Source organism: Ochlerotatus camptorhynchus, unplaced genomic scaffold (genome assembly GCF_037179485.1).
Source record: "Ochlerotatus camptorhynchus isolate MF236.1 unplaced genomic scaffold, CSIRO-AGI_Acam_v1.1 ptg000062l, whole genome shotgun sequence".
Taxonomy (NCBI): domain Eukaryota; kingdom Metazoa; phylum Arthropoda; class Insecta; order Diptera; family Culicidae; genus Ochlerotatus; species Ochlerotatus camptorhynchus.
Window position 1 is genome coordinate 6074608 of NW_027040552.1, and position 288358 is coordinate 6362965.

The window sequence follows — 288358 nt, forward strand, 5'->3', positions numbered from 1 at the left end:
ACTGGAGGGTGGCCTATCAAAAATTCATCACTTTTTTCAAAATGAAACACCCTATTGCACAATGTAGCGCTATAATCCGCACTACTTCCGATACCATGTATGACGATTTCTCTAGTGGGTTTTTCCAGTTTCCAGCTGTAACGACAATACTCTTCATCGAATAACATATTTTTCCATCGCGACGAACTTAATTTTCCATCGTGAATATTGTTTACGTTCCATTCCTTTTGTCAAAGATGATTTGCTGCTGACATTGGACAAACCTCGTGTAACCAGCCAAGGGCTGAAAGCCTCTTTAAAAAAAGAAAACTAACTAACTAGCTACACGCCTCGTACAGTCGCGAATGGGCTATAGTACCATGCCCCTCCGATGTCGATGCCTATGGATCAAATTGAGGTCGGATGCCTCTGTTATAAAACGCCATAAGCAAATTTCACATTTCTTTCGACGAATGGTTCATCGGTGCTCTTTGCAAAGATTTTTATTGCCGCTAAAGCTACGAGGTGATGAGGGTCAGCGCTGTTGAGCAATGTTCAAGACTACTACCGGATTCGTTCGTAGATCGCCTGATAATGGATCAGTTTGTTCTTAGGAAGTGACAGTTAAAATATTTGCAATTTATCAATTAGAAACCTGTTGGCCGTAACCACTAGCCAACGAACGAGCTAGCTGAAGTTCCATTCCACACTTCCCTTTGTTTAGATTGTTAAAATTTTCATCTTCCATCAAGGTCGCTCAGTTTTGATCACGCCGTCACTTTTTGTTTTGTTTTCGACAAAAAGGTGACCAACGGCCGGAGAGTGACTAACCTCATTCCACAGCTAGAGAGTGCAGTGTGGTGGCCGTCGACTAGACTAGAGTTGGAGTTGAGTTGGGCTGAGATGGAATCACATTTTCTGTTACGTAACATTTTTTGTGTGCACGACGGAGATCATTCATTACGTCGCAGCACCGATCCATCCATTGTTGGCTGATTTTTTAGTTTGTTGTTTTGCTATCTTTGCTGCTTCGATGAATTTCGCGTTGAAATGAATTGGGTTTCTCCATTTTCTGTGTGTACCTCACCCCAATCAACAAACACGTTGTGTAGGTTTCGTTTTTATTTAATTTTAATTTTGATTAGTTTTGAAGTTTTCAGTGTGTGTGTGCTTGCGTGATCTTCATGGTTCCTTGTTAGAAATGTCTGAAAATGATAAGTAGAGCATTTCGGATGAGTAATTCTGTTGACGCAATGTATTTGGCTTTAATATGATTTTTGAATTTCTGTGTATCTATTAGGTTAGATTAGATTTCTTTATCGAAGAGACTTTCAGCCGCAGGCTGTGTACCTATAGTACTTTATTTAATCTTAGATTCGATCAAAGAGCATTATTTAGGTAGGGATGGGTTGTGAAATGAAATTCTGCTTTTTATTGAGTCTTTGGCGTTTCGGGTTCCGAGGCTTCCTTCAGCTGAGCGATTGGAGTTGTGATGTACGTTCCGTCACCTGCGAAATGAAGAATATGTTGAGTTGTGATTGCATTTTGCATAATAAAATTCGATGTCGGGTGTTATAATTCAACTTTTTAATCTGATTGTCATTGCTAGTGTAGAACTTAAAAAGTCGTAAAGATAATTTACAACATCTTCAACTGGAGGTTGTACAGATTGATCAGTTTACACTAGACGGGTACTGAAATAGACAATAAGAGAAATTTCCATTTACGAAAAGTTCTACATCAATTAAACTCAATTTTCACATAAAAGTTTTTAAAATCTATAAATTGAATTTTACATCCATTTGTGTTTCATCATGGCGTTTTAAATTCATCAGTGTATTTTTGTCACGGATCAGTCAGTGTTACATGTAAGCTTAGATATTAAATAAATTTAACAATTAAAAGCTACAACTACATTTTTTGTACAAATGGCAAATACTTGATATTCCGTGTTTAGCCAAATTTAAATTAATTATTTGACAAGCGCCAGTATGCGTTTTTAAGTATGCTTGGAGCAGAATTGATTACAAATTAATATGATTTCAGTTTCTTGATTTTGTTGAACTGGATTTCAGATTGTATAACAGTTTCCCGAAAACACTTATCTTATCTTATCTTTCTTTATTAAAGAGACTTTCAGCCATCGGCTTGTTCATCTCAGTCCCGAAAACACCTAATAATTGTGGTTAGGCGAATTTATTATTGAACCCTATAATAGGAAGCCGATATTTTGCGGTCTTTGATTCATAGTAAAGGGTGTCCCACATCAAATTGTATCACGGAAAAAACACTGTAGAAAATTACCCATTGGGTATTTTCTCTTGAAAATTTGGGTAGAAGTAGTTTAGCGTGTATTGTTTTCACTGTATTTTTATCGCTGTCAATTTTTCGAAAGTTGGAAAAAAAATGGTGTCACCCGAAAAGCAACTCACTCATCGGGACATCGGAAAACAACTCGGAGTCGTGCAGTCAACGGTGAATTGTGTGATTAAACGTTACTACGAAACTCTGAGCATCGAACGGAAGGAGAAATGCGGTCAGAATGGATGTTCTATTAGTGATCAGGATCACAAGCGTGTCGTGAAAGCCTTTAAGTAGAATCCCAATGCTTCGGTCAGGGATGTGGCCAAAAAGTTGAATATGTCCAAGTCTTTCGTTCAGAGAGCCAAGGACCGGGAGGGACTGCATACGTACAAGTGCGTATAAGTGCAGAAGGCTCCAAGTCGTGACGAACGGCAAATTACGGTGGGAAAGTCACGGGCCCGGAAACTGTACACCCAGATGCTGACGAAGCCTCATTGTCTCATCATGGATGATGAGACTTACGTCAAGGCGGACTTCTGGCAGCTTCTGGGGCTACTGTTCGTCACCGCCCAGCACAAGTTAAGGAAACTGAAACTTTCAAAGTTTGCCAAGAAATACATGATTTGGCAAGCGATCTGCTCATGTGGCAAAAGGAGTGCGCCGTTCGTTACTACCGGGACTGTAAACGGGGTGATCTACCTCAAGGAGTGTCTACAGAAGCGTCTGCTTCCTCTGTTGAAGCAACACGAGTGGCTTCGTGCCACTATTCAAATGTTGTCCTGGAGTGGTACGAAGCCAACGGGATCACTTTCGTTTCTAAGGACATGAACCCCCCCCCCCCCCCCCCCCCAACGCACCGGAACTAAGGCTTATCGAAAAATACTGGGCTATTATGAAGCAGGCACTACGAAAGCATCACAAGGAGGTCTAATCTGAGGAAGACATGAAGAAAACCTGGGTTTCCGTACAGAAGAAGCTGCAGCCAGATGTTGTACAGAACCTAATGAGTGGAGTTAAGCGTAAGGTGCGAGAGTACGATTATGGTATTGAAGGTGAATGAAATCAATATGCCAAAAGCTTACTAATAGAGTTGGTTGGAAATACTATCTAACATGAAGCTTTAGTGTGATTATTTATTAGCTAGAGAATGATTTTAAAAGAGGGTAGGTGGATAGTTCCGTTAGAGTACGGCAGTATGAAAATTGAATAGAAGTGGAAAATGAACGAAGGGCCATTAATGCGACAGTACAAAGTCAAACGCATACCTTTTCCCTAACCTGTACGATGTACGCGGAGACTTGAAGTATGTCTTCAAGTCTACAGGCAAAAGATGTGTGTCCGCCTTTTGCTCATTACTGACTGCGTCTGTGGAATAGTTCTAGCGACGTTTCATCACTACCTAAAGCCTAACCTAACCTCACATGGCAAGGATAGATCGTGGACTGTTGTTAGCAATCCACTTTGCAGGTGGGTAGTCTTTGGTTATTATGCGCGGTTGAAATGAAGAAATCGGCTTTGCGGAAAAAATCTCTCCATCACATAACGCTTTTGCAACGGAGGAATAAGTCAAGCGGATAAAACAGTTCGATGAGCAGTACGAGTACGATGAGCAGTACGAGTACGATGAGCAGAAGAATTCGCGGAATCGCACCAAGAATTCAAAGATTGGTATTTCGCGTTGAAAAGCGATGCGTCTCGCCTCATTTCGTCCATTGCGATCACCGCAGAAGACTATTTGTGGCCGATATGAAAATACAAATTATCTAGTAAAGCAGCACATGTCAGCACTATTTCGCGTCTTGTCGGAATTGGCTGGCGAGTTTAATAACCATGTTGGCATCCTCGACAAGCTCGAGGATGAGGATGCTCACTGGAATTAATTTCTAATGGAGCGTCTAAGCAGCCTACTCACCGAGAGATCTCTCCTTGAGTGGGAAACCCAATGTAAAGATGAAGAAATCCCTCAATATACCGATCTGCTTGAGTTCATTCGAAAGAGATCGCGTACTCAACGCTACGCCATGTGGCTCATCTTCGACCTTACAAGCAAAACCCGTGAAATCCAAAACTATCTCCTTTCAAGTTGCCTCAGAAAATGTGGAGTAGCTCATCCTTTGGTCCAGTGTAAGACGTTTAACAAATTGAGCCCAAACAATCGGTTTGACTTCACTAAAAAAACACCAACCACAACATCTCAAACAGAGATTTAGTATTCGGACGCGAACGCACCACAGTCCCTTTATTTGGTATTCATTGACTACGAAAAAGCTTTTGACCGTCTCAATCACGAGAATCTGTGGGGCGCCCTGAGACGCAAGGGAGTCCCGGATAAAATCGTCAACCTCATTGAAGCGCAGTATGTGCAGAGTTCTGCATAACGGAGCCTTGTCCGGTAGGTGCAATAGACCGTGTACCGAACCGTGGGCTGCTTTAGCAGCCTATCACCATGGAACATCTCAACGACTTCGATTTGGCTGATGATGTTACTCTACTAGCACAACGGCGCTCTGATATGCAGAGTAAGCTCAATGACCTAGCCGAACGCTCCTCTGCGGTGGGTCTCACCATCAACGTCAACAAGACCAAATCGTTGGGTATCAACACGGGCAACCCTTCCAACTTTACGGTAGCGGGGCAAGCAGTGGAGAAGGCTGAAAGTTTCCAATATCTTGGCAGCCAAATAGCGTCGGACGACGGGACCAAGAGCGACATGGGTGCACGAATCAAGAAGGCTAGGGCTGCCTTTGCGAGTTTACGAAACGTATGGAGATCCAACCAGATAAGTCAACGCACCAAAATCCGAATTTTCAATTCGAACGTGAAATCTGTGTTGTTATACGCCAACGAGACGTGGTGTGTAACAGCGGAGAACACTCAAAAGCCTGTAGGTCTTCATCAACCGATGGTCTGTGGTCTGTGGAAAGGCCACATCTCAAGCGCTGGAAACGGTGGCATGCCACGTAGCTGCTGATCAAGATCTCAATGCCTAGCTGGAGCGTATGTGGGAGGTCGACGATTTCGATGTAGAACGAGCGCTAACACAGGAAGAGCAATATATAGAAGACCATTTTAGCCGAACTGTATCCCGTGACGATAGTGGACGTTACGAGGTACGGCTGCCGCTTAGAGAATCTCGACTCCCATTCTTTGACGATTTTTGCAAGCCTGCTGTGAACAGATTTTCGATGATGGAGAGACGTTTCGCCAAGGACAACGACCTGCGTGAGGAGTACACGCAGTTTATGGAGGAATATTTATAGCTGGGGCATATGGAAGAGTGTTATCGCGTCACGGGCCCGCAGTTTTATCTCCCGCACCATGCTGTACGATGGCCCGAAAGCACGACCACAACAACCAGGGTCGTATTCGATGCAAACAGCAAATCCCATGGTCAGATCGAAGATCGGATGATCGAAAATTCCTGTCGGTCATTTGGCGTTTGGATCCGTCACTACCGTTGAAGCATTATCACTTGAAGATCGTGACATATGGCCTAGCCGGTTCCATTTATCAATCTGTACGTGTATTGAACAAGCTCACCGAGGATGATGGAGATCGATATCCACTTGCCACCAGCGTTTCTATGTGGATGATGCCCTTGCTGGAGGCGACGATCTAGAGGAAGTCGCGCAGACATGTCGTCAACTACAAGAACTTCTCGCCCAAGGAAGATTTACCTTCGTACGTGGTGTGCCAACAACTCGAACGTGTTGCGTCACATATCCAACGAACTCTGCGGAAGGCTTGGTCTAACGGAAATTGAACGTGGCTCAGTAACCATGGCACTTGGACTAATTTGGAATCCATCTACGGATCAACTCAGTTTTCAAGCCCCCATCTGGGGAACTTACATGTTGTAACCAAACGGGCTGTGGTGTCTGAAATGTCAAGGCTAGTTGACCCACTAGGGCTCTTGAGGCCAGTATTCATCAGTTCACGAATATTCGTCCAAGGATTCTGGGCAAGGCTCACTTGGGATGAAGAATTTCCAGATCAAGAAAGTCAGTGGTGGCAAGTATTCCGTGACGAATTGTCTCAAAGCATTGTTTCTACATTGTTTTTGCGACGCATCGTCAAAGGGCTACGAATGCTGTGTCTATGTGGTTGGGCTGACTGTCGAAGGAAACATCGCAAGCAAGCTGCAGATTGCACAACTACCGACTTCCTTGGCACCGCAGTGTTTTGGTCTGCTGTCAACACTGCATCCAGTCGCCGCCGAACGAATGGAAGGAGTTCGTCTCCAATCGTGTGGCGGAGGAACAACGTCTCGTTTGAGGGCTACCGTGGAACTATGTCCCTTCCGAGCTTAACCCTGCGGAGCGTATATCCCACGGAATAAATCCTAGCCAAATTATCGCATGAATCACTGTTCTTAACCCACGCGCTTGATACTTGGCCGAAATTTCCAACTAATTTACGGATAATCGATGACGATTCTATTTTCGGGAGATATTCGGACCTAGGGAAGGAGGTGGCCATTGGCTTACAAACGAGTGTTCGGGAACCCTCCTCAAGCAGAAATCGAAGTGGCGTTGAAATCCATGGTACGCCTAACTGAGGTAAATAGTTTTCCGAACAAATTCATCATCTCAAACACCTTAAGCTTGATTCCACAAAACCAATCGAATTTGATAACAAATCTCCTCTAAACACCTGAACATTGGCCATGGAAGGTCGATTGAGAAACGCTGTCAAGGATGATGGCACTCAGCATCGTTGTATCGGTCGGTTTAAACGGGGCCCGGCATGTTTTGAGCAGAATGAATTACAAATTAATATGATTACACTTTCTTGATTTTGTTGAACTAGAATTAAAATTGCATAACAGTTTTCCGATAATACCTAATAATTGTGGGTAGGCGAATCTTATAATAGGAAGCCGACCTTTTGCGTTCTTTGATACATAGTAACCTTGTCACACATTCTAACACAATGAAAGATATAACCAAACCAACGAACAGAATTGTATTTTTTAGAGTTAGTTGAAATATAGTACTTGTATGAAGTAGACTGTATCGCTCGTTCGCAAAAGAATACGAATTTTGCGTAATCCGAAAGTACCTCGAGTTGTCGTCGGCCGAAAAAAGTAGCCGTGAAGGTGTCCGCTTTTAGTCTCATCGGTCGCAAACTTCATAGTCGTGAGTTCACCAAAGAAGAATTCTCATCTCTGAACAAATTTATGGTGCCGAAAACCGGGAAGAAATTCCAACAAAGTGCTCCGGTGTACCACAACGTGAAGTGTCTCCTACACGAAACTCAACAATTGTTGTCTGTCGCCGCTGAATAGGATGTTTTGGGCTTGTTTTGACTATGTATGTACTGTAGATGAACTTCAGGGTAGTTCCATTAACTTTGAAAAAAATTAATGACCTTTTCAGAATTTCCAAGACTAAGTCTATCAGGTAAGTTTTAAAATGTTTAGGGAAGAGTATATTAGAAATATTGCGGGGCACATCCGAAAAATTGTAGGAACTTTAGGGAAGTTATGAAATTTTTAAACTTCAGGGTCGTTTCATTAACTTCTGAAAAAATGCAGATGTTCCAAGAACAAAGAAGAAAGCATCTGAAAACGTAAACAAAGTTTAAAGATTTTCAAGGGAGCAAAGTGAATTTCGGAGCAGTTTTGAAAACTGCAGCATAGTTCCAAAAACATCCGGAAAATTGCGGGAAGTTTGATACAGTTCCGAAAACTATAGGAAAACTTCGTGAACTTTATGGGATTACTTTAGGAACATATTAAGAACATTCAAGAACAAACAAAGTAGTCGCAGAATTTCAAGAACGTCTAAAACTTTAAGGAAGTTTAAAGATCCTTAAAGGTTAGTTCTCATCCCATAGCTTCCTGGGCGGTTCCATAGATTTCAGAAAATGTTCGGTAACTATCAGAGAAGTTCCATTAAATTCAGGAAAATTGCAGCTTTACAGATGATGCCAACAATTCAGGTATGTTTAAAGATCTTTAGGGAAGTTACGTATAATAAGGAGCAGTTCCATGAAAATCAGGAAAACTAAAAAAAAAAACATACTTAAGAATCCTTCAAAATGTTAAGAAAATTTCAGTGATGTCCAGAGAAGTTTGGAGAACGTCAGAATAGTTTTGGAAACAACACTAAAAGTTCCATTAAATTCAGGGAGTTAAGGGGCTGTTCATAAACTACGTAGACCGATTTTTAGATAATTAGACCCCCTCCCGCCGCGTAGACAATCACTCATACAAAGTTTTTGGAAATTTGTATGGGCCGAGACATTTGTCATCCCCCCTCCCCCTAAAGAGTCTACGTACTTTATGAACAGGCCCTAAGATATTTTAAGTTCCATTAATTTCAGGGCAGTAGCAAGAACATCATCAAGAGAATTGTGAGAACTTAGTTATCGTTCAGCTTCTGAGACATGTAGACGTTTTTATCGATTGGGCTTAACAGTAGTGAAGCATTTACGTTTTGGGTACCCTTCTATCCGCTGCGCCACGTCGCGTGCAATAGTGTTCCGCGATGAGACGAGAAAACACTTTTAAGATTGACTATTCGCAGTTCTGCGTCAAGCAGTCGGTCGAAAAACCTAACGGTTTTTGTCGTTCGGTTCTCCGACTATATAGGGAAGACATTAACAGACTTCAGTGCCACAGAAGTGGAGCATGTGCCTTCTTAAAAGTCAGTGACTTGACGCACACTGGCATATCATGCGTTCAGAACAAAAATCTACTGTACCAAAAAAAAAACTAAGCGAACGTCATGAAGCAAACTGGACAGGTCAATGGCTCAACAACCGGTCAGCAACCCAAAAGAGCTGGTGTAAAACCACCAAGCACGAAACTACTCGGACAAAAATCCACTACTCCGGCACCGTTAAGGTGGGTTGGACGTGACATGGACGTGAATTGAACGTGTAAACCATGCCATTCAACTGACTTGATCAACTCACTTGAATTGAAAAAAGTTGAACCTGGCTCAACTTTTCTAGCCAGCTGAATTCAACTGAGTTGATCATTTGACTTGCCTAGTGTAAACCCAGCTTTAGAGTCAGGCGCTTTTCCCGGACTGCCGAAGAGCCCAGGCCTGAAAACACACTCACGCAGCCAGCCTGCAGAAGGTGCTGTGCAAATACAACGAGCACACAATGAGTCAAGTTCGTTCCTAACACCACCGCAAGCTATCGTGGTATTGGATCTAGGCGCGTAATACAAAGGTGACACACAATGAAGAAGTGTTATGTCGTTTTCGTTTTTGCGGTGTAGCTACACCGGTGCTACACTGCCGTACACCGAAATATTTTAGGGTGTAGATATTGAATGCACCTTTGTTTACAAACAAATGATGTTGAGCTGTCAAAGACTCGCGCTTATTCCTGCTTACACTACACCAGTGCTACACCGCAAAAACGAAAACGACATTAGTTTGTTTACTAAAATGAACTATGCCCATTTTGTTTAGGCAAGTTTTGCTATCAGAAATGCTCCTCGTGTTTATTAGCGAAATTCACATCAAAGATTGATTAATTGCGAAGGAAATCAATTTGGCACGGCATTTGTGACCAGCATAAAGGGTGATCGGTCAAAATTTGGTCAAGGGAAAACGCGTGTAAATCGGTGAAATCGTTTATTTAAAAAATCAAATTAAATTTCTTTTTCAAGTTCAATTAGTATAAAATTCAGGAAAAATATTCAGTTAGGCTTCCGCTTTTCCAAATCCGAATTGCCGGGCCTTACGCTTGACCCCTGCCATCAGATTTTGTACAGCCACCTTGTCCACCTCCTTCGCCGCAGAAAGCCAGTTTGCCTTGAACTGCTGCTCGCCCTTAGCAGTTTTTTTGGTCTTCTTTAGGTTCCGCTTGACAATAGCCCAGTATTTCTCAATTGGGCGGAGCTCTGGCGTGTTGGGAGGGTTCTTGTCCTTGGGAACCACCTGCACGTTGTTGGCGGCGTACCACTCCATGGCCTTTTTACCGTAATGGAAAGATGCCAAATCCGGCCAAAACAGTACGGAACAACCGTGTTTCTTCAGGAAAGGCAGCAGACGTTTATTCAAACACTCTTTCACGTAAATTTCTTGGTTGACAGTCCCGGAAGCTATGAAAATGCTGCTTTTCAAGCCACAGGTACAGATGACTTGCCAAACCAGATATTTCTTTGCGAACTTTGACAGTTTCATGTGCTTGAAAACATCTGCTACCTTTCCCCTTCCTTTTGCCGTATAAAACTCCTGTCCCGGAAGCTGCTTGTAGTCGGCTTTGACGTAGGTTTCGTCGTCCATTACCACGCAGTCAAACTTCGTCAGCATCGTCGTGTACAGCCTCCGGGATCGCGCTTTGGCCGTCGTATTTTGTTTATCATCGCGATTTGGAGTCACTACCTTCTTGTAAGTCGATAGTCCGGCTCGTTTTTTGGCTCGATGCACGGTTGTAGACGATACACCCAGCTTATTTGCGGCATCTCGGAGAGAGAGGTTAGGGTTTCGCTTGAAACTACCGGCAACTCTCTTTGTCGTCTCAGCGGCTTCCGGTTTTCGATTTCCCCCCGATCCAGACTTCCTGGCTGTCGACAAACGTTCCCCAAACACTTTAATTACATTTGTAACGATTGATTTGGCAACTTTTAGCGATTTTGCCAACTTTGCGTGCGAGTAGCTCGGATTTTCGCGATGCGCGAGCAAAATTTTGATACGCTGCTCTTCTTGCTTGGACGGCATTTTGACAACTCAAGAGTGAATTCCAAAATCAAAATAGGAGCAACATTCTACACACACACACCTTCAAAATGAGGGGTGTTCAGGTTTTTTAAATGCAAAATTGAAAGAAATACGTCAAGTTGATATTGACCAAATTTTGACCGTATAACCCTTTACACGTTCCGGTCCTATGAAAGAGGTAAAAAACTGTCCATATCCGCCCATATTTTTTGTTTGTTTTGAATTCATGTATGGCAAAATAGTGAACTATTCGTGAACATTAACGGCAAAGAACTCACCAACACTGGGAGACCGTGAGCTCCTGCCCACCTGTCATAAAACCATCTCGGGTCGCGGGTATGGATATAGTGTAGTCAACCTCGAGTTCTACAACCATCTTACCGTTATCTTCAACAAATCTTTGGAGCTTGGCTACTTCCCTGCATGCTGGAAGTAAGCCAAAGTGATTCCAATACGCAAGCTTGGCAAAGATCCTACCAGTGCCAAAAGCTATCGCCCCATCAACCTCTTGTCCTCCATCTCGAAGCTATTCGAAAAGTGGCTACTCAGCCGTCTACTGGTGTTTTCGAATGATAATCACATCTTTCTCAAAGAGCAATTCGAGTTTAGGAAAGGCCACTCTACCATTCACCAACTCACACGGGCTACTAACATCATCAAGCGGAACAAGTCCATTTCCAATACATCAGCCATGGCCTTCTCGGCGTCCAACAATGTCTGGCTTGCCGAAACTCCTCAAACTCACCGGAGGTTTTAACACACTCTTGTCCTGCGAGTTTAGCCAGCACTCACCTCGAGTGAGTGGCGGCAGGAATATGGAAGAATTGATTGATTGATTTATCTTTATTAAGGAGGCTTTCAGCCTGAGGCTGGTTCGCCTTAATAATATGGAAGAAGTAAACAAAAACTCCTCGAGAGAGAGGGAGAGTGAACTTCAGCGAGAGGATGATGTGACGTGAGGGGCGCTTTTTGAGACTCCGGATGACTTTTTTGCTCGACGCAAGAAGCTCAGAGTTTACCTAGAGTGATAGTTAGAGCGTGTGATAGAAAACATGAACATGAATGGCAGCAAACCTCACTCTCATTGTGAGCGAAGGGGAGGATTCCGCCCCGTCGAAGTGTGTGGCCGACCCACCTCCACTTTCGCTCTCGAATTTCTGTTGCTATCGGCTTCTGATGACATCGACTTATGATGACATCGACGATGGAGCTCGGCATTCGAGATCCAGTTGTGAGGCCACCAGGCACGAATTAATACCGCAGGCATCGGTTGATGAAGACCTGCAGCTTTTGAGTGTTCTCCGCTGATACACACCACGTCTCGCTGGCGTATAACAACACAGATTTCACGTTCGAGTTGAAAATTCGGATTTTGGTGCGTTGACTTATCTGGTTGGATCTCCATACGTTTCGTAAACTCGCAAAGGCAGCCCTAGCCTTCTTGATTCGTGCACCTATGTCGCTCTTGGTCCCGCCGTCCGACGCTATTTGGCTGCCAAGATATTGGAAACTTTCGGCCATCTCCACTGCTTGTCCCGCTACCGTAAAGTTGGAAGGGTTGCCCGTGTTGATATCCAACGATTTGGTCTTGTTGACGTTGATGGTGAGACCCACCGCAGAGGAGCGTTCGGCTAGGTCATTGAGCTTACTCTGCATATCAGAGCACCGTTGTGCTAGTAGAGCAACATCATCAGCCATACACGGTCAATTGCACCTACCATGATCTCGTCGATTACGATGAGAAACAGTAGCGGTGATAGTATACATCCTTGTCTCACACCAGCGACTACCCGGATAGGGTCGGACAAGGCTCCGTTATGCAGAACTCTGCACGTGAAAGCCTTATACTGCGCTTCGATGAGGTTGACGATTTTATCCGGGACTCTCTTGCGTTTCAGGGCGCCCCACAGATTCTCGTGATTGAGACGGTCGAAAGCTTTTTCGTAGTCAATGAATACCAAATAAAGGGACTCTTGGAATTCATTGACCTGCTCCAGGATAATGCGGAGCGTGACAATATGGTCCACACAAGATCTTCCGGCACGGAATCCTGCCTGCTGCCGTCGGAGAGTCACGTCGATCTTCTCCTCTATCCGATTCAGGATAACTTTGCACAGAACTTTGAGAACAATGCACAGTAACATGATGCCTCGGCAATTGTCGCACACAGTCAGATCCCTCTTCTTTGGGACCTTCACTAAGATGCCCTGCATCCAGTCGACCGGAAAAGTCGCGGTGTCCCAGATATTACAGAATAGTTGATGCAACATTTGTGCGGACAGCATGGGGTCAGCTTTGAGCATCTCTGCTGATATGCGATCGACCCCTGGAGCCTTGTTGGATTTCATGCTTCGGATAGCTGCTTCAATCTCCTGCAGTGATGGGGCCTCGGAATTGACGCGAGTGATGCGCCGCACCCTAGGCAGATAATGCCGAGATGTTGATGGCTGGTTGGCCGTCTAAACTTGAAGAAGTTGTTCGAAGTGCTCAAACCAGCGTTTCAGCTGGTCAGTGGGGTCGGTAAGCAATTGTCCAGTCGTGTCCTTCACTGGCATCCTCGGGTTCATCCTTGCTCCACTCAGGCGTCGTGAGATATCGTAGAGAAGGCGTATATCACCAGTGTTTGCGGCTTCCTCCCCTTCGTCGGCCAGGAAGTTCACCCACGCTCGCTTGTCCCGTCTGCAAGAGCGCTTGACTTCCTTCTCTAGAGCCGAGTACCGTTGACGGGCTTCGTTCTTGGCTCCTCTGGTTCTCGCCCGCTCTATCGCGGCTTTTGCTTCTCTACGCTCCTCAATCTTCCGCCAGGTTTCATCTGTGATCGACTCTTTCCTCTGGGTGCGCAGCTCACCCAAGTTGTTCTCGCTTGTTTCTATAAAGGCATTCTTGATGGCCGTCCATTGTTCTTCTACGCTGCCACCTTCTGGAACGTCCGCAGATCGAGTCTCAAGTTTTTCAACAAAAGACCTTTTTACCGCTGGATCTTCAAGTCGGCGTGTGTTGAACCGCCGCCCGAGTCTCTCCTCCCGTCGCTGGATCCGCGCCATGCGTAGGCGGATTTCACCGATTAGAAGGTGATGGTCAACCGCGATGTCGGCGCTGCGTATATTCCGGACATCAAGAAGGCTCCGTCTCCATTTTCGGCTGATGCAGATGTGGTCGATCTGATTTTCGGTATGTCCATCACGAGAAACCCACGTGACTTTGTGCACTGGCCGATGGGGGAAAAGTGAACCCCCGATCACCATGTCGAAATTGCCACAAAATTCTGCAAACAGCTCACCGTTCTCGCTCATTTCGCCGAGACCATGGCGTTCCATGACACGCTCATAGTCCGTGTTGTCGGAGCCGATCTTCGCATTGAAGTCGCCAGTGTAGATCTTGATGTCACCCTTTGGAACCTTATCCACGATGGCATTCAGTTGACTGTAAAAAATCTTCTTGTCCTGTAGCTCGGCAGCATCGGTTGGTGTATAACATTGGATTATGGTTAGGTTACGAACCCGCGTTTTAAATCTGGCTACGATTATCCTCTCATTAACAGGCTCCCACTTGATGAGCGCAGCACTTGCCTGGACGCTAAGTAGGAGACCAACTCCACGATGACGGGGAGCGTTTTCACCTCGAATACCAGAGTATAGTAGTGCCTGTCCCGACGGCAGTGTTCTCCAAAGTTTTGCCAACGAACTTCACTCAGTCCCAGGATTTCTAGCTTCATGCGTCGCGCCTCGTTGGCGAGTTGTGCCAGTTTACCCTGCTAGGCTAACGTCAATAATTCCATGATCCAATTTGTGTCCGTTGTTTTGCGCTAAAAGCCGTTGCCGTTAAAACACTTCGATGTCTTTCTCTGTTGGTTTCTGTAACAATTGTAAAGGTTTCAGAGACAGTAGGTGGTTGGCCTAATGTCTCCTATCCGCCGTGATGGGGCTGCCATCTTAGGTGTAGCTTCCGGGGAAGAGCATTTTTTATTCAGCCGCTGGATGCCAGTCAGACGCTGTTTGAGCCGCACCTCCATGGTGAACAGACGCTCGGGTTGGCGAAGCATTTCCTCTATCACCGTGCTATGGTTACCGCGCCAGTGTTCGCGTCGCACCTCCACACGCTGCTATTGTCGGATTGACAACATTGCCCAGGCTACGGCTCATTTTAAACTCGCGAGCCTGGTGGCATGATGGCCTAGTGTACAAGATGCATCGATACAATGTCCGATCTACCTCGTGAAGATTATCAAAAACTACTTGTCGGGCAGCCGGAGCCGGTGGTGTAGTGGTAATCGTGACTGCTTTCTCACCCCAATGGGTCTGGGTTCAAAGCCGAGGTCGGTGGGATTTTTCTGAAGCACGTCGTTTTCTTCAATGTGGATCATACGAGAAGGGAAACAGTTATTGCCCTCAAGGAACACATCCAGGCCACTCACATCGAGAGAAGCTTGTGGACGGCCGACTGCTTGCGCTGTAAGCTCCCTCCGGCTGTTCTTTACGTGCAGATAGGGTGAATTTCTTCTCAATGGGACGCTTGCCTACTCAATTGCGTGCTTCGAACAAGTGATTCTAGCATCCCAAACACTAGTCCCGCCCTTAAAACAACCGTCCAGCATCTGCAACTCCACGACGTATGGGATAAACTGCGTCCGCGTGATCCAGGTTTCCGCAGAAACTATGGCTCCTGGAATGGTGGATTTTGTTCGCTAAGACCAAGATCAAAAGCTTTTTTAAGTGGAAATCTCGAGCCGTCTTCGATGAATTACACAGTGAACATCAGCATCTCTACAGTGACTAACGGCTAGTCTATGACGGATACTACCAGCACCCTGAAATGATAACCACCATCAACCAGTTGAAAGGTGAAATCAAAGAACAGAAGTGGAACTTCGAATCAGAAAGTGGCTTCACTCTTCATTGGCGAATACTAGTGCAAAGAGGTTTGACATTGATTTGCAGTCGTCTAGATTGGTTCCAAAATGGCAGGTGATTAAAAATCGACGTCTAGATTCCAGGAAAAACCCTTAGATAGTTCCATATATTAAAAATTACTGGTACATCATTTGGTATGAACCAATCCTGACTGCAATAATTTCTGGAATCGAGAGTCAGTTCGATAATTTGGAAATTGCTGAAGCTATTGACTGCTTCCAACGGCTGCATGTAGAAAAAGTGAAAGCTTTCGTGGATATCTACGCTCCGAAACTGAACATAAACTTGATCGGCCTGGAGTCAGAGATGCGGGTTTACAGAATAAGGTATAGAATAAGGAGTCCTTAAGAAAGAAGAAGAGTGGAATTTGCCATTCATCAGAGAAAATATAGACAGAGGTACCATGCCGAATTTTTACAAGATGGCCCAAAATGAGTTGACTATTCTTGTAAGCTCGGCAGCTGCGGAACTAAGCTTCTCAGTGATGCGTCGCATCAAGACGTGGCTTCGTACTACGATGGGTCAGAATCGATTCTCTTCGCTTGCTTTGCTTCACATGGAATCTTCATTACTGAAGGATATTGGCGTCGATGCAGTGCACAGTGGTCCAGAATGAAGATTTAGGTGGAATGATATGTTTTGAGCCTGAAATTGAAACTTTAGACTAAAAGTCTCTTCTACAAAGTTGGCCCTCATTTTTATGACATTGAATTCTAGGGTGGTTCCTATGATCATTAAATTCAAAAATCTACCTTTTTTGTTTGAATAAATACATTCTTGGGCAAAGTTATAGCTGAGCTAATTTCAAGTAACTTTGTTGAAACAACTTTTTTATGTCTCTTAAATTGGCCGATTTAGAGCTATTTTCTTGAATTGAGTTAGGATAACTCTAAAAAAACAGTTGATTTGCTCTAGTTTTCTTATTTTGAATTTCTCAGCAAAGGTGTCTTGAAATAATTTTTAGATCTTAAGAAGGTGCAAATTTTTGCTGCACAAAGCAAAACTTTTTTATTTGAAATTTCTCATGAATGTCATCTTGCAGAGACTTCTAAAACTCTTTAAGACGAATGTTTTAAAGTGAAATTTGTTGTCTGTATCCCTTTCTAATAAATAAGATATACCCAAATTTAGTAAAAAATATGAATAAATTCAAATTGATTTTATACGAGTTTAAAAAATACATACGTCCTATCAAATGCCGTAAAAAGACTATTTTTTTGTTTGCCCCAACCAGAGATATTAACATTTGAAAAGTGCGTATTTTTAGTATAAAAACGTTAATAATTCTTGATCGGCGAAAGATATTGACAAGCTTTGTGGGGCAAAAATTTGCGCCTTCTTAAGATCTAAAAGTTATTTCCAGACACCTTTGCTGACAAATTCGAAATAAGAAAACTAGAGCAAATCAACTGTTTTTTTAGAGCCACCCTAACTCAATTCAAGAAAATAGCTCTAAATCGGCCAATTCAAGAGATATAAAAAAGTTGTTTCAACAAAGTTACTTGAAATTAGCTCAGCTATAATTTTGCCCCAGAATTTAAACCTTAATTCATTAAAACAAAAAAGGTAGGAACCACCCTAGAATTCACTATCATAAAAATGAGGACCTAACTATAAGGAACAACTTTGTAACTAAGAGACTTTTAGTCTAAAGTTTCAATTTCAGGCTCAAAACATATCATTCCACCTAAATCTGCATTCTGAACCACTGTGCAGTGGTGGAGAAATTTAACTCATCAGTTCGTACATTCAATGCTGAATAAAATTAATTATTAGGAACAGATTATAAAGAACAAATACAATGCTAGAAATTTTATTTCCTGTCCTTATAATCAATAATAAATGCTTCACTACTGTTATCATTTTGTAATTTTATAAATATTCAAAATTACAACTCCGAAAAATAAATTTAGCCCCTAGGATTTACGCGTAGTTACGCCAATGACCATGCTTACCTACTTTTGGGTACAACTTACTTAATTTTGGGTAAAAAGCGAGTAGAAAATTCCATTCGAAATGCAAACAAGTACATGAAAACAACTTTGACCCGCTTTACTACTTTTTGGTTCCTGCACTGTGCCGAGATGAGTGAAAAGAATTTACTTTTGTGTACTTTTTTCTTACCGTGTGGGTAGCAACGTGTTCCACTCTGTTGTTTTTTCGAGGACACATATTTCTTTTGTGTCATGTATTCTAAATTAATTAGAAGGTATACTTGAAAGCTTCAGCAGAGGTTTGAAACGAGACCTGTTAAAAAAACACATGTTCGTGTTTCCATTTGCCAGTCTCTGTTTTCGCTACATTTGAGATTGGGGCTCCAGTAAGCTTCCAAAAGACGTAGGTAGTCAAATCGGAAAATTGAGTTAGAAGAATTATTATTCTATTGACTGTTTTCCACCGAAACTTACCATATTTGTCAATCATCCTTCGCACCAGATCCTTGGACGGTTCTTTCATATCGTACGCCCAGCCAATCTTTGCAAACAAATCCAACCAGAACGTGGTCAAATTGGTCGAATAGTTGCCCAGCTCAGCCGCCTTGTAGTCCCACGGAAATACGTGATGATAGTTGTGCCAACCTTCGCCAAGAGCGACAATGGACACTACTTTGTTCTCCACCGGTTGGATGCGTCTGTGGGAAAATATCAATATCATTTTGTCAATTTATTTCTGCTTTGCATCGTTTTCCGCCGCGCATTTACTCACTTGTCGAACGGCCGATTGCCATATATGTGTGCGGCACTGTTCACCAGCCAGGTAAAGTTCAATGTCAAGGTATTTCTTAGAAGACAGTTCGCCAAGAACGACAGAACAAAGTCTTCGTTGAAGAAGTACCACGGGATCATCGATGGAATGACGAATGTAAACAGAATCTTCAACGGCACGAAGTACTTCTCGTGAAATTGGATGACCGGATCGGCCAGCACGTCGCTCATGTCGATCAAACGGCCCTTTTTGATACACTCCGGGTGCTTCCTGAGCATCAGCCAACCTACGTGGGCGAAGAAGAAGCCCCGGTTCGAGTTGTGCGGGTCGGCATCGGTTTCGGAGTACTTGTGATGGATTCGGTGATCCCGGACCCAATCGTACAGACTGTTCTGACCAGCCATGCAGTAGCAACACATCAGGATGATGCGCAGAGGGAGCTTCGCTTTGTACGCCCGGTGTGTCCACAGACGGTGAGCTCCTCCGGTTACGCCAAAACCGGCGCAACCTCCAACGATGAATCCTAAATGTGGATAAGTAACGGAATTAGCATTATAAATTTGGTAAATTCCTGCAAATACTACTTATGAACTGGTTCAATTCTTGGCAGCGGTGTTATGGATCTGGTGCAAACAAAAGCGAAATTGCAAAGGCAAAGGCTTTCAAACTGGTCCCACCAAAATTTCAATGCCATGCACCAGCGCGTGTTCATAGCTGTCGCGGTTTCATAATACCCCTTATTATTTGTGGGTCACCCCTGCCTAAACCGAGTGGCTATGCCCCGTTTGTTTTACGTTTTGTTTTTCTTTGTCTCGATTATATCTTCCACCTTCAAAAGAAAACTAAGGCCAACGCAGCGCTTCAACCACCGTATGGATGGTAAACCAGTTTTGGCGTTTCTGATCTAAACTTGTTTTGGATTTTGAAAACTCGTTACTAATTTTCGACACATGTTTCAGATGGTAGAGTTTTGCCTTGAGTTGATTTCCTTATTTTTTTTTATCGATCCGTCGTAATCTGTATGCTTGTGGAGTTTGTCAATTCTTTGTGAATACCTCTTTGGGAAGATTTCCTTAAAATGCTGGTTGCCGTCAAAGAGTTGTTTCTGGCACATCTTTTCTCTTACACAACTATAGGAAGCTAACGCTTCTTACGTACCGCAACTGCAGGAGCGTTTACCCCATTGGCTGATTGATGCAGATATTTTGAAAATGCATTCTCACATTCTTGAAATGTATGTCCCACAGTGCTTAGACGATTCCACATCGGGGTCTACCCTCCCAAAATGTTATCTAATTTAGTTAAAAACTGACTTTGTTAGTACAATATATTGAATGGTAACTTTTGGTAAGTGTTTGTTTCTATGGGAAATGCAAGCTTTTGGTTCCATTTCTTCAAGTCATTCACGATATAGCTGTACAAATATATTTTCTGTAGAGGCGAGCATTAATTTTTCATTGCTTTATCACATTTTTTACAATGCCATTTTGGCGTTTCAAGGCACACAATTTCGTGTAAATAAGGGTATTTTTCTTTATTTTTTTTATAGTCTCTTCACGGAAATGAAAAAGTGCCCAAAATTAGGTACTTTTCCCTCAATTCCCGGGTCAGCCCAATAACCCAAATTTGAGTAAATCGTATATAGTAGTTTCAATTTAACACCAGAAAAGAATTTACTTCCTCTTAAGTATATTCTACCCAAAATTAAGTTACGTAAATTTGAGAATATGTAATTTACTCAAAAGTAACTTATTGGGCTGAACTGTATGATTGGGACGAATCTCTCGTTCCTTTTTTGACAACAATAACGGGTGAAAGTGAGAGACTCAATTCAAAAGAAAGTCAAAAGAACTCAAATTTTGGGTAATATTTTTTCTCCGTGTTGGAGCATTCGTGACTTGTCCGAGAGGTATGGATGCTTTTTTTTTTTTTTTTTCCTTTGGTTTGTTTTTTCCGTCGATCTTGTTTTCCGTGCTGAGCACCAATGCTACCGACGTGCCAGGAAGGCATCTCCCACACCTGGACCCTACCTATCGACCCATCAACTCGTGAACCGGGGACCAACGGCTTTACTTCCCATCCGAAGGAAAGCGTGATCAGAGATGTTATGCCTCAGAACATCCCGGCGGCGCCGACTGGGATTGAACCCAGGCCTACTGGGGTGAGAGGTAATCACGCTTACCAAGGTATGGATGCTAATTGATCAGTTCACGAAGATTTGCCGCACTCTTCTCTCACCCGTAAGTTTTGACAGTTTTGGGTGGTTTGTTTTGGCTCCCATTCGTTGCTATCTCTTTTACTCAGAAGCAAAATGATAGGGAGCAAAAAGTGAGGTTAGGGACCGTGCACTGATCTATTGCTACGCTGCACAGTGGGACGAAATCAAAAATAGTGGGAAATGGCTATTTGCGACGAAACTATTGAGTGTAGCATTTTGATGTATTTTAGAATGTTCTGACTACTTGACTTGAGAAGTAAACATTTTTGATTAAGGGGGCTATACACTAAGACAAAAAATAACTTTTTTATGTCTTGTTGAAATTGATGAAAATCTATGGAAATATTATAGATGAAGTAATTTCAAGAAACTTTGTCGAAGACGTCAATTTTCTATCCCTCAAATAGACGATGTTATTGGGTGAAAATGAAGTTCTAACGCTAGAACCCCCTTAAAAACCGTTTTTTTTTACCATAACTTTTTAGTTTGAATTTTCCGATTTTCTCAATGCTGTACTTATTTGTAAGTACTCTAAAAATGCACATTTTTGCTCAACAAAGCAAATCACTATCTCTTCATGTGAAGGATTTACAAACGTATTTATAATTTTTCAACACTAACTTCGAAGGGAGTGTATCTTGCAGGTTAGCAGGTATTAGCAGCTAAACTCGACGTAATTTTGTTCAGCAATTTATACCCTACTGTTACATATGCAATTCATAGGGGGATCCAAGGGGATGCCTAATGAATTTTGTAATAAAGTACCTCAATGTTTTGTTACGTTTTACTGTTTTCATGACCATTTTTCCAGGTATGTACTTTAGAGTGGGTTGTACCTTCGACAAAGTTGTTCGGTATAGTATTCTCAATCTAAGCCCGAGTTTTGGTGAAATTTGAGCAATATTTAGATTTCTGTTGGGGACCAAAATAAGCATTGAAAGAGCAGGGAGAAACCCACTCTAATGTAAACACTCGAAAAAGTGGCCATGAAAACAGCAAAACGTAACAAAACATTGAGGCCCTTTTTAGAAAATTCATTATGCATCCCCTTAACCTGCAAGACTGCAAGATCCCCTTATAGAAAGCGTTAAAAATATAAAAATAGACTTAAATCCTTAAAACAAAGGGAAAGCGATTTCTTTTTGCAGCAAAAATAAGCATTTTTATTGCACTTACAGCTTTGTAGAGCATTGAAAAAAAAAATAGTTATGGTAAAAAAACGGTTTTTAAGGAGTTACTACTTATTGTACTCCATTTTCACCCGGTTACTTCGTCCACTTGAGAGATGGAAATTTAACGTTTTCGACAACATTTCTTAAAATGACTTAATCTACAATGTTTCAATAGATGATCATAAATTTCAACAAGACATAATAAAGTATTTTTTAAATTTTAGTGTATACCCCCCTTAAGTAAAACATTTTAACACTGCAATAAAGTATTAAAAAATTTAAGAAACTTTCTAGAAGACATCAAATGCTTAACTCAATAGTTTCGTCGCAAATAGCCATGTCTTTCTTTTTTTTTTTATTTCGTCCCAATGTGCGCCGAGGCCATCGGTATTTTTTTTTAAATTTCTAGTGTTTTTCAGGCCGTTTTGGAGACTCAAGACCATTTTCAACCCTTTTGAGGTAATTTTGGCATTTTTGTCGCCACTAAGCCACCGAGCCCCGTACATCAAAACTCAGAATCTTGAAAACTTTTCTTAGCCTATGCATGTGTATGTAGGGTAAAATATGGCTTCGGCATCCATTGACTGTTTTCGGCAACCAAAATTTAAACGGTAATTTCACAGTATTTTCTCATTAAAAAACACTTCGCTGAATGCATTTAACCGATTCCTTAGTTTGTTTTAGCTACAATCTGATTACATTTTTACGACTGAGCAAACCAGTTATTTGGGTTTCTTCAAATGAAACATACGCACTTCAAAATACGGCTGATTTCGAGCTGCCGCTGAATTTTCCTAAGTCTCTGCGTGACAGTCTGTGTGGGTTCAATCATTTAACGTTTACCAATCTTATCATATGGCATACCCTCCCTCAACATTATCTAGCCCCTTCCAGAATTTTTGGTGCTTATTTTGTCTCACCGGTATTTTGGCAAGCTTGTCAAGATCGATGCTGCTTTTTGTAATTGACCACTAGACTAGAAGATGCAATTTTGAGAAATGATATAAAATATATAATAAGATTTTTTTTTCCTTAATTTGTTTTCCGTCGATCTTGTTTTCCGTGCTGAGCACCAATGCTACCGACGCCAGGAAGGCAGCTCCCACATCTGGACCCTACCTATCGACCCATCAACTCATGAACCGGGGACCAACGGCTTTACTTCCCTTCCGAAGGAAGGCGTGATCAGAGATGTTATGGATAAATAATAAGATGTAAAATGTAGATAAGGCTCTACAAACTGGCCATGAGCCCAGGGATTTTTCTTTAGTCTCGGGGAACTTTGTAAAACTTCAATATCTACTCAAAAACAGGATACATCGTAGAAATTGAGGAAACTTAGTAGAAGTTCTGGGAATTTCATAGATCTTCAGAAAAATTCGTAGAAACAAGGAAATTGGAAAAGTTTTGAAAACTGTGTAGAAGTGGAAGATTTATTTAAGTTTGAGGAGCTTCGTGGAAGTTAAGGGAACATTTCATATCAGGGAAGCTCAATATTCATCGAGAACCTCTATACAATTTCAGGGCAATTATTTTAAGTCTCATAGACTGGAACTTCGCGCAAATCAACGAGAAACGTAGAAGTTTTGCGAATTTCGTAGCATTTTGAGGAGCTGCGTAAAACTTCATATAAGTGTAAGGAATTTTGAAAAAGTTTAGGGAAATTAGTTTAGGGAACTTCGTTGCTGCTTGTCAGAGATCTTACTTCAAAAAAGCTCAAAGAACTTCTTGGAGGTTTTGGGAACTTCGTTAAATTTCAAGGCACTTTCCAGATGATTCCTAATCCAAAACCAGAGATGATGAGAAAAATGAGTTCACTCCACTATTAGCAGTTCCTCAATTGAATATGATCTGTCCATGAAACAAGAGAATTCATGGGATTCCAGATCAACTTCAACGAAATCATAAGAGATGAACCGGCTACAGTAGATGAAATTGTTAGCGAACTGGACCCATCTACAATGAATATTGATTATATTTTCATCCCACCACGGCAGAAATCGAGTTCAAAATAAATCAACTCTCCGAGTTCGAAAGCTTCTCCACATTGGACAGTAATGTCGAAAAAAGTGCAAAAATGCAAGCTTTGCTAAGGGAAGTCGAAACGTTGCAATCTTGCTCAATGATACGATATACACATTATACCAATTATCCGCAACATGCTTGGTAAGCATCATTCAGCAAAATTAATGCGAAGCAAGAATTTGAGCTCCAAAATACCCTAAAACATTAATTAGACAAAATTCATCTTCTTGGTGGATTATCACAAAACCTACCCCGTACACGGTCCACGTTAACTGTACTGAACTGATACGAGGCTGTGTATAGCCACTAAATGTCCCTTCGAAAGCCAATTGCCACAATTTTGGATCCCAAAATGGTGGCAGATATCGATTTTGGGCCTATAAACGTCGTTCGCATTAATAGTTTACGTTAAAGCAAACGCCACCATTTTCAATTTCAAAATGGCGTCTGGCATTGATAGCTGATCTCTACACGTCGTTCCCGATCCAAAATTAATACCTATATTTTGGAATTTGACAGCTTTTCTTGAACCGATGGCCGCCATCTTGGATTCTAAAATGACGTCTGGCATCGATTGCCGGCATCTACACGTCGTCCCCTTTCCGAAAATACGCATATTGTAGAGTATTTGACAGTTTTTCTTGAACCGATCGCCACCATCTTGGATTTCAAAATGACGTCTGGCATCGATTTCCGGCCTCTAAACGTTATCTCTTTTCCGAAAATACCCATATTGTAGGGTATTTTACAGTTTTTCTTGAACCGATGGCCGCCATCTTTGGTTCCAAAATTGCGTCTGGCATCGATTTCCAGCCTCTACACGTCAGCCTCTTTCCGGAAATACGCATATTATAGCGTATTTGACAGTTTTTTTAGCTGATGGCTGCCATATTGGATTTCAAAATGACGTCCGAAATCGATTTACAGCCTCTCTACGGTCCTTAAGTGTTTGTATATTGATGAGCATGCAGCGCGCTTCATAAGATGGTAATGGAAATGCAGTCCAATTCAATTTATGTAAAGCATATAAAAATATACAGTCTCTCTACACGACATTTCTATTCCGTTTCGTGTCCTCACATTGCACAGTAACATCTTATATGGACAAGCTTTCCAGACATAACATATTAAGGAACTTCATGTGTACCTAGCGCCGCGTAGTGAGAGAGTTCTTAAATAATATGACCACCATCCGAAAGGATTTGGTCACTTGAACAACTTTGCTGAAGACAGCAACGTTCCATATGGCCAGGTTCTCGAGATACTGTTTATATAGGAAGTTCACATGCACACTAGCGCTGTGTAGTGAAAGAGTTCTAAATTAATATGAACACCATACAAAAGGACATGATCACCTGAACAACTTTGCTGAAGACAGTAACCTTCTATATGGCCAGAATTTTGAGATACAGCTTATATAGCAAGCTCATATGCACACTAGCACTGCGTAGTGAGATAGTTCTGAACTAATATGGCCACCATCTGAATGGACTTGGTCACTTGAACAACTTTGCTCAAGACAGTAACTTTCTATATGGCCAGGATCACGAATTATTCTATGTTGGACCTATGATCTACAAATTATAGCGCCCGGCATAAGTATCATAAAAGCGCCTCTAGCGACGTAGTTCCCAATTAAACCTGAATCCAATGACACAAGCATGTTGGTCTATCCCAGTACAATAACTTTGTCGAAAACAGTATAGCTCTATATATTGAAACAAATGAGATAACCCACCACAGCTCCTATTAGTGAAAATCCCATAAGCGGTGGGTATCCTTATTCGTGGTTTCTTATTCACGCCCCTGTTACCCCGGCAATAAGGATTCCTGACTGTATATGATTACCTTTGTATGGGTCCCCTTAGATTCGCCTTGACATCAGTCCCGAAGTGACGTTTCTTCACACACATTTTGACAGTTCCTTGTGGGGTTTTGCGTTGGAGTGAGAGAATAAGAAAAAGTCCGCCATGTTTCACACATAGACTGACAGTCACATATGAGATTTCTCCATAGGAGTAAAGGGTTACAGAGCTCTCGTCAACGCCAATTGCTCAATCCCAGGTAATGAGAAGACGGACTCTCTCACAAATGTGGGCGCGAGGCGAATTTTATGACAGGCACATTTCACACGATGAATTTTACCATTTAGTTCGTCAGAGTACCCTTTCGAGTCCGATTGGGACTTACATTCCATTATTCCTAATGTTTCTTCGAAAGCGTGGTTTAAAGGCGTGGGCTTAAGTCATGACTTCATTCGTGTGATGAGCAGACTTATGTCCAACCATGCCCATCTCAATAGAATAAACCTAGTGGACCAGAAAGAGACTTTTGGATACCATCGTGCCCAAAGAAGACAACCCTATAACCCTATCAGAGACGTGTTGGGTACCCGCGATCTGAAGCTGTAACCAGTTCGATTTTGTGTGCAAACCTGGTTAAATTGTCATATTTAATTAGCTTAATGATAAATCGTCCAGCTTAAACCTTTGCAGGGGTAAGAGGTGGGACCATCATCATCATTATTAGAACCACACTACCGTTTATACTGGCGACATCGCTCTGATGATGAGACAACGAAACTCTACCCCAAGCTCCTCCCCTTTTCCTATCCTTCGAACATCGCACAGTGGGACCATTCTGAAAAACCCGAATTTATCCACCTATGGTGTGATCAGACCCTTCTTACTTATTCAAGTTTATTTATTTTATTGTCATTATCAGTGACCAAGCCCCCCCCCCCCCCGTGTCATCCAATGACGCTACGCCACTGCCTGGGGGTACCCGGAATATATCCGGGTGTAGTCTATTTGGTGAGGCTACCAATCACCTTATCATCGTATTTTAATGTGATTTAATGGGTTTTAATTCAATTCATATTCAAGCAACTTCCCCGGGGTACCCGGAACATGTCCAAGTGTGTCCAATGTGGTCTGGAACACTTAACACGACTTGCATTGATCTTATTTTTGAATTCTGTAGTAATTTGATGTGTCGCATGATGGTTTTAATACGTTTTCCGTTAAATCCAGCGTGAAGGCCCATATTCACCGGATCTTATTCCGGCCATATCTCCGGAACCGGCTCACCGATTCCAAAACCGTTCAATAGCGTTCAATGGGACCCCAAGACCTATCATTTGGCGCCGAGTTTGTCTAAATCGGTTGAGCGGTTGCTGAGAAACGTGAGCGCATTCATTTCGTTACATGCACACACACATACACACATACACACATACACACGTACACAAACACAAACAGACATGTTCCGATCTCGTCGAGCTGAGTCGAATGGTATATGATGGTTTTGATACGTTTTCCGTTAAATCCAGCGTGAAGGCCCATATTCACCGGATCTTATTCCGGCCATATCTCCGGAACCGGTTTACCGATTCCAAAACCGTTCAATAGCGTTCAATGGGACTCCAAGACCTATCATTTGGCGCCGAGTTTGTCCAAATCGGTTGAGCGGTTGCTGAAAAACGTGAGCGCATTCATTTCGTTACATACACACACACATACACACATACACACATACACACATGCACACGTACACGCACACACACACACACACACACACACACACACACACACACACACACACACACACACACACACACACACGCACACGTACACACACGCACACACACACACACACATACACACACACACACACACACACACACACACACACACACACACACACACACACACACACACACACACACACACACACGCACACACACACACACACACACACACACACACACACACACACACACACACACACACACACACACACACACACACACGCACACACACACACACACACACACACACACACACACACACACATACACACACACACACACACACACACACACACACACACACACACACACACACACAGACATGTTCCGATCTCGTCGAGCTGAGTCGAATGGTATATGACACTCGGCCCTCTGGGCCTCGGATCGATAGTCGGTTTTTCATGTGATATCTATACCCTTCTTTGTAAGAAGGGTAAAAAATACGGTCAATACCTTTTCTCCCCTTTATCGTCGTTTTAGAGACAAAGTTTCTCGTAATAAATAATGGTCCACGTCTTTTGAAATAATAACCTAAATTTTTATTAAGCTGGTATTGCACTTACAAAAGCTATTTTTTCATTGGTTCGAGATATTAGCTTTATAACCCGTTCACATTACAGCCTATATCACGTAATATAGGCTGTCTTGCAATGAGCACTCATACATATGATTTCCAATGAAAACTAGATGTATGAGTGCTCATTGCAAGACAGCGTATATCACGTGATATACGCTGTAATGTGAACGGGGTATTATACATTCAGCAATGATGTAGAGATGCTAATTTTATGAAACTTTGCTGAAGACACCAAGCTTCTATATCTTTATCTTTACTGGATTGAAGTGAACTCTTGACAGGAGTACCTTAAAATCGCTTGTTGGGTTGTTTTGTCTTATAGTCTCAACTAAACGGCTTGACATGTTCTACAAAGTTTTAAATGTCATCAAAATACACAACTTTGCTGAAGACAACGGTAGTATGTATAGTTTTATTTGAATTGTACAGTGGTTTAAGGAAAAATATTACCAATATATCAATTACATTTTCTCTTGATTCTGCAGGTTTTAGCAGCCACATTTAACATGGTTTGATCAGTCATGATGTGAAGTATAAACGAGCCGAAAATCTCAACCGGGTGTGGTCAAGCACTAAGGTTTTGTCAAAAATATGTTCAAGATGTTTTTAAATTAATCCTTATTCAAAATGTTGTTCGTTATGTACTTTCCGCATATTATCGCGCTTTTGTTAGATACTCATGTGGTGACGGTCGTAGCGAGCCGCTCATAAGCGCGTTGCAACTCCACCCATAAGGATTGTACACAGGTGTGTAACTGAAGCACACACTACACGGCATATGCGTAACCAGAGGAGGCAGGGGGGTAGCAACTGCCTCCCTAAACCCAGCAACACAAAGACTTTCGGTGAAATGGCGTTCGGTAAAATGGCATTCGGCCAAATTTTCCATAGAATTTTTTTTTCGCCCCTCCCTAGCTCAAAACCTGGCTACGCCCTTGCCATACGGGCAAAAATATTGTCAATACTGCCTGATGACTGTTTCAATACTGCCTATGTCGATAACGCTCATATTGATGATGTGAATACAGAAATATTGACGTCAATATAAAATGTATTATTATATTACGATTATTGTCAATAAAAACTGTCGTGCGGGGTGCACTTGAGATAGTATTCAATGACAGTGGCTTGAAGATAAAGAGCTCCGTGTGCTAAATCAATGGGTAAAGTCATACGACCATAAACATTATCCTGCCACACACAATATTACCATAGAGGTAACTCTAAGACCAGAAGGTCCCGAAGAAACGAGCTCAACTTTTTGGCTCAGCTCTGGTACTATCTTCGGTCCCAAGCTAATCGATTCACCCCTCGAAACATAGGAAAATCCACTAACCCCTCATTTGATCTGTCAAACTTTCATAGCGAATCAAAACAAACATAGTGTAGTACTGGAATTTATACTAGAATGGGGTACGTTAGTCAATTTGCTTGGGACCAGTAGGTTAGTCTAATAGTGAGCCAATTTAAAATCGTCGGTTTCGTATTGATTGTTGATATTACATTGCTTAACACCAACGCAAATGTATGACCTGCTTAAAGCCAATGCGGTTGTATTTTTTATATTTATTGAAACTGACAGTTCTATCGAGCGAGGAATTCGCGTAGTAAGCGTGTCGTGTGTTTTCAAATTAGTTAAAATGTGAGATTATAAGCGGAAAGATTTGGGCAATGTTTGGTTGCAAAAACCAAGCGCATCAAGTAAAACGAGAATGGTGTTTGTTCTCGATTACGTTTTAGCAAATGGAGAAAATTTGTCGAGAAACAGTGGAAAACAAGTAAAAACAGACAATTCTAGGTTATTCTCGGCGTTTCAAAAGCACTGAAGCAAAGCAAGTATTTAGCGTTTTTGAAACCGCTAACAGAAACTGGCTATGTGATGATGTGTTTTCAAGAAATAGTTTGAGAAGTGAAGGTAGGCCAAGAAAATCGTTTTCCGACTTAAATAACCAAAACAAACGACGTCGAGTTCAAGGATTAAGGTGAAAGTGGATCGACTTAGAATGACTCACTTTATCGATTTTTTTTACAAAACAACGCAGTGCTCAATCGAGAGAAAAACTCTTCCGTGCAAAATTAAAGAACTTAAATTGCTATCGCTAGCAATTTTAACAAGATTGATTTATTGTTTAAATTTTCTATTAACCATTTTCTAAGTTCAATTTTAGAACAACAACCATAGTGGTCGCTAACTTTGCTCATCAATTACTCAAGTATCTCGTATGAAAGGTCATGTTTCACTCCCGTAGATCGTTTCAAAATATGGTTAGGAACATTTCCTCCCAAGAAAGTTGGAGAATGGTACAACTTTTTTTTCAATTCAAGTGAATTGATCATGGTTTACACGTTCAATTCGCGTTCAAGTCAGTTGAATTCAACTGACTTGTCCAGTCTAAATCCAGCTTTAAATTTCGTTTTCCTAAGCAACCAACTGGCTTTTGCATGTATTTGTGCGTAAGCATGCTCCAGGTTGAAGAACAATGTGATTTGGAACCCTCGCACAAAACAGAGAAGCGAAAAAAACCGCACGACGGGGCGATCCACGAATGAATTAGCAAGAAAAACCATCAGCATCGTCAGCAGGATCAAGCTCGTGCGTGACGTTTTTCATTCGCAATAATTGAAGCATATTGTAAGCAGGGTTGCTACCACTCACTTGCTATAAAATTATATTTTTCGGAATTATGCAATCATTAGATGATACAAAGATATGTTGTACTTGTAGGTAACGAGAAGAGGGTGTAAAGTATGTGGTTGACTCATAAAACCTATTAATTTCGCTTTCAGAGCGTCACAATAAGCAATCTTATGATTCGTGAGCGTTCACTCAGAGTGAGCACTCACGAGTCGTAAAATCGCTGATTGTGACGCACTGAAAGCAATATTGACAGATTTAATGTGTCAAACACATACTTCACGTCCTCATCTTGTAACTTACAAGTACTTATTATCAGTATACCATCTCGTGAATTCATATTTCTGAAAAACATTTTTTTATAGCAAGCGAGTGGAAGTAACCCTGATTGTAAGATATCTTTTGGTATTTCAATTCGAAATATTTTGTGAAAATTATCGATAATTGAAAACGGATGCTATTCGGGAATGTCATATATGCGTTATCGCAAGAACTCCATTATGAAAGTGCTTGAAAATAAATAATTTTTACTATTTATTTTCAAGCACTTTCATAATGGAGTTCTAAATTGAGAGTATTTCTAAGTCGTGTTGGAAACGCGTGTATTTGAGAAATAATGAAAACAATTCAAGTGTGTGTTTGTGTATGCTAATTTAAGGATACTCTGTGCAAGTTTAAGTTTATTTGATGAAGGTTTTCTGATATATCTGAATATTTTTAAAGATAAATGGTACTAAGGCTAGTACTCGAAAAAAATGCACCATTTTTATCCGTGTGTAACTTTTTTATCCGTGGGTAAAAATTGATGAAAATCTGGGTTTAACTAGTTTGGAGTGAATTGTTTACATGTGCAAAATTTCATAACAATCGGTTCAGTGGTTATTGAGATGTCATCGAAACAAGAAGAAAATCGCCGGAGAATTTTGCGAACCGTCATGGAAAATCCGACTGCGACCATGAGATGGATCGGAAGACAACTGGGAATCACCCGTCTCGTCTCGGGAGGTAAAATCGTTTAAAGGAGTCCCAGACGACCGAGTGGCGGGCTAGAAGTGGTAGAAAATCCAAGACAGCTGACCCTGTGAAGGTCCGGAAGGTGTTGGATTATTTCAAGCGTAATCCGAATCTTTCGATTCGCGACGCGGCTCTGGCAAAGTGTTCCGCCTGGTTCGTTCAGCAAACCATGAAACGAGTTGGACTTCGTGTATTCAAGATCCGGAAGGCACCGATCCGGCGTGATCAACAAAACACGGCGGCCAAATCCCGCGCAAGGAAGCTGTATCGAGAGTGGTTAACAAAACCGATGTGTGTGGTTATGGATGACGAAACCTACATCAAGGCAGACGCCAAGCAGATACCGGGGCTGGAGTTCTACGTTGCCAAATCACGGTTTGATGATCCGGAAGACATAAGGAAGAAGAAAGTGGACAAATTCGCCAAAAAATACTTGCTCTGGCAGACCATATGCCAATGCGGTAAACTGAGCAAACCGTACATCACAATGGGTACCATCAACAGCGAAATTTACCGCACCGAGTGCCTCCAGAAGCGTCTGTTGCCCTCATTGCGGTCCCACGGAGGCGAGACATTATTTTGGCCGGACCTGGCATCATGCCATTACGCGCGATCGACGTTGGATTGGTACAGAGACAATAACGTTGTTTTTGTACCAAAAACCGCCAACCCCCCAAATTCACCAGTGATTCGTCCGGTGGAAAGATTTTGGGCCATAATGAAGGCCAAAGTTCGAAAATCATCCAAGGTGTTTAAGAACGAGCTGGAGTTGAAGAAAGAATGGATGAAAGTGACCAAAAAGGTCGGCTCCACCGTTGCACAAAATGTAATGAGGTGTCTTAAGGGAAAGGTGCGGGCTTTCTGCGATGGAAAGGAAATTGAATAAAGTAATGAATAAAAATGCCGAAACATAATCCATATGTATTAGTTCATCCCCTGAAAGTTTCAAGAAAATCCGACTTAAAATAAATTTTTGGCGAACACTTTTGTCTGGTGCATTTTTTTTCGAGTACAGGCCTTATTTTAGAAATCACCCACCTTTGCCATTGCTAAATGAAATATTTTTCAAATCAAAAGGCTCTTCAATTTTCACATGTTTTTTCTCAAGTATTTGAGGATTTTCTGCGAAAATTTCAGCCTATTTGATGAAGGTATTCTGTTATATCTTGGTATTTTTAAAGATAATTAGATAAATTGAACTATATTTTCAAATATTGTAGAAATCATCCACCTTTGCCATCGATCAATAAAATATGTTTTAAACCAATTTGATCTTCAAATTTATAAAGTTGTATCAAGTTGTAGAATTTGGATATATTTTTAAAAAATTTCGGCCTTTTTGATGAAGGTATTCTGATATATCCGGATATTGTTAAAGATAATTAGATAAATTATACTATTTTGAAATCACCCACCTTTGTCATTGCTAAATAATATATTATTTAAATCATATTGATCCTGAGTTGTGCCGGTTGTGTAGTGGTAAGCGTGATCATCTTTCACCCCAGGAGGACTGACTTCAATTCAGTTGACGCCACCGGGATGTTCTGAGGCATAACATCTCTGAAGGGAAGTAAAGCTGTTGCACAGTGGTCTAAAAGTGCCAAATCGTGCGTTTTTTAGTTTATGCAAAAACGGTCCATTCAAGCGATATAGCCCCTAAGCCCCTTCTTTTGAGCTTAGCCATTTCATGATTAATCCACCTAACAGGGAGATGAAATTTTTTTTTTGTCGAGATAGCAAAATGGTGTCTTGAACAAAGTATTAAAACAAACATTTTTGCTCAAGACGTAAACCTTCTATCTCTTATTTTTACAGAGATATGTTTTTTTGGTATGAGCCTTCAGAAAATCATTTTTTGCAAATAACTTTTCAGGAAGTAATTTTTTGACATTTGTATTTTCTACACTAATGTTTGTTTTTACGCCATTTTGTCTTGGGAAGCAAGTCCCTATCTTCGATATTTCTTGAGATATTCAAGGTTTTTATCCAAAATTAGCATTATTTCCAAAGCCAATAGCTCGAAGTCGGGCAAAATTGGGCAAACCAGGTTGATTACATTTGTAAGTATACTTAAAATGCTGGCCAATGCATACCAAATCATAAGTCTTCTTTAGTGTTCTCTGCCAATCTGCTTATTACCAGATAATCGTTTTCTTGCATTTATACATAGCGGCTCCTTCATACGTCACTTACTATTGGTGTTGAAGGAAGAAAATTCGAATTCGGTTAAATCGAAGTAGGTGTGCAAAATAAAAGTAGGCGTTGTAAAGCCGAGTGTGATAAAAGTTTTGATACCAAATTCTAAATTGTAGTGAGCGGTTGACAGGACAAGAAATTGAGTTGTAGTGTCTATTGTAGTGATTGTAGTGACTGAATAAACAGTGGTTCTTGTAGCAGGTGAGTTCCGGTGTCTATTGTAGTGCTAAAAAAACGACTGAACTACGAATGGTCTCTGTTCCCCCCGGCAGGTGATTCATAGTGTCGGTAGTAGTGACCGATTGATTGAACGAACAGTGGTCCTTGTTCTTCCCGGAATGTGATTGTCGGTGTTTGTTGTAGTAACCGGTTAACTGAACGAACATTGGTCCTTGTTCCTCGCACTATTTGAGTCCCGGTGTCTGTAGCATTGTGTCATTGGCTTTCGAACGTGAGCGGTTGTATAAAATTACGATAATGAGCTCTGAAATATCTTTTAAATTGCTTCAGGTAAGCGCAGTTTGTTTTGATCACTATTTGAAACGTTTGAAAATATGTGTTTTATTTGAAATATTTAGAAACTATTGACAAACGTTAAATATTTGGAGGAAAACCGCAGGGAACCAGAATAAAAATTGAGTTGCGTAGCTTCTAGTTCCATCTACCGATGCATGAACCGATGGTGAAACAGAAGTAAGCGACAATTCTGAAAGTGACGAGGAAATGGGTAGCGATAAATATTTTTTTTTCTTGATATTGTATGAAACGGTTGATGAAATATAACTATATTCAGATATAGGTAGTGTGTGGGTTTCGTCGCGATGTTATCCCGGCCTCGTATGTATTCCACATTATAACTATATGGGCTAAGGCAAAGTGCCCGCAGATTCGACCCTCATAAATACACCGTAATTAAGGAGAATAACGGAAGCCTCATTCTGCAGAACGACCGCGGCCAAACTGTGAAGCGCCACGTAACCCACACCAAGAAAGTAGGACACTGGCGTGAGTCCGACGACAAAAGTGAGGGCGCTGGTCCGGCTAGTCGAAGCGCTGAGGACCTTCTGCAAGAAGGAACATCCGAGCGGCCACGCAGAGCAAAGAATCTTCCCAGCTACTTAAGAGACTACGTGCAGATGCTTGAAGATTGACGAAAACATAATATCCACCAGCTAACTAATACACCCCTGCATTCGTTTATTTGCTGACATGATTTATTTTCTCATACGCATTCAGTTTAGAATTTGTAGGTTGAATTTACTCACTTCTAAAATTAAAGACGGAAATCAAACGATGAGTTTATTTTATTTACCTCTGCTGAGCGCCACATCGTCACCTAAAACTTCTTACAACATTTTGTCTTCGTCCCCATCTTGGTTACAGCTGAGACCAACAACTTAACATGCAAGAAAGTATCCGGTAAATTCCTCTTGTTTGCGAATAAACGACACATGCATCGCTCATTTTATCCAGACGACCACACCGAACGGTAAACATACGACGTATTTATCAGCAAATTGAAACAAGCTTTTTTCATTTGCACGTATTTAAACTTTTCTCATTGTGTACAACAACTGAAATAACGGAAATTAAATTATCAAGTCTGTCGAACCATCATGTAAACAGTTAGATTGGACTGACAGCGATGGGAAGAAAATCCACTGAACTGAAACTTATGTCGACACGTTCTCGGTCGACACTGACTGATTATATGACAATTAAGGCTCTGAACCATTTGGTAGATTATTTTAACTTTTGGTTAAAATTTGACAGATGGAAAGTTATCGATTAACCCTGCTATCCGGGCATGGTTATTTCTGACAGACAAGAAGTTAAATTTTGACAACCGTGGCTCGAAAACCGGTCGATCGACAGCACAGGGATTTTCGAACATAGAAAATAACTTTCGAAATGTCACTTTTAACCACGAGTTAAATTAAACTCGGCAAATGGTTCACAGCCTAAATCAACAGAGTGAAACATTTCATACACTCTAATCGAAAACTTGTAAATCCGAAAATTAACTCAAAGTTGTGTTGCAAAAAAAAAACTTATTTTGATTATTTAGCTACCATTGGGTACATAATCCAGTGGAAATGACAAGAAATCAATGTAAATTGTAGCGCGGCATAAGGTGTTACACACCAGAGTAAATAGCTAATATTAATTTACCAAAAATATGGATAACTCGAATGGAAAAGGGAGAAAGTCTTTAGTGTAACCATGGCCAGTTAAATTGAGCTAAAGAATGTGTTCTTCTTTTTAAATGTAGAAGGGAGATGTGTGGTATTAATACCCCTCGAATAGAGATGTTAGGCGTATGCTATAAAACCCGAACATAACTCGGCTTCGGGTCCGACTAACATCGCGACGAAACCCACACACGACAAATAACGATGAAGGCGCGTCACGAACAATCCTCATCCTCTTTCATCTCAGACCCGTCACCACGTGCAGACGCTTGGGTAAGTAACTGACGAGGTCCCAATTGGATTCCGCAGCAAATAGCGGAGTTGCACAGGTAGTAATAATTTGAGGTAGTAATGTTGTTTTTAATGTTCATCCAAATGTTCATCAAATGTTATCAACTTAGTTTGCCCAATTTTGCCCAACTTCGAGCTATTGGCCTTGGAAAAAGTGCTAATTTTGGATCAAAACCTTGAATATCTCAAGCAGTGTTGGCAAAATCAGAAATCAATTGATATTTTTCCGGACTCATGCGCTCGCAATATCACGCGTGATATTGGAATAAAATATCATGCTTGATATTGATATTATAAGCTCCTTTGATATTGCGAGACTATTCACAACGTGCAAAAATTAAGCTGAGAGTTGACTCGACACAAAAATGATTCCATTGCACATCGTTTTCTTAGAAAGAGAAAGCATAGTTTGCTATCTCTTTTTAATCTTCACCGATGGCAGACGCGAAGGGACTGCTGCATGCCGTTATGGAAGTTTCGGTTGCATTCGTGTGTAAAGCAAAAATCATTAACCTCAATCTCACCACAGTTTGGTGAGATTAGCAGTTGGTGAGTTTTGTTAGCTTGATATTCCGAGCTGTGATATCACAGCTTGCAAAATCAACCGCAGTTGTTTGCTTGTTGATTTTTGTCTACGAAAATCAAGCGTGATCTTGCGCGTTGGTGAGTTTTGATTTTTTGATATTTTCCCAACACTGATCTCAAGAAATATTGAAGATAGGGACTTGCTTCCCAAGACAAAATGGCGTATTTAAAAAAAAAAACAAACATCAGTGTAGAACATGCTAATGTCAAAAAATTGCTTCCTGAAAAGTTATTTGCAAAAATTGATTTTCTGAAGGCTCGCACAAAAAAAATGACATATCTCTGTAAAAATAAGAGATAGAGGGTTGACGTTTGGAGCAAAAATGTTTGTTTTAATATTGTCTAAAATTTTGCTCAAGACACCATTTTGCTATCTCGACCAACAAAAAAAAAGTAAATTTTTCATCTCCCTGCAAGGTGGATTAATCATGAAATGGCTAAGCTTAAAAGAAGGGGCTTTTTGAGTGCACAAACTTCTCCGAAGACACTATGTGGCTTAAATGGACCATTTTCGCATAAACTAAAAACGCACGTTTTGGCGCTTTTGGACCACTGTGCGTTGGTCCCCTGCTCATGGGTTGATGGGTCAATAGGTAGGGTCCAGGTGTGGGAGCTGCCTCCCTAGCGTCGGAAGCATTGGTGCTCAGCACGGAAAACAAGATCGACGGAAAGTAAATCAAGGAAAAAAATACGATCCTCGATTTTCACAAGTATTTCATGGTATTCTGTGAAAATTTCATCCTTTTTGATGAAGGTATTCTGATATATCTAAGTATTTTTTAAAGATAACACGAACTTCGACATAACTTCCCTGAACTTTGGCATAACTTCCCTGAAATTCGGCAGAACTTCCCTGAACTTCGGCAGGCCTTCGCTTAACTTCAGCAGGAGTTCCCTGAACTTTGACAGGCCTTCCCTGAACTACGGCAGGATTTCCCTGAAGTTGGGTAGGCCTTCCTTGAACTTTGGCATGAGTTCCCTGAGCTTCACCAGGACTTCCCTGATTTCCAAGAATTGAAATGAAAGGAGTTCCCTGAACTTCAGCAGCCCTTCTCTGAACTTCGGCAGGACTTCCCTGAACTTCAGCAGGACTTCCCTGAACTTCGGTAGAACTTCTCTGAACTTCGGCAGGAGTTCTCTGAACATTGGTAGGACTTCCCTATAGTTCGGAAAAACTTCCCTGAACATCGGCAGAACTTCCCTGAATTTCAACAGAACTTCTCTGAATTTCCGCAGAACTTCCCTGAACGTCAGCAAGACTTCCCTGAACTTCGGCAAGGCTTCCCTGAACTTCGGAAGGACTTTCCTGAACTTCGGCAGGACTTTCGGCAGGGCTTCCCTGAACTTCATCAGGACTTCACTGAAGTTCGGCAGGCCTTCCCTGAACTACGGCAAGACTTCCCTGAGCATTAGTAGGACTACCCTGAACTTGGAATGTTGCAATTGAAATTGTCTTTTCAGTAGTAGAATTATTATAATTAAACAATAATATCAACAATCAATACGAAACTAACGATTTTAAATTGGCTCACTACTTGACTAGCCTATTGGTCCCAAGCAAACGATTAACGTACCCCATTCTAGTCGAAATTCTAGTACTACACAATGTTTGTTTTGATTCGCTATGAAAGTTTGACAGATAAAATGAGGGGTTAGTGGATTTTCCTATGTTTCGAGGGGTGAATCGATTTGCTTGGGACCGAAGAGAGTACCAGAGCTGAGCCAAAAAGTTGAGCACGTTTCTTCCGGACCTTCTAGTCTTAGAGTTACCTCTATAATAATATTGTGTTTACGAATATGTTCAAAATTTCAATAGTTCCCATTTTTCTAATTTGCAATGCTTGTTGGAATTGGTGCATTTCGAATTTGGGTGTGGTTTAATCGGGTGTGGATTCAGTATCAACGGAAAAGAATTAACTTACACCTTAAAGCTGGGTTTAGACTAGGCAAGTCATTTGATCATCTCAGTTGAATTCAATTGGCTTGAAAAGTTGAGCCTGGCTCAACATTTTTCAATTTAAGTGAGTTGATCAAGTCAGTTGAATGGCATGGTTTACACGTTCAATTCGCGTTCAAGTCAGTTGAATTCAACTGACTTGATCAATTGACTTGCCCTGCCTTAACCCAGCTTAACATTGGACAATGAAAATACAAATACGATTTACTAACAAAAGCATAGAAACAAATTACTGACAAAACCTAAATGCCTGACCAGACTCGATTGAGATTTTTGGCTCGTTTATACTTCACATCATGACTGATGAAACCATGTTAAGAGGTTAACAATGCAAACAAAGCTATATAGACTACCGTTGTCTTCAGCAAAGTTGTGTATTTTGAGAATATTGAAAACTTTGTAGTTGAGGCTATAAAAAAAAAAAAAAAAAAAATACGAAAAAGCGATTTTAAGGTACTCCTGTCAAGAGTTCACTTAAATCTTGTAAAGATAAAGATAAACGCCTTTTTAATGCACCATCAATGTAGAGTGCGCTACGTGAGTTCGAGAAGGAACGTCTACCAAACCGTTTGTTTACATCAGAATAACTATTTTTCACAACGCAAATTAAAGCATTTTTCATTAAAAATCTTGCCAATTTCTATCGGTAATTGTCTTATTGTCCGATTTTCCACAGATCTGAGCTGATTTGTACCAAAAATATTCCTGTACACTAGCAGGAGCTTTGCAAAAATGTTACAGAATTAAATTTTTCAACTGTAGATTAAGTTTTGGAGCATCTCAGATGAATCAATTTATCAGGAAAAGTAAAAAAGTGTTCCGCTTCCTATGCCTCAAGGAAAAAATTTCTGCTAACACTATTTTTAACGTTCTCCTATTCACCACCAGAGGCTGAATCGATCGTAAGTTCCCATTAAAAGGCCTATAGAAGCTTGGTGTCTTGAGCAAAGTTTCATAAAATTTGCTTTTCTACATTATAGCTGAAGACATAAAGCTATTATCTCAAACCAGTAAAAAATAGTTTTTGCAAGTGTAATACCAGCTTAATAAAAATTTGGTAATCAATCATATCGTCCGGTCTTTTTCCACAGAGATGGCGCTGTTCCTCATATAGAAATTGAGAGCAGTGGGAATAATACGCTTTCGGTGCATATTCAGATAAAAAAGTGAACGACAACCTGCATAATTTAGTCAGGGACTCTGCCGTTCACTTTTTTCCCGGAAATTATTGTTAAACAAGCTACAATTAAATTAAAAATGATTTTTCCCCATTCAGTTCTACCTGCTTTAATACCAGTCTCCAGAGAGCTGAAAAAATTGAACTTTGAGAAAGAAAATTCTCTCTCACTAGCTCAACCTATCAACATGTCATGTACCTATTTTGATGACAGTCAATTTGTGATTTCCCATTCACAGATTTCAAAATAGAGTACCTAACACTACAAAACATGTCTGGTACCTCTTTATATGCATTTAGATTAACATTCGAAGTCCCTCCTTTTTTTACATATTCTGAACAAAAGATATTTTCTGTCGCACCCCATTAATAGAATTCGGCGGGAATTTCTATGAGGGGTGAGCTATTTTGTGTGCAGAATGTGTAAAAAGGGAGGGACTTCGAATATTCATCTAATTGCATATATAGAGGTACCAGACAAGTTTTGCACTGCAGTGTCCTCTGTTAACAATTAACGGAAAACAGATTGTGTGTAGTTTCCGATAGATGTCACTGCAAACAACAGCAGTGACATCTGATGGAACATGAATGCAGAAGCTTGACAAAATGATTAACTATTTCAAAAGGCTTGGATCATTATTACGAGAAACTTCTTCCAAGACACCACCCAACAAACAATTTTAGTTGCAGATCAGCTTATACAGACAAAAATTAGCTGCATAAGGCAATTTTCGGCTGTATACGCTAGTCTGCAGCTAAAATTGTTAGTTGGGCAAGTCTTTAAAACAACGATAAATGAGAGAAAAGGTATTGGCGGTCTTTTTTTTTCAGAATAGTCCCACCGTGCATCGTTAAAAATCTCCTGTTCTTCAATTTTCCTTAGAACAATGCGTCATCTGGACAATATAAATGGATATTTTTGTTTTCATGTGAACATTTGTCGATAAATGCTTTACTTCGAAATGTACACACTCAGAAACACCTAATCTTACACGTGACGGAATCCATCTTTGACATAAAGGATGAGCTGAAGCTGAGCTGATTGAGCTGAATTTCGTGTCTATTATGACTCAATTTTATGTTAAAATTGACGCTCGTATATGTCAGTCTTAGAGCACTCAAATTTACATAATTTTTTCTGAGGCCAACATCAGGGACATTAACCCTAGTTTGAATAATCTCGAACAAACTTCAACGGGCCAACCCAATCCTGTTTTTCAAGGGAAAAAAACGGCCATCATTTCTGATTTCAGAAGATCGTAAATTTTTGAATCAATTATGTTTGAGTGGATTGGATTCCAACGACAACGTCACACGTGTTGTATCTATAAAGTTTGTTTTTATTCTTTTCGCCTTGAGAGATCCGGTTCTATTTAGCTTCTTCTACCACCGACTATGTTTGATGATCGTCTGCTAGAAAGGAATAATGATGGTACTTACCCCAAACCCACGTGACAATGGTTGAGTCCCAGACGTAAACAAAGAACAGCGCAATCGTAATGAGATGCAATCCACCGATCATGGCCACATTCTTCCACTTGATTTCATTATCGAACTTCAGCCCGAGAATACGTTCCACTTGAGTTTGCATCCATTTTCCGGACTCGGACTGCTTCCATTCCTGATAATGGCTTATGTACCGATCGAGATCCTTGTCGCTAACACTTTTATCATCATTCATCGCGGCATCGTTATTATTGGCGTCACTGATAATTTCCTTCATCTTGACCAGATTGTCATTGAATGGGGTGGCCTTCAGGAGTGCCTTCGGTGCACTTGCAACCGTCATCCTGATCCGAACTAAAAAACCGAAAACAAATACTAATATCTAAACCACCAGGCTTTTCCTCAAGCACGATTTTCACGTCCGATCACGGCTCATCCTCTGCGCGAACTGTCGACTGATAGTTCGCGACGAATGGCTTTAATTAACCGGTCTCTTTTCGAGAAGTATCTAACGAACGAGGTCAACCGTTTCGGTCGCCAAAAAAATCCGGTTTGACGTTTTGGATAGTAGTCCTATTTCTTGGGTTTTTAATGTTTCTGCACAGCACCACAGAACATGCAGCGCAGTAGGAAATTTCTGTCCGAACGAACCACGGTGGCAACCACGACTGGCTTAGTCTTGGGCTCTCAGATGAAGGTTCACTTAAGTATATAGGTTTTCGGTGGAGGATCTCACGCTTGACTCAATCTCTGAAAATAGTGTTAAGACAGAAAAAAAGAAACACACGAAGTGCAACTTACGAAATTTTGGCTTTTTCCGGCATGGTCAGTGGTCACTTAAAACTACGAGACACTGATTTTCTTTTGTCTTGTTTTTGACTAGATGCAACTGTGTTGTTACGGAAGACGGGGTTCGTTACGAGTGTGAGCGTTGATGTCACACTACTCTTTTGAACATTTATGGTGTCGTATGTAGTTAAACGATGTCGCTGCTGTCGTTTCGGTTTGTTTGATTGGTTTTGGGCAAGTTTCGGCGTTGAAAGTTAGTTAGAGATAGATTAAATTTCCGATAAATGTTTGACTTAGGAAAACTACCCTTTGGAAGTTTGTGTGAGCCACGCTAGACGGCACTTGGAGGTTAAGTGAATCTACCAAGGGAGTGTTTCATCAGCATTACAGCAGGTATTACATTGGCACCGGGTATTGAATTTCACAGTGATTAGGTATCTGCGTCTTAATGAATTATTGGGAAATAATAAAAAAAAAAACAAGAATTTTCAATCATCCTCTATTTGATGGCTCTCACCAATAAGGAAACATCTGGTGAACATAATTTGTTTTTCATGGCTTTTATCATGCAGAAAATTAATTATAGTTTTACATTTTTAAATAACATTTGCATCCAACGGGACCCTTTTCAGCGACTCTAATCTATTTTAAAATCTGGTTCAGCATAGCCAATCCCTTGGACTGAAAACTAATTCGGTCGATCACAACTGATGATTGCAGATAAAACTCCTCCTATCCTATACAGCCTAGCGCGATTTGGTTACCTCTGGATCGGGGACTTCAATGTGGTCTTTAGTCGAAATCTCCAGATGAGTTCCATCGCCTGTTGAAATTATTGCCGATTAGAATCACTCGTCAACTCCACACCCAAAAAGTATCACAACTTACCATATTTCTCAATCGTCCTGCGAACCAGCTCCTTCGATGGTTCCTTCAAATCGTACGCCCAACCGATTTTGGCGAAAAAGTCCAGCCAGAATGTGGTCACGTTGACGGAATAGATGCCCAGCTCTGCTGCCTTGTAGTCCCATGGGAACACGTGATGGTAGTTGTGCCATCCTTCACCCATTGCCACGATGGAAACAACCTTGTTTTCCACCGGTTGGATGCGTCTGTGGGATAGTTGTTCTAATTAATCATCTATTCGGAAAGTAGAATAGGCTGTACAACTTACTGGTCGAAGGGCCGATTGCCGTAGATGTGTGCAGCACTGTTGACCAGCCAGGTGAAGTTCAAGCTTAGCACGTAGCGCACGAAACACTGGCTGAAGAATGCCATTTCGAACGTTTCGCCCAGGAAGTACCACGGTATGAAGGTCGGTAGTACGAAGCAGAATAGAATCTTCATCAGGATGAAATTTCTGGGTGAAAGAGAAAACGGAAAGAAGTGGTCAGATTTGAGAGAAAGTCGTAAAAATGGCGAATCATCCGTCGAGCATCATCTTTTAGAGATAATCAATCATATACTTTCTTCAGTAAAATTGTTCTACAATACATCTACTGCCCAGATAAAAAATTCAAATTATCATGACCATAAATTCAGAGAGTTTTCTTCAAATGCCGAGCCTGAATGTTGTTTCTGAATTTTTAACCATTATGTGCACACTTAAAAATTATTATTTTTACACGAGACGTAATTCAGCTTTGACGTAAATCATGGACAAACATGGCATGTAAAATTAAGTGTCCGGAAACTGAAACATATGTAACTCGACGAAAAATGCGTTTGATTGAATTGATTTTCTCGTTCTTTTCAACTGATTCTTATGTCAAAAGGGCCGCTTGCATGTGTCGGTCTCAGGGCACTTAAATTTACATGTCTTTTTCGTAGTGTGTGCATGACGGGGTACTCGGCACATAAGGGTTAAAAACGCATAGCAAATACAGGTTTTTTGTATCGACCTTAAGCCCATTGCCGAATACTGGTTTTTTCATGTCATCATACTGGTATTATTGGTTAAACTTAAGCAATATTCAGAAAATTTAAACTGAAAATGAATTTTCCGTATGCCAATTCGATCTGGGTAAATGTAAAGCCCTACAGTAAAAGTTTGGACGTCTGTCAAAAGCGGTTCCAATCGAACCGTTAAAATGCACCGCTTTGCTCGAGTGGAACAGCTTTTTCAGTTTTGTGGTGACAGTCGTCCATACTTTAACTAGAGGACTTTAGGTAAGTGGAATGCCAGATACTTTTTTCGTTTCGTGTAAATATGGTTGCGTTCTGTCATTGATTGTAGCCCGAGGGGCACGCACTTTAGTCGCTATATTCATAGTCTGGCTGATAGAATTTCGATCTATCAAAAAGCGGAACCATTTCAATATATTGTAGACCTTCAATTGAAAAGGTACTATCAACTTTTATAAACAAAACGTTGATATTTTTTTCCTCGCCAATCGAAGGTAAATTACCAGCATCATCGGATAGGGGAAAATTTCCACAACCTAAAGATGGCGTTAGTTTGTGTAGGTGAGCCTTTAGTCACGAGAAAACGGTTTCCGAAATTTTATTCGCAATAGCTGATGTGCTCTTTTCTGTTGTTGGTCGTGGTTTGCTCAATTGGTTCCGCTATTTGACAGATCAATTGGAAACCGAGATTCTACCCGCCAGGCTATGAATATAGCGACTATAACACGCACTTGTCTTTCAATACGCAGTAATTATAATGTATGTATAACCCAGGGGGTAAGTCACTCTGCCACATTGTGCTAACACGCACAGAAACACACTTCGGCGCACATCAAACGCCCACCAACCAGAGACGTTGATAGAGACGCGCAAAGAAAATTTCTGTCAAAACAGCAGCACGGTTTTTGAGGAATCTTTTGGCAATGTCACTGGCAACCATGTTTCTTCGAGTGGTTCAAATGACTTTCATACAGTGCTGCAATGCTGTTGAGTAAATTTGATTATACTGGCGAAGAATTGCTGTATATCAATGAGCATGTCAACGTTTTCTTCGTTGGTTTGGAAAGAATATTCCGTGACAATATAGGTGTATTCAGATCTGAGCGATGTTTCACCCGCGGAGAGAGATTTTGCGAAGGTACGAGAGGGAGAAAAGTACTAGTTGTCTCTCTCATTCCAACGCAATTTTTTTTCCGTTCCGCTAATGTACGCTTAGATCTAAATACACCATATATCACTTATGGCGCGGATAAACTTGTATGACAAACTATGACATGAGCTTTATTTGTATAATAAATTATGAGCACATCCATGATCACACTTGTATGGTTTTTGTATAGCTGTTGTATAGTGCTCACAATTATTTTACAAATCATGCTCATGCTCATAGTACCAAGTTCGATCAAATAAGTATGACAGTCACTTCATGACAGTATAACTTTTGTCACATGTGCAATCATTTTTATTACCGCAGTTGGATGTATCTGTTGAAGAGGTGATGAAAGTTCTTTCATCTGTAGATCCTTCTAAAGGCCCTGGTCCAGACTGTTTGCCGCCATCGTTCATTAAGAAATTTTCTGCATCTCTCGCTTCACCTGTGTCGATTATCTTCAATCGTTCGCTAGTTAGTGGTGTTTTCCCCACATAGTGGAGGGTTGCGTCCATCACACCTATTCAGAAAGTTGGAAACATCCACAACGTTGAAAATTATCGCGGAATTTCGATTCTAAGCTGCCTCCCAAAAGCTCTGGAGAAGATCGTATATGAGGTCGTATATCAAGCGGTTAGGCCAATAATTACCGAACATCAGCACGGCTTCGTGAGGAAACGCTCTACAACAACCAACTTAATGGTGTTTGTCAACTCGCTGATCAACTCCATTGAAAAACGACGACAAGTTTATGCAATCTACGTGGACTTCAGTAAGGCGTTCGATAGGGTTCCACATGTGCTTGCAGTGGACAAAATGAGGTGTATGGGATTACCTAATTGGGCCACGAAGTGTATACAGTCTTACTTAACTGACCGCTCAGCCTATGTGAGCATTAACGGTGTTAATTCGCCTAGTTTCGAGATACCCTCTGGTGTTCCCCAAGGTAGCCATTTGGGCCAATGCAGATAGGACCTTTTGAAATGTTTATCTAGAATTCTAGCGAGTTATTAACAAAAGAGAAAATCGACGAAGAGAATCGGTCATCGCATTTATGCAGGGGACTGGCAACATCATATCAATCCTATATGTTTGACAGCAGGCAAGATCACGGGCCTTATTTAAATACGGGGGCTTTCAGTGTATATTTATTTTTCGATAATTGCAAATTCATTTGGGTATGGATACCTGCTATACCTATACCTATAGCACAGACAAACAGATATAACACTCGCAAGTTGTTCATTGAACAAGCATTTAACGGACAATTTAAATGTATCGTAGTTGGTAGTACCGCCACCTGTGGCGCGCATAGTCAATTCGCTTGCGTTAGACGTTTACACACTACCGCCATCTGTTCAGTGTAGTGCCCACCACAGTGTACTCAACAGATGTCGGTAATGTTTTAGCGACGATGTTTTACAGTGAGAAATATTCAATGTGTTATGTCTGTTTGTCTGTGCCTATAGGTTTTATTATGTTGTAGAATGTCACCTTGTTCTTTTACATAATTTTTACATAAATTGGTAGGACCAGTACGGCATGCCAGCTCCTTGAAATCGGATCAACCGGTTTCAGTTGTTGAAAACGGATTTCATCGAACATCATTCTTGTTTGGCTACTCACTAGGTAAGCCGCCTTCAATCTGATCGATCCTTCTTGTTCGTTGCGCACATCTTCGCCTTGTTCCAGTCGGATCACTACCAAGAACCAGGCTTGCAATTGCTCATTACAGCTAAAATGCTATTTTTTGGTATTATGAAACAATGGGATACTATGATGATCATTTTTATTTGTAAGATGCAAGAAGAGGTTGTAAAGTTTGTATATGACATATAAAATTTGTCAAATTTGCTTTCACACGGTCACAACTAGCGATTTTATAATCGCTGATTGCTCGCTCATCGTTACAGCTGTGTGTTACACAGTGTTAATAACACATAGGGAGCGATGGTGATGTTTATGTTATGTTCGTTTAATGTACACGCAGTCTAGGGTGAGAGTAAATTGTTTTTTTTTACGATGTAAATGTAAAATGTAAAATTACCACCTATTTTTTTTGAAGACCGAAAAGATCGAATGAAAAAATCGATCTTTTCAATTTTTCATGGACAAAGAATCGATCCGAAAAATCGGAAATCGGGATGAAAAAGATCGATCCAAGATCGCCCAGTACCGTCCTGCTGGGGAAGATAAACATTCTGGATCTGGATTGAAAACCTCCAATCTGAAGAAAACGAAATACGAAACCGGTTGGGATCCGCGACTGCAGCAGCATCAGGCAGAGCAGATGCTAAAAAATGTAAAGATGTCTTGCAAATAAAGCAAGACAGTCGCAACGGAACAGTTCCTGATTGCAAATCCTACACGGTTAGAAAAAAGTATCCAAAAGTATGTTATTTTCACTCAACTCGGCACTATAGTGTAGGAACCCAAAAGTAGGTGAAGCGGGTCAAAGTAGTTTTCATATACTTGTGTGCAATTCGTATGGAATTTTCCACTAGCTTTCTACCCAAAAGTAAGTTAGTTGTACCCAAAAGTAGGTAAACATGATTATACGCAACGTTGGGTTCCCAAACTTTACTACCCATGTTCAGGGTACCTTCCATTCATTTTGACTAAAAAAATGTTTTATGAAATTATGGAATAATAGGATATTGTGACGATATTTTGTATGTGTAAGCATTAAGAAAAGATTGTAGAGTTTGTGTTTTACACATCAAATCTGCAAATTTAGCTTTGACAAAGTCACAATGAGCATTTTTCTGATGGCCTCTTCACGAAGAGTGGAGAGCGAAGAGTGGGTGAGATAAATTACAAAATCGCTTATTGCGACTCTCATGTAGCAAAATTGGCAGGTATTATGTGTCAAACACAAACTTAACAATCTTTTCTTGTTGTTTACATCTTATTATTCCAGAATTTCTTAAAACATTTTTTTTAGTCAAAATGAATGGAAGGCACCCTGCCCATATTGGGTGGTTTGGCTCCTTTGTTTTTGACAACATCAGAAGGAGAAAAGGAGACAAACTAGTCAAAAGTAAGTGAAAGTGAACTTTCCGTTGGGTCTTTTTTTCTTACCGTGTAGGTTCTCACCAGCAGCAGCCCAATCACGGCCCCACCAATTAATATGCAAATTGCACCCATTGCTTGGTCCTTCTTCCCGGGTGGCACGTTCCCATTCATCTTCCTCCTGTATCAAGGATTAATATTCGGACTAATTACTCTGAACGGTAACCGCATGCTGACTCTACTACTGTTGCTGCCGCTGCAAGTCAGTGGTATAGCTGGCGGTCCTTTTCATAATCCTCCCACCGGTTGTGCTTTTACCTTAAACTAACAACAGCAAAGGAGTTGCAGAGGGGATCAAAAAAAGTGAACGACAACCTAAAGAAATTAGTCAGGGGCTTTGACGTTCAGTTTTTTCCCGAAAATTATTGTTAAACAAGCTACAATTAAATAAAAAATATTTTTCGACATACAGTTTTACCCCAGACAAACAGACATAACACTTACAATCACATTCATCGCAAATAATGTTTTAGTTGGGAATGTGCTTGCATTTGTCATTGTGGCGCCACTGAAGCATTGAGCAAGCCACCAAATTTCGAACTTATCAGTGATGCCATTTTTTTTCACGTCTATATAGTAGATGTCAGCTCTTGAAAATGATAAGTGGTCAAGGCATCCCACTGGAGACACATACCACATCTGACGAATACAGAAAAAAAAAGTAGTTGAATATTACATCGAAAGTGCTGCACATTAGTCATTCCGTTCCTAATATTACGCTGTACGATTAACACAGAATTCGAGAACAAATCATGTTGATGACCAAGGGTTGAAACAGTTGACGTTTTTTACTACACTCGCTTCGTTGTCGTGCGCGAAAGTCTGTTTGCATTCGAACACTCATGCTCTACCGTCGTCTCTCTCACACAACACGAGCGGTAGAATAACATTCGAGCTAAAAGAAAATTATCAAAATAGCTATCATATGACATGTGTGATTTCGTTGTAATTCCTCAATTTGGTGTAAATCAAACCATTTCTGATCAGAAATATTATTACTAGGACATCATTGCTTGCTATTTTCAGAATTCACACAAGCACACCATCAGCAGCTCTTATTATGAGAAAAACTAAAATACATACATTCGTGACGGTCTTCGGCGACAGTGTCGTATGACAGAGCCTGTCATATGATATTTTAGTTTGGTACTGTACTATGATAGCTTGGATTGCAAGTGTCGGAGGCAAAGGCAGTCAATTATCACAGAAAATGTGTCGACTACCGTGACGGCTTACAAGACTGTTGATGACTATAATATTCTATCAACTTTTACACCTTTTACCAGTTATTGATGTTCAATACTTCACCATGAATTTCATTGATTTATACCTATTATATTTTTTGCTGTACACACATTAAAGTGATGAGTGGTAGTAGAAAGGGCACTAATTAGTGATGCATTACCTCGTTTAAAAACTTGTTTCCAGCAAAAGAAAAAGCACACTAAACAAACAAAACAAATCCCTAAAAAAGTCTTACCTACGGATCCGTATTTCTGCAGAATTCAATCAATTCTTTAGATCTACGGAAAATTTAGTAGACCGACATCACTGACTTCCATCTGTTTTGTTTTTATTCAACACAGCTGACGCGTTGACAGAACGAGGGAAAAGCAACTGGTGAAACAATGGTATGAACGAGGGATGCTCTAGTTGAACATCAATGCTTGGGAATGTGGATGATAGATGGTGCTAGTGCGCATGCAAAATACGCTTGACGATATTTTTTGAAGAAGTTTCTTCTAAGAGTTATGTCTGTTTATCTGTGGTTTTACTATAGAGGTAACTCTAAGACCAGAAGGTCCCGAAGAAACGTGCTCAACTTTTTGGCTCAGCTCTGGTACTATCTTCGATCCCAAGCTTATTGAAGCTTTACTACCAAGAGCCAAAAAATTCAATTTTGATCAATATGGCATGTATTTTGATGACACTCGATTTGTGATTTCCTTCTCACAGACTACAAAATAGAGTACCTGACACTGCAAAACATGCCTAATACCTTTATATATGCATTTAGATTAATATCCGAAGATACTTTCTGACCCGCCCAGTCATTCACAACGGCGGGAAATCCAATTAAGGGCGGGGCTTAGAAAGTATGTTTTGTGCAGAATATGCAAAAAAGGAGGGAGAACAAATTCGTTAAGTTAAGATAACAATCCTAATAGTTACTTTCATATGGAAAAATATTGTTGTTTGAAAGAAACCTTTAGTTATTCCAACATTAATTTGACCGTCAACTCAATCATATCTACCTGATACATTCAACTGTTCATCTTATACTCAATTCACCTATAACTATGATCAATTATTACAACCGTCAAATGTGTATATAATTTGGTTTCAAGTGATCATAATAAATCCACATACTTTTAACTTGTGATGCGTAGAGCAGGCGATAAGATAGCTGGCTCTCACGCAGATGATCGATTTTGAGATCGATTAAGAAACAAAGCAAACTTCCTTAATATGTCGATAATGAAGAGCAGTTCGTTTAATAAACATTGTAAAATTTTGTTTTCCCAACAGCAGTTTTCTTGAATCAACTAAAGCATAGTTGTATTTGTTCATCTACTGAAAAATATAGTTAAGCAAACTATGGACTATAGTTGTTGCCCTCTATATATATAGTCAAATCAACTATAGTTTCGGGTTATCTCTAAATTGAACAATATAGTTATTTTGACCGGAAAAATAATTGCGTCTGCTAGAATTTGTTCTCCGCGATACAAAAAAAATAATTAAGGCCCATATAAAACATGTGGCCTCCCTTAGCTCAGTCGGTAAAGGCGCCGCTACAAAGCAAGACCGTGCTGGAGGTGGCTGGGTTCAATTCTCGGTCCGGTCTAGGAATTTTTCGGGTTGGGAAATTTCTCGACTTCACTGGGAATAGAAATAGAAGTATGATTGGACTTGCCACACAATTATACCAATGCAAAAATGGTACAGGCATCGAAAGCTCTCAATTAATAACTGTGGAAGTGCATCTAGAACACTAAGTTGAGAGCACGCAATAAGCTAATATGCGATATGCAATAAGCTTGAAATGCGAAGAAGAAGAAGAAGAAGAAGAAGAAGAATAAGAAGAAGAAGAAGAAGAAGAAGAAGAAGAATAAAACATGTGACCGAATGGGCCAATGTGAAAATGAGCCAAATGTACGCGACATAATTAATGGACCTTCCCTTTGTTGCAAAGATGCTACTTTATACGAAGTGGATATCTCTCTTGAATTCATGATCGAATAAATTGATAAGCATCAACCGCATCAACGAGACTGTGCGGTGCACTTATTGATCGGATTGCAGAGGGACTGTTTATATATGCTGACTTATTTGAGTTTTTGTATTCTGTCATCAATTTATTGCACAACGATTTTGCTATCCTGGAGGCTATACCAAAGAAGAATACTAAGATGAAACTGTCGTAAGACAAACTTTCTATTTTAGTGTCCTCTTCCACGGTGCCTTTCATCAAATGAATACCCCCCGTATGCAAGATGTTTTTGTGGTTATGCTGCCTCCTCAGTAGAGTTGAAATTTTGCGCTTTTTTATCAAAACAATCCCACCAAAATCAGAAATGCTTAATTTTTTTACTAATTCGATTAACAACTAATCGATTATTTTTTGTTCGCGGTTGTCATTTTCCCACCAATGAGAGTGCAAAACTTGTTTGAAACGATGGGTGATGTTCCTCTGGAGAAGTTAATGCTTACATCAGCATGGTATAATTTCGGAGTATCCGAAATATTTTGGCATTACAGTTTTATTTCCCAGCTGTGAGTCCGTAGAACATCGATATATGAATTTCAAGATGATTTTGAGAATCCAAAATATTTTACTCACCTAACTATTTTAATAGAAAAAAAATGACATGGAGTGCTTGCTGAGATCACATGTTTTTTATTATCTTATGATTATCTTTTGCTAAAAGATTGGCGATTCAGCCATTTGAATAAAAATCATCCAATTGGTGCCATCGGCCATCGGAGTTGGCCTTTGATTTTCTATTTTTTATTGTTTTTTGAGAGCATGCTTAAATAATAGCTCCACACAATCCGGTACTGGCTTGACATTTGCAGACCAGCCGTTTGGGGGGAGCAAACTGGAGCATCAAACCGGATCCCAAGTGACATAATGTTGCGAAATTATTTTCTTCTGGAACACGTGCAAAAGCCGTGACTGAGGATCGTGAATTTGATAGGATTTGCATGCTAATTTATTCATACATCGGGATGTAAATTGGAATACCAATGAAAAATTTGACAGAACAGGTCCAGCCGATGATTTCAGAGACGAACACTTTTATAGCATATAAAGTACATCTATCATTTTGATCTTCCTGAATTTTGCCAGATGCTGGGAGGGAGAAGTAGGTAGCAAACACGGAATTTATTTTAAAGCTTGTTCTTCTTGTCATGAAAATTTGCAAGATTTCAAGACCGCCTTGTGTATTCTTATTCAACTGTAAGAAAAGCATCTTCAAACTGTTTGGCTCCCAATATACGAGTGCACATGGAGTTCACAATGCATAATGAATATGTTGTGTTCATGATTAATATACATTGCCCGCAGCTGTGTCACTTTTTTCAAGTGAGTGAACTCAAATCCGTCCGTGCACTCGTTTATGAAGGTTCGTGACAGCTTGATTTTGGCTCCTTTGGACGTTCATATTTTCTCTGGTCACGTCTTCCTTTGGAAGGGAAGTAAAACCGTTGATCCCAGCCCATGTGTGTTTGAATGGGTGCGATATCCTACACAGAAAAAAAAGTCCTGAATTTTTCAACTGTCGCGTAAAATCTCTTTTTCACGTAGGACTACGTCTTTAATTTCTAGATTGGGGGTAGCATTAAAAAAAATCAAAATTCAGACAACCTTGATTTATTTTCCGTCGATCTTGTTTTCCGTGCTGAGCATCAATGCTACCGACGTCAGGAAGGCAGCTCCCACACCTACCTATCCCTACCTATCGACCCATCAACTCATGAACCGGGGACCAACGGCTTTCCCTTCCGAAGGAAGGCGTGATCAGAGATGTTATGCCTCAGAACATCCCGACGGCGCCGACTGGGATTGAACCCAGGCCTGCTGGGGTGAGAGGTATTCACGCTTACCACTACATCACCGACGCCGCTAAAATTCAGACATGTAACGAAAAATCCAAAACTCGGACGTAGAGATGGAGCTCAAATCGAACACACGACACATTCCGCATGCTCACATGAGCGATCCCACTAGGATTGGGCGATCTTTAGTAATAGATCGATCTTGGAGAAACGATTTTATTTATTGCACTAGAATTGATCCACCGATTTAATCGGTACAAAGGAATCGAGCTTTGCAGGATCGATCTGTTCTTCATAATGCTGAATAACCGTAAAGCACCGAATACCCGGACATTTAAAGTATAATTGAATATTACGGCTTCTTTGCAAGATAACTAATATGTGGGATTATTAGTATAGTAGGCAGTGATAATAAGCTTTTAAAAGTGTTCGAATTAATGGGCTAAGTATCTGGATTTAGAGTCATTTAAATTTTAAATATCAAACGAAACATGTTTCAATTTTCATTTACTCGTGTTTTCGAGAGATTTGTTTATTTATCAATTCGTCTGATTAAGAAGTTCTTAAATGATATTTTGTATTAGTATTAGTAATTAGTAGGTTGCATTTTGAGATAGATTGCTCACGTAAAACCTGCCAATTTTTTTTCAAAGAGCAACAATCAGCGATGCTCGGATCGCTGTTCGCGAAAAATCAAGAATGAGTGAAATAGTCAGGTTTTGTGAGTGAAACACAAACGTAACAAATTCTTCTTGCTGCTAACAAACACAAAATATCATCATAAAGGGTGTCCACGATGAAATTGCCACACTAAGAAATTGCTCTAACTTTTTAACCGTTGGGTAGAATTTAATGAAAATTTGGGTGGATTTAGTTCATAGTGCATTATTTACATCCTGCAAGTTTTAAAGTCCTGTGATCAAAACTCGCGGAAATGGAGTCGAAAGAACAGCTCGTGCGTGATAAAATCTTGCGCATTCATCACGAGAACAAGGATCTCTCGCATCGTTCCATCGCTAAAACGTTGGGAATCGCGAATTCCACGGTGTCGCGAGTGATTAAGCGGTTCGAGGAACGGTTGACCACCGATCGGAAGTACATAAAAGAGTGCCTCCAAAAGCGGCTGCTTCCTCTCCTGAAGGCCCACAACGTCCCAACAATCTTCTGGCCGGATTTGGCCTCATGCCACTACTCCAAGGACGTGCTGAAGTGGTATGCGGACAATAAGGTCAATTTCGTGCCGAAAATGTTCAACCCTCCCAACACTCCGGAGCTCCGCCCCATCGAGAAGTACTGGGCGATTATGAAGCAGCACCTTCTTAAACGACCTAAGGTAGTGAAGACAGTCGAGGAACTGAAGAAAGTATGGGTTTACATGCAAAAAACGGTTGATTCACAGGTTGTGCAGAATCTTATGGCCGGGGTTAAGGCCAAGGTGGGGGCATTTGCGTATGGACTGTAAATAAAATACGAGTAAAATGGTAAAATGAAGTTTAATAGTTATTTCTCAATCCCTGAAAATTTGATGGCAATCGGATGAAAACTCGAATTTTGCGAATCAATTTTGTGTGTGGCAATTTCATCGTGGACACCCTTTAATCATAATATCGTATGATTCCATTATCCCATAAAACATATGTTTATGTGAAATGAATCAAAGTAACCCTGTTGTCAACCTAACTGTCATAATGCGTAATAATGAAAGAGGCAACATATCAAATTTATATTCTCAGACCTATCAAAGAAGAATTCTAAGATTAAACAGTTGCAAGAATAACTTTCTATTTTAGTGTCCTCTTTCACGGTCCCTTTCATCCAATGAATATGGGGGTGGTAGGGTAATTTTATGGTTTTGCTGCCCCCTCGGTAGCAATGAAATTTTGCGCTTTTTATCAAAACAATCACACCAAAATCAGTGATGTCCCATTTTTTATTATTCGATCAACAACTAATCGATCATTTTTTGTTCGCTGTGCTGTCATTTTTCCACCAATGAGAGTGCAGCATATGTTTGAAACGATGGGTGATGATCCTCTGGATAAGTTTATGTTTATATCAGCATGATACAACCGATTACAAATATTTACTCTTCGGTTCGTTAATCGATTGATCGATTATTCGAATGAAAATCTAAAATCACTAGATGAATGTGAAACGTCATTTCAAATTGAAGGCCGTACATAAATAATGATACAATTTAGAAGGAACCGGGGCTAATCACAAATAACGTCTCCATGGTAACTGAAATAAACACGAGTGCGGACCCGTTGGCCCTATTTTATACAACATTAGGAGCGACTATGCTGATACTAAATTTTAGGGTATGTTCATTAGATTTAGGTTTGCGGTGAATGTAAATCAGTTTTCGATGCACAAAAATTACATTCGTTTGCTTCTTTGAAGATCGAAAGATAAGGACGGAAATATATAACGGAAAGATCGATTCTTACGATGTTTTAGTAAGTGAAGAATCGATCCTTAAAATCGAAAATCGAGATCAAAAAGATCGATCTCTCAAAGATCGAACCAAGATCGCCCAATCCTAGAGTTCTCGGCTCGGTTGACCGCTCACCATTTCTCCAATGAATGGAAGGGAGGAGAAAAGCAGCGGTAATAAAAACGCTTGACAAAAATGGTTTCCTTCGTCATTTACTTTCGAGCAACGGACAGATAAGCGTCGGACACGTATGAGTGGAATAGCACCAGCAAATAACTTGTTAGCATTGCTAAATCACCCAAAAGTTGAAAAATCGTTGAAACAGTGTGTACCAGAATATAAAGATTTTATTAGTTCTAAGTAATTCTAATATTACCCTGGAATTCATCAGATTTACAACACCCAAAAGACCAGGAGGCAATTTTATTTTGAAACAAAATTCACCTGGCTGAATTAGGGACCAAAGCCTAACATCGTGGTACTCACACAAAGTTTACCCAAACTACGGGTAACTCCACTATTTGCATGACCATTACGAATAATTTTATGCCAAAGAATTACTTTCATGATAGCGTCATTTTTGAAGTCTCAGGATCTTGAAATGATTATAAATTCCGGAATTTCGATTTTTCCTGGGTCCCAGATCATGAAATTTTGTGTTTGTCTGAATTTTCTTGGAACTCTTAACAGGATATCTTCGCCCTTTTTTTCGAGTTCCATTGGAATGATCCTAGAATTTCGTCATACTTATTTTCTGGATTCCTCTAAACTAATCTTGATAATATCCAAACTTTTTCAGTAACATTCTTAGAGTTCATCTTGTCATCTCTTAAAAATTACTCTCCAATTCCACAATTCCCTCAATCTTTTAGTAATTCCCAAGAATTGGCAATTCTTAATCATTTCCTTGCTGCACTCTTCAGAATGACCGTCAACTCTTCTCGGACTTATCCGATAATTACCTTTAAACTGCTTTGTAGGTAAGCTCAGATTTATTTTGAAATCCTCTCCAGCATTTCCTAAGTAGTCGATTACTTTGCCAAAATGGCCTAGAAAGTCTCCCAGAAATTGCGCATAATTCCGTTAAAATATCTTAAAATTTTATTAAAATGAATCTCCATAGAAACATTGGACAGAATTCCATTGAAATTATTCTCACAATTCGCATACTACTTAAGTTTCATCATAATTTTTTTTCCTATGATTTCTCTTCCGGATTGTATTTCCTACATTCACAAAATCTCCAAGCAATTGTCATCAGATTTGACAAGACAATTGACATCGTCTTCAACCAGAGGTTGCACAGACTGAATATTTAACACTAGACAACGGACAACACACCACACCCAGTAGACCATAGGAAAAATTTTAGGTTGCCAAAATTTGCACCGGCTGGAGCGGGAATCGAACCCTCACTTCGTGGCACTCACAGTACGCCTGAACGACGCGTGACGCTGCACTTTCGGGTGACGCCCACAAAGATGGATGGAACTCAACTCAGAATTGGCTTTGATTTCCCAAGGAATTCACCTCACACTTCACTGTGAACTATTTTCAGAAATACCTTAAAATTATAATAATGTCCATTGTTGATGGCCTTTAATAATAAAAGTAGCAAGTTTGGATTTAAGTTTTTTCACTAGGGGGTAAATCAATTGCAGTGATATTTTTAAACAACATGTTTAAAAAATCTGGGAAAATCTGGAACATATTTAAAAAATCTGGAAACATACGTGGTATGTCCATAGAGGTAACTCTAAGACCACTGGGTCCCGAAGAAAATCATTATTATTTTTGGCTCACTCAGTACCAGAACAACGGTCCCAAGCAGTCCCAAGCTATTTCACTCACCCCTGCATGTTCTGCATGAATCCACACACCCCTGATGTTATCTGTCAAACTTTCATAGCGAATCAAAACAAACATAGTGTAGTAATAGAATTTCAACTAGAATAGGGTACGTTAATCGTTTGCTTGGGACCAATAGGCTACTAAAGTGGTGAGCCAATTTTAAATCGTTAGTTTCGTATTGATTGTTGGTATGTCTGTGTATCTGGCAAGACGACTAATCTGGAATACTGGCAACGCTGAACAGCACGAATCGCACTAATACGAATACGACGACGAATGCACCCACATCGACCGGAGGAAAGACTTCCCGCAATAGGCAGCATGACTGGGCCGCCGTCATCCGGTCGGCATCAACTTCCACTGGTGTGAAAGAGTCAAGTAGCGCTAGTTGTTCTTTTACAACAATCCAATTCAATGCTGGTTGGAGTACGTATTGGTCTGTTGTGTAAGCTGCCATATACTTGCAAATACTCCAAAGGGGAGGGGCCTAATTAGCTATTCTGCAAGTATAAAACAGACTGTAATTCAGTGAACGTGGTCAGTGGCATTTCCATTAGCTGTGAGGACAGTCGTTACAACTCATTTGAAAGACCCAGAAAGTGAACGCGGACATCGGAATGAGAAGCATTTCCAACGGCAACGACATCCTTCGAACGTTACACAGCTGAGTTTGACTACAATGATCACCTGCGTAATGCTGTTGCCAGGAAAGCCAACTGAGCACGCTGTCTCTGAAGATATCTAAGTACACCAGTTTGTTCGCTTCGATTCAATATCATCATTTAGAATTTGATGTCTCAAAGAAACTTTTAAAATTACACGTATCAATAACCACTATTTTTCACGGTAGCCGTCGGACAATCGATCAAAAGAACACAAGAATAAACAAATAACGGGCCTTCTCAGGGCCACCATTCCGTCCACTTCAGGGCCACCAATTTGAAAACAGAAAGAGTTAAGATAATAGATAATCGATCAATTAAAAGAACTAAAGGCTCAACATATTTGTTTCGTCCACTAGCGGTCCTAAGTCAAGCTTCCATTCATGACCCTTCTACTTTTTTTCCTTGATTTGTTTTCCGTCGATCTTGTTTCCCGTGCTAAGCACCAATGCTACCGACGCCAGGAAGGCAGCTCCCACACCTGGACCCTACCTATCGGCCCATCACAACTCATGAACCGGGGACCAACGGCTTTACTTCCCTTCCGAAGGAAGGCGTGATCAGAGATGTTATGCCGCAGAACATCCCGACGGCGCCGACTGGGATTGAACCCAGGCCTGCTGGGGTGAGAGGCAATCACGCTTACCACTACACCACCGGCTACGCTTCGCGTAAAATCTCCTCTCGTTTAATTTTGAGCTATAATTCGTGTGAACAACGAAATCGCTTACAAGCTTGTATACAATATTACAGATGTACGCGATGTTGTTAATGCGCTTAGATATTTTAATTGATTAAAATCTTAAAACTTAAACTATTTAAATATTGCAAATGGTAGCCGGTTGAGTGAAAAGGATCGCATCAATATACGAAATGGAATGGATACCAACAGTAAGAGCAAAACCGTTAAGGAAGGCTGATCCCTTTTGAACCTGTGGTTGGCCATCTGAAACGGAAAAGCCGGAAAAGTCTCGAGCACAATGCGTGTCGATTCATGTTGACAGGAATGGTTCTCGGCAATTTGATTACCAAATTCCAAGGGCTCCAGCTCCTAATCATGAGTAATTTCAGAGTTGCTTTTGAGGCACCTCGAGTAACTCACGTTGCTCAGTAAGCATAAGATCACTGTCATTTACTTTCTCACTTTTCGCATCACAGCAACATATGGAGGTGCGAAGCCGAAAAGCAACTGTCAAGCAAAACAAAAATCGTCCCATTCCCATCGCTCAAAAATCTGCCGCTAGATGAAACTACGAACCAACCACTTGTTGAAGATTAACATAACTACTTTAAAGAATATATTTCATCCAGAAGGATACAAATTGCTTTGTTGTTTTATTTGTTACTATTATTTATTATATTCGGAGCATGTTTCGTTCTTCAGTTATACCAACAATCAATACGAAACTAACGATTTCAAATTGGCTCACTACTTGACTAGCCTATTGGTCCCAAGCAAATCGATTACGTACTCCATTCTAGTCAAAATTCTAGTACTACACTATGTTTGTTTTGATTCGCTATGAAAGTTTGACAGATAAAATGAGGGGTTATTGGTTTTTCCTATGTTTCGAGGGGTGAATCGATTAGCTTGGGACCGAAGATAGTACCAGAGCTGAGCCAAAAAGTTGAGCACGTTTCTTCGGGACCTACTAGTCTTAGAGTTACCTCTATGGTTATATGCCGGTGATTGTCCGCAACGATTTCTCGTTTTCCTCGGTGAAGCCGTTTTCTAAACAAATCCTGAAATTCACATCGTTTCAATAGCCGGTCTGAACAATTCTATTTTGTTTACAAGCAAGACTGACGCCTAATATGTGAAGGGGGTAAACGGAGTAAGCCAAGAGTTGAGGCAAAAAATCGACGCACGCCGATTTAATTTTGAGGTACATTGAGTTATACTCACGAGTAACTCGCTGCAAAAATGCAACTCAGAGTAAAGCTGTCTTACCCCTTGCCAAATTCTAAGATTGAGCCTTTATTTGAAAGGTATGACTATCCACTTTCAAGCTAAACAGACAAGGATCCCAGTTGGTACGTCGTAGTACAGATGAGGAGAATATGATTTAAAAAGTATTCAAGAACTCAATAAAAGGATGTTAAGAAATTTCAAACGCAAAATATTTCAGAATATCTTCACTCTCAAACACTAAATTGATTTGAATCACCTGTGTAGCAAACGCAACGAACGCCGCAACAACTGGATCTCTCGTAGCCATCTTGAAAAACGTCATAATGATGATATCTTATATAGCGAATTCGTTTATTATCGGGGTTGGAACCAGTTCGAAACTGAACTTTTCGTCAGTGCGAACCTCAACCTGAGCTGGGTTTTAAAAACAAACGATCAAACTGACGTTTTTCAAAAAAACAAGTAGACCCAATTCGATACCCGATTCAGGTTGGAACTGAATAATAAACGATTTCGCTAAAATGCTTCTATTTCTCAAATAAAGCTTTGAATGTCTTTTATTTCGATGATTCTACGCGTGATAAAAACGCAATAGACGTATTATATTACATACCGACTTTGGTAAATTTTTACCGAACTTTGCAACAGCAGTTTGGTTAAACTTTGACCCCGCACTTCATTTTAATTTAAAAAAAGAACACTATCAGCCTTGTTAAAATAATCTATTCTTGCCATTGTGATGAAGTTTCCCTTGTTTTGAAGCCTTAAAAGTAATTAACAAAAATGCATGATTTTTACCGAACAGTTCAGCTGTTGAAAACTCGGTAAAATGTACCGAAGTCGGTTAAAATTTCTAAGTTTGTATCCAGATTACACAAAATTTGACAATAGTGGTTCAGATAGGTAGATTATGACTTGTTATCACCCATAGTAACAATCAGATTCAAATAAAGTACTTAATTCGGAAAATATAAGCGTTTTAAAACTTCTCTCACATACCTTGATGTGTAACTTCTTAAAGAAGGCCGTGCTAGGCTAAATTTTATAGACCTTCGATTTAATCACGCTTTTTCCACACAAGCATCTCTACGCATTTCGACATACATCGGACATACCAATGTCCAATGCCTACTCTTTTTTATGATACAACGCTCCACAAACCTATGTTCTCTTTTATGGTTCATAAATAGCATATGCTGTCTCACGCCACCGTCGAAGTGGCTTATCAAGGTGGGTACTGTTTTGGAAGAAAACACCCGCAACTAAAAGGACTCTCACGCTCCGACTCGTGTCGTGCCTTGTCATTTTCTCTGTAGCTTAGTGACGGACAAACGACATGGATTTGAACTATAGACACTGTTAGTATGTGTTTATAATTTGAACGACATAAAATGTTCCTAGCAATATTGTTATCAATGTTTCATACAAGATTGAGTATTAGGGTGGGTCAACTTAATAAATCTTGCTGATTGTAATGGTGAACGTTTATTGCGTACCCTAGTACAAATAACCATTTAAGAGAACTTATCGACTTGTTCGGGGTATCATCCAAAACATTTGTGGGATAATTTACCCGTCTGGCATACAGTTTGTTTATGGTATTTGTTTATTAGGGTAGCGCTGTGATAACTAATTGGCAATTAGTGCTGTGTGGCGCAAAAGAATTATTTCTTCGCGAACCATCTAGTGATTTTATATCTGGGTAAGTAGGAGAGCAGTTGCCTTGCCACTGCAACTGGTTCTCGTTTAAATCACTTTTTACTTTCACCCTGGTATGTCATATGCCATATAGTTAGCTGCAGAGTTGGAAAGCAACTCAGAGCGTTAGAAAAGCAACTTTGTACATGCATCTCACAACACTCGACAAAGAGTGTGTGGTTCTCGCATTTGCTTTGCACACTCTTTTCCAACTAATCTGTGAGAATGCAATCCACACAATGAGCGGCGCAGGGAGCGAATATAATACAACAAGCGCCAATTGATCAGTTCACGAAGATTTGCCGCACTCTTCTCTCACCCGTAAGTTTTGACAGTTTTGGGTGGTTTGTTTTGGCTCCCATTCGTTGCTATCTTTTTTACTCAGAAGCAAAATGATAGGGAGCAAAAAGTGAGGTTAGGGACCGTGCACTGATCTATGTCTTCTTTGAGTTCTTCGCAGACTTTGCTTACCACGACTGCATGCATAGGAGGTGAAGAAGGGCATAACGAAGAATAATTTTGTCTTTTTGCTGGGTTTCCCATTTGCAACCCTACACTCAAAAAATATTGAAATCTAAATAGTATAAAAGTTACGCTAAATAGCAACTCTCCGTACCGACGCAAAGGTCTGTATAAAGGGAGAGAATGCAAACTTAGTATAAAAATGGTTTATGCGTGCCATAGTATAAAATCGAAACATACTCACAATGCATAGATACGGTTTATTCAAGAGAATGTATTTTTCGCTTCTTTATTTCATTTATGGTAAATATTATTGTTTTCAAATGAAATTAAAAATTGTCTCATGAAGCTTTTTTCATTAGTTTATTTTTTATTAATAATATTTAAAAAAAATACTTACAATTTCGATGCAGCCCAGCAGATTACAGGCGCAGTAGAAATCCGCTGGGACAAAGCCCTTCACCAGCACGAAGCTCCGAAGGGAATCCAGATGTTCTTATTCCTGTCATTTTAGTAAACACTGATCGAATTCCACTCCGTTATTCGGACTTAGTATAATTTTGACGAAAATTTTAATCGAACCAATGTATAAATTTTAAAAAACCCTAAAATGCATAAAACTTAATCTATATTCGTTTTGTAATATTTTTGAGTGTACACTAAGTGGTGCTCTTTGCGTCGGAGCCATCCGAGCGATGGCTACACATTGAGCTTTCGTTGTTTCTGAGAGTGTGTCTGTCTTATCTTCTCCACTGCTTTACACTTGCGCAGGGTGAAAGACAAGCACATTTTGTGCTTGTTTGATTTTCACTTTGTTTATTTCAGAAAATCAGTGAGTGATCAGATGACAGCCCTGGTTAGCTGCAGCATTGTACATTTGTGTGCTCGTTTTACTTGTCCCTCTGTAGTTGGAAATAGTGTCTCCGTTTATGTGCATTGGATAAGCAGAGAGAGAAGTGTGCGGTGGTTGTGATGTTACAGTTGTGGAAAGTGATTTACCAGTCCTCTGTGTGGGTAAGTGTGCACTTGTATTGCATTGCAAATGCACTACATTTACGAGAACCCAGGCAAAACTTATCAGGGATACTACAAATGTTCTGTTCAGTGTGCGGCGAAGTCACTAGAGGTGGACAAGTCCTGAGAATTCGAACAAGTCTTGGGGATGTTGTATGACCCGGAGAAAGATAACTTCATCTTGTCGACGATGATTCGGTAAGACCTTCAGCCATACATTCGGGAAGCTGCCTAGCCAACAAAGAGGATTGCGTTACGGCGTATAATGAGTATGTTCGACCCAAAGCTGTTCTTGGCTTCTCTGCTCATACATGGCCGTTTGTTGCGTAACGGGATTAAGTGGGACGAAAGACTAACCGAGAAACACTATGAACGGTGGGTGTAGTGGGTGAGTTCCTAGGTGCTATCTGGACGAAATAGATTCGAAGACTTACGATACGGTACAATCATAGAGGTAACTCTAAGACTAGAAGGTCCCGAAATAACGTGCTCAACTTTTTGGCTCAGCTCTGGTACTCTCTTCGGTCCCAAGCTAATCGATTCACCCCTCGAAAAACCAATAACCCCTCATTTTATCTGTCAAACTTTCATAGCGAATCCAAACAAACATTGTGTAGTACTAGAATTTCGACTAGAATGGGGTACGTTAATCGTTTGCTTGGGACCAATAGGCTAGTCAAGTAGTGAGCCAATTTAAAATCGTTAGTTTCGTATTGATTGTTGGTACAATTGCATCTGTTCACCGATGCTGGTGATGCGGCTTACGGGTGCATTGGTTATTTCCGATTTGAGGACGGCGGAGTCGTTTACTGCGTATTCATCGAGGCAAAAGCGAAGGTGCCACCATCTTGAACATTAAAAGGTTTAGCTTTCATTTCAATGATCCATACACAATCAAAACATTATGTTAGGCCCCTCCTTGAGTACTGTAGTATAGTCTGGGCTCCATATCAAGATACTCATATAAATCGCATTGAATCAGTTCAAAAACAGTTTCCATTATTTGCTCTAAGAAAGTTAGGCTTGACGAGTTCACCCTTACCATCTTATGAGTCTCGATTGATTTGGATGCACTTGAAAAGCGAAGGCAGTTTGCAATGATAGCTTTTATAAACGATGTTGTAGCACAAAGAGTGAATGCCACAGAGATTCTAGAAAATCTAAATTTTTATACTCCCACTCGGTCCTTAAGAAACAAAAATTATGTTTTATATTAACAACCAACGAACAAACTATGCCATGAACGCACCTTCAAATAGAATGATGTCTTGTTATAATGAACATTATGAAACAAGTGATTTGACAATGAACAAGAATGCTCTTCAGCAAACGTTTCTTTTCGAGGTTAGTCAGAGATCATGCTTGGCATGCACAGTTGTACACACCAACTGCTCATTTGTTAATAACTTTTCACTCAATTGTTTAAATTTGTTTTTTTTTTTTAAATTAATTGATAGATTAGGATCAAAGCTTACTACAGATATGCAAAGAGCAGGTAAATCTTAACATTTGAATCAACACCAATGAATTTTTAGACTTAAAGTCCAAGATTTGCCGCGAGCATTTCTTACTTGATTTTTACAACGCAAAAACAAATACAGTTTATTACTAGAATTAAAATCTTATTTTTTACGTAGCTATAACAAGTTTAAACTCTTTTCTATCTACTACTTCAAAAAGAACTATGTTTCGTCAACTGTGTGCAAAGTTATTAGCAAATGAGCAGTTCGTGACCAAAACTGTGTATGCCAAGCATGTCGGAGATTGAAAATTAAAATAGATGTTAAGTGTTTTGTGCTAGTTTGTTGAGTGGGTTGAGCTAATGTAAACAACCCATTAGTCTCTGAGCTGTGGAAGTGAATCAGCATTTTATGGAAAACAAAATCATTCTGTCCGGCTTTCAAGAAAATTAAGATCAACTCTTTCTCTAAAATGAGTACACCCGAAATTTTCTCCCCTTATGCTCCTACTGGCATCTTAAAATTCTCATTGAATGCAAAAAAAAAAAAAAAAAATGGAAAAAAGGTTTTGGTGTGGCAAACCATTTGCTCCTGTGGCTTGAAGAGTTCTTCGTATTTCACAACGGGCACAATCAATGGTGAAAATTACAGAAAAGAATGCATCAAAAAACGGCTTCTTCCGTCTGCTCACTATGCTTCTGCTACGTTGGAGATGTTCAAGAAGGAAAAAGTCGATTTTGACGAAAAATTCCACGCCCCTGAACCAACAATCAATACGAAACTACCGATTTTAAATTGGCTCACTACTTGACTAGCCTATTGGTCCCAAGCAAACGATTAACGTTCCCCATTCTAGTCGAAATTCTAGTACTACGCAATGTTTGTTTTGATTCGCTATGAAAGTTTGACAGATAAAATGAGGGGTTATTGGTTTTTCCTATGTTTCGAGGGGTGAATCGATTAGCTTGGGACCGAAGAGAGTACTAGAGCTGAGCCAAAAAGTTGAGCATGTTATTTCGGGACCTTCTAGTCTTAGAGTTATCTCTATGCCTGAACTGCGTCCTATCGAAAGATACTGGGCAATAATTAAACAGCATGAAAGATGGAAGAGAAGCAAGCTCTGTTGACTGCTTCAAGAAAACTTGGTCTGCAGCACAACGAAAATTTAAGAAGAAAGTTGTGCAGAATCTGAAAGTTGTGCAGACGTGAAACTGGTCATATGTAGGTATGTTGATTTTCATTCATATAAAGTAAACTTATGAATTTGTTCGAAAATAAATATTTTCCTTTGAGAAACAGGTCTACTTTCATTAATGAACAGTATTGCCATTGAGCCTAACTTGTACTACTGACAGGCTGGAGCTGACGGTGGATGTGATTTGGCAGAAGCGTTTATCGGTTAAGGCTCCTGGCAGAGTTGAAGCTGGTGACCGAGCACACAAAAGATTGTATTAATGTGGTGTTTACATCTGTGCGGATTTGCTAGCGCTAGTGTACTAGTAGCCAGCATAACTGACCAATATTCCTTTTGTTGGTCAGTTCTGCCACCAGCACGACGGAATTAACTTCGGTGTGTTGATCGAAGCTCAGAGCATTGCCAGGGGCATAAAGCGAGCCCAACACGTATCAATATATTGTCGCGAAGGGGAATAATTGACAATAATATTGGAGATGTGAATACAGAAATATTGTCAATAACGATGAATTGATGTCAATGTAGAATGTATTGACAATACGATTATTATAAATGTAAGCAATCGTGTAGAGTTCACTAAAGACTTCGTTACAGGATTCCTACCCTGTATTGGTGTTGCTCCTAGCTCCGACCAGTCTGACTGTCCGACTTTCTGACTAGAAATGACAATCGGAGCGATTTGGCAGTTGTTTTTATTGACGCTGCTGTGTCCTTTCATTCGTGGATTACTATGAGCTCCAATGACCCGTCGTGCTGGTGGCCGAGCGGACAAAAGATTTTTTTTTAACTCAAGAGCAAATTTTCATTACGTCGAAAGTAACAAAGGTAAACAAAGTCGAGCTATCAGTTGCAATCGATGCTACTTCTATTACACTATATACTGCCCAAATATAGGATCGCATCCCATTTTTAAATTTATTTTCCAGTCAAATTGCTTTTCGACGTAATCACCTTCAGATCAAAATATTTTTCGATATTACTTAATTCACCCTATTTCTATGGAGATGCCGTTTGTCTTAAGTAACAGCGCAGAGAAACCCGCGGAAAGTGTACGTTCGTCGTTTCGGTTTCTCATTATTAAAGTGAATAAATCGAACTGACTGTTGCTAAGATAATGTCGGTGGTCCTAAAATGATGAATGGGCTGCACGTAAGGAGACGTGATTGATAATTCTCCCGAATATCCTGGTAAATACACTTCTACTTAAGTAACATTACGGGGCCGCCAAACGACGTATAATGACTTTTTACTCAAAAACCAGTATTTTTTAGCATGAAAGCTAGCGATCTGCTTTGTATGATTAAAATCGTGCTTAATATGTTACATATTGCTATCACTATGAGATTATATGTGTTTAATTGGAGATAGGAATAACTTTTCGGTCATCAAAACAAAACTTTATTTTGCTCAAATCGGTGCAAATGTTACTTTCGACATAATGAAAATTTGCTTTTGAACTAGCTAATTCCTTTTGCTGATCAGTTCGGCCACCTGCTTAAATTCTGTCGGGCCTAAGACTTCTTCATTGCAGGATTTTTTCCCTGTATTGGCGTTGGCTCTTAGCTCTGACCAGCTCGGCTGTAAATGACGGTAGGAGCAATGTTGTAGTTATGGACGCTGCTCTTGACCTGCCCTCATTATAGCGTTTTTTTTGTCGTGTTGGTTATATTCATCACTGCGACCATTACTTTGATCTATTGTGATATAGGAGAAATGGCTCTAAGTTGGCCTATGGATCTAAGATTCTGCTATTTATTATTTTATTTATGAACGCGTAATTGGGACAGTACTAGTGGATATTTTTGGTCGCTTTTGAAAATTTAGTCGATTGCTGAATTTATGTATGGGTCCAAAAAGGGATCGACATTACATCCATTTCCCCTATTCCCCGGTTTTATATTGCTTTATCAGTATGTCATATCACTATTTTGTGAAGCGACCGACATAGACAGACCAAAAATATTTTTCCAGCCAGGTATTACATTTCGAATGAAATGTACTACTTGACTGGAACCTGTATTCCAAATATCAAAGGGTTCTGCCAGCCCCTTATCAAAAAAAAATATGCCTTTTATTGAAGATTGCTGCACAAAAGCATAGCAGGTGTTCAGAGTCTTCCTTCGACACAGATCCTCTTGAAGTTTTCTTATTTACTTCAAGTGATATTTTCATGGACAATGTCCTGTTATCAAACCAGGATTTTTTTTTTGTTTATTAATTTATTTGATAAGGCTCAACCGAATTAACTTTACAGAGCCGAGGATTCTTGGTCACTATACAATACATCTTAAAACTATAGTCAAAAGGTACAACACAATAAACACTTTATCTTCCGCTATCCAAAAAGCCTCCTCCATCAGAACTGGAGCCACTTCCAGTGGTTTCATTGTATGGCAAATTGTTGTACGCCAACGAGGGTCAGAGCGCGTCCATTGCAGCAATGGACGCAAAACGTGGTCAGCACTCACACACTCATCACGAAACGGTTGCTTTCCAAAGTCGACGACGCATCGACCGAAAGAACTGCTGATGAAGAACAATGAGGAGGACCACACAATGGTTGCTGCCAAGAAAACAGACGATCGCGTAGCACACATCGAGAGTGGCCTGCTTTTGTCGACAGCCGAGTGAACACTCATTACTCATTCTATGATAATTCAAGAATTTTGCTAGTAATTGAAATGTTTGGAATTATGAACCGTTTCGATTGCCTAGTGTTGTTCCAATTGGTCTCCACTTTCATTTTTTTTCCATTTCTTGATCTCCATTTTATGAGAACAAGTAGAAACTTCACATAATGGTTCTGGTCCTATGAATTGTTGAGATGATCCTAGCCTAGCTAACGTGTCGGCTTTTTCATTCCCGTCAATTCCACAGTGGCCAGGAGCCCAATATAGGTTTATTTGGTTATGATAGACCAATTTCTGAAGTGACATTGCACATTCCCATACGAGTTTTGACTATCTGACATATTGCAGATATTCGAATGTTTATAATTTCTGCGCAAGCACATTATAGAGCATTCAAGAATTGCTTGAATTTCTGCTTGGAACACGGTTGGCCAGTAACCCATAGATATTGAGATATCTATCCCTGGACCACTTACCCCTGCTCCAACACGATTGTGCAATCTCGAACCGTCTGTATAAAAAAAAACAGATGAACCTGGACTGATGTTTGGTCAACCACTTTCACATTCTTCATTTATTTTTCAATACTAGTGAATCACAATTTTTTTTAGAATGCTAAGCTGTCCTGTAAGATCACCTTCAAGGAAGTACTTTGTTCGTTGAACCCTTAAAGCGCTCCTTTCAGATTCTAATTGGATAAATTGATGCAACGGAAGTAGATAAAGTAGAGCATCTAAAGCCATACTCATGTGCTGTTCATCGCACCAATGCTACCGACGTGCCAGGAAGGCAGCACCCACACCTATCGACCCATCAATTCATGAACCGGGGACCAACGGCTTTACTTCCCATCCGAAGGAAGACGTGATCAGAGATGTTATGCCTCAGAACATCCCGGCGGCGCCGACTGGTATTGAACCCAGGCCTGCTGGGGTGAGAGGCAATCGCGCTTACCACTACACCATCGGCGCCGTTATTTTGAGAAGCTCGTCAACTATTAGAGACCATAAAAGAGGTGAAAGCACATTCTAGCGTTACTCTGGGCTCCGCTTAATTCGCCAAAATGGAAACCCAAACTTACTTCTTTAATTACTAAAGGCCATCCACGTTGGACATTATTGCAACATCATACATGGAATTGTTACAACATGTTTGCAATGGGTTGCAGAATCATGAAAATTGAGACGTTTTCTTAACATTGTTGACTGTCAAAAAATTTATTTTTTTTTTATATCGCAGCAGTTTATTTTTTTTATTTTGAGTTTTTGTTTAGATAATGGTTAAAATTATTTTTTTTTGAATTCTGGATTTATAAAAATCAATATTTGAATGTGAAGGAATTTCCCTAATTTTGGAATTTAGAGAAATCGAAAACTGTTCAGGATTGAAAACAATAAATTGAGCTTTGGAAAATTAGCAACGCTCTTGACTCTAGACAACCACCAGGACTTTGAAGTATGTTCATTATATTTTTGAGGATAATTAATTAGATTTTTAAATAAAGTTTTGTACCTGTAAATATTGAGTTACCTTAGCAGTGTGAAATGCTTTAGAATTCTGAATTGCCCTAGATTTCAGAATTTTATGGTATTACAGTGAAGTGTAAGTATGCAGTCTGTGCAACCTTTGATTGGAGTGAAGACGGTATAAATTGTCTGATGATGGAGATTTTGTCAAGAAAGGAAATAGTTAGAATTCGGAAGAGAAATCATGGCAAATTCTTAAGATGAATAAGAATAAAATAGAATAATTTCAATGGAATTATATCCAATGTTTTTTCTTCTTCTTCGCATTTCAAGCTTATTGCATATCGCATATTAGCTTATTGCGTGCTCTCAACTTACTGTTCAAGATGCACACAGTTATTAATTGAGAGCTTTCGATGCCTGTACCATTTTTGCATTGGTATAATTGTGTGGCAAGTCCAATCATACTTCTATGCCCAGGGAAGTCGAGAAATTTTCCAACCCGAAAAATTCCTAGACCGGACCGGGAATTGAACCCAGCCACTTCCAGCATGGTCTTGCTTTGTAGCTGCGCCTTTACTGACTGAGCTAAGGGAGGCCCCAATGTTTGGAGATTAATTTTTATCAAATTTTAAGAAATCTAGCAATTTATGGGAGACTTTCAAGACCTTTTTGGCAAAGTACTTGACTACTTAGGAAATACTGAAGAGGATTTCAGAACAATTCTGATTTTTCCTACAAAGCAGTTCAAAGGATAAGTCCGAGAAGAATGTGACTGTCATTTGAAAAGCGTACCAAGGAAACTATGAAGAATATTCTAAGGGAATTACATAGGCAAAATTATGCCAATTCTTGGAAATTATTACCAGTTTGAAGGAATTGTGGAATCAGAGAGCAATTTATAAGAGATTACAAGAGATAATGCTAAGCACTCTTAGAATGTTATAATTTTGGATATTATCAAGATTAGTTAAGGGGAATCCAGAGTAGAAGTATCATCATTGACAAAATGGTGGTAACTAGGTAAATGACTTTTTTTTCAAATGCCCGCCATTTTGTCAAATTTTGAGATTTTTCAAAGATTCTAGTTCATTCCATTCTCTGAACTATACTCTTCAAGAAACTGAGCCGATTTTCTTTCTAGGTGACGATTTGCGACCTCTAGGCTGCTCGCAGTTTTGGGAAGTATCCGCCGAGCAGCCATTTTGGATTTTTGGACTTGAAAAAATTCCCAGTTGTAGAGCAAGAATGAATAAAGATTTGACAAAAAACTCAGGTCTCTAACTCTTACTAGTTCCCTGGAAAAAAAAATCCAAAATTTAGGTCAATTGAACCGGAAATCCCCCTTAAAATAAAATTGCCTACTGGTCTACCGAGAGCTGTGAGTTGTATGATGTCAAGAATTAAATTGGAAGTCTCATCAATCGCATATTCTGGTACTGCATCAAATTTTAAGGACTAAATCGACTATTAGTCTAAAAAAATCATCCCATCAAAGTTGCTTGACTCTTTGCTGCTTCAGAATTCGAAAAAAATGTTCTTCAGTATTTTACCAAAAATTTAAATCAATTTTGAAATGCTGCGTAATGGATATTTAAACACTGTTTCAATACTTTTCTTAACTTTTGGATGATTTTAGCAATGCTAACAAGTTGGCTTTATATATTTTTTTAAACATGGATTTCATAAACATTCTGGTAGACTTTGAATAAATTCCAGATGATCATCCTGACCGATTTTTACGGGAGATTGACACATCACTTTGATTTCAATAGCATTATGTTAAGAACAGGATTTTTTGGAGCACTCCAGATTTTTCCCGATTTTATATGTTCACTGGTCCAGATTTTTCTGAAAATGACCTGGCAACGCTGGTTTCGAGTAACCTGCAGAGTCACTTGGTTGGAAGAATTTGCTTTTGGTTGGAAGACATTACACAGTAAAAATTCTGAATTATTATTGTGATGCAAACATACATTAACGTAAACTTGTATTTCATTTCACGCAAAAAGGCAACTTGTAAGTAATGTTCCTCTGTTCGGGACCTAACATCACTGCGACCAGTAATTTGATCTATTGTAGTATATCCCGTGTCCTTAGTTAAGTGCATGTCGTATTACTCCATCACTATTGAGAAATGATGAAGTATTCGATTTTTTTACAGTTTTCATTCTTGCATTTATCGCAAGGATCCGACTCTAATTGAAAGGTCCCGCTATTTATACCCTTCGGAGTGTTGAAAGATCCTCCAAAGGCACGCCCCTTTGTCAGTCAAAATTGGATTCCTTAGCAACAAAATTAAGGAATGACACCGATAATGACCATAAATCAGAACCGTAGTCTTAACCATTTCAAACTAGGGAACAACGAATGGAAGATTAGGAATCCCATAGATGAATACTAACTAGCTCATTTTTTTTTTTTCTTGTTTCAAGATCATTCTCGGTAGACAAAGCTGAGTCTTGTCGCTTTCAACAAGGCATAAAAAGTATCATGGACTAAAATGTGGTCCTTGGATTACTGAAAAATCTTGTTCCCCTAGTTTGAAGTAGTCATATAAACATGAACTAAGTTTGTTCTGGCCACAAAAATAAATTAGATTGATTTCAAACGTATTTTATGTTTAAAGTCATGTGACATAAATGTTTAAAATAAAAGGTATGCTACGTTTATTTTAAAAATATTCCTGTTGTAAATAAACGTGAATATTTTAACTTTGACAGCTTTATAATCAAAAATAAATATTTTTATTTTAAACATGATACTGATGTTTATATTAAACGTACTTAATGTTTAGCGTGATTTTCTATTAATTATAATAAATTATTTTCGGATGAAACAAATAAAAGCGCTAGATTAGGTTAAATCACCAATCGTGCGCTTATATGTGCATTATTGTCGTCTTATGATCCGGATGCAATTACATCCGTATGCAGGGATCCGCTCGGGGATCAGTCCTTCATCCAGAGACCAGTCCTTCACAACAAATACCGTACAACGGGGTAATATTGATAGTTTTTTTTTAAAGTATATTCTAAATATTTTTTACAGCAATGAACGTTTTTCAAATTTTATATTTTTAAAACAAGTAGGGGAAATGACGGCTTCGGCATGACAGACTATTTTAGGCAACCCAAATTGAAACACTATTTTCACTGGATTTTCTTACGAAAACACTTCGCTGGATGCATGCAAACGATTGTTTATGCTTTCAGCTTCAATTTGACTATATTTTTACCACTGAGAAAAAGCAATCTAGCAAGGTTTTCTTGAAATGCAACACACGCACTACAAATTGTAGCTGATTTCGAGTTGCCGATAATAGAACAGCAGATTTACATGCAGTTCAAATGGAACGGTTGCCGAAGAAAAACTGGTTACCGACAATACTCGCTCTCACTAGAGAAGATTGGAGCTTTGTAAAAGCGTTTCAAAACAGTTTTTGACAATTCTTTCGACTGGAATTGTTAGAGCAGCTGGCAGCAAAAGATTGTAAACAAACCAATACTGCATATGTGTGCGTTCCATAGAGAAAAAGGCTATAGAAAGAAGGTCGCTGCTTAGGTTGCCGAGAATACGTAAATTCCCCTACTGAGAATCCAAGAGTTAATTTGTTAGTAATATGTTGAATTTTAGCATTGGGGTAATCTTTTTACTCATTTAATGGGTAGTCCCAGTCTCCCTCGAAAATGTTTACTTCGTAGTCAATTATCGAGTCTTTTATAGTCATTATTGGGTATTTTGTGGTTACCGTGTAGACCGGTGATGGCTAATTGACGAGTGCACGGATGGATTTGAGTTCACTCACTCGACAAAAAGTGACACAACAGCGGGGCCCTGTTTACTAAAAATGAACACATATGTGTTCATTTTTAGTAAACAGGGCCCCGCTGTTGTGTCACTTTTTGTCGAGTGAGTGAACTCAAATCCATCCGTGCACTCGTCAATGTGCGCACGTGTTGCTTGGATCTGTTTTTTATTTATTAGCGAGACTTTCAGCCAGAGGCTGGTTCATCTCTTGCTTGGATCTGTATGATGCAACGACCTCAGTTTATTTATTTTTTTGCATAACGAATGTATGGCCGAATTTATTGCGAAATACACGAAATTCAACCAATTAAACCATCGAACAAATATAAAGCTATTGAAAAAAAAATGGGCATAAGCACCACTGTGTTAGACTAGACACCACTGTATAAATTTATAGAAAATGAAATTAAGAAGATTTTGATTTGATTTGTTTTTTTTATAGTTGCATTGCTGATTACTGTTCTTGTTGAAGGTAAGAATTAATGATGATCGTTAAATGCACCGATAAGTTGTGGATCACCAGCGTTACCTTTGGAAGAAACATTGATGGATAATTCATAGTGAGACTGTTGTAACTGAATTGAGTTAGTTACTAAATTATTATGCAAGCAACGATGAGCTCTTTATGACTATTCAGTTTGCAGATTAGTAAACTATTGTAGAGCGTTTTGGTCCAGTGAATTACCATAAAGTTGAATTTGAATGGCACTTATTTGGGTCTGTTGGATCAACCATGCTGTCCGCTTGTTACAACATCAGTATCGATCGGCGGTATTTTGAAACATAGCGAAAATTGAAGCTGGGTCAAGCATTCGCTCCGAAAAAGAATGGCTGGAAACTCTCTCTCTCTCTCTCTTTCGGACTTTGATACCGGCAGCCGGTTTCTAAATCGTTTCATTGTTGTTGCTTTCTCAACGAAAAACACGTTGCTTATTTGAAAAGCAGTTTATGTAATCTTTCTGTAGGCTAGCCTAAACCACCGGCTTGATGTCACGGTCGCAGTGGACCATCGACTTGTATGCTTTCTTGCGTGAAAGTGCAAATTTTGTGTTAGCCACATCACACCCTTGACCACACCGCCGTGGGCAGAAAAGAGGTGCTTAGCTTTTGGGATGTTTGAATGATGAGTTATGAAGATTGATTATTATTATTATTACTATTTGGATCATAATGATTCGAAGTGGATCTATATCTGCCATCAGCGTTTGACGGAAGTCGTTCGGAGCTCAAACTGTTATTGATTTTGTTCAGATAATTTCGCTATAATTTATCCGTTGGAAACATAACGAGAATTCGATAACGGAATGGGGTTTTATAATCTGTCTTTCGATTGATTCAAACTGTGAGAAGCTATGTTATAATTTTCCCGAGCATACCATTCATTCACGTCATATTTACGTCATTTTTCATGGACAAGGTTATGTCATATTGGAACACCTGATGAAAGGCATCAAACACCGGCGTGGTTTTGTTTTGTTTTGTGATAATCTGTTGATTGCTGATAATTGCTCTCAAGATCCATTGTCACTGCCATGGCCTCGAAAAACGGCAGTATTAATTGTTTCGACTGTTCCCCAATGAGTTCGACCATAAAAGTGCAAATCATTTTGAACCTGGCAATGCGGCCTGCTTGTCGATCAAATCTATTAATAGGGTATACGTCAATAACCTCGGTCTAATATGCAGCCATAGATTACGTTTTTAATCATAACTCATCAATTAATTTACCTGCAAACGATATTCTACTGCTAAATGGTATGCTTAGATATGCTTATCATGTCGTTTGCTATCAGGAACCGCAAAAAGTTGAAAAACTTACTTTTTTTAAGACAAAAACTCACCAGGGAAATGTATGTAATATCGGTCTATTGTCCCCAAATTGGGTCTATTTATGGATGCAACTTCGTCCTATCCTGTTTGATTCTCAAAAAAAACGCTCTTGGTAACGTTTTCTTATGTATTTTTTTTTTATCACTATCACTGTTAACTTAATACTCTTCATTCCTCAAAACATTTCTTAGAGAAAATTTTACGAAAACTACATTAAATCACTCAAGTTAAAAATTAAAAATTAAAAATTTCGCTTATCGTCTTTCGACCGCAGAATTTCTAAATCAAAACATTGTGATGTTCATTATACAGATTTGGCAGAAAAAATCTCCCTTCCTGTTCGTTCCTTATCATCCAAATGCAAACCACATTGTTGACGTTACTCTTATTGCTATATGCTGTCAAATGAATTTCATGGGCCAAAGTTAGGAACATAGAAAAGAAATGTGTCCCTAAAGTTGGGTCCATGATTTACTTGTGAAAACGTTGTTAAACAATTAAAATAAACATAAAATATTCAAACAGTAACTGTGAGTTTTACGTCTAGTGTGTATTATCAGGTAATTCCATTCAATAAATGCCATAATCAGGCCATTTGATGATCGTCAGTGCAACCTTCCCATCTTAACCTTAGAAGTCATGGCGGCTAAAAACTCCGAACAGAGTGATATTCTCAACCAGTTTTATTACTTACGAGAGCTGAAAATGTATTGAAATGTTGTGATATAAATTGATTTGTGTGTGGTACACATTTATCAATCATCAGTGATCAATATTTTCCTTATTTTTTGTGTAATATTCCTTAATTAATTATTTATTTGCGTGATAGGCCGAATGAAAGGACTAGACCCACATTACATACCGTAACCCTATGTACAAACAAGTGGTGCGTGAGATGTTCGGTGCATCTTCTTTCCTTGATTGATCATCAAAAGCTACTACTGGTAGAACTCGTATTTGTTCGAGATACTCACTTGTGGTGGAACTGCACTACCGGATCACTGGTAATGTCGGTCATATCGATGAGACGACCCTTCTTGATGCATTCCGGGTGCTTTCGCAGCATCAGCCAACCAACGTGTGCATAGAGGAACCCACGGTTTGAGTTGTGTGGATCGCCGTCCGTTTCCGAGTACTTATGATGGATTCGGTGATCACGCACCCAATCGTAGATGGTATTCTGGCCGGCAATCGAGTAGCAGCACATCAGTATGATCCTCAGTGGAAGTTTAGCTTTGTAAGCTTTATGACACCAAAGCCGGTGCACACCGCCCGTTACACCGAAACCTGCACATCCCCCAACGAAGAAACCTGTATTGGCGAGGGAGAAAAATGTGTTCCGTTAGGTAGTTGCTTTACATAGAGAACGGTGACAATTTGATCATTGAAGTGTAAACTTGCTTATCTACTTTCAATTCAGAATCCAACCGGGGAATCAAATATTATAAATTAACAATAGGGTCCACTCTTCTATAGAGATTAGTGACGTTTAACGCACGCACACTAGCGGGATCAACGCCGTGTAAAGTTGCTTATTATTTTCCTCTGGCTAACCTAAAAAATGTATGAAAGTAGATCTGTCAAAATGAGTTTGACATCGATTTGTTATGTATTTTCCTCGGATATTCACTAACACACTCTCACATATCGCACCAATACAACCGGACGTGAAAATCTATATTATCCCCAAGACACGATTTTTCCCGACACTAACGGCTCTAGTGACTAAAGCTTGCTTCATTTAGAATTGGAACAAACTTTTGCTCATATTGTGGTGCTCCTGGTGGACGGATTTGGAAGTTCTTGGCGCCCAAGTGTCGGGAATTTTGTCAGCTTCACGTATGTATTTTTGACATTCCGCAAATCGACTGTAATTTGTAAACAATCAACATGGAAGCCGAAAGAAGGGAAAAAATTGTGCACAGTTATTTGGAAAATCCACTGTGGTCTGCATCTAGGCTAGCTAAACAGCTGAAATTGCCCAGAAATACCGTATGGCGCGTTATCAAACGGTATAAGGAAACATTGACGACGATTCGGAAGCCTCAAGCCAATCGTCGGAGTGGAACTGTCGACCGGAAACTGCGTGGTAAGATTTTGAAGACGATTAAGAGGAATCCCAATCTGTCGGACCGTGATTTGGCCAGAAATTTCGGTGCTGCCCATAGTACCGTGAGGAGAACTCGACTCCGGGAAGGAATCAAGTCGTATCGAGCTAGCAAACAGCCAAATCGGACCATAAAACAGAATAGTGTGGCCAAAATCCGTGCGCGGAAGCTATACGACCAGGTGCTGACCAAGTTCGACGGGTGTCTTCTGATGGACGATGAAACCTATGTCAAGGCTGACTTCGGGCAAATCCCAGGTCAAAAATTTTACTTGGCAACGGCTCGGGGGGATGTTCCAGCCAAATTTAAATTTGTTTTTGCCGACAAATTTGCACGAAAATTTATGATTTGGCAGGGCATTTGCAGCTGTGGCAAAAAAAAACGAAAGTTTTCGTTACAAATAAGACAATGACGTCGGAACTATACCAAAAAGAGTGTCTCCAAAAACGAATTTTGCCGTTCATTCGATCCCATGACCATCCCGTAATGTTTTGGCCAGATTTGGCAAGCTGTCATTACAGCAAAGTCGTTCAAGAATGGTATGCAGAGAAAGGGGTCCAGTTTGTTCCGAAAAACCTTAACCCACCTAACTGCCCCCAGTTCCGCCCTATTGAGAAATACTTAGGGTTGCCATATAAAATACTTGAAAAGGAGGACATTTCATTTGAGGTTTGGAGATTAGAGAGGACAATGATTCCTTTTCTTAACATTAAAGGAGGACAATAAGTTTTCATCAAACTTTTAATAAAATGTGCGCTATCACAAAATTCAAGATTTGCAAAGGTTCAATTGAGATTGTCATAACTTGTAGTCGTTACCAATTCAGTTAATCTTCTTGTTATACTTCTGAAAAATGCATCAAACTAGCCTTCATAATTCATTTTTGATACTTGGAAATGATCTAGTCTAGCTGATATGGATGAAAACTACAGATTTACAGTCTTAAACCCATCCCAACTTTTATCATGTACATAATCAAATTAAATCATTCGATGAATTTTCACTGACACTTCGAAAATAAATTATAAGGTTCGATCGTCCGATTTTCGAGAAATTTTTTGTCAAAATTGATTCCTAGTTTGTCTGAAATATGTCTGGTAGAATAGCAGGTTGATTTGAAAATTTTCCATCTGTCAAATTTAAGTTAAGATTCATCAAATGGACCGCAGCCTAAATGTAGGGGGGTTGACAGCTGTAGTTAACCCCTAGTCCCACCATCGAATGACGTTTCCCAAGTAACATTGCTGGTTTTTTAGCATTCTACAAGTCTAAATCATGGTCCATAGAACCCTCATAAAACCAAAATTGTTACTTGAGTTGCTAGATAAGGGGTCGTCCATTAATTATGTCACACATTTAGGGGGGAGGGGAGGTTTTGAAAACTGTGACGAGCCATACAAAAATGGGGAGGGGGAGGGGGGTTGTTTGAAAATGGGCCAAATTTGCGTGACATAATTAATGGACCATCCCTAAGATGAGGTTGTGACATAATTTAACAAATAATCGCTTCAAACAACGCTCTTTGAAAACAATGGTATGAATATGTTACAGGAAAAATGAAAGGATTAAAAAGGAGGACATTTTCAGGCAAAAGGAGGACGCAGAAAAATTATTGAAAAAGGAGGACATGTCCTCCTTTAGGATACCGTATGGTAACCCTAGAAATACTGTCCAATCATGAAGAGGAGACTCAAGGCAAAGGGAAAGGTTGTCAAAGACATCAATCAGATCAAGACCTGGTGGAATAAGATAGCTAAAACGATGGACGAAGAAGGTGTGCGCCGCCTAATGAGCCGTGTTACAGGAAAAATTCGAGAATTCCTTCGAAACCGTGACGAATAATTTTATCCGTATTTTTTCTTAAAAGTATGAAGAAAACGCTACATTTGTATAAAAAATATATCTTAAATTCAATAATAAATAACTGAAATACAAGCAATTGTTTTTGTTCCAATTCTATCTGAAGCAAGCTTTAGTACACTGTAAATTGAGCGTAACAAGGTTATCAAAAACAACTCACTGTTGAGTAAAATTTAACCACATGGTAAGAAAAAAATAGTCAAAATTAAGTTTATATCTCTTGCCTCTCACCCCAGCAGGCCTGGGTTCAATACCAGTCGGCGCCACCGGGATGTTCTGAGGCATAACATCTCTGATCACGCCTTCGGATGGGAAGTAAAGCCGTTGGTCCCCGGTTCATGAGTTGATGGGTCGATAGGTAGGGTCCAGGTGTGGGAGCTGCCTTCCTGGCACGTCGGTAGCATTGGTGCTCAGCACGGAAAACAAGATCGACGGAAAAAAACAAACCAAAGAAAAAAAAAAATAGTTTATATCTCAAGCGCCGCCGGGATTTTCTGAGGTACAAAATCTCTGATCATGAAGGGTGGGTGTGGAAGCTGCTTCTCGGGCGTCGGTAGCATTGGTATTCAGCACGGAAAACAAATCAAGGAAAAAAAGTTTATTTCACCCAACTAGGTACACGGTAAAAAAGCATCGTGTTCATGTGAAGTGATTTGCTGTTTAATTTGCACTACTTGCCAAACATTTCAATTCGATGTACAAATCCCTTGGAAGAGATCATATTGAAGCACGATGAAATCAACATTATATTTTTTCATATTAGATTGTATTGCACATCGTTGTTGATATGCTGTGATTTGAACTCTAAATGTCAACCATACTGGTATTAACAATCTATCACTTTAAGTTTAAATAATATACCCTTGGATTTATTTTTTGCTGAAAACTGTAAACCCTTGTTCAAACTGAAAGCCTTGTTATAAGTTATTCAAAATATGACCATTATATGATATGGTCGTATTTTGAATAACATATAACAAGGCTTGCAGTATGATACCCAGATCACATGTTTCCAAGTGATATTGAACAACATCGCAAGGCTTTTAGTAGAAGCAAGACGAGACATTGAGCAATACATTTGATAAATTTGGCCATGTTTTGTAGTCGAACTTAACTGAATAATACACTGTTATTGAAAACAGCAACAATTCCGTATTACCCACGCTCTAGAGCGCAGATTATTTCGGGTGCAGATGGAAAATTATCGCTTCTCCCACTTGACTTGCCATCTTCACGAGAAATGTTTGCCATGTTCGTTTTTGACATTTGCTTCCAAAAGCAAAACTAATCAAATTCAATGGATGAAAACAGTGGTGCCGATTCAAATGATAATCATTTTGATTTAAAGGTGTTATACAATACATATTTTTCAACGACAAATCACTTTGTTTCAAAATGCAAATAACTTGAAAATCAATGATAAATCACTTCGATTCGTAGTGCCGCAAAACAGACTGAATCAAGTGCAAGAGCGTTTGGATTAGATGTGATAACTTTTTACCGTGTACTATGTGGGAAGCCAAAAGTAAGTTAAGTCCCATGTACTCAATTAATTATGTTTTGTTGTTTTTGACATCATCCACATCCAGTGGGCCAGTCACTTTCGAATATATGGGAATGGTAGGAAACCATTTGGAAATGCATGAACATTTTCAGTTTTTATTCATTATCGTCTTTATGAGCAGTTTGACAGTTGTCACAAATGACATCAAGAGCACGAACGAAGGCAATGAAGCACACAAAAATGACAGTTTCAAAGGCAGCGCAGGTTGCTTTGATTTTCATCCAAAAATAAGTTTAAATTTCCCAATGATGAAAACATGACGGTTGAGTACTTTTAACTTAAAATCGAATTAATTTTTTTTTTGTTTTTGATCTTTTTTTAAACTCAAGTGTATAGAGTGTTTTTTTTTCTTACCGTGTTTGTTAATCTATTACCCAAAATTGGGTTAACGATTATTAGCGTGTTGAAAGTTTTCCTCCTGTCAGTTGCCAATGTGGTATGTAAAGAGGGATGACAGAGGTAAACTGCATTTTCTTTTATTTGTTTGGATTACCTCTAAGCTTATTGTATGTCCTTTGAAAATATAGCAGATATCACGTTATTTAGGCACTTTTGATATCATATTATATAACGTTAGTACGTCATTAATATCAACTATAGTCTGAACATAGTACAATGTCATGACGTCAGGGTAGGCGTGTAACATACATGAGAAAGCTTATACCAACAATCAATACGAAACTAACGATTTTAAATTGGCTCACCACTTTAGTAGCCTATTGGTCCCAAGCAAACTATTAACGTACCCTATTCTAGTTGAAATTCTATTACTACACTATGTTTGTTTTGATTCACTATGAAAGTTTGACAGATAACATCAGGGGTGTGTGGATTCATGCAGAACATGCAGGGGTGAGTGAAATAGCTTGGGACTGCTTGGGACCGTTGTTCTGGTACTGAGTGAGCCAAAAATAATAATGATTTTCTTCGGGACCCAGTGGTCTTAGAGTTACCTCTATGCTTATACTGTTTACCACACCTTTTATTTGACTACACGCTAACTTGAAAGTACTTATTAATGAGTAAAAAAAGACCCATTTTGAAGAAAAGTGGCTTAACTCATTACTGATTAAACAATTTTACCCATTAATGAGTATCTGTTACCCATTAATGATCGAGGGGGGCGACACATCTAAATCTCAATTCTAGATGCTCAACAAATTTCACACTAGCGAATCAAACTTCGAAAAATCTTCTTTGATTTCTCGCATCTATTTGCATCGCGCATCATCTTTTTGCAGGAAATCTTCAAAATCGTCAACAATCTTCTTCATATCTATTCAGCGTGCGCGCAGCTAACCACAGCAAAACACAATTTTTTCTGCATCGTAGATAGAGTCGCCCCCCTCGTTAATGATTAACAATTACTCATTAATGGGTAACAGATACTCATTAATGGGTAAAAAATTTACTCATTTAATGAGTTAAGCCACTTTTCTTCAAAATGGGTCTTTTTCAACCATTAATGGGTACTTTCAAGTTAGCGTGTAAACGTATGAATTGATTACACGCTTAAATAATAAGGCCACGAATGTTTTTAGTCACCTTTCTCACCGGGAGAGGGTATTACTTATGCGTCTTTTCAGAAATATATGGGAATTCTGGAAGTGAACCATATTGTTAATTTAAAATATTTGGGGGAATGAATCTTTTATGGTGTTGCATATGAAGCTAACCAAATTTGTAAGAAATCGTAACATGAACAGATGTAATAAAAATAACTCTGGAAATAGTTGCTTCATCAATACAATAGGTTATTGTTAAAGCTGCCATTTAAATTAATCATGTTTTGTTGTTTTTGATATCATCCACATCCAGAGGGCCAGTCACTTCGAATGTATGGGAATGGTAGGAAACCATTTGGAAATGCATGAAAATTTTCAGTTTTTTTTTTCATTATCGTCTTTATGGGCAGTTTTAGGTGCACACAAATTGCACGAGTACATTACTATGGTGATAAGGTAAACACTCGTTTATTTGTTTCCTTCTGTGAAGCAAGTTTAGTCACAAATCGTGGATTTTCTGATATTCTCCATACTGCAAAAATGATTTTCCTATCACTGAAGGAGCGACATCTCTCGGATCTTCAGTATAGCTACTACTCAAATCATATAATTAATTATCGGTAAAAATCTTTACGAAGGATGCAGAAATTTATGCTTATTTTTTTTGCAAATAGGTCATTCCATCTCAAGTGACCGAGCAATTACATCGACCCTCTCCGATTTGAACCAAAATTGATGGGTCTACTTATTTTAGGCCAAAACTAAACAAAGTTTTGTGCTAATCGGGGGCTCTGAGGACTTCCCCCACCTTTTTTCAATTTTAAATAAACACCATTTTTTTTAAATTTTGCATATCTCTGGAAAATATGGGAACAAACGACATTGTGATTTTAAGCATTCTCAAGAGCCGACAGGTTCAAATCGGAGAGGGTCAATGCAAACGCTCAGTCACTTGAAATGGAATGAGCAATATGCCATTTGGTTTTGAGTGTGGAATGCACCGTTGGTCAGAAATGAATACTACCGGTTTCCGGCACTGTGTGTAAATATGTTTCTTGTTTCACGTATCTTATAACAAGAGCATTCTGAGATCAAGCTGTTTTGTGGGAAGTTATCAAGCCGGTTATGTGTAAAGCCCTCTAGTTAAAGTATGGACAGCTGTCACCACAAAACTGAAAAAAAGCTATTCCAATCGAGCAAAGCGGTGCATTTTGACGGTTCGATTGGAACAACTTTTGACAGACGTCCATACTTTTACTGTAGGGCTTTAGTTAGGTGGACAGTGATCGAAAATAGACCAAATCTAGATAGAGCTGGAAATTAGGCGTGACAGCTTTTGTAAACAATGACTTCTCTCGATGATTTCTCGGAAGTTATGGCTCTCCCTGGAAACTCGATCACCATCGAGATGCCAGGGAGACTTCTCCTGCCCGATGGGTATGTTGGTTTGTGTAGGCGTGACTTGAATTCCGAGAAATCAACAAGAGAAGTCATTGTTTACAAAGGCTGTAACTCCCTTATTCCAGCTCGATCTAGAAATGTTTACAGTTCGGGAGAACCTCCAAAAATTACGTGAATATCAAGTCCTTTAGTACAATGATTTTTTTTCTCTACTTGTATACTGGTTGTTGTGTTTCCCATTGACTGATGTTAACAGCTATATCAACCGGTGTAAACTAACGATTTTAAATTGACTCACTACTTGACTAGCCTATTGGCCCCAAGCAAATCGATAAACGTAGCCCATTCTATTCGAAATTCTAGCACTACACTATGTTTGATTTGATTCGCAATGAAAGTTTGACAGATAAAAAGAGGGGTTCGTGGATTTTCCTATGTTTCGAGGGGTGCATCGATTTGCTTGGAACCGAAAATAGTACCAGAGCTGAGCCAAAAAGTTGAGCACGTTTCTTCGGAACCTTCTGGTCTTAGAGTTACCTCTATGGTTATATTCTGTAGATAAATACGCTGTCAATTATCTTTATAACTTCATAAAGGAAAATTTGAACCCTTCAATTATTGTTATTTCAGAGAACTAATAGCGGCGCCAGAGGTGTATTTGCCTCTCACCCCAAAAAGCCTGGGTTCAATCTCAGTCAACGCTGTCGGGATTTTCTGAGGCATAAAATCTCTGATCACACCTTCCTTCGACAGCCGTTGGTCCCCGGTTCATGAGTTTGATGGGTCGATAGGTAGGGTCCAGGTGTGGGAGCTGCCTCCCTGGCGTCGGTAACATTGGTACTCAGTACGGGAAACAAGATCGACGGAAACAAAGCAAGGAAAAAAAATTGAACCGTCATGATCTCTGTTCAGTGATCTAGTAAATGGTTAGAGCAGAATAATTTCCTGACCAACTAGACATACGAAATAAAACGATTAAAAACCGCATTGAAAACAGGGTCCAGCAGTCAGTGGCCACTGGATGCGTTCTTTTGCCTTAACTGATGAGGAAATACCATTTACGACATCGCTTTTGAAGGTTATTCCCAGTCCACCAAACGTGTATATCTAAATCGCTCGTCTTTGGCTATTATGTCTACGAAGACTACGCCGCCGACGATGATTCAATGGCCAGATAAATGCAGCAACCTTCGGTTGTTCCCTTTCCAAAATTCCGCACAGCATCTTTAGTTATTTTGTATTCTTTAATTGGAATCAATGGACTTCTCAAGGAAAATGAAACCTCAGAAACGAATTGTAATGTCTCTCTGGTGTGCGAATGCTTATGAGTTCGTTAACCACATTTGACGTAAACGACGGAATTGGGAGTAAACCGGTTAAAGCTGAATGAAAATCCACTACCGAAATGAAAGTTGTTCTTCTGCGTTTTACATGACCATAACAAAAGGGAACTCGGTTTCAAGGGTAGGTCTGTAGGTAGGCACCTACGGCAGTCAGTCATTTCACTGCTGTTGAAATTTCGAATTTATGGATATTATTGTTAATGATGAAATTTGTTACGCAAGCGGTGTTGCGTAATTCGTCTGTTAGGGCTTTCTGACAGTTTTTGGTTTAAATTTACATGTATTGATTTGATTTAAATAAATCTTGACTCTTTCACTGCAGACTACTAATATTTTCATGATGCGAACTGTTTGAACCTGTTTCGGTTTCAGAAATACACGTGACCTAGTTTTGTAACATTAGCGGTTCGGTTCAAAACAGAGCCCTTCGTTTAACCGGACGGCAATTATTTTCAAGATTGGATAGATAAGTCCGCATAATCAGCTTTCATACTAGTAATCCGGCAGTCTGTGGATCAATTTCGGTGACACTAATGTTATTATTAATTTTAATAGTTTAAGTTTTATTGCCACGGTGAAACACAAATTTTAATGTGCCAAAACTTAATTTGCTTCGTGCCGATGGTGAATGGTTTGGTTGTTCAAAACAAACCATTAGTCTACACTGCCAATCCAGCTCAATCGCCGCCAGCGCCGATGTGTCTAGTGGCGTTAATGATGTCGTTAATTTTCATCTGGCCGCAGAAGTGATTTCTGATTAATTCACTTCAATTACATTTCACTCCCAATATAGTATTGAATATGCTAACATCATCACTCAACACTGCATACTTTTCTACTGAGGAGACCACAGAGATGGGAAAGGAGTTGAAAAAGACACGAGCGAAACTAACCTACCCGAAGGTTTATCTGTTTCTGTTGTGTTTACGTTTTTCGTTGGGAGATGTTTTAAAAATAACGAGTCATTCGGTAAGAAAAACAATTCAATATAATATCTCATAAACTTCCCGAAGCAGGAAATAAAAGCACTATTCGGTGACGAACCTGTAGCCTTGCATAAGTTGCATACTAAAGGCCAGCCATTATACTTAGTGGTGACTTATTTTCACCATTACTTGAGTGGAGATTGAATGATTCCGGTGCGTCGTGTCTGCAGAACTGAATGCGTTACCATTCTTTGTGCTTAAGCTTCAGACAACACTTAATCGGGGTCTTTATTGGAATAGAAGGCACTGCTGGGACTTATGATAAATCAATGGTTAAGAAGCATTTTTGCGTTCGTAAGTATTGTTAACATGTTATGGAGAATTTGACAATGATTTGTTTATCTTTTTTTATTTTTTTATGGAGAATCCTATCGACTATCTTTCTAGTTTATTATGGCAACCAGTGCTGATAAAAAAATCATTATTTCTACACTCAACTTCGTTTAAATTAAAGACATGTCAAGGTTGTCTAGACCAGACCAACTACCTGCATGATTTTAAATTTTGACATAACAACATTCTTTTGATCAAGGCAACCGCTGAGTTATCATTCGTGTTTGTCCATTCGTGGCTGGACCATCATTATCGCCTGTGTTGTTGTCAATATTAATATTCGTCTTCATCTTGGTGGGGATTATTTTGAGGATCAATTGGAAAATTATTATTTTCATTTTACACAAATATTGCGCTTGAGTTCGTGTCACAGATCGATGGAAAATTATTGCCTTACGTTGAATTGTTGATAACATCGAGGTTTTAGACTCTGCGGTCGACAATATATCATTTTGCCCAAAATGAATTTGATTATTTTGCTTTTGAGGATCGCTTCTGACATTGACAATTTTGTGATGGATAATCAAGCACTGGTGAATATCAACGAACGCGTATTCATTGATGTATAATGAACTAATTTGTTCATTCCACTCGTACGTGACAGCGAAGATTTTCTACACAAACGCAAGTCATCTACACTGAGTTGAAGTGCTACTCCTTGCATGCGATGGTAAATAATAGAAACAGAGACTGATGGCAACAGAAGCAAATTTTGGACAATCTCTTCTTCGTCGGACCAAAGAAAATGTTTTTAGCTAGAGCTTAAAACTAAGAGCTTAGAGGTTAAGCTATTTCCGATAGAGCCAATTTCATCAATAGAATCCGCAGCGAACCGTAGTGAAATAGGCTAGTTTCCCATTAATAGCGACGAAAAATGACTCACATATGGAATTATCCAGAGAAGTGGAAACGGTGTAAAATATTTCGACTCCGAATCCGACTGCGATAATTCATAGCTATCAAGATTAACTTACAGACGGTACACACTACGAAAAAGTCATGTAAATTTCAGTTCCTTAAGACCGACACATGTAAGCAGCCCTTTTGACATAAGAATCAGTTGAAAGAAACGAGAAAATCAATTCAATCAAACGTTCTCTTCGTCGACTTGCTTATGTTTTCGGTTTGTGAACACATAAATTTTACATGAAATGTTTGTTTACGTTCCATGATTTATGTCCTATATGGATTACGTCGCGTTTAAAATTTGTTCTTTCCAAGTGTGTATAGCTCGCTGTACGAAACCTATTCTAAATCACCCCGCAACCATGAGCATAGACAGTTCAAGGGGGAATGTGACAGTCAAATACGAACAATCGTCGCCTAACTTGCATAACTGGTTCCAAACGACAACAAGCAATGTTGATGTTTGGAGCCAAATTCACATATGGTTAATCCATGAGTGGATATTTCAACATGATACTGAAAGCTTAACCCTTATGTGATCGAAAGGGTACCCGGGTACCTTTTCAGATTTCAAGTTAATAAATTATGAAGTTATTTTCACGAGAGGAAACCAGAATTCAGTGAATTCTTAGAACTCATGGAGTGACAACTTTTTGTGAAGAAAGATTTCAAATTGTAGCAAGGGGCTTCGAAAGAGGGGGGGTCGTGCAATTTTTTACCCTTAAAAAGCTCGACAAGGGTACCCGGGTACCCACATAGTTGAACTGAAACTTTTCTTCTTTCTGGACATTGCCAACAATGTCCATCCGAAATAGTCTAGTTCCCGGAAATCCGGATTTTCTGTATAGTGTTCCAGAACTAAGCATTTTCTTGGCACTTTCGCTAGAATTTTGAAGGAATCGATATCAAAGTATCAGCATTTCCTTAAAAAACAATTTCAGTTTACTTGAGAACCAGTTTAAGGTTTCTCCCCCGAACGGCCATTCCGGCGCAGGTTCCCGTAGGGCCTCTAGTTGCCATAGAAGTGTTTGGGAAGAAAACCCTGCAATATGGGTATCAAAATTCATGAATTTTCAGCAGGAGATTGTTTATCATAATTTTGTGGTCATCCGATGGATTGTCCCCGGGACGGCAATTTTGGAGCAGGTTCCCGTAGGGCCTCTAGTGGCCATAGAAGTGTTTGGGAAGAAACCCCTGCAATATGGGTATCAAAATTCATGAATTTTCAGCAGGAGATTGTTTATCATAATTTTGTGGTCAACCGATGGATTGCCCTCGGAATGGCCATTCCGAAGTAGGTTCCCGTAGGGCCTCTAGTGGCCATAGAAGTGTTTGGGAAGAAACCCCTGCAATATGGAATATATATATATATATGAATTAATATATGAATTTACAGCAGGAGATTGTTTATCATAATTTTGTGGTCATCCGATGGATTTTCCCCGGGACGGCCATCCCGGAGTAGGTTCCCGTAGGGCCTCTAATGGCCATAGAAGTGTTTGGGAAGAAACCCCTGCAATATGGGTATCAAAACTCATTAATTTACAGCAAGAGATTGTTTATCATAATTTTGTGGTCATCCGATGGATTGTCCCCGGGACGGCCATTCCGGACTAGGTTCCCGTAGGGCCTCTAGTGGCCATAGAAGTGTTTGGGAAGAAACCCCTGCCATATGGATATCAAAATTCATGAATTTACAGCAGGAGATTGTTTATCATAATTTTGTGGTCATCCGATGGATTGTCCCCGGGACGGCCATTGCGGAGTAGGTTCCCGTAGGGCCTCTAGTGGCCATAGAAGTGTTTGGGAAGAAACCCCTGTAATATGGGTATCTAAATTCATGAATTTTCAGCAGGAGATTGTTTATCATAATTTTGTGGTCATCCGATGGATTGTCCCCGGGACGGAAATTCTGGAGCAGGTTCCCGTAGGGCCTCTAGTGGCCATAGAAGAAACACCTACAATATGGGTATCTAAATTCATGAATTTACAGCAGGAGATTGTTTATCCTAATTTTGTGGTCATCCGATGGATTGTCCCCGGGACGGCCATTGCGGAGTAGGTTCCCGTAGGGCCTCTAGTGGCCATAGAAGTGTTTGGGAGGAAACCCCTGCAATATGGGTATCAAAATTCATGAATTTTCAGCAGGAGATTGTTTATCATAATTTTGTGGTCATCTGATGGATTGTCCCCGGGACGGCAATTCTGGCGCAGGTTCCCGTAGGGCCTCTAGTGGCCATAGAAGTGTTTGGGAAGAAACCCCTGCAAAATGGGTATCTAAATTCATGAATTTACAGCAGGAGATTGTTTATCATAATTTTGTGGTCATCCGATGGATTGTCCCCGGGACGGCCATTCCGGAGTAGGTTCCCGTACGGTCTCTAGTGGCCATAGAAGTGTTTGGGAAGAAACCCCTGCAATATGGGTATCTAAATTCATAAATTTTCAGCAGGAGATTGTTTATCATAATTTTGTGGTCATCCGATGGATTGTCCCCGGGACGGCCATTGCGGAGTAGGTTCCCGTAGGGCCTCTAGTGGCCATAGAAGTGTTTGGGAAGAAACCCCTGTAATATGGGTATCTAAATTCATGAATTTTCAGCAGGAGATTGTTTATCATAATTTTGTGGTCATCCGATGGATTGTCCCCGGGACGGAAATTCTGGAGCAGGTTCCCGTAGGGCCTCTAGTGGCCATAGAAGAAACCCCTACAATATGGGTATCTAAATTCATGAATTTACAGCAGGAGATTGTTTATCCTAATTTTGTGGTCATCCGATGGATTGTCCCCGGGACGGCCATTCTGGAGTAGGTTCCCGTAGGGCCTCTAGTGGCCATAGAAGTGTTTGGGAAGAAACCCCTGCAATATGAGTATCTAAATTCATGAATTTTCAGCAGGAGATTGTTTATCATAATTTTGTGGTCATCCGATGGATTGTCCCCGGGACGGCCATTCTGGAGTAGGTTCCCGTAGGGCCTCTAGTGGCCATAGAAGTGTTTGGGAAGAGACCCCTGCAAAATGGGAATCACAGTTCAAGAATTTACAACGGGAGACTGTTTATCATAATTTTGTGATCATCCGATGGATGTCCCCGGGACGGCCATTCCAGCGCAGGTTCCCGTAGCGCCTCTAGTGCCCATAGAGGTGTTTGGGAAGAAACCCCTGCAAAATGGGTATCAAAATTCAAGAATTTAAAACAGGAGATTATTCATTATATTTTCGTGGCTATCTGACAGATTGTCCCCGGAATGGGCTTAGATAAAATGCTCCTTATTTTTTGAAATTTAAAAAAAGAAACTTTTCTCATTATTTGTTTGTATCTGACTAAATGTCCATGGTATGCCCATTTCGGAACATGTGAATAATCGAGTGGTGGTGAAAAATTTAGGATGAAAACTCATGCAATTTTTATTTTCTTGAGTTTTCCTGGGGTTCAATCTCTCTAGGGGTATAAACGTTGTGGATTAATGTTGTATGGAGTTTTCACAGTCTCTGGTGTGCTAGAAATTAACTGACATTTCTCTGGACTTTTAATCCTCATAAAAAATTGTTAAAAAATTACAAGCACATAAAAAGCATATGTAGTGCTATTGGTTTGCGATAGTGTTCATGGTTTGCGTGGGCGTACTTCGGTTATGGTGAAAAGGACCTAGCAAGTTTTTTACAAAAGTTGATAGGCCCTTTTCAAATGTTACGCGAGCATTATCCATGAGTTCATTTTTAGTAAACAGGGCCGCGCTGTTGTGTCAATTTTTTTTTCAGCAAAACAAGAGATTTTCCAGATGATCCTCACTTGAAAAATAAAATCGGCTGATTTCGCAGTACTTAGGTGAATATCAACAAACGTGTATTCGTTGATGTATTTTAAACTCATTTGTTCGTTTTGCTCGTACGTGGCCGCGCAGATATTCAAAACGAACGCAATTCATCTACACTACGTTTAAGCGCTACTGCTTGTTGCTTGCTGATGTTAAATAATGAAAACAGACACTGATAGTATCCCTTAACAGATCCTCCAAGTTCGTGAAAGTTAATCTGAGTTGAAGCTTTCCACCATAAAGGGCGGCGCACATTGCATCCCACAAAGTGACAGCTAAACCTATTGTCAAACTGTCAGATTTGCCGAGTCGAATGCATTGTGCGCGGGACTTAAAACCAGGCCAGTGACAAGGCCTATACCAACAGCAGCGTTTGACAAGCATATCCCGGGCTCAAAACGTTCATTTTGCTGTGCTGGGCCCGCTGTCATGGTATAACATGTTGCCTACGCGCCTGCCACTGGGCTGCTTAAGGTGATACTCTAAGGAAGATTTAGCGTGAAACTTCAAAGGCACAAATGTCAGCTTCCACAAAACATACAAATTTGAAATTGCTACTCTCTGTTTGTAGTAGCACAGCAAACAAGGAGTAGCAATTTCAAATTTGTATGTTTTGTGAAAGCTGACACTTGTGCCTTTAAAGTTTCACGCTGAGGCTTCCTTAGAGTATCACCTTAAAACTATGCACAGTAAATAAATAATGGCTGCCACAGTAGAGTGATGCAAAATTTGAAATTTTCGCTCCACAATACTTAAACGATTCCAAATCGGATCCTGACTAACCTCTCAAAATTTGAACCCATTTGGTGAGAAACTGAGATCGCACAAACCATTTGAAGTTTGTATGGGAATTACTATGGTAAATCCAAGATTTTTGTTCATGTCTATCTAATAATTCACCATATCGGTCTGCTTCAAAAGCTTTCAACTGTACTTGTAGGAAATTTTCTCAGCTTGCTGAAGATCACTTTTTGATTATATGCAAGGATCGAAAGTTATCAATGGTTCAATGCGCTGATGTCTTATGATCATGCTCAATCAACTGCTCACCAGGCAACATTGGTGTTTCTAGGGCGTTGAATAGGACACACAAATCATCGCTACTATGTCACACTGCATACAGTGTTGCCTACAGAGCAGCTGCTTGATCATGTCATAAGTTTACCAATCTCTTAAATAATTAATACCTTTTTCCTGTCTCGTTTTACATAGAAACAATCTTCAGCAAAGTTGTAGCTGAAATTTTTTCTATAAGAATGGCTATCGAACTGTTTCGCAGCTCAATATGGAAAAAGACTAGAAGGCAATGAACAAAAAGTTGAGATTTCCCATAGTAATTTACATGGAAACTTCAAATGACTTGTGCGAAGTCTGTTTCTAACCAAATGAGTTGTAACTTTGGGAGGCTAATCAGGACCCAATTTGAAACCATTTAAGCTCTGTGCAGCGAAAAAGTCAAATTTTGCATCAGTCTACTGCCACAGGCAATGCCTGTTCTTGGTAGTCGAAATTAGATCGATAAATTAACTGGATTTCCAACACTTTCTAATAATACAATACCATACCCGAACGATAATCCATATTATTGAACAATTCCACAAATGGTTTGGTTGAAACTCACTTAATATAGCTCAGTAAAATCTCCAACAGCCGATTACTTCGGCATTTACTTTTGCTGATATCTCTGCAAAATATCTGTTTGTTAGCTGATATCTCAGCAAAATGTTATTTGTTAGCTGAGTCTCGGCAATTGTTTGACTAAATCTCAGCAAAATAAATTGCAGAATTACTCGGCTGTTGGAATCTCGGCGAAAATTTTTAGGTGTGTATCCTGAACACGTCGTTAAGCAAAATAACCCTAAAAATTTTATTAGGGCTGTCGTGTGATAACAAAGTGACACATTTTTGTACTGCCTTAAAATAAACAACTTTTCACGTCATGCAATTCCCTTTTGACATAAATGAAAGACAAAACAAGACATTCTTGTAATAATACACACTTAAAATTTTTCGCCGAGATTCCAACAGCCGAGTAATTCTGCAGCTTATTTAGCTGAGATTCAATTAAACAATTGCCGAGACTCAGTTAACAAACAGATATTTTGCAGAGATATCAGCAAAAGAAAATACCGAGGTAATCGGCTTTAGGAGATTTTAATGAGCTAACTTGCGTAGGGGATCCAATTCATTTTCGCTGTTGCTCCGAAAATGTACGGCTTGCGTCACTTTTTGGGTGTCATTGAGGAACTCGAATACAGTGAAAAGTAAAAAATGACCATGGTGGCGTTTGCGTCACTTTGTGACAGAGCATTTTGCCAAATGGGACGGTTGCATGTGTCGATCTTGACGCACCGTAATTTTCACGATTTTGTTTTCCAATTTCAACGCATCCAACTGCACTTTTCATATAATTGAATTGAAGGCGATCAGCATCAACATCAACAACTATTCAATCAATTCTGCGCAACGTATTTTTTCATGTCCATCGATTGAAGAGCCACTTTTCAAACGAATTTCAACGTCTGTCTATTGCATCACATACGCTATTGTCGCTCCAGTTAATAACTGGAATAACCCAAAGGCAAAAATCGATTTTACTCTCGTTATATGCGTTATTCATTGTATCGGAAGTAGGGCGATGTAATCACACAATGATGCGAGGAGAACGAGAGTAAAATCGATTGTCATTAGTGGGTTATTTCGGTTTTCAACTGTAGCGACAATATCAACTGATATACGATATCCAGAAAAATTGATCCGAACAGACATGTCAAACCAATGCCGGAGCTGATGTCGATCCAATGTCGAGATTAAATCGGGTTATTTTATTGTCAGGACAATTCCTAGTCCCAGTTCTGTTGAAGTCTAGTTGGTCACAGGTAGGCACAGCTTTATCGCCTAAATGTCGAACAGAGCCCCGTTTGTGTGGAAATTAGACTCATTTGAAAACATGACTAAGCAAATTGATAACATCCATTCGAAGGAGGTTCCTTTGATAGTGGATAGTTGCTTTTTTCGTTTTCATTTCACATTTTAATTTTCATTTGAGAATTTGCAGTAGATAACATAGTCAGTCAATGCACGGTTTACAAACCGGTGGAAACTAACGATTTTAATTGGCTCACACTGGACTAGCCTATCGGTCCAAGTACATCGGTGAATGTACCCCATTCTAGTCAAAATTCTACTACTAACGTTTATCGTACGCACACTACGTTACGTATACGTATACGCAAAATGTTTTCATCGGGAAAAAAAAAATCATAGCGGAAAATTTTCCCGATGAAAACAAATCACTGACACAATAACACTTTAGCAATCTCTATGTTTGTTTTATTCGCTATGAAAGTTTGACAGATAGCATGAGGGGTTCGTGGATTTTCCTATGTTTCGAGGGGTGCATCGATTAGCTTGGGACCGAAGAGAGTACCAGAGCTGAGCCAAAAAGTGGAGCACGTTTCTTCGAGAACCTTCTGGTCTTAGAGATACCTCTATGGTTTTACCAAGTCGAAGGAGACGGATTTCCTTTTTGGTCCGGTTTAGAAGATCTTTCGGTTTGGGTATTTGCCCGACCCAAGTCACATTGCAGGTTTTATCGAGGTTTTATAGCATTCCACAAGTCTAAATCATGGTCTACAGAACCCTCATAAAACACAAAATTGTTACTTGGGGACTTTCATAAAATATACAAATTCATGGAGTGGTTGACATTGAAAGTCCTCAATTAATATTCGTTAAAGGGCTTCAAACCATGCACATGAACGTGTAATAGCGCCAAAGTCAGTAAGAAAAAGAACAGCACCTATTGATGCCAAAAAAAAAGCTCAAATTTGATCCATTATTCATCATAACTAGCAGAAGCTTCTATGGTAAACTAAATGACGGCTTCAGTAGGCACACGGAGCTGAAATACTACCCAAAATTAAGTACTGTTCTCTTAAATCCCTTAAAGCCCAATAACCCAAATTTGAATAAATCGCATATGGTAGTTTCTATTAAACACAAGCAAAAAAAACTGCATACTCCTTTGTATAGTTTTTTTTTCCAAAATTAAGTTTAATTCACGTCAATGTGAGGATATGCAGTCTACTCAAAAGTAACCTATTGGGCTGAACGTTATCGTTGGGTCGAATCTCTCGTTCCGAGTGCAAGTGAGGGCCTCAACTCAAAATTAAGTTAAAAGAACTAACATTTTGGGTATTACTTTTTGTCCGCGCAGTTTCAAAAGAAGTCGAAGCATCAGCAGAATGGCTGACTGGCACCGCCGCTTTGAATTTTCTTGGGGTAAATCTCGGATACAATTGTGATTTCAGGCATGAAGGTTGCTTCTCCATATTTGCTGCGTCACAGCAAACATGGGGAAGCAGTTTTGTTATTCTTTTTTTTTCGGGTAGCTGATAATTATACTCCGGAAAATTTGAAGTGGCAACAGAGCAAAGACTGTTAGACCGTATCACCTTAATTTCACTTGATTTTCACTCCACAACTTATAGCTTATAACGATTCGTTAGTGTGTTGATTTACTTTTCACGATGGAGCAATATATGTTTGCAAGATTTTCGGCAACTTAAAATAAAACATTAACAACTTAGCTGAAAATGAAGGCAACCTTAACAGATTGAACAACTACCTGCATTAATTTGAAATTTGACATAACTACATTCTCTTGATCATGGCAACCTCTGAGTATCGAAGTGAACATTTCGACAGTGAGCATGCATAAGGGCCTATACGCGATGATCGATTCTCTTCGTCGATTTTCTCTTTTGTTAATAACTTGCTAGATTTAACGTTTCTCGGTGCGTTTGCTGTTGCTTTTGATAGCCAATACATCCTGTTACTACTCTGCATTGAACAAATTCTAGAAAATTGTTTCGCTTAGCTGTAGCAATGCAAAGAGAAAATCGATGAAGAGAATCGATCATCGCGTATTCGCCCTTATGCATGCTCACTGTCGATTTGTGTTTGTTGTTTGTGTTTTTGTGTTGTTGTTAATATTAATATTCGGCTTCATCTTGGTGGGGATGATTTTGAGGATCAAATGCAAAATGATTATTTTCATATTACACATATATAGCACTGTAGAACGTGTTGTGTTGGTTTTTGCACACAGATCGATGAACAATTATTGCCTCATGCTGAATTGTTGATAATATCAAGGTTGTAGACTCTGGGGTCGTCAATATTCAAAATAATCATTTTGCCAAAATTGAGTTTGATCATTTTGCTTTTGAGGATCGCTTCTGATTTTGTCAAATTTTAGGTTGGATAATCAAGCACTTGTGAATACAAAAAAAATGCTTATTCGTTGATGCATGATGAACTCATTCGTTCGTTTTGCTCGTACGTCATGGCGAAGATTTTCAAAACGAAAGCAATTCATCTACACTGGGTTGAAGCGCTACTCCTTGCGTGCGATGGTAAATGATAAAAACAGACACTGATTCAGTCGATTGGAATGGATCACGGGTTACCTGGCTCGATTACCCCAAAACTGGTGCAAATAGGGCAAAAAATTCATTGAAATCAATGAGCTAATTTCGGAATTTCAATATAAAAATCAAAGTTTCAATCTGTTTTCAAAGATTTTGTAAGCCGTGTACTGAAGAACAATAAACTCATTAATTGAAAGTCAAATAATCAATACAAAATTATTAGACGCCACGTTGAATGTATGATGCATACGCAAAATACAATCCTTGACATCCCGATGGAATGAATAGAGCAGCAAGCAGCACATAAATGTAAACAAACAAACACGTCACATGTGTGTGCGTGACGCTAAGAAAATGCTAATAGAAGCGCTGACGCTGCTTAGATTGACGTGAATACGTAAAATCAAGAGCAAATTTTCATTATGTCGAAAGTAACATTTGCACCGATCCGAGAAAAATAAAGTTTTGTAAAGTTTGACCGAAAAGTTATTTCTATTTCCAATTAATCACATATTATCTCATAGTGATGGCAATGTGTAACATCTTGAGCAGATCGCTAGCTTTCATGCTAAAAAATACTGGTTTTTGAGTCACAAGTTATTATACGTCGTTTGGTTGCCCTTCTAATGTTACTTAAGTCAAAGTGTATTTATCAGGATATTCGGGAGAATTATCAATCACGTCTCCTTACCTGCAGCCCATTGATCATTTTAGGACCACCGGCATTATCTTAGCAACAAGCAGTTCGATTTATTCACTTTAATAATGAGAAACCGAATCGACGAACGTACACTTTTCACGGGTTTCTCTGCACTGTTACTTAAGACAAACGGTATCTCCATAGAAATCGGGTGAATTAAGTAACATCGAAAAATATTTTGATCGGAAGGTGATTACGTCGAAAAGCAATTAGACTGGTAAATAAATTTTAAAAAATGGGAATGGGATCCTATATTCGGACAGTAAATAGTGAAATAGCAGGAGCATCGATTGGCACTGATAGCTCGACTTTGTTTACCTTTGTTACTTTCGACGTAATGAAAATTTGCTCATGAAATGCAGCTGATTTCAGATTGCTTCAGATTGCATGGGAAGGTCGAATTGAGAGAGGTTGCCGACAATAAATAGGCACACTCACCTGAAAAGGTATCAACCGTTTATGCCTTTCTTGTACACGTGGGTGTACTGAAAGGTTATAATATCACTTTCTTCAAACACTTAGACACTCTTGGGTCATTCGTGGCTTTGTCCAGGGGTCCGTGGGTTAGGTGTCATTTACCAATCGACTCAGCTGGACGAGATTATTACTCACTCTCTTTTCTCGGGATGGTTGATCCGGTGTGAGTGGAACAAGTTTCATTTGGTGTGCTTCTGGATCTCGTAGAATCTTATACAACAATTATTCTGATCGGACATCTGCATCCGGAGATATTTGCGATTTGAGTTGAACCCGAGTTATACGAGAAAGGCACTTGTCACTGGTAAGTGTATTAATCAGGGTTTTTACAATCCCATCGATTGGAACGGATAGTGCTGCTAGAGGTATGCAAATGTACTCGAACAAACACTTCATATGTGTGCTCTACGCTGACAAGAATACGTAAAATCCCCTATCTTTTTTAATGACAATGTCAATAGCTCAATGAAGATGGTGAGGTTTTGACAGAATAATCCACAGTATACCGCGGTGTATTCACATAGGCCAAAGGCGCTAGCGTGTGCAGATGCAAATTGATGATGCTCAACAAACTAACCTTCCAAGATTGACCTTCGGACCGTTTACATTTTCCAATTTTTGGATCACCATCGCCACTAAGCCAGAGTCAATCCACCTTCGGGGAGAACAGACTCTTCTTACGTATTTAAGTTCTGACAAATCATCCCAAATGTGACGTCAGAAAGAGATGTCACAGGCTTTCTGAACAAGGTCAACAATTTGATGTGATGATGATAGACCATTTGTAGTTGCACAGAGAACCAACAGGTGGCGGTTGAGACTGGCGTTCATCCTCAATATAAACTTAAAGGTAACTCTAAGACCAGAAGGTCCCGAAGAACCGTGCTCAACTTTTTGGCTCAGCTCTGGTACTCTCTTCGGTCTCAAGCTAATCGATTCACCCCTTGAGACATAGGAATATTCACGAACCCCTCATTTTATGTGGCAAATTTTCATAGCGAATCAAAACAAACATAGTGTACACACTTTGAAAAAATACTGTATAGTTAGGTGCTCTGAGACTGACATATACGAGCGTCAATTTTGACATAAAATTGATTTATAACAGACGCGCAATTCAACTCATTCAAACGTACTTTTCGTCGAGTAAAAAACTTTTCAGTCTCGGAGCACCTAATTTTACATGACATATTTGTTTACGTCTGATTATTTATGCCAAAGATTGATTCCGTCACGTGTAAAATTAGTTATTTCTAAGTGTGTAGTACTAAAACTACTACTAGAATGGAATTTTTTTTTTTTAATTATTTATTAGGGAGTTTTTTAGCCTTTGGCTAGTTCATCTCCATAGAATGGGGTACACTTATAGATGAACTTGGGACCAATAGGCTAGTCAAGTAGTGAGCCAATTTAAAATCGTTAGTTTCCAACAGTTGATTCAACTCAATCAAACGTACTTTTCGTCGAGTAACGAACTTTTCAGTCCCGGAGCACTTAACTTTACATGTCATATTTGTTTACGTCTGATTCTTTATGCCAAAGATGGATTCCGTCACGTGTAAAATTAGTTATTTCTAAGTGTGTAGATTTGGTGTTATGCTTTATGTATGATGATATTTAAGTTGCATACGTGTAAGTAGAAATAACGCATGCATTATTATTGGTGCAAGTCTATCTTTGCATTTCATACACATTTATAAGGTTTTCACTTTCCGTAACTCTTTATGATGCTCATAAAGCTTGAGTCATTTAATATCTGGACGCACTGTTTATTTTATTGCAGTGCTCCTAGCGGTCGGATCTGGAATTTTGTGACAGAAGTTTGTTTTGAAATGTTTCCTCTTTCAGTGCCGAAAAGTTCGTCACGATTCATCGATTTAAAAGAAGTTACACTTGATGGTAGCCGCGAACCGAAAATTAATTTTGGACACCCACTTGGAAAATCCAACGTGGTCACGTTCAACATCGCGAAGTCATTGAAATTGGCTAAATCGACCGTGTGTGGTGTTCTCAAACGTTTTGGTAAGTGACATACTATTGATCGGCAGGATCATAGCAAGCGTCGTAGTGGAACTAAAGGATTGGAAGCTGCATTTGAAGGCGTTGAGAACGGTTAGGACAAACCCAGGGCTGTCGGATTCGAGGGGGACGACTCTATCTACGATGCAGGAAATATTGTGTTTTGCTGTGGCTAACTGCTTGTACGCTGAGTAGATAGAAAGAAGATTTTTCACGATTTTGAAGATTTCTTGCAAAAAGATGATGCGCGATGCAAGAAGATGCGAGAAATTAAAGGTGATTTTTCGAAGATTTATTCGCTAGTGTGAGATTTTTTGAGCATCTAGAATTGGGATTTAGATGTGTCGCCCCCCTCGGTCGGATTATGGTATCGCCAAGAAATACAATGCCAGCCAAAGCACAGCACAGTGGTCTAGAACTGTGAAAAGATAGTCAAAAGTCATTATCTCATGAATATTGCATTTTAGACTAGTGGTGTCTTCAGAAAAGTTTCTGGATAAAGAAAGGCCCTTCTTTTGACATTGACAAATCAATGATTAATATGATAGAATGATAGATATGAATGATAGAAGTGAGATTCAAAATTTATTTATCCAAAAATTTCATATCCCGGTTCGTTGTCTTTGGCAAAGTTTTAGAAAATATCTAAACAAAAAAGTTTGCTGAAGACACTGGGTGGCTATTTCTTCATCTCATTGAAATATGGAACGTTATTGGTGGAAAACCTCCTAATTAAAGTTTCTATAGATGTTTTGATCCATTTTGGACCCTACTTCGAAGCAGTAGAGGTTCAAATAATGTTTTATCTAGGAAAAATCCCTTTTAAGGGGTTTTTCATAAAAACATTCCAAATGATGCAGTATTTCACATATAATTCATGTTTCTGCATGGTTCTGCAAGAACTTTTGAATGTTTTGAAGAAAACACACTTAAATACTTCTATTCCTATTGGTTTTGTCGTGGGCTGTGGTGAGAAATGGTAGTAAGTCGTAATTCTGTGAGTAAAAATTATATATTTTGAGCAAAACCAATAATAACTTACCTATTTAGCGATCTAGTGTGCTATGATATTCTTAAAACTTATGTGTATTAATGTTTTGAACAATTTTGTAGAACATTTTAATTCAGTAGAAGTTTAAAGAAATTAATTATTAAGTAGAAACTTTAATTAGGAGGTTAACCACCAAAAACGTTCCATATTTCAATGAGATGAAGAAATAGCCACCTAGTGTCTTCAGCATACTTTCTTGTTTTAATATTTTCTAAAACTTTGCCCACGACACCGAACCTTTTGACGGTCTTTTCACAGTTCTAGACCACTGTGCACCATCAGAAGGATGCGTCAGCGAGAAGAATTTCGATCTTTTCGGGTCAGTAAGCAACCAAACATGGCACTGAAGCAGAATCTAGTGGCCAAAAGACGTGTAAGGAAGTTGTACAATGAGGTTCTTACAAAGTACGAAGCATGCATCCTCATGGACGACAAAGCGCTTGTGAAGATGGATTATGGGCACACACTTAAAAATTACTAATTTTACTAGTGACGGAATCCATCTTTGACCTAAGAGATGAGACGTACACAAACTTGTAATGTAATATTAAGTGCTCCAAGACTGAAAAGTTCGTTGGTCGTCGAAAATTACGTTTTATTAAGCTATATTTTGCGTTTGTTATGACTCAAATTTATGTCGAAATGGACGCTCGTATATGTCACTCTCAGAGCAGCTAAATTTTCATGAGATTTCTTAGTGTGAAGCTTCCCGGACAAAAATTCTATGATGTCCTTACCCAAGCAACCAAAAGTTCTGATAAAAGGCTATTTGTGGTTTAAGCAACTTAGTTGAAGGTGGTCTATAGAATTCTAAGCAGCCTCATTTTTAAGTCGTTCCGGTACTATAATTGAAGAGCATTCTAAGCAGCTTCTGGCGGAACTTGAACGGAACTTTTAGACAATAAATTAAAAAAGGTTTTTGTCCTCTACACCAAATTCTCTATTTAGTTCGTACTTCTATGAAAGTTATTTTAAAGGCAGGTATTAATGTGAATTGATTTATCAGCATTAGTAGTAGAATTGGAGCTGTTTGAAGTGTTAAACCCAGTCCTTCTGCGTGAGAGCTCTAGCACGAACCGCTACGTCATCTGAGATATGTTAAAGTGAGCTGTTGTCCCGCCTACTGTTGGAGTTTTCAGTGCCAGCTGACTGACTTGAATACACAAACACAACACCTTGATGAATTTTAAATTGGTGCTTGCCGGCATGGTATTCTAACAAACTTGTGGCGCAGTGGTTAACAAACGTAGATCGCATGCCAAATACACGGGTTCGAATCCAGGAAATCACAATTGAATTTTTTATGTTTGGATAGAATGTTGATGCACTGCATAAATATAAGAATTATGATTTATTCGGGCCACTGATCATTTCATATTTACGTTCATTAAATTTTGTTAATAATGCGGATTGCTTAATGTGGCTTGAAAGTTCTGTTAGACCTTTATTCGAACTTTATGGAACTTGAAAGATCTGTCGGAACTTTACGGAACTTGAAAGTTCTGTCAGAACTTTATTCGAACTTTATGGAACTTGAAAGTTCTGTCGGGACTTCATTCGAACTTTATGGAACTTGAAAGTTCTGTCGGAACTTATTTGAACTTTATGGAACTTGGAAGTGATTTTAATCTGTGAATGCGGAACTTTTGGATACTTGGGTAGCAAGTTCAAATTCGTTTTTCCCGATAAATTTGCAAGAAAGCTTATGATCTGGCAAGGTATTTGCAGCTGCGAACAAAAAACCCCGATTTTCGTGACAAACAAGACTATGGATTCCAAAATGTACAAGCAGGAGTGCCTGCAAAAACGTTTTCTTCCGTACATTAAGGCTCACAATGGACATGTAAAGTTTTCGCCTGCTTTGGCAAGCTGCCACTACAGCGGAGAAGTTCAACAGTGGTATCGAGACAACGAGGTAGATTTCTTCGAAAAGGACATCAATCCTCCCAACTGTCCTCAATTCCGCCCAATTGAGAAATATTGGGCAATTGTCGAACAGAAGTTGAAGAAGAGTGGAAAGGTGACTCGAGATGCGACAGAGATGAAGAGATGGTGGAACAAAACGGCCGCTCAGGTTAGTCAACAGAGTGTCTAAAATATGATGAGTTGTACTCGAAGAAAAGTTCGAGATTTCATTAACATCGAAACGGAATAATTTTTTTTCGCTATTTTTACTTTAAAGTGCATTGAGTACTCAACAATTTTATTTCATGAGGATAGTTCCGAGATACATCCGTTTTTTTTTTTTTCGTGCAGATCAGGCATGGAAAATCATTTACATTTATTTCATGCATTCATTTACATTCATTTGCCTCTAACGTTTTTGATCAACAGCATTCTGCAAAATGATGTATCGAGCTTTTGTAGGTTTTGTTATTAGCTACAACTTTTGTGAAAAAATCAAATCTGTATCTCTTATGTATCACGAATAAGAGCGAGCAGAACTCGTTACTGTTTTTCAGTGAATGTAAAATACATTCACTGAAAAACAGTAGTGCATTCTATTTGATCTGGTTCATCATGCATAAGAGATACGGATTTGAGCTTTGGACAAAAGTTGTAGCTAATAACAAAATCTACAAAAGTTCCGTACACCATTTTGCGGAATTCTATTGATGAAAAAAGTTTGGGGCAAATGAATGTAAATGAATGCACAAAATGAATGCAAATGATTTTCCATGCCTGGTGCAGATATTAAATGACTCAAGGTTTAACAGCAATTTAATCTTCAACGGCTGCTAACCAATAAATAAATGATCAATAAAGAAATTCACGAGTCACAATTCATGATTTATTTCATCACATATCAAACATTGCATCCAGTCCTAAGTATAATTGGGTCATATTTTTTGTCAGTGTGCCTCAAGTGTGCCACAGGTGTGCCGATTATGCCGGTCATAGAGCCCGGTATTTGACACCTTGAATGTTTTGGTTTGAAATCGCAAGGTTAAATCGGATTGAGGATGACACGGGAAGTGGCGGGTGTGCGAAATTTCGGTGATTTGTGTTCCATACACTGAAAAATAGGACAAATCACATTTTGATTGAAAAGTAATCATTTTAATATCAAACCCAGTTTAATCATGCTGGCTTTCTAAAAACTAATCAAAGTTGATTGAATTTAGTCTTCTCTGGGTAAAATTTAATCATGTTCATGATTATTTCCATGAAAGTGTTAAATATGATTAACAGTGTAAAACCAAATGTCAAACTTGTTCGGAACCTCGTTTGTATTTGCGGCGTCGGTTCTGCTGTGCGAGTGCGGGGCATTTTTATGAGTTTTTCGCGGTGATTCCGGGTGTGCTGCGATGGAAGAAGTGTTCGGTGCCATCGGTCAAGACACCACGGTGCTTATAGGTAAGACATATAATTAAAAAGAAGCCATTTCTCCATAAGTGCCCGACAATTCTCTCGGCATCATTAAATCATTCGTTGAGGAATAAAAATCTGGAAGTTGTCCGGATCTTCATTCATCAATGAATGATTGAATGATATCGAGAAAGCTTGCGGAAAATCGATTCCAGAAGCGCGGAGTGAGCGAGATTTGTGCCGTATCGGGAATGGACTAGGATCATCCAGCCGTTCAATTGTTGATCGATCGTATAATGCATTCTTATTTTTGATTTCAACGACTCTGACTCTGACTCCAGCCAAAAATTGCTTTAACTGCTTTCTATTTTTTTTTTTCGTTTCTTACAGACTCAGTATTACTCAGGAAGGCTAGAAGTAGGAGCGTCCACTTTGTTTTATCCAAGACTTATGTTTTTAATGTACACAGTTCGAAAAAGTAGTGTAAATTTCTGTCACTATGATGCACATAAATGGAGCGTCACATACCATACAAATTCACATTACAGATCGTGTAAATTTATCAGTCATTTCATGAAATATTCTAAATATTGTATGCAACCATCCATCTTTGTAAGCAATATTTCTTGCAAGTTGCTAGTTTACGTAAAAAGGAAGTTAACAAACTTCAATTTCAGCATGCATGGATATTTAAATCACCATTAAAATTCATAAGTTTTTGGTGTGTATAGAAATAAAATACAAATGAAATCAAGATTAAGATGTTCTTCTATAAACTTTATCAAGTTTTTCCACACACTTATCTTTGTTTGCCGAAATGGGCACCACCGTTGATTAGAATCTACGATTGGGATGATGGATATTTAATTTTAAAATGAATAAATTTCAATTTTAATTTTATCTCTGCAACATTGAGAAGTAAGCATTGCATGATTATTTCGAATTTATTCATGCATGATTACTGGCAAACTAATCTTGGTTCTGACTGAATAAGGCAAAGTGGAAAATTACTTAGTTTTTAAGCATTTTTGATTTCATTTATATTTGAGTGTAGGGTAATAAAAGTCCTGTGTTTGAGTGCTTTTATAATGTCCTCAAAGGCAGACCAGAAACCTAGCTTTTCGTGATATGAAAAGCATCGGTCTATCAGCGGCCAGAAACAGCATGGCGGGTTTTCCTCATTGGGATACAAGCTGTGACCCAAACTTGTTCTGCCAATTGAACCAACTTCCAGCAGCATTGTCGTATCGTGGAGCGAGATTGTGCACGATGAAAAAAAGAAGAGCTACATTACTTCTCGGTTATCCGGATTTACCAGTGAACTTGGTAATGAGCTGACCCATCAACCACTTCTCTGTATCACTTCTCAACTCCATGGCACTATTGTATCCAGAGATGACAGCACAATATGTTTATGAGCATTGCCCTATCAGGATACCTGCTTTTCTGCTCAAATCAAGGTTTATCTGCAATCTGAGTTCCGAAAGCCAATTTCTGTTTTCTGGAGCATCAAATCGACTTGCAGCCATCAACAAAGTTGTTTATTATAGTTTTAAGTATAACATATTTTAATTCCATGCAAATCGGTTTTTCTCCTATACTGATTTGACGACAATCCCGAACAAAATTGAAATCGTTGGCGCGAACTCTTAACGTTGACCAATTTAGCTGATTCTTTGCATAGATGTTTGTTTTTGTGTTATGAACTGAACTAGGGGGTGGCCTATCAAAAATATCGATCTTTTTCCAGAATGAAACACCCTATTGTCCAGCAGTGCTCACATTTATTTATAATAATCCAATACCTACAAGATTGTGCCGAAGGTATATCGAAGGTGTGCCGATGGATGTGCGCAAGCTGTGCCGAAGCTAATTTTGGCACAATGTTCTGAGTGACTTACCCCTTGATCGATTCCCATCGTAGTTTCTTGTTGTGTTGGTCGTACTAGATGCTAGATAAAAGCTTTATTATTTTTATCAGCACTGGTGGTGAATGCTGTCAGAAGTAGTATGAACCACCTAATTGGGTTCTTTAGTTTTTTTTATATATATATCATCTGCAAGAGCCTTGCTTTCTGAGCATAGTGATATATTTTTTTTTTCAATCCCATAGACATTCATTTAGATTTTAAAATCAAGAAGTAAGGCAATTTCTGTTTTTGCGTGGATCTTTTCCCAACCTAGTGGTAAGTGTTGGAAATAGTTGCAATGCATCAACATTGGTGTTTTATTTATATATTTTTTTTGACGTAAGACTACGTCTGTGATTTCTATATGGGGATACACTTCGTGGAAACCGAAAATGAAAAATGTAACAAAATGATGAAAGATTTTAAACATTAATAACTCAGCTGCCCCTGGACCAATTTCAAAATTTTTATCACTATTCAATTAGAAATATTCCTACACATCTGTTTAAACTAAGACTTTATCATTTTTCAAAATGTCACTATTGAAAATTGCACGAATGTACAACTGTTGCTATGATAATTAAAATTATCACCGATTGCCTGCGAAAAGCGATTTCCCTAACACAGATTTCAAAATCGAATTCCATCCGGTCTCACAGATTGTTGCTTATCCAGGTCGTCAGTAGCAGCAGCAGCAGTGGTTTCAGCGTGTGGCGTTGAACATTGTACATAACGAAAGGCTGCCCACAAGCACCGAGCTGCAGCCCACAAGAAGCCTCACTGCTACTGATCGGGATCCATCCTCGTGAGTCTCTGTGGGTCGTCTATGCCAAGCGCGTCACCCTCGTTCCAAACAACATACGCCTCGCCAGCCTCATCCGTGTTGAACACTCTAATAGCATTACTCAACCATTACGACAAAACGGTCCTTTTTTAAGGATCACCATAAATTGTTGTTTAAGATTTAATTTTCTCGCCTTTCTTCCAGCCACGTCACCCCAAAACTCTTTGATAATGTACCCAGCAACCAAACATTTGTCGTCAAATGCGTAACAATAATGAAGTGGTACAAACAAATTCTCGCAATGACCAAATGACCATGTCAATAAACCAGAGACACTTCGTAAGGTTTTCTCCAGGACGCTAGAAAAAGCAAATCAATCTCAAATTTATATGATTGATCGCTTATATCTCGCGATTGGAAAAATTTGAACAAGAAGCTCCTCCAATCAATATTCGTTTGTTTTTTTTATTATCTATTGAATAAAACAAAAATTCCGTGCGTTTTGTGCACGCAAATACGTAATTTTGTCATCAAAAAACGAGGCGTTTCCGTGATGGGAAAGTGCTTTCCCTAACACAGTCGCCGAATATTGATACCAAGCACTAAGCATAACAGGGGGTATCGATGTTTATGCTTTTTGGTGCAAATTTTCAGCCTCTCCTATTAAGAGAGTTATGCTAATACATATTTCATTTCTGCACCGCTATCATCTCCAAGAACATCGAGGACAAATTTTCACAGCATTGTTCTAAACTGGTTTCCAAGCTTCCAACCCATCAGTCCTTTTCAGGACATCAAATGACTGACAAAAGAGTAAACTAAAGAGTAAGAGCTTGTATCCAAGACATATCGTCCAGGATTGGCTTGTACTACCTGGACAGCGGCAGAGCACCTCACAAACAGAACTCTCTAATTGCTTCCGAATTTCAACCTATCGAACTTTTTCTATGATAACGAGTTAAGAAATTGGAAATATACTATACTTTTGCTGTGACATTAAAACTACCTTTCGTAATCCTACGTCAAAACTACGGTCATGTCTTGGATACAACCTCTTACTTTTTGGTTAGATTTTGTATGCAGATTACTAATATGCAATTACCTAAATATTCCAAAATATACCACCGCATCGAAAAAAAAAAATAATAATTATAATGCAAACACCGATTAATTTTCACCTGGCATACAATCATGATTTTTAATACAACGATATCTTGAAAGCATATTAATTGGATTGGAGCTTCGAATCTTTCTTCCGATTATACATGTGGCTCTATCAACTCAGAACTGTAAATAATTCTGGAGCAGAACCACCATTGACTGCGCGGTAAACAAAAAAGGGCTCACCAGGTCACCGAGCCCCTACCATCACATGTGACATGGGATTGACGATTGGTCAAGCCCATCATAAAGCTATTCAAACGCATTGACGTCTCTGGAAGAAGCCAACCAACATGTTATGGTACAACACGTTATGTTCTCGATGCAAACCCGAGTTCCATAATTAGCATTCTTCTCCGTTCTCTTCAAATTAAACCCAAACAAAGCGATGCTTACACTTCTTTAATAAGAAGGATCCTAGGGTGGAACCCATAATATTTTGCTCAGTCAGCAACATTATAACAATTAGGTGCCCTAACTTAACACATTACAAAACGTGTTTTCCATTACACAACGCGAGATTTAGCATAAATTTACATGTTATTTCGTGTAAATTTAAGCATGATATTGCATAAATCAACACTGTTGTATACAAGTTTGCAAACAAGTTCGATATTTATGCCAACTTTAGCACAACGTAGATTTGATGCGGCAGTTAAAATTCAGCATCTTTTTTCCTGTGTACCGTCATCTTTCGGATTCAGTGATTCCGGATTCCTCTTCTGCGACGACACCGACGACGGAACCTTAAAAAATATTTCTAATCACAAAGGCAGAATCTGACACTGTCATGAACTGTAACCACACCGGGCTTGAGCGGATTTCACACGCATTCATGCTCACCATACAGAACAAAAATCTGAACTTTAACCTTTGGAAAGGACGTAAAGCCGTTGGTCCCCGGTTCATGAGTTGATGGTAGTCAATAGATAGGTAGGGTCCAGGTGTGGGGGAGCTGCCTTTCTAGCGTCGATATCATTGGTACTCAGAACGGAAAACAAGATCGATACGAATATTTTTCGATTTGGGACAAAATTTAATAAATATAATAAAAATCATGGGTTATTCAAAAACTGTCTACCCCATATAATATTTCAGAATAGCATGACGGAGCACTTTTTGAAAACCCCTTGCCTACCGACGCGCATCCATGCTTAACTTCCGCGTCGCTTAATTAATACCCGCGACAATCGGGAGACCAAATTTTCCGAAATCTGCATGTATTCACTAGGTCAAGGGCACCCCGAATCCATGATTCTTCACGACATGTTCTTTGCCAATCACTACAAGGAAATCTGAACACTAGGCTATATACGACAACGGGAAGCAAGATTAGTTCCAAACGAAAAGGCACCAATTAGTGCTAGCGAGTAGAATCTAAGCGCTCGGCATAAATTTCAGCGAAGCAAAAGGCATCCGGACCCACATTTTGGCGATGATATTTTGTTTTGTCAGTCATAATTTACGGGCAACAAACCACATGTGTGCTTGGCAACAATGCACATTACACGGATCGCTGCCTTCATAAATGGCTGTAAAATCCAATTACTCACCCCAAAGATACGAAATTAACGTTGCTCGCCAGACCAATCTCATGAAGGAAAGGATCGCAATCAAATGGATCACTCCGATCATGAACACGTTGTTCCACTTGATTTCCGCATCGAACTCGTATCCGAAGTAATCCCGCAGGATTGTCGTCAATTGGTGACCCCTGGCGGACTGCTTCCATTTGTTGTAATGCTGCAGGTAAGAGTTGACATCCTTCTCGGTGATGGTATGGTCATCGGCCAGGACCGTCTCGTTGTTGTTCGCATCGTTGATAACGGATACTCCTTTCACGAAACGCTTGCCATTCTTGTCCTGCGTTCCATTGCCGGCCATAAACTGTAAACTGCTCGCTATCTTCGATGTCATTTTGATTTCGATCACAGATTTTGTTACAAATTACTAAACAGCGTAGATTCGATCAAATTTCAACTCATTTCCGCACAACTATCACCACTTGCAATCTTCCCGTGCCCGTTCTCTTTCACTTACAAGGGGGGGGGGGGGGGGGGTATTCCACACTTGTCTAATCTTCAACCACTCAACGACCGATATATTGTTCGTCTTAATTGCACACCGCCTGCCAAATTGTTACCGACCGTTTCAGATTCCGCTAGCCGAATGCTGGTGGTCCAAAAACTTCGGCCGCTCTCTGGCTGGGTTTCACGCGCACTTGGTTACGTCTTAGCGCTACTCCTTCCTATAATGCATTCACAAACTTTTGAGATTTCCCGCCTCTTCGCGCGCCTCACTTAAGATACACCAAAATTTCCCTTTCCTCGTCGTCTCTCACTCACGACAACTCAGCGTCGCACACTGTAAAGGTATGATCGATGTTAATCGCTCTGGATCTTGCAGCGTCGTTGTTGTCGTCGTCGTCGTCTCGAAAGATCAGCCCCTACTGAGCCATGGCTCTATATGAGTCTTCCTACAAATATCGAACCTGAGCTAGGTGCTTGTGCTAAAGCGCACCAACAGTCAGACTAACTTGAGGCCGTTTGCCATCTCTTTTCTTTTTCCTCGTCGGAACTAGGCTTTACAAAAAGGTGACGCTATTTTGGAGAGGGGCTGTGTGAAGCCTTTTTTTGTGAATACTAAATTATGTCCCTTGAAGAAGGCAAAAGAGTTGCATTCAATGCCTCTGCTGCAGAACCTAAAATACAGACACGGCCTCAGGTGTTTCACAATGAACGGGCTTGCCCAATGGGGTTTTTGGTGGAGTAATATTTTTCGATTAATGGTAGGCCTGAAATGATTCATTCAACACACCTCTGTTTGCGGTAGGCAGTTGCTGTTTCTGTAATGGAATTAATTCGGGTATTTGTTGAACGTGAAATAGGTACTTTTGAATTAATGGCTCTTCCGTGATGTCACATAGCGAACAATTAGTATTGTTTTGGTAATGACGCATGCATTTCGGTAGGTGATGATTTCTCGCTAATTATAGATTCAGTCAGTGTGAAGTGCAGCTGCGTTCTGCGTTTGACATTGGTTTGATCAATGTCTTAAAAAAAATTAGATTGGGACATTCTTTATTGAGGTAGTCATTCAGCTAGCCGAAGCTAACTCTTGAGAATGCGGTAGATTTGAATTGTATTAGAAACTCACGATAGATATGGGGACATGATGTTTGAAACCGAATTTAAAATCAAAAATTGGCCTTGAATTTCGTAATTTTGATTCTGCAAAGCCTACACTAAACGGTCACGGAAAGTGGAAAGTTGCTCATCCATCTAGGTGTGTGCCATTTGCTACGTCCTGCAAAAAATCTGCTTTGACAGTTGCAAGAATTTCATAACCTGATGTAAAACGAATAGGAAATTTACTACGACATGTTGCTATTTAAGCCATCAAGCTTACGAATACCACCACCGCTTGGGTTACTTTTGATACATACATAAATGAATGCGGTGTCATACCACAATACTACCCGAACTAGTTTGATGCTCTCCCATCCCGGACGAATCCTGATATAAAACTTGAAAAGTTTAAGGTTAGTCACCGCTGATTAGCATTAATTTTTCAGTTAGTGTCCATCATTGGGAATTTTTTGGATCAAACGCCAAAAATGTATGCCTGCGCATAAAATGATTAGGAGGATAACACCTTCATCAATTTGCAGGGTAGCGGAAAATGGAGATTTATGCGATTTTTCAATTTCTCTAATATCGCTTTAACTTTGATTCTAGTAGTCAAAATGCTGTCAAAATTGGATATGTATTTGCGTTTAAATCTCGGTTGCACCGCTATCAAACTGAGCAAAACAGCACAGACAAACCGCATATATATAACAGCATCAATATAAAGCATCGTTGCTAACACACTACCGCCATCTGTTGTGATGGGTAATACGCATCTGTTGTGATCGGTAATACGCTGAACAGATGGTGGCGGTAGTGTGTGAACGTCAAATGCAAGGGTTATTGATTATATGCGCCAAAACAGCAAGCTGATAAAAACGCTGTTGAATATTTTTTTCTCCATGGGCTCTTATGGATGGGACACCATAATTTGGTATTTTTCGCGGCATTTTCGGAACAAAGTAGGAAACTTTTTATTTATTTAATTTATTTTATTTATTTTAATAATACATAGTTTTTTTTTTATATTTCAGTTTTTTAATTATTTTTTTAAAATTTTTATAATAACTTTTTATATTTTTAATTTTTTTTTATATTTTTTTTTAGTTTATTTGTTGTATTATTTTTTATTGTTTAACTTTATTTATTTTATTAATTTTCTTCATTTTCTTCATTTTCTTCATTTTATTTATTTTATTTATTTTATTTATTTTATTTATTTTATTTATTTTATTTATTTTATTTATTTTATTTATTTTATTTATTTTATTTATTTTATTTATTTTATTTATTTTATTTATTTTATTTATTTTATTTATTTTATTTATTTTATTTATTTTATTTATTTTATTTATTTTATTTATTTTATTTATTTTATTTATTTTATTTATTTTATTTTATTTATTGATTTTATTGATTTTATTTATTTTATTGATTTTATTTATTTAATTTTTTTAATTTATTTTATTTATTTTATTTATTTTATTTATTTTATTTATTTTATTTATTTTATTTATTTTATTTATTTTATTTATTTTATTTATTTTATTTATTTTATTTATTTTATTTATTTTATTTATTTTATTTATTTTATTTATTTTATTTATTTTATTTATTTTATTTATTTTATTTATTTTATTTATTTTATTTATTTTATTTATTTTATTTATTTTATTTATTTTTTTTATTTTATTTATTTTATTTATTTTATTTATTTTATTTATTTTATTTATTTTATTTATTTTATTTATTTTATTTATTTTATTTATTTTATTTATTTTATTTATTTTATTTATTTTATTTATTTTATTTATTTTATTTATTTTATTTATTTTATTTATTTTATTTATTTTATTTATTTTATTTATTTTATTTATTTTATTTATTTTATTTATTTTATTTATTTTATTTTATTTATTGATTTTATTTATTTTATTTATTTTATTCATTTTATTCATTTTATTCATTTTATTTATTTTATTTATTTTATTTATTTTATTTATTTTATTTATTTTATTTATTTTATTTATTTTATTTATTTTATTTATATTATTTATTTTATTTATTTTATTTATTTAATTTATTTTATATATTTTATTTATTTTATTTATTTTATTCATTTTATTCATTTTATTTATTTTATTTATTTTATTTATTTTATTCATTTTATTTATTTTATTTATTTTATTTATTTTATTTATTTTATTCATTTTATTTATTTTATTTATTTTATTTATTTTATTTATTTTATTTATTTTATTTATTTTATTTATTTTATTTATTTTATTTATTTTATTTATTTTATTTATTTTATTTATTTTATTTATTTTATTTATTTTATTTATTTTATTTATTTTATTTATTTTATTTATTTTATTTATTTTATTTATTTTATTTATTTTATTTATTTTATTTATTTTATTTATTTTATTTATTTTATTTATTTTATTTATTTTATTTATTTTATTTATTTTATTTATTTTATTTATTTTATTTATTTTATTTATTTTATTTATTTTATTTATTTTATTTATTTGATTTATTTTATTTATTTTATTTATTTTATTTATTTTATTTATTTTATTTATTTTATTTATTTCATTTATTTTATTTATTTTATTTATTTTATTTATATTTTATTTATTTTATTTATTTTATTTATTTTATTTATTTAATTTATTTTATTTATTTTATTTATTTTATTTATTTTATTTATTTTATTTATTTTATTTATTTTATTTATTTTATTTATTTTATTTATTTTATTTATTTTATTTATTTTATTTATTTTATTTATTTTATTTATTTTATTTATTTTATTTATTTTATTTATTTTATTTATTTTATTTATTTTATTTATTTTATTTATTTTATTTATTTTATTTATTTTATTTATTTTATTTATTTTATTTATTTTATTTATTTTATTCATTTTATTTATTTTATTTATTTTATTTATTTTATTTATTTTATTTATTTTATTTATTTTATTTATTTTATTTATTTTATTTATTTTATTTATTTTATTTATTTTTTTTATTTTATTTATTTTATTTATTTTATTTATTTTATTTATTTTATTTATTTTATTTATTTTATTTATTTTATTTATTTTATTTATTTTATTAATTTTATTTATTTTATTTATTTTATTTATTTTATTTATTTTATTTATTTTATTTATTTTATTTATTTTATTTATTTTATTTATTTTATTTATTTTATTTATTTTATTTATTTTATTTATTTTATTTATTTTATTTATTTTATTTATTTTATTTATTTTATTTATTTTATTTATTTTATTTATTTTATTTATTTTATTTATTTTATTTATTTTATTTATTTTATTTATTTTATTTATTTTATTTATTTTATTTATTTTATTTATTTTATTTATTTTATTTATTTTATTTATTTTATTTATTTTATTTATTTTATTTATTTTATTTATTTTATTTATTTTATTTATTTTATTTATTTTATTTATTTTATTTATTTTATTTATTTTATTTATTTTATTTATTTTATTTATTTTATTTATTTTATTTATTTGATTTATTTAATTTATTTTATTTATTTTATTTATTTTATTTATTTTATTTATTTTATTTATTTTATTTATTTTATTTATTTTATTTATTTTATTTATTTTATTTATTTTATTTATTTATTTATTTATTTTATAAACTAGTCAAAAGTAGGTAAAAGTGAACTGGCCGTTGGGTGCTTTTATCTTACCGTGTAGGTTTGACCGTTATTTTTGACAGAAAATTCTGAGCAACTCCGAGCGAGTGCGAGCTGCGTCGCAGCTATATAATCACTAGACAAGCTCATTCTCAACATGTTCATAGCACCTGCGATCCTCTACGCCGCTCCGGTGTGGGAATCATGTGCACAGACTCACAGGAACAAAATTCAGGCCGCTCAGAATAGAGTGCTGAGGATGGTTCTTGATCGTCCTTTCGACACTAGAATAACAAATTTACACGAAGAGGGAGGTATTTGATAAGCAATTTGTATATAGTAGATTAGGTGTATATAGTAGTTGTAGGTTAGTTGTAGTTGTAAATAGTAGTTATAAGTAGTCTCCTCTTTCAAATTTAAAACAAACCAATCCCACCAAGGTGGTCATTCTTTAAACAGGCCTGATAGGACTAGGAACTGTAATTAATAACAATTGAAATTCAAAAGAACTAAAGTTGAAAAGACGCATCTGTGTCACTTGATAAGTTATACATGTTAACCACACATGTACAAGACATAAAGATAATGATCTTGTAAAAATGTAAAAAAAAAAGTCATTTTCAACATGTTTGCAATCGAAGCGCACCATAGAAACATTTTTGGAAGCCCCGGATCCTCTTGACCAGCCTTATGGGTCCCATATAAACTGTAATCTGATTGATAGCCAGGTTGGGTTGATGCTCGATTGTGTCGTGTGTGGAGTGGTTGCAAGACAAAAGTGGCAGCAGTTGGTCAATCGGTTGAAGTAAAATCTATGCGTTTTGATTTCAGGTGGGTGGAGTCTAAGTCTGCCAACCTGGTTGCAGTGTATATGGAGAAGCGGCAAAAACGTCGCGTGTATTTTAAATGGGGCCAACAGGCTGAAGAACAAGTCGAATGGATTGTGTGTGGGGGAAGTTGCAAATGTCTTGCTCGTTTGACGAATAGATTGAAAGGAAATCCGACAACCAGCCGAAGAATCATGTTTAAAACCATGTTTCAGTGTGTATGGGCTGCATTATGCAGACACAGTTGTCTTGAACCTGTGGCTAAGGGTTCTGAAGGACTTTTCCGGTTAGCTTCCCGAATAAAAAAATACCATAAAAAACCAATGTTGCAATGCAATAAACCCTTTAATAGCAACCATACATTTTATTGATAAAAAAAAACAATTAAAATGCAATAGAACTTATTGCTAAATATAAACTATTGTTAATGAGACTTTTATAATAGAATGGGGGTTGATAGTTACCGTAGCAAATGTGTTCTCATTACATTAAATTTTATAGTTTAATTATTGTTCAAAATTTTGATAAAAAAATAATTTATTGTAAACCTATTGTGATGTCAATTCGATCACTTGACCAAAATAATACAATTACAATAGGGTTAATTGTATTGTATTGTATTTCATTGTCATTTAATTGTAAACTTATGGTTATTTTTATTCGGGTTGCTTTGGCAAGATAATGCTGATTATGCTCTGTTCCATGCTTCGTCCATCTACTCCAGCTTATCTGCGAATGACAAACACTCTTTGAAGTTCGAACAATGAATTTTCGTCAATTGTAGGACGCATCGTGGAAAGCACTCTGGGAGTCCTCGATCTCTCTTAACCGGTCCGGCCTATCGCTGTCAGCGCACACCACAGTCGTCTCGGACCCGTGGTTGGATGTAGAGCGAGAGGGTTATCCAATCTGCTTCATCAGGCAAGTAACTATATATACCATGAAAATGTAGAGTTGACTCTTCCTGGTTGCTGTTTAAATTCCGGCGGAGTGGTGAGCAGCTTCCATTGACAATATGCAATTAGCAATATGGAAGAGGTTCATGTTCTGGCCTTTTACTATCAAAATGTGCGTGAATTACGGACCAAGGTGATTTCGTTTTTTTTGCCACTAGCGAGTGTGATTAAGATTTCATTGTGCTGACTGAGGCTCGGTGACCGTTTTTTTTTCAAAGCGGAACTAATTTAGCTAAAAAACAAAGCTTCGAAGCAATTATGTTTTGCCTGTTAGTTACACATTTACGGGTATGGTCACTGTTTTATGTTTCATAGGATTGATCATGAATAATTTGGTATTTAATATAACAATTTTGCTATGATTTCTACTAACGCAACCAATGACAACATTATTGAGTCGTTGAAGAAGGAAATTCGTGACAGCATACTCAACGACTTGCGCCGTGAAATTCGTTCCAATTTCAAATCTTCGGTTGACTCAGTACCAGTAACTCCTGTTGCAAGACAGCGTTTCCCGTCTATTTCTTCCGTTCGCTCTATAAGACAACGAGAAGTTGAAAATGAAGAAGCTGATGGTTCATTGCATCGTCCATCGAAGCTTCTTTGCGGAACAGGCGCTTGTCCAGAGCCCAACCTTGTTGCAGCAACTGCCAATCAAGAGACTGATACCAAATTCTGGCTGTACTTGTCGAACATTCATCCAGATGTCAGCGATGAAACGGTAACGTGTATGGTGTTCTCAAATTTGGGAACGAGTGATACCACTGTAATTAAATTTGTTCCTCGTGACAAAGACGTACGTTCCCTAACTTTCGTGTCCTACAAAGTTGGGATGGCAGCGGATCTGAAATCCAAAGCAATGTGTTTGGACACATATGGCCCTCTGGCATAAGATTCCGGGAGTTCGAAGACACTGGTAAAAAACGGGATTTTTGAAAGCCAATCCTATTGAACCCACTACCATCGTCAGCTTCCGAGACAGCGAATGCAAGCAAGTAGGCTCTTGCTCTAGTCCCGCAAAAACGGTTCAAGCACTTCATCGTCCGAATCCACCAGATGCGCTCCCCCTTACAATTTTTTACCAGAATGTCCGTGGATTAAGAACTAAAACTAGCGATCTTCATTTGGCATTATCATCTTGTGACTATGACGTCATTGCCCTGACCGAAACGTGGCTTGGCAGCGACATATTAAACTCTGAACTCTCGTCTGACTATGTGATTTATCGTCTCGATCGGAATCCAGCCACATCTCAATTGCTACGTGGTGGCGGCGTACTGATCGGTGTCAAAAATCATTTACGTTGTAAGTTGGTTCCACTAGCTAATGCCAACTGTTTAGAGCAAGTGGCCATGTGTGTTTCGTTGCCAATGCAGTCGGTCTACATATGTTGCGTCTACTTAAGGCCTAACTCGGACTGCGCCATTTACTCTAATCATGCATCTTGTGTTCAAGAATTGTGTGAGTTTGCTGAAACTACCGATACAGTCATAGTTTTGGGAGATTATAATCTGCCTAGACTATCATGGCAATTTGATGCCCACATGAATTCTTACATCCCGACCAACGCTTCATCTGAACAAGAAATCGCTTTGACCCAGTCGATCCTTGCATGTGGATTACAGCAGGTTCAGGATGTACGTAACGTGAACGAGAGATTACTTGACCTGGCTTTCGTTAGTGATACTGACAGCATCGAACTTTTCGAATCGCCCTGTGGAATTTTAAAACTTGACGCTCATCACAAATCTTTTATCATCAAATTTGACTACCTTCGTAATACTGACGACGTTGGGCTGGACCGCTGTTATTACGATTTCAACTTCTGCAATGAACCCCTTATCAACGCCCGGATAGGCTCGATAGACTGGACGACGCTTTTGACTGATTGTGACGTTGACGATGCTGTTTTCCGGTTTTATGGTGCCATTTTCGATATCATCCACGAATATACTCCTATTCGACGACATTGCCTCCGTGTTCACTACAATCAACCATGGTGGACCACGGAACTTAGGAACTTCCGAAACAGGTTACGGAAAGCAAGGAAACGTCTTTTCAATCAACGGACTGAGGAAAACAGGCGATTACTTCACGACATGGATGAGCGCTACACCAGCCGGTTGAACACAGTTTTCCATGAATATGTATTGCGCATTGAGTCGGAGGCAAAGCGGGATCCATCGTCTTTTTGGACCTACGTGAAAAAACTTAGGCGGAATGGCGTATACCACTCGATGTGTCTTATAAAGAAGCTCGTGCTGACTCCGCGGAAGAAGCTTCTGATCTCTTCGCAAAATTCTTCAAGGATGTTTTTTCGACTACCCCTCCCGCTCATTCTCCGGATGATCGTCGTGACTGGATGAGCAGCATAGCTCATTACAACTTGAATTTGCCGCAGTTTGATGTATCTGTTGAAGAGGTGATGAAAGTTCTTTCATCTGTAGATCCTTCTAAAGGCCCTGGTCCAGACTGTTTGCCACTATCGTTCATTAAGAAATTTTCTGCATCTCTCGCTTCATCTGTGCCGATTATTTTTAATCGTTCACTAGTCAGTGGTGTTTTCCCCACAATGTGGAAGGTTGCGTCCATCACACCTATGCACAAAGCTGGAAACATCCACAACGTTGAAAATTATCGCGGAATTTCGATTCTAAGCTGCCTCCCAAAAGCTCTGGAGAAGATCGTATATGAGGTCGTATATCAAGCGGTTAGGCCAATAATTACCGAACATCAGCACGGCTTCGTGAGAAAACGCTCTACAACAACCAACTTAATGGTGTTTGTCAACTCGCTGATCAACTCCATTGAAAAACGACGACAAGTTGATGCGATCTACGTGGACTTCAGTAAGGCGTTCGATAGGGTTCCACATGTGCTTGCAGTGGACAAAATGAGGTGTATGAGATTACTAACTTCGTGAACGATCTGTGTAGTCGACTGTGTTCTTCGAAACTTATGTTCGCCGATGACTTAAAGATCTTTCGTACAATTAAGTCAAGAGTTGACTGTTGCGCACTCCAGAAGGATATTGATTCCCTTTTGCGCTGGTGTACATTGAACGGTATGCAGGTTAATGTCACAAAATGCTGCGCAATATCTTTTAGCCGTTCACGCGAGCCCTTACGACATGACTACAGGATAGGACTCAGTAGTTTGCTCTTCGTTTCTTCAGTTAAGGATTTGGGTGTTATCATCGACTCTTAAGTCAGATTCAATGAGCACATCTCCATGACAACTGCTAAAGCATTCGCCACATTAGGTTTCTTGAAACGAAACACAAACGCATTCCAGGACATCTACGCGCTGAAATCACTATACTGTGCTCTCGTCCGCAGTCTTCTAGAGTATGCTGTTGTTGTGTGGGCACCCTTTCACGCTATTCAAGCTAGCAGAATCGAAGCCATTCAGCGAAACTTCGTAAGATACGCTTTACGTATTCTGCCCTGGAACGATTCGGTAAATTTGCCGCCTTACGAAGAACGGTGCAGGATGATTGACCTGGACACGTTGGCAGCAAGGAGGAAACTACTTCAGCGACTCTTCGTGTTTGGATTGCTTAACGGTGACGTGGATTGCAAATCTCTTGTGAGCCAAATCTACATCAATGCTCCTCAAAGAGTTCTACGTAGTTACACGCTTCTGTGGCAACCTACCCATCGGATCAACTATGGATTCATCGAACCGTGGTTTTTGTGCTGTCGTGTGTTTAATGAAACGTATGATGTATATGATTTTAACATTAGTATGTCTACTTACAGACATAGAATTCGACTCCTAGCCTAGAAAACATCTGTACAACATTATGTTGAAGATTTTTTAATTAAATAAATAATTATAACCGCTGATAAAATACAGTTGATAAGTGTATTTTGAACTATTTTACATGGTGCTTCAGAAAATTTTCATCCTTTTCATATAATAAAGATTATACGGAAAACAAAATCACGATTTCCGTTTTGTGAGTTTTGTATTCAACCACGGTACTATTGATTTCATGGTGATCTGAGTAAAAGCTTAAGAATTAATTTTTTCATTTAACATCTAATTCTTTTCAACATTTAAAAGTTCATTCCTCGTTCTGCTAGCGAATGAGCAACATCAGGGTCTGTTGTCTCGTCACAAAGCATAGCTTTGAAAGTGTTTTTTTTCACCGCGAAACGTTATTTTCCGGAAAAAGTTTTTGTGCCTCAGGTGACTCGCGCATTTCTGGAGGAAGCAGCCGATCCTGGCGAAGCCTACGGTCGGACTGTCCACCTTTAAAACCCGCTTCGACGATATCGAAATTCGGCATACGGCAAAACACACGGACGGTGTGTACAACTGGAAACAATAACCAGCAGAAAGCAGTGAGCCACCGCACGGACGGTGTGTACGACCGGCATCTATTGTGGCATAGCAGCAACAATATAAGCAGTAGAAACGGTAAGGGCAAATAGTAGCACGTATATGTTTTTTTGTATACCCATTCCTCTGACTGTTTGCTTGTGAATCGTCTGTCTCTCCCCCAGTAAACGATTCCACATAGGGTGGTTCGTAAATCAAAAAAAGTAAAAATAAAATTATTTACTTCCTAACAAAAGTTTTAAATTTCGTATGGATGATGCACAGGGGGGCGTCAAGCCTCCCAATGATAAAGTTAGAAAGCGTCATTACCAGGCGTCTTCTGCTTCGCCTTGGGTTGTCTACTTTCGGCAGAAAGAGAAAGCCCTAAACTTCTTAGGGATTAAAAGAACGTTGACGCGTCGTTTCCCGGGGACCGAATTTCATCAGGTCAATCGGAACAAATTGCGTATAACTGCGCTCACATATAAAGTCGCAAATGAGATTGCTGACGACGAGGGTTACAATGAAGAGTATTACGTCTACATCCCATCTCGAGATGTGGAGATAGACGGCGTGGTCTCTGCAGTGAGCCTGACGTGTGATGACGTCATGGAAGGTATGGGGCGCCTTCAAAATGCTGCAACATCTACCGTGGACGTTCTGGGTTGCAGGATATTGTATTCAGCGACCACGGTAGATGGTCAAAAGACTTATTCCCCTTCAGGCTCACTACAGGTGTCTTTCGCTGGATCGGTTCTCCCAAAGTTTTTAGAAATTGAAAATGTTTTTTTCCCGGTGCGACTTTTTGTACCAAGGGTATACAATTGTACCAACTGCAAAAAGTTGGGACACACAGCTGCTTTTTGTGACAACAAGCCCCGTTGTGGCAAATGTAGCCAAGACCACATGGAGGGTGCTTGCCAACAGGAAGCAACTAAATGTTCTTACTGTGGCAAAGAACCTCTTCATGCTTTGCAGGACTGCCCCGCGTACAAGAAGCGTACCAATAATGTGAAGCGTTCAATAAAAGAACGCTCCAAGCTGACGTTTGCAGAAATGGTTAAGTTGCAAAATGGAACCTCTGCTTCGTTGGCATCAGCCGCTCAAAATGAAAACACTTTTGAGATTTTGTCTTCCGATGAACTGGACTCTGACATAGTAGATGAGAGTGAGTCTCCGGAGGTACACGCCCCTGGTAAAAGGAAGCCGACTAGCTCCCCGGGAGTGCGCCGGAAAAAAAATAAAACCACTCTCAAAAGCATGCAAAAATCTGAAGGTAGCGGGGATTCATTGAAAAAGCCGAACAAATCGGTAATTGCTGCTCCATCTGATCCTTGCTGCAGCTTTTCCACCCCGCCGCTACCTAATAAAGGTAATCTTAAGAGATTACCAAAAATAAACACCACGTCTACTCGCAATTCAAAGAAAACTCTCCCGTCCAAGCGAGGAAAGATTAAATTTAAGGACATTGTGGATAACATTTTGAATGCCCTCGGCTTTCTCGACGAATCGCCACTTCGAGGGCTTATTGACCTGCTTGTTCCTATAGTCGGAAACTACTTCAAGCAATTGACTGCATCATGGCCCCTCATTGGTGAATTCATATCTTTCGATGGATAATTCGTCGAGTGAGGATCAAGATATGATCACTTTATTACAATGGAACTGTCGTAGTTTAATACCTAAATTAGACTTGATTCACAATTCTGATTGTGATATATTTGCACTCTGTGAAACTTGGCTTTCTTCTGAAGATGAACTAAACTTCCACGATTTTAACATTATCCGCCTGGACCGAGATGATTCATATGGTGGCGTACTTTTGGGGATCAAAAAGTGCTACTCCTTCTATAAAATCTCAATCCCAATAATTTCAGGCATTGAAATTGTCGCTTGCCAAATAAATGTGAAGAACAAAGATCTTTGCATAGCTTCTGTATATGTCCCTCCAAGGACTTCCATAAACCGCCGTCAGCTTTGGAGTTCAGTTAATATCCTTCCATCTCCAGTACTAATACTGGGCGATATGAACTCACACGGTACTGGTTGGGGCGAATCATACGATGACAATAGAGCGGGTATTTTCTATGATTTGTGCGACGATTTCAACTTGACTATCTTGAACACTGGTGAAGCAACACGTATAGCAAACCCTCCTGCTCGAGAGAGCCGTCTTGACATTTCTTTGTGCTCTAACTCACTATCATTAGATTGTCTGTGGAAGGTTATCAATGATCCCCACGGTAGTGATCACTTGCCAATTATTATTTCAATCAAAAGTGGTCTTCTAAAAATAGATCAGTCAATTCAAGTTCCTTTTGACCTCACGAGGAACATTGATTGGCAAAAATTTGTATCGGCGGTAACTCTTGGTATTGATTCTACCGATCCTCTACCACCACTGGAAGAGTATCGTTTCTTTACCGAGCTAATCTACAAAAGCGCATTAGAAGCTCAGAAACGACGTGTTCCAAGTGCATCCCTCAAAAGAAGACCCGCCACCCCTGGCTGGGATGACGAATGCACAAAGTTGTATCTTGAGAAATCCAATGCCTTTAAAGATTATCGTAGACATGAAAGATCTGAGCTTTTTGAAAAGTATCTAAAGCTTGAAAAAAAGCTTAAAAACTTACTAAAAGCAAAGAAACGAAACTACTGGCGTACTTTTATCGAGGGACTTTCTAGAGAAACCTCGATGAAAACGCTTTGGAAAAAGGCTCGCTATATGCGAAACCGCTCATCTTCCAATGAGAGTGAAGAATACTCCTCCCAATGGATATTTGACTTCGCTAAAAAGGTTTGTCCAGATTCTGTTCCAGCACAACCAATTTTACGGGATACAGCCCGAAGTAACGGTTCTCTGGATGAACCATTCACAATGCTGGAATTTTCAATGGCACTTCTTTCATCAAATAACTCTGCTCCGGGAAGCGATATGATCAAATTTGACCTTCTAAAAAACCTCCCCGATATCGCTAAAAGACGATTACTTAACCTATATAATTCATTTATGGAATTCAATATAGTTCCACCAGCATGGAGACAGGTTAAAGTAATAGCTATTCAAAAGCCTGGGAAACCAGCGTCTGATCACAATTCTTACCGTCCGATCTCTATGTTATCATGCCTGAGGAAATTATTAGAAAAAATGATCCTATTAAGACTTGACCATTGGGTTGAATCAAACAATCTACTTTCAAATACGCAATTTGGTTTCCGGAAGAGTAAAGGAACAAACGATTGTCTAGCGATGCTTTCATTTGATATTCAACTGGCCTTTGCGCACAAGGAGCAATTGGCTTCAGTCTTTTTGGATATTAAGGGCGCATTTGATTCGGTTTCCATAGACATACTGTCAGACAATTTGCACAGTAGTGGATTACCCGGTATTTTGAATAATTTCTTGTATAATTTGCTGTCAGAAAATCAAATGACCTTCAAACTAGGTCAACTGACAACTTCTAGAATTAGCTACATGGGCTTACCCCAAGGTTCATGTTTAAGTCCCTTGCTTTATAATTTCTATGTCAAAGATATTGATAACTGCCTAGATAATCTATGCACGCTTAGACAGCTTGCAGACGATGCCGTGGTTTCCATGAGAGGTCCACGTGCGGAAATCTTGCAAAGACCATTGCAAAATTCCCTAAATAATCTGTCTTTCTGGGCAAGAAATTTAGGGATCGAGTTTTCACCGCAAAAAACTGAATTGGTAGTGTTTACAAGGAAGCGGTTTCCAGCCCAACTGCGTCTAAATCTTTTGGGCAGAGACATTACCCAATCTTTAACCTTCAAATACCTTGGAGTCTGGTTTGATTCAAAATGCACTTGGGGTACCCACATTACGTATTTGAAACAAAAGTGTCAACAAAGGATCAACTTTCTACGATCAATTTCCGGGACATGGTGGGGTGCTCACCCGGAAGACCTCATTAAACTATATAAAACGACTATTCTTTCAGTTCTTGAGTATGGCTCTTTTTGCTTCCTCTCGGCAAGAAAAACCCACCTAATTAAAATGGAACGCATTCAATATCGTTGTTTACGTATTGCCCTTGGCTGTATGCATTCAACACACAATATGAGCCTAGAGGTACTAGCGGGCGTAAAACCCCTGCAGAACCGTTTCTGGGAGCTCTCATTAAGAATATTGATTAAATGTAGTGTCATTAACAACCTTGTGATTGAAAACTTCGAAGAAATGCTCGAATTGAGCATCCAGTCTAGATTCGTGCGAATCTATCTTAATTATATGTCATCGGATATTAGCCTTCCTTGCTATAACCCCTCTCGTGTATGCTTTACTAACTACAGTTCCCCCATTGGCTATGATCTCTCCATGAAACAGGCTATTCAAGGAGTTCCAGATCAACTTCGACCTATCTCAATTCCCCGCATTTTTGCTGAAAAGTACCAACAAGTCAATTGCAATAGAAGATTTTTCACTGATGGATCACGCATTGATGGATCCACTGGCTTCGGCGTCTTCAATGAATACTCAACCGCCTTTCGGAAACTTCAGGAACCTTGTTCCGTTTATGTTGCTGAGCTAGCAGCAATCAACTTCGCATTGGGGATGATTTCCGATATGCCCATAGACCATTACTTCATCTTCTCGGATAGTCTCAGTTCGATTGAGGCTATTCGGTCGATGAAACAAGGTAGGCACTCATCTTATTTCCTTTCAAAGGTAAGGGAACAGATGAGTTTGCTGGTCGAAAGATCATATATGATTACCTTTGTATGGGTCCCCTCACATTGCTCAATCCCAGGCAATGAGAAGGCAGACTCTCTCGCAAAGGTGGGCGCACAACAAGGCGAGATTTATGATAGAAGAATTTCACATGATGAATTTTTCCCATTAGTACGTCAGAGTTCTCTTTTAAGTTGGCAAAACGATTGGACAAATAATTCTCTTGGGCGGTGGTTACATTCCATTATTCCAAATGTTTCTTCGAGAGCGTGGTTCAAAGGTCTGGATGTAAGTCGGGGATTCATTCGAGTGATGTCAAGACTTATGTCCAACCACTACTCGCTAGACGCACATCTCTATAGAATAAACCTCGTTGACAGCAATATATGTAGGTGCAGAACCGGTTATGATGACATCGATCACGCAGTTTGGTATTGCCCGGGTAATGACGCCTCCAGAGCACGACTATTGGATACCCTAGTGGCCCGAGGTAGACAACCCTTCCGTGAAGTAAGAGATGTATTGGGAACACGTGATCTTCCCTACATGCAAGCGATCTACGAATTCCTTTGTTTGTCTGATGTTAGAGTTTGATGTGACTATCCCCTCCTTTCCAAACAATTTCCCGCCATTGTGTCCCAGTATTATTATCCTCCTGTTCATGTGCTACTTGCCCCTGCCCAGCCAGAATTTGGTCAACCGTCCGAGAGTAGTATCTGAAGGAGGCTTCAGAAACCAGTTTCCTACCTAGATCCTTCCAATTGAAATTGTTACCTATTAACCTCGAGCCCGCCACGAGTAATTGGTACCCAACACTAACCTAGAAATGCTGCTATTTAAAATGTAAATCAAACATTACTGATTTTGGCTCCGCAAAGTGTCACACACGACTGAGCCTAATAAATAAACGAACTAGTTAAAAAAAAAAAAAAACATTTAAAATTTTAATTTTTCAAGCAAATGTTCAGATTATTTATATTTATGATTATTGAAAATCTAATATCGAATAAAACTATATATATCAACCAAATTTAAGGTTTCAAAAATAATATTTTAAGTTATTCAAGTTAAATAGACAAATCTTTCGGGCTCATGAAGAGTTTGAAATTTCCGAAAATTTTTAACGCCTTCAAATATTGAGTGTTTTTTTAAAATCCAACATTTTCTGCTGTGCAAATCAAAAAATGTTTGTGGTGAAATAGTGTTAGGTTTTGAACACATGTAACTTTGTCATTTATAGTAGTTTGTAGCTTACAGCGTGTTAGTAGAATGATGCAAAATAGAATACTGTGATTTTTCTCAAATCAAACGTTTGATTTCCAATAAGTGCGTTCTTAGTACAACATTGAAGATTAGGGGGATTCAGTTATTGAATTTCAAAGTCAGAGCAAAAGCTCGTATACAGGTTATCTACCTGTTCAATGTTTTGATAGTATACCGCAAATTACAGAAGAAATAATTCCACTTCCGCCAAGAGATACATCTACCGTTCCAACTTCCTCACGCGTTTCAACTTGTCCCGGTGCACAGTGGGACGAAATCAAAAAAGAGGGACATGGACATTTGCAACGAAACTATTGAGTTTAGAATTTGGATGTCTTCTAGAATGTTTCTTCAATTTTTAATTACTATATTGCTGTGGTGTATTTTTTGCTAAAGGGGGGTGTACGCTAAGATAATAAAATAACTTTTTATGTCTTGTTAAAATTGATGACCATCTATGAAAACCATTTTGAGAAACTTTGTTGAAGGCGTCAATTTTCCATCTCTCAAGTGGACGAAGTTATAGGGTGAAAATGGAGTACAAACGGTAGTACCCCCTTAAGAACCGTTTTTTTACAAAACCTTTTTAATTTGAATATTCCAATTTTTTCAGTGTTGTACGAAGTGCTAAGTGCTTTAAAATTGCACATTTTTGCACTATACAAATCGCTATCTCTTTGTTTAAGGATTTAAGTCCCTTTTTATCCGCTATCTGTAAGGGGGTTTATCTTGCAGGTTAGCATGTATTAGCAGCTAATCTCATCGTTATATTGTTCAGCATCTTCTACTCTACTGTGACATATACAAGTCATAGGGGGATCCAAGGGGATGCCTAATGAACTTTCTAAAAAAATGCCTCAATGTTTTGTTACGTTTTGCCGTTTTCATAACCATTCACCGTCAACGGCGTTGGTGGTGTAGTGGTAAGCGTGATTACCTCTCACCCTAGCAGGCCTGGGTTCAATCCCAGTCGGTGCCGCCGGGATGTTCTGAGGCATAACATCTCTGATCACGCCTTCCTTCGGATGGGAAGTAAAGCCGTTGGTCCCCGGTTCATGAGTTGATGGGTCGATAGGTAGGGTCCAGGTGTGGGAGATGCCTTCCTGGCACGTCGGTAGCATTGGTGCTCAGCACGGAAAACAAGATCGACGGAAAAAACAACCAAAGGAAAAAAAAAAAAAAAACCATTCACCATTAGAGTGGGTTCGTCAAAATTCGTCCAATGCCTATTCTGGTTCCCAGCAACTGGGCAAAATTTGAACAATTCTGGTAATAATCTCGATTTGCGAGAGAATTTAAAATTTTGTATGGGAAACGGAACTATTCATTTGCTTACCAAAAATCCAAATATTGCTCAAATTTCACCAAAACTCGGACTTAGATTGAGAGTACTATACCAAACAACTATGTCAAAGCTACAACCCAGTCTATTGTACATACTTGGAAAAAATGGGCATGAAAACAGCAAAAAAAAAATTGAGTTACAATATTATAAAATTCATAAGGCATCCCCTTGGATCCCCCAATGAATTGTATATGTAACAGTAGAGTAAAAGATAATGATCAAAATATCGTTGAGATTACCCAACAAACATTGAAAGCTGAATAAGAGCTTATTCAGGCAAAAATATGCTTCTTCAGCTTAAAACTAGCTTATTCAACTATTAATCAACTCAAATTGTTTGTTGGGTAGCTGCTAATACCTGCTTGCCCTGTAAAGTTAGTGTTGAAAAATTATAAATACTTTAAATAAAGAGATAGCAGAAATGTTTATTTTAAGAGCACTTACAACTTTGTAAAACATTGAAAAAAAAAAAAAATCAAACTTAAAAGTTATGGTAAAACCGTTTCTTAAGGAGGTACTAGCGTTTGTACTCCATTTTAACCCTATGCTTCGTCCACTTGAGAGATAGAAAATTGACGTCTTGGACAAAGTTTCTTAAAATGACTTCATATACAATGTTTTCATATATGTCCGTCAATTTCAACAAGACATAAAAAAGTATTTTTTTTATCTTAGTGTATACCCCTCTTAATAAAAATAAAGTACTCCATAAATGAAGAAAAAAATTTAAAGACATCAAAATGCTACATTCAATAGTTTCGTCGAAATGGCGATGCCCCACTATTTTTTTTTTCGTCCCACTGTGGGGTGAAGGATATTGGATTTTGGTTGGACCTATTTATGTCATTTTTGCACTGCGTCCTAAATGTATGCGGTGTTTTCCAATATTCATTTTACATGACATGACATGGACATGAAAAATGTGTGTTTGGTGAAAAAGTCTACCGTTCTAGCAACAATCAATACGAAACTAACGATTTTAAATTGAAACACTACTTGACTAGCCTATTGGTCCCAAGCAAATCGACTAACGTACCCCATTCTAGTCGAAATTCCAGTACTACACTATGTTTGTTTTGATTCGCTATGAAAGTTTGACACATAAAATGAGGGGTTAGTGGATTTTCCTTAAGTTTCGAGGGGTGAATCGATTAGCTTGGGACCGAAGATAGTACCAGAGCTGAGCCAAAAAGTTGAGCTCGTTTCTTCGGGACCTTCTGGTCTTAGACTGTCCTCTATGGTTCTAGTTTCTAATAAAACTAAAGAATAAATAATGTTCTCATAATACGATTTAATTGAACATTTTTATTCAGGAATGAATTTGAATCATAGTTCGACCTATTATATAAAGTTTCACTTGTATGTATAAGAACCCGCAGAGCCAAGTGTCATAAACTAATCAACAGCCGCTAAATATAAGGTATTATGGTCACATAAAGCACATATTTGTTGGAATCGGGTAACCAGTTCCGAAAATATGACCGGAACATGCTGCGGTTTATCTCAGGCATGAGGCTAATTGCGACCTCAAACGAATAAAACTTATCATGTGACACCTCAAATCACATTAGAACTAAAAAAACTAGTTCAAGGGTAGACATTTCTCTCCCGTCCAGTGCCACATTGGCCATGTTTCAATCACCCCGGAGAAGTGGCCAGATTCTGAATATGGTCAAAAACCATTGAATCACATTGCAATTCAACAAGCAGTTCAATGGCAATTATTAGGAATAGCCAGGATCACGCTGGCCACATCCGGTCAATTTCCGGAAACCCCTAGGGATTAGCCAGTTTTAAACTTGGATCAAAATCCATTACGCGATGCCTCAAATATGAGAATTCATCTACATCCTCTATGCTCTGTTTAAGAAAGTTGTGACTAGGAAAGTAAACAGAAAATCATGTTGATGCGAGCAGAGGAAATTGCAAGCAAACCGAAGGCTTGATAACACCGAACTTTCTCTGCAGCGGTCTTGGGTCGTTTCGGAGAACCGTTTGCCTGACGATCTATCGTATCCAACTGGCTGTAAAACATATCTGGTACCTCTTATATACAAATAGATTAACATCCGAAGTCCATCCCTTTTTACATAGATTTTCTGCACAAAAAATACTTTCTAAGCTCCGCCCGTGGCAGGATTTCCTGCCGTTTTTTTTATGAATGGGGCGGGGCTTAAAGTATCTTTTGTGTAGAATATATAAAAAAAAAGGATGGACTTAGGATGTTAATATTATTGCATGTATAGAGGTACCAGATAGTCATGTCTGATTTTCATCGCTTATCGATTATTTGCTAATCGATTACAGTAATCAACATCGATTAATCTACATAAAATAATCGATTAATTTTAATACTGATCTCTGATAACAAAGAAAACAATCGTCTTTTAGAAGGTGTTTTAACAAGCTGTAGATTATTTATCCTTGGATAATGCATAAATTATTGCTTTGATGTATAACAATTCAATAAAATACACTTTTACTCTTTACACTTATTAACACTTTTATTAGAAATATAGGGTTTTATTACGGGTGTCACTACACTTAAGAATGAAATTTTTGATTGCCGTACAAATTAAATGGTAATCACTTCACCGTGACGACAAGTGACAAGTTTTCACCGTAAAGTGAAATCCGTAATAAGCCCCATAGTGAGAGAAAAGGCAACTTGCATCTTAACGATGAATTTATTTTGTCTTTGGACTGCAATCTCATTGTCTAAAAAAAAAACACTTACTCAAACTAAACATTTCCTCCAACAGGATTGTAGGAATAGTATCATTTTGAGATGAGGGCCAGACAAACGGTTTCTCAGCTTTGAAAATAACCATTTTGTCAGGCTTCTGCATTCATTTTCCATCAGATGTCACTGCTGTTGTTTGCGGTGACATATTTCGGAAACTACGCATATTCTGTTTTCCGTTTATTGTTCACAGAGGACAGTGCAGTGAAAAACATGTCTGGTTCCTCTATATATGCATTTTGATTAACATCCGAAGTCCCTCCTTTTTCACACATTCTGCACACAAAATAGCTCACCCCTCACAGGAATTCCCACCGATTTTTATTAATGGGGCGGGGCATAAAGTATCTTTTGTGCAGAATATGTTGTGACATGTTTTGCAGTGTCATGTTAGGTACTCTTTGTTGTAGTCTGTGAGAGGGAAATCACAAATCAAATGTCATCAAAATACATGGCATGATGAGATATTAAGCTCGTGAGAGAGAATTTTCTTTCTCAAATTTAAATTTTTGGCGCTCTAGGGACTGATAGTAAAGCGGTTAAAGAAATGTATGGGAAAAACTTTTTCATTTAATTCTAGCTTGTTTAACAAAATTTCCAGGAAAAAAAGTGAACGAAACAGTCCATCTGCGTGAAAAATAGCCTTGACTAACTGGTTCATTGTCTGATCTGCTTTAGAGAATAGACGTTCTGAACAGCTTTGCCAGGTTGTTTTGTAACTTATCGGTATCTAATGTTTAAATAATCGGTATTTATTGGTATTCATTATTTTAATTGATATTATATTTTTGCCTTTTTGAAGGCGAAAATTCAAACTAAGAACGAAAAATGTGCTTTCCAGATAAGTTCGAACAAATTTCCGAGGAATATTTGAATTAGTCTCTTAATGATACCCAAACAACTTCCAGAGAAAGAATGAAAAATTAATGAAGCCAATTCCAGGGGAAGTCAGAAGAAGCTCGGAATAACCTTCCAATACAAGTCGGAAAAACCCTGCGTGCGTTCAAAGAACCGGTGGGTTGAAGTTAAAATGCAATCAAAAGTACTTAAAGTAATTAATGCGTTTTGAAGTAGTACTGACGGTATTTAAATCAACTATCCGTATTTAATGTAATTAAAAGTATAGGAATTTCATTAATTTACTTTAATTACGCAATTTCGACTGTAATTAAAGGAGTTAAAAAGTAGCTAATGTTCTACATTGTGTAATTAATGAAATTAAAGCAGTAGTTAATGGAATTAATTTAATTACAGCCATTGCCTGCGTTGGAGTTAAAGGTTATTGCGTGCCCCTAGGAAAAACCAACCGAGAAGGACTTATGGAGAAGCTTTCAGAGGGCGAAAAAAAAAATTTGGGAGAACTCGATAGATACACCGGGCAAAACTTTTATTGAACTTCCTGGAGACGCTGGGAGAAACTTCTGGAAAAAGTTGGAAGCCAGAGGGCTTACGGAACAGTCGCACGAGTACTTCAAGGAGAAGTTGGGGGGAAATCTGGTAGAAATAGATTTCTGGCTGGCACAACATTCCCTGAAGTTCCTTACATGTTCAAACGATCCAGCAATATTTCTGATATTCATTAAACATCCCTCAAAACCCCACAATGTCCCTGAAGTTTTCAGAACATTCCTGAAATGCACTTTGGAATATCCCTCAATTCAACTGAACTCCTTGAAAGTTCTAGCAACTTTCCTGAAGTTAATGGGAATGTTTTGAAGTTCACAAAGTTTTCATGAACTTCTCGAAACTTTGCTAAAGTTTTCGTAAATTCCTTGAGTTTCTCTGAACTCCTTTAAAAGCTTCAGAATTTTTCTGGATTTGATGTGCCCTGATGTTCTCAGAGCTTTCCTAAAGTTATCTCAATTCTCCTGAAGCAAATGGAACTGTCCTGCAAACCATAAAATTTCCATGAAGATTTTTGGACTTGTGAAGTTGCCAAAATATGTCAGATGTTCCTTAAGAACACTGGACTTTCTCAAAATTTCCGGTTTCTCGAGTTTTAATAGCAGTTAATGAAACTGTCTTCAATTTATCAGAACTGCAAGGGTAGATCTTTAAACTTACCCAAAAGTCCAAACTATTCTGAATATTCAGAACTCCTGCATATTTCCTGAAGCTAATGGAACCGCGATAAAATTCTTGAAGCATTCCTGCAGTTCCAGGGAAGTTGCAAAAAAAAAACTGACGGGAGAAGACGGAAGAACCTTTCGAGCAAAGCCAGAAAAAAAATACAAGGGATGCCTAAACATCTTTCCGAAAAGACTTGGAAAATAACTTACAGGGTAAGGTGGGCGAAAATTCCTAGGAAAGTTGGAAGAAAGTTCAAAGGGAAGATCAAAGAAATTTCAGGAAGTTGAAATATTAACCGATTTGTTCATTTAAGTATTTCCCGATTTCGAGGAATTACTGGGATGAGCCATCAGCTGTTTCTCGACTGGCTCCTTGGTTACCAAAAACGGCGAGAAAATTGAAGCTTTAGTCGAAAGAGTATCAAGAAAAAAGATATTTTTAAAAAAGAAACTTTTTTAGAGCTGGCTCAAAAATTTGAATGTTCTAAAAGATAAAAGTGAGAGACAATAGTTTCCTCGGAAAGTTCAGTGCTGCCTGGTAGTAATAATTTTGATTGTTAAAAAAACGGTATAAATAGGTTTTAAAACTCAACAATCGTTATTCTGAGAAACATTATCTGTATATTGGTATCAAGTTTGAAAATCGGTATAAATACCGATAAATCGGTATATCTGGCAACGCTGGTTCTGAACTTCAAGTTGGGATGGAACATAGTTTATTTTTTTTTTTTGTTCATTAATTTATTTGATAAGGCTCAACCGAATTAACTTTACAGAGCCGAGGATTCTTGGTCACTATACAATACATCTTAAAACTATAGTCAAAAGGTACAACATAATAAACACTTTATCTTCCGCTATCCAAAAAGCCTCCTCCATCAGAACTGGAGCCGCTTCCAGTAGTTTCATTGTATGGCAAATTGTTGTACGCCAACGAGGGTCAGAGCGCGTCCATTGCAGCAATGGACGCAAAACGTGGTCAGCACTCACACACTCATCACGAAACGGTTGCTTTCCAAAGTCGACGACGCATCGACCGAAAGAACTGCTGATGAAGAACAATGAGGAGGACCACACAATGGTTGCTGCCGAGAAAACAGACGATCGCGTGGCACACATCGAGAGTGGCCTGCTTTTGTCGACAGCCGAGTGAACACTGGAACATAGTTTAATCGATGCTCTGTTGACTTGGTGTTCTATATACACTAAAATAAATTCAACTCCTACTTCCAATGAAAATTGACATAACCGAAGCCAATTAATCGATTAGCAGATAATCAAGGCATTGAATACTCGATTATTTTAACAGATAATCGATAAGCTCGATTAATCGAGTAGTAATCGGACATCACTAGTCAGCAGTTCCATTTCAAATGACGATTTTTTTTTTAAATTTTTTGATCGACCTTCTACGGTTATGTTGAAACTTTACACAGTTGTTTTTTATTGTCCAACATTCCATTTTACATATTTGGTTCCCTAGTTTTGCACACGACTTACACTTGAAAAGGGCTTATGCAAAAATGATACGCATCAATAGAAAAATATATATTTTGCGAACGATTTGTTTGACTGAGATGGTGTCTCTGAAGAAGTTGCGGACAAGTATTGTGCCTCACCGTCCGAAGCGGTAATGAGCAGAGGCACGACAGCAGCGCTGTTTGATATCTTTTCAGGTTCGAGCTGAACGATGTGCAACCAAATGGTGCTCGCCTATGAAAACTGGATTTGAAAAAAACGTGTATTTCATGAAAACAGTGATACAATTATCATTTGCACATTAAAAAAATATATGGAAAATTAGAAAAGTATTTGTTTTAGCAGATTTGTAGAGTAATATCCTTTCGTTTGGTGTATTTAGATTTTAATTCCATCTACAAATGACAAAGTTACAAGCTTTCAAAACCTAACACTATTTCAACATACATATTTTTTGATTTGCACCCCAATATAGTTGAAAAAGACGTAGTTCTACGTCAAAAATCACGTGTATTGTAAACTATTTTTATGAATCCTGGAGATGAACCAGTTTTAGGTGAAATCTTTTTTAATAAATAGCTTGTCTAGTGGTGTTGAGTACTTGGAACTGATGAAGTCTCCTCCATCAGAACTGGAGCCGCTTCCAGTAGTTTCATTGTATGGCAAATTGTTGTACGCCAACGAGGGTCAGAGCGCGTCCATTGCAGCAATGGACGCAAAACGTGGTCAGCACTCACACACTCATCACGAAACGGTTGCTTTCCAAAGTCGACGACGCATCGACCGAAAGAACTGCTGATGAAGAACAATGAGGAGGACCACACAATGGTTGCTGCCGAGAAAACAGACGATCGCGTGGCACACATCGAGAGTGGCCTGCTTTTGTCGACAGCCGAGTGAACACTGGAACATAGTTTAATCGATGCTCTGTTGACTTGGTGTTCTATATACACTAAAATAAATTCAACTCCTACTTCCAATGAAAATTGACATAACCGAAGCCAATTAATCGATTAGCAGATAATCAAGGCATTGAATACTCGATTATTTTAACAGATAATCGATAAGCTCGATTAATCGAGTAGTAATCGGACATCACTAGTCAGCAGTTCCATTTCAAATGACGATTTTTTTTTTAAATTTTTTGATCGACCTTCTACGGTTATGTTGAAACTTTACACAGTTGTTTTTTATTGTCCAACATTCCATTTTACATATTTGGTTCCCTAGTTTTGCACACGACTTACACTTGAAAAGGGCTTATGCAAAAATGATACGCATCAATAGAAAAATATATATTTTGCGAACGATTTGTTTGACTGAGATGGTGTCTCTGAAGAAGTTGCGGACAAGTATTGTGCCTCACCGTCCGAAGCGGTAATGAGCAGAGGCACGACAGCAGCGCTGTTTGATATCTTTTCAGGTTCGAGCTGAACGATGTGCAACCAAATGGTGCTCGCCTATGAAAACTGGATTTGAAAAAAACGTGTATTTCATGAAAACAGTGATACAATTATCATTTGCACATTAAAAAAATATATGGAAAATTAGAAAAGTATTTGTTTTAGCAGATTTGTAGAGTAATATCCTTTCGTTTGGTGTATTTAGATTTTAATTCCATCTACAAATGACAAAGTTACAAGCTTTCAAAACCTAACACTATTTCAACATACATATTTTTTGATTTGCACCCCAATATAGTTGAAAAAGACGTAGTTCTACGTCAAAAATCACGTGTATTGTAAACTATTTTTATGAATCCTGGAGATGAACCAGTTTTAGGTGAAATCTTTTTTAATAAATAGCTTGTCTAGTGGTGTTGAGTACTTGGAACTGATGAAGTCTACAAGTAGTAGACGATATACGCGTATCTGTTAAAATATAACGGAATTTAAAGGAAATAAACCAACCCACTCAAAGCTCTTCATAAAGATAGCTAAAGATGCCTACAAATTTTAAGATGTTTACTCATACTATGAACCCCCATTAATTTGAACGATTTTGCTTGCATATCAAATGCCATGTCGCATTTTCTGGAAGATAATAATCAGCATCAATAAATCGATTAAATACCAAGATATAAGGAAAACAAATCGACATCATTCTTCTTCTTCCTCGCATTTCAAGCTTATTGCATATCGCATATTAGCTTATTGCGTGCTCTCAACTTAGTGTTCTAGATGCACTTCCACAGTTATAAATTGAGAGCTTTCGATGCCTGTACCATTTTTGCATTAGTATAATTGTGTGGCAAGTACAATCATACTTTATGCCCCAGGGAAGTCGAGAAATTTTCCAAACCGAAAAATTCCTAGACTGAACCGGGAATCGAACTCAGCCACCTCCAGCATGGTCTTGCTTTGTAGCTGCGCCTTTACCGACTGAGCTAAAGGAGGCCCAAATCGACATCAGTAATACGTGTAACTCAAAATGTTTTCTTGGCTTGCTTTCGACGTCCATATGAAGTGGAAAAAAACATATTTTCTGATGTTAAAAAAGATGTGCCACCAACGATGGCTGACCCAATTGTTTACGTACGGTTTATTCATCTACAATTTGTTAGTGGGTACGTGAAGCTAAGGTTTTCTGTCTAGATACTCGGGTGCTAAAATCAAACGAGATGACTCTCTAGTCATAGTGGATTGGGAAACACACACACAAGAGTAGGCTTTGCGTGTGTTCGAACCTGACGTTTGTTTTTTTTCCGTGGAGTTTTTTTTTAATCTATAATCGGTTGCTGATCTGGCCATAACCAGGCGCAGGTGACAATTTATAGTTCCTCATTCTAGGTCCCTATTATTTGCCGCTGAGAAGCTGGTCTGAAGCTAAGTAGAACCTCCACCAGACGTCCCATTATTCGTCCCATCATTTGTTGAGTCGCAGCGTTTAACCTGACTATTGGCCACGAAAAGGCTTGCCAATGCACATCAAAAATCGGCTACACACATCCGAACATTTGTTCATCTCAAATCGAAGGAAGACTTTTCGTGCAACTACCATAAACCGGACTAGTTCATGTTGATCTTCGTCAAGATTCGTCTACAATTTGGACTTCTACATCAACACATGTCAGGCAGCCTTTAGGTTTGATTGGCTAAACTTGGTGAGTTTGTTCCATTTTGTAAATTTTTATCTTTTCAAACCAGTAACGTTGGGAGATCACCTTTTTGTGGTGCGTTACTGGTGTAAGATCTACCAACGATCCCTAGTCATGACAGCTTCAAACTAGGGAATCAGGATTTTCCAGCAATCAAAGAATCACATTTTAGTCCTTGTTATTTTTTATGACTTGATAATAGTGACAAGACTTGGGTAGTGACCACCGCGTCTTTATGCATTTCTATATTGTATATTTCAAAAATATTGTTTATGTTCATAGATTTCACATAATCTTTTTCCCTTTGGCCTTCTCCTTTTCCTTTCCCTCTTCTCTTTTCAGAAAGCAAGTAATAACGCTATAGCCATAAGTCATAAAAGGCTAGGACAAGAGTTAGTGCTCATGCCCCAACTGTCAGAAGAAAATGGAGCATCACTTAACCTTTCTAGCTTTGATATTCACAACGTCTAACCCATCATATAATTACCAAAATCGGAACGTACGGTACGAGATGTCCACGTTTCATCCATTTATTGGATTCTGAAGCATCGTGTTTAGATCTTCGATTTAAACAGGCCCGATGTTTTCTGAATCATTTTGTCCCTTAAATGCTGCACAGTAGGCCTGGCCAGTTTGATATGTGTGACGCATCTTCGATGTGAAACATATATCAAATAGACAAGAAAAATAAGGTAGGTATATAGGGGAAATGTAGGTAATGTCGGCCTACATGTCCCTAATTTGGGCCCATTCATAAATTCAGCAATCGACTAAATTTTCAATAGCGACCAAAAATATCCATTAGTACCGTCCTAATGACGCGTTCATCTAAATAAAATTGATAAATAGCAGACTTTTAGCGATGGGCCCAAATTAGGGACATGTAGGCCGACATTACCTACATTTCCCCTATATATCATTTTCCAGGAGGCTTTCAAGAACTGGCTGTGTTGGTGTTAGATTAGATTAGATTAGATAGTGGATGGGGAAACACACACTTAGTTCAAAAATTCACCGAACGTAAACATTACAGAAAACAGTTCAAAGCAGATCACAATTTTCACCAACGTGAGTGGTTCGTGTTTCAAGAGCTGTATGAAACGGATTACCAATATATTATTGCGAAATGACCCTTAGGTTTCGTTCAACTTGGTTGCTCCATCTTATTCCTTTCCCAAATTATTGCAATCCTCGTCTCTCCCTTATATACGTAAAAAATGGTGAAAACACCTTTAATGCGGTTTTTTTTATGTAGACCTGCTTTTTGTAAATCTTCTAAGTCTTTGATGTCGTGGAGAGCATTTCTCAATATTATGAAATGCACAACTTTACCCAAGAAACCCTCTCCCTAGGACGCTCTATTTAATAGTTAAAATCGTGTGCATTCATAAGTGGTGGAAACAATAACTAAACAGAAACCTTAAAAAGTTGGTGTTTTGTAAACCGAGCAAGTTTGTCGAAGACCGTAGAGCTGTAGAACATATACCCACGGCTTTGGAGATTTCGGTCACGCTACCGGCCTAACTGGCCTTATGTTCTTTTGTAATCTGACAGAACATGTGTTATTTTCATGTTATCGACTTGTATAATCTATTGATTCGAGTTTTCAAAGCATTAGTGTTCTATACAAATACAAAGCTAAAAAACGATTAATTTCTCGATTGATTGATTTTTCAGGACTGGGGTCCCTTCTCCACATTGGGGACCCTGACTTTAGCCCACCATCGCCCTACCGTTAATACGACACTGGGTGGAAATTCCTTTGAATACATACTGCTGGCTTACACTGGCAAATTTGAACGCATTTCAACTTATTTATAGATACACTCCTTACCATTCTATTACTTACCCCATATTAGTGTGTAAATCGTTGTTCCCGTGTAGTATTTCAGTAGTGCTAAGATTGCAACCAAATGAATCAACGTGATTGAAAACACATTATGCCACTTAATTTCCGCATCGAACTTTAATCCAAAGTAATCGTGAAGTATGCACGTCAACTGCTGTCCCAACTTCGTCTGCTTCCATGTGTTGTAGTGCTCCAAATATTTCATCACATCCTGCTCGGTTGTGCTTCGACTATCACTCAAATCTAACCCGTTATTGTTAATATCTTCGATGATATGTTTCTGTTTGACAATTTGTTCCTCCATTGTTTGCGATATGTAGTTGAAACTAACCGATTTAATTTGTTCGGTGACCATTTTGTTCACTTTACTGGTAGAGATTTCTTCTGTATGCTGAAATTAGTACAATATTGATTTCTTCACATTCAACACTTAAACACACACTTTTTTCGTTTCAACTTTGCGTATCATTCTGGCTAAAGTAAATCACTGCCAGACTTGACGCAGCTTTATATCATTTCAATATTTTAAGAATCCAGCAAACAACCGCAAACTCCGCTGAACCATCCACATTTGAATCGCTCGTACGTGATACGCCACCGGACGCCAAGTTTCTACTGAAGCTTTGCTCGGTGGGAGAACCTTTTTCCCGGAGTTGTTACCTGTAATGTAACGTATGATCGGTAAAAACGGTGCTCGATTGACGTATGCAATCGACCAGTCAAAGTCGTTTGAAACCCATTAGCGCAATGACGATGACACCTAGTGGTAACATATTTTTTGCCCAAATTGTTTCCCTTGTTCTCCGTTCTGATTGTAATAGTTCAAACGCGAGAAACGATCGATTTTTGCCCCCGATGAATCGATTAGTGGCGCGTTTGTTGATTTCGCAATTGGTAATTGCGGGATGGATGCTTTTTTCTCGTCTGTACTCATTTCTGAAACGCTTGAACGTGAAAAATTGAAGGTCATGACTCGTCTAGCGATCGAATTTTTTTTGGGGATACTTCAATTTAACGATCATATTTTAAGCTGGAAAATTTTTGCACAGCATCCCCCCTTTGTGTTCTTTGAGCATTTCCGCAGATGTTATACAGCACTGTACTCAACAAGGGGTGAAGGTGGTATTTGCCACACAGAAAAATCTGAGTGGCGAAAACATGGCTTGGATTACAAACCAAGGCTGTGAACCAGTTGCCGGAATATGGCATGGATTTTCGAACATAGACTATAACCATAGAGGTAGAAGAAATTGAAACCCAACTAAAACATAATAGAAATAATGCATAGTATGTAAGTAAAACATTGTAACCATTGTATGTAGTCTACTTTGCTTGAGGTTCCGAAGAAACGTGCTCAACTTTTCGGCTCAGCTCTGGTACTCTCTTTGGTCCCAAGCTAATCGATGCACCTGTGCATCTGTCAAACTTTCATAGCGAATCATAACAAACATAGTCTAGTGCTAGAATTTCGACTAGATTGGGGTACGTTAATCGATTTGCTTGGGAACAATAGACTAGTCAAGTAGTGAGCCAATTTTAAATCGTTAATTTCCACCAGTTTCTAATACTCAGGGTGGCAAGTGAACCAGGAAAACCAGGAAAACCGGGAAAAAGTCGGGAATTTATTGTCAGCAGGAAAAACCGGGAAAAACAGGAATTTCATAAGTCCACCAGGAAAATAATCTTGTTTGTATAATTTAACTAGGTTTTAAATTTTATGTATGTCAAAGTTTCTTGTTATAATCAGATCAAAACTAACCATTTTGTTCAAGCTAAATCTTTCACACAGCTAAACATTGGTGAACAAAATTTACCCAGAGAATTTAGTATATATATTTTGTATTTATTTTTAATTTAATTTTTTTCTCGAATCAATTGCATGTATGATTTGTGCTTAATTGATAGCAGACTTAAGCAGTGCTGACGCGTAACTAGTTTGAAGTACCTGTTCAACATGTTCAATAAAAAAGTTCTACTTCTAAAAACTTCAGATAAGGCCTTCGAACTTCATGCAATTTCTACAAAATTCGGGAAAGTCTTACAAGTTTCAGGAAAATCCTGTGAACTACTGTGATGACCTACGACGGTCAGGAAATCTCTCCGACTCTTCAGAGAAGTTCTATAAATTTCATAGAAGTGTTACGAACTTCAGGGAAGTCCTTTAATCTTTGGGGAATAACTAGGAATTTTACAGAATTTTCAACAGATTTAATGTAACTTCTACGACATTTAGGCATTGCTTAAAACTTAAGGATAATCCTATGACACTTATGGATTTTTTCCGAGCTTCAGAGAAGTCTTCAATACTCTTGGGAAGTCCTTTGAACTTAACATAGTTCTCCAAGCTCAAAAAAGTTCCTAGAACTTCCGAGAAGTCAATTGAACTACAGGTAGTCCTACGAAATTCATGGGAGCTCTCCAAACTTCAGGGAATTTCCAAGAAATTAAGGAAAGACCCACACACTTTTGGAAAACCCTTGGATATTTAAAGTCTTATGAACTTCAGCGAAGCTCTTCTAAATTTAGGGCCCTCATATATTCAGTTAAGTCCTTCAAACTTCAGGGAAGTCCTCAGATCTACGGGAAAGTTCTTCGAACTTACGAACTTCTGAGAATTTCTACGAATTCGTCATACTTCTATGATATTTAAGAAATTCCTATGAATTTCAAAAAACTCCGAACTTCAGGGAAGTCCTGAGATCTTAAAAAAAGTCCTTCGAACTTCGGGGAAGTCCCATAAAATTCAGGCAATACAAACTTCAAAGAACCCTTCAGGAAAGATCTTAACGCTTCAGGGAAGCTCTACGAACTTTAGCGAGTTTCTATGGACTTCTGCAGTCAGCCTTTTTAATAAGTTTCTGCAAATTCTGTACAGAGATGAGCTACCCTACATAGTACACGCCTATATGGGCGCCCAAAATAGTATGCCGCACGTAAGTATATCACCAAAACAACTCAAGATCCAGAAATAAAAACCGATGGCACTGCAGAATAATGAGGTAACTTCTACAATGTACTGTAATTTGTACAATAATACTCATATTACTCATATTACTTTAAACAATCGTCACGTCACGAGAAAATTGAAACATTGAACGTCGCGTGATAGTGGAATTTAATCAAGGCCTAAATACTTTTTCGTAGCCTTTTGTTTTCGGATTTGAAAGATCGTCGGTTGCAGTGGCTTGCTTACTGAGCAGAAAAACGCGGTCCTAGGTCATATTAAACATGTATGGTAAGATCGCTTGTTTATCGTGTATTTTGCTAAACCTTTCGTTGTCGTCGGTGCCGGGTATGAATAGTTATAACAACTTGAGTAACGGTATAATGTGATATGAGGGGCTCGGTGGCCTTAGAGCAACCGTTTTTGCTTACTGAGCAGAACATCCTGAGTCTAATCTCAAGCCCATCCACATCAAGATTCGTCAATCGTTTTATTTGTTAATATGACTACATGGTAATAACAGCAACTCGATGATTACAAAGGAGCTCGTTTGCCTAGTAGCAAACGTTTTTGCTTACTGAGTAGAAGACCGTGGGTTCAATCCCAAGCTCCTTCGCATTACGATCGTTAGGACATCAATTCAGGTTATCGTTTACCAAAACTAACCCTGCTGCAAACCCAACATCCCTGTGATTCCTCGTGGAAGTGCAGAGGACTTCTCGGCTTCGCGCTGGCGCTGGTATTGCCTAATTCGAGATCACCAGTTTTTACACATTGAGGATGATTGCTAGTCCCAAGCATCGTCTAATGGTTCTCTGTGTAATTACAGCTGGTCTGGCAATAACAGAGTAGCAACCGTGGGCGGTCATTCATGCTCTTCTTCTCTTCTCTTCAGCAGTCAGTCTTTTGAATAATAAGAGTTATTAAACCAGCGTTGTTTATGAAATCTTTTAATCATATGATTTTGAAATCATGTTGTTATCAAAATTCCGCTAAATAAGATCCTTAATCGTTGAAAATTTGCGGAAAATTTAAACAAACTGGAAATCTGTAAAATTGCTAGAAGCAAAAGTTTGTTTATAGCGTCCTCATTCATATCACAGTTCGCAATTTCACCTTGATATAAACTAGCCCGTTGGCTAAAAATCTCAATAATAAAGTTAAAAAATCGCAGTTTCAAAAACAGAAATCTCAAAATTTAAGGGCTTACACACTAAGATTTTGGTTCCGTGTTCGGTAAATTTTACCGAATTCAGAACAGCTGAACGTTCGGTAAAACTTTGACCTTCATTTTAAAGGCTATTGAATTTGAAAATAATTTGAAAAGATGTTCAACCTTGTTTAAATGATCAAATCTTGTCAGTCTTGTCAGTCAGTCAGTCAAATCTTGTTTAGTGGAGATTTAGTTTCAAAGTAGCTGAAAAGCAATTGAATTGAATTGCATAAATTTTACCGAACAGTTCAGCTGTTCAGATCTCGGTAAAAATTACCGAAGTCGGCGATAATTTCTAAGTGTGTATAGATCTCTAGATTTCAGACATTAGATAGGGCTCCGCCAAGAACGGAAATGGGCGATTACGACGAAGTAGCGCTCTACCCTAGTATGGTTTTATGATAAATTTCCATCTGTCAGTTTTCACGGTAAATTGACACTTAGAAAATGTTCGAAAATTCTTTTGTTGGTGATGACAATCACTTTGATATTGTTCATGCAAATGGTTAAATCTAACGTGTAATATGTATTATTATGTTCCCTTCAATTATGTTCAAAAATGGTCAATCAGGAATCCTTATTGCCGGATGCCTTATTGCCGGTATCCATTATTGACGGACTATCCGCGAATAAGGATACCTACAGCTTTTGGAATTTTCACTAAGTGGGGGATTATCTAATTTATTTCAGTGGAGGCGAACCAGCCTAAGGCTGAAAGCCTCCTAAATAAAGCTAAATAATAATAATAATAATTTATTTCAATACATAAAGCTATAGTGCGCAGTGAGAGATTTCTGAACTAATATGGGCACCATCCGATAGGATTTGGTAACCTGAACATATTTGCATATTTGAACAAGTTCCATACATTATAGCGCCCGTCATTAGTAACATAAAAGTGAAGTGCCTCTAGCGGCGAAGTTCCAAATTAAAACTGAATCTAATGACATATACTTAAAGAGTTCTAACCCAGTAACACCCTGTACAACATTTTTGTCGACAGAATATATCGACCTATTCGACAAAGTTGTTGTACTGGGTTAGACCCAGGCCAGTGACAAGGCCTATACCAACAGCAGCGTTTGTCCCGGGCTAAAATCGTTTATTTTGCTGTGCTGGGCCCGCTGTCACGGTATAACATGTTGCTTACGCGTCTGCCAGTGGGCTGGTTAGACCTCTACAAGTCTGTGTCATTGGATTCCGGTTTAATTGGGAACTACGGCGCTAGAGGCGCTTCACCTTTATGTTTATGAACTTGGGTCCAACATAGAATATTTCCCGAACCTGGCCATGCAGCAAGTTGCTGTCTTCAGCAAAGTTGTTCAGGTGACCAAGTCCTATCGGATGATGGCCATATTAGTTCAGAAATCGCTCACTACGCAGCGCTAGTGTGCACATGAGCTTTCTGTATAAGCTGTATCTCAAAATCCTGACCTGAATATGCCATGACTGGAAAGCCAATACATACAGGATATTGCATTTTCAGTGTGAGTATTTTCAGAACAGAGCTGACGTGTAGAGGTCGAAAATCTAAGTTGAACGCCAATTTTAAATCCAAGATGGTGGCCATCGGTTTTAGAAATACTGTCAAATACCCTACAATATGGGTATTTCCGGAACGAAGACAACGAGTAAAGGTCGAAAATCGATGTTCGACGCCTTTTTGGAATGCAATATGGTGGTCATCGGTTTTAATAAAAGTAAAGTCTGGAACGCGCAAAAATTTTTCAACTTCAAATTGGTGTATTTCTGTTAAAAATGCATAACAAAAACCTGAAATGCTGCATTTGGAAGTTGAGTGTATATACAATGGTTGCTATGATGAGTTTTCACCGTTTGCTCTCCAGTTTTCAAAAAGAACGTCCTAGCAAGAGGAGCAGCGTGTCCAAATTTTGCTCGCGCAGCAAGAGAATCGACGTTCTCACACGCTAAGTTGGCAAAATTGCTGGAAGTGGCCAAATTGATCGTGACAAACGTTTCAAAAGTATTCGGGGAACGTCTGTCGACCGCCAGGAAACCTGGAAGCGACGACGAATAAGGTGCCGGTGAAATATAAGCGGAATCCTAGCCTCTCCATCCGGCACGTCGCTGGCAAGCTCAATGTCTCCTATACTACTGTGCAGTGGGCCAAGAAACGAGCCGGGTTGTCGACGTTTAAGAAGGTGAAGGTGGCGAATCGAGATTACAAACAAAACACGTCGGCAAAGCAGCGGTCCCGAAAGCTGTATACGAATCTGCTCACAAAGTTCGACTGTGTCGTCATGGACGACGAAACTTATGTGAAGGCGGATTTCAAGCAGCTTTATACTGCATCAGGAAAAGGGAATTTTATACTGCATCAGGAAAAGGCAAGGTGGCTGAAATTTTCAAAACCGTCAAACTATCGAAGTTCCCGAAAAAATATCTCGTCTGGCACGTGGGGTCTAAAAAGCGGCATTTTCATTACTACGGGAACCATCAATCAAGAGATCTACGTCTCTTCTTCTAGCCTGAAAAAGTGGCTGCTCATTCCTAAAGCAACATAATAGACCTGTGCTGTTCTGGCCGTACTTGGCGAGCTGCCACTATAAGAAAAACCCAACAAACAATTTTAGCTGCAGACTAGCTTATACAGGCAAAAATTAGCTGTATAAGCCAATTTTCGGCTGAATAAGCTAATCTGCAGCTAAAATTGTTAGTTGGGAAGGTAACCGAGTGGTACGATGCGAATAACGTGGTTGTGGTACCCAAAGACCACAACCCTCCCAACAGCCCAGAACTCCGCCCTATCGAACTAATAAATCCAAGGAAAACAAGCAGCAGTTTAAATCTATCTATCGCATTCGTGCTTTGGACACAACCCTCAACTTTTTTTTTATTTGAAAAAAAAAACGATTCTACACGTTATCCCCGTTCCAAACATACCCAAATTGCAGGAATCGACAGTTTTTTTTTTACAAAACCGATGACCACGATCTTGGATTCCAAAATGGTGGTGGACATTGAATTTTGACATCTACTCGGTCTCGTTCCCATCCCCCCTCGGCCGCCATCTTGGATTCCAAACTGGCGTTCAACATCGATAACCCATATTGCAGGGTATTTGAAAGTTTTTCTAAAACAGACGTCCACCATCTTGGAATCCAAAACGGCGTCCAGCATCGATTATTGGCCTTTACACGTCACCCCTGTTCCGAATACACTCAATTGTACAGCGAATGTAAAAATATTAGGTTTACTTCGAGATATAGCATATTCATGAAGTTCGCATGCACGTTAGCGCCATTTAGTGAGAGAATTCCGAGCTAATACGTCCGTCGTCATCTAAACAACTTAGCTGAAGACAGTAACCTTGTATAGGCTAGGAGCTCAAGATACAGCTTATATAGGAAGTTTGTATGCATACTAGCGCATAGTGAGATAATTCTTATGTAGTATGACCACCATCCTGAAGGACTTGGTCACCTGAACAACTTTGCTCAAGACGGCAACTTCAGCGGCACCGGTGGTGTAGTGGCAAGCGTGATTGCCTCTCACCCCAAAGGGCCTGAGTTCAATCACAGTCGGCGCCACCGGGATTTCTGAGGCATTAAATCTCTGATCAGGGCACACTGGACCAGAAATGCAATCTTGCGAAGCAAAATTAATAACTCCGAAACGAAGCATTTCCGCGACTTGGTGTCTTGGGTAAAGTTTCTCATCATCATAAGGACCATATATTGACATTAACAAGTAGTTTAAAAATCTTGAGCAAATATGGCGCCACAATCTAACTTCTTTATCTGACGTTTTGGAGACTTGATGTCTTGGGCAAAGTTGTTTGCCTTGACAAGAAAACAATTCTGTTGAAGACGAAAAGATTTCCACAGCCTACTGGTTCCGAGTTATATGGAGTTGAAGAAAAAAATGTCGAAAATATGTTTTTTTCTTTCTGTTTGGGTTTTTTTTGCTGACAACCATATAATGTTATATTTGTCTCTTATACAAATGCATAGAATGAATAACTTTTGTGAAGAAACATACTGGTTTAAGCTTCAAATTTTAAAGATATTGTTGAAAAACCGAAAAAACAACATTTTTTTAACTTTAATATTTTCTAAAGCGCAACAAATCGCAACCTGACATTTTCAGCAAAAATTAAGCAATACTCGATAAACAAAATATCAAAATTTGAGAGAGGTATATTTTGGTGTTTTTGAGATTTCATCATTTCAGTGGAGCATGTATTTTTTTTCTATAACTATTTTTAATACATTGAAATGGCGTTTTGAAAACTCTCTTGAAAAAACCATACAAAATTCAAACTAAAAGCGCCAGCTCATCTTAAAACCCAATGAGCTGAAACTTTCAGAGAATTTTTTTTCTCACCTTAAGCCACAAATCTAGGGGTTGGCCCGTGGAAAATTAGAACTTTTACTTTTCTGGGCCAGTCTACTGAGACAATAGCATCGAAATAGATTCATAGAGTATATACGTATCATTTGGGGTCTCAGATAGCCTAGTTGGTAATATTACGATATTACGAAACCTGATGCGGCGGGTTAGATTCGAGGTCTAGTCAAGGGAAATTTTCTCGACTTCCCTGGGCATAGAGCATCATTGTACTGGTCATACAATATACAAATGCATGCATTGCATAGATAGCTCTCAATCAATAACTGTGGAAGTGCAACTAGGTTGAGAGCCGGCAAACGCTCATTAAAAGAACGTCAAAGAGGATACGTATCATTTGCGAACTATTGCCATGTATATAAAATGTTTTAGATTCTCCAAATCGCTGGGAACTTGTGATCAAATGATCTACTAAATCAAACACGACTGATTGATTGATTGATTGATTTATCTTTATTTAGGAGGCTTGCAGCCTGAGGCTGGTTCCACGAACACGACTGAGACTAAGCTCTTAGCATCAAATCTTGTAATAAAAGAATCATAGAGTAGCATCATATACGATTAATTTACAAATAGGGTAAATGTGCCAGTTTTGGCCAAAGTGCTTCCTTAATTGGACCAATTTAAAATTAAAATTTTATCATTCTTCACCAAATTTATTTCGATACGTGGTTAGAATATAGATCGTGCCATATATGTACTCAATTAACACCATGAAAATTTATTTGAAATTTGTGTTGGACTCTAGGCTCTACAACTGGAGCACTAGTGCCACTAAACTTTACTTAAACTTACGCTATCAGAAGTTCAACATTTTTGAAATCAACATGGATTTCAGATCATTCCCTTCAATACTTTAAAAATAACTGAGTCAATGTTCTTAGCAGCGAAACATATCCAACCTGATTTATGGAGTCTATGCGCATAGTTTATGAGCTTTTCCATGAATATATGATGTTCTAGGTCTTACAAATTGGCCTGGAGTATAGATCATATTATCTATTGTATCAAACACGGTTGATACAATGTTCAAACAGTTTCCTGTAATCAATATACATCAGTTACAATCAATTTCTATGTATATTAGATGTTCTAGAATGTATGATGTGGAGATACTGAAGCTCAGCTCAAATGAGCTACTACACAATCATCGACTGAGTCAATGTCTTTAGAAATGAAACATATCCAAACAAATTGCATAAAGTTCAAGCGCATCTTTTACGAACAATTTTCTGGTTGGTTCAGCAAATCTACCTACGCAGTTTTATTGATTTTCTGCACATTGTTTTGGTTATCTTTCATGAATAAATCATGTTTTAAGTTCTCCAAATTATCCATCGATTCAGATCATTTGATCTGGTAGATTATCCTCATTTGTTCTAGCCTTTGTACCGGCCGTGGTTGATTGGAGAACGATTTGGAGAACCTAGATCATCCATTATACATGAAAATGAATCTTGGATTGTGCACATATCCTGTATCCATCTGATTAAACATACATTATTGCTGAGGGCAACGTGCAAGCTCTGGATAATCAGCAGTTCACTAGTAGTAGTAGTAGATTTAAAGACCCTAGTATATTTTAAGATTAAGTAAACTTATGCTGAATTATTAATCAACATAGCAATGCATGTCTACTTGTAGTTGCTAAGGGTCCCTGTTCAGGATCAAGTGCATGTTCTCAAACATAATTTTTAAATTTTTCATAAGGTTTTGGATATCTGAGACATCAAGTTTGGTTGTAAACTTCTTCTTTCTTATTTTTAATGTAAAATGAGCATCCGAAAGTACAACTTTGCCGAAGATAGTATGGTACTAAATATCACCTGTGATTTTATACAGTCAATCGTAGAGAGTGAGAATATATGTCCCATCTGTCTTGAAATGGTTAAAGAAAAGATGCATTTTAAAATTATAAAAAACTCAAAAAGGTTTCAAAAACATACCCTTGAACAGAAATGGTCGCTCGATCTGTGGATATGCACATGATCTCCAAAACCAAAGTGCCAAACGTTTCATCCAAATTGTTGACGCTGGTGTTAGGTTGTTTGTTCATTTTCCATTGAATCGCTCTTCTGTTTTAACCACCAGGCTTCGTACATAAATTACGTAACTCATAAAGGGGGAGGGGATCGAACTTGTCGAATGTTTCATAACAGATCGTCCACAGTGAAAACAATAAATAATTAATAATAAAAAAATAATTTGCTGTTAACTAACTCCACGCGTTATCTATAACATAATAAAAACTATTCAAACTGTTAATAGATATTTTGTATTCAATCTTGAATCAAATGAGGGCTCGAGCGTGTTAGATTTACGTAATGGGTGGGAGGGTGGGTGAGTCTTCTCAAGCATTACTTATTGTTACATACGGGGGAGGGAGGGTTATAAAATCTGGATTTTTTCCGTTACGTAATTTGTGTACCGTGCCTAACCATCTTACTTCCCCAATGTTCGTTTTGCATGAGCGAAACGTGCGTAAAGTAACCCCTCCAGATATGCGGTGGGTGGTATCCTCCACCCACCGCTGTTGCTCGACTGTCCTTCAACCATTTTCTGTAGATAACTTATGGATTATGGTTGACACTAATCACATACAAAAAATCTGCGTGATTGGTTAAAGGGCAGCCGAAAAACAGCGGTGGGTGAACAGTACCACCCATCGCATATATGGAGGGGCTACTGTATTCGCTAATTAGTCTGGTACGCTTCTTAATATCAAGCCCATAGTTTGAATGAATTCTGCTTTCTTTTCGCAGTACGGTTATTTATCTGGGGACCTTAAGTTTGCTACAAGACAATCTCTGAAGGGCTCAATCTCATATAATAATTGCTAGAATTTTACAGATTTTGTCTGTCAGCCTTCCGTTGAGGAAGGTTTTCGAAAATTAAAACTCTGCCTCACCCACAAGGCCACTGTTCACTACTATTCTGATGGGGTAGTTTCAGTCTCAGACGCACCTGTAGCAAGATTTGGAAAGCCTTGAACTCGTTGGCAAATCCGGTTGTTGTTGTTGCCAAAAGCTCATTAATGCGTATTTTATGCGTCTGGTTTGCAAATTTTCACAACGCATCTGCCATACTGCTGTCCATCGTCATCTCACCCGTTGCCGTTGGAAATTATTTCTCTCATACTTAAAGATTTCCTTTGTTCCGGACGGTTATTATTTGATGTAATTTGGACCATGCTTCTGTACAATGGAAATGCCGAGGGTAGGGATTTATTGTTTACCTTTGCAATTCACGTTTTGCGAACTTTCGCTCAGTCGAAACTAGATGGGGGCGTGGCTATCTGGGGTTTCGCGATACGCGCTTCTAATCTGGTTTCCGAATGTTGTGTTGATACAGTTAGACCTGTGTGCCGACGTATTTGTTTTCGGGCAATTGGCGCAACTTTTGGCATTCAAAACGTTTGCTACAGGACAACTTATATGTTCAAAAATTTGCATGTTTTGATAGTGTGTGTCTTGGACCTTCAGCAAAAAATGTTTGTTGGGATGTTTTATTATTTTGTAACAGTTCGTTTGTCCCGGCAAGTTCAGTAGCAAGAGACCCTTTGAGCTGGTAATCACGAGGAGCTTCGCGGACAAGATGTGCAGCGTATGGTCACCTGACTATAGATACTGTGTAGTGTGAAGTGAAAGAATTACTTTGACGATAAACAAGGGTTTTTACCCTTCTTACAAAGAAGGGTATAGATATCACTTGAAAAACCGACTATCGATTCGAGGCCCGGAGGGCCGAGTGTCATATACCATTCGACTCAGCTCGACGAGATCGGAAGATGTATGTGTGTGTGTGTGTGTATGTGTGTATGTGTGTATGTGTGTGTATGTAACGAAATGAATGCGCTCACGTTTCTCAGCAATCGCTCAACCGATTTGGACAAACTCGGCGCCAAATGATAGGTCTTGGGGTCCCATTGAACGCTATTGAACGGTTTTGGAATCGGTGAACCGGTTCCGGAGATATGGCCGGAATAAGATCCGGTGAATATGGGCCTTCACGCTGGATTTAACGGAAAACGTATCAAAACCATCATGCGACACATCAAATTACTACAGAATTCAAAAATAAGATCAATGCAAGTCGTGTTAAGTGTTCCAGACCACATTGGACACACTTGGACATGTTCCGGGTACCCCGGGGAAGTTGCTTGAATATGAATTGAATTAAAACCCATTTAATCACATTAAAATACGATGATAAGGTGATTGGTAGCCTCACCAAATAGACTACACCCGGATATATTCCGGGTACCCCCAGGCAGTGGCGTAGCGTCACTGGATGACACGGGGATGGGGGGCTTGGTCACTGATAATGACAATAAAATAAATAAACTTGAATAAGTAAGAAGGGTCTGATCACACCATAGGTGGATAAATTCGGGTTTTTATTAAACTAATTGGTTGGATTGGATTAGTCTACTGCAGTTTGTTCTGTTTGTGGGTGTGGGTAAAATTAACTCATTTTTAGGAGAGTGCTATTTCTAGTAATGTTATTCAGATGGATAAGACCTACACACTAATCGAGTCAGTACGGTTTTACCGAGTTTTTGAATTGCGGAACTGTTCGGTAAAAGTTTAAAAATCTGTGGAAAATTTATTTATGAGAAAATTTGTTCTGAACTTGTACATTCTTAGTTCTGTTAACCCCATTTAATGATAGAAAATAAAATTGGTCGATTTAATTGAGCTACTCTGCCTTTAAGACTTTTCTTATGAAGACGATTTCGTACGAATTGTGATGTCAGTTGAATGGAAAACCCCCTTCAATCTGGTTCGCAATTTTCGGAGCTGATAGTCCCCGGTCCAGCTCCGCCTTCTTCACGATAGCTCTGTCAATTAGGTCAGTTGTCTTTGAAGGACGCCCCAATCGCTTAGCTGGTGAGATAGAACCACGCTTTTTGTACATCTGCACAATTCTAGTGACCGTATATTTGTGAAGCTGGACAATATCAGCAATATCACGGTAGCTTTTGCCAGTTTTGTGATGTTTAATAATCAAATTTCGGATGCTGATCGAAATTTGGTCTTTTTTGGGCATTTTGAAACAAATAACTTCCAATTTTGAACACAAAACTGAAATTTTGAGCACGAAAACTTCAAGAGCACTAAATGACAGATAGACACAATGTTTACATTCGATAAAGTTGCAGAATACACACTAAAACTCTGTAAAACACACTTAAATCATAAATACAAACTGATGGATGATGGTGGATAAACTTTTTTTGCGCAATTTTTTACCATTTTTCATCATTTATCACATGAAATCTCAAGAAAAGATATAAACGCCGTATTTTCAATGGCAATGTGATAAATAAACATAAATTGATAAATCATGGAGGAACACCCATAAAATTAAACTGATTTTCACCAGAAAAACAAAAAAAAATTGTGGATAAACTTTTTTTGCATACTGTATGTAAGATACAAATTCCAATGGATTTTTTAGAAGTATTTATATAGAGTTTTGACTACAACGTCAAGTCCATTGTTTAAGTTCAAGGTGGTTCTGTGTGAAATTACATGACGATTGTAAAGAGGACTACAGGTTAATCTAATGAATATTCTAAATAAATTCAGGGAAGAATGCAAAGAGAGTTCTTATGAGAACTTCAAAGAAATTCCGAGAGTATTGAATTCTGAGGGAATTAGAAAGATAATTTCAAGTGAGATCTGATGAAAATTTTAAGGGACATCCATGAAGAATATCAAGGGTTTCGAATTTTCAATTAAATTTCTGAACCATTGATTTTGTCATTTATATATTATTAAATGGAACAGCAAAATAATATCGTAGTTCTACGTCAACACAACCCTTAACTGTTTTGAAGGAAGAAGCGTCACTAGAAAAATTACCGAGATCGCGAGGCGATGGAATATCTGTACCGCGTAAACGACAAGCGGAAGTTCTACGAGAAGCATGCCAAGGCTACGTGCTGCAAGCCGATATTAGCAAGGACTTCCCAAGTAACCAACAAGCCCGTTAATCGCCCTTTTTGCTATATACTGAAACTGAAATAAACTTCGGAAACCCTATATTTATCTTATATCGCAAAAAGGGCGATTATTGGGTAGTTAGGGAGCTTGGTGGTTACTTGGTTTGGATAGTATCCATCTCACGAACGAGTGTGAGGTGATTGAGAGGTGGAAGCAGTTCTATGACGAGAACCTCAACGGTGATGCAGCAGAAAACGAAGGTGGCACGGCAACAGACCTTGGAGCAAGCGCAGAAGATGACAGGCTCGACGACAGGCTACCAGCCCATGATCTTCAAGAAGTTGAGGAGGAGTTCGGTCAGCTGAAGAACAACCAATGAATTGGGCGGAGGAGCTATTACCATAGAGGTAACTCTAAGTCTAGAAGGTCCCGAAATAACGTGCTCAACTTTATGGCTCAGCTCTGGTACTATCTTCGGTCCCAAGCTAATCGATTCACCCCTCGAAACATAGGAAAATCCACTAACCCCTCTGTTCACGCCGAACATGAACCGCATTTGATTAATAATATTTTGACCCCCATGGTCACCCCCGTGCCCATAGTGCAGAAAAGATTCTCGATCTTACTCTCCAACTCGGCTATATGCAGCACACAGCTGATCGACGTCCATATGATGAGAAACAATAGTTTCATCGTCTGGGACATTTCCACACTTCTCACAAGCAGATAAAACCGGTCGCATAGGCACATACAGGGTAGAACGTACTGTGCTTTCTATAGCCTGAAAATAGATGTACCTCTCTCATCCTACCCCACTTCCACCGCAACAGCAGCAGCAGCAGCAGCAGCAGCAGCAGCAGCAATAGAACAGTTCGATAGTTGACCGCCGAACCAAACGGTCCATCGTCTACACAGACGGACTCTGTGTAGATCGCGCGCGCTCGCTCGCCTCGTTGGCACCCCTTGGCCACAGATCGGGAATGGGTGTAGTAAAATAGCAATTGTAAATATAGTCAAATAAATATGGACTGTTTTGGTATGGTGAAGTTTGTTGCGTATGTTCGTATAAATGATTACTGCACCCCAGGCCCTGAGTTTCAGCCAGTCTATCCCGGCGTCAACACCCTCATTTTATCAAACTTTCATAGCGAATCAAAACAAACATAGTGTAGTAATAGAATTTCAACTAGAATAGGGTACGTTAATCGTTTGCTTGGGACCACTAGGCTAGTCAAGTAGTGAGCCAATTTAAAATCGTTAGTTTCGTATTGATTGTTGCTATTACTGGAGGAGTGGATGGAAGGTGTCGAATGCCCAATCTACAAAAAGGGTGACAAGTTGGATTGCTGCAACTACCGCGCGATCACACTGCTGAGCGCCTGCTACAAGGTACTCTCTCAAATTCTATGCCGCTACCAGTAACCATTTGCAAGAGCGTTCGTGGGGCAAACATTCACGGGATTCAATATTTGGGTGCCCGCTCTGCCACGAACCAAATTTTCGAGATTCGGTCGGTTCTGCAGTAATACCATAGAGGCAACTCTAAGACTAGTAGGTCCCGAAGAAACGTGCTCAACTTTTTGGCTTAGCTCTGGTACTATCTTCGGTCCCAAGCTAATCGATTCACCCCTCGAAACATAGGAAAATCCAATAACCCCTCATTTTATCGGTCAAAATTTCATAGCGAATCAAAACAAACATAATGCAGTACTGGAATTTATACTAGAATGGGGTACGTTAGTCGATTTGCTTGGGACCAATAGGCTAGTCAAGTAGTGAGGCAATTTAAGATCGTTAGTTTCGTATTGATTGTTGGTAATACCAACAATCAATACGAAACTAACGATTTTAAATTGGCTCACCACTTTAGTAGCCTATTGGTCCCAAGCAAACGATTAACGTACCCTATTCTAGTCGAAATTCTAGTACTACGCAATGTTTGTTTTGATTCGCTATGAAAGTTTGACAGATAAAATGAGGGGTTATTGGTTTTTCCTATGTTTCGAGGGGTGATTCGACAAGCTTGGGACCGAAGATAGTACCAGAGGTGAGCCAAAAAGTTGTGCTCGTTTCTTCGGGACCTACTTGTCTTAGAGTTACCTCTATGGTAATACCATAGAAGTAATACCAACCGGTGGAAACTAACGATTTTAAATTGGCTCACTACTTGACTAGCCTATTGGTCCCAAGCAAATCGATTAACGTACCACATTCCAGTCGAAATTCTAGTACTACACTATGTTTGTTTTGATTCACTATGAAAGTTTGACAGATAAAATGAGGGGCACGTGGATTTTCCTATGTTTCGAGGGGTGCATCGATTAGCTTGGGACCGAAGATAGTACCAGAGCTGAGCCAAAAAGTTGAGCACGTTTCTTCGGGACCTACTAGTCTTAGAGTTACCTCTATGGTAATACCATAGAGGTAACTCTAAGACCACTCGGTCCCGAAGAAAATCATTATTATTTTTGGCTCACTCAGTACCAGAACAACGGTTCCAAGCAGTCCCAAGCTATTTCACTCACCCGTGCATGTTCTGCATGAATCCACACACCCCTGAAGTTATCTGTCAAACTTTCATAGCGAATCAAAACAAACATAGTGTAGTAATAGAATTTCAACTAGAATAGGGTACGTTAATCGTTTGCTTGGGACCAATAGGCTACTAAAGTGGTGAGCCAATTTAAAATCGTTAGTTTCGTATTGATTGTTGGTAATACCGCGAATACAACGTGCCCACACATCATTTGTTCATCGATTTCAAATTCGCATACAGACAGAGCGTAAATTTTTTTGGCTGTTTAAGGTGAGTGTAAAAGCACTGCTCTTTTCAATTCATTGCTCTGTCCAGACCGTATGTAGGGTAGAGCGCTACTTCGTCGTAATCGCCCATTTCCGTTCAATCGATCAGAAAAGATTAATAATATCAGTGATTTCACCGTGCACAAATCAATAATAGGTTTGATCCGATGCGTTAGTACATTAGCTACAACATAAATCCTGTTAGAACGCATCCCAACAAACAATTTTAGTTGCAGACTAGCTTATACAGGCAAACATTAACTGTATATCGTGGTAGGGGTAAACAATAGTTGCAATTTCCAAACCTACGACTGGATGCCTTCCTTCAAATAACAACTGAAGTGCGGTAAAAAATCGGTAGAACTGTTTCAAACACACAGTTGGTACTTGAGCGGGTCGGTTTTCATCTCTTTTTGCCAGTGGTGGCGGGGGGGGGGGGACACCCCTCACCATCCCTCTCCAAAGGGGGAGTTTGGTAAAGAGAGATGAAAAAGCCGATTTGTACATTCCTTCAAAGTTGTCCTAGCTTGCTATTCTAATATCTATATACAATCTTCACACTGCCGTACTCTAACGGAACTATCAACTCTATGCTTTCATCTACTCCATCTATCGTATAAAAATTACCACACCAGTCTGTTTTTTGAAATTAGCATCTTCAACTATGTATAAACCAATTTTTGGCTGTATAAGCCAATCTGCAGCTAAAATTGTTAGTTGAGATTGTATGAATATTTACGCTCATTGTTCTCAAAACAAACGAAGCGCTCCTAGCGAATCCCCTTTTTCTACGTTTATCCGTAGGACGAAGAAAATCTAATGGCGTTTTAATGCGTTTGGACGGAATTGAAACTCATAGAACGAATTTAGAATCAAGAAGCAGTATTAGATTTTGAACAATATCTCAACAATTTGTGACTCTTTATCAAATCTAACGGTACGTATGGAAAGGTGAATAAATTAAAAAGTCAGTTTTGACAGAAATATTCCATTTTTTGTTTAAACTGGTTCAGAAAAGAGCGGTAAAGTGCGTCTTGTGCTTAGTAGGACGGAAATTAGATCAAAAACCCTACCAAACGGTAAAGGACGAGACAATGAAAGAGCCAACAAAAACATTCAGTCACTCACGAAGATTAAACGCTGTCCAGACTGCAGAGAAGAAATCAATTGGCAAATCAAAGTTGCCACTCGTGGAGAATAGAAGAACTATGAGAGTGATGATGGTTTAAAAATATTACACGGTGAGGTATACGAGTGCAATCTTAAAATGCTTTTATTTTGCAAATGGAGCATTTTATTTAAATCTGGTTAATGCTACGTTAGTAGAAAACTTAAAGGGGGAAAGTACAATTAGAATTTTTTTTTTCGAAAAAAAATTTTTTGGCTTAATTTACTCTATATGTATCTGGGAATGAGCCTTTAAAAGCATAAAGCCGTCCGGAACTTATTTAAAAAGTTATACGCAATTCAGTGAGTGCATGTCAAATGGCTGAAATGCGCGTGAGGCGCGCTTACCGTAATCACCCTCGTACTGTATCTAGCGTAGGAATATACTACAAAGTTGAACTTTAAATGCTTCTACTGAAAAGTAGTGTTTTCAAAATCGCCGTGCAATGTACAGGTCAGAGTTTTCATTCAAATCGATTCCGGTTTTCTGTTTTATGTTCATAATTAAATTCTCCACAACATGAATAGAAAGATTTTTTAGATTTGTTTGTTATAACATGTTTTTTTTTATAAACAAAGTCGAAAAAAATAGGGTTTTTTAAAAAAAAATTTCAACTTCAAATTTTTTTGTGAAAAAAACATTATTTTTACATACGAATTAATTCATGTTGTGCGCTGTACCTTCAAATTTAATGTCCTGTTTTTTTTTCAGACGTGATCATGGACGTAGGGACTGCACGGCGCGAAGTGCTGCTTTAAAAAATTGACTTCACATTATTTATAATAATTGGGCTAAATTGCAAAATTTTAAAAAAATGTCACTGATAATTAATCTTCATTAAATCCTTAATAACATACATAAAGAATCGCTAACATTCATTTATTTCCCTACTCGCAATCCACACTCAAAGAGAGGCCTCATTTTAGACCTTCTAATTGTACTTCCCCCCTTAAGGACTACTCAATAGACACATAATAAAAAAAATCATTTCCGTTCAGATTTTTAGGTGTGTACATAGATTTCAGCTTTTCTACAACTGTAGCAGCAACCAGATTTAAATAAACTGCTCCATTTGCAAAATAAAAGCATTTTAAGATTGCACTCGTATACCTCCCCGTGGAAAATTTTGAAACCATCATCACTTTCATAGTTCTTCTATTCGCCACGAGTGCCAACTTTGATTTGCCAATTAACATAATGTGGTTCGCTGTAATAGAATTTTCTTATAGTACGTTCAGACTACAGAGTTATAACATGTTATAGCGCTATCTTGATGGTGGTTTCTGTGTTGCAATTATTTGACAACCGTTATAACATGTTATAACTCTCCAGTCTGGACAGCGTTTTAGAAGCTTGTGCCATCAGCCACTAGATGGGCTAGTATTTTTGTTTTGATTTGAACATAGTTGATTTTGAGTGCAATATGATCTTTGACAGTGTGCAAAGAGTGTATCATTTTGTCATTTTTTTATGCATTTCAGTTTAGAGCACTAGCGTGCACAGGAATCTGGTTAAGGAGGGGCAATTTTTTTTCTATGGTTCATTTAATCTGGGGATGGTGAGTACTCCAAAGTGCGTGGGAGATGGTGCGGTCCACCCACCACTGTGTCCCTACTGTTTAATATAGCTAATTTTATTTATTTTTTGCCCCGGTGGTGGTTCATCTTCTTCAATGCAAACTGCTTTCAGACAGCCAATGGAATTTGGCAATTTAATCCCATCCGTCGTGAACCGTCCCAAAGTACTGCCAGTCGAGGTGGCAGAAAATGATTCCGAGCATTCAACATGTTTTAAAGATGATATAAAGGGTCAAACCCGAATTTATTGCAACACACAAAAACAGCTGTAACTTTTTAACCACGGTAAAAAATGACTTGCAATTTTCAGAGAAGATTCTTAGCCGACTTTTTTAGTAAGACCAAGGTTCAATGGCAAACTAATACCCACTTTTCAAGGGTGTTTCAAGGGAATCCAAGAGCTGTCTTTAAACTTTGTACAGTTGCGAAAAAGTCCATCCTCAGAATTCCTTGAGGTTCTTTTCGAAATTTTTAGAACTCTGTGAGCTCTTTTGAAGTTCTTCTCAGAAGTCCTCTGGAATTATTTTTAGATCACTTCTTGAATTTTACTCAGAACACCTTGCAACTGAAATTCCCTTAGAGTTTCAGAAGAATTTCCTCAAAAAAATTATTCCCGGCTAGAGCTAGAAATTATCAGTACTCCCTTGAAATTTTCCTAAAAATCCCTTTGGAATTTCACTCAAAATTTAATATTCTATGTATTCTTTTTGGAATCATCTTGGAACTATCTGCAGGATTCACTAGAAATTATAGGCAGAATTTTCTTGGAATACTCCCCAGAAATCCAGGATTAAGTATCCTTGAGGTTCTTCTCGGATTTTTTTAGAACTCTCCTAAGAGCTCTTTTGAGATTCTTCTCAGAAGTCCACTGGAATTATATTTAGAAATCTTCATGATTTTTTTCTCAGAAAGAGCTAAAAATTATCCTCGGAATTTGTTTGAACTTTTGCTTAAAATCCCTTTGGAATTTCACTCAAAATTCAGTGCCAACATTTCAAAGGGGCGTGATTGCATTTGTAAACAATGGCTTTAGCCGTCGATTTCTAGTGAATTAAAGTTACTCATGAAAAATAATGACACCAACAGGTAGAAAAATGTTTCATCTACCAGCTAGCATTGTTATTTTGGAGGGTTGCGATTTCATTCGCGAGAAATTGACGGCTCAAGCCATTGTTTACAAAAGCAATTACGCCCCTTTGAAATGTTGGCACTGAATTTGATTTCCTCGGTATTCTTTTCGAAATAATCTGCAAGATGCACTAAAAATTATCCGCCGAATTTTCTTTGAATTCTCCCCAGAAATATTTTGGAACTGTCATAAGAATTCAATATTCTTGAGGTTCTTCTCGGAATATGCTTGAACTTTTTTTTTTCAGAACGCCTTGGAACTGAAATTCCCCTATAGTTTCAGAAAAATTTCCTCTGTATTCTCCAGAAATTCTTCCCAAAATGCGCTTGAAGTTATCCTCGGAACTCCCTTGAAATTTTTCTCAACATCCCTTTGGAATTTCATTCAAAATTTGATTCTCTCGGTATTCTTATCTTGGAACTATCTGCAGGATTCACTTGAAATTATTCGCAGTTTTTCATGGACTCATCCCCAGAAATCTTTTATTTTAGAACTGTCGTCAGAATTCAATACCCTTGAGGTTCTTCTCGGAAGTCAAGTTTAAGTTGTCCATCCATTCACCAAAAGGTTGTAGTTTTTCTGCCAGAAATGTTCAATAAAGCTTGCCCCTCCATTTACTAGAACTGTGCAATTTTTACATCAGGAATTTTTAATTCAGCTTGCCTCCCATGCACCATACACCAGAAATTTTCAACACAAACTTGCCCCCATAAAATTTTACACCAGAAAATTTCAACTGATCAGAACGATGCAAATTTTTCACCGTTAATGTTCAATAAAAATTGCTTCTCCAATCTTCTGATTGGTGCAGATTTCCTCATAGCTTGCTTCTCCTATCATTAGAATATTGCAGGTTTTCCTCCAAATAAAGCTTGCCCCTATTTTCAGACTTTTCATCATAAATTGTCAGTAAAACAGTTTCCCTCCAATCATAAGAATTGTGCAAATTTTAGACCAGAAATTATTATTAAAGTTTGTTTCTCTATTCAGCAGAAGGATGCAAATTTAAAAAAAAAATCCATAAAGCTTGCCCATCCGTTCACTACAACGATGCAGTTTTCCACCAGAAATTTTCAATATTGCTTAATTTTAAATAAAGCTTCTGCCATCATTTATCAGACCAAGTTCCACCAGAAATATTCATTCACTCATTTATCAGAGCAATGCAAATTTTGCTCCAAAAATTTTCAATAAAGCATGCTCCTCCATGCACCAAAAATTGTCAGTGAAGTTTGTTTCACCATGCACCTTTTTATGGTGCAATTTTCAAGCTTTGTCTCTTCATGTACCAGAATGGTGCAAATTTTCCACCATAAATTTTCAATGAAGCTTGCATTCATCAGAACGATGCAAATTATGCACGAGAAAAATTAATAAACTTTGCTTCTACATTCACCACAGTGTTGCGAACTTTCCACAAGAAATTTTCAGTAAAATGTGCTCCTCTAAATTTTTAGCGTGATTCAATTTTTACACCAGAGTTACTCATTTTGATTAGTCCCTCCATGCCCCACCTCGATGATATTTTTGCACCGGAAATATTAAATAAAAATCTTTTTCTTCGATTTACCACCACGAAGGTGAATTTTTTTTTAACCTTAAATTTACCCTCTTTTTTTAACCCTCCATGAATCACCCGGAAAAAAATTTACACAGGAATTTTTTTGTATGCACCACTGGGGTGCAATTTTTTGACCCAATTGATGAATCTACGCGAAACTGCACCAGTGCATGCGACACCTAGGTTTGAAATCCAAAACCACAAAAGTGATGATGTACTAAAAAATATTCCATACAATTTGACAGCTAGCAAAACGTCATTATCATTTTCACATCATTTCCATCTGCTGGCCGACCGTAACGTAGATTCATCAATTGAAGCTTGTCATTTCATGCACCTTTTGGTGAAATTTTCAGGCACCATCTCAAAGAAATTGACGCAATTAAAGGATTAAAGTGGCCTTATTTTATGAAATGAAGTTATTTTACCTTCAATCCAAGTTATCAAGAAATCAAGTGATTTTATATTATAATTTTGTAAATGTGAAAATAAAAATCTTATTTATAAAAGGAGGGGCAATGGCCCCACCTTGTCCCACCCTGTGCACGCCAGTGGTTTAGAGTACAGTGAAAAAGATAGAACCAAAACATTCTATTACATTTAGGGCATCTTTAGCGGTGGTCTGATCTAGATCCAAATTTATGTCACATTTGAAACAGCTAAAATGAAATAGATCAAGCTAAAATAGATCAAACTGCGTGCGTACGCACCGGTTGGTCTAGTTTTGGCCGTTCTATTTCAAACGTCAAAACCCGAGTAAAAACTAACTCACTCCCTGATTTCGTGGTCAACCATTTTTACCGCGAAATTGACCTCTGATGGCCGTTTCCGGGTAAGATATGTAGCTTTAACAAAAAGCCTTCAACTGCTCGTCATTTTTAAAAGTGCTTCCCGGTAAAATAATAATAAAAACCTGTATTTATTAAATGCACGAAAGTGGGTGAAGTGGTCCTTGGCACTATATTTGACTTCCATTGATCTTGTTTTTGAAATCAAGTGTGATTTGCTGTGTCGCATGATGGGTTTTGGGTCAAATCAGTAACTGGCCATTCCCCTGGAGGAACCCGGAACATACCCGGAAGGGGCCAACATGGTCCTGGGCACTATTTTTGACTATTATTGATCTTGTTTTTGAATTCTCATGTGATTTGATGTGTCGCGCGAAGGGTTTTAGACTAATTCAAAAACTGGCCACTTTCCTAGGGGCTCCCAGCACATGCCCTGTAGTAACCAAGGTGATCCGGGGTACTTTATTTCATTACCATTGATCTTATTTTTTGAATTCTCATGTGATTTGATGGGTCGCATGATGGGTTTGCAATCTCCAGAACCGGTGGACCGAATCCAAAAGAATTAAATAGCGTCAAATGGGGTCACAAGAATAAGGGTAAAACAACAGAACAAATCCTGCAGAACAGAAATATCCGTTGAAATTTCCATCAGAAAATCCGGATGTTCCCTACCTGATCCTTCCCTTGCGGTGCTGTTGCAATTGCGACAAGACGGTGTCGATTGCAACAGCAGCATCGGTAGCGCGATAGAGCTGGAACTCCGCCAGTGTCAACAGCAGTCAATTGTTTATCGCTAGATATGACCACTTTGATGGAACCGCCTTCGTTTTGGAGAAAATCTAGGAAAATATCGGTTTGTTTTGCAGAAAAAATCCGAGTACCGAAAGAAAACAAAACATAACCTCGAGTAGAACAGCTGTCAAACTGGTTTGGCACAGTGCTTGCCTTGATCCAAATTCAGTTCAAAATAGATCAAGAATTATACTGGTTTAAAAAATTTACATTTTAGAACTAGTCTAAAACAAAATGTAGACCACCGGTGCAAGGGCTCGGTCTGGATCTGTTCTAAAATTTTAGACCAAATCAGCCAATTGGACCGCCGCTAAAGATGCCCTAAGTGTTGCCATGTGGTATAATCCATTAGTAGTGTTGCCATGTGGTACACTGAAAAATTGCATTAGCAGGTACGTCACCAAAGTTTTCGAGCCGCTCCGTCTGTCACATCGTTTGTGGTTATAGTACGTTCAGACTACAGAGTTATAACATGTTATAGCGCTATCTTGATGGTGGTTTCTGTGCTGCAATTATTTGACAACCGTTACAACATGTTATAACTCTCTAGTCTGGACAGCGTTTTATAACATGTTATAACGGTTGTCAAATAATTGCAACACAGAAACCACCATCAAGATAGCGCTATAACATGTTATAACTCTATAGTATGAACGTACCATTACCTTCGCTCACACAGCATGTAATTGAGGCATTTTTCCATACACGGTAACCGCAAAATACCCATTAATAACTACAAAGTAAGTATTTTCGAGGGAAACTGGGACTAACCATTGAATGAGTAAAATTTCACCCATTAATGAGTAATTACAACTACAAAAATAAGTAGTAAGTATTCATTTTTGAGCAACAAATACTCATAAATGGGAAAGAATTTTTTTCTTATTTAATGGGTAGTCCCAGTCTCCCTCAAAAATGCTTACTTTTATCGAGTATTTTATAGTCATTATTTGGTATTTCGCGGTTACCGTGTAGAAAATGTACGCTCAGTCATTGAAAACAAGGATTGGGTACCATCACGGTAGAATCAAGACATATTATAATTTATATAACAAAGACAAAATTGTAAAAAACAGCACTTAAGACACCTATTTTTAAACGGTCTACACTGATTGACGACAAATAATTAAAAAAAAAGTAATAATTTAAGCACGAAAACGGATCACCTAATCGAAATGACATCAGAGCCAAAGGAAACTTCAATTACAAAAAAAAAAACATTTTCAAGATAGGGGAAATGGATGTAATGTCGGCCTACATCACCCAGGAAGCTATTTGACAGCTCCAGTGTAATGTCAATGTACCCCGAAAATTCTGGTACTCTGGTTCTGTCAAATCGAATAATGGTGGAATAAATTTACAATTGGTCTTATTTTTGATCAAATCTTTTTTTCACGTTTTTGTGTTTTATGTTTTTTTTTAATTTTTATTAAAACATTGATGTTTTTCTAATTGTCTTCCAATCGACTCAGCAGTCACGACAACAGGATCAGAAAATGTCTGTCTGATGTGTCTGTTAGAGCACGAAACACAATTTTCTTAAACGTATTTCTCGGCAGCCACTCTACCGAAGGTATTATTATCACATTGAATGCTTAGAATCGGTCAACTATTCCCAGAGATATGGGTGGGACAAGTTCCGAAAAGCATGGATTTTGGGAACTAAGTCGTATTTCTCGGTAACCACTAATGCGAATTGCACGCAACCACCACCACATGAAAAGTATCATAATCACATAGCCTCGCCCATAGAACATTATTGAACAGATTCAGAATTGGTCAAATGGTGCTGGATTAGATTTAAAATGAAATAAAACGGGAAATGGCTCTAATGTTGGCCTATGGATCTAAGATTGGGCCTATCGCTAAAGATCTGCTATTAATCAATTTTATCTAGATGAAGGCGTCATTGGGACGGTACTAATGGATATTTTTGGTCACTGTTGAAAATTTAGTCGATTGCTGAATTTATGTATGGGCCTACATTAGGGACACTTAGGCCGACATTACATACATTTCCCCTATGATATTAAATATTGATATGAATTATATAATATCATCGGGTCACTTCTACGGCAGCACCCGGAACATGAATTGTTGCTGTCAATGTAATGCTAAACATTAAATATGATCAATAATTATATTGTTATCAGATTCTTGTCACTTCTCGGGGGATACCCAGAACATGTGCGTGTGTGATCTTTTTGCTCTCGAGACTAAATGTGATCAAAAATGATCTTCTTTCGAAGTCTCATATGGTTAGATAGGTCGTTTGATTAGTTTTGACTCAAATAATGTTCGGACCAAGTCCTCGAAGGCACTCTGAATATGTCTGATGAGGCCATGGGGATATTGGCTTTCCCAATCTCTGTTCAAATGTACAGTGTATCGCAAAATTGAGCGTACACCGAGGGGGATGAAAGTAATCCATTCTACATTTCATTTAACGGATTTCAACTAGGGGCATCCCACTCTAAACTTTAGTTCTAATATCAATTAAATATTTTTAAATCTGTCATAAGTATTCTTAAGTATTTTTAAGTATTTTCAATCCTGGATAGTTTTCATCGCAGTGACCGGTTGCTAGTATAGTTGTTTGTTGTTTTAACTTGGACGATTTATGACTTTACGTCTCGAATTTAGTGGAATTGATACTAATTTTACCCTGTTTTAATTTAAATTATATGTGTAATCATGTTAATTAATGGGTAAGTATTATAATTTGATTTATGAAATAGTGTAACAAAGTAAACAATTTTTCAGCTAACCAGGCAGAATATTCATTAGACTGTTTATTCTAACTGACTGTTCCATGCGCTACCAAACATTTAGATTCCGAAGGCATTAAAGGACGTCAAACTGGCATTATTCTAACCTGTCAAATAAAATCATCAAGGTCTGAGACCAAGAGTTTCCTTCATATTATTTCGCCTCAGAATTGCATAGGTTCTTGACAATGCTCAATCAGATCAAATCAACCGAAGCTATGCTGCTCATTTGCTAGTGAGCCACGATAGTGAAACGTACCATTTACAGTTGCTGCAGTAGGATCTATTCGGGGGATGGTGGACCTCCCCATAGTGCCACTATTTGAGGAGCATATATTGCTGGATTACGCCGTACTGGGAGAAAGTTAAGATAGTATCCTACTAGAAGTTAATTTTTTTTTAAACTATGCACGAAATATGCTTTTAGGTTTCGGATGATGATTGAGGATTGCAAAACACTCGCTTCATTAACTTTATATTCTATAGAGGCAACCAGATGACTCGTGCGACACGATGAAAGAAGAAGTCTGCCAAGTTTGTCAAGGGGGAATACACATTTTAATATTGTGAAATAAAATTTATTCAATTCTCACAATAAAAAGATTAACATACCACAGCCGTTTCTGAACGTTTACAGCAGTATTTTCAGACCGTGGAGCATGCTCGCTGATCTCATATACGCGGTACACGATTTGAAAACCTAGGGCTTATAGAAGCAGTAATTAAACTATTCCAAAATTATCAAAAAAGGGGATATGCCGTTTAGATCTTGTCCAGACTTGATAATCGTTTCGAACATCACCCTAGTAGCACCCTTGTTATAAATTGGTCTTGGAAACTTATATACGACTTATTTCAGTTGTAAACAAGTTGCTGCAACTTTTTGGGACAGAATTGTACTACTTGGGCAATTCTCAACGTTGTCTTACCGCTCGGTCTACATCGCCTGATTCCTTTTCGTTCAGTGGGGGTCCGCGAACTCCAGGTTGAAAATCGATGGTTTAGAAAAAGAGCGTCGAATATAAAACTATAAATTATTCTACACTTTTAGATAAACACATTCGGCTGGAAGCTATGAGATGTGATTCTCGGGAAGCTAAAGTAAGGTGCAAATGGTGTGGAAAGCCTCCACAACTGCTAATTCAGCTCAGATCAGCCCAAACTACTTCAGTTAGTGTCACACTGTCAATAGCCTAATTTCCACATATTACACAATGATGGAATTCAAATCAACGAGGAACGGGTGCAAGATTTCCACAACTATCTGCTAGACAGAGCTAGACCATAACGTGAAATGTTTGAGTGCTAGCATAATGCATGGCATCATTCAATTTGTTTTCGAAATTGAAGCCATAATCGGGATAACATTCCGTCACTTCAAGGCATTATAATGATTGAATTTCTTGCAAAGGATAGGTACTTTAAAAATATTCGCTGAAAAAAGATATACGATATTAGATAAACAAACAAATTAAATTTGTATGGCAACTGTGGTAACCTAGGTGGTAATAAATGCGCTAAATATTTCTTAAGTATTTTTAAGTATTTCCAGGTATCTTAGATATCAGTAAGGATTTTCTGTGTAGAACGCGAAAAATACAAAGTTTAGAGTGGGATGCCCCTAGGATTTCAATAAAATTTGCTTCATAATTTCGATTTTTGTGGATTTGTTCAATTCGCAAAGAATAATAAATGGCGCTTGCCGACGTTATCCGATTTCATCCATTATTGATCGATAATCTAGAATGAGTCAGAATTATCTAACCGGTCTCTCAAATAATGTTTAGTGTGTATCACGGTTCGACTATCTGTCCCTTTCTGTATCGTGCTTTGGATCGCTCAAGCTAGCCAGCAGCAGTTGCTTTTTGATATTTTGAAAAAGTTGTGCGGAAATAAACATTATTATTATTACTTCAACCCACCCAAAATCTACATTCCCTCAACCATCTACAGCAGAAGCACACTCCGATACTCTTTGTATGATGCTCACAACCAACGAATTCCTTTAGTAAGTTCTAGACCTCGATTCCCCACCGAATATGTACTTCCGAAATCCAGCTATCGTCCGAAATTCGTTTGCCTTCGCAACCACTTCCAGCTTCAATTTGGAACACCTACAAAACCGTGACATTATCATCGTCCTCATCTTATCGTTGTCTTTTTTTCATCTCAATTCATACCGAAAATTCATACGACCGCTAATGTGATGTAAATGTACGTAAATGTTTCGTCAATTTCGTTTTTCCGCTGTTGAAATGGATGACATAGTTTGACATCAACATTTATCTTTACTTAATCAGGATGATAAAACATTATAAAATAAATATTTATAAATGCTAGCCGGGAAGCATTGAAGTCAAAAAAGTTATAACATTTATTGAAAATTTTACACATGCTAGTAATTGGTTCGTTTGCACCATAGTTTGTGCGAGAAGTCGGGATCGTAAAGAAAGAGTGGTTTCGCAAATTTACTCGTCTTATATTAATGTTAAGCTTTTGCAAAAGTGGACTACAGTCCATGTCCGAACGCAGGAGATCGGCGATGAAGACAGCCTTAGTGACGTCACGGCGAGCACTGAGAAGTTGTAGGCTCCAGGTAGGCAAGTTACATCGACTTTCATAATTAGGGAGGTTTACAGGGTCTCTCCAGCGTAGCCAACGAAGAGCATAGCGAACAAATCTCCTCTGAATAGACTCAAGTCGATTCGTGGCATTGTTGTAAAGCGGCGCCCAAACTACTGAACAGTATTCCAGTGTCGAACGGACTAGTGAACAATAAAGCGTTTTCAAGCACGAAGTGTCTCTGAAATCTTTAGCAAAGCGAAAAATAAAGCCAAACTGAGAAGATGCTTTACTGGCGACATATGACACATGCTCCTTGAAGGTTAGTTGACAATCTAACATGGCGGCTAATTTTTTGACTGTAGTCTCCCGATTCAGTGTCTGACCATTAAGGGGAAGGCTGTACACTCAAAAAATTGCACACGTTTGATCGACGTGTTTTAACACTTGATTTTTTAAATGCACAATCACATTTACTTTAAGTGTATTTCACCTTGGTTCAATGTGTTATACACGTTAATTTCTGGTGTTTCAAATTTTGAAATGTTGAAAATCATTCACTATATATTCAAGTGTATAGCACATTGAATCACACTACTGTTCAAAACAGATGGATTTAAAGTGTTTTGCATTTCAATGCGATGTGAATTGCTTGCTCAGAAAGGTAAACATCGAAAACAAGAGTTGTGACTTTATCCTATCAACCCGCCTCATATATGATGACAACCGTGGCACAGTGAGATCGAACGAAGACTCCGGCAGCAGCTCACCCCAACAGTCCATGATCGAATCCCAAATCAGATCCATTAAAAAGATATGTGACAGATCTGGCCTCTGGCAGTTTTGTTTATATATTTGTCGATTCATTTTTAGAGTCGGTAAAGTAGAAGTCGATAAAGTAGAATATTGTAGAATATTGAACTATGATGTGCAAAGCTATTGATATCACCATATGAGGCACATAGAATCCAAGAGTGTCACAATTAAAATCCATAGTGTTCGGGCATGGTTCATAGCATAAAATTCACACATGAAATGGATGTGTTTCACAATATGCGTTAAATTAAGTGTGAGACACATGATGATGACGTGTGGAATTTTTTGAGTGTACGTAAAGCAGGTGGGTGATTTTTTTTCTGCAGAAAGTGATGATGGAACACCAAGTAGCAAAAACTTCCAGGAAAACTGAGTCACTACGATCCTTTACGACAAAATACAGTTTAAAATCATCCGCATAAGATAGCTTCGGACGCCTGATTGAATAGTGAATGTCATTCAAATACAGCAGAAATACGAACGGCCCAATATGACTACCTTGGGGTACACCAGAAGAAACCGGAAACGACTGAGAAATACGGTCACCTATTTTCACTGGCATTTGACGACCGGTGCACTATGGTCGAAAACGCAAAATTCCACGACAAAAATCGATATCTCGAAAAATATGCACTCTAGGGGTTTGACGTCTTCAGAAGAGTTTATCTACCAGATAAGATTTTTCTTTTGGTGTAGGTGGTGACTAGGGTGGTCCTCTTTTTTCAAAATAAAAAACCATAACTTTTAATTTATATGTTTTAGGAGAATACTTGCTTCCACAAAGTCAAAGATAATTTAATGTCAAGCAACTTTGCCAAAGACATCAAAATTCTATCACTTCAATACATAATTCTAGGAACGTTTTTCTAAATTCAGATAGGGTGGTTCTGAAAAAAACAGTTTTTTGCTCTAACTTTTTTCTTTCTGTTTTATTTTGAGAGCCATCTTCAAAGAACTTCAAGATCATAAGAATACGCATCTTTTGAGAAGAGGTGGGAATTGATAGTTGTCATTTTACGAAAGTTATTCCTGTTTTTGTGTAAAAAAAGCCAATTTTTCCAGAACACTTTCCTCCAAAAGGAGCAAATATGAGCAAAACTTCTACACATATTCTGGAAGAACGTGGTTCTGCCCACAAAATCTATAGAATATTATCTGTACCCTTTTGTACCCTTGATGAGAAAAAGATGATTGGAACTAGAGATAACATTGGTTAAAAAAGACCAAAAACACCCCTACAGGGAAATTTAATTTTACATAATTCAATTATAATGCCAGTAAGCGATTAACGATGGCCCATATTATGCATGCATTTACATGATGATGTTTAAATATATAAGTGTTTCAGATTTGTATGTAAATGTGAATGTTTCTTTTTTGTTATCAGTGTACAGCAGTAGTTTTTGGCCACAATTTCTGTTGCAGTGCTTTTATATTTACCTGTTCACTACCTATCTCAATGAGCTTACGCAAACGCAAACGCAAACAAAACATCATAACAAGAGCAAATTTTCATTAGATAAAGATTGTGATAAAGATTTATATTAAGTTCGATAATACTATGAGATTTGTTAAATATAAGATTATTCGACGTTTTGCTTCATCAAACGTGTATACGACCATTTCATAAGTCATTATGATAGGTTGCACGTAACTTTCATCTAAGCATTACGCTGTATTATAAACTGTCATGTTACTCACGTTGAGAGGGTTTCGGTAATTTTTAAGCTATCATGTTGCTTACGTCATGTTCGTTTCGTCGATTTGCTAAACATAAAAAATCTAATGTTGCTTACGTCTCAAACCGACAACAGGCAAACTCGCCCTATGTTGCAAAGTAGTATTGTTGTAGGGTTGTGCGGCATAAGTTGATTTTTCAATGTGCAAATTTTAATGTTTATTATCAAAACATCGCTATGAAAATTTAAACCCACATTAATGAACGCTCTAGCTATCCTATCGCATGGAAATCTCGTTTTTGTTTACATTGTTGCTTACGACCCAATGAAAATTTGCTCTTGATAGTTTAATAAATTCAAATATTTGACATTTCGTTTGGATATACAACGTACAGTGTTGTAAATATCAAACGTACAGTTAAATATAAACCAGCAAACACGCTGTAAACGTTCATTGCTAGAATTCAATAATCATTCAAAATCAACCAAACAATCTATTATTGTAATAAATGCCTCATTCATAGAGCTTTTTGATGTTTAATCTGTGCACACTACTGCACCATTTAAATCAAACGAATGCGATCAAGACGGAAACAGATGAGTGGGAAAACAAACCGCCCATTCATCGATGTGTGCTAGATAGAGAAAGACGATTAAACGTCTAAAAGGTCTCTTGCTGTTGTTATCTCTCTGACAACTATTATTCAAAGCCAACTTGGACAGAGTGTTTTTTTTCCTTTTATGTTGGCAGCATTGTACTTCATCGTAGTGCTGACTGTGTCATGGCATTTGTTTCCATACGCGTCAAGACGGGATTTAAGTTTGTGGCAGCAAGTACATACGTAAATCAGTTGAAACTTTAAAAAGATAAATTTCCGGAAGTATTCCAGGTAAGCGCTTGGTCAAATAAAGTATGTTTGTCGTTCATTTTTGAAAATTACGAATGAGGTTTATTTTAAAGTATGGATAAGCGCAAATTATTCAACCTGCGGAAAAATGCGTCCGGAAACACTATTGATAAACGTAATAGTGTCTGTCAAGAAGTCTTCAAAATGCATAATATCGTGGAGAAAGATACGAGGGATAAAATTGCTCTAATGGTGAAGGATACATGCAATTATTTCAAGAAATTGTACACTAAGCACAAACGAAACGCAACACGAGTTTTCAAATCTAATCAGAAATATTTTGATAAACCGTTCAAACTTCCTAAGGAAATTTTAGGAAACATTTCATTGTCACCCAATGCTCAAACTCAAAGCCAGATTTTGTCAACAATCGATACCGCATTGCCCTTAAATGTGGCTAGTCGAGGTACACAAATTTTAAATTATTTAATTATAGTTGGTAAATACATAGCATAATGCATTAATCCACAGGTCGTCCGAAAAAGCGTTTGAATGAGCTTTGCTTGGAGAGAAAGCGTAAAATCTCTCGCCGTCAAGCCACAGAATTTGATAATTGTGAGCTAATTCTTCTGGAATCGGTCAGCAACGCAGCAAGGAAAAATGGGAACACGTTTTTGTGCAAGATAATTAAGAAAATTATAGCTAACTTCGAAAATCTTGAAAATCTTCTGGAACGCCTTGACACAGATATTCCGAAACCATTCACACCAATTCAAGCTTTGAGTTTATTGTTGGACGAATCAATGAGTAAAGCTACTTACATAAGACTAAGGAGGGACACGAAGGAAAAGAACTTGAACATTTTCCCTAGCTATGATCAGGTATAGTTGAACTTCAAATTACTCAATCTTATAAATGTTTGAAAAAGCTGTGGAGTTCCTTTTTTATCGTTAAGGTCATGAAAACGAAGGATGAATGTCGTCCTGATAACAACGGGACAGTCTGTATATAACCAAGCCGATGACAAAGGAGAAATGGTAGACGATCATTCCTTGTTTACCGTAACCATGACTCCTTTGCAAATGAAAAGTATATGTGGAAAGGTCTTATGGGAAAACGATGCACCACAATCGGTGCGATCAGTAAGACCACTTATGCTGGAGTATGCAAAAGAACAAGCGGAATACGTACTAAGAATTGATAAAGATGTGAAAGAACAAATTGACAATTTGGAGATCTTTGAGTTCTCTAATAACGATAAAAACATTAAAATTGAATGTAAATTTTACGAAACGATGATTGACGGAAAGATATTGAACATACTGACAGATACGAAATCGTATCAATCTTGTCCTATTTGCCATGCAAAACCAAGCCAGTTTAATAAGAAAAATAGGCTAGATTTTCCAACATCCGACAAGGCACTCCACTTTGGTTGCCAGCCGTTGCACGCGACAATTAATATTTTCAATTGTTTGCTGCACATTTCATACAGAATAGGAATTCGTGTTTGGCAAGTAAGGAAACCTGATGAAAAGGATTACGTTAAACAACGAAAAGCGGATGTTCAAAAGATTCTACTCCAAGAGTTCAAAGCACACGTTGATATTCCTAAGCAAGGTGGAGCTGGATCGACAACAACCGGAGGATTATGCCGGAGGCATTTATCGGAGCCATGTAAACTTGCATTGGCACTCGGTCTAGACGAGAACTTAATTAGGAACCTATCCGCGATCTTGCTGATTATAAACAGTCTAGATAAGGTAAACCTGGAGGACTTCGACCAATTGTGCAATGCAACATACCAGATGTATATTGAAATGTACGAGTGGTATCCCATGCCAGCTACACTTCACAAAATTTTAGTGCACTCCACCATCTACCCCTATCATCTGGATTTATGGGAGAACAAGGTTCTGAAGCAAGAAACAAATATTATAGAAACGATCGACTATTTCACGCACGGAAAGTCTCAAGAGCTGCCAATATGGCAGATGTATTTTATCGGGCGATGGATTCTTCCGACCCAATTCTAGCAGCTCACAAAAGAAAGAACAACCCAAGGAAAGATTTATCTAACTGCTTGCAAGAATTGGGGTTTCATTGGTTTGAAGGATATATGGACAACGAAGACAAGACGTACGACTAAGTTGAAATATATGCACACAATAACTGTATGATAAAACTGTAAAATGTTAATAAATTCTCACATTTAAATGTATGCATTACTGTAACTTTACTCTGGATTTTTATTCTTTATAAGAGAATAAGAGATTATAGATGATATAGTATAGCTTCTTTTTGTGAATTTAAGTATTTAAAAGTGTTTTTTTTATGTAATTATTTAGCCCGGTAGGGTTGCTTTTGGCTTTTTTTTAACCAATGTTATCTCTAGTTCCAATCATGTTTTTCTCATCAAGGGTACAAAAGGGTACAGATAATATTCTATAGGTTTTGTAGGCAGAACTATGTTCTTTCAGAATATGCGTAGAAGTTTAGCTCATATTTGCTCCTTTTGGAGGAAAGTGTCCAGGAAAAATTGACTTTTTTTTACACTAAAACAGGAATAACTTTCGTAAAATAACAACTATCAATTCCCACCTCTTCTCAAAAGAGGCGTCTTCTCATGATCTTGAAGTTCTTTGAAGATGGCTCTCAATATAAAACAGAAAGAAAAAAGTTAGAGCAAAAAAACTGTTTTTTTCAGAACCACCCTATCTGAATTTAGAAAAACGTTCGTAGAATTATGTGTTGATGAGATAGAATTGTGATGTCCTTGGCAAAGTTGCTTGACTTTGTGGAAGCAAGTATTCTCCTAAAACATATAAATAAAAAGTTATGATTTTTTATTTTGAAAAAAGAGGACCACCCTAGTAACCACCTATGCTAAAAGGAAGATCTTATCTTGTAGACAAACTCTTCCGAAGACATCAAACCACTAGAGTGCATAGTTTTCGAGATATAAATTTTTGTCGTGAAATTTCGCGTTTTCGGCCATAGTGCGGTGATGTAAGAACGAAGCCAATTAAGAAGGGGACCATGGAAGCCTAATCGCTCTAATTTGGCAACAGCAATCTTGTGGTTCATTTTATCAAACGCAGCAGAGAGATCCGTGTAGATAGCATCAACTTGTTCGCCTTTTTCAAGCTCGAAAATTATAAAAGATGCGTATTGCACGAGATTTGATGCAGTGGATCTCTTCTGCATAAATCCATGTTGTTCGGAGGCAACGTAACTGGAGCAAGTGTGTTTAAAATAATCCAAAACTATCAGCTCAAAAAGTTTTGAAACTGCGCACAGAGCCGCAATGCCTCGATAGTTGATTACTGACTGTTTATAGCCTTTCTTGAAGACAGGAAAAACAAAAGAATTTTTCCAGCCATCAGGGAAGATTCCAGAATTCAACAAGAGGTTGAATATAAATGCTAGTGGTGCGTTCAAGGCTCCTATACAGTTTTTAATCACCACAGATGGAATTCCATCCGGGCCAATACTGGAAGAATTTTTTAAGCGAAGGCCTGCTGTTTGAACGTCATCTCTCGATAAAGGTGGATGAGATTCAACGACTGAACGTATGGGAACCTCACTTGCTGCATCTGAAACGTGTTCGTCAGAGAGCTCCTCGTTGACGAAAACACTGCAGAAATGTGATCTGAATAGATCCGCGATACCATCCACATTAGACATTTCTCGATCCCCGCTGAACATCGTAGAGGGCAGACCCGATTCCTTTCGTTGATCTTTCACGTGATTCCAGAAGCTTTTAGGATTAGTTTTGAGCTTATTTTGTAGTTGACGCTGGTGTTCTATGTAGAGTTGCTTGTTGAGCTGCTTGTACTGCTTGTTAATGCGTATGTATTTCTTTCTCGACACGCCAGTTCGCAGTTTGCAAAACTTTTTCAAAGAAGCCCGTTTAGATGATTTAAGACGTTTCAAACGAGGGTTTGACCATGGAGGGTGAGTTGGTATGACTGGAGTTTTCTTCGGTACGAACTGATCGATTGCATAAACAACAATATTCGTAAAAATAGTCGAGGAAATATTTACGTCATGATCACGCAGTTCTTCATCCCAGTTTACGCTCTCGAAAAAGGCAGTCATTCCATCGAAGTCAGCCTTCCAGTAGTCATATGAAATGCTATCCATAGTGCTACGAAAAGAAAATGCCTGGTTCAATTTCAATGATATCGGCAGAGGTGGATGATGCCTACAACGCTTAACTAGTGGCTCAGGCGCTCCATAAATCGAGCAACTAGAAGCAACCTCACGGCTAAGAAAACATAAATCAAGCAATCTATCATTCTCATTGAAAACACTATTTAGTTGCAGGAGATCAGCAGTACTGTAGCTGTCCAGAAGAGCTGCTGCCAAGGGTGCAATGTTTGAGCAGCTGGATTGAGGATGAAGGAACCCGGCGTCATTCCAGGACCATTTGATAGACGATAGATTGAAATCACCAATTAAGAGGATGTTGTCATTTGCATTCATCTTGGATATGATCCAAAAGAGAGAGTTTAAGTGTTGATCAATCAACTCGGAATCTCCAAGGCGGTCCGGGGGCAGATATAGCACACAGACGAAAACTATTTTCGATTGTAGAGAGATGGACACCCACAGTTGTTCGACACCAGTACACCTACGTGGATTGAGCTGCCGAGATTGAAAGACTGATCGAACAGCAAGTAGAACTCCACCACCAGAATTTTTGGGTCAGTGTAATCATCGATCACATAACTCACGACAATGAATCCATTGATCTAGTTTAAAATATAACCGAGCATCCTTTCTTTGGACTTGGAAAGGTGAAGAGGTTACACTGGTCTCATTTAAAACAACGATGAATGAATTAATCATTCCCACAGGGCCTTGAAAGAGCTAGAGTTGCGATCGGGAGTGTTGATAGATATTTACTTTCATGCAAGCTTTTATTGATTATTGAGTTGCCCATATGATGAATTCTAGGATAGCTCAGATGACAAGGCAAGCGGCTGGTGATCGGAAGGTGTACACATGGTTCGAATCCCATTCAACGACAAATTTTCTAATATATGTGTGGTGCGTGAGCCACGTCAGAAATAATGAAAACGATCACACGAAACACACCCTGTGTCCCCCCGTCCCTCTTATTTTCGGGTTAATTTTCCCACAGTTGAATTATCGTTTAATAAATGTATAATAATGTCTAATTAAACGTTACTTCACATGAGAATCAAGCGTATAAAGAGGATCACTGTTTTAAGGAAGAAATGATGTGTAATAAACGCTGAATAATTAAAAATTTTGACGTAGGACTACGTCTTTGATTTCTATATGGGGGTACACTTTGTGAAAACTGAAAATGGAACATGTAACAAATTTAGAAAGATTTTGAACGTTAATAACTCAGCTACCCCTGGTCCAATTTCAATATTTTTATCACCAATCGATCACAAATATGGCTACGCATTGATAACAATGCTTTTGAATGTTGATTTTCAACAAGAAACTATTGAAACACTGGTAAATGTCCAGCATTGTCCAAAAGCGTCGATTTAACTAACAAATCCACCAATTAACTACATGCATATGCTGCTTCCCCAGCACAGTCGTCAGAGAGAAGTAAGTAGACGAAACAAGTCGAAGTGGCATTCGCCTCCGATCCTCTGGCGCGTGCGAATAGGGAGGATGGAATTGCGTAATATTTTGCACACTCATCGCCATATTCAAAACCAAACGAAAATTCTTCAAGATAACCACCATCCGTTGTCTGGCTCGCCGTGGCGGTATCTGACGTATCTCCGGTTTGATTTACGAGGTGTGCTGAAGGTGTTCCTGAAAAATGAGATCCGTGATGCTGTCACCTACACTAAACACGCCAAGCGTAAGCGGCCATGGATGTTATCTACGTTTTGAAGTGACAGAGACGCACTCTGTTTGGTTTCGGAGGTTAAATCATTACCAACATTGGAAACAAAACGGTTCTTTTCAGAGCCACCAAGCTTATTACAGTAAAGAGTAGGAATAGAATTCATCTGCCTGTTTGTTCATATTCAGAACCACCGACCACACAAAATGCTCATGTAATCAAACTGGAAGCAGGGATACAAATTATTTTGATCAACCTTGATCAACTTTGAATTGCAACGGCCGGATATTTTAGATGGAAGGAGCAACAATCTAGCATCTAATTCGACAAAGACGGCAGGAAACATTTCTGGATCAACAATAGAATAGGGCCCATCAGCATTTGTAAACAAACCGTTCCAAAGTCTCACAAATCGAAGGCCGCTCACACAAACCAACACCAACATCTTGTAGGTAGAAGTTTCCCCTATCCAATGATGGTGTTGGTTTGTGTGGGTGGCCTTCGCTTTGTGAGTAAAGTGCTTTGGAACGGTTTGTTTACAAATGCTGATGGGCTCTTTTCTATTGTTGATCCAGATTTGTGAAGCCGAGTTATTTACGAGTGTCGATGAAGAGAATCGATCAATGTAGATAGGACCTACTGAAAAGTGACGCGAGATTTGTTTTCCGTACTGAGCTCCAATCAGCGTTGCCAGATTGTTTTAAAGGTATTAAAAATCGGTATTTATCGGTATTTACTATTTAATTAATTATATATTTTGCCGTTTTTGAAACCGAAAATTTTAACGACGGTGACGACTGGGACTTGCTATGTTTAACGGCTTTCTCAGTATTAAAACAGTCTTTGTTTTTTTATTTTATTTTTAAAATTATCGTTGTCCTTAAATGGTGGTCAAAATTGTGAGAAAATAGTTTTTTCAATAACATATCATTAAATGAAACCAAAATATGGAAAATCAGCCACAACAACGACTAAACTATTGACAATTACGACAAACAATATTTTCACTTGAAAAAGACCAAAACCAATGGCCTAAATGTCCAGCATATTACATCGTAGTTGTTGCAGTTTTTAAGACTAAGAAAGCCGTTAATCAAAGAAATTTTTTAGCTTTTGTACAATGATCGGAAAATTCCGGAAGAAAACTCCGGGAATGTTTGAATTAGCTTCTGAACGGAGCCGAAAAAATATCCAAAGAAAAACGAAAGAAGCTGCCTTGGATGAAGTTCGATGAAAGTTCTAAGAAGAGTTGGAAAAATATCCGGGAAACTGCCAAGACACGAATTGAGAAATTTGTGGCAAAAAATTAAATAAACTATCGGAAAAATCGCAAGTAACATCTAAAGGAAGCTAGAAAAGTTTCGGAAACCAGAAGTAAATTTTCAGAAGTAGCCAAGGGAAAGGCAGAAGAAGCTTGGAAAAATCTTCCAGTAGAAGTCGAACAAACTTATGGTCAAACTTCCTGGAGAAGACGAAAGAAACTTCCTGGAGACGCTGTCAGAAACTTCCTAAGGTAGATTTGAAGAAAAATCTGAAGAAAGTTGGAAGCCAGAGCGCTTACGGAACAGTCGAAAGAAACAAGGACATAATTTCGGAAGAAATAGATTTCTGGGGGATGTTCTAATGATCCAGAAAATTTTCCTGATATTCATAAAACATCCCCGAAGACTCCTGAAGTTTTCGGAACATTCCTGAAATGCACTTGGGAATATTCCATAATTCCTTGAAAATCCTTAAAAGTTCTTTTAATTTTCTTGAAATTAGGTGGAGTTCCCTGGTCATCCTCGAAGCGCTCGGAAATTCCCTGATTATAATAAGACTACCGGAATATCTTTAATCATCTTTGAAGGTCTGTGGACTTTCTTGAAGATCACGAATTTTTTTAAGTGCTCTCACAATTTTCTTGAATTTATTGTAACATCAGCATTGAAGTTCTCTGATCCTCCCGATTTATTTTTTTATTTTTAAAAGTTATCGACACTGCCATCAAAACCATTGAAGTTTAAAATGTTCTCACGATGTTCTAATTTTCATGTAACTTCCATTACGTTTACTAAATTTGCATGAGCCCCTCAGGACATTGCTCGGAACTCCTTTATAATTTCAGCAATTTAATTAATTAATTGATCTGTCCTGATGTTGTCTGAGCTTCACTAAAGTTCGTGAAAACCATTAATTTTCCCTGAAGTTCTTTGGACTTGTGAAATTTCCAAAATATTTATGATGTTTCCTTAAGTTCACTGGAGCTCGCTGGACTTTTCTGAAATGCCCGGGTTTTCGAATTTTAACAGAAGTGAAACTGTCTTTAATTTATCGAAACTTACACATAAGTCTGGACTTTTCTGAAGTTTCAGAACTTCTTAAATGTGCCTACAGCTAGTTTGGATCCGCAATAAAAATATGATAGCATTCTTGAAGTTCCGGGAAAGTTGAAAAAAACTAGCGGGAGAAGATGAAAGAATGATACGAGCGAAGGGTGAAGAAGCTTCCAGGGTAAGGTGGAAGAAAACTCCTGGGAAAATTGGATGAAACTTCAGGAAGTTTATGTTTAAAAAATATTTCTCGATTCCCTAGGAATTACCGGAAAGAGCCATTGACTATTTCTCGATTGATGGGTAGCCAAAAACAGTGAGGAAATGCAAACATTGGTCGAAAAAGTTTCAAGCATAAGGCATCTTTAGAGATGATTGTTTAGAATTTTGAAGGCTCCAAAAATATGAGGTATTCAAAAAGATACAAGTCTCTCACAAAAAATTTCTCCAAGCGCAGACAGGCAATAATAATTTTGATTATTAAAAAAACGGTATAAATCGGTATAAAATCTTAAAAATCGGTATTCTGAGGAACCTTATCTGTATATCGGTATCTAGTTTGGAAATCGGTATATCTGGCAACGCTGGCTCCAATGCTACCGACGCCAGGGAGGCAGCTCCCAGAGATGTTATGCCTTAGAACATGCCGGTGGCGCCGACTGATATTGGACCCAGGCCTGCTGGGGTGAGAGGTAATCATGCTAACCACCGGCGCCGATATCTATCACGGCGAATGAGAACGACCCAAATTTGAGTTTAGTTATCTCAGAAATAAGAAATAAAGTGCAGGAACTCAGCGATGAATAAATTTGCCTCATGTTTTCCCAGGTTTTTCCAGGATTTTCCAGGGAAAAATTCCCGAATTTGAGAAAAGTAAAGGTTGGATTCACTCAGTCTATTGGTACTACTCCGAGACTGAATAAAATTTTCGTCAATTTTCTCATTTTCTGGCAGACTTTTTAGGTTTTCCACAGGAAATCATGAGACAAATTTACTCATCGTTGAGTTCCTACACTTTTGGCGATTATGAGTGAACTAAACTCAAATTTGAGTCGTTCTCATTCGCCGTGTATGCAAAAAGAAAATAGCCAGTGTCGCTACTTGATAGCAAACTACTCATAATGGGAGGAGTCTTTGTAGCTTTTATACCACTTGGTTGCACATCATTCTGCTTTAACCTAAAAAGATATAAAGCAGCGCTGCTGTCTGGTATCAGCTCATTTTCGCTTCGGACGGCGTGGTCAGCAAAAGCAGCAGTAGGAAGGTGGCTAGTCTACTTTTCTATAACCAACAAGCAACAATTGACTGGTCGTGGCAAAGGAGGTGCCAATCGTCATCGCAAAGTTCTTCGAGATAACCACCATCGTCTGGCTCGCCGTGGCAGTGTCTGACGTATCTCCGGTCTGATCTACGAGGTGTGCTGAATGTGTTCGTTTAAAATGAGGTCCATGATGCTGTCACCTACACTAAACACGCCAAGCGTAAGTGGCCATGGATGTCCTCTTCAATAAAACGGCCCTTATCAGCTTACATCAGTAAAGAATTGGAATAGAATTTATCTGTGCTTGTTTGTCCATATTCATAACCACAAGCCCCCAACGACCACACAAACTTGGAAGCAGGGATGCAAGTGATTTTGATTGATTCTCGTAATCAACTTTCTTTTTGAAAAAGATTACTACAAATTTGGTACCCCTACAATTCAAAAACGGAAAGAGTTGAGATAATAGATATTTGATCAATTAAAAGAACTTAATGCTCTTCACATTTATTCCGTCCACTAGCGATCCTATGTCAAGCTTCCACTCGTGCCCCTAGGCACAGACCCTTCTACTTTTATCGTATGAACTCTGTTACAACTCATATTAGTTAAATAAAAAGCTTCTCGACATAATACCTTATACAACACCAAGCATTTCAATGTTGTGGTTGAATAAATTCTCCAGATTTGTGTGAACAAAGCCTGAACAGAAGTTATTATTAAAAATAGTAAAAAAAAATCTGGAAGTTTCGTCCCCCTCGGCGTAATATTAGTAAAATCATTTTTAGTATGACTAAAAATGAGCAAAATTTCAAAAAGTTTAGTTCACCACATTTCAAAATATTAAGGTTTTTCAAGGAAAAGGCTTTTTTCTCAAATAGTTCTTACTTTTAATAAACGCAACCAAAAAAGTCCAACACTGTACCAATAATTGATAAATTTATGATGATTCAGCAGCCAGATATTCAGAAACGTATCTCTTTAAATTGTGCTTTTAAAGCTGTGTATTTAAAAACTAAGGACATTGGTACGCTCAATTTTGAGATGCACTGTAATTATTGTAATGGTTGCCTTTTTTACCGTTATATTGGCAACACTGCTAGCGCTGTCTCGCAATCTGTGTTGAGACTCCCTGAGATAGGCAACACGTGGTTATTTAACAGTTTTTTTTCTTTGATTTGTTTTCCGTCGATTATTGTTTTCCGTGCTGAGCACCAATGCTACCGACGCCAGGGAGGCAGCTCCCACACCTGGACCCTACCTATCGACCCATCAACTTATGAACCGGGGACCAACGGGTTTTACTTCCCTTCCGAAGGAAGGCGCGATCAGAGATGTTATGACTCTGAACTTCCCAGCGGTGCCGACTGGTATTGAACCCAGACCTGCTGGGTAAAATCGAATGTCACGTGTGGTGTTCTCCTGTGTCCAACTTGACCGACAATATGTTGTTACTAAAAACGAATAAAATCATGAGATTCACCCATTTTGGATTTTGGGCATTAGGCCAACTGTTTGTGCGCCGCCACAACAGTGAGCACCTGCAGCTTAATTCCGGGCATAAATATCATCTAAAGTGGACCCTACACGACTGTTTGTATTGACAATAATCGTATTGTCAATATATTTTATATTGACGTCAATACATCGGTATTGACAATATTTCTGTATTCACATCATCAATATTATTGTCAATACTTGTAAGTATTGACAATATTTCTTACCGTGTGGGGTTCGCTTAAGAGAAAGGAATTTCTACATATTAAGTAGGTATGTGTAGAAATGTCTTTCTCTTCGATGAAATTTATACCCGGATATCAGCCGCTTGCCTAATAAAGTTAAGTTAGGTTTTGTCGTAGGACTATGTCTTTAATTTTTATACTGCTTTAATTAATTTGTATACTGCTCACATTAAAAAAAATAAAATTCAGACATGTAACAAAAAATCCCTAGGGGAAGGCCAGCTCCAAGTATAAGCATCAATACCGATGATGGAAACATTAAATATTTTAATATTTGTGATATTTGTGAATGTCATATTTAATCTGACAGTTGTTTTTTTTTTGTATGACTATTTTTGGTTTTAAGTGTACATTTGACATTCGTTTCATGAAAAATGGATTTCACTCGAGAGGCAAGTTATTCCCTTCACTATTATTCTAATTTTTTTTTTTTTTTTTTTGAATATTTGGTTCTTTGATTGTCACTGGCCTAGGGTGGGATGACTGTAGCCTGTCTTTTACCAACACGAAATTAAAAAAAAAACATCGACACGCCTAAGCCTCCGTGCATCCTCGGTGGAACACAACACATGATCTTGCTGGCCGTCACCACCGAAATCCACTCCTTGTCCTCCTAAATTCGACATTCCTTGGTGCCTTAGTACATGATATCAATATACACGTTCCGTGGTCGTTTTCGCTTGATTCGCCATGAGCCTGGTGAGATTTGCTGCCGGATTTTGTAATGGACGAACGGCCAATGCCAAAGCCAAAAACGAAAAATTACGCAAAAATGATGACAAACAGAAAGCTGCATCAGTAAACATAAACAACAACGGTGAAACGTCATTGATTGCACGGTGTACACTATATAAGGTAAAATATTCCGGTAAATGACATTTGCATAGTGACGTTATTCCTATCCTTTGAGAGCCTAGGAGGTCCTTTTACTGAACAAAATGAAGTGATTTGCTGTGTCTGCAATGTATTTACACTGTACAATTTGAGTTATTCCCCTGCAAACGATTGAAAGATAGCAATGACGTCATTAGTCGACATTCAAACTTGATGTTTACAACCGAGAGTATATTACCTTGTTTATGTATACCGTGATTGAGTGTATTCGTTATAGCTACACTGTTAAAATAGTTTACTTTGTAGCTTTCCGTTTGGCAGTTAATATCATTAATATTTATATTAAAAACTATAATAATTACTAATTTGAGCGGTTTTTACATCAAATATTACTTCAGATCAAGTTGTACTTCCCCTAGGAAAATCCCAAACACGGACGTAACGATAGAGCGCAAATCGAACACACGACGAAGAATGACTTAAGTTTGTTTTCTAAAGAATTAATCTGTTTTAAAGACCTCAAAATCCTGAATCTTGATTTTTTTAGTGTTTTTTTTATCGTTTTTTAAAGTCTAAAAATTTAAAAAATCAAATCCCAGTAATGAGAGACAGACCTGAAAAAAATTGAAAAAACAATCACATTTTCGATCGTAAAAATGGCTTGTTTACCGATTCGACAAATAAAAAAAATCATAGTACCTGTCACCATGTGGTATGGTTAAATAAACAATAAGAATGAAAAACTAACATCTCCTTTAAGTAGCCATCAGAAATCAGAACATCTTAGCATCAGAAGTTTGCTCAAAATTAACAAAGATAATAAAATAAAAACTGAAAAATTGATTTGATTAGGTGCTCGTACCTACTCAAAAAGAAGAAAGGATTATTTAGAGATATTAATAAATATAATCCAGAGTTAAACTTACATTCGACTTATTTGAAAAATCTGAAAAATCTGTATAGGGGAAATGGCTCTATTGTTGGCCTATGGATCTAAGATTGGGCCCATCGCTAAAAATCTGCTATTTATCAATTTTATCTTGTTGAACGCGTCATTGGGACGGTACCAATGGATATTTTTTGGACGCTATTGAAAATTTAGTCGATTGCTGAATGTATGTATGGGCCCAAATTAGGGGCATTTAGGCAGAAATTACATCCATTTCCCTATATAAAAAAATCTTTAATCTGTATGTACAGATATCTGAATCAAAATTTTGAGAAAAATCTGTATCATTACAGATAATTCTGTCTTGGGTCATTCGTGACTTGTCCGGGGGTGAGATTTGAACTCGTGACTTTGGCGTGAGAGGTATGGATGTTAACCACCACGCCGTGGTCGCCCCCCATCTGTATAAGTGGCATCATTGCGACGACGACGAAAGCACCCAGATAGACCGGAGGAAACGCTTCCCGCAATACTCAGCATGACTAGGCCGCCTTTATCCGGTCGGCATCGATTTGCACTGGTGTCAGCGTTGCCAGATATACTGATTAATCGGTATTTATACCGATTTTCGAACTTGATACCGGTAGACAGATAAGGATCCTCAGAATACCGATTTGTACCGATTTTTTTTAAATATTCAAAACGATGATTGTCTGCCCATGATGAACTGTCAGAGGAGACTATTGTGAGAGACTATAGTCTTTTCGAATATCTCAAATTCTTTGAGCCTGCTCAAAATAATATTCATCCATAAAAATGCTTGACACTCTTTCGCAGTGTTGACAAAATCATCAATCAAATTATATTTTTTCCGCTCTCGCTTGGAACAAAATATCATGCTTGATATTGATTTTACAAGCTCCTTTGATATTGCGAGACTATTCACAACGTGCAAAAATCAAGCTGAGAGTTGACTCGACACATAAATGATTCCGTTGCACATCGTTTTCTTAGAAAGAGAAAGTATAGTTTGCTATCTCTTTTTACTCTTGATGATGATGATGGTCCCACCTCTTACAAATTTTTGAGCTAGACGATTTATCTTTAAGGTGATATTCTAAGGAAGCCTTAGCATGAAACGTCAAAGGCACAAATGTCAGCTTCCACAAAACATACAAATTTGAAATAGCTACTCTCTGTTTGTAGTTAAATATGACATTAACATTTATTAAATATAACATTTAGTTTGATAGTTAAATATGACATTTAACCAGGTTAGCAAACAAAATTGAACTGGTTTCAGTTACAGATATAAATTCCCTCTAGAGTTTACAGTTGCTTCACAGCGATATAAATGTGGAAAAGCACAAGCGTCCACCTCTTAGCTCGCTTATTTGTCCACCTAAAATATTCAATGAAATATTATTCATAAGTTTTAAGCAATCAAGAGTTAATGAACAATCAACAAAGCATCCTATTACACTAGCAACCTTGCAATCTGATGCTATCTGTGAGGTACATGAATACGGGAATTAATATTCACAGATTCCTTTCCCCCACTAATGAAAGTGTTTGTTTAACTTTCATACAATGTTGGTACGACTGATGTGGAACATTGGCAACACGGCACAAATGATGTGGCTACGAAAGCTCGTGCTTGTTCCATTGCATTCAGCAGCAGACTCCAGGAAAGGTAAGTCCTATTTTGTGAGCCAACCGAATTCCTGTGTCGAGTGATTTCACAGTAATAAGGTATAATGGCGATTGCATCAATTCACATAATTCTTTGGGTGTTTACACTATCATAATTTTCAGCAATGTCAGGAATGCTCACGAACCCCCATCATTTGCCAGCAAACTTACTACTAACTCAAGGTATCTTCCAAATAAGTTTAAAAATTGCATTTTTTTTTATCAAATGTTAAATTCAGTCCTTTATATCCATAATACGCGCGCGATTAAACCACAGTTTGGTGAGATTTGCAGCTGGTGAGTTTTGTTAGCTTGATATTCCGAGCTGCGATATCCCAGCTTGCAAAATCAACCGCAGTTGTGGGGGCGACCCCGGGGTAGTGGTAAGCATCCATACCTCTCACGCCAAAGTCACGAGTTCAAATCTCACCCCGGACAAGTCACGAATGACCCAAGAGCGTTAAAGTGACTATAATAAATAAAAAATAAAAAATAAACCGCAGTTGTGGGCATTGGTGAGATTTGATTTTTTTGATATTTTCCCAACATTGCTCTTTCGACTAATGTTTTCATTTCCTCGCCGTCTAACCAGGAATCGAGAAACAGCTGATGGCTCATCTCGGTAATTCCTGGGAATCGGTAAATACTTTTATTCAGTGAACAAATAGGTCCCATCAAAATGTTCATTTTTTCACTTCCTGAAGCTGGAAGTTCCTTCCAACTTGCCCCGTAAGTTATTTTCCGATTTCTACCAGAAAGTTATTTCGACTCCCTTTGGAAGAAGCTTCTCTGCACAGAAATTCAAAACAACCCAAAATTAAGTTCTTTTCACTCATCTCCCATGTTCCGTACGATAAGCCAAATTTGGGTAAACCGGCTCAAAGTAGTTTGCATTTAAGCACGGCAAAAAAAATTACCCATCGCTAAGTTATTTTCAATTTTTTCTACCCAAAATTAAGTTCAATTAACTCAAATTTGGGTATATCGCATATTACTCAATTTTGGCTTCTCGTACGGAACTAGACGGTTGAGTCGAATCTTTCGTTCTATTTTTGACAACAATAGCGAGAGGAAATGAAACGGGCAGAGGTCAAATAACTCAAATTTGAGTTTAAAAAACCCAAGCGGTGGGTAGTTTTGTTTTTCTGTGTGGCTTCGCTCGAAAGGTTCTTCCGTTTTCTCGCGCTAGTTTAGTTTTGCCACAACCGCGGAACTTCAGGGATGCTTCCACAATTTTATTGCGGTTCAGGGAAACTTTTCTGAAGTTATGGGTAAGCTTAAAGATTTGTAAGGGTAAGTTCTATTAAAATTCGAGAACCCGGGAAACTTCAGGGAAATTTAATGGTTTTCATGACAGTTCCATTTGTTTCAGGGGCACTGAGAGAACCTTAGGGATGCTCTGACAACATCAGAACAGATCAATTAATGTCAAAGGAGTTTCTGAAGCTTTAAATGCGTTCCAGAAAACTTGGGTAATTTCTAAAAACTTAAGCAAAGTTCATGAGAGATAGGGTTACCATATGTTATCCTAAAGGAGGACATGTCCTCCTTTTTCAATAATTTGTCTACATCCTCCTTTTGCCCGAAAATGTCCTCATTTTTAATCCTTGCATTTTTTCCAGTAACACATTCATACAATTGTTTTCCAAGAGCGTTGTTTGCAGAGTTTATTTGTTTAACCTCATCTTATCTAGCAAATGCCATTCGATGGCGAGACTAGGAGTATACTACAGCTGTCAACCCCCGCACATTTAGGCTGCGATCCATTTGGTAAATTTTCACTCAAATTTGACACATGGAAAATTTTCAAATAAACTTGCTTTTTGACAACTAAACTTGCAATTTTGACAAATAATTTCTCGAAAGTTGAACGATGAACAACAGAGGGATCTTCAAACATTATAATTTATTTACGAAGTATCAGTGAAAATTCATCAAATGCAACACTGCGTTCCATTTTTTTTTTTCTGATTTTTTACTTAAATTCGACATTTGGAAAATAAATTAAATCAGGCATAACATTTGATAACGGCACAAAAGCTTTTGTAAACAAACTTTTTAAGGCCCTTTACACGCGAATCCAAGTACGCTCACGCAAACCAACAACATCATCGGATAGGGGCAACTCTCACCTTTTCAAAAGTGGTATTGGTTAGCGTGGGCGTACTTTGGTTCGCGTGTAAAGGGCCATAAAAAGTTGCTTTTGTGTCGTTATCAAATGTTACGCCTGAAATGTTCAAAAATCTCTATGTTGTTGATTATGTGATTTGCGAAAAGTTGTTTGTCAAAAAAGGAATAAGTCTGGTACAATAGCATGTTTATTTGAAAATTTTCTATCTGTCAAATTTAAGTTAAAATCCACCAAATGGATCACAACTACACAGATTGAGTTGCTTCAGTACCGCGGGCGTCCATGTACGGGCGAAAGCCTTCAACCGTACGGACGCATACGGTACTGAAGCAACTCGTCAGCTGGGGCCTTAGCGACCATATCATCCATTTCGTCCAAAATTTCCTGACTGGCAGATCCTTCCGAGCCTCGGTAGGTAATACCAAATCCCACACTTTCTGCGATGAAACTGGCGTTCCCCAAGGTTCAGTGATCGCTGTCACTTTGTTCCTGGTAGCCATGAACAGTGTCTTCGAGCGGTTACCAGCGAACATCTGCATTTTCGTGTATGCAGACGACGTGCTTCCCGAGCAAAGTCCGAGATCAAATTGAAATCTAAATTTGATGTTGAGATTTCGCTGATAATGATTACTCAGGTTGCTGTCGTTTTGGTCGTATTAACGGTTAAAATATCAAAATTGAGAGCAAAAAGTCTTCCTCTGACATCACATTGAAAACTATTTCTGCTATCAGTGAGAGCAAACTGAAAACTAAATTTGATATCAATTTTTCCTGTTGAAAACAAAACAAGTATTCAATTTATTGTTATGCTAAGGCAATGAAAACAAACCCGCCACAACATATTTCTGAAGAGCAAGCGTACAGCAAAATAAAATCAAAATTTGGTATCAAATTTGACAATTGCGTAAACTGAAATCAAATTAAGATTTCAGTTTGATGTTGATATCAAAACTTGATTTCAATTTGCTGTCATTTTGATGCTGGACTTTGCTCGGGTTATCATAGCCACAGGTCAAACTCCGGGACGAACGAGGATTAGAGCCCAAGCAGGGGTTTCCGCCGTAGCCAGATGGGCCGCTTCGAAAGGTTTTCAGCGGTCTGCTGAAAAGAGCGCTAGGTGCCACGTTTTCCAGTACCGACATCGGGTCTACGGACCTTCCATAAAGATCGGTAATCACGCTATCCCATTGAAGAAAACTGTGAAACTGCTGGGGGTTGTCATTTATCGGTCGCTCAGTTTTGACCACCTCCTTCAAGGGGTCAAGGCCAGCTGTCGCAGCAGGATCATCTTCGTCCGCACAATCTCCCGTACCCACCGGTCCAACAACAGAGAAGTACGTTTCCGTGTTGCCCGGGCCATCGTAGACAGCCGGCTGATGTATGGACTCGAGCTGACCTGCATCGCCACCGACAAAACAATACAAATACTCGCTCCGGTGTACAATAGCTACACGCGCATCATCTCCGGTCTCCTATCCTCGACGCCAGCCGATGCCGGCTGTGTCGAAGCCGGCATTCTCCCTTTCCGGTACCGCATCTATGCAGCCATTGCCAACAAAGCCACTGCATTTTCAGCAAATACCGCCGGAAACGACAGAATCTGCCTCCTTAGCGAGGAGGAAAGAGTTCTCCGTACAATCGCGAACGCAGAGCTCCCCCCAGTGGCCAAGATTCACTGGTACCGAGATAAGAGGTGGCAATCTCCCGCATCAAACATCGACAGCCGGATAAAGGAGAAGTTCAGAGCCGGGGACAATTTCGTAGCCCTTAGGAGATCGGTAGCAGAGCTGACCGGATTGTACTGACCGGGTCAGGCCCATCTGGTCCTCGGTACTCGCACAAGGTACCGTTGCAGGACGTGAAGAGATGGATCACTTGTACACCGCGGACAGCGTGGGCAACGGAATGGTCCAGTGCCAGACTTCCGTTTATTAGAAAAATCAAATTAAATAAAAAATAAATAAACAAAACAAGAGATTGAATCCAACATGTGTTCGATTTTGACGTTCTGGTTCTATGAGATTTTAGGTATTCCAAGCATAAATATTCAAATCGACGAATCTGATTTAACAAACAGTCACTTCGGTTTCAATCAGCGATGACGTGTATCTTGATTTTTGTACATTATAAAAATTCAGATGGTAAAGCTGTAGTTTTCATGCAAATAAGCTGGATTAGATCATTATGAGGGCTAGTTTGATGCATTTTTCAGAAATATAACGAGAAGATGAATTGAATTAATAACGACTACAAGTTATGAACAATTTAAATTGAACCTTTGCAAATCATGAATTTTGTGATAGCGCACATATTATTAAATCGTTTGATAAAAACTCATTGTCCTCCTTTAATGTTAGGAAAAGGAATAATTGTCCTCCTTAATCTCCAAACCTCAAATGAAATGTCCTCCTTTTCAAGTTTTTGATATGGTAACCCTATAATGAGAGAGGTTCATACAAAATTTTAAAACGTAAGGGAAGTACAGTAGAATGGTCATTAGAAAATTTTGAGAGCATTTTAAGGGAAGGTCCGTGCTTTATAATGGCAGTTTCGAGAACTTTTAAAAATAGAAAATGCTGATGTTGCATGAATTTAACCTTCAAAAATGATAAAAGATTTTCCGGTGGTTTCTCAGTACGTCAAGAATGATCAGAGAACTTCAAAACAGCCGCCTTAACTTCAGAAAAATTGCAGGAACTTTTAAGTGTATTTCCGGAATGTTCTGAAAACTTCAGGGATATTGTGAGGTCTGCAGAGATGTTGTTTGAATATTAGAAAAATTGCTGGATAAAGAACTTCATGTTATTCGAACATCCCCAAGATATCTCTTTCTCCCGGATTTTTCCCCCAACTGCTCCTTGAAGTTTCTTCCGACTGTTCCGTATGCCTTCCAAATTTCTCCAGAAATTTCTTCCAATCTACTTTAGGAAGTTTCCTCCGTATTCTCAAGGAAGTTCAATTAAACTTCTGCCGAATGTGTCTAGAGCATTCTCCCTGAAGTTGTTTTCGTCTTCTTCTGGATATTTCTCCAGACGACATTCTCCGTAGGTTTTCCCCGACTTCTATTGGAAGGTTTTTCTGAGCTTCTTCTGACTTCCCCTGGAATTGGCTACTTCAAGAATTCTTTATTGTTTCCGATGTAGGAATCTTTGTTAGAACTTCTTTATTGTTTTCGATTCTTTTCTGGATTCCTCAGGATGTGTCAACCAATTTTTTTTTCGAAAATTTGTCAAATTTTTACCTGAAGTTGCTCAATATTTGTTTTGGACGACATCCGGGATGTTTTTAGGACTTTTCTGAGAACTTTGTTCATACTTCCTACAGAAGAGCTTCTTAATTATTTCACTGGAAATTTTTTCGACTTCCTGCACAAGCTAATTCAAACATTCCCCGGAAATTGTTTGCGACTTCTTCTGGAAAGCAATTTTTCCGCACTTAGTCCACACGTTTTAATTTTCGGCTTCAAAAACGGCAAAAATATAAAATTAATTAATATAGTTAATACCGATAAATACTGATTTTTTTAATCATTTAATACCGATAATTTAGAAAACAATCTGGCAACGGTGACTGGTGTGGCCACCATTTGTAAAACAACCGGCCCTTTTTAGGGCCACCAATTTCAAAACGGAAAGAGTTAAGAACTAATTGATCAACATATTTGTTCCGTCCACTAGCGGTCCTACGTCAAGCTTCCATTCGTGCCCACAGGCACAAACCATTCTACTGTGTTTTAATTAAGGAGGCTTTCAGTCTGTGGCTGGTTCACCTCCACTGTCTAATAAACTAAATTGCCGTGACTTGACAAATCTTCCACCATACAAAGACCGGTGGGGTTTGCTGCACATCGAACCACTTCAAACTTGGCGTCTGATTAATCAAGCTGCACACTTAGAAATTACCAATTTTACACGAGACTGAAAAGTTCGATACTCAACGAAAATTACGTTTGATTGAATTGAATTTCGCGTCTGTTATGACTCAATTTTATGTCAAAATTGACGCTCGTATATGTCAGTCTCAAGTGAACCCTACACGATTGCTTTTATTGACAATAATCGTATTGTCAATACATGCTATATTGACGTCAATATATCGAGCTTGACAATATTTCTGAATTCACATCATCAATATTATTGTCAATAATTCCCCTTCGCGTCAATATATTGATGCGTGTGGGGTTTGCTTCAGAGCATCTAAGTTTACATGATTTTTTTATAAGTGTGTGTATACACACTTAGAAAATAATACCGAACTCGGTTTAATTTTCTACCGAACCTCATCGGTTATCAACGAGAAACCGAATAAATCGTTTAAAAACATTTTTTTAGGCGGATTTATAAAATCAGACCCGAATTTCGGTAAAATAGTATAAATTTGACAGATAAAAACGAAGGCTGAACCGAAAAGTACGGTAAAGTATCAACATTTACGAATTCGGTACGTGAAAACCGAGAAACTCGGTAAACTGAACCGAATATTCGCTAAAACGTGTTAAACGTCAAACGTTCCACTTGCGCTCAACTTCGCGACGGAAAATTTAACCGAAAACTCGGTTCTCTACGAGGTTCTATAAGCTGAGTCTAAAACTATTCAGCCATTTTTTCTCGAGTGTGGACGTGTGTCGGACGTGTGCAAAAATGGAAAAGGTTCTGGAGCAGCTGCAACAGGAGGATGCACGTTTGATTGACATCTTTTGTAAGTATTTGAAACTAATGCTATGATTTTATTTGCAGGAATCTTGTGCTATCGTTTGTTTTTACTGCCGTGAAAATATACAGGGTTATGTCACTGGCTTGCAAAGGCATTTTAAAAACCATTTGCATAAAAATGACTTCAAAGCCAGTGATATTTTTTTGACTGTGCTTTTCCACGCTGTAACTCGCGTTACGGGAGTTTTTATTCGCTGAAACGGCATATAGTGGAAAAGCATCCGGCAAACTCTCGACGTTCTACCGTGGAAGAAATTTTTGATGATTGTCCTGTGGCAGGACAAGGAACATATGATGATTTATTGTTCCAGAATCAACAGAACGGTCCTAAACTCGAATCAAGTATAGATTTGGAAGAGTTAATAAAAATAATAAATATTAGCATCTGCCGCATTACATATGATGTAGGTTTACCTTACACAAAAATCAATGATTTTATAAAGCTTTGTGACGAAATAGTTCGGCACGTATCAGGGTACCTTGAGGCAGAAACTGTGAAATTTTTGAGTGCACAAGGATTTGATGTTGACACGAAGGATTCCGTAGCGTTTCTAAATACATTTAGACTATGCAATCTTTTTGACCAGGTCAGATCCTTCAAAAAGCAGACACAGTACTTGAATAAGCTTGCCGTTTCTACACCCAAGCCGAGGGATATTTTGCTTAATCGGAGACAAGATGTACGCCACATCGAATCACTTCCTAAAAAAGTTATGGTAAACGAGACCGCTTCGTACACCAGCATTATTGATTCATTGAAATTCATATTCAGAAGCCCAGAAAATCGGAAACTTTTGAATGAACCGAATCTAGAAACTTCCAGCACGCCTTGTGTAACCGAATACAGCTCATTCAGGACAGGTGAAATTTTCAAAAATAGCGAATTCTTTCAACTGTATCCTAATGCCATCAGGATCAGTGTTTACCAAGACGATGTGGAACTTGGCAACGCATTCGGTTCAAAAGCCGGGATAAATAAAGTTTCTAACTTATGTTTCAAAATACAGAATATTCCTGAGAAGTGGAATTCTTCACCACGTACAGCTTTTCCGCTTCTATTCTGTACTTCAGTAGACATAAAAAAGCATGGATTCACAAAAATTCTGGAGCCTTTCGTCGCTGACCTAAAAAAGTTGGAACAAGGCGTAACGGTTTATTACGGTTCAGAGAAATTCGTCTTAAGAGCTGTTATGACGATTTTCTGCGGCGATACACTTGCGGTTCATGACGTGTTTGGGTTACTTGGACCAAGGGCCAACTATTTTTGCCGAATTTGCCAGATTACAAGGAATCAATTTCATTCAAATCCATCCGAAGAATATCCGTTGCGATCGAAAGAATGGTATGAAGATCAACTTGCTGCAGTACAGGATGGTTTGCTGATACCGAAAGATTGTGGACTGAGTACATCAGGATGTATTTTCAATGAATTAGAGTTCTACCATACCAGTAACAACTTCTGCCTCGACAGCATGCACGACCTTGCTGAAGGGATAGTGCCCCTGACGATCCAACTAGTGCTATCAACTTTATACAAACAAAAACATTTAAAGATAACAGCAAAGTTCATAAACAATCGCATTAACACATTTCCTTTTGGTTACGCTGACCGCTGCAACAAACCTTCACCAAATTTTAAAGACGAAATGCTCGCTAACCCTGCCCAGCATAAAATCAAACAAACATCTGCACAGTCTCTTCTCTTGATAAGAGCTTTCCCGTTCCTTTATGGTCATGTTGTCTCCAAGGATTGTATGCTCATGCGTATGATCGGTCATCTAATTAATATCGTGAGGATAATTTCGTCACCAGTCGTATCTGAACACCTACTTGCACAGCTGGAAGAACATATAACATACTTTGAGGATAGTTTTTTCGAAAACTTTAAGCAGCGTATCAACAAGTTGCATCACTTGCGTCACTACGCTCTCTGCATAAGGAAGAGTGGTTCAATGAAACAATACAATTGCTTTCAATTTGAACAAACGAACAAAATAAGCAAGAATCAAGCGAATACGTGCAAAAACTTTAAGAATATTTGTTCCAGCTTGGGCAAGCGGCAATGTCAGAGAATGATAATGAACGTGCTTGATAAGCCATTCCGCGACAAGCTGACATTCAACTCTGGAACCCTAGCCTTACGTGATGACTGCCTCAGTGAACAATTTCTGTATCCACATCTGCAGTTTATCTGCAAACCAAAAACCGTCACGCTTAATGGGGTTGAGTTCAGAATGAACGCGATACTTGGATTAAAAATTCATGACAACGAGTTCTATCCGACATACGGGATTATACGAGAAATCAATGTCATCGATGGAAAAGTTTTCTTCCTAATTCGATCCTGTAAAACTGCGACGTATAATGATTTTCTAGAAGCGTACGAGATAGAAATCCTAGCCAAAGATGATTTTATGTCTATTGAAGAATGCCATACGCATTCAATATTTTCATTCTGGTCACCATACGACAGTCCGAAGAAGTACATTTCACGGCGAGTGTACAATCAAGATTATTAGTACAAGTAGTTAACAAATAACTCTGTTGGAACTTTAGAATATTTAATGGCAGTAATTCTTTTTCAGCTAAGGAAGAGATCGACAACTTACAAATGTTTCTATCACTGAACGAACATGACTTTACCAGACTCGGACTCACTACAAAAATGATCAAAACTATACAGAAGATACAAACACAGTACAGAAATTACGATGAAACTAAGAGCACGGAAGAATGGCTTGAGGACACTACACGAAACGAAAATCAATTATTTAATTCATGTGTTTCCCTTATACATTTTTGCCAAAGCATCAGCCTTATACATTCCATAAGACAAACCACATAAGTCCTATTAGAATGCATAAAAGGTATGTGTGACCGCTTATACATTTTATTTGACACATGATCTTTATTAACTTTTTGCAAGGCGTCTGCTTATTAGTCGACTTATACAATTTATGAATAATCAGCAATGGAAATTTTCCAAAAGGTATAAGGAGATTTCTATCCGTGTATGGTTGACGCTGATTATCATGAACAAGCTGATGTGTCCAGAAGGGTGATCAATGCAAACAATCCGTATGAAGGGATCATCTTGGAGCAGGTTTGAAACGTATCAATATTATATGTGGGTCATTCAATCAACGTATATTTGTTTCTATATATTCTAGAAAATCAATATTGATCGGGTATTTGATCGAACCGACAACGGAATATGCATCATGGAACTACTGAAAGAAGGTGGACGACCCAAGGAAACGATTCGAAGACAAATCACAGCACTTCTTTGCGATTGCTTGAAATCATTGTATGGAACGTAAGTAATCACTTTGTTCCTAGAAATCTATTGAACGTTATTTTGTAATTTATTAGTTTAAACGAAAACCTAGCTGACGATGTTTCTGATTAATACAAGCATAGCTAATTATTGATTTGTTTGTTTGTTTCCAGGCACGCCAGCAACTTCTACAAAAATCAGATCGCCTTGTCACTGGTTGAAACATATCCTGCACTGAGTTCGAAGAATGCCGAGATTCCACAAGTAAGTCAACAGTTTTAACTAATAGCGTTAATTATCACCAATAATTAATAAGCAATATATTGAAACTTTCTACTATGTATTTGGAAAACATTGTTTGTGCTGCAGCCGTAGTTGACATTGTTTACGAAACTTAGTGTAAAGCAAGCAATGCGAAGCGTCAAAGGCAAAGGAATTGAAATGGACAAAAAATTGGTCGAATTTCTCGCGCAACATTTGAAAAGGGAATATTATTGTTGATCGATTCTCTTCATCGTTTTTCTCTCACGAATTTTGTGGATTGTATCGCGTATTATTTGAATTAGAGTGCCTGAATTAGTAGAGCGACGTCATCTCAGTCATTTGACAAGCCTTCTGCTGGATTGAAACGGCGATTTGTATGGAAATGACACCTAATCGGTTGTTCCAATTTTGACATGTTACTCTACTAATAAAGGCGCTCTAATTTGAATGATAGCTTGATCAACAATGATAGGCGCTTTTCAAATGTTACACGAGATTAATATCGATCAATAATTAAATTACAACAATTCTCGATTGATTTTAGAATAGGTCCCATTTTCATTTGTCAATTAAATAATCGATTAACTTTATTCGCTTTCTACCGCGATCTGAGCGATGGATTTGCAATACTGATCCATGCAATCAACAGTTCAAGGTTTGAGATTTGATTGCATGTGTAAATATTTCAAATCCATCGCTCAGGTTGCGGTAGAAACCGAATAAAGTTAATCGATTCTTTGATCGAAAAATGGAGATAGGACCCATTCTAAAATCAATCTAGAATTATTGTTTGTCCCTTCCTTTTCCTTTGATGCTTCTTCTATACAGTGTTGTCACTCAGTTGTGTGTGTGATTGCTTCACCTCGGTAATCCAGCTCATTGGCTTTACACTACGTTTCATAAACAATGTCAACTACGGCAGTAGCACAAACCTCGACACAAACACTGTTTGCCAAATAGTAGAAAGTTTGTCTTGTAAACTGAATCTCGTTCGTTTTTAGTCGCTGTGGTTCCATCCCCACGGAAGAGGGCTGAACCGTCATGCTGGCAGTGTATATTACAGAATGGAGAATGTGGCAAGGCAGTCAGATGAACGCATAATCAAACGCCGAAAACTTGGTGAATTCAGCCATACAAATGAAATTGATGCGACTCTTGAACAAGAAGATGACAATATGGAGGACCTTGTAAATTTAAAGGTAAATATCAAAATGGGTAAACGATTAATATTTTCTTACAAATTTCAGGTGCTTGAATTGAAGTTCATTGTTCCAAATGTTCAATCTAAGGTGAGAATTGTTGAACTATGGGAGAAAACATTTGCAAGTCGACAACAAAAACGTACAGCGGGGACTTTGGTGGAATATTTGAAAGATTTTCCCGTGATTGGTGCCTTTAATGGAGAACTTGTAAGTGTATATTGAATAATCTCATGAGTACTTTTTCAATAGGCTCTGTGATTTCTTTGATAGATAAAAACAATCTGATTATTTTACTATATTCACACCCTTGTCAGGACCTATACAAAAACTGTACTTGAGATTTGGTAGATCGAATATTAATAATTTATTTCTGTAGATCAAACTGGAATTTACAAAAATCAAGCCTGGAGCGAAGTCGTTCACCGATCACTGGGAAGAATTACAGAATAAGATCCTTAAGCAGTACGCTGATATGTTCGTGGAGTTGAAAAACAGTAAGTTGCGTTTAAAGCTTCAATGAGTCCACACATTTAGATAATTAATTTCCCATAGAATTCATCAGAGCGCTGGCAATAATCCGTGCTAAATGCCCATCACGTGGTGTTAAGCGAAATAAAATCAATGATGCTACCAAGAAAAATCCATTGGCTGGCGTCATGGAGTGGATAAGTGTAAGATTATTAGATTGCCTATTGGATAGGTTATCGTATTATACAAGTACCTTTAATTTTTATTTTCAGCCAGAAGATGATTTTCCCACTGATAAGAATGGCCCGGTATTGATTTGCCGAGGAGCGTTCATGGAGGATTCAGCAGACTTTGCCGTCTGTTTGGGATCAATGTTGGTCAATGTCCAACTTGACGTTGCGTCTGCATTTGAGGTTTGGTTCGGTTCGTTTACTGCATTCGGTTTGGAACCACCGCAACAGGACAAGCAGTTCCATTCCTTTCTTGCCGGCGCAGTCTATCGTGTAGGTAGTATGAGCACTACATGTGAGAAATTTTTAGTTTCGCTCGATTGAGCCTCTCCTTCTCATGGTAGCGACGGTTCCTTTTTGAACAGCTTCTTTTTTTAATAATTTGCAATTATAAAATCACATTTCTGCATCCCAAAACAAATAAAATAAACACACTTCATACATTTCTTTGACAAAACTGGTTTTATTTTTATGAAAATTCGAAGCAACGTATCCTTAATCCAAATTTAAAGCAGGATTTGAAGTGAAAACCGAGCGCTGCCCAAAAGAACCGAATTCCGTAATTACAACAGGTGGGTCGGTTTGTTTGACAGCACTCGGTAGTTCTTGAGTGAACCGATGTTCGGTAATTTCTGCTTAAATTTATTTTTCGTCAACCGAGATTTTCGGTAACTTTGACAGATTGTGGGTACAAAAAGAACTAACGACTGCTCGGTTATTCCTCTTTGAACCGAGCAGACTACCGAGCGTTCAGCAGATAAAAACTCGGTTGAAATCAAACCGAGTTCGGTATTATTTTCTAAGTGTGTATCGACAGTCCCAAGTTGCTAGGACGTATGCGAATTTGATCCTATACTTATTTCCGAGTTCACACAAACTTTACGTTAATTTTAAAATGATGCTTGGGATCTCGATAACATGGAGAAAAGAAAAATCGTGTAGAAACAGAATTTACCACCTCATTTGAGCAAACTGCAATGACGTTTACGACCACTAGAGCTTTTTTCATCTAGAACCATGAGATTCATAAAAAAAAGTAGTTGTCACCCCAGTGTTATGGATCATTTCCATTTGATGAACACGCTGACCTGACCGACCCATAATAGTTACTAGCTGCCCTATAATACTGGGATGGCTGTAATTGTTGGTCCAGTTTTGTGAAATCGCTCGTAGAAAGTCACCCCAAAACTGGTTGAGAGTAGTCCATCGAGTACAAACGAATGCTGCTCTTTGTCTTATTTTTCTCCGTCTTCCTGGAATTGACGCTTTTGTATACGACCTGCTTTGAACTTAGTTTTCTTTGAAGCACCTTCACATTTTTCTACGCTAATCAAAGCATGAATTTGTATATCGTGTGGCAAGTACAATCCGAAATATTTTCCAGACCGGTCTTGAAATGGAACCCGCCGCTTCAGTGACTTGGCTGTCTGAGGCCCCTTTTCTAACACTTTTAAAACAAGATTTACACTCTTGTTCACTGTTTTCACTGTTACTCGTTTGATCACCCATTGACAGATTTCACAGCGCATGGTAAATCATGGCCAACCCAAGAACAAATCATCAACGGTGGCACAATACCGAGCATTTCCAATCCCTGATCTTTGGAGTTGCGAATTTTGCGAAGAGTAGATTGTTACAACTGAGTAGAGACCTCACGGCATGAAGCCTGCTAGAAAGAGTTGCACTGAAATGACTTTTATTTTCACAATGTCATTCGGTTGTAAATCACTTTCACATCATAACCACGTTACAGCATCTTCTCCTATTTCCGAAGTTGATCACCTTTGTCACTCACTATTTTTGTTAACATTCATAATTATAACAGGTTATGACCGAAACGTGATAGGCATGGTTATTTGAAAATTCGCGGTGTGTGCATTTGATCAGGTGTCCGTGTTTTGTGTTAATCTAGTAATTAAATTGCGAATCCCGGTAATTAGTCTGAATAGATGTTCAGTAATGGCTAAAACACGCGCGGCGGATGAAGTTCAACCACTCTTCCACTGATTTACTCTTGTAGAAGATTTATTATTTCGATCTACCTTGGGCAAGCGTCAATATTACAATAATGGATCATCTCTCTATCGCCTGGTATTTCCCTGTTAGCTGATAGTGTTATGATTTTGTGTGTGTTTTGAGTCCCTGTTTCAAAAGCAGGTTTTGCAGAGCCCTTCACTGAAACGGTGATCAAAACAATCAACCATAGTTGCCATGGCTTAGGCAAGACATTCATGGTCGATCGTAAAAAAAAGACCGCCTGTCTTCGACGAACAACTCGAATGAAGCCTAATTTCTCTCTCTTAAACGGTGTATTCAGATCTGAGCGTGCATTAGCGGAGAGAAGCAAAATTTGGGTTGGACGGAAAGAGACAACTAGTACAGTCGCAAAATCTCGCCCCGCGCGTGAAATATCGCTGAGGACGGAATCCACCTTAATGGCCCAGACCTGTTTGGTCCATATTGAAATATATAGGAAATCAAATTTCTCTGGTCTAATGTGATGGCTCCTCCTTTTCCTCTACGATTAAGCTTGGTACATGTGGCACCGGTTTGCATAAAATACAGAAAGTTTTTTTTGATAACGTTAGAGTAAGACATGATTTACGTTAATTGTGCTGGTCAACTCAAAGACAACTAAATCAATTTAATTAACCAGTGCGAGGAAATAAGTATGGCTTTGAGGGAATTAACTTTGCTCTCACTTCGCAGCATATAGGTTACATTGTTGGGTCTTGAATATGTTTTGGAGCAGCAGCGCTGCTGCAGGGAGTTGAAAAAAACACATAGAGGAAATGGATGTAATGTCGGTCTAAATGCTCCTAATTTGGGCCCATTCATAAATTCAGCAATCGACTAAATTTTCAATAGCGACCAAAAATATCCATTAGTATCGTCTAGATAAAATTGATATACAGTAGGTTTTTTAGCGATGAGCCCAATCTTAGATCCATAGGCCAACATTAGAGCCATTTCCCTAGTTTTGCGAATGATTGAAATAGGGCTTGGATTTACAACATTTTAAAACTGTAAAGATGGATAGTTCAAATTTCATAAAATGTTCAACATTCTTATGTCGTTTCCAATTATTCCTGGTGCGAAACGAGTTCCTTAACTAGGTACTTAATGCATGCTTTCTAATGAATAAACAAAAAATAACGATGATTAATGAAAATGATTAATGATTAAAAATTATTCAGTGATTTATAGGTTAAGGTAGAAAGGACAAAAGGTCAAAAGACAAAACGTTGAAATGGAGAAAGATTAGACAACAAAAGATCGAAGAGAAGAAGTTTTTTCATGGCATCTAAAGAATTCTCAAAAGTATCCAGGTAGCGCCATAATGTTGCATGAAGCAATAAAAAATACTAGGTACTTTTTCAATATATCCTTCTTAGAAACATGATCATACTTAGAAAAAGATGTTTTAGAATTTCGACCCCGGTTTGTCACTTTTGACTTTTTGTTCTTCCGAATATCAGTCCTTTCGTCTTTTTGTCTCTCGACCTTTTGTCTCTCGACCTTTTGTCTCTCGACCTTTTGTCTCTCGACCTTTTGTCTCTCGACCTTTTGTCTCTCGACCTTTTGTCTCTCGACCTTTTGTCTCTCGACCTTTTGTCTCTCGACCTTTTGTCTCTCGACCTTTTGTCTCTCGACCTTTTGTCTCTCGACCTTTTGTCTCTCGACCTTTTGTCTCTCGACCTTTTGTCTCTCGACCTTTTGTCTCTCGACCTTTTGTCTCTCGACCTTTTGTCTCTCGACCTTTTGTCTCACGAACTTTTGTCTCTCGACCTTTTGTCTCTCGACCTTTTGTCTCTCGACCTTTTGTCTCTCGACCTTTTGTCTCTCGACCTTTTGTCTCTCGACCTTTTGTCTCTCGACCTTTTGTCTCTCGACCTTTTGTCTCTCGACCTTTTGTCTCTCGACCTTTTGTCTCTCGACCTTTTGTCTCTCGACCTTTTGTCTCTCGACCTTTTGTCTCTCGACCTTTTGTCTCTCGACCTTTTGTCTCTCGACCTTTTGTCTCTCGACCTTTTGTCTCTCGACCTTTTGTCTCTCGACCTTTTGTCTCTCGACCTTTTGTCTCTCGACCTTTTGTCTCTCGACCTTTTGCCTTTCGACTTTTTATCCTTTCGATTTTTTGTCTCTCTGTCTTTTGATCTTTTGTCTTTTGATCTTTTGTCTTTTGAATTTTTGTCTTTCGGCCTTTTGTCTTTCAACCCTTTGTCTTTTGATCTTTTGTCTTTCGATCTTTTGTCTTTCAACCTTTTTTTCTCTCGACCTTTTATCCTTCCGACTTTTTGTCTATCGACTTTTTGCCATAGATTCTAGCTTAAGAAATATTTAAACTGCAAAATTTCAGCCCTAATAGTTTTTATAAAGTACTCAGGATATACCATTTTAAAGGAGATCCTAATAAATGAAAACTAAACTTTTTTTTAATTTCTCGTGGCCCAAAACCGCATAGTAACTACAGCACTACACCGAGGAGGACGAAAGTAATTCGTTATTTGTTTCATTTAGCGAATTTCAATAAATTTTGCTTAATTTTCTCGAATTTGTTTAGGATAAATTCGATTAGTTATGAATTAACGTGCGCCTTTCGATATTATCCGATTTCATCGGGTACACGACGTAAGGAATACGGACGTTAGGCATGCGGTCGTTAGGCATACGGACGTTAGGCATAATCTACCCGATGAATTCCAGAAGGATGATAATGGGGACCGTCAACACCCAACCGGGAGATGTAAGATTCGCTTACCATTATGTGGGATTCATCATCAGAGGATGTAAGTGGAGACCGCATGAACCGAGGATGTGAAGTACCTAGCTGTGGTCCAATGCAAAAAAATTGGATACCGAAAAGTGTGGAGTGTATTAGTGAGTGAAATTAATTATGTCGAAAAAAATAAGAAAATGTTGCTGACTGGACTCGTACCACGAACGTTGCGATTATCTGACCTGTGCTTTCTCCACTGCTCTCAAAATGCTTTTGGATATGGATAGCCTAAAAGCAAACACGAAGCGCTTATTTTCTCTCATACTCGACTTCGTATGCATTTTCTGCTGGAGAGATTCGAGGCAAGTGTGTGCGCCATTAGTCCCATTCCAAATTTCCCTTCTCTTCCATGATCTGGGTGGTGGGTGTTGTTTTCTGTATGCTAAGTTTAGGTGTAAAACGATCATTAATTCTAAACAAACATTAGTTCACTCATTACTGATTACAAACTTTCATGGTTCTCAGGCTTGAGCGCATCGAACAGCAGTATACTAGTGGATTGTTGTCTCGTTCGGTTGAGTGCTCGCACTTTATAGCACTGCTATCGCTCTGCACGAGCTTTTTCCATAAGGCAAAGTACCCAAACGATAACAAATGAAAGAGTCTTAATTTTTGGGACTCATGCAAACTTGCGACAACAAATGTGTGATTTTTTTATTTCTAGATGCGATTGATTTCAAGATATAGTTCAAAACTATGCTGCCTTTTCATTGCCAGATTACTTAACCGCTATCGCTACTAATCTTTGATCTAAGTAAATATGTAGCTGCGTCATGATAAATAATGATATGATATAAAATATGATATGATAAATAATGGATTCCAAACTGTGCATATTAAAAAAAAAAAAACTATGTTTGTATAACTTGTATCATCTTTTATTCAACGCTTAGCCTAATATAAGGATTGTTTACTTTATACATAACGTCAATTATGCCTAACGTCCATATGCCTAATGGGATACACTCGATTTCATCCTCTATTCATCGATAATCTCGAATGTGTTAGAACTATCGAGCATTATGCTGAAATTATTTTTAGTGTGTAGCGTGATGTGAGCTCGACAGTGAGCATGCATAAGGGCGTAAACGCGATGATCGATTGTCTTTTGTTAATAACTCGCTAGAATTAACGTTTCTCGGTGCGTTTGCTGTTGCTTTTGATAGCCAATACCTCTGCGTTCTGCAAATTCAAGAAAATTCAGTGTCAACATTTCAAAGGGGCGTAATTGCTTTTGTAAACAATGGCTTTAGCCGTCGATTTCTCGCGAATAAAAGCTCACACATGAAAATTAATAAAACCAACAAGTAGAGGAATGTTTCCTCTACCAGCTAGCATTGTTAATTTGGAGGGGTAAGCTTTAATTTGCGAGAAATCGACGGTTAAAGCCATTGTTTACAAAAGCAATTAAGCCCCTTTGAAATGTTGACACTGAATTGTTTCGCTTAGCTGTAGCAATGCAAAGAAAAAATCGATAAAGAGAATCGATCATCGCGTATACGCCCTGACGCATGATCACTGTCAAACTGTCACTTCATGAGCACCTGCATGGCGAATGAGAACGACCCAAATTTGAGTTTAGTTCACTCATAATCGCCAAAAGTGCAGGAACTCAGCGATGAGTAAATTTTCTCATGGTTTTTTTTCTGTGGAAAACCTTAAAAATCTGTCGGAAAATGAGGAAATTGACAAAAAATTTATTCAGTTTTGGAGTAGTACCAATAGACTGAGTGAATCCAATCTTTACTTTTCTCAAATTCGGCAATTTTTCTCTGGAAAATCCTGGGAAAACATGAGGCAAATTTACTCATCGCTGAGTTCCTGCACTTTTGGAGATTATGAGTGAACTAAACTCAAATTTGGGTTGTTCTCATTCGCCGTGTGCTTTTATGATTGTTTCGAACCCTTCAAGCTTCAAGTTCCAACTCTGGAGGCAACGGAAATATCTGCACGGAGGGTTGGTGACCTAATTGACTACCGGCATTGATGGCCAAACGTGATCAAACCATAGATAAAGTCGATGCTAATGTTCACCGGATGCCAGGGTTATCCAAGTCGTAGTCCGTGATCTTGAAGCGCTTTTACCCAAGGCAAATATGAATTCAGTTTCTCTTTTTTAAATATTTCTAGATATAGCTGAATTAGGGCGTAAAAGCTTGTGTAAACAGTGACTTTTCTCGATGAATTCTAGAGAGTCAAGCCTCGCCAATGTAATTTCACACTACCATCGGGAAGACTTCCTTTACATGATGGGTATGCTGGTGTGTGTGGGCGTGCCTTGACTCTCTAGAAATCATCGAGAGAAGTTATTGTTTACAAAAGCTGCTACGCTCTAATTGCATCGAAATCGATTACTTTTTCGAAGAAACGTATAAGCTTTTGTAAACAATGCGTGTGATCGTCGATTTGGCATAACTGGCAGCTCTCCGACACATACTAACACCACTAATCAGGTAGTGGAAAATTTCCCTTATAGAGATTGCTGACGTTTATCGTACGCACACTACGTCACGTATACGTATACGCAAAATGTTTTCATCGGGAAAAAAAAACTTCATAGCAGAAAATTTTCCCGATGAAAACAAATCACTGACACAATCATACTTTAGCAATCTCTATAGTAGTGATAGTATTCGTGGATCAGCTACTAGCTATGCCAAATCGACGGTCAAATGCATTGTTTACAAAAGCTGATACGTCCCTTCAAAAAAGTACTCGAGATTTGTTTTTGAACAAAGATTTTCGAGCTTGACCAACAATACAAAAGGGCGGATCAAACCAATTTAATTGATCTTATATCGCAAACCGAAGCTCACTTAGTCAATCGGAGGAGAGAATTTTCCCTACAGGGGGAGGTAGCTCATCGATTCTTCCGGTTCGCCTCCTAGCATCGTGCTATAAGGTACCAGGCGATAACCAGGGTAGTTGATCGATAGCTTGATGACGTCATTTCGTTGGCGTCTACTATGGGAAATTCTCATAGCAGGCGTTGACGATGGGACGTTGTCGAGTTGTTGAATAGCAACTATCGTGGTAACTCACCGATTACCTGTCGATCTGCCAAATTTGGGAAGACGTCTGCATTGAATTGTCTCATATAATAATATTCCGCCCACTATATCACACGAAATTGCGAGTAGTTGAGTGGAATGGAGATAAGTTAAGCATTGGGTACAGGACCAAGTCTCCCCTGGGTGGTGCCAGAAGATGAGCGCAATAGAATCATCAAGTTGCCATAAGGCACGGAATGAGACTATTGCATGGCTGGGTACCCGAGCAAAGTTAGAGATCAAATTGAAATCGGAATTTGCTGTTATGATGTAACTTATTTTGAATACTCCATTTGATCTCATTTTGGTTGACTTAACGGTTAACACATCAAAAATGAGAGCAAAATTTTACACTGTTGAATCAAACGGAAAACTAATCCTGCTTTCAATGAAATCAATTTGATTACTGATTTTGCATTCATAATGTTTGACTGAATACGGGCCTGGTGTAAATGGTTAGCATCCAAACTTCTCACGCTGAAAGACTTGAGCTCAAATGTCATCTCGGGTTGGTTACGAATGACCTAAAATGTGTTAAACAAAACAATTAAACAATAATCGTTAGTTCAACGACAGATAAGCTTAACTTAAATTTTAAACAAGACGTTAACAGCAGAACTTCAAGTTAAGTTGCTTTCATTTAAAATGTCTTGACTGCATAATGAAAGCACAATATGATATCAGACTAATGTCGTGACAATTGTAATCAAAATGAGTATTCATTTGGATAGAAACTGCAATCTTTAATATCGATTTGCTTTCATTTTGTTAACCGACTGGATTAGAACAGGTTTAGGTTTAGGGTGGGCGTTGGCCAGATTTGGTTTCCTAAATAGGACCTAGATTATTTAATACACTAGTAACCTCAACTTCTGTCACAATGTTTCATTGTGACTAATCAACACTCAATGGGTAAAATATCAAATTTGCGGTAAATTTGAAAAAAAAGGGAACTTGGAGTGTAGAGTGCACTGCCCACTGGACGATTCTGAAGCCTGACCAAGTGAGTGGGTTACGGGTTTATTTGATTGTACGTCATTTCCAAGTTATATATAGATACATTCATACCATTGGCATTTTGTATTTGAGATAAGACAGAGACAGGATGCGGAGGGCCCGCTTAGGGGGAGCGTAACCCATGTTATGGCTTCCATTTATTAAATAGTTCAGATAGGCTGGAAATGATAGGTTCATGGTGAGAAAATGTACCATATGGTGCCCGTTCACTGATCAAAATTAGATTCAAATCGTCAGGCCCTGCCCTGGAATAAGGGAATTGACGATGATTTGTCAAGTTTCGTTTTGCATTTGCATATAATTGTAAGTTTAGGTTTGCTTTTGTAATTGTAAGATAGATAGTTTGCCTCAATTGAAACATTGAGTTAAACATGACGAATCATACCTCTAAAATAGTAGTAGTTACAGTGCCGCATTATCTAACTTTTGTTTTGTTTGTTTACATATAACTAATACTAATACCTCCTTGTTTTCTCTCAAATTTGTCTACTATGTCCCACCATCACGATGAGAGATGAGCTACCGTACATGGTACACGCTCATATACACTCCCAAAATAGTATGCCGCAAGTAAGTATATCACAGAGGCAACTAAAGATCCAGAAACAAAAACCGAAAACGCTGAACGGCAGATTGGTTTACAGTGGTCGACCAGGGTGTGTGCTGATAAATTACAAAATTACAATTACATCATTATTCCATACATCTGCTTGAATTACGTTGATCGATATTACATTTTTTTTGCTGTGCACTACACCCCGGAGCCAGCAAAGTTCAACAATCCATCGTTGCTTATGCCTTTGTTGTCGTTTGGAACCAGTTTTGCGAGGTAGGTGACGATTGTGCGTATTTCTCGCGTAAATTTTGAAAAGAGCCTAGCCTGAACAATACGTAAAGAGCAAATTGAAACATTGTACGTCGCGTGAAAGTGGAACTTAATGAAGGCCTAAGTACTTTTTCGTAGTTTTTAGTTTTCGGATTTGAAAGATCGTCGGTTACAGTGGCCTGCTTACTGAGCAGAAAAACGCGGTCCCAGGTCCTTACATATCAAAGAGATTTATGGTAAAATCGCTTGTGTATCGTGTATTTTGCGAAACTCGTTGTTGTCGTTGGTTCCGGGTTTGAATGGATACAAAAATTAGAGCAACGGTATTATGTGATATGAGGGGCTCGGTGGCCTTAGAGCAACCGTTTTTGCTTACTGAGCAGAACATCATGAGTCTAATCTCAGGCCCATCCACAATCAAGATTCGTCAATCGTTTTATTTGTTAATATGACTACATGGTAATAACAGCAACTCGGTGATTAAAAAGGTGCTCGTCTGCCTAGTGGCAAACGTTTTTGCTTACTGAGCAGAAGACCGTGGGTTTAGTCCCAAGCTCCTTCGCGTTATATGATCGTTAGGACATTAATTCAGCTTATCGTTTACCAAAACGAACCCTGCTGCAAACCCAACCCTCTTATCCAACATCCCAGTGATTCCTCGTGGAAGTGCAGAGGTGTTCTCGGCTTCCATCAAAGCGAGTGTCATGTCAACACAATCCTTCCCATTCCTTTCTTGACCTGTGTTCGGGCGCGGCCGGCGCTGGTATTGCCTAATTTAAGATCACCAGTTTTTACACATTGAGGATGATTGCTAGTCCCAAGCATCGTCTATTGGTTCTCTGTGTAATTACAGCTGATCTGGCAATAACAGAGTAGCAACCGTGGGCGGTCAATCAAGCTCAAGCTCAAGCTCTCAAGCTCAAGTGGAGGAGAGAATTTTCCCTACATGGTGGTGTTGTTGGTTTGGCTCGCGAGAAAAGAGCATTGAAAGTTTTATTACACAAGCTTATTCACCTGTTTGTATTGTTGGTCGAGATTTAGCGATGTTCCTTTCTTATAAATAAACGGCTGTCACCGTTACCGGCTGTCATGATAATCATAGAGATGTGACCCGGTAACAGAGATGTGATCAATACAAAAAGATATTATTCGTTTTTAGAGATTTAAGCTGGATTATATCGAATATAATCGATAAAATGGATTCATAGTCGGAATCGATTCATCGATCTAAAGAGTTAGTTTTGGAAACATTTGAATAAATCTGGGACTTTCGTTCCCCTTGCAGTACACATAAAACCCCGTTAATTTCGAAGACGAATCGGAATTATATATAAATCGTCTTCTTTTCTTAAAAATTTCTAAACCTTGAACTATTTTTGTGGATTTATTTTCAACTATTTTGAACACTATGGATTATTGTTCAAAATTTTATGGAAATTTAGAGGGAACTCTAGGGGAAATATCAATATATTTCATAGATCAATTTCAATGTAGTATAAGCAACCGGCGGAAACTAACGATTTTAAATTGGCTCACACTGGACTAACCTATCGGTCTCAAGCAAATCGATTAACCTACCCAATTCTAGTCGAAATTATAGTACTACCTATGTTTGTTTTGATTCGCTAGTAAAAGATTAAGAATTAGCTACCCTTTGCATATATTTAGTAAACTATGATCCTATTCTATCAATTACTTTAAAGAAAAACAAATTTTAACAACTGAGTGAAAAGTTATTAACAAATGAGCAGTTGGTGTGTACAACTGTGCATGCCAAGCATGTAAATACCATACCTCTAAGACTAGAAGGTCCCGAAGAAACGGGCTCAACTTTTTGGCTCAGCTCTGGTACATTCTTCGATCCCAAGCTAATCGATGCACCCCTCGAAACATAGGAAAATCAACGAACCCCTCATTATATCTGTCAAACTTTCATAGCGAATCAAAACAAACATTGTGTAGCACTAGAATTTATACTAAAATCGATTTGCTTGGGACCAGTAGGCTAGTCAAGTAGTGAGCCAATTTTAAATAGTTAGTGTCCACCGGTTGGTAATTCCGAGAAGAACACCAATGAAATTGAATTGTGCGAGTATAATTCCAAAGGAATCCTGAGATGAGACTCAATGGAATTCGGTGGATATTTACAAAAGCATTCCGAGTCGCACTTCTAGAGAATTCTGAGGAGAATGCAAAGTATTGTTTTCATTTAATGAGAGCTCCAATATAATTCTAATCAGAATTTCAATACATTTCTGTTGTGAATTGCTTCGGAATTCTAAGGAAAATTCAATTGAATTTCAAATAGAATTATGGAAGGAAACTTCAGAGAGTTCTTAGGATAAACATTACATATTTGAAAGGTACGTTAAGGTAAATTCCGAGAAATCACAAGAGCTGCGTGATTTGCAGATTTATCAATGATTAGGGGTAAGAGGGGCATAGTGAACAGGTGGGGCATAGTGAGCATCCCGTGCACCAGCTTGGACTTCCGGCCGTTCGGAACAAATTTATTGGTGATAATGATATTGAACCTACTACCAGTTGATTTGTTTCATGCAGCTAGAGATCCAGGGCCAAACTGCGGGATGCTCACTATGCCCCACCTGGTTACTATGCCCCTCCTCCCCCTATTCATTGATTAGATTATTTCAAGTGACATGATGAATTAATATTTCAAATATGTGAGGCATACAATCAAGATTAATTAATTATGAATAATCTCTTAAAAGTTCATGGTTCATTAATCTTAATTTTAATCATTAATCGTAATCATTAATCTTAATCATTAATCTTAATCATTAATCTTAATCATAGATCTTCATCATTAATATTAACCATTAATATTCATCATTAATTTTAATCATTAATCTTAATCATTCATCTTAATCATTATTAATCTTAATTTTTCACCAAACTGTGTATCGAAAATATCCGCAAATGAATTAACATGGCCATGGTGATCCAAAGAAAAACTGGGGGAGGGTTGTTCGCAGATGACAAGCGTTTCAGTCCTGTGAATTTGACCTAGAGGGACACAACTGGGGTATATATTTGGATGCAGTAAACCATCGCTGAATGGTTGATTTTCATGTTTAGGATTGTTTTGTTTTATTTTAAATATGTCTCAACCAGAGACGATGTTATATTAGAGAAACGCGGAGAGAATAAAAGTAAATCTGGTTGTACGGTTAACTAATTTGCTTTTCTGCAAGATTTGGCAATCCGCAGTTTTGTGTTTACTTCAAATGACTTTTAATTTTAGCGACTGTCAACATTACGGTTAATGAATACTTTTTTAACCGTATCGGTAGTATCGCTATTCAATGGAAGTATTTGAAGATTCAATTTTTGACAACTCTGAGTGAAACCAAGTATACCACATTGGAGGGTACACAATGTACACAAATTATTCAATCTGCAATTGTTGCTTCCTATCATGTACAAGTGAATCTCTTTTTAAGTCTTTCACAAATTTTACTTTCTAGAAAAATTACACCGGAAACGCCTTGATCTTTGTTAAGGTTAAGGCCGACGGGAGCGACTCTATCTACGATTAAGGAAAAATTGTTTTTTGCTGTGGTTAGCTGCGCGCACGCTGAGTAGATAGTAAGAAGATTTATGACGATTCTGAAGATTTCTTGCAAAAAGATGATGCACGATGCAAGTAGATGCGAGAAATTAAAGAAGATTTTTCGAAGATTGATTAGCTAGTGTGAGATTTGTTAAGCACCTAGAATTGAGATTTAGATGTGTCGTCCCCCTCGGTTAAGGCCCAATGTGAACGGAAGCGGAACGGAAACGGAAAGTTTGACAGTTGTCACAAATGACACCAAAATGCCTAACCGAGGTCGATTTGGTTCCAACAAGTTTTCACTCCGACAAGTTGGCTTACTCAGATCGGGTTTTTCCGCTGCCGTTGCCGTTCCACTTCCGCTGTCATTGCGCTTTAGCCTTTACAGAGCCTGTGTAGATGTATTTCGTTGTGCTGGAGAAAATATTTCGTGAGAACATAATGAGAATACAGCTATTGAATAACAATAATATTCCCTGTCCAATTTCACTTGTTACACGCAAACTTATTTATAATTTTTTAATTCTCAACAGTTAACTAGCATCTGGCTGAAAATCTCATTGATAAAAACAACCAACCTCGACAATTAAATTCAACCCCAATCTCAATACTTCTCACGCTTTTCTTCGCTTGTGTTTATTTACATTGCTCGATTGGAACCGCGTTTGACGGTTCGAATGGAACTTTTGGCTTCAGTCTTCGCGCGTCTCTTATTTAACATCGTCTCTGGTCTAGAACAACAATTGAAATAGGCAGAACAACCAAACGTAAACAATGCCTTTAAACGCAAATTCCTCGAGAACCAAACCACTCCCACGCAAACTAACCATGCCATTCAATAAAGGAAGTTTGCTCTATCAGATGGTGGTGCTAGATTGCTGTGTTTTGATTATCGAGGAGTTTGTGTTTAAAGCCATTGTTTACGTTTGGTTGTTCCACCTATTTCATTTGTTGGTCTAGATGTATAAAATTACTCTCAGAACTGTATGTATTGATTTATCATTTTTTTTTTAATAATCCATTTATTTGTCAAGGCTCAAATGCGTTAGCTTTGCGGAGCCGAATATTTTTTACATTATTGTGTGTGAATATAATTTTCTTACAACTAATGTTAGTAGAACGGGGGCCGATTACTCGCGGTTTACTCGAGATTAGGGATTACATTTATTGATCATTTGGAGGGAGGACAAGCGAAAGCATTTTGAACTAATTTAAAACTTAAACGTAAAGGATGACTAAAACACAAAACACTAAACACATACATCAACAGCTTTAAGAAAGTCGTAAATAAGCTTCATAATGTCGATATCACGGCAAGCCAAGACGTCTCTAATTGGCTTAAAGGGTTGTTTTCCTCGGACCCTAAGGGAATCACACAGAACGGATCTCGCCTCACAATGCAAGGAGCAGGACCAAACAACATGCTCGATGTCATGATAACCGTTTCCACAGGTACATAAGTTGCTGTCGGCGAGCGTAATACGGAAGAGGTGGGCGTTTAACGAACAGTGATTGGACATGAGCCTGGACATTACACGAATAAAATCACGACTCATATCCAACCCTTTGAACCAGGGTTTGATCGACACCTGTGGGACAATAGAATGTAGCCATCTTCCCAGATCACTATCATTCCACTTTTGTTGCCAGTTGGCGAGGACTTGCTGACGAGAGATCGTGAAAAATTCGTGGTAGGCGATTTGTCGCTCGTAAATATCGCCTTCCATAGCGCCCACCTTGGCCAGCGAGTCCGCTTTCTCATTGCCCGGGATAGAGCAATGAGAAGGGACCCATACCAAGGTGATGACATGTGAGCTGTTTGATAAAGCACTCAATGACGATCGTATTTCCTGGAGGAAATACGCCGAGTGCTTCATCGGCCTCATTGAACGCATAGCCTCCAGGGAGCTTAGGCTATCCGTAAAAATCCGGTCAGGTGGAAGTGAGGCAATACGCTCTAACGTGTACGATATAGCTGCTAGTTCAGCAACGTATACCGAACACGGCTTTTGAAGCTTGTATGAGGCGCTATGAAGATCGTGGAATACTCCAAAACCAGTGGACGCATTTATCACCGACCCATCTGTGAAAAATCTCTTCTCGGTGGGGACGTGGCGGTATTTGTTCGCAAAAATAGTTGGGACAATCAGGGCACGGTGAGGCTCTGGAATTCCTTGAATCTCCTGCCTCATTGTGAGATCGAATCTCACGGAAGAACCACTGAAATGATGGGAGACAGCGCAATTGGGGTTGAACGAGGAGGGGCCGATGTCCAGAGTCATGTACTCGTAGTACAAGCTCATGAATCGTGTTTGAGGATTCCGCTCTAGCAGCTTCTCAAAGTTTTCGATCACCAGCGGGTGACATGACTTCACAGCGGATGAGGAACCGGAACGATAAATCCGCAAAACGATTTGTTAAGGGGAGGACGCCCGCAAGAACTTCAAGACTCATGGTATGCGTCGATTGCATACAACCTAGCGCGATTCGAATGCAACGATATTGAATCCTTTGGAGCTTCAATATGTGCGTCCCCGCCGCCGATTGAAAGCAAAAGCTACCGTACTCCAAAATCGAGAGAATGGTGGTCTTGTAGAGTCTTATCAGATCTTCCGGATGGGCTCCCCATGAAGTGCCGGTAATGGAACGAAGGAAATTGATTCGCTGTTGGCATCTCTGCCTCAGATACGCTATGTGTTTTCCCCAAGTGCACTTGGAATCGAACCAGATATCTAAATACTTAAACGACATGCTGTGAGTGATTGTTCTACCCATAAGTTGAAGCTGAAACTGTGCTGGATAAAGCTTCCTAGAAAAAACAACCATCTCTGTTTTCTCCGGAGAGAATTCGATACCCAGATTCATTGCCCAAGTAGACAAATTATCCAAGGTATCTTGCAATGGTCCTTGCAGGTCCGGTGCTGTTGGTCCAACCATGGAAACCACGCCGTCATATGCAAGCTGCCTTAGCGTGCAATTTTCGGCCAGACATTCATCAACGTCTTTGACATAGAAGTTGTACAGGAGGGGACTTAAACATGAGCCTTGTGGAAGACCCATGTAGCTGATTCGTGCAATTTCCGTGTTGCCATGAGAGAAGCTCATTCGTTTCTCGGACAACAAATTAAACAGGAAATTGTTGATAATCGGAGAAAGCCCACTCGCATGGAGTTTTTCCGAAAGGTTGTCGATGCAAATAGAATCAAACGCCCCTTTAATGTCCAAGAAAACTGAACCCATCTGCTGTTTTTCAGCATAGGCTAATTGGATTTCAGTTGAAAGCAACGCAAGGCCCTTTGCCCCTACGGAATCCAAATTGCGTATCTGAGAGTAAGCCATTCACCTCGACCCACTTGTCCAGACGAAGAAGAATCATTTTTTCTAACAGCTTCCGAATACACGACAGCATCGCGATGGGACGGTACGAATTATGATCCGAAGCGGGTTTACCGGGCTTCTGGATGGCGATAACTCTCACTTGTCTCCAATCATCCGGAACAACGTTGAGCTCAAGGAATCGATTGAACAGGTTCAACAATCGCCTCTTTGTGACTTCTGGGAGGTTTTTGAGCAGGTTGAACTTGATTCGATCAATTCCCGGAGCTGAGTTATTGCATGAAAGAAGAGCAATTGAAAATTCTACCATCGAAAACGGGGAGTCTTGATTTATCATGTATAATGTTCAACAAGGACTGCAGGAGCGAAATAAGAAAAATAAAAATTAGCCAGGTGTCCTGATGTGAGATTCACAATTTTGGCGTAAAGGATCAACGTAAATAAAAATGTAATGTAAATTAAGAGCTCCGAGATTGGAAAATATGTAACGCCTGGTAAAATGCATTTGATTGAAGTAAATTTTGCGTTATATGTCGGTTTGAGAACACCAAAGTTTACACGAGCTTTTCGAAGTTGAGCAGGACGAAATAAGGGTTTGCACCAAATACATTTCCACTTCCATATTAGTAATCGCTTACCACCCTATACATCGTTATTATGAACAGTGCTGCGTGCTGTCAACAATGTCAATTGACGTAAGATATTGGTCTAGCAGTGAATTTTAATTCCGACACTGATATTCGTAGTAGGCTTGATATCAGGCGATTCGGCTTTGACATTACTGCCCATATGAATATCACTAAAAGAAAGTTGAATATCTTACTTTTATCTCAATTAATCAGCTTCTTTGTATAACTGTTGCATTGTTTTAATATGAGTTTTCTAACCATTATTTTTCATTATTAAACAACCACATTAAGGCGAATGAAACTGATATTTTAACTGTGAGAACTGATACTTACTTCAGGTAGCTAGTAAAATTCATCATTTTGTAGGTATTGATATTGACCCCTTAATCGCACAGTTCAGCTTCGAACCTGTTCGGATACGGTTGTGTATAAGTTTATTTCTGTTTTGTGCGTGCGTTCGCTGATTTTGCCAGATTAGCGCTGGCACTCTGCCTCCCGGACGGTTATACGTGTGTGATTGGTGGTTTTCTCGCTTTCCGAGAAGTTTTGGAATCGAAAAAGAAAACGTGATGCATCATGTTTGCAGGCATCAGAAGAAGTGTCGCTATCTGCGTTGTTTGTTTTTTTCTTCGCTTGTGCTCCCGGTACAGAAATTTGTGGCGTCGCGTGTGATAGTTTTTGATTTCAGTTTGTTTACGCGTTGTATGATTTTGTGAGCGGTCGCTTCGTGTTCGCGTCATGGAGCAATCGACTACATTCGACCAGAGGATTGATCCCCGTAGGGCGGGTCTATGCTCGGAGCTACTACACCAAGCGTGACATAGCTGCTTGCAAGGGATTCAGTTGGACTGATTTGGTGAGATTGTTCCATTTTTCTACTTTTGTCTATTTAAACTGAATTTCTATGAATGCGTATCGTTTGGAATCATTTGATTCGGATGAGACTCTTAACTTTTATTTGTTTACATTGTGTTTCAATTGGTATTCTTAAGAACTTCACAAAATAAGGTTTCAATATTTAAATTGAGCAGATCGACTAGCCTGGTGGCTGCCGCTTTTGCTTACTGAGTAGAAGACCATCGGGGATCCACATTGTAAAGATTCCCTATTTTCAGCTTTTTTACAGGCTGGAGTTGTTGTTTGAACCATTTAGTTTATCAATTTAATTTATCTGTATAACAATTATTCACAAGCATTCTTCCAGGTCAATTCAAGAATAGTTTGATGATGATAAATCTTCATAATATTCACATTACAGTTATGACCCGATCCTGTCAATCTCTCCGCGCATCAGACTGTTATTTTTCAATAATTCCACATAATTGTAATTTCATACCTTCCTCCTTCAAGATGAATGTTTAAGATACACATACTTTGCTAGCTGACAAAATGGGGTCATTGCTGTATAATTATTCTCTTTTTGCAGCCTTCATTCAGACTGGATCTATTGATTTAAATTATTTGAGTTTTCTTCCAGCTCTTTGATGACGGAACATCACTAGATTTATACTGTAATGATTCACTCTTACAGCTTTCACCCTGGTTTTGTCTGTTGATTTGATTTGTTTGAATTGGTTTTCAGCTCTTTGGTGTTGGCAGTCGCGGGCGATCAATTTTGCTCATGCTCATGCTCTAAGTTCATTTTCAGCATTTCGATGATGGAACGTCTTCAGATTTATATTATAATGGGGCTTATTACGGATGTCACATCACGGTGAAAAGTTGTCACTTGTCGTCACGGTGAAGTGATTCCCATTTGATTTGTACGGTAATCACGGCTCTTATTCTGAGTATCACTTTCTTATCACCGTGTAGTGACACCCGTAATAAGGCCCAATGATACACCATTTGGTTTTGGCTTCGGGCAAATCCAAGTATAATGCATGATAACACTGATTCATTTAAAACCATGGTCGCATCACTTATCAAGGTGAATCCTGATCCAACGAACCCAACTTACTAACAACATCTCTTTTTCTGTGTCTTTTGTTGGAAATTTCAGGGTTACATCTTCCTTATTGGGAGCTGAGGAGACATAGAGCTGCATCACAGACAAACAGACGTAACTCTTTGAAAAACTTGTTCTTGAAAACATAGTATCTCAAAACATATAACCTCAGTAACGACATCTCTCTGGCTTCTCGCGGAAAACAAGCTTGCTCGCTAACTCGTAAACAATATTGCATAAAAGTTCTATCGAATGTATGGAAACGTCAAAGTGATCCGATGCCAGCGCTGCGGCGAGTAGTTTGCGGAACTGATAATATTCAAATCAACCGTTAAATGCATGAACGAAGACACACAATGAAGAGTTACGTCTGTTTGTCTGTGGCTGCATCATATTGTATGTAAAATAATTATTATTTTCATTGCGGAATACCAGTTTTTTTATCCATATAAATGTATTTTCATTATTACGTATTTTAATGTTCTGATATATCTCATTTCTCCATTACATATGTTTACTATATAAATATAAATATAAATAAATACTGGGTTGGGAGGGAGCATCAGGGTATCATTTGACCTGAAACTGGACGATTGGAGTGGTATGACAACCGGAGTCTAGGAGGGAATAAACACTATCATTTTCTTTATCCTACCGATTCGATTGTGATGGTGTGAATTCTACTCCAACAGTTTCAGTGAGATTGACGCGCCCTTCTTAACAAACCATCCTGTAGGAAGCTTAATAAGTATTGCGAATTGCGTTATTCGATTTGTTGGATCGTATCGTTGGAAGGAGATTCTTAAATTCCCGTGGATTTCGCGTAAGTGTCTCTGCTTACGGGTCCACCCTACCGTTTTTGGCCCTTCATACAGCGATATTGTGAATTCAGATCGGTAGCTCAAATTGATCTTGCTATTAAGTGGAGCTGCATACAAGACAAGATCTTCGAAGGGATGGTGGCTACCTTACATACATACATACATTGATATTGACCCCTTAATCGCAACTAATTGTACAAATTTTCAGAGACAATACTCATTAGGTAGGGTGGGTGTACCAGCTATGGCCATATGTTGCTATATGGTATGGCATGGCCTATGGAATTAGCATAAGCCATAATTTGAACTCATCATAACAGGAACATAGCCATAAGTGGTACATCTACCCTATATGATTTATAAGGTTATGAATTTTTTTCAAACTGAACAGCCCTAGTGCTCTCCTTTTCAAGTTTTCTTCCTCAATCTTTTTGGCTCTGTGGCATCTAATCTATTTTTTTTCCATACAACATTTCATCGGATAGCCGAAAAACCTGTTTTCCGATAAGCAGTAGGAAACGGCACGACGCGTATATTGCCATGCGGTGTCATTTATCAAATGTAAATCACGTGAGCACTTTTTGCAGCAGGTTTGTTCATCGATGAACGTAACAAGTTTTTTTTTTTTGATCCTTCGTGCAACCTTCAGCTTCAATCTAGGAATCAACATTATGAAAATTGACAGCGATTTTGGATGCGAAAGATTGTCAGTTTTTACAAAGAAATCAGCGATATCTTGTTAAATATAATTGTATTGAGATTTGGTGATGACTTGAACATTGGGTTTTTTTATTATTATTATGTTGGTCAAACTACTTAATTATGATTCAGAAGTTATTTATTGTTATTATTATAGTCACTTTTACACTCTTGTGTCATTCGGGAATTATATTTTTATTCGTGATTTTGCCGTGAGCTGATAACCACACAGCTCCGATTCAGAAGTTGGCAGAGGCAAACATTTGATGGTGTATAGTTTCAATTATTTCAAACCAATAAAGATTCCACCATATTCGTTAAATATGGCAAGTTTTATTTATTTATTTTTTTTATCATTTCTTTTGAAGTACACAGCATATAGTTTCCGTAGTAAAGATACTCATGTAATAAATGTGCGGGTACGTTCCAAATTGTGTAGCATTTTACAAGCGATTTGACGGTCTTTTGGATACATCCGCACATCTTTTACATGAGAATCTATATCCCGTTATGGGTAGGTGGGACCATAAAATTAAAACAAAATGGAAGAAAAATCGTAAACATATTTATTATAGGATATTCTGGTCTGGGGCATTTCATTTGCATATTTTTGATTTTTTTACTTTAATAGGTTTCATTTGGGCTATGAAAATTTCCGTTAATCTTTTCCGTATTCTTAATTAATATTTCAATGAAAAAATCGTTTTTGCCGAATTCCGTAATGTTGTAAAATATTAATGGATTCCAGTTATGAGGATAGCAAAATCATCAGTTCCAACTTTGAGTGTCTGGCTGTAAACAACAGCACACAAACTTGTTTCTGTCCTTGACTTAAGAACGACGTGATCAGATATTTTCTCGTCGCTACAAATTTGAAACTTAGACACCAGTGAAAAGTTTAAATAATTAAGAGATCCAAGCTTTTCCAAGAACAGAAAAATTATGTCTTGTTAACTAATTCAATTTCCGGATTTTTTTAAATCCTAAAGCTGGGACTATTTAGAAAAATAATACAATAATACATTAGATCCGGATCTGACGCGTTGCGGCAAAGCGACAGCTAAATCTATTGCCTAACTGTCACATTTATGTCAACGCAACGCAAACGGATCTAATGTAGGTGGCCTAAAACAGCGCTCCTAGTGTACGGATTGGAAACTTTTGACGTGTAAGGGTTCACAATCTTAAAAACAATAAGGGGCTGTTCATAAACTAATTCGATCGATTTTGAGAGCTTTTAGACCGCCCTGCCTTCGCGTAGTCACAAAGTCATACACATTTTTTAAAATTTATATGAGCTGTATACACTAGCCACCACCAATGGGGAGGAGGCCCTAAAGTGTCTACATAGTTTATAAACAGCCCCTGCGAGTATATTTTTTTTCACAACGCATATCAAAAGTGATTAAAAAAAAAAACATTGATTTGAGTTTCGTTTCCCCTCGTGGGCAATCAATGACAGCTGCTACTACGAATAGGGAAAGATTGCATGTGTGATAAATAAAAACGAACTCAAGGCATATTAACTTTCCGTTTATTTTTACCTTCTTGACCATCCAAGAAAAAATCACTCAACAGCCATGCCTAGGCTTGTGCCAAGATTGGTACTAAATAATATAAAAAAAAATAAAATTGTTTGAATTTTCAACATCGCGGCAAAGAAAATACTCAAATACTTTTAACACACTACGATGAACTTTCACACAGGTCTCTTTTATTTCCCTAAACTTTTCCACTTTCTTATCAGCTATCTCCTACCTTAGCCTTTACTACACAGAAAAAAAAAGTTGTTGAATATTACATCCAAACTGCTGCAACCAGGTCAATCCATCTGTCCTTCGTCGCTCGGTTTCAACTGTAGGTTCCCCAGTCGATCAATAATCCATTAGGAAGATGATTTTGATCTAATTAATGTTTTAGGGCATTTTGGAGCTCAAAATCTTGCCTCGCATTAGTTTTTTTTCTGCATAATGCTTACCAAGCATATTGCGTATAATTTGTATAATGTGTATAACGTATCATTGAGCAAGATAGCAACGTTTCGACATCCTTTAGCAAATCTTGCATTTTTGCACTCTGTTCGACCTTACTGTCCAATGTGCAGAAGGTTTCGAACTCGGAGAGTTGATTTATTTTGAACTTGATTTCTACCGTGGTGGGATGAAAATATAAACCATATTCATTATAGATGGGTCCAGTTCGCTAACAATTTGATCTGCTGTAGGCGGTGCATCTCTTATGATTTCGTTGATTTCACCGTGCTTCTTATCCCCAGCGCACCAAAGTTTTCGTGAATTTATTGAATTTTGGACATGACCTGCAAATCCTCGTTGTCGTCATTGCATTGTGAATTCTCCAACAAACAATTGAGAGCTCTTATAAAACACCTGAGTTGATCAAACGTTGAATAATAGCTTCCAGAGTTGAACAAGAATGTAGTTGTATTGCCATTTGATTAAAAGTTTTAAAAGCTGTTGGAGCACTCTTAAATGATTGTTTACGTTCGGTTTAACTATATGCTTTATAAGACCTACGATAACTTTTACAGCACCTTAGTTAAACTGATTCACAAGAGCTATACAGAACGTGGAATAAACGCATCAAAACAAACAATTGGGAGCTCTTATAAAACACCTGAGTTGATCAAACGTTGAATAATAGCTTCCAGAGTTGAACAAGAATGTAGTTGTATTGCCTTTTTGGTTAGAAGCTTCAAAAGCTGCTTGGAGCACTCTTAAATGATTGTTTACGTTCGGTTTACCTATAAGCTTTATAAGATCTACGATAACTTTTATAGCACCTTAGTCAAACCGATTGACAAGAGCTATATAGAACGTGGAATAAACGCATCAAAACAAACCATTGGGAGCTCTTATACAACACCTGAGTTGATCAAACGTTGAATAATAGCTTCCAGAGTTGAACAAGAATGTAGTTGTATTGCCATTTGGTTAAAAGCTTCAAAAGCTGCTTGGAGCACTCTTAAATGATTGTTTACGTTCGACCAACCACCAACCACAATTTTGTTGCTAAAAATAGCACAAGTGATAGGCACGTTTGTATGACCATAAGGCAATGATTATTCGACTGCAAGAGAAGTCACTCAAGATGAGCTTCATATACTTCTCTCATATGATCAAAATGTATTCAAGAACAGATGGAAACAGAAGCGGCTGGCAATCCGGGATCATGAGTTCGAATCTTGCTTCGAGAAACCCTCGGTGGAGTAGAGGTAAATTATATATAGGTGCTTTAATAAATGCAAACATTAATTTAAGACATACCTATATCATATAATCAACGATAACATTTCTAGATAAATTCTCTCAATTAATGATTAGAGAGATTAATTGAAAGAATATCAATCAAATATTAAACATATGCTTGTTACTACTTCCTCCATGATCACAGAATGTGAATTATGGCATAATTACATATTTTTTCAATGTGCACAAATAAATTAAATTAATAAAAACTGTACAAGCAATTATTTTGGCGTACCACAACAATTGTTAAACTAATTTTAATCTGTGAATATTGTGAGTACTTACACAACGGTTATTAAGGAGTCATTAAAAAGTGCTATAAACGCTTTTCACCGCTTGCTGTACAATGATTATTTAGGAGTCATAAAAGAGTGTAACAAACGCCTCTCAGGTTCAATCTCTACTAAATTTCAAAGCAGCTGTCAAGAAGCGTCTACAAACGTTGTATACGAGTTTTCACCAAAATAATAAAGCTTGAGTTTAAATATGTATCTATAAACGTTGTACAAAAGTTGCTTCTACTCCTATACCGCGTATACATATAATGCTGTAGTTGAACAGGTTCTCCAAACCAGTGTAAACAAGAGTTTTACAAAAGTTGTGATAAACAAATTGTACAATTATTATTCAGCATGCAGTTGAATAAAATCACAATGGAAGCGTTTCTTCAACAAGAAATTGATTTTGGGTAAACGTTTTACTGAATACGTTAGACAACACCTTTGTGTTGCAGTTGTATAGGTTCTCCAAACCAGTGTAAACAAGGGTTTTATAAAAGTTGTGGTGAACACATTGTGCAATTATTATTCAACATGCAGCTGAACAAAATTAAAACGAAAGCGTTTCTTCAACTGGAAATTGTTACTTGGGTCGCGAAATACGACGGAAGAATTTTCTTCAAACAGTTTACCAACGTGCTTTGTTTTATGTCCTTTAGAACCAAATCCAAGCAGTCTAAACAATTCTTGATGCTGAACTACTTTCGTGTATCCGCTAGTGAAAGGCCATCATTCTCGGCTGTTTCCAGAATAAAACTGTAGCTTTTCTTGATATACTTCAGCTAGAAATTTTTGATGATGCCTTGATAAAGGGGTTGAATCAAATACGTTATCTTTGGTGGCATTTATAGAAGCATTATGGTGGGCGGATGCAACGGAGCGTTATCAAGGAGCAAAGCCTTGAGTCTAATGTTCTTGGCTGCGCAAAACTCCTCCGTCGTCCCCTACACGTCATTCCCTTTCCGAAAATGCCCATATTTTAGAGTATTTGACAGTTTTTCTCGAACCAATTGTTGCCATCTTGGATTACAAAATGGCGTCTAGCGTCGATATTCAACCTCTACACGTCATCCCCTTTCCAAAAATACCCATATTGTAGGGTATTTGACAGTTTTTCTTGAACCGATAGCCTCCATCTTGGATTTCAAAATGGCATCCGGCATCGATTTCCGGCCTCTACATGTCGTTCCCTTTCCGAAAGTGTCCATATTGTATAGTATTTGACAGTTTTTCTTGAACCGATGGCCCCAATCTTGGATTCTAAAATGTAGCCTGGAATCGATTTCCGGCCTCTACACGTCGTCCCCGTTTCGGAAATACCCATATTGTAGGGTATTCTACAGTTTTTCTTGAACCGATGGCCGCCATCTTGGATTCTAAAATGACGTTTGGCATCGATTTCCAGCCTCTATACGTCATCCCCTTTCCGAAAATACCCAAATTGTAGGGTATTTGACAGTTTTTATTTAACTGATGGCCGCCATCTTGGATTCCAAAATGACGTCCGGCATCGATTTCCAGCCTCTACACGTCGTTCCCTTTCCGAAAATATCCATATTGTAGGGTATTTGACAGTTTTTCTTGAATCGATGACCACCATCTTGGATTTCAAAATGGCGTCCGAAATCGATTTACAGTCTCTCTACACGTCATCTCTATTCCGTTTCGTGTCCTAGCATTGCACAGGAACATTTTATATGGACAAGCTTTCCAGAAATAACATATTAAGGAAGTTCATGTGCACACTAGCGCCGCGTAGTGAGAGAGTTATTAAATAATATGACCACCATCCGAAAGGACTTGGTCACTTGAACAACTTTGCTGAAGACAGCAACGTTCTATATGGCCAGGTTCTCGAGATACAGTTTATATAGGAAGTTCACATGCACACTAGCGCTGAGTAGTGAGAGAGTTCTAAACTATTATGCCCACCATCCGAAAGGACTTGGTCGCCTGAACAACTTTGCTCAAGACAGTAGCCTTCTATATGGCCAGGATTTTGAGATACAGCTTATATAGGAAGCTCATGTGCACACTAGCGCTGCGTAGTGAGAGAGTTCTGAACTAATATGACCACAATCCGAAAGGATTTGGTCACTTGGTTAACTTTGCTGAAGACAGCAACTTTCTATATGGCCAGGATCACGAAACATTGTATGTTGGACCTAAGATCCATATATTATAGCATCCGTCATAAGTAACATAAAAGTGAAGCGTCCCTAGCGGCGTAGTTCCCAATTAAGCCTGAATCCAATGATACAGGCTTGTTGGTCTATCTCAGTACAACAACTTTGTTGAAGACAGTATAGCTCTATGTATTGTAACAAATGAGATAATCCACCACAGCCCCCATTAGTGAAAATTCCATAAGCTGTGGGTACCCTTATTCGCGGTTCCTTATTCACGCCCCCGTTACCCCGGCAATAAGGATTCCTGACTGTACTAGTTAACAAATCCTTTGAAAAGCCCCTGTAGAGCTAGTCGAAAAAATAATACCCGCATGTCAAACTCCGTGAAGCATTTAAACAGCGGAGGAACAAAAGAGATGATAAATTATCTGGGCCTCAATTGTTTACATCTCATTGTGCATTATCTTGACTATTGACAAGTCCGCCTTTTCGGTCACTCTGTAACTCCTTACTCCTATGATAAAATCCCATAAGCAAACATCAGTCTGTGCGTGAAACATGGTGAACATTTCCTTACCCTTTCACTCCTATGAAAATCCCATAAGATTCTGTCAATCTTTGCGTGAAAAGACGGCGGCTGGCTGATACCATGGTGACAAAGTCCACTAGATTCCATGAACAGATTGTCAGACGCTTATGGAATTTTACCAGGAGTTAAGAGTTGCAGAGTCGCCGTCAACGCCAATGTTTACTGAGCATACAACCATATATCTGCTCTTCTTTCGTTATGGCCAATGCCGCAAACGTAAACAATTACTTTCACTCAATTAAACCACCACAATGATTGTGTAGAGAAAGAGTCCTCCTATCCGATAAAATTGGTGGCTTACATGGATTGATTTTGACATACGAGAAATTTACGGATGAAATTGGTCCTTAAAAACGCACAGTGCCGATATCACGAAAATTTTATTTTGATGGATCGATGTCCAACTATGCCAGTTATACCACTGAAGCAACACAAAAAAGTTCATGATTTTAAGAATAAATCGTGCTGAATAATGATCTACAGATATACCTCGATCTAACATAACTGTCATTTTTGACTTTCATCGCCGATTTCTCGCAAAAGATCATTCAATCAAGCAAAGTAATAACACATGCTTAAAAAATGATCGAATATAATCAAATCGACTTATATTAGAACTTATCAAAATCTAACCCCCTTAAGTACTCATCCATAGGTAAAAAAAGTCAAGATCAAAGGTATAAAAATGAAACTACAATGTGCTGAATTGGAACCTACCTAACTAATAAAAACCAAAGATTGGATTTTCCTTCACAGGACAGTTGTCCTTTGCGTGAGAGGAATCACTACAATTCATGCATTTAGCTAACATGTAGCAATTTTTAGTTCCGTGACTGGCACTGGGTGAGGTTTTGGAAATTTGGAAATAAAATAATTAAAATAAATACAATAAATAAAATAAATAAAATAAATAAAATAAATAAAATAAATAAAATAAATAAAATAAATAAAATAAATAAAATAAATAAAATAAATAAAATAAATAAAATAAATAAAATAAATAAAATAAATAAAATAAATAAAATAAATAAAATAAATAAAATAAATAAAATAAATAAAATAAATAAAATAAATAAAATAAATAAAATAAATCAAATAAATCAAATAAATAAAATAAATAAACAAATTGGTATTATTCACGCTAACTTGAAAGTACCCATTAATGATTAACAATTACTCATTAATGGGTAACAGATACTCATTAATGGGTAAAAAATTTACTCATTTAATGAGTTAAGTTTTTTTTTTTTTTTTTTAATCTTTATTTTAGAGATTTTTAGCCTGAGGCTAGTTCATCTCTTATTAATGAGTTAAGCCACTTTTCTTCAAAATGGGTATTTTTCAACCATTAATGGGTACTTTCAAGTTAGCGTGTTGGTATTACATACACGCTTCCAGGTTCGAAAATATATTTTTTTTCAAACCTGGCATGTTTTGAGTTTATTTTAGATATATATTTTGTTTAATAATCGGAAAGCTCTCACCATATTCTGCTCTTTCACCGTCATTGGTAACTTCTTTTGGAATCCCTTGGACTTTTTCTCTAACGCTTCGTATTTCATTCCGTACTTTACTGGCAATTTCCTTCCGTAGATCGTCCTTGGTTGGTTCTAATATGATTCCACCTTTTTTGGTCGGTTTCATTGAATTGAATTGAATTGCCATGGTGATCTGTGACGAGACTCACGTGCAAAGTCGCTGTTCCACCGAGCGCTCCGTGTGCGAAAAAAGAATGGAAGAAATACGAAAGGAATCAGTTTCAAGAAGTGACAGTTTCATCAGATTCCCCAACTAACCATAGTCAAGCAAAGTAAGAATATACAAGCTATGTTGCTTGGTTATTCATATGGCCGTCAGAATGGTTCATCGGTTGCGAAGTGAAATATTTCTGAAAGTGATGCGTTATATTTCTCAATGTTTTGATTTTATCGTAACGTTACCTCCATGTTATATCACAGACAAGCAGGCACAACACATTGATTATTTATCATTGTAAACCCTACCGCCATCTGTCGTATATAATTTGATGGGCAATACACTCAACAGATGGTTGTAGTGTGTAAACGTCAAACGCTAGGGAATTGATTATGTGCACCACAAGTGGCGGTACTACCAACTAAAAAACATTTAAATTGGCCGTTAAAAACGATTTCGATGAAGGTTTTAAGAGTGTTATGTCTGCTTGTCTGTGATTATACCTTCACTATCGCAACTTCGGGTATTCTGCGAAAGTATTTGCAATTTTCTCAGGCACTTTTGATCTAACTGCAATTCTCGATGAACATTTCAAATGGTCCTATCTGCTTTGATCGATTCTCTTAATCGACTTTCTCTTTTCATAACCACTGCTATGCAAGCAGATTTCGCGTTAATTCTACCACATAGTTTGATAAAGGAGGTTCTTATCTAGCGTCCCAAACGTCAAATACAACAGGGAAAGGTTTTGCAGCTGAGTTATTGACGAAAGAGAAAGTCGATGAAGAGAATCGATCAAAGCAGATAGGACCAGTTGAAAAGTTCATCGAGAATTACTCTCTCATACTCGAAATGTGCCACGACCAAATTGGCACAACGACGCCCTATACGCTCTCTGACCGAAGCGCAGGGAAATGAAAAATTTCCTAATTTGTTCCGAAAATGCCGCGAAAAATACCAAATTATGGTGTCCCATCCATAAGAGCCCATGGAGAAAAAAAAATCTTCAACAGCGTTTTTCTCAGCTTGCTGTTTTGGCGCATATAGTCAATAACCCTTGCATTTGACGTTCACACACTACCGCCATCTGTTCAGCGTATTACCGATCACAACAGATGGCGGTAGTGTTTTAGCAACGATGCTGTTATATATATGCGGGTTTGTCTGTGCTGTTTTGGTCAGTTTGATAGCGGTGCAACAAAGATTTAAACGCAAATACATATCCAATTCTGACAGCATTTTGACTACTAGAATCAAAGTTAAAACGATATTAGAGAACTTGAAAAATCGCATAAATCTCCATTTTCCGCAACCCTGCAAATTGATGAAGGTGTTATCCTCATAATCATTTTATGCGCAGGCATACATTTTTGGCGTTTGATCCGAAAAATTCCACAACGTTGGATCCTAACTGAAAAATTAATGCTAATCAGCGGTGACTAACCTTAAACTTTTCAAGTTTTATATCAGGATTCGTCCGGGATGGGAGAGCATCAAACTAGTTCGGGCAGTAGCCGGATGCATCACACGAAGCAAAACGTTGTCTCGACCGTGACGATGTAGCGGAGAATACGTACCCAGCAGCAGAGCAAGTAGCGAAGATGGGACCCGCACCGAGAAGAAGAAAACATGTATGTGAGAAACATTAATAAACTAGAAAATTAGTAGAGAAAAGAGAAGAAGAATAAGAAGAGGAAGGTGGGAATCAATAATCAGGAGAAGGAATGGGTGCGAATAAACCAAAGTAATATTCGACCCGCATTTGTTTTGTTGGCGCAAATGCTCATTAGTGTTTTGTTTTGTGTTTCCAATGGTAGTTCTGATTTATCAATACAGGGAAAACTGCAACAAGAATTAACAGATTTCACGCAGTTTCATCATTCAGAATACGTTAAACATCAATTTAATGATAACAGTTGTCACATATCGAGGTGGCTATTATTTCATAAAATGTGAAAACTAAACCCGCTTAAGACCCACGCACATTAGATCCGGATCGGACGCGTTGCGGCAAAGTGACAGCTGAATCTATTGTCTAACTGCCAAATTTACGTCAACGCAACGCAAACGGATCTAATGTGGGTGGCCCTTTTCTCATTAGTGCTAAAACTGGCTCTCCTACCCAATGCATTTCCCATAAAATACACGCTAAAATCAATTAAAACCATATAATTGAATACTAATGTGATTGGATGTATTGTATATTCACTTTTGGCTAATGTCAGGTTCTGGTCACTCCCTCGACGGTACGCGATAGCCAAATGTGTCCAAATCTTGTTTTTGAATGCTTATCTGTTTTGATGTATGATGTAACCACGCCCCTGAGAGTAACCATAACATGTCCGAGTGCAGCCAATAATGTGGACTTGGACACTCCACCTGCCCACCATATTTTTTTTTTCGTTGAATCCTCATTGATATCCCGCATGGTGGGTTTTTTAGAATGAGATGTTTTATAAAAATGCAATATATTTACTCGGTTACTAAATATATTTACACCACAATCATCGTTGAGAAGACTTCGACCATGATGTAACGACAACATTGAAGCTGTCACACCCGAACCGAGAGCAAAATAAATAGATTGACAGAGAGGCTTCAATGGCTAGTGGTGATTCCGGACGATGGGGATTCCAGACGATCCCAACGGAGAATCGTGACACAGATTTAAGACATTGCTGACGGGTTTCTGTAGAAGATACCAGACATTCCCGACGGTGGTTTCGAACGTTCCCGAAGGTGCTTCCACTCGTTCCAGAGATGGGAAACCTTCCCCACTTAGACGGGGTTGACCTAGATCAAAATGTTATTAATTAAATACTACTATCGAGAGGAAAGGCCCAACGATGATAATGTTTTTGCCGAACTGGACAACTTTCACGATTTGACGACCTCTCGACAGCAAGAAGGAGAGGTAATTGAATAAAATAGTTTTAGTTTGCCGCCTAGTGCTGTATCACAAGAATGTGAATTGCATCGCATTGATGAAAGCAAGGAGTTAGTTATTTATGTATTGCCAAAACTTTAATAGAATGAGAAGCACCGCCAAAGATAATGCAATTTATAAGAAAGTTACTGCTTGCGCTTTTCCTGTGATTTTAGGAACAGAAACAAGTTGAGATTCTAGTATTAATAACGAAGAAATTTTCGCGATAAATTAATAAATTATTATTATCAAATAAAAAATGTAGAGGAGGTGTGTTTATAGTGTGGAGTATGAATGTGAGCAAATTCCATCGGGTCAACATCGGGTTGGGGTTTGGTAGAAGTCAAATTGGTGTCGGGTTGGTTTAGCTTTTTCGTCGAAATAGTCCTCTCCAGGCCGGTTCGTATTGGTGCGATTTGCGTGTGCTAGTGAGATGAAATTTTTTGTTAGCTGTGAGAAATTTTTTGTTTGCTGTAAGAACTGTCATTCTAAAGTAAAAATAAACAACAAAACGAAAACAAACCCTACGCTTGCACGGTAACAGTCAAGTACCCTTTTGTAAGTAAAGGTTAACCCATTTTTGATAAAGGTGGCTTTACTCATTAATGAGTAAATTATTTTAACAACAATAAGTTTCTGCTAACAGTAGCTAACAGTTACTACGTAATTGGCATAATGAATTACTCATTAATTAGTGGTGCCGCTTTTATTGACAATGGGTTAACTTTTACTCATAAATGGAAGTTTGATTATTACCGTGCACATGACAGTATACGCTAGTGTGTGTAAAATTATGTTATTAGTGTAGTGTTCGTGAGATCCTGCTTGGAGAACTCAATGTCGACCAGAGTTCCGTTTGTGTGAAGGTTAAATTCTATTGAATGATGTCAAGCTTTTCTCAATTGACAATGATCCACGCCTTCGTCAAATGACTAAGCAAACTGATATTACTCATTTGAAGGAGGTCCCTTTGATAGCGGATAGCTGCTTTTCTCATTTTCATCAAAAATCAGTGCCAACATTTCAAAGGGGCGTAATTGCTTTTGTAAACAATGGCTTCACAATTACAATAGTAACTGTATCTTAGCACACAACATCCAAAATATGCGAAAGGTTTTCAAAAATACATGAAAATCGATAACAATTTATTTTAATAAATTAATAAGTCTTTTGTGAATCTTGCAATGGTTAGGCCCTTTTATTTAAGCCGTTGTGCTTGTCATCAGAAATGGTAGCCTAATCCTTTTTTTATCGTCAAATAAATGCAAAACAAATCGGCCCTGCCTCAAGCAGTAGGGCCTAACTTTGATTTGAAAATTTTCAATTCTACGTCGCTAGACTTATCCTAATGGAAAGGAAGAAAATATATGTTAAGCCGTTGAATGACGTGAAAAATTTCGTTGATCGGCCGTTTTGAAAATCAAGTTATTTTTAATTATTTGTATCGATAATGCGGAACATTCCTAAACGACTGGTAGTTATTTAGCGGTGCTATAGAATGGTATCAAAAAACGATCTGTTTACATTTTGGTCATTGTCCATTTTCAGATGTAGCGCGAGATTTCTCCGTCCTACTCGTTAGTTCGGTTTGTTAGGGAAAATTGGAACAATCGATTATCTGTCAAAGTCATATATTTCAAAGGGGCGTAATTGCATTTGTAAACAATGGCTTTAGCCTTCGAGTTAAAGCTAGGGGAATGTTTCCTCTACTATCTAGCATTCCCGAATAGAAATTGTAATGTAGAAAACATCTTCAATACATTAAATTTTAACGTGTATTGCTGTACCCTTAATGTATTCAGTACATAAAAATACATTAGCCTCAAACGTTACATCAGAATCAAACGTCTTGACGATGTAAAATTTGACATCAGAATACATCCAATGACAACTGAACCTAACGTTACATTAGAATCAAACTTCATCACGATGTAATTTGTTGCACGCATAAAGCATCAGAATACATCCAATGACAACAGAACCAAACGTTACATTAGAATCAAAGTTCATCCAGCTAGGTGGCATCCCTATCTTGTTTGCCTTTGCCTTGAAAAGAGCTAACATCGCTGCGGGCCCGCGAATTGTGGGCCCCACTGACAGCTCATAATTTGTAAACAAATCAGTGCCAACATTTCAAAGGGGCGTAATTGCTTTTGTAAACAATGGCTTTAGCCGTGGATTTCTTGAAACTAAAAGCTCGCCCCTCCAAATTACCAATGCTAGCTAGTAGAAGAAACATTCCTCTACCTGTTGGTGTCATTATTTTTCATGACTAAGCTTTTAATCGCGAGAAATCGACGGTTAAAGCCATTGTTTACAAATGCAATTAGGCCCCTTTGAAATGTTGGCACAGAAATAGAAGATTCAAGCCAGAATTTCAAAAAAGGCGTGACTGATATTATGGATTTTCTTAATATTTTTCCTTACATTTTGTGAAAAATAAACTTAGGACTCATAAAATATTATTTTCTGATTTTCTACCACGAAGTCAACCATTTATATGGCATAAAAGGGAAAATAATTTCATTTGATAAAAATAAGACAATTCAGTCACGCCATTTTTGCAGTTAACACTGGAATTGTGACGTTTCAGCTGTTGGTTTCAATAACATGGTGGCCGGCATGTCACCCAGCTGAGTTCATCACAATGTAAATTGTTGTCCCTCGGTCCCTCGCCGCATGCAAAGTTTGCTTTGTCCTGAGTCAGCACTACACGGCAAATGAGAACGACCCAAATTTGAGTTTAGTTCACTCATAAATCGCAAAAAGTGCAGGAACTCAGTTTTGAGTTAATTTTCCTCATGTTTTCCAGGTTTTTCCAGGAAAATTTTTCCGAATTTGAGAAAAATAAAGATTGGATTCTCTGGAGTTTCGTCAATTTTCGTAATTTTAGGGCAGATTTTGAGGTTTTTCACAGGAAAACATGCGGCAAATTTACTCATCCTGCACTTTTTTCGATATTTAGTACACTGTACTCAAATTTGCGTTGATCTCATTTTCCGTGTACAGTTTATTTTCGCAGTGGGAAAAATTTGGTTTTTTGAGTTTTTTTTGACGAATTAGACCGGGAAAGTGCCGCTAATGTGTCCGTCGCGAGTTTTGGTGGCGATTCGATGTTTTTCAGGTAAGTTAATTCGAATTAATATAATGTAATGTAATTATGTTGTTTAGGACAGTGCACTACCCGAAGCCGAATCCCGGTAGGGAGTCATAAGCTGGATCCCGGCGGGGAGTTTGAAGCCGGATCTCTGCAGGTTATTGAATGTGTTTACTAATAGCAAAAATAAAGTGCAAGTGGACCCCGATGGAAATCCGATGACGGATTCCATAGATGGATCCCGATGACGGGTTGCGTAAACGGGTTCCGTAGACGGATCCCGATGACGGTTTCCGTAAAAGGATCCCGATGGGGAAACCGAATACGTATCCCGATTGAAACCGAATACGGATCCCGATGGGGAAACTTAATACGTATCCTGATGGGGAAACCGAATACGGATTCCGATGGGGAAACCGAATACGGGTCCCAATGGGGAAACCGAATATGACTCCCGACGGGGAAACCGAATACATATCCTGATGGGGAAACCGAATACGGATCCCGATGGGGAAACCGAATACGGATCCCGATGGAGAAACCGAATACGGATCCCGATGAGGTAACCGAATACGGATCCCGATGGGGAAACCGAATACGGATACCAACGGGGAAACCGAATACGGATCCCGATGGGGAAACCGAATACGGGTCCCGATTGGGATTCCGCAAAAGGATCCCGATTGGGATTCCGTAAAAGGATCCCGATTGGGATTCCGTAAAAGGATCCCGATGGGGAAACCGAATACGTATCCTGATGGGGATTCCGTAGACGGATCCCGATGAGGAAACCGAATACGGGTCCTAATGAGGAAACCGAATACGAATCCCGATGGGGAAACTGAATACGAATCCCGATGGGGAAACCGAATACGGATCCCGATGAGGTAACCGAATACGGATAACAATGGGGAAACCGAATACCTATCCTGATGGGGAACCGAATACGTATCCTGATGGGGAAACCGAATACGTATCCTGATGGGGAAACCGAATACGGATCCCGATGGGGAAACCGAATACGTATCCTGATGGGGAAACTGAATACGGGTCCCGATTGGGATTCCGTAAAAGGATCCCGATGGGGATTCCGAATACGAATCCTCCCGATGGGGAAACCGAATACGGATCCCGATTACTCAAATGTTCTTAATATAAATTTCTTTAAATAAAATCAAGAATTTTATTATTATCTTCAGCAATTGTGGGGATGGGAGTGATAGGGCTGCAGATAGCAGTGGTGGGGGGACTTGGTGACTAATCCGATGAAACTGTCACTTCTTGAAGCTAATCTTTTTCGTATTTCCTTCATTCTCTTTTCGCACTTTACATATGACACCATCTAAATATGTGCATTGATATCTACACATCTACATTGATCCTACATTAATTCAATGATGTGCGGAGAGCTCATTCCAAATGATCAGTGGACCACCCTCATCCCAGATGACCATGGCAATGCAAGAAAATTTGTTTTCATTGAAGGAAGTATCACAACACAGGTAATTGCTATTAAATGTTTTTGCAGACAGTGACAGATGGTGAACATCCAGTTAAGCTGTTATATAGAACCATTCGTAAACAACAAAGAATCAGCCAGTCTGAAAATATTGAAAAATATTTTAGCGAAACAGATAGGGAATCGATTGGACTTGTAGTTGGCCAGTTGGACCGAGACAAATAGTTAGAGGCTTATGGTCTGAAGATTCTCGGAAAACCCCGTGTATGGTCAATTCTTGAAAGACAGCCAGCCAGATTTTGCGAATAAAACTACATCCATTGATGTAATATTGTATCTGCTTTTTGCTATTACATCATTATTTCATACATCAGCTTGAATTACATTGATCGATATAAAAAAAAAAAATTCTGTGTACAGCCATATGTGATTTAATGAATTCGCTGATTGCAACTCTCTGAAAATTAAATGCACAGGTTTTTTACGTCAAACTCATCCTTTGCAACGTCCTCTTGTAACTTAAAAATACAAAATGTCATCATAACGTATAATGACTTCATAATTCCGAAAAAAAACATGTTTCCAGACGGAACAATTTTCATCAAGCCTTATGATGGTACACAAGATGGGCCACAAGTTTATATAAAATTTAAAGTGTGGTTCGCAATCAGGGAAAGACTGAGATTTAAGAAAGTACAATTCTAATGTAAATTCTGTATTATCTAATTACTATTTCTTCGGACTTTTAAGCAGTTTGGATGACAATTTGGCCAACGTATAAGATGCTTACTTTACTTTTGCTGGTCCGACGTCCTTCAAGATTTGACCTGTATAACATGCAAATAGAGCTGGAACTAGGGCGTAACAGCTTTTGTAAACAATGACTTCTCTCGATGATTTATCGGAAGTCATGAAATGTAAAAGAAATTGCTTCATTGCCCATTTAAGTCTTCGGTAAGCTTGTTTGCACCAAATTTGACAAAATCAGCTACTACAACATCAACAACAATAGTTTTCATTTGGGCTTTTACAACCGATGTCACTTCACGGTGAAGTGACAACTTATCACTCATGGTGAAGTGATTCCCATTTGATTTACATGGCAAACACTTCACCGTGAGTGACAACTGGTCACTTCACTTCGTTATCACCGTGTAGTGACACCCGTAATAAGGGCAATTGGAAAACATTGTTTATTTGTTATGTATTGAATAATATTGTAAAATTCAATAGTTAAATTGTGTAAATAATAACAGCTGTTGCATGATGACAGCATGATTAAAAATCAAAAGGCTATGTTTATAAACAAGCATTAATCGATTTCACTCAATTTAAGACGCATGGCCCTTTTGCCCCATAGGGGTTGGCACTCTTGCCCCATTGCAGTTTAAAAAATAAAGATTTGAGATGACATATTGAAAAAATCGTAAACTACTTTTGACGAGATATAATTTGCATTACATTGGTTATGTATGAAGACAATAATATGAATTTGCAATACGGTGTAGAAACTCCTATAAATGTCCACTATTTGGCATATATAGAACGTACAATTGTTAAGGTGGCATTCTTGCCCCACCCGACCCTATTATTTTTTTAATTGGATCAAAGCATCCTTGTCGTCCAATCGAGTCAAGTCATTGCCGAAGCCGTTAGCGTCAGTCTTTGTTGAAAATCCAGCGGTTTGTCATGCCATATCCAACCCTTTCACAGGAAAACTACAGCGCGTGTGTACTCCATTAATTTTTGCGATGCTTCTCGTCATGGTGTAGCACATACCAAAATGCGCGGATTGATCAAACTACAGGTACCATAACAGTAATGATCAGCCAAAAACGAGTCATAGTGACAAACTACGCAATCAAATTAAAAATTCAGTTTAGATGTTAAATATTTATTGGTCTAATCTGAAATAGAGCAGTGTCACGTTTCCTCATTTTTAACAATAAACCAGGGTAGCGATTGAAGCGCTTGAATAGCTATGCTGTCTCATCAGTTCTATCAGAGATAAACAGCGTATAACCAACCGGTGGAAGCTAACGATTTTAAATTGGCTCACTACTTGACTAGCCTATTTGTCCCAAGCAAATCGATTAACGTACCCCATTCTAGTCGACATTCTAGTACTACACTATGTTTGTTTTGATTCGCTATGAAAGTTTGACAGATAAAATGAGGGGTTCATGAATTTTTCTATGTTTTGAGGGGTGCATCGATTAGCTTGGGTCCGAAGATAGTAACAGAGCTGAGCCAAAATGTTGAGCTCGTTTCTTCGGGACCTTCTGGTCTTAGAGTTACTTCTATGGTATTACATACTTCATTTTGCTGACCCTATACGCAGCAAGATTTTTGCTTTGAATTGGTTTTCTGCATACACAAAAAAATACCATGCTTTTGTTGTACTTGTGACATCTGTTGCAAAAATCATCCATGCTTTTATTCTATTGAATGATGTCTTAACAATACACTCAAGTCTTTTTTTACGCTGTTTTATTACGCGGTTTTTTGACGTAGGACTACGTCTGTGATTTCTATATGGGGGTACACTTTGTGAAAACCGAAAATGGAACATGTAACAAAATTATGAAACATTTCGAAATTTAATAACTCAGCTGCCTCTGGACCAATTGCAATAATTTTATCACCGATCGATCAGAAATATTTTTACGCATCTGAGACTGTATCATTTTTTGAATGGTCACTTTTGAAAATTGCACGAATTATAGCAATTGTTGCTATGATAATTAAAATTATCACCGATTGCCTGTGAAAAGCGATTTCCCTAACACAGATTTCAAAGTTGAATTCCATCCGGTCTCACCAAATGGTGTTTATTCAATCACCGTGTGGCGAGTGGTGATGTCCTCCAGTACATAACGAAAGGCTGCCTGTAAGCAGTGGGCTGGAGCCCACGTGAGCATCCATAAATCGCATCGCAGTGAGCCATCTATGTCAAGCGCGTCATATAAACGCTCAAATTCCTATTCCTATGCAAAACACAAGCTTTTGCTGCAGTTAAAAATTAAGATTTATTATATAAGATCACGTAGTCCTTGTTAAGCTTGTTAAGACTACGTCCCTTGTAGTTTTTTAAACGGTTAACGCCGCTGAGTCGCAATTTACATGGTAAGTTTTTAACGATTTCTCGATAACGATACAACTTATATTGACTTGATTCAAATCACGTTATCCGTTTCAAGCCATAGGCAATCAAATGGTATACTGATGGCATAAAAACCCAATTTTTGCTGTAAATACAGAATTTTTTATAAATATGCTCATATGAACCATAGCATACTATAATTACGAATGACTTTAAAATATTTTTTTTTTGTAAATGTGGAAAATGTTTTTTTTTAACACGGTACACATCCCCCGTGTTAAAAAAGACCTGAGTGTATTCCTATCCTGTCAACCGTCAAGGTTATACTGACAAACACGTGAATTTCAAGGAGAACAGCATTCAGCGATTTTCATTTTACATATCTACCCACTATCTACTATATGGATGGCCAAAGTTTGGTTGAGAGGATGCAAATGACTCTGTGCTGCGTTAGGCAACGTAGCCGAACTAAAGCTTGTCTTGAGATCGGGCTTAGATTTGATTTCATCTCTGCTTGCAAATCTTTTTTGAGTTTGAGTAACGTATCGGCAGGTGTCCGCACGTGTTTTTTTTTTCGTCGGAGGTTTATTTGTTTTACTTGACCAACGGGCTACGAATAAACGGATTGGCTAGCATGAAGGGTGTTCGCATTCGACGGGCAATGAATCAACATTATGGAAAGCTTTTAATATAGCCAAAGCTGTTGATTGGTTCTCTGTGTGCCTCTGTGAAGATATTGCTGATTCGAGGGGATCGAATGAGGGTGAAAATCGATTGTTGGGTTTGGAGTTAAGTGATTGATATTTTTCTAATTATGTTGTTTTGATTCGTTGGTTCTTAGCTGGTTGCAGTTTTGATTGCTTTTTCATCATTGTATCCAATCATAGTGAACAAAAATGGAAAATCGATATCCCGTTCGACTGACAGGATGTCAAACGTGCAGCGGGCCCATCTTAGCAAATGAATGACTTGGGCTCAGGACATGCTACCTACAGTCAAACCACCGCCGAACCGACGTGACAGCTCATAGAAGCAACTTTCAATATCTTGCCCAAGACGCCATATTTGAAATACGTTAAACACTACCGCCACCTACTCATCCGATCGCGACATATCATGAGCAAGGATACAACGTTGGCTCAAATACTCTGACTGCAAATTGTGAGCTTGAGCTTGATTGACCGCCCACGGTTGCTACTCTGTTACTGCCAGATCAGCTGCAATTACACAGAGAACCAATAGACGATGCTTGGGACTAGCAATCATCCTCAATGTGTAAAAACTGGTGATCTTAAATTAGGCAATACCAGCGCCGGCCGCGCCCAAACACAGGTCAAGAAAGGAATGGGAAGGATTGTGTTGACATGACACTCGCTTTGATGGAAACCGAGAACACCTCTGCACTTCCACGAGGAATCACTGGGATGTTGGATAAGAGGGTTGGGTTTGCAGCAGGGTTCGTTTTGGTAAACGATAAGCTGATGTCCTAACGATCATATAACGCGAAGGAGCTTGGGACTAAACCCACGGTCTTCTGCTCAGTAAGCAAAAACGTTTGCCACTAGGCAGACGAGCACCTTTTTAATCACCGAGTTGCTGTTATTACCATGTAGTCATATTAACAAATAAAACGATTGACGAATCTTGAATGTGGATGGGCCTGAGATTAGACTCATGATGTTCTGCTCAGTAAGCAAAAACGGTTGCTCTAAGGCCACCGAGCCCCTCATATCACATAATACCGTTGCTCAAATTTGTGTATCCATTCAAACCCGGAACCAACGACAACAACGAGTTTAGCAAAATACACGATACAAAAGCGATTTTACCATAAATCTCTTTGATATATAAGGACCTGGGACCACGTTTTTCTGCTCAGTAAGCAGGCCACTGTAACCGACGAGCTTTCAAATCCGAAAACTAAAAACTACGAAAAAGTACTTAGGCTTTCATTAAGTTCCACTTTCACGCGACGTTCAATGACAGGGTCCTATCCAGGATTACATCTGAAAAATCCAAATCTGGCCAACGCCCACCCTAAACCTAAACCTGTTCTAATCCACCTGAAATGACTAACGAATGGAAGACTTTGACTACCCAGCCATGCAATAGTCTCATTCCGTGACGTATGGCAACTTGATGATTCTATTGCGCTCATCTTTTGGCACCACCCAGGGGAGACTTGGTCCTGTACCTAATGCTTAACTTATCTCCATTCCACTCAGCTACTCGCAATTTCTTGTGATATAGTGGGCGGAATATTATTATATGAGATAATTCAATGCAGACGTCTTTCCAAATTTGGCAGATCGACAGGTAATCGGTGAGTTACCACGATAGTTGCTATTCAACAACTCGACAACGTCCCATCGTCAACGCCTGCTATGAGAATTTCCCATTGCAGACGTCAAAGAAATGACGTCATCGAGCTATCGATCAACTACCCTGGTATCGCCTGGTACCTTATAGCACGATGCTAGGAGGCGAACCGGAAGAATCGATGAGCTACCTCTCCCCCTCTGACTGCAAATTGTGAGCTTGTCGATGAATTCTACGACGCAATTGGCTTTGACGGCGACTCTGTAGCTCTTTACTCCTGTGAGAAAATCCATAAGCAAACGTCAGACTGTGCGTGAAACATGGCGGACTTTGTACTATCCTTTCACTCCACCGAAAATTCTCATCCGAAACTGTCTATATTTGCTGGAAGAGCAAATTTTTCGACGGTCAACGCCAATGGATAAGCTTAAAATAGTAGCAGTTCTGTTTCTTGACCTAAAGAAAACATTTGCACGATTCACCACGCTGTAATGATGATGTGATGATAATTGTCTACCACTCATTGTAGCACGGAAACTTAGTCCGATAGCAGTGGACGTTTCTCATTGTTTGATTTGATCAAGCTTAATAACCTTAACAAGCTTAATTGTCCTCAACATGTTTGAAGGCCCAAAAACGGTTTTGGTGGATCGATAGGTAAATTTACGTATACGCCTCCACGGGATGATAGAGAATCTCCTTCCTGCCACTTGATCATACATTTGTTCAAAAAACGAGCCGTCCGACAGAAGGATACCCGAATGAGTGTAAAGCCCTCTAGTTACTGTAGGGCTTTAAATGAGTGTGGAGAAGAACCCGGACTTTTCCCACGAGCTTTCTACAATTTTTGGCCGGATCTAGCCTCTTGTCACTACTCGAAGGACGTTCTGGGGTGGTACAAGACGACAAGACGAATGGGGTAAATTTCATGCCGAAGGATCTCAATCCCTAAAACACACCGGAGCTACTCCCCATCTAAAGATGTTGGGCTATAATGAAACACAAACTCCGTAAGCATCCTAAAGTTGTCACTACGGAGTTGGACAAAAATAGTAGCAGGAAAAATTGTCGATTCAACCGTTGTACAAAACCTTATGGGTGGAATTAAGAAGAAAGTTCGGGCATTTGGAATTGGTGATTTTTTTTATTAATTACTTTATTTGTACAGGCTCAATCGAATAAACTTTACAGAGCCGAGTTATCATTTTCGTTATACATTATTGATGTCTTATATTATATATAAGTTAGAGGAGCTGGACAGGATACTCGCGGTTGTCTCGAGGTTAGTGAAGATTTACATTTTTTTGGATGGGAAAAGGGAGAGGGAGGTTTGAAATGTGGTTTACGATATAAATATTTAATTAATCCTAAAACATGAACTAGTTTCTATTCATCTTGTAAACAAACATAAAAAAACCCACACGTACAAAATACAAACTAAACACAAGGTTAATCAAACTTACAATCTAATGTTAATATTCTTAAAGTAAACATATATGAGTTTCATAAACTCCAGATCGCGTCTAGCCAAAATATCCCGAACTGGAACGTTAGGTTGTCTACCTCGAGCCCGAAGGGAATCGTACAGCTCCGATCTGACTCCATGATGCTCAGCACAAGACCAAATAATATGATCGGCGTCTTGGTAACCTTGTCCACATTCACAGAGATTGCTGTCTCCCAGCCCAACACGAAACAAGTGAGCGTTTAACGAACAGTCATTGGACATGAGGCGAGACATCATACGAATGAAGTCTCGTCCCACATCCAACCCCTTTAACCAAGGACTCTTCGACACCTTAGGGATGATCGAATATAGCCATCGTCCCAAACTCCCTTCACTCCACTTATTCTTAGCAAGTGAGTCCGCAATCTCATTGCCCGGAAACGAGCAATGAGATGGGACCCATGCAAAGGTGATGACAAAAGATCTTAAAGATAAAGCACTTAAAAGCTCTCGTATTTTCATGACAAAATACGAGGAGTGCTTTACCGGCCTCATGGAGCGAATAGCCTCGACAGAACTGAGACTATCCGTAAAAATAAAATAGTGATCTGGTGGAAGTGAGGCGATCGTTTCTAGCGTATAGTATATTGCCGCCAGCTCAGCAACATATACGGAACAAGGAGCTTGAAGCATTCGAGAGTCGCTATGAAATTCGTTAAAAATACCAAAACCAGCGGACGACTCTATTAGTGATCCATCTGTGAAGAACGATCTTGCGGAATCAACTTGGCCAAACTTTGCAGCGTAAATTGACGGAACAATCATGGAACGATGATGTTCTGGGATCCCACGAATCTCCCGCGTCATACATAAATCAAAACTAACTGAATTGCCGAAGTCGGAGAAGCATACACGATGAGGATTATGCTGTGAAGGGCTAACATCCAGTGTTACGTACACGTAGTACAATGTCATAAAACGAGTTTGAAGGTTTAGCTCAAGAAGCTTCTCAAAGTTTGCAATCACCAGTGGGTTCATAATTTCACAACGGGTGAGGAGCCTGAGGGATAATTCCGAAAACCGATCAGATAGTGGCAACATGCCCGCTAACACTTCGAGACTCATCGTATGAGTCGAGTGCATGCATCTTAACGCGATACGAAGACAGCGATGCTGGATCCGTTCCAGTTTGATGAAGTGAGTTTTAGCCGCTGACTGGAAGCAAAAACTATCGTACTCTAAAACCGATAAAATCGTTGTCCGGTACAACGTCAGAAGATCTTGTGGATGGGCTCCCCACGACGTTCCGGTAATTGTTCGAAGAAAATTGATCCTTTGTTGGCATTTTCGTCTCAGATACTCAATGTGGGATCTCCAGGTGCATTTGGAATCGAACCAGACCCCAAGATATTTGAAAGACATGGAATGACTGATCGGCCTACCCAAAAGTTGAAGCTTCGGTTGTGCTGGGCTATGCTTCCTAGAAAAAACGACCAACTCAGTTTTCTCCGTGGAGAATTCGATACCTAGCTGAATAGCCCAAGTAGACAAATTGTCTAGGGTATCCTGTAAGGGTCCTTGCAGGTCGGCCTCTCTGGGCCCTGCCATAGACACTAAAGGGTGTCCACGATGAAATTGCCACACACAAAATTGATTCGCAAAATTCGAGTTTCCATCCGATCGCCATCAAATTTTCAGGGATTGAGAAATAACTATTAAACTATTAAGATTCTGCACAACCTGTGAATCAACCGTTTTTTGCATGTAAACCCATACTTTCTTCAGTTCCTCGACTGTCTTCACTACCTTAGGTCGTTTAAGAAGGTGCTGCTTCATAATCGCCCAGTACTTCTCGATGGGGCGGAGCTCCGGAGTGTTGGGACGGTTGAACATTTTCGGCACGAAATTGACCTTATTGTCCGCATACCACTTCAACACGTCCTTGGAGTAGTGGCATGAAGCCAAATCCGGCCAGAAGATTGTTGGGACGTTGTGGGCCTTCAGGAGAGGAAGCAGCCGCTTCTGGAGGCACTCTTTTATGTACACCTGTCCGTTCATCGTGTCCTGGGTCACGAAAGGTGCACTCCGCTTCCCGCATGTGCAGATGGCTTGCCAAACCAGGAATTTCTTCGCAAATTTGGACATCTTCTGAGTGCGGACATGCTCCGGAACGCTGAACTTATCCTTGGCCGTGAAAAACAGGTTGCCGGGGATCTGTTTGAAGTCGGCCTTCACATATGTTTCGTCGTCCATGATGCAGCATTCAACTTTCGTCAGCATGTTGAGGTACAACTTCCTGGCACGGGTTTTGGCGGACTTGTTCTGCTTCTCGTCGCGATTAGGGGCCTTTTGTACCTTGAACGTTCGAAGCCCAGCCTTAGTTTTGGCCTTCTGGACAAAACTTCGGCTTAGGTGCAACTTCTTAGCCACATCCTTAACGGAGGCGTTCGGATTTCGGTTGAAGGCCCCAACTACGCGGTTGTGATTTTTGGTGTTGTACGGAATACTTTTTCCTTCACTTCTGGGCTTCCGATCGGTGGTCAACCGTTCCTCGAACCACTTAATCACTCGCGACACCGTGGAATTCGCGATTCCCAACGTTTTAGCGATGGAACGATGCGAGAGATCCTTGTTCTCGTGATGAATGCGCAAGATTTTATCACGCACGAGCTGTTCTTTCGACCCCATTTCCGCGAGTTTTGATCACAGGACTTTAAAACTTGCAGGATGTAAATAATGCACTATGAACTAAATCCACCCAAATTTTCATTAAATTCTACCCAACGGTTAAAAAGCAATTTCGTAGTGTGGCAATTTCATCGTGGACACCCTTTACTCCGTCATCTGCCAGTTGTCTCAGCGTGCAGTTGTCACTTAGACAATTGTCAATTTCTCTGACGTAGAAATTATACAAAAGGGGGCTTAAACATGAGCCCTGGGAGAGACCCATGTAACTAAATCGAGAAGCTGTAGAGTTTCCATGAGAAAAGCTCATATGTTTCTCTAACAGCAAATTGTACAAAAAGTTATTAATAAATGGAGAAAGGCCACATGCGTGGAGTTTGTCTGAAAGGACTTCAACCGATACTGAATCAAAAGCCCCCTTAATATCCAAGAACACAGAAGCCATTTGCTCTTTTTTTTAGCAAAAGCCAACTGAATTTCTGTGGAAAGCAACGCGAGACAGTCGTTCGTTCCCTTGCCCCTACGGAAACCAAATTGAGTATCTGAGAGTAGGTGGTTCATCTCAACCCATTTGTCCAAGCAAAAAAGGATCATTTTCTCCAACAATTTTCGAATGCACGATAACATCGCGATGGGACGATACGAGTTATGATCTGAAGCCGGTTTTCCAGGATGATTGGAGGCAAGTGAGAGTTATAGCCATTAATATAACTCTCACTTGCCTCCAATCATCCGGAACAATATTGAGCTCTAGGAACTGACAAAACAAGTTCAACATGCGCCTCTTAGCGACGTCTGGGAGGTTCTTCAACAAGTTGAACTTGATTCTATCAGCCCCCGGAGCCGAATTGCCACACGAAAGGAGCGCGAATGAGAGCTCCAGCATTGAAAAAGGCTGGCTGATCTCGTCTACCGAATTCGTCGTTTCGCGAGGAATCATCCGTGCCGGTACGGAATCAGGACATACTTTTCGTGCGAACTTAAGAATCCAACGATCTGAGTACTCCTCGCTCTCGTTGTTCGAAAACCGGTTACGCATCCTTCGCGCCGCGTTCCAAAGCGTATTCATCGACGTTTCACGCGATAATCCGTCGACGAATTGCCGCCAGTATCCGCGTTTCTTGGCTTTGATGAGGCTCTTGAGATGGCGTTCAAGAGCCGAGTACGCTTCGAAATACACGGGTGTTCCACGTTTCCGGAAAAGCTTAAACGCGTCGGACTTTTTACGATAAACCTCTGTGCATTGGTGGTCGAAGGAGGTTTCCTACGCAAAGACGTTCCAGGCCGAGTTTGAGCTCGAAGCGCGCTGTCCAAGATCAGATTGGAGAGGAAGTTATATTCCTCCAACGGTGGAAGCCCTTCTACCGACGACACGGCTTCCTCTATCGCGGTCTTGAACGTTGTTATTTGGAATTGGTGATGAAATAGAGAGAAATTAAGATACGGAAACCAAGCAGTATTACCATAGAGATAACTCTAAGACTAGTAGGTCCCGAATAAACGTGCTCAACTTTTTGGCGCAGCTCTGGTACTCTCTTCGGTCCCAAGCTAATCGATTCACCCCTCGAAACAAAGGAAAATCCACTAACCCCTCATTTTATCTGTCATACTTTCATAGCGAATCTAAACAAACATTGTGTAGTACTAGAATTTTGACTAGAATGGGGTACATTAATCGATTTGGTTGGGACCAATAGGCTAGTCAAGTAGTGAGCCAATATAAAATCGTTAGTTTTCACCGGTTGGTATTACATTCCCTAAAAGTTTCATGACCATCGGTTGAGAGTTATATTTTTGGCGAGTACTTATAATCATGACCTAAATGTGAACTCGATGATGATCGATGAAGTAGATAGTTTCAAGTGACTGGGACTTACACTTGATTCTACGTTATCTTGGAGTAACCACTTCAATACGCTGCAGAAGGCCATCAGTACTACATCTGGAGTTCTCTGGAAAGTGTCCAAGTTTATGTCATCAAAACAACTACTACTGCTTTATCACGCTTTCGTACATGTATGTATGTATGTAAGTAGCCACCATCCTAGCTTGGGTCTTGCCCTGCATGCGGCTCCACTCAACAGCAAGATCAAATTCCGTCATCATTCTGAATTCAACATACTGCTGTATGAAGGGCCAAAAAGGGTTGGACGGGCCCGTAAGCAGAGGCACTTACGCGAAACCCGCGGGAATAAGAGAATCTCCTTCCAACAATATGATCCAACAAAATGAATAACTAAATTCGCAATACATGTTAAGCTTTTCACGGGATGGTTTGTTTAAGAAGAGTGCGTCAAATTCATTGCAACTGTTGGAGTGAAATGTAACTATCTAAAATGACAGGACACATTCCCTCCTAGACTCCGGTTGGCACTCCACTCCATTGTCCAGTTACAACTTCAATGATGCCCTGATGCTCCATCCCCTCCCAGTATTTATTGTTATTTACATTATGAATTTATATATAATCATGTAATATATAATGTATATAAAATATGTAGTAAAATGAAAAATATAATAAAAAATAAAGATGTTTTACAAAATACAAATAACCTAGATCATTGGGTCCTATACACACCCTTTTGTTTTATGTGCCAAGAAATGACATAATGCATCATTGTATGTTTTGAAAATATAATACTAAAGTATTGAATCAATAGACCGAAAATCGAGGTTATTTGGACATGAGACATTATATTTAAAAGGATACTACCAAACCGACCATCAAACGCACTGCCCATAAAAGCAGACACATCCCCTCGAAAATGCAATCGAGAAATGTACAAGAACAATCCTCAACTGGAACGTACTCACCAAATCAATATATCCCGGAGCGCATTCCCGATGTCGTCGAACGGCAAAAAAAAAAGGAAACTCGGTGAGAAAATTTGTGATACGGAATTTTCACTGAAAACAACCGCGAATTTCACCACCCAACTGTGAAACACGTTCAGAAGTACTTTTGGTACACTTTCAATATCCATTTCTTTCGAAAAAAACTTATTTTTTTTTTATTTGCAAAAATAGTTGCAAGTGAACAACACCGATCGTGCCAAGCTCTTTCACGCACCTTGCAGCGCGTACATAAACTGAAATGAAACATTATCACTCGCGATGCCACAAATATCTGGTCCGGGAGAAAAAAAATCAAACAACGCAGAAAGCGCCAAATCTTCTGATGCTTGCAAACATGATGAATCACGTTTTCTTTCTCGATTCTAAAACTTCCCAGAAAGCGAGAAAACCACCAATCACACACGTATAACCGTCCGAAAGGCAGAGTGCCAGCGCTAATCCCGCAAATGCAGCCGAAAACTATGAAAGCGAACGCACGCACAAAACAGAGAACAAACACAACCGTATCCAAAGGGGTTCCGTGCGCGACTGCTTTATCACGCTTTCGTACAATCGAAAATCTGCTCACTGCAAGTAAAACTAAACTCAAAAGAACCCAGACGACTCAAAACATGTGTTGAAAGTTATCTAGAAAAAAAAACCGCAGCTTTACCCAACTGTACCTACCGTGTGGGTGATAATGTTTGCACCATTAAGCAATGTCAAAATTTAAAAAAAATTCTCAAAAATTTCGCTTTCGAGTTTTTTTTATTTATTCCAAGGGGGGATGTTTCTCAGAGTCTTAAACCATGTTAATCATCGATCGTGTTTCCACTTGCTGCAATTACGGCCTCCTCACGCTTCACCTGGTGAGTACATGCATATCTTGCAAAACTTATCATATTTGATGGACAATCACGTATACCTTACGAAAAGGGCATATTTTCTACAAAAAATTGATTATGATGAAAGTAAATTTGAAATATCCCGAAAACGGTTACATTTAGGAAGTTTATCAATATGAGCACTATCGTTTGAAATGATTTTTATAATCATATACTGATATCAAACCTTAAAAGTTGCTCTTAGAAAAACTTTTTTATTTTTGTTATTTGAATTTGGAGGTTTATTTTTATTTATTTTTTTGAAAAAAAAACGAAAAACAAAATTCCTTGTATATTTTTTTATAAAGCCTTATTAGTTTCCTACAACTCCTTCTAAGTAAATTTTTTTTCTACAACCTACTGTTTTCGAACTACATTTTTTTAAATATGTGTGCAAAAACACATAGGCCCTTTTCAAAAATTACCCTTGAGTCAAAAGGGTCTCCTTTCCTGCGGAAAATACTTGGTCTATCATATTGAAACTATTTGCCAAGTATCATCCAGATCGAAGATAGTCAAGTTTGGTGACTGAACGATTTGGCGTGGAATTGGTCTAGTGGCAGCTGGCCAGATCCGGCCAAAACATAACGTTGGTCTTGTGTTGCCGAATGAAGGGTAAAATTCGCTTTTTCAGACACTCTTCAATGTAAACCTTCGACGTCATTGTGTGAGATGTGAGGACAATCTTGGTTTTAAGGCCACAACTGCAGATTCCTTGCCAAATTATTAGTTTCCGAGCAAACTTATCAGCAAAAACAAATTTATACCTGGAAGGGACATCACCACGACCAGTTGACAGGTAAAATTTTCGTCCGGGGATTTGTTTATAATCCGTTTTGACATATGTTTCGTCATCCATTAAAATACAGTCATCCAATTTCGTCAAAACTCGTTCATATAGTAATCGTGCTCGCTTTTTGGCCACTAAATATTGTTTCAGAGAGCGATTCGGATGTTTACTGGCACAAAGACTTATATCCTTCTCTTAAAAGGATGTTACGCACGGTGAAAAATTTGGAATCGTATTTCTTTGCCAAATCACGTATGGAGACGCCTGGGTTGCTTTTCACGTACCTCAACACCTTTCTCCTCAGCTCTTTGTCCCTAGTGCCACTTTTATGATAGATGCGCTGTGCTCTATCCACACTCAGAGTATCCTTGTAACGTTTGATTACAAGACCCACCGTTGACTTTGGGAATTTTAACACTTTTGCTACTTTTGAGGCAGACCACGAAGGGTTCTCTTGATGTTTGTGCACAATTAATTTTCTTTTCTCAAGTTCCATGATCCGTAATTTCGGGATGCGTCGATCAATCGAGAAAAACTTTTCACCAATTTCTTCGTCAATAAAACATCAACAAATGCCTGTCAAACGTTTTTTGTTCGAACCACCAGGGGCGCGGTGGTGTATTAAACCGTGCGTCCAGATTTACTTTGAATCGAGCTTTAATAGCATAATTATAAACGAAACTCTAGAATTTTTTCTGCATTTATAATGATTATTTTCACGTCTGATTGTATTGGTGCATTATGTGTGAGCGTGTTAGTGAAAATCCGAGGAAAATACATAACAAATATTTATATTCATACTGGATTCGTAATGCTAAGTGATTTGCTTGTCTCATGTGAATGATGTTCCAAGAAAAAAATGCTAATTGTGATGCATTTGTGTATTGCGCAGATCATCCTGTATTCATACTGAATGACTTGTACAAGGCAAAACAGATAGCAAAGACAGATCGTTATGGGATTTACCTGATTATAATTTCGCTGTTTGATACAAGGGTGGTTTTTCACGTATAATGTTTAACAATGTACAAATTACGTAACGCATGGTGGGGGAGAGCGGGTCGAGTTTGCTATTGATTGTTAATTGGGGGGGGGGGGGGGGATTGAAAATCTGCCGCGCCTGATGTCTGTAGTTTTGTCGTAGGACTACCTACATGCAGGCTGCCTTCCATTCATTTTGACTAAAAAAATGTTTTATGAAATTATGGAATAATAGGATATTATGACGATATTTTGTATGTGTAAGTATTAAGAAAAGATTGTAGAGTTTGTGTTTTACACATCAAACCTGCAAATTTAGCTATGACAGCTATGCGACAGCTGAGAGCTATGAAGATCTTCAGTCAATAAGAACGTATTTTCATAATATAGTGTTGATCAGGAATCATGTCGAAGATCTGTAAACGGTCATAAATTGAAATAAAATCCTTTGAATATTCGAATTTTTGCTACATTCTATCTGACCGACGATCATCATAATAATTCCTGATCACTTTGATATGATGTGCGAATATATGGAGAATCGATTTCAATTTCCTGTAAGTCGTAAGTCTTCGGTATAAATTCTGATAAATTGGAGGAATTACTGATCAACCTCATATGGGGCGCTAATATTCAAAAGATTGAATATCAATTTTAGAACATTTGAAAGCCTTCGACTAACCATCTTTATATTTTGAAAATACATTCTAACTGCCGAAGATCTTCGGGAGAAGGCTTGATATGAGAAGCTAATATCTGGAGAACACAATATAAATTTTTCTATAATTTGGAAGTCCTCGAAATAATTTCTTATAATTCGTAAGAATTCCTGACCAATCTCATATGATGTAAGAATATTCAAATGGTTTTATTTCAAGGTCATTTGAAGATCGTATACATGGCTACTGATCAATGCTAAATTTTGAAAATACATTCTTACAGACCAAAGATAATCAGAAGGACTCCCGATCACTCTGATATGACCAGGGATGGAGAACTCGGTTTCAATCTCCGATCGTAGGTCTTCGTATCATTTATGATAATTCGAATGAGTTATTTATCAAACTGACATTGTTGGATAGTATTCAACGGGTATAAATCAAATGTTTGATGATTTGAAAGTCTTCTATATGATTCCTGATCATTATTACATTGTGTAAATACATTCTTACTGACCAAAAATGTCCAGAACAATTTCTGTTCAATTTGATGGAAAAAGGATATATATGGAGAGCTCGATTTCAATTCTTCTTTTAATCGAAGGCCTTCGGTATAATATATGATAATTCGGAAGAATTCCAGATCACTTTGATATGATGAAGGAATATATGGAAAACTCGATTTGGATGTCCGATCAGTCGTAGGCCTTTGATATAATGTATGATAATTCGGAAGAATTCCTGGTCAATTTGATATGGTCATGGAATAAGGAGAACTCGATTTCAATTTCTGGTCAGAAATAGTTTCAATTGTTCTATTAGTCGAAGACCTTCAATACAATTTCTGATAATCCGGAAGAATATCTGAACACTTTGATAGGGTACATAGGGTACACATTATGGTGAAATCGATTTCAATTTCCAATCAGTCATAGGATTTCCATATAACTTCTGATAATTCGGTAGAATTTCGAAAGAATTCCTGATCATCCTTGTATTTTGAAATACATTCGAACTGCCCGAAGATCTTCAGAAGGATTTCTGATTAATTTGATGTGATGAGGGAACATATGGAGAACTCGATTTCAATTTCCGATATAATTTCTTATTATTCGGAATAATTCCTGATAATTCCAATATGATATGATCAAGGAATTAATGGAGAATTTGAATTCAATTTCCAATCAATCGAAGGGTTTCCATATAACTTCTGATAGTTTGGAAGAATTTCTGACCATCCTTGTATTTTGAAATATATTCTAACTGCCCGAATGTCTACAGAAGGATTTCTGATCAATTTGATGTGTTGATGGAATATATGGAGAATTCATTTTCAATTTCCGATTAGTCATACGTTTTATATATAATTTCTGATTATTCGGAAGAATTAATGATCAATTTGATGTGATGAGAGAATATGCAGGATGCGATTTCAATTCCCGATAAGTCGTAGGTCTTCGATAGATAAGATAAGATTTTGAAGAACTCCTGTTCAGTTTGATATGATGAAAGAATATATGGAGATCTCAATTTCAATTTCCAATCCGTCGTAGGTCTTCGATATAATTTTTGACATTCGGAAGAATTCCTGATCAATTTGATATGATGAGCGAACTAGCGAAAAAAGACTCGTGGACCAACGAACATGTGATCCGGTAGCAAAGGAACAAGAAAATGTGGCAACGTGGTAAAACAAATCTAGATAGAGCTGGAATTAGGACGTAACAGCTTTTGTAAACAATGACTTCTATTGACGATTTCTAGGAATTCAAGGTACGCCCACGCAAACCAACATAAGCATTAGATAGATGAAGCCTTCGCCTATCCGATGGTGATCTTGATTTGTGTGGGCGAGCCTTGGTTTTCTAGAATTCTTCGAAAGAAGTCATTGTTTACAAAAGCTGTTACGCCCTAATTCCAGCTCTATCTAGAAATGCGTAATTGCTGATTGCTTCTTTACTATGTCCGTGACGAATTTACAGCGAGAATGTTTGGTGCATGGTTTGGAAATTGAAAGACCATGCTACAAATTTTCGAGAATCATATGTTTATGTATACCATCATGTTGTGCATAGTCTACAGAATGTCTTGGTATAAAAATATGGTATACTTTCTTGGGAAATTCCCGGGAAAACATAGGCGCAAGATTGCATTTCTTTGCGCGCACATATACACTGACGGGAGAAATAGCCAGTAGTATCAAAAACCCCACGTGCATATTCTCTTTGGGTGGAAATGCCACTTTCCCGGAAAAAGCACACCATTTGAAGTTGAATGTATTTTTCCACCCAAATTTTACACCACTAGGAAAACAAAATCCTTGGCTTCAATCGGACGGAATTTGTTTTCCGATATTCGCTTTCCTTCACAGAATTTTCGGGACGTTTCCTGGAAAACCACCCAAATCACAGACAAACGGCTCAAAATGTCCGAACGATGGCCTTAAGCTGAGAAATTTCATTTCATTGTTGTTATTCTGAAGATCAACGGCTAGCTCAGACGTCACTGTTTTCAATGAATTAGAAATCCTTTCATTTTTTGACTGTATCCCAGTGTCGAATATTGAAGTGGCCTTCTAATGTTTCCCGTGCGTCACTGGGCTTTTCTTGCTGCAACGCGAGTCGATGAATCACTTTATTGAATCACTTTATTGATTCAACGTACTGAGAGTTGCAATGGGCAGGCACCGTGAAATTTTCGTTGACATCCGACACAAGCCCACATGATGGGGTCGGCGGAAGAGTCCAGTGCACAAATTTCACAGTTTATTTTAACCTCGGAAAAAGTCATGAAAGCAAAAACAAAACGCGCGTGGCTATGAGCGATTGTAAAATGCGTCGGCACTGATTGTTGGAGTTCCAACCGATCATTCACAGCAACACAAATAAATAATATGCATTAATAGGATTTTTCGTGATGTAATCGATAATTGACGTACTAAAAACCGAGCGCACAATATTCTGACGTACACAATACATGATGCGCCATGGTAGCTTTATTACAACTTTCCAACCAACCAAGCCTAAAATGTAAATTTTCGGAATTTTAAAAATGAGAAAGCTCGACGTTACAGCTACTAAAGCTAAAATCGTTAGCCGATAGTGTTTCTGTTGGTGTCGAGGCCAAACAGGGCGGCAGCCAGTCACCCGGCCATATGGATATAAAAACTGTTGCGGTCGGGGTAACCTTTCGGAAATCTCTGTAGCAAATTCACCCTTTTGCCGGTAGGAATCAGCTCAAAACTGCAAATTTATTGGTAAGAAAAGTTGCATGGTAGAATAACAACGTTTACTTACATTTTGTCTCGTAATTGGTTATTTAATTTCAAATTTAGGTTTATACTTATGTAATTTAAAATTTAAGCAGTGATTAGTAGATTAATTAGTATATATAACGGCAAAACAAACAAATTTTAATTTACTTCAATTTTCTTCAATTCACGTTGCTTTCAAAACAATAATATTCGTATCAATGCTTATCACCGACTTTGACAATTCGTTTTCGCATGTATACGTCCTACTCACACTATCGTGTCCAAACGGTTGAAGCTTCGGGGGGCGCGTCGATAGACGCATTCGTCGCAACAAAAACCATACACGGAAAGACGAAACAACTCAAAATTAAAGAGCCTGAATTTATAAAGAGGCGAAATCTTATCCATTTGACAGGTCTTCTGCTCGATTGGAATGACTTTTCCTATGACTTTAGCAGATAATCGATTGTTCCAATTTTGACATTTCGTCTCTTTATAAATTCAGGCTCTTTACTCAAAATTAAGTAACGGTGCCGGTGGTGTAGTGGTAAGCGTGATTACCTTTCACCCCAACAGGCCTGGGTTCAATCCCAGTCGGCGCCGCCGGGATGTTCTGAGGCATAACATCTCTGATCACGCCTTCCTTCGGATGGGAAGTAAAGCCGTTGGTCCCCGGTTCATGAGTTGATGGGTCGATAGGTAGGGTCCAGGTGTGGGAGCTGCCTTCCTGGCACGTCGGTAGCATTGGTGCTCAGCACGGAAAACAAGATCGACGGAAAAAACAAACCAAAGGAAAAAAAAAAAAATTAAGTCTTTTGTACTCATCGAGGGCTGGCAAATGTCATTTTCAATGAAAGACATCATGCGAAATTCACAGAGATACTTCTGTCATTATCATGGTATGGGAAAACGATGACAGAGATTTTTTTTTTCAAAATCTCAAAGTTTTTTTGTCATGACAGAACGTGTTGTGCTGTGATCATCGTGATTACCAGCTCATGTATTGCTATTAAAGTTACTTGTACCCAGGAAATCTTAAACATATATTCACTCTACCGATTACATACGGTTACTTGCTTAAATTAATCTAAATCAGTTAGAAATGTTGATGTCGAAACCGCATAGCAATTATTCTCATGAGTGCTTTAACCTTTGAAAATGACAAGAAAGCTAATGATCGGTCGCTTCGTCTCGTGATAGTGAGAGAATCTGTTTTCTCATTGTCACATGACGGCCGTGATATTTACCAGCTCTGCACTCATCTTGACACCTAAGCGTAACCAGTCAAAAAAGAGTTCTTTGCTAAGTATTCAATTTATGTCATTTAGAAAGACATCGTTTTGAGTTGAATGTCGCTATTTCAAGAAAAGTGAACATTAGATAAATATTACTTTTAAGTAATTTATTTAAAAACAATTAAAATAAATAGTAAGTAGAGTAAGCATTCATTTAAAAATAATTAAAATAAAATATTCTTAAATTCTTTTTTCTCCAAAACTATTATTTGTACCCAATACAGTAGTTTTATTTATTGATGTTAAAATATATCGTTACAAGGGTAATTCCAAACTAAGAAGTTATGACAAGATTGAATTTCATTTGAGTTGGTCGGGTCAGGTTCATCGTTGGCTTTTTTCAATTGGCACAGCAACTGTTTGGAGAAAAAAAGAGACACACACATCAATTGACTCACAAATCAGGATTCTTACTTTCACCACAGACAAACAGGCATAACACTCGCAAATTGTTCATCGAACAAGCATTTAAAGATAAATTTAAAAGTATCGTAGTTGGTAGTACCGCCACCTGTGGCGCACATAGTCAATTCCCTTACGTTTGACGTTTACACACTACCGCCATCTGTTCTGCGTACTACCCACCATAGTGTACTCAACAGATGGCGGTAATGTTTTAGCGACGATGTTTTACAATGAGAAATATTCCATGTGTTATGTCTGTTTGTCTGTGCTTTCACTGTCCTCGGTGCACTTTCCGACTGGCATAATCATCAGCCGACCGGCGGAGGCCATTTTCCCCATAAATGATCCTCTTACCTGACCCAAGGCCTAACCAATAAATGGAGCAAGGATGCATCTTCAGAGATTCCTGAAATCGCACGAAGATCTACACACTTAGTTTTTTCTACCGAAATCGGCTGTGCAAATCTCGACAAAAAAAGTTTCACTGAGATCTCAGCAAAAGTGACATTTGATTGTTAAATCTCGGATAATGCGTAGCTGAATCTCAACAAACAAATGAAATGTTTACTGAGATCTCAGTAAAACTTTTTTGCCGAGATTTTCACAGCCGAGCTCGGTAGAAAAAATTAAGTGTGTAAGGTTGAATAAAATTGAAAATACTCTTAAAATTTATAATATTTAATTTACCATTTACCTTCTTGGGTTTAGTTCCAGACGACGTTTAAGCAGCAAATTTCACCAATTGCACATTGTTGAATTTGGTTTCGGAAGTGCAAATTCTGCTGCAGGATAACAGGCTGCTTGCCGGAAATGAACATGGCCGCACGTTGTTATTTTTCATCCATATTGAAATGTCATTGCAACACATGATTTTGGATACTTTCCAAAACAACTTACAACTTACAGAAAGCCCTCAAAAGTAACAACCCTCACAAGAATACTGTTTGAGTACAATTATCATAATTAAGTGTAATTGTTTTGGTTACACCTCAAGATTATGTTAAAAGTACTTATCAATGAGAACAGAATTGTATCCAACACAGTACTGTTAGCGGAGTACTTAATTTTAAGTACTTTCTATTTCGATGTTGAATTGTTTTGTTTATCCGTGTAGCGGCTGCATACAAAACGGGAAATGCGATCCCTGCGAAGAAAGTGGTTGCTTGATTGAATGGGTCAGCAGAAGACGAGAACTGTCAACATTTTCTCAACGCAAAGTTATAGCAACAATCAATACGAAACTAACGATTTTAAATTGGCTCACCACTTTAGAAGCCTATTGGTCCCAAGCAAACGATTAACGTACCCTATTCTAGTCGAAATTCTAGTACTATGCAATGTTTGTTTTGATTCGCTATGAAAGTTTGACAGATAAAATGAGGGGTTATTGGTTTTCCCTATGTTTCGAGGGGTGAATCGATTAGCTTGGGACCGAAGAGAGTACCAGAGCTGAGCCAAAAAGTTGAGCACGTTATTTCGGGACCTTCTAGTCTTAGAGTTACCTGTTTGGTTATAGACTGTCTAGTCATAGACATGCGGATGCAAAATCCGTAGATCTGGCAACTGAAAATATACCACCATAAATTTGCCAGCACTGGAAAAAATTCAATCGCCTCATGACTCAAAGCAAAAATCAAAACAAACCGATTTCGGCAGCAGCTTGTTTGTTGATTTTTACTTCCTCATTCGTTTTTCACCTGTTTCCGTCGGCTAATGTCCCAAAAATGAAGTGCTTTTTTCCACATTGTGAAAATGAGTCCCGAAGCGAGCTCCAAAACGTGGAATTTTTTCGATTTCTGCTGAAAAAATCTGATCGCGAGTTGTGGCTTGTATTCTGCGGGTTGACTGCTGCTTTCAGACTCTCTGATAGTCACCGTTTGTGTAGTGTAAGTTTTTTTTTTAATAAAATTTCAAAGATTCAGTGGTATATTTATAAAAAATTTCCCTTTCAGCTGCATTTTAAAGAGGATGATTTGTATAGAGACACAGCTGGAAAGATCCGGAAGATCAATGGTGCTGTTCCGTGGTTTCGAGCCGTCCCTCAGTTAAGTTCAGTTCCAGAATCAAAAACGCTATGCACTGATACAGAAGCTTCAGATTATGGCGAGGTGGAATACCTGGATGAAAGCTTCTGGAATATCGACTCGGTCGATGCTCTTAACACGGATCAAGCGAATTCAAATCTGTCCACGCAACGTGAAGAATTTTGTGAAGCTGCTGTTGACCTAAACGGATCGGATGCCGAAAATTCAAATCCGCCAACACAGGAAAAGGCTTCGTCGTGCTATGAATGTTTTAACGCTGTTGAGTAAAGGGTGATACGGTCAAAATTTGGTCAATATCAACTTGACGTATTTCTTTCAATTTTGCATTTAAAAAACCTGAACACCCCTCATTTTGAAGGTGTGTGTGTGTAGAATGTTGCTCCTATTTTGATTTTGGAATTCACTCTTCAGTTGTCAAAATGCCGTCCAAGCAAGAAGAGCAGCGTATCAAAATTTTGCTCGCGCATCGCGAAAATCCGAGCTACTCGCACGCAAAGTTGGCAAAATCGCTAAAAGTTGCCAAATCAACCGTTACAAATGTAATTAAAGTGTTTGGGGAACGTTTGTCGACAGCCAGGAAGTCTGGATCGGGGGGAAATCGAAAACCGGAAGCCGCTGAGACGACAAAGAGAGTTGCCGGTAGTTTCAAGCGAAACCCTAACCTCTCTCTCCGAGATGCCGCAAATAAGCTGGGTGTATCGTCTACAACCGTGCATCGAGCCAAAAAACGAGCCGGACTATCGACTTACAAGAAGGTAGTGACTCCAAATCGCGATGATAAACAAAATACGACGGCCAAAGCGCGATCCCGGAGGCTGTACACGACGATGCTGACGAAGTTTGACTGCGTGGTAATGGACGACGAAACCTACGTCAAAGCCGACTACAAGCAGCTTCCGGGACAGGAGTTTTATACGGCAAAAGGAAGGGGAAAGGTAGCAGATGTTTTCAAGCACATGAAACTGTCAAAGTTCGCAAAGAAATATCTGGTTTGGCAAGCCATCTGTACCTGTGGCTTGAAAAGCAGCATTTTCATAGCTTCCGGGACTGTCAACCAAGAAATTTACGTGAAAGAGTGTTTGAATAAACGTCTGCTGCCTTTCCTGAAGAAACACGGTTGTTCCGTACTGTTTTGGCCGGATTTGGCTTCTTGTCATTACGGTAAAAAGGCCATGGAGTGGTACGCCGCCAACAACGTGCAGGTGGTTCCCAAGGACAAGAACCCTCCCAACACGCCAGAGCTCCGCCCAATTGAGAAATACTGGGCTATTGTCAAGCGGAACCTAAAGAAGACCAAAAAAACTGCTAAGGGCGAGCAGCAGTTCAAGGCAAACTGGCTTTCTGCGGCGAAGAAGGTGGACAAGGTGGCTGTACAAAATCTGATGGCAGGGGTCAAGCGTAAGGCCCGGCAATTCGGATTTGGAAAAGCGGAAGCCTAACTGAATATTTTTCCTGAATTTTATACTAATTGAACTTGAAAAAGAAATTTAATTTGATTTTTTAAATAAACGATTTCACCGATTTACACGCGTTTTCCCTTGACCAAATTTTGACCGTATCACCCTTTAAGTTTTAATTATTAATTTTTGTGGGGTTTTATTTTGATTTATTGTTTTTTTTTTCAGTCAGATTGACCGGTACAAAAACGAAAACCAGGACCCAAAAAGAAAACCAGGACCTAAAAAGAAAACCAGAAGACTATGAGGACCAGTTGTCAAAAATTAAAAGCGTCGTGAACGATGACCAATACTCCTTGATGACCGGGTTGAAGAAGATTGCCAAATGGTCAGACGACAGCGTAACTGAAGGATTCAGGACCAGATTTATTTGCGGTTCTACAGCATACGAGGTAGAGCGTAAAAAACGCTTTTTGCCTAGTACACGAACCCTCCAGGAGAAACTTCAAAACATACACTTCGACCATGGCTGCCTTGATGAAGTTTTGGAACTTCTACAGCACAAGGTGAAAAGCATGTCTGAAATGGACAAAGACGCTGCTATTGTCTTCGACGAAATGGCTATTCAGCCTGGCTCGAACTACTGTTCTAACTTGAAAAAGTATGTTGGTCCTGTCACACTTTCCGGTAACGGTGAGCTAGCGAACCATCTATTGGTATTCATGCTAGTTGGTTTGAGGTCCCGGTGGAAGCAAGTGGTTGGATACCACTTCACCGGGGATTCGATAAAAAAAATGGAGGAATCAAATCGATACTCTTCGAGTTAATCAACAAGGCTTAAGCGATAGGGCTGCAGGTGCATGCCGTAATAAATGATTGTGGAGGTATTTTTTTAGCTTGTCATAAGAAGTTTTTTTTAATTAAATTAATTGTTTTGCTATTTTCTAGGAGGAAACAAGAAGTTGTGGAATGACATCGGCGTTAAACACTCACGTGAGCGAGTCATGATGAACACTCCGATTCCACAACCCTCCGATCCCACACGCACGCTGGAAATCGTACCTGATTCCGTTCATGTATTGGAAGCCATGGCAAGCAGCAATTATCCTTACTACTGACAGCATGCTTCGGCTTTATTTTTTATTTTTTATTTTTTTTTTTTTTTTTTTTTTTTTTTATCAAATACTTTTTTTTTATCAAATACTTATTTTTTATCAAATACTTTTTGAATGTAAGGAAGTACGACTTCTTCTTGGGTGGTAGGCTTACGCAGGATTGCCTCGAGAATGTATTTTCTCAACTGAGGCAGCGCCAAATGCGGCCAACAGCACTCCAAGCAAAGGACAACATGAAGCTACTGAGTATGGCGCAATACATGGCTGACATCAAGAATAGCTCGTATGAATGGGATTCGCGAGAATGGTTGGTGGGATTCTCGGATCGGCTGAAGGAAAGAACAGGCAAGAATTCAGAAGAACAGTTAGGCGAATTAGAAAGCTCAGCAGCAGGTAGTTCGTCCTCTGGTTTTGTTGAAAGCGAAGAAGACCTAGTCCAGTACTGCGAGAACTTGTGCAGCAGATCGTCCGAACAAAATGTCGTATATTACTTGTCAGGCATGATTGTCAGACAGGTATCTCAACGTAATTCCGTTTGTAAGCAATGCATCAACAGTTGTCTTGCAGAATCTTAGTTGGAAGCGGCATACACTTTGTTTTCCAGCCTCAAAGACTATACAGGGGACGCTTTAACAACCGTAAATGAGGCAACGTTCAATTTTTTGTGGAACTAGAGGAAACGTTTAAGCAACAAAAAGAGATCTTGATGACTAAACATGAGAATCTGGAAAAACTTTTGTGGAACAAAATGAATAGAATTCCAGCATCTCACATTGTCGACTGTCATGGATTGAAAAATAAAATGATTAACAGATACATCCAGTTTAGGCTAAAGGTGAACCGCGTGAAACTAACAAGAGAAAAACGATGCGATAGTCGTTCAATGTGTGCGGGTTGTCGTCTTAGCTCGTCCAGTCCATATGATTTCCTGGTTGACTCGGGTTCCGACGTGAACATTGTTGGGGAAAACGATTGGACACTCCTGGAAAATGAATTCATTAACAAAACGGCTAAGTTGTTACCTATCGACCACCTCATTCATAGAGATCTTCGAGCGTATGCATCAACAGCGCCGATGGTTGTACGCCGAGCATTTAGAGCTGAAGTCAAAGTTATAAAAGCGTCTAAGCCAATCGTCTCCGCAGAATTTCTCGTCGTGAATGGAGGTCGTCGATCAATACTAGGGCGGCGCACAGCTAGTGAGTTGCGACTCTTGGAGGTGAGCCTGTCGGTTAACAACTGTGAAACAACCACTAACGTGGAAACCTTCCCAAAAATGCCAGGCGTAAGCGTAAAATTTAGTGTAGACGCATCTATCCCTTCTGAAAAGAACGCATATTACAACGTCCCGGCTGCCTACAGGGAAGCAGCCAGAACACGTTTAGAAGATATGGAAGCGCGCGGAATCATTGAACGCGTGGTAAAAGCTCCAGAATGGATAAGCGGTATGTCAGCAGTACCGAAAGGAAACAACGACTTTCGCCTAGTGGTTAACATGCGCGCACCAAACAAGGCAATACAACGAGAATACTTCCGCATGCCTTTAATTGAAGAAATGAAGGTAAAACTTAATGGCGAAGTTCTTTACAAAGTTAGACTTGAGTAATGCTTTTTACCACTTGTCACTCTGCAAAGAATCACGTGACCTCACGACCTTTCTGGCAGAGAGTGGTATGTATCGGTTCACCCGCCTCATGTTTGGTGTGAATTGTGCACCAGAGATCTTTCAGCGAGAGATGTGTCGCCTACTAGAAGGAATCAGTAACGTCATCGTATACATCGACGATATTCTCATTTTTGCCGCCACGCTCGAGAAGCTCAGATCAATTACTGGCCATGTACTGAGAATTCTCCGAACGCACAACCTTACTCTCAATGTGGAAAAATGTGAGTTCGACAAGAATTCCATGATGTTCTTGGGTCATAGACTAGACCAAACTGGATTCCACGTTGATGAAGCTAAGGTAAAGGCAATTAGAAGATTCCGGCCTCCAACCAGCGTGTCTGAACTGAAGAGTTTCTTAGGAATGGCGTCATTTCTCAGCCCCTAGATAAAAGATTTTGCCAACATCACAAGCACACTGTGGTCAGTAACTACTGCAAAGAACTGATATTGGGGAGCTGAGCAGCTTGCAGCATTCGAAACCATAAAGGATCGAATAACCCGCTGTACAACAACACTAGGATACTTCGCAGACAGCGATAAGACAATTTTGTACACCGACGCATCTCCTAACGCCCTTGGGGCCGTCCTAGTACAGGAAAATTCTAGTCGACTGCCTCGCGTAATTGCATTTGCATCAAAAACTCTCACGGACACTGAAAAACGATACGCACAGAACCAACGTGAAGCCTTAGCCACCGTATGGGCGGTGGAACATTTTTCTTTCTTCCTTCTTGGGCGACACTTCACATTACGGACCGACACGCAAGGCATATTGAACCGCTCCCGTGAAAATTCAAAGAGGGCTCTAACAAGGGCTGATGGATGGGCACTTCGTCTTAGCCCATACAACTACAACGTAGAATATATTCGTGGTCGCGACAATATCGCCGACCCGCCTTCCCGGTTGTATGTAGGCGTCGATGAACCTTTCGATTAACAGCACAGTCCATGGGAGGTGGCCGTACTTGAGGCAAACTCGGTAGGCTTCTTGACAGAGAAAGAGCTCCGAGACGAAACTGCTTTAGATTCGACTATACAGCAAGCTTCGAGAAAAAGCTCTTGACCTCGCTCATGACGGGCATCCAATGGCCGCTAAACTCAAAAGTATTTTGCGAGAACGGATATGGTGGCCTGGCATCACAACCGACGCCGAAGAATGGGTCAATGCTTGCCAAACCTGCGCAATGAATGGTCGACCGGAGAAACCAACACCGATGAGGAGAATTTTTGCTCCACAAGCCGTTTGGGAAACTATAACGCTGGATTTCAATGGACCGTACGCGAGATTCGGGGGTATATCAATATTATTGATCGTCGATTACCGTTCAAGGTGAATATCTACAAACATTTTTACCGTACATTTCTAATTCCTCTATTCTTCACTCAGATTCTTGATTGCTCGACATGTAAAATCGACCAGCTTTGATCAAACCAGGCTTGTGCTGGAACAGGTGTTTGAACGAGAAGGTTTTCCCAAATGTATTCGTTCCGACAATGGACCGCCGTTCAATGGCGATGAGTATAAAACTTGTTGTGCCAAGCGAGGTATCGAGACCGTTTTTTCCACCCCTTTGTTTCCTCAGCAAAATGGCCTCGTCGAAAACTACATGAAGATCATGAACAAGGTGATGACCACAGCGGTGAGTAACGGAAGGTGTTTCAAAGAGGAATTGAAAGCGGCGGTGAACGCTCATAATGCCGCTGCCCATGCGGCTACTGGTGTGCCACCAGAGGAGGTGATGCTTGGGCGCAAAATCAAGCGCCGGCTACCCTTCCTGCACCACGCAAAAGCAAACTTCGACGAAGATACTCTTAATCGTAGAGACGCAATTGAAAAACTAAAATCAAAGGAACGCGAAGATGCTCGAAGGGGAGCCCGGGCGTGCCGCGTTTGCCCGGGTGACACGGTTATTATCGAACGATCAAACCGTACAAAAGGTGACAGCAGATTCGATGAGCAAAGATATACCGTCATCCAGGAGGACAACGGAAGCCTTGTCCTGCAAAACGATGAAGGACAGACTTTGAAACGTCACGTTACTCAGGCAAAAAAGGTTGGTAAGTGGCGTGAAACCAATGCCGACAATGAAAACCCAACAATAATCCGTCAGCCAACGGGGCAGCAATCAGTTCGACTACGCAGGGAAAGAGTACCACCCACGTATCTAAATGATTACGTGCAATCGATCGAAAACTAACTGAAGGCAAGCTGAAGTTACGTTCCAACCTTGACTCTTCTAAACTATACTTTTTCTTACCACAATTGTTGCTCCGTTCCTAATGCATTAACATGAGCTAAAATAGATAAAAAAAAATCACTGGAACCGAATAAGCGTATTCTTATTGGAATAATTTCACCTGTATTTGCAGACCATAACTGCAAATCGTGCTTTCCCCACCTAGCGGATCCAATCGACTGTTTTTGGGTTCGATGTATGACGTAGATTTCTCAATAAACGTTATTCGTTTTCGTTTAATCAGAAATCGCATTCCTTGATCCGCAACACATTTTCTTTTTTTTTTCCTGAGAGTTGAACCGGAGACACCTAGCAAAACTATTCTAAGCAACGGTAGCGAATGATAGCACCATGGAAACCTTTCGTTTGCCTACAATATAGATTAGTGACGTTTAACGCACGCACATTAGCGGGAGCAACGCCGTGGCTAACCTTAAAAATTTATGAAAGTAGATCTGTCAAAATGAGTTTGACATCGATTTGTTATGTATTTTCCTCGGATATTCACTGACCCACTCTCACATATTGCACTAATACAACCGGGCGTGAAAATCTATATATATATATATACACGCTCGTCCGGTTGTACCCAAACTTCTGTGTATACGCACATCTTCACCAGGAGTGAGTGTAAAAGGGAAACAAATAAGAAGTAAAACAAACCATTCGTACGTGAAATTCATCCGGATGTGCTAAAAAAAATAAAAAGTGGGACAGCCACACGTAAAAAAAAGGGTGTTTTAAAAAAGTGATTGATGACGTTCCGGATCAATAAGTTGGATTACCAAGGCAAGGAAGAGCGTCATATGCATTTATGTTAGCAGACCAAAAACATATGTAACGTCACTTTTAAAGAGAGATAATTGAATCTTCTATTTTTGATTCTGTACCTGCTGAATTAAATAATGCATTATTTATTTAATGCAGGAGGGGGATGTGCGGTATCAATACCCCTCGAGTAGAGATGGTAGCCGTTAGCTACCTATCGCAGAGCCCCTCGGCTTTCAGGCACGGCAAGCGATAACCGTTTGGCCCGTTATACGACGAGTAATAGCAAGCATCGCCATCGATCCAGTCAATCCTCATCAGATAGCCACAGGGTACGGACGCACAGGTAAGTAGCTCCAGCTACAACGGTATAGCCGCGCATCGCGGCCAAAGGCCAAAACTCCACACAATGGCAGTCTGAAGAATGTTGAAGCAATTAACTGAATAAATTATTCTGTAAAAATTCACAGTAGTTTGTAGTTTTATTTAATCTTTAGTATAAAGAACAAATCTGGTGAAACTTATATATACACCTTAGTTTGAATGTTGGTTCTTAAATCTACTTTAGGATCAAGCTTCATCCAAACCGTTTCAATAATTTTTCATATTCGAACACTTTTCTCTGGAAAATCGAGGTAAATTGTTCTCACTCACTGCGTTAGCTTTTATCAATTTCAAATTTAACTAAATAATAGGTCGTATGAATAAAAGCGTTTACTTTACTTTCCCCGTAAGAAAAGCACGGGAAAGTAAAGTAAACTCTTTTTATTCATACGGCCCAATGCGTTCAACTTTCGAAACATAATACTCCAAATAATTAAATAAATCTTTAATATCCAAAATTACAATACTTCCCCCAACAAAAACGTGTGACATTTCTTCTGCTCGTTTGGATACACGCTCTGACAGTTGTTTTTTTTTTCTTCTTTTTTCCTTTGGTTTGTTTTTTCCGTCGATCTTGTTTTCCGTGCTGAGCACCAATGCTACCGACGTGCCAGGAAGGCAGCTCCCACACCTGGACCCTACCTATCGACCCATCAACTCATGAACCGGGGACCAACGGCTTTACTTCCCATCCGAAGGAAGGCGTGATCAGAGATGTTATGCCTCAGAACATCCCGGCGGCGCCGACTGGGATTGAACCCAGGCCTGCTGGGGTGAGAGGTAATCACGCTTACCACTACACCACCGGCGCCGTTGACAGTTCTTTTGGATACGTCAAACTGACATCCGCATGTCTATAACTAGACAGTCTGTACGCTAAGTGGGTGAATGAAGGCCGGCGCACAATGCACAAGTTTTCAAGTTTTTTGACAGCTAGCCCATGCATTATTTGTAAAAAAAAAACCCAGAAACGTATGCATTGTGCGCCAGCCTTAACCACATTAGAGTTAACGATACACAAAACGATATGATTACAACATAAACGATTCGATAGGAAGTTTTTATGAATGGTAATTCATTATAATGCCAGACGCACAAATAACACTACACATAACATTTCTAAAATATGTCAGTGTTTGTATTTGAGAGCTATGCCAGAAACTGGCTCAAGAAATTAATCAAAATATTGGAATCATTATTTTCCACTTTCTTTGAAAAATAACCTGATGAAAATGCTTTCGTTACCCGCTGCATAAGTACACCGGGTAGAAGTACAATTACGCGACTTTCTAGACATGGGTAATACCAACAATCAATACGAAACTAACGATTTTAAATTGGCTCACCACTTTAGTAGCCTATTGGTCCCAAGCAAACGATTAACGTACCCTATTCTAGTTGAAATTCTATTACTACACTATGTTTGTTTTGATTCGCTATGAAAGTTTGACAGATAACATCAGGGGTGTGTGGATTCATGCAGAACATGCAGGGGTGAGTGAAATAGCTTGGGACTGCTTGGGACCGTTGTTCTGGTACTGAGTGAGCCAAAAATAATAATGATTTTCTTCGGGACCCAGTGGTCTTAGAGTTACCTCTATGGTAATACCAACTTGTGGAAACTAACGATTTTTAATTTGCTCGCTACTTGATTTGCCTATTGGTCCCTAATCGATGCACCCCTCGAAACATAGGAAAATCCACGAATCCCTCATTTTATCTGTCAATCTTTCATAGAGAATCAAAACAAACATAGTGTAGTACTAGAATTTTGACTAGAATGGGGTACGTTAATCGATTTGCTTGGGACTAATAGGCTAGTCAAGTAGTGAGCCAATTTCAAGTCGATAGTTTCGTATTGATTGTTGGTACTAGAGCTGAGCCAAAAAGTTGAGCACGTTTCTTCGGGACCTACTAGTCTTATAGTAAGTTCAGACTACAGAGTTATAACATGTTATAGTGCTATCTTGTTGGTGGTTTCTGTGTTGCAATTAGTTGACAACCGGTATAACATGTTATAACTCTCCAGTCTGGACAGCGTTTTAGAGCTACACAGCTAAAAAAAGTAGTGTAAATTTCCGTTACTATGATGCACATAAATGGAGCGTCATATATCATACAAGTGTAGATTATAGATCGTGTAAATTTATGAGACATGTCATTCAATATTCCACATATTGTATGCAACTGTCCACTTTTGTTTGGAACATTTCTTGCAAGCTGCTAGTTTACGTGAAAAGGAAGTTTACATGTATGAATGTTTGCATGCATGGATGTTTACATCGCCAGTAAAATTTAGAATTTTTTGGTGTGTACCTCTATGGTTACACTGTGTGTGTTTAACCTCTATGGTTACACTGTGTGTGTTTAAACTGTCAGTATCATGCACAGCAAAAAAATAATTTTGATATCACGTCAAAGTGGATGCACTACAATCATGTCGAAAATATGGTGTAATATTACTTGCTAAAAAGGACAAAATTATCATTAATACAATGCATGAACTGACATTACGCTGCTTTTACTGCATTTGTTTATTTATGTGGTCATAAAAATTACATGAAATTTTCGACATGATTGTAGTGCATCCACTTTGATGTGATATCAAAATTATTTTTTTGCTGTGTGATGAAGTATCCTTATTTAACCATGAACTTTTTGTTTGTTTGTTGGTATCAAACTAACGACTGGGACCAGTGTGATCCATCCCGCCCAACCATGAACCTTTAAGAAATAAACCATTATTGTTCCATGCCCTTCCCATCTCTACCATTCTCATTTTCGTCTTTGTCCTAGCATGATCCATCAAAATCACCCCGAGAAACCTTTATGTATGTAGGGTAGGATGGTCTAAAACGCACCCCTGGGTTAAAATGGTCTCGTGCTGTTTTGCTTAGTTTGCCGATAGTCAATTCGTAGCTTACCGGTTCAGTGCTGAGATTTATCATTGTCATTGACAGACATTTGCGCGATATTGACAAAATTGTTTGTCACATAGTCAATGATAGACTTGATCCTCAAAAAAATCTTTGTCAAAATCTCATTCATTTTTTCGTCAATGACAAAGATTCACCTGGTAACAGAAAGGGTAATTTCTTGCATTCTGAGTCACATTATTGTTATCCAAGCTGTTCAGGACGTAGATGCTTGTTCACTTTAATGGCTCCATGTGAATGTTTTCCTCAAGACATTTAATTTCATTTTAAATTTAGCTAATAAACAAATCAGCACATGTTCGTCACTGACAAAAATGCCACTGACAATTGACATGGTTTGCCTTGACGATGACTGTTAGCTCAAACGAGTGACCAAAGCAGAATTTTGAGTATCACCGTGTATTGTCGAAATTGTGCAGCACTGTACCGGTTTCATAGTTTGCCGGTGAATTTAACGAGCATTGCTTTTACAGTACTTGAACTAGCATTCCCACAATCCCAGAATTAGTATTGGGAAATCAACGAACAACCAATGACGTTCAAATAAAATCTGGACCAACAGGCAGCTTGCTGGTGTTAGAAGCAAAAATATTGTAAACATTGCTGAGTACTTAAGTGACGAGGTCACTCTACCCAACATTCTATACTACGAACAGATAGATTTACGTCACTGCCAATAGTTTTTTCGTGTAAAAAGATAAACATTGCACTAAAATACGAACGCCAGTAAACATTTGCACATCCCAACTAACAATTTTCACAATGTAAACGCTTTACTCATTTCATTTATACAGCATCAAGCTGTATTCAAACGTTAAACAATATGAGGCAACCTTTACTCAATCTCTATACAAGCAAATCTGGCAAACTTAGTCAGCTACTTATGGCTTTGGGACGGTTGAGACAAGCTCTTATTGCATATCCATTAAAGCTTCTATATAGCTGCTATCCTGCTGTTTAGTTGTGTGTGGACTTGAAAGGCGCTTATTCAATCTCTTCCCGGTTATCAAATAATCACTACAGAGCTTTCTCTTGAAACCAGGTTAAATATTGTTTACGCTATTTTTTAATGAAAGAATTTATTGAGTTTATTTTGGCTGTAAAAATCAAACTAATCGAAATTAACAACAAGCACACCACCAAATTATTTATCCTGTACCAGAACCTGGAATCGAACTCGAGACGACCGCATTGGCTATCCTTGACACTACCAACTGAGCTACGTCAACACTTTGAACTGACATAAACAAACCTACATGCCCCAAGTCCGTATCGTGCTCTCTTGCCGTGCGGATCTATTTGCTTTTTGCTGAAGGAAGTGTTACTACTACCTAAAGCTACAACAAATTTAAACAGCACTTTCGAGTGCTCAACCTGTAAAAAATTTCTACCTTGTTCAACTCTTATTCCTCTTCGATCCTTGTTTGGACCCTACCCGAGGTTAGGTTTATGTTATTCAGCTAGATTGGTTGGTTATGTAGATGCCTTCAAATGAGTAACATATTTACTTTATTGGCATTGTTTTGCAGCTACTAAAGCTGAAAATGTTAGTTGGGATCTCACTAACACAAATAAGCCGTTTGGCTCTGACCCTAGGCGAGTAAGAGAGGTGACACAGTCGGAAGAAGTGTTAGTTTATTTACTAAAATGAATTGCCCATTTTGTTATGGCAAGTTTTGCTATAAAAAATGCTCCTCGTGTTTATTAGTGAAATTCTCATCAAAGATTGATTAATTGCGTAGGAAATAGCATACACCTTCCGGTCGTATGAAACAGGTCAAAAACTGTCCAAATCCGCAGATAAAAAATTTTGTTTTGAATTTCTGTATAGTGAACTTTTCGTCAACATTAACGGCAAAGAACTCCTGCCCACCTGTCATTTCCCATGTCGGACCTAGGTGCCATATGTACAGGTACCACAGAAGTAAGAAGTGTTAGTTTGTTTACTAAGATGAACTACACGCTAACTTCAGCTTACTCACCGGGTGAGTCGATCGTACTCACTTTCGTCCGATGTATGGAAATGTCAAACTGAGTAAAAGCCACTCAGTCAGCAAAATCCTGGACTTAGAAAAAATGTCAACCATGTTGGAGGAAACTTCACAATTTGATTCGGAAAAGTTACTCAAAACCGGCTGAAATGCCTTCAGGTAAGAAGGAATTGCTTAGGGAAACGGTGCTGAAGCATTTTCTGATCCGGTAGAATGAAGCAGGAAATTTCCATTTCCTTAAATAAAAATCAAAACAAAAACACTCCCTGCAACTGAAAATATCGCTGAGTGGATTTGACTCAGTCTACGTGAGAACGTCGTTTACTCAAAAGTGAGTCAACATAAGGCTACTCAATTTTGAGTAGCCCTACTTGCCGCTGAGATGAGTACATTCGACTCAATTTTGAGTTGACCAGAATAAGCGTGTATGACGACGGTGTATGGCAAGTTTGGCTATAATCAATCCTCCTCGAGTTTATTCGCGAAATTCATGTCACTTGCGTAGGAAATCAATTTGGCAAGGTATTTGTGACCAGCATACACCTTCTGGTCGTATGAAACAGGTTCAAATCTATCCAAAATCCACCCGTTTTTTGTTTTGTTTATGGCAAAATAGTGAACTTTTCATGAGCATTAACGACATATAACTCACCAACACTAGCGGACCGTGAGTTCTTGGCCATCTATCCATCCAGGGCCCAAACATTATATAAAGAACATTGACGAACAACCACGTGGGGCCATTTTACCCCAGGGGTGCATTATGGACTGTTCTCCCCTATGTCGCACGGCTACCATGCTTGCCAGCCGATCGTCGCGAGGTTATCTGATCTGACCCTGTAACGAATGGTAAAGAAACGAAGAGACCAAACCTTGCCGCGATTGGCAATCACGTGCACTTGCACTCACTGACAAAAGCTGAACAAATCTTTCCAGTCCTGGGTGTTTGTTTAGCTTTGATTATAGCGAGGCGAAAGCACTCGCTGTGACGTACTTTTCGTTGAATGGGAAGGGATCACCCTTTGGTATATGGCGGTCGACAAAGATCGTTTTAAGGACACACGTATACGCTGTTGGCATAAAACTTAAAGCGCAGTTGGTCAAATGCCAATCGTCGCTGAGCAAGACACTTATGTACTTGAGATCGGGTCTTGCAAACGTGCATTACTTCTCACAACACTACTCATGACGTTGCATAACAATCTCAACGCATCTCAATATGATCTACCTGACATGATCATCGCTGAACCGGTGCCGGGTGGAGTTCATACTGTTAGAAAATTGTGCCACTGGCTAGCCACCTAGAGCTCGGAGCTGGGCTCGCCATTTCGGCACAAATCGAATCAAGCTTCGAAAATAATAATAATATTAAAAATAGCAGTAATTAACCGCCGCGTCGTTGCGTTACATCATAATTGCCATCACGAACTCACAATGTAAAATTTTGGCAAACGTATCGATATCTGAGGCAATCTATCGAAAACTCGTTTACTTTCGCTCTCTCTCATGCTGGCTGCATTGGATTTGATGTTGATGTGCGTTGATGTTGTTGGTGTTGTTGTTGTTGGGACATCCAATTATTTTAACATCAGCCAGCCGTGCGTTGCCATTGTGTCACGGCGTGCCGTTTTAATCCACAGAGAGATGAAAGGCATCTCCGGTAAAGGTTTCAGGCGGGGGCCATTCGGGAGAAATGAGGTTTACGACCGTCGGTGCCAAAGCATTTCGTTTTGCAACTGTCTTGCGCTAGATGAAGCGAAGAGTGTAGGTGTTTGGGTAGAAGAAAGCAGTGAGCTCATCTGCTGAAGACGGGCAAAGAGATAACAAACTCTTTTGTGATCGTTTTGATTATTACGTTACGAACCATAACCGTTTTTTTTTTGCTGTTCAAATATTTACGTTCATACATACAAAAGCATTAGGGTTGTTCAAAATATCCATTTCGCTCCACACAATGAAATCGATTCAAAATCAGATCCTGATCATAGTTCCGAAATTTCATCTCATCTATCTAGTTGCAACTTGCAACCTGCCTGCCAGATTGAAGTATATATGGAGTGCCCAGGACGACATTGCTCACTTCTGGCCATGCTCCAGATGCTCCGTGGAAGTGATTACCCAACTAATATTTTCAGCTTTATAAGCCAACTTTTCCAGCGATGGGCTGTAAAGTTGCTGAAAAATAGTTTTGGACAGCGTTTACTCAACATTTCCACAACCATTATTCAAATTGTCAGTCGCAATGAATAACAGCAGCCAATAAACGCTAATGTCAATTCTATACACATACTAATCAACATTCAATTTGTAGCTGCAAAACAAAGCTAACAAAGTAAATATATTACTCATTTGATGGCTTTTACACAACCAACCAATCTTGCTGAATAACATAAACATCAAAAGTGCTTTTTCAACAACTACGCAACCTGTACTTAACTAATAAGCTGTGTTAGCGCTACACAGATAAAAATTCTGAATTTAAATTGTGATGTAAACATTCATTCGCGTAGACCTGTATTTCATTTCACGCAACCGAGCAACTTGCAAACAATGTTGTTTACAAATATGGGCTTTTGTATACAATATTTGCTACATTGCATGAAATGTCTCAGAAATTTACATGATATATAATGTAAACGTATATGATATGTGACGCTCCATTTATGTGCATCATATTGAACAGAAATTTACACTACTTTTTCGAACTGTGTACTTTGGAAGTAGTTTTACAGTCAACTAGGTTTATTTTTAGACGTGTGCAGTAATGCTGTAAAATTTACTCTGCTCGTTTACAAAGCTGAACTAACTAGTCGAGAAAAGTGATTCATGTGCACTAAAGCCTCTACTCAGCGATCTTGTTGTAGAAAGGCATGTAGATTTTTTTACATCAGTTCGAAATGTTGGTGTAGCTACACAGCAAAAAAATAATTTTGATATCACGTCAAAGTGGATGCACTACAATCATGTCGAAAATATGGTGTAATATTACTTTCTAAAAAGGACAACATTATCATTAATACAATGCATGAACTGACATTACGCTGCTTTTACTGTATTTGTTTATTTATGTGGTCATAAAAATTACATGAAATTTTCGACATGATTGTAGCAACAATCAATACGAAACTATCGATTTTAAATTGGCTCACTACTTGACTAGCCTATTGGTCCCAAGCAAATCGATTAACGTTCCCCATTCTAGTCAAAATTCTAGTACTACACTATGTTTGTTTTGATTCGCTATGAAAGTTTGACAGATAAAATGAGGGGTTATTGGTTTTTCCTATGTTTCGAGGGGTGATTCGACAAGCTTGGGACCGAAGATAGTACCAGAGGTGAGCCAAAAAGTTGAGCACGTTTCTTCGGGACCTACTTGTCTTAGAGTTACCTCTATGATTGTAGTGCATCCACTTTGATGTGATATCAAAATTATTTTTTTGCTGTGTAAGTTGGTAGTGTCATGGTTTGCTGCCAATACGGTCGTCTCGCGTTCGATTCCAGGTTCCGGTGCTGGGTAAATAATGTGATGGAGTGCTTATAATTAATTTATTTCACAGCAAAATAAACTCAATAAATTCATGAAAAAAAATCGTGAACAATATTTAACCGACTTCAAGAGAGAGCTGTGTAGTGATTATTGGACAACCGAGAAAAAGTTGAATAAGCGCTGGGAAAAGGTTGAAGTTTTCACCCCTCCCCATGGACATGGAGGTTGACGGTACTGAAGCAAAGGGTTAGGTATGTTTAATTTCTTTATATTTGCAACGATGATGATTTCCTATAGTGACACATATCACCTTGTTGGCGCGCTTATCCTACGTTGTGTTTACTGTTTCTTCATCCGTCGCACCAAGGGCTCAGCGATGGGCAGCAACGATATTCCGGCTTATCACGAGAATTAAGTTATGGCAAAAACCAACAAAAAACTACACTTCCTCTTTTATCAACTTTCCCTTTTGCAGGCTAATTTACTTGTGATCGAACAACAACAAAACTTTCTTATACAGGCTGATGTGTAGTTGCTAGTGGGGCATTGAAAATCACGTTCCTGTCAGTGAAGCTGAGCGGACGCGGTTGCCAGAAGGGCTAGAAAAACTGGTCTAAAAGTGTACCCGCTAGCACCAGCTGTGGAGCGTGTTGCGAGAACCAACATACCCGCCACTTTGAACGACTATGTTCAACATTGAAAACATAAACAAACAACATAAATTTTACTCTTACGTACTAGATTTTGTTCCTTACTTCTAACAGATTTTCAGCCTAATCTAATGAAATATTTTAATTTCGTTCTAACATTTCGTTGTCGCTGGATCTTCTGGAAATTCCTTCGTTTCTGGAGTTACCGTGGAATACGGCAGCAGGCAGATTTTCGCGATGGGACGAGTGATGATACCACGAGCAGTGCGGAGAATGACAACCCGTGCTAATTTGTCCTTTCCTGGCAAGATGGATTCGATGCGAGCAAGAGGCCATCGAATTGGAGGTTGCATCTCGTCGACTACGATGACCATTTTCCCTGGTACGATTTCTTCGTTGCGGTTCCAGCCTCGGGTGTCCTTCATCAGCTCCTGAAGATACTCCTTCCGCCAGTGGGTCCAAAACTGCTGCACATGCAGTTGCAGTTGCTGGTAATGGTCGAGTTTGTATGCCGGAAAGCTTCGGAGATCTGGGTCGGGCAGAGCATGTAACGATGAACCGATGAGGAAGTGAGCTGGAGTCAATGCGGACATGTCGTTGGGGTCTTCAGTCATCGGAAGCAGTGGCCGGCTGTTCATGATTGCTTCGATTTGCGCGAGGACGGTACACATTTCTTCGAATGACATGCGAGATGATCCTAGTGTGCGAAAGAGGTGCTTTTTCGCTACTTTGATAGCCGCTTCCCACAGGCCACCGAAGTGTGGGCTTTGGGTGGTGTCAAATGCCAGGTGATCCCGTCACTGGCGCAGGCAGATACGATTTCATCTTGCTGGGAACGGTCACGGAATCTGACAAATAGCTCAGCCAGCTCGTTCTTTGCTCCCTCAAAATTCTTCCCGTTATCAGAGTGGATGTGGGCGGGTCGCCCACGGCGAGCGATGAACCGTCGAAGGGAACACAGGAAACCTTTTGTGGACAAGTCGCTGACCAACTCCAGGTGTACTGCTATGGTCGAGTAGCATACAAAGAGGCACAGGTAGGCTTTGGCAGGTGCAGTGCGTTTATGTATCGGTCGAAGATAAAGTGGGCCAGCATAGTCAACACCAGTGACGCTAAATGGACGGCTTGGAATGACTCGTTGAGCAGGCAACTGCCCAATTTGCTGCTGAGCAAGTGTTGGATTGAGGCGAGTACAACGGAAGCAGTTTCGGACGGTACTGTGAACCAGTCTACGTCCCCTGGGTGGCCAAAATTCCTCTCGAACAGCAGTTAAAAGTAGGCGCCCGCCGCCGTGAAGCAATTTGCGGTGGCAATATTCGACGATTAGGCGGGTGAACGGGTGGTTTGCGGGAATCAGGGCAGGATGTTTGGATTGGTAGGGCAAGAGAGCAAAATCAAGACGACCTCCCACTCTCAACACTCCCTCTGAATCGAAAAACGGGCTCATGTTGCGTATGTGCGATTGCTTCGATACGGTTTTCTCCTTCTTCAGCTGTTTTATTTCCGCAGCATATCCATCCTCTTGGGCTAATCGGGTGAGATAGGTTTTGGCTTTAATGATTTCTGCAACGGTGAGTGCTTGACCGACGGGAACATTTGATGACGAGGGTTGTGTGCGGGTTTTCGAACGGACATTAGTGACGAAGCGCATGCAGTATCCAATGACGTGGAGCAGACGACTGTAGGAAGACCATCGCAGAAACCCAGGGATTGACAGTCGGTGAAGCTTGAATGACTGCAACGGTAATTTTTATCTCCAACTCTTCCTCTGGTACTCCCGGGGGGATAGAAATTGGCCAGTTTTGGGGTGAATGCGATAGCCAATTTGGACCACGAATCCACAAATCGCTCTTGAGGAAATCGTCGACTGACATGCCGCGAGAGACCAAGTCGGCAGAGTTTTCAACTCCAGGGACATGTTTCCACTGACAGCCTTGTGTGTATTGTTGGATTTCCGAGACTCTGTTGGCCACGTAGGTCGGCCAGACGTTCGGAGGTGATCGTAGCCACTGTAGTGTGACTGCGGAATCCGACCAAAAGTAGGATGCAGAAATGTTAACGTCAATAGCGTTCTTGATGCGAGCATGTAGATGAGCGGCTATCACAGCTGCACATAATTCCAAACGGGCGATTGTGACTCGTTTCAACGGTGCTACACGAGATTTCGACGCTAGGAGTTGGATCTTCACTCGTCCTTGACTATCTTCACAGCGGGCGTAGGTGCAGGCACCGTAAGCGGTTTGAGAAGCATCTGCGAAAGTGTGCAGTTGGATTACTGAATCAGGAAGGAAAGCATATCTGTCAACACGGTGCTCAGAGATTCTCGAGAGTTCTTGCTGATAGGATTCCCATTTCGACTTGACGGGTTCTGGTACAGGGTCATCCCAGTCGCAGGAAAGAAGCCATAGTTCCTGGATGATGATCTTCGCCCGAACAACTACCGGTGCGATGAGTCCAAGAGGGTCGAAAAGCTTGGCTGTATCGGATAGGATGGACCGCTTTGTCGGAGGCTCGTCGCTGACTCGAATCTGGGAATCGAAACGGAGAAGATCGGCCTCAGGTTCCCATATTATTCCGAGCGCCTTGATTGATTCATCTGGGTTGAAGTGAAGAGCGGATTGCGTTCCAACTTGTTCATCGCTTAAACCTTGCAGCACCTCGAGCTGATTTGAAGTCCACTTCCGTAGTTCGAATCCACCTTTCTTCAATAGTTCGTCGAGCTCTGTATGCAGACGGATCGCTTCTTCGACGGATTGAGCACCACCGATAAAGTCGTCGACGTAAAAATTCTTCTTCAACGCTGGACCGCCATTCGGGTATGCAGCGCCTTCATCTTCTGCTAATTGCTGGAGAGTACGTGTTGCTAGGTAGGATGATGGGCCCAAACCGTACGTAACGGTCAGCAGCTCGTAGATTTGGACGGGTGATAATTTGGAAAATCGCCACAGGATACGCTGGAACGGTGTGTTGTCCAGATGTACAAGTATCTGCCGGTACATTTTGGCAATGTCGGCGACTAGAGCGATGAAAAAGGTACGAAACCGCAGAATGATGTCCAGGAGATCGTCCTGCACCACGGGACCCACGCAAAGAGCTTCGTTGAGGGAGAAACCGGAAGAAGTTTTAGCTGAGCCATCAAAAACAACTCGGACCTTGGTCGTCGTACTTGCTTCCTTAATTACGGGGTAGTGGGGCAGATAGTAGGCTGGAGCATTTTCATCATCCGCTTCAACCAACCGCATGTGGCCGAGGGAGATATACTCCTTGATGAACTGGTGATATTCATTCTTCAATTTTGGGTTTCGTTCCAAGCGTCTTTCCAGGTACTCGAACCTTCGCTGGGCGTTGTCCCGAGATTTTCCGAGCAACACATTGAAGTCGGACTTCCGAGGATACCGAACTACATATCGACCATCAACATTTCGTGAAACGGTGGACTGATACATAGATTCACAGTGCCGTTCTTCCACTGAGTAGTTGTCCTTGGTTGTCAACTCTTCGGTTTTCCAAAACCTCTCCATGCTTTCCTCCAAAGACATCATCGAAACTTCGACCGCATTGCACGAGATAAATGGTGCAGATGTGTGAGGGACTGAGCTATCATTCGTCGAACCAGCAACGATCCAACCGAAGACGCTGTTGACCAGAAGTGGAAGGTTTCTGTCAAGCTGAATGCGCTCATTGCTGGGGAAGAAGGAGTAGAAATGTCTTGCGCCTAGAACCATATCTATCGGTTGACTCTCGTTGAACGATGGATCTGCCATGAACAATTCATCCGGAATATTCCAATTCGCAATGGAAATGTTTTGAGAAGGAAGAACAGCAGTCACTTTATCCATCACCAGAAAGTTTACACCACACGAGAAGTTTCCCTTCCTGGACTGCACCTGAGCGAAAACGGATTCATTGACAAGTTTGGAAAGCTGACCTGCTCCTTGTACTGTCACGTTCGCGGGCTGTCGCCGCAGCCGCAGGATCTTCGCCAACCGATCCGTGATGAGATTTGGTTGCGAGGCACTGTCAAGAAGCGCGCGGGCTAGATACTCCACACCGTGCGCTCCGATGACCTTCACAACGACGGTGAGGAGAAAAACGTTTTCACGAGGATGCTGCAGAGCTGTGCTGACTTCAACTGGCGGAACATTCTCGGAGGCAGTAACCATCGATTGTGTGGACGACTCAATTGCAGATGGTGCATGAGAAAGCGAACTCGGAGCGGCTTCGACACTAGGAGAAGTACCTTCGTTGCTAGTCCTGCGAGAACTCTCGGTCTGTCCAAGATGAAGAAGAGTATGGTGACGTCGATTACATTTACGGCAGTTGAAACTGGAAGGGCAATTGCGAACGAAATGATCACCCCTCAAGCAGTTGTGACACAGACGTTTTGAGCCTACAAGCTGCTGTCGTTCGATCGGCGAAAGTCGGTTGAATTTGACGCATTTCGTCACAGAATGTGACTGGCTGCAGGCGATGCACTTTTCCCCAGAACTAGTAGTCGAAGCACAAGAAGCAAGGCGAAGCTGTGTGTGGACCTGATTTTTCCTCGACGGATGAGAATGCCCACTGGAACCAGAAGCAGATTCGGCTGTTGTTACCAACAACTTGTGAAAATGGTCCGGCTCAAGGCAGGATGTTCAAGGAGGATAGTTAAGGTTAGGGTGAGTTCTTTTGTTTTGGATTATTAGGTTAGATTTGTATGTAAAGTTAGTAAATAAAGGACATATTTCAAATTCATAAATCTAGTACATTGGCACATATTATTTGTAAACTAAACCTAACATAAATATATAACCCATATAATTAGTTACCCAGCCCTGTAAATAAAAGTTTGTAAATCTATGCATGCAGATAAACAACTATATAAATAAATAAAAAAAAAAAAAAAATGTAAATAAAAATAAAAGACGGCAAAGTCCGCATTAAAATTACCAAGTTAAAAATCCACTAACCCCTCGACAACGGCTTACATCCTATCCGTAACGTCAGTTATATTCATGTCTCCAAGGTTGGCACCGCGGATCATTGAAAAAAGGAGAAGGGATGATTAAAAGAGAGAGAGGAAGAGGAGGAAGAGAGAGGGGAAATGAGGAGGCAGTTTTCTACAAAGAGGTAGAAAGTTTCCAATCGTCAGCGCGAGAAGTCGAAAAAAAAAACAGAAGGAGAAAAAAAAACGTGAAGAAAAAAGCCGTTTTGGAGGAACACGACCGTCGGAGTACGTTGGTGAAGTTATCACGAGTTTCCGAAAGGATTCGAGCCCCGGGAGTGAGTTGTCCGGCATATTATCGCGCCGGGTGTGATAAAGTACCGTGAGTGAAGTTCGGATAACGATTCGCTTCTAACGATCCACTTAGAAGTTAAGTGTGCGTTAGGTTAGGAACACCACGTGAAGTACCATCGCCACCACGATCCGGAAGTGCAGGTACGTGGAATTCCGGCAGACGAAGTTCGGCGAGTCCCGTGCTGGTGGTTGCTTAGCGTTGCATCATTGCGGCACCACACGCGACAGGTGAGCAGTAGCCACAGCTTTGGAGGTGAGGGTCTAGTGAGGTCTGGCGGGTCCGCCCCCGCTTGCTAGCACCCAAAATCCGATGAGTTACTGCCCTGTCGACGAGCACGAGGGACGTCGAGTCAAGCAGCGACAAGCAGCGATGGCCACGAAGAACCCCGCCCCGGTCTAAAGCCACTAAACTCCAGAGCAGCCACCGAACCACCAGTTATCAAGGTAACCAGCACCTATCTCTCTCTCTCTCCCGACATGCATGTTCCGTCATAAGGGCCCCACCAGTTCCAGCACGGCCGCAACGAACCCCCCCCCCCCCCATATTAAATGTATCTTAGATGAAAATATATTATTAAGCTTACTGTGTTTGTGCCTTTTTCCTTTTGGATCATAGTCCTTGGTTTCCATGATTGGGTCTGCCTGTCTCGTGAGTTGTTTGGTCGTTAGTGTGTTCTCCCCAAAGCAAGTAGATTAGCCGACCTTGAGAGTAAAACAACACCTGAGCTAGTCGAAAATTAACAATTGGCGATCCAACTAAACAAAAATATTCTTGTTCCTAGAACATTTTTCTACTTGCTCCGGGAGACTCACGATTCTTCCTTCTATTCATCGTGAATTCATCATATTTGTCCACAGATAAAGCATAAAGCTCCGTTTGATCATCTTCATATTTAACAACAATTCGATAACGTGAAACACAGAAGATCTCTTACTTTTTAGTGGTTATATTATTTATCTATTGGTTACCATCGGTTTATTTTAGAAATAAGTGGAAACATTGGGAATAAGTGAATTGGAACTAGGAATAAGTGAATTGAAACGAAAAGTGAAGATTGAATTTGAACAATTAAAAAAAAATTAATCTGAAAATTTTAGTGTTAGGGAATTGAATTTGTTTTTTTTTTTGTAGTTTATTTTTATTTATTTTTTGTATATATATATCTAAATAATGGCGGTGAACGTACATGAATTAGCTACAGTGAAGTTGAAAAAGTGGTTCTATGATATCAGAGTGGATCACTTGAACGGTGACGAGCTAGATTTCGAGCTGGAAATCAGGAATATTGTGTTTGACAATAACGAATCAATATCTAGAAAAAGGAGAGCACTTAGGGAGACTATTAAGGATGAAAGGTTGGTTGAGAACCCAGAGAAATCTTTGAAAAGAAATCCGTTGGAGGATTTTAACGATTGCATTGGAAAATTTACAGAACTGGAAGAAATTATCCAGATCTCAACGAAAGGTGTACCTAAAAGGTGTCAGTCAAGATTACTGCACCTGGGAAATCGGTTGATTTTGCTGGAGGAGCACCTGTCTCCCGAGGAGAGGGTAGAAGTGAGTAGGATGAAGAACGAAGTTTTATCGCTATTAAATTCGTATTTTTATGGAAAACGTTCACTGCACACTGGAGATCTGGAGGATACAGGTATGGAAAGGTTATTCAATGAAGAGGGGTATCAGTCTCACCAAATTCCGGGTATGGGTACATTGTCCACAGGCATACAGCCAAAGAAGACGTGGCTAGTAGATCAAACCGATGCAGAATGCCTTTCGGAGGATGATAAGGACATAATTGATTCTTTATTGAGATTAGGATTGCTGGAAAAAGAAAAGATACCTAGTATGGGAACGAAGGAGGTTAGGGATGCGTTGATCTCACTGGAACAGGAAATTTATTCTCTTCGTCGGTACAAGGATTTGAGTTTGATGGACCCTGTTAGACCAGGTACGAGCACAAGTTCTCAGGTAACCAGAGCAGCAGTAGGCCATACTACATATACTGGTACAATCTCTAAATATTCAACGACGTCTGTGCCCTACTTAGGATGGACTCCATCGACAACTATGCAGCCGATTCCCCAAAGGGCGGAGCCGATTCCGAGGATAAATTTCTGTACATATGCGACTTCTAGTAGTTCGATACCTCGGGTTACGACGTCGGTTAACACGAACCCGTATATGGTACCAGTATCAATGCCGTACGTTCCTCAATCAATTCCGAGTACGTCTTCCTCGTACCCACCTGTGACGACAGCTCCGTATGGACATTGGCCGGGATATTACCCTTGGGTTCCAGTTCACCAGGGGAACTCAGTTCCTGTTACTACCATAGGGCATTACATTCCCCCATGGCCGAATCAGGGTCCCACATCGGCACAGGCTCCAGTTTCACAACCGGGGGTAATCTTGGGTAATAATCCGTACCAGCTACCTGGTTCGGTTCACCAAATACCTGGACAAGCTCCAATATCCCACCCAACGATGTATCCTTTTCCGTTTGACACTTCGCGTAGTAACCAGGGTCATAAGTCATTACCAGTTTCAAAGTGGAAACTAGAAAAGTATGCAGGCACGGATCAGGGGCTCAAGCTGAACGAATTTTTGGTTTTGGTATCACAGCTAGCCTTATCGGAACGCACTTCCGAGGTTGAGTTGTTTGTTTCGGCTTTCCACTTATTCACCGGACCTGCGCTCAACTGGTACATGACCATGCGTTCTTCGGGGCGTCTGGCAAGCTGGACTCATTTGGTTAGCGAACTTCGAAAAACTTTTGCTCACCCCGAACTAGATTCGTTGGTTCGCACTAGAGTGTACCAAAGGCGCCAACAAAGGAATGAAACATTTCAAGATTACTATTACGACATGGAAAGCATGTTCCGATCGATGAGTGTACCCATGAGCGACAGCGAGCAACTCGATATCCTTAAAAGAAACATGAGGGCGGACTACAAGAAGACGCTTCTTTGGAAGCCGATACTTCATCTGCCAGATCTGCTCGAAGCGGGACATTTGATCGATGCTTCCAACTTTTCATTGTATGCCAAGGTATTTGGTAACGAAAAAGCCACCAATGCGATTTCCGAATCCAAGTCCGAAAAGGGTGATTCAAAGGGCTACAACAATAGGTCATCTTTCAATCCGAACCAACCAAGAGTCCCCAATCCCTATAAGCCAAAGGAGACATATCCGAAAAAGAAAGGTTACACTGAGGGTAAGAAACCTGACCAACCTGCTAGGCCAGAACTGCCTAAAGAACTAGATCCAAAGGAGGGTCCTTCCAAACCCACGAGGACCCTAGAGAAACTTATCGAAGCTCATAGGCCCCCTCGGAGTTATGAATGCTTGTACTGCCGGCAGACCAATCATGCCCTAGAGCAGTGCAGGAACTACAGGGGCTCTCTGTGTATGGTTTGCGGGTTCAAGGGGTTTGAAACTAATAACTGTCCATATTGCCAAAAAAACGGTTTGCAGACGGTCCGAAATCGCCGACCGTCGAGCCCAAACGCGTAAACCCAGTACCGCCTGGGGTCACTCTTGCCGAATTTTGGGAACCAGTTCGGGAAGACTTGTATTCGAGTGACGATTCGCAGGTTCTTAATATCACTCTTAAAGATACCCACGACAACCGACCCTACGCTGATATTAAAATCTATGGCCAACCCTCAAAGGGTCTGCTTGATTCGGGAAGTCAGTTAACCTTAATTAGCGAAAATGTATTCCGTAGGTTGAACAAACAAAGGCTGAGACCTTTACATCACCCCACGGTTGTACGTTCCGCGAATGGATCCAAACTAGAAGTTCTTGGTCAGCTTTCGATCCCCTTCAACTTTTCCGGCCACATCAGGATAGTCCAAACACTTGTGGTGAAAAATCTATCGGTCGATTGTATACTTGGTATGGATTTTTGGCAGAAATTTCAGATCTGGCCGACTATTAAGGACTGTTCTACTGTGGAAGCCACTGTTTCTACCACCAGTGAGCCGATGCAGAATTCTTTCACCGATTTCGAACGGCAGCAGCTCATGGAGGTTAAGAATCTCTTTTTGTGTGCTCACCCAGATAGGCTGACTGTGACGCCGCTAATTGAACACACGATAGAGATAGCTAATGAATATAAAGGAAAAGCACCGATAGCCCAATACCCGTATACTCTTTCTCCCAAGGTGCGACAGAAGGTAGTGGATGAGTTGGAGAGGATGCTGTCGATTGGAATAATCGAAAGAGCTCACTCCGATTGGTGCTCCAATGTTGTACCAGTGATAAAACCGACTGGAAAAGTTCGTCTATGTCTTGATGCGCGAAAAGTAAACGAAAGAACGGTACGTGACGCATATCCCTTGCCCCACCCTGGCCGAATTCTCGGTCAATTGCCCAGGGCCAAGTTCTTAAGTACGATAGACTTGTCAGAAGCATTTCTCCAAATTCCGTTGGAAAGAAGCTCCCGACGATACACAGCGTTCAGTATCCAGGGCAAGGGAATGTTCCAATTTACCAGGTTGCCATTCGGATTAGTGAACAGTCCAGCAACCCTGTCACGATTAATGGACAGAGTACTTGGACACGGTGAATTGGAGCCGAACGTCTTCGTATACCTTGACGACATAGTCATTGTATCGGAGACGTTCGAGCATCACATACATCTCCTTCGAGAAGTGGCGAGACGTCTAGCGAGAGCGAATCTTTCCATAAATATCGAGAAATCTAAGTTCGGCGTTAGTGAATTGCCGTTCCTAGGATACCTGTTGTCGACCGAAGGACTTAGGGCCAATCCAGACAAGGTCCGAGCTATTGTGGACTACGACCGGCCTAATACGATCACCAAATTACGACGGTTCCTAGGAATGGCAAATTACTACCGCCGTTTCATAGAGGATTTTAGTGGCATCGTGTCTCCTCTGACGGACTTGTTAAAAAGCAAGTCGAAGGTGTTGAGCTGGAATAAAGCGGCTGAGGAAGCTTTTACTGTAATAAAGGAAAAACTCATCTCGGCACCGGTACTTGCTTGTCCTGATTTCTCGACGGAATTTACACTGCAGACTGATGCGAGTGATGTGGCCGTCGCAGGGATTCTCACTCAAATTCAGGAGGGATTCGAAAGGTTGATAGCTTTCTTTTCGCATAAGCTGACAACTCCGCAGAGGAACTACCATGCGTGCGAAAAAGAAGCATTGGCCGTTCTCCTGTCCATCGAAGCCTTCCGAGGATACATTGAGGGTTCCCATTTTACAGTCATCACCGATTCAGCAGCCCTAACGCACATCATGACGGCGAAATGGAAAACGGCATCCCGATGCAGCCGTTGGTGTCTACAGCTACAGCATTACGATATGACGATACGTCATCGTCGAGGTAAGGAAAATGTGGTGGCTGACGCTCTTTCGCGCAGTGTAACCGTTGTTACTGCAGACAGAGGCTCAGGTACCGTTTCGTCATCACCTCTCACTGCCAAAGTAGGACCGATCGCTACGGATTCCGCCCAGGCTTCATACGACGATCTGCTGGAGAAAGTAGCTGAAAAGCCGGACGAATATGTTGATTTTCAAATTCGGGAGGGTATACTATACAAGTATGTTGCAAACCCTAGCGAACCACATGACGATCGGTTCGATTGGAAAGTGATTCCACAACCAACTCAACGAAGCGAGATCATTCACGAATATCATGACAACTCAATGCATCCGGGCACCGATCGAACTCTGAGTCGAATCCGTCTGCGGTATTTTTGGCCGCGAATGATCCTTGATGTACGTGAATACGTACGTAAATGCACCATCTGCAAGGAAACGAAGGCTCCTAACATTGCTTTAGCACCCGCGCTAGGAGAACAACGGGTAACTTCAAATCCTTGGCAGATTATTGCTATAGACTTTATAGGTCCTCTACCCCGAAGCCGTAATCAAAATCAGTATATATTATCCGTTGTTGACCTTTTCAGTAAGTGGATCATGCTGATTCCTTTCCGCAAGATTGACAGTAAAAGCCTCTGTAAAGCATTGCGAGATCAATGGTTCTACCGCAATTCAGTGCCCGAGGTGCTCATTACAGATAACGCTTCATGCTTCCTCTCCCATGAATTTCGATCGCTTTGTTCTCGGTTCGATATCCGGCATTGGCTAAATTCTAAATACCACTCCCAGGCAAATCCTGTCGAGCGGGTAAATAGGACGGTCAATGCAGCAATACGAACGTATGTCAAAACGGATCAAAAACTCTGGGATACGAGGTTATCGGAGGTTGAAGTTGTTCTGAATACATCGGAGCACTCTGCGACGGATTTGACCCCTTTTTTCGCCACTCACGGACACGAAATGTTTTTGAAGGGATCCGACCACCATTTTGGTGAAGATGATCCTCTAATCTCGTCCTCCGAACGTGGAAAGCGTCAAGCTGAAATGTTTGGCGATATCAAGAACTTAATACAAAATAAACTTGAAAAAGCTCACTTGGAAGGCCACAAAAGATACGACTTACGTCATCGGTCTTTTGCCAAAGCCTTACAGGCAGGCCAAATGGTATACCGACGTAACATGAAGCAGTCCAGTGCATTGGAGAACTACAATGCCAAGTATCGGCCTCAATACCTACCAGCTACAGTAATCCGGAAGATAGGAACATCGTCATACGAAATCGCCGACCTTGACGGAAAGTCTCTGGGCGTATGGCCAGCAGTACACCTCAAACCGGGGTAAAATACTGTGCCTAATACACCCAACTCCTCCAGCCAAACAGTAACCACGGTGGAGGGGTCATTATCCTTTGATCAATAGGTGGAAACCGTCTAACTGTAACCTCCAACTTTGTAGCCGGTCCAATCACCTGCACTCCCTGGCTCAGTTATAGCGACAAAACCTGAAATTGAAGATTTAAATGGAAACGTTTAGTTGTCGAACAGAACAGTTCTGGGAATGACAATTCTCCCGCCTCCAAAATATGCTTTTTCGAAGAAATTAAAAAGTATTTCGGCAGTGCTAACGCTGCAGCCTAGTTATGTCTTCTGTTGGTTCAAAATTAGGATGCTGTTTTAGTTCGTTCCTTTTGATCTCGTGTTCGTTTTGGTCGAAGTTTTGAGAACCGTGCGTACACACGTAAAATACTGACAGATAGATAGATGGCTAACATCTCTAAACAGAAAAGCTATAATTTGCTATAATCTTGTAGCAACCGAGGGACCCTCTATTTTGGCAAAAATGATAGGGCCCCAGATCGAGGACAGATGAAAAACTTTTTTTTTCTTCTATGAGAAAGAAAAATAAATGTTTTAACATCGCTCTGGAGGAGTAATCCGGAGAGGTATCAGTAAATAAGCCTCTTCGAGGAATTGGGAGAATATAGATCTTCTAATGGATCCCGTCTACGAAGATATTGCCTGTCTTCTAGTTAGATTGTAATTAAGATAAAATAGGTAACTTAAATTGAATGAAAGGGTGGATGAACGTAGGATAAGTGATAAAAAGGGTACCCAACTGAGTGAGAGTGTGAATGTGTAGAAATATAGAAACATAGTAATAATATGATACAGAAATGCGAATAAGGAACTTAAGAAACGAACCTAAAACAGGACACAGAATAACCGGATCAGTAACAAAACAAAGATAAAT

The 288358-nt window shown here is 39.1% G+C and overlaps 4 protein-coding genes across 5 annotated transcripts; 1 reads left to right on the plus strand and 3 right to left on the minus strand.

Moving 5' to 3' along the window:
* Positions 1–1400: 1400 nt before the first annotated feature.
* On the minus strand, positions 1401–42146 carry LOC135696851 (acyl-CoA Delta-9 desaturase-like). The gene is made up of 4 exons (XM_065216387.1): positions 41655–42146; positions 18584–19106; positions 18286–18509; positions 1401–1487 (listed from the first exon to the last, which is right to left on the minus strand). The coding sequence occupies exons 1-4, from the start codon at positions 42001–42003 to the stop codon at positions 1411–1413; spliced, it is 1173 nt and encodes a 390-aa protein (XP_065072459.1). The 5' UTR covers positions 42004–42146; the 3' UTR covers positions 1401–1410.
* Positions 42147–42993: 847 nt separating this feature from the next.
* On the minus strand, positions 42994–140569 carry LOC135696849 (acyl-CoA Delta(11) desaturase-like). Of its 2 annotated transcripts, none has more exons than XM_065216383.1 (5): positions 140200–140569; positions 77042–77378; positions 43624–43809; positions 43338–43561; positions 42994–43272 (listed from the first exon to the last, which is right to left on the minus strand). In XM_065216383.1, exons 1-5 carry the CDS (start codon positions 140552–140554, stop codon positions 43196–43198), a joined length of 1179 nt encoding a protein of 392 aa, XP_065072455.1. In that variant the 5' UTR covers positions 140555–140569; the 3' UTR covers positions 42994–43195. The 2 variants fall into 2 exon arrangements, with proteins under 2 accessions (XP_065072455.1, XP_065072456.1); XM_065216384.1 differs by lacking the exon at positions 140200–140569 and adding an exon at positions 110291–110732.
* Positions 140570–197649: 57080 nt separating this feature from the next.
* On the plus strand, positions 197650–200439 carry LOC135717554 (uncharacterized). The gene is made up of 5 exons (XM_065239691.1): positions 197650–197902; positions 198037–198127; positions 199129–199314; positions 199375–199536; positions 199706–200439. The coding sequence occupies exons 1-5, from the start codon at positions 197808–197810 to the stop codon at positions 199847–199849; spliced, it is 678 nt and encodes a 225-aa protein (XP_065095763.1). The 5' UTR covers positions 197650–197807; the 3' UTR covers positions 199850–200439.
* Positions 200166–205263, minus strand: LOC135717581 (probable splicing factor, arginine/serine-rich 7). The gene is made up of 4 exons (XM_065239715.1): positions 205258–205263; positions 204047–204154; positions 203562–203665; positions 200166–200316 (listed from the first exon to the last, which is right to left on the minus strand). The coding sequence occupies exons 1-4, from the start codon at positions 205261–205263 to the stop codon at positions 200166–200168; spliced, it is 369 nt and encodes a 122-aa protein (XP_065095787.1).
* Positions 205264–288358: the final 83095 nt, after the last annotated feature.

Excerpts from the sequence above, each read along its gene's own strand:
- LOC135696851 (XM_065216387.1), bottom strand. The coding sequence starts at position 42,003 with ATGACGGTTGCAAGTGCACCGAAGGCACTCCTGAAGGCCACCCCATTC. Across the intron at positions 18,510-18,583 it reads GGCAATCGGCCGTTCGACAA|ACGCATCCAACCGGTGGAGA; the intron begins GTGAGTAAATGC and ends ATTTTCCCACAG. Across the intron at positions 1,488-18,285 it reads AAGGATGATTGACAAATATG|GTGACGGAACGTACATCACA; the intron begins GTAAGTTTCGGT and ends TTCATTTCGCAG.
- LOC135696849 (XM_065216384.1), bottom strand. The coding sequence starts at position 110,654 with ATGACATCGAAGATAGCGAGCAGTTTACAGTTTATGGCCGGCAATGGA. Across the intron at positions 43,810-77,041 it reads GTAGTGCAGTTCCACCACAA|AAATTTCATCCTGATGAAGA; the intron begins GTGAGTATCTCG and ends TCTTTCACCCAG. Across the intron at positions 43,273-43,337 it reads CAGGACGATTGAGAAATATG|GCGATGGAACTCATCTGGAG; the intron begins GTAAGTTGTGAT and ends TAATTTCAACAG.
- LOC135717554 (XM_065239691.1), top strand. The coding sequence starts at position 197,808 with ATGGAACTACTGAAAGAAGGTGGACGACCCAAGGAAACGATTCGAAGA. Across the intron at positions 198,128-199,128 it reads AGAATGCCGAGATTCCACAA|TCGCTGTGGTTCCATCCCCA; the intron begins GTAAGTCAACAG and ends GTTCGTTTTTAG. Across the intron at positions 199,537-199,705 it reads GTGCCTTTAATGGAGAACTT|ATCAAACTGGAATTTACAAA; the intron begins GTAAGTGTATAT and ends TTATTTCTGTAG.
- LOC135717581 (XM_065239715.1), bottom strand. Across the intron at positions 203,666-204,046 it reads GAGACAAAAGGTCGAGAGAC|TCGAGAGACAAAAGGTCGAG; the intron begins AAAAGGTCGAGA and ends AGAGACAAAAGG. Across the intron at positions 200,317-203,561 it reads AAAAGGTCGAGAGACAAAAG|TGCTCATACTACCTACACGA; the intron begins GTCGAGAGACAA and ends TCTCACATGTAG.